Source organism: Caretta caretta, chromosome 3 (assembly GCF_965140235.1).
Source record: "Caretta caretta isolate rCarCar2 chromosome 3, rCarCar1.hap1, whole genome shotgun sequence".
NCBI classification, from domain to species: Eukaryota; Metazoa; Chordata; order Testudines; family Cheloniidae; genus Caretta; species Caretta caretta.
Window position 1 is genome coordinate 67,019 of NC_134208.1, and position 243,793 is coordinate 310,811.

Here is a 243,793-nt window from a genome sequence, read left to right on the forward strand (position 1 = left end):
TTCCAATTTAAAATAAAGATTTCATAGAAGTAGCAAACTGTGAGAAGGCATACATCTGTCACAAAGCAGATACCCCCTAGAGGGTAATAGTGCCCTGACACTACAGAGGAGATGCTGGGATATTCCCCCATCAGACATGAGGATCTCCACATTAGGGTCATTGGTTGCCAGACAAGCTGGGTCCTGGGCTGGGGCTCCAGCCAGGCAGGGGCTAGTCTTTGTGCTGAGCAGGCTACGCCGGGAGCAGGAGAGGAAGGGGGAGATTTCCCTGGCTAGGGTTTTGGTGCCTGAGGAGGGTGAGATCTGGGGCAGGCTTTGGAGCAGGTTGTTCAGCAGCTGGGAGCCCAGGTGCTTATCTGTCCCTGAGCGGCTGAGGAGCACAGTGTACAGCTGGTCCATGCACTTGAGGTAGCCACTGCTATAGTGCTGCTTCATGGCCAGGCTCTGCTTGGTGCTAGCTGCAAGAGGTGGGGCAATATCAGAAACAGCATAGCAGACAGGGCCCAGGAGCTACTGGGGCAATCAGCTACCAGTCAAGCCCAGGAACCTGCCAGCCTGCAACATCACCATAAGTAAGGTTACGTTTTAGTCACGTTTCAGAGGAACAGCCGTGTTAGTCTGTATTCGCAAAAAGAAAAGGAGTACTTGTGGCACCTTAGAGACTAACCAATTTATTTGAGCATGAGCTTTCGTCAGCTACAGCGGGTATTTTTAATAAAAGTAACGGACAGGTCAGGGCAGTAAAGAAAAATTCCTGGCCTGTGACCTGTCCATGACTTTTACTAAAAATACCTGTGAATAAGACTGGGGGGGGGGCTGCCCAGGGGCCCCATGGTGGGTGCTGTGGGGGGGGGGAGTGGCATGTAGCCCAGGACCCTTGATAGTGCTGGGGGTGGGGGGTTGGCAGGGCCGGCAGACTCCCTACCTGGCTCCGCGCCTCCCCTCACAGCAGCAGCAGTAGTGTTTGGTTGTGGGAGGGGGCAGGGGGTTGGGACAAGGGATGGTGTGAGGAGGGATCTGGGCGATGTTTACCTGGGAAGCTCCCCGGCACTGGTGACATCCCCCTCGCTCAGCTCCTAGGCAGAGGCATGGCCAGACAGCTCTGCACACTGCCACCGCCTGCAGGAAACTGCGGCCAATGGGAGTTGTGCTGCACCATGATCTGCAGCATGTCAGCTTTCTGCAGCTTGGACTCCAGCAAGGAGTAGGGAGAGGCACCATTAATGAGTGATGGGGGGGTACAAGGATTTGGGGACTCAGGGTGTTAGGAATACAAGGGGTTTGGGGGAAGGATGCAGACACCTATTCCCAAGCTGTAAGGGGGGGATGCTTCTAGGGACATTATGGGTAAGAACTTAAGAACAGCCACACTGGGTCAGAGATTGGAGATTTAGACACCCAGAGCATAAGGCTGTATCCCTGACCGTCTTGGCTGATAGCCATTGGTGGACCTATCCTCCAGGAATTTAGCTAATTCTTTTTCTAACCCAGTTATGCTTTTGGCCATCACAACATCTCCTGGCAATGTGTTCCACAGGTGAAGTGAAGGTGAAGTCATGTGAAGAAGTTCTTCCTTATGTTTGTTTGCTGCCTATTAATTTGAGTTGGTGATCCCTAGTTCTTGTGTTATGAGAAGGAGTAAATAATACTTCCTTATTCACTTTCTCCACACCAGTCATGATTTTGTAGATCTCCATCATATTCTCCTGCAATTGTCATATTTCTAAGCTGAACAGTCCAGGTCTTTTTAGTCTCTCCTCTGCTGCTGGGCATAGCTAGAGTGGAAATTTGGGTGGGCCCTGACTTTCAGGTGGATGGTCAATCACAGATTGTGCTAGGCTGCCATGCCAGCTGACTGCGCAGCCTGGCCAGGGCAGACAGCGTTGATCCCCTCAGCTGCACTTTGACTCGGCAGCAGGGAAAGAGGGAGCCATTGCCTCATTGCAGGGTATGAGCTGCTGTCCTTCAGCTAGGGACTCACATCTCTTGCGGGCAGTAGGACCCCTGTGTGGGGTCAGCTCCAGCTGCACTGCAGGGGCATGAACAGGGGCTTGCCTGTGCAAGCAACTTGGCCCAGACTGTGTACTGAGTTGCCCAGCAAAGCTGGGAATGCTGCAGAGAGACTGGCCTCACCATTGTCTCCGGCCATGCGGGGGACGAGCCATGCAGAGAATGCCACTGGCCAGTGGGCAGCCCCTGAGCACCTGCTAGCTCAGCTTCTCCCCCAACGCCACACCCTCTTCCTAGCCCAGGTGCCCCCAGACACAGGACTTCACCTGCCGAGCTGGGCATGCATGGGGAAGCTCAGAAAATGGCAAGGCAGAATTGCGGGAGTGTAGCTTTCTGAACGGCGGGCGCAGTGTTCGGTCCTGGATTTCAGTCTACACCCCTGCTCAGATTTGGGTGGGCCTGGATGCTAAGTGGGTGGGCCGATACCCACCCAGGCCAGCTCGTGGCTACACCCCTGCTCCACTGGAAGCTGTTTGAGATCCCCTAATCTTTTTTGTTGCCCTTCTCTGTACTTTTTTTAATTCTAATGCATCGTTTTTGAGATAGGACAACCAGAACTGCATGCAGTTTTTAAGGGCTACATCAATATAGCGGCATTATCATATTTTTATTATCTGCCCCTTTCCTAATGGTTCCTAACATTTTGTTAGATTTTTTTGGACTGCTGCTGCACATTGAGTAGATGTTTTCAGAGACCTATCCACAATGGCTCCAAGATCTCTTTCTCAAGTGGCTAAAACTAATTTAGACCCCATCATTGTACATATAGCTGGTTTTTGTTTTCCAATGTGCATTCCTTTGCACTTATCAACATTGAATTTCATCTACCATTTTGTTGCCCAGTCACCCAATTTTGGGAGATCCCTTTGTAACTCATCGCAGTCAGCACTGGACTTAACTGTCTTGAATTGTGTCTCTTCCCAGAAGGTTGCATCGTGCAGCTGCACCATTGTAGCACTTCTAGTGTAGACTAGACCTAAGTTACGTCCAGCAGCTGTAATTTAACCAATGCAAGCACCAACCAGTGTTGCCAACTCCACATAGCAGGAAGTCTCCAGACAACCCTGAAAAGTCGCTACATGTAGCTGTTTAAGCACTCAAAAGGAGTCAAAAATGTCACTAAACAAAATATTCAGAAAATTCAACAGAATTCTATGGATATGCATGCCCACTCAAGTATAATCACAAAGTCATTCTCAAGCAGCTCAATAGTGAATTAGTATACAGACTAATGGGTTCAGCTAGTGGATTTTTGTTTTGAAATCTACTTTCTTGACTCCCTGCAGCACCAAGCTCAGGTCAGGTGAATGCCTTCTTCCCCCTGGTTCTGGGCACTCCCTGTTGGTTCAAATCCAGCCTGGCAAGAAAGGGAGGCTCACCTGAAATTAACCTACCCCAGCCTACTGAGGACATGCTCAATTGAGATGTAATGACATTGACTTGGTGTGTGAAAGAAGAACATGGAATGGATTTTAACAACACTATTGAGCTGCTTGCGAATGATTTTGTGACTATACATACTGGTGACTTCCCTGGCAGCATGGTTGACTGCCACTCTGTCCTGAGACTGGCTGGGCTCCGGGGTTAAAATCAGATCCTGGGTGTCGGGGAGAATAGATCCACCACTCGCCTGTCTCCCATTCTCCTCATCTTGCTCTTCCTCATCCACAATGTCCTCCTCATTGTTGTCTGAGGTGGCTCAGGACTCAGACTCCTGGGAGGTATCCATGCTGCATCTTGGGCTACTTTGTGGGTCACCACCGAGAATCGTATGCAACTCATGGTAAAAGCGGCATGTGTGTTGGGCACAGCCAGAAAGACTGTTCACCTCCCTTGTCTTCTGATACACTTGCCGAAGTTTTTATTTCCACATGTCCCTGCTGCGTGTCCCTGCTGTAGCCCTTCTCCTCCATGCCCCACGTGATCTTTGCATAGATGACAGAATTTCTTCTGCTGGATCGGAGCTGTGTCTGCACAGAGTCTTCTCCCCACACAGCAATAAGATCAACCACATCCTGTGTACTCCAGACTGGAGCGCGTTCGGGGCATTGAGTCTCCATGATCAGCTGTGCTGGTGAGCTCTCCATGCTGATCAAACAGGAAATGAACATTCAAAAAGTTCCCAGGGCTTTACCAGGGGAGGGGCTGCTTCTTTGAACCAGGATACCGTGCAGTAGAGTTGAAAACACTCCCCAGAGCGGTCACAGCAGAGCATTGTGGGACACCTTTGGGAGGCCAATTACTCAACGCAATGTCTGCACTACCTCTATGTTGACCTGTGAATATCAAATTAATTGCTATACCTCTCACGGAGGTGGAGTACAGAAGTAAACATTACAGGCGACTTAGGTCGGCGGAAGTAGTGTACACACATACATTATTAAGTTGTCTTATGGTGGCTTCTATCAACCTAACACTGTAGTGTAGACCAGGCCTTAGTCTCAATATTAATGGAGCATTTGAGGAGACAATGGTGCAGCCAAGTGCCAGGACATTTGCATCTAGCAATCAATGACCCAGTGGGCTTTGAACTTCCCTTCCTTTCCTTAGGGATGCTGAACAACAACCCTCAGGTCGCGATCAAAGGACTGGAACGGTATGAGGTGGGGAATAAGAGTTGGTTGCTGGAAGTTGTCAGGGCTCTCACCAGGAGTCTAAGGAAGGAGGTCAGACAAAGAGCTGGACAGAGCTTGGTTGGGCTCCAGGCTAACCAGGACGGACTATGCTTTAACTGTTATTTCTCTGTGCTACTCAAAGGACTTCCTATGCTGTGTTCCAGGTAAATAATAAAGCCCACTATTTTGAGAATGCTGTTTGAATGTCACTGCAAATGCTGGGTGAGCTGAATTAATTCCTGAATAGTGTACAAATCTCCATCAGGAGCCTGTCTCAGTTGGACTAGCTGAACAGAGCATATGGTGTGAAGCAGGAGTGCTGAAGGCCCAAAGGGCCAGTCTAAGAAGGTGGTGAAGCTGTGTGGCTTATCCTGGAGGAAGAGTGAGGTGCCTAGGGAGGCTAGCACACTGAAGGGGTTTCCAAGGTGGAGCCATAATATCAATCCAGTGGATGATACCATGTTCTGAGGTTCCACCACTTAGCCCAGTTCTTAGTGGTTTCACTGGAATGTAGGGACCCTCACTGCCAGTTCAGCTTCTGTGCAGTTTTTTACTGCAACACTGCCCCCACACCCAGGTTTAACACTTAACCTCTGGTAATTGCAGGACAGAAAAAAGGATGTTTAATAAACTCTGTCATTAAACACCAGGGAGGGGAGAAGAAAGTCAAACACTGTCTAGAACTCTTCAAGCAGACTCTACACCACCAGAGTCCAACACTCCATCCTCTTTTCCCCTGGCATTTGGCATTCCTACCTGTGCTTAGCATGTGAGTTTCAGTTTAGGGTGACCCCCTCAAACAGGGCATGCTAAGTACAGTTCTGCTGCCCTTTACTCATACAATAAGAATAAGATTTCATTATCCCTGTATTCAATACTACAGTGAACGTAACCCAAATCCAGCCAAAATTATCTCTTTAGCAAAGCAGCTCCATCTGCTGAGTACCTAGGCAGCACAGTTGTGTCTATGCAAATACTGTATGCTCCGGAAGTCTTTTCCCCCTAGTTCATCACTAGATGTAGGGGGAGAGCTCATTCAGACCCTGCTTACACTCACATGCTCAGGGTCTAATACGTAGTTATCAATTTTAAAGCTGAAGGGTCCACCAAATCATCTAGTCCAGTGGTTCTCAAACTTTTGTACTGGTGAACCCTTTCACACAGAAAGCCTCTGAGTGTGACCCCTTCCTATAAATTAGAAACACTTCTTATATATTTAACACCATTATAAATGCTGGAGGCAAAGTGGGGTTTGGAGTGGAGGTTGACAGCTCGCAATACCCCATGTAAGAACCTTGTGACCCCCTGAGGGGTCCCGACCCTCAGTTTGGGAACCCCTGATCTAATCTGACCTCCTGGATATCACAGGCTACCAACACCACCCACATACTAAACCCAGCAATTAAAATTAAACCAAGTATTGCAGACCATAGGAGACTAGAATATTATGTGCCAAAGGGAGAGATGAGATTGGCAGTGACCTTTGTTTTTTTTTTTTAGGGGGGGGGGTTTGCCTTCCTCTGCAGCATGTGGGTGGGGGTCATGTGCCAGGATTATCTGGGTATATCTCACATAATCATTTCCCTGCCATTGCAGGCCCCTCAAGCATGGCACACCCTGGTCCCTCCTAGTCTATGCCTGTGGCACATTCGTCTCCTGTGAACTGTAATGCTTTGATCTCATTTTGGTTGTTGGGTTTAGTGTGAGGGTGCTCGGTGGTGAGGTCAGATTAGATGATCTGGTGGTGCCTTCTGGATTTAGACTCTATGACTCTCTAAACTCTCATGAAGCTGAATTAGATTGGTTTTATGTTTTGGAACCTGGTGCCTAGGGCTGTTTCTGCTGCTCTCAGTGGATATTCTCACTAACTTGTACAACAAGGGGTTGCCTCAGGCAGTTTGTTATTTCAATATCTGCTGTGAAAACACAAATGCAATAGGAGCAAGTGACTCTCTTCTAAAGTAATTTGTTTATAAGCTTGCACCGCACACCTTGCACAGTCAGCTTCAGGATCCACCATTCTTAGTGATTTTCTTTAGATTTATTTGGACTGAAATTTCTCTATACTTCTGAAAATTTTGTTTCAATTTCCTGCAAAGACACACAACTGTACTCAGGACCAGAGTGAGGCTTAAATCTCTGGTGGTGGAGCTTCTGGCCCAGGGAATGGTCCCACAGCATTTGGGGCAGCTTGGAGAGGCTGGGATGAATTTTCCCACTCCCTTGGTCTCTTGGATTCTTCACCTGGCTTCTCAGATGTATCCCCATCACACAGCGTCACTTTGTGCAGGAACTCCAGCTCCTTGTGGAGCAGGGCTTTGCCCAACTTTGTCCGAGGAAAAAACAATCTCATGACACTGGAGAGAAAATATTAGTGGAAGAAGTGGGAGGCATATCAGCTCCATTTTGTGTAACACCAGCTATGAGGACAGTGGTTCTATAGCATCTCTCCTCGCACACATGGGGTTCAGTTAAGGCCTGGCTCATTATGGTAGCACCAAGTCCCTACTGCAGGAGGGAGCCTCAGAAATACTTTATAGTCTATAAAGGCCCCACTCAGAATTGCAAGGGGGGGAGCGGGGCGGGGTGCAATGCACTGAGCACTACAGACACACTGAGCAATGTTCCCTAGCTCAGTCTCAAATTCTCAATGCCAGCAGCTCTTTCAGGCAGCTATGTCCCTTAAGAAGGGTTCATCCATTCCACACTGCAGGGGGTGCCCCATGCTGCATCTCTGTGTTCCAGATTCAGCTTCACCCAATAGTCGGGCCACCCACTAAAGCAGTAATGAGACCCTGGGCACAACAAGGGAAAGGAACCGGGGAATGTTCTATCTGCTACCTATTTTTATTTAAAGAATCTAAAAACAGACCTACATGTACACTGAAACAAAGAGAATGGATGGTGTGACTCCAAAGGTGAATACACACAGCAGCAGCACCAGACGCGAGATGGCAGGGACTGAAATAGATACAGCAGCATTACCAGAAGTGGAGATCAATGCCTGATGGGTTTCTGCAACCCTCAATGCACGGAAGACTAGCTGGGGAGACTTGTAAAAGGTGAAGGTGAACAGACTAAATGGCTTGGGTTTCTGTAGGCTCTACCTAGCCTAGCTGCTGGGACTAGCATGGAAAGGGTAAACTCACAGACAGGAACTTGGAGCTGGAGCTCCCAGCCTTGTCTGACGATGTATGACAACTGGGATCCAGACACCAAACATGAGCAGAGCTCAGAAGCTGCACTCTCTACGTCTCCATATCTTGCAACGCATAGGTTGCTGTATAACTCTTAACAGGTGAGCCACAGAGACAGCAGAAACTGTGCTAAGATGCTATCAGCTGGGAATGATTCCTCCTGTCTGAGCTGCACAGACCTACTTCCTGTTGGGAAGCATGTTTTACTGTCACTACAGAAGTGTTACTTGCTGGACTAGGAAAGCCCTCACTACTCACCGCAGTCTTCACTGGATGTAGCCCCTTTGTGATAGGTCACCAAGCTCCTCGTGCAGGTCTCACACTCTGTTTTCCCATAATGCTCATTATAAGAACCCAGGGGGCAAGTGGCACATGTGACTGTATTCAGTGAGCTGTACAGCCCTGGGGAACAAGCAACTGTAAAACCATTAAAAGGAAAGAAGCAGTGACATTTAGGGTCAGAGACTCAGACTGAGGATTCCTATCAGAGTTAAAGATTAGAGTGATGGAGCCGGTGCAGGAAAGAGCATCTTATTAATGGATATCCCATGGCTCATCAAGAAAAGAAATGTTTGTGTGTACAACATTTTCCTACAGCCTCTATATACTTGTAATGAATTTTTACATGGTGTGTTTAAGAATAACTGCATCTTCATCTCCATTTCTAGACATTACTATAACAAAAGTGGCTCCAGTGTGAAGTCTGTGATGGGAACAATCCCCAGTGAAGATTATGCCCCACTGATGGGTGGAAAGATTTTTGACAATTGACTTACTGCAACAGTTGGAACACCAGTCTGTAGTGTTACTTTTACCAAACCCTGGCTTACAATGATCCACCTTATAGGCCAGAAGTGACCCAACTTTGTAGTGCAAAGGAGGCAGATTCCCCTCACGGATCTGAAACTCATTCAGCACCTCGATGGAGCGATGAATTCTCTCATAGGCCTGTGAGGAGTCAAGAAAACAATTAGCAGTATTCGCCAGATCAATAACATCTATATTTCCCACTTCCCCCCGGCTCCCAGCCCACCAACCACAGAGATAAAAAAACAGTATGCTACCCTGGCAATGAGGGATGAAGAATCTCCCCCAAAGATGGAGGAGGAGATGCCATGTAGTCCCAAGACTGAGAGGATCATGGACCCCACACCCAAGAGAAAACCAAGGATGGTGGTGATTGGTGACTCCCTTCTAATGGGAAAGGAGGCATCCATCTGCCAGCCCACCAGATGTGCTGTCTGCCAGGGGCCCGTATCTGAAAGATTACAGAAGCATTGCTGAGGCTCATGCAGCTCTCTTGCCACTACTCCATGCTCCTTATCCATGTGGGCACTAATGATACTGCAAGGTATGACCCTGAGCAGATCAGAAATGACTACAGGGCTCTGGGAGTGAAGGTGAAGGAGCTGGGGGCACAGGTGGTGTTCTCATCTATCCTTCCAGTCAATGGTAGGGGCCCAGGCAATGACAGACACATCCTGGAGGTGACTGCATGGCTGTGCAGATGGTGTCAACAGGACAGCTTTGGCTTCCTCCACCATGTGATGTTGTTCTGAGAAGAAGGATGCTGAGTAGAGATGGGGTTCTCCTATCAAGAAAGGGGAAGAGTATCTTTGGATACAGACTGGCTAATCTAGTGAGGAAGGCTTTAAACTAGGTTAGATGGGGCAGGAGACAAAAGCCCATAGATAGGTCCAAAACATAGAGACCTGGGTGAAGGGTCAGAATCTGGGAGGAACATGGGCAATCATAGCAGGGAAAAGGAGACAGGAGGGAATATAGAGGGGAAATTGAATGAACATCTTAGATGTCTGTATACTAATGCAAGAAGTAGGAGGAATAAGCAGGAAGAACTAAAAATACTAGTGAATAATCACAATTATTACATAATTGGCATCACAGAGTCTTGGTGGGATAATTCACATGACTGGAATATTGGTATAGAAGAAGCTTGTTCAGAAAAGGCAGGCAGGGAAAAATGGGAGGTGTTTGGTTTTACCTTGTATATCAAAAATGTATACGCTTGCACTGAGGTTGAGATAGAAGCAGGAAGCAGAACAGTTGAAAGTCTTTGGATAAAGGATAAAAGGGGTTTAAAAAGGATGATGTCATGGCAGGGGGTCTACTATATACCACCTAACTATGGAGAAGAGATGGATGAGAGTTTTTTTAAAAACCAACAACAAATCATCCAAAGCACATAATTTGGTGGTGATGGGGAACTTCAACTACTCAGAAATCTGCTGGGAAAATAATACAGCAGAGTAATGATTATTCAACCAGTTCTTGGAATGCATTGGAGATAAGGTTTTATTGCAGAAGGTGGAGAAAGTGACTAGGGAAGAAGGTGTTCTAGATTTGATTCTAACAGACCATGATGAACTGGCTGTGAATTTGAAGGCAGAAGGCAGCTTGAGTGAAAATGACCATGAAATGATGAGTTCTAGATGCTAAGGAATGGTAGGAGAGAAGACAGCAGAGTAAAGACAATGGACTTCAAGAAAGCACACGTTAGACTCAGGGAATTGGTAGGTAAGATACCATGGGAAGCAAGTCTAGGGGAAAAGGAGTCAGAGGAGTTGGCAGTTTTTTAAAGAGATGTTATTAAGGGCACAAGAGCAAACTATCCCAATGCATCAAAAACACAGGAAGTGTGGTAAGAAACCACCTGGCTTAACCAGGACATCTTCAATCATAGAATCATAGAATATTAGGGTTGGAAGAGACCTCAGGAGGTCATCTAGTCCAATCCCCTACTCAAAGCAGAACCAACACCAACTAAATCATCCCAGCCAGGGCTTTGTCAAGCCAGGTCTTAAAAACCTCTAAGAATGGAGATTCCACCACCTCCCTGGGGAACCCATTCCAGTGCTTCACCACCCTCCTAGTGTTTCCTAATATCCAACCTAGACCTCCCCCACGGCAACTTGAGACCAGTGCTCCTTGTTCTATCATCTGCCACCACTGAGAACAGCCTAGCTCCATCCTCTTTGGAACCCCACTTCAGGTAGTTGAAGGCTGCTATCAAATCCCCCCTCACTCTTCTTTTCTGCAGACTAAACCCCAGTTCCCTTAGCCTCTCCTCATAAATCATGTGCCCCAGCCCTCTAATCATTTTCGTTGCCCTCTGCTGGACTCTCTCCAATTTGTCCACATCCATTCTGTAGTGGAGGGACCAAAACTGGACACAATACTCCAGGTGTGGCCTCACAAGTGTCAAATAGAGGGGAATAATCACTTCCCTCGATCTGCTGGCAATGCTCCTGCTAATACAGCCCAATATGCCTTTGGCCTTCTTGGCAATGAGAGCACACTGCTGACTCATATCCAGCTTCTCGTCCACTGTAATCCCCAGGTCCTTTTCTGCAGAACAGCTGCTTAGCCAGTCGGTCCCCAGCTAATGACCTGAAACTCAAAAAAGAGTCATACAAAAAGTGGAAACTAGGTCAAATTATGAAGGATTCATAAAAAAAAAAAAAAGACAACTCAAGTATATAGAGGAAAAATTGGAATGACCAAGGCACAAAATGAGACTAAACTAGGTAGGGACATAAAGGGTAACATGAAAACATTTTACAAATGCATTAGAAGTGAGAGGAAGACCAAGGACAGGATAGGCCCATTACTCAATGAGAAGAAAATAACAGAAATCGCAGCAAAGGCCAAAGTGTAAAATGCGTTTTTTGGTTTCGGAGAGACAAGGTGAGTGAAGTAATATCTTTTATTGGACCAACTTCTATTAGTGAGAGAGACAAGCTTTTGAGCCACACAGGGCTCTTCTTCAGGTCTGGGAAAGGTATTCCCAGCATCTCAGCTAAATGCAAGGTGGAACAGATTGTTTAGTATAAGTAAAAAGAAAAGGAGTACTTGTGGCACCTTAGAGACTAACCAATTTATTTGAGCATGAGCTTTCGTGAGCTACAGCTCACTTCATCGGATGCATACCGTGCAGTTTCCACGGTATGCATCCGATGAAGTGAGCTGTAGCTCACGAAAGCTCATGCTCAAATAAATTGGTTAGTCTCTAAGGTGCCACAAGTACTCCTTTTCTTTTTGCGAATACAGACTAACATGGCTGTTACTCTGAAACCTTTAGTATAAGTAGTTAGCACATATTGTATAAGGGACCATTCAAAGTAGAGTGGCCAATTAACACCTCTGCAGTCATAAGACAAAAAGAGGCGGCTCGTGGGTTACAGATTGTTGTAATAAACCATAAATCCAGTGTCTCTGTTCAGTCCATGATTTTTAGTGACTAGCAGATTAATGAATTTAAGCTCCCAGGCTCATCTTTTGAAAGTCTTGTGCAGATTTCCTTTGAGGACTGATAGGTCAGATACAGATTGATTGTTTTGTGAAAAGTGTTCACCTCCAGATAAGGTGATAGGAACAAAGAAGTAGAGCATACTTACAAGATGGGGAACTCAGTGACTGAGAAAGATTTGGGGGTCATGGTGGACCATCAGCTGAACATGAGCTCCCAGTGTGACGCTGGGGCCAAAAGAGCTAATGCAATCATAGGATGTATAAACAGGGAGATTTTGAGTAGCGGAGAAAGGTTATTTTACCTCTGTATCCTGTGTCTAGTTCTGGTGCCCACAATTCGAGAAGGAGGTTGATAAATTGGAGAGGGTTCAGAAAAGAGCCATGAGAATGAATAAAGGATTATATAACATGCCTCATAATGATAGGCTTAAAGAGGTCAATCTATTTAGCTTAACAAAGAAAAAGTTAAGGGGTGACTTGATTAGTCTAAAAGCATTTACACATTTCACAATGCACTTTTCAGACTAGCAGAGAAATATCTAACACGATCCAATGGCTGGAAGATGACACTAGACAAATTCACATTGGAAATAAGGCATACACTTTTTACAATTGAAGATAATTAACCATTGAAACAATTTACCAACGATCATGAAGGAGTCTCCGTTATTGACAATTTTTAGATCAAGATTGGAACATTTTCTGCAAGATATGCTCTCGGAATTATTTTGGGGGATTTCTCTGGCCTTTCTTTACAGAAAGTCAGACTAGATGATCACAATGGCTCCTTCTTGCCTTGGAATCTGTGAACGATCAGCAACCTGGGACACTGCCCCAGCTTTCCAGCCATAATGATCTGTAATTCCTCTATGGTGTGTTTAGTCAGTTTAGTAGACAATTTTGCTTTCTGAGCTAGGACTCTGATACTGATTTGGAATCTGGTACCAATTACAGCAGATACATCACCTCTTTAGAGCGATCCTTGATGTCTTGTTCACAGTTTTTGCTCATGCTTTCTGGCGGACAATGAATTTCCCACATGACTCCATAAGGAAACACTGTGGTGAAATAACAAAGCAAACACGGTCACTGACAGCTCCTGCACTGTCTCATAGTATTTATCCATCCATCCTTGTATGTTAGCATTTCGCAACTGTAAATGGCTACTGATGTCCAGATCATTCCAGACACTGTACACAATCCACAAAGCATAGCTACAAAGAAGTTGCTGTCATTTCTGAGAAGCATCTGTATGCCTCAGTATGTCTCTGAATTCAGGCTTGGCTCTGTGTTCTCGCCTTGATTCCATCCTGGACACTGGGAATTGACTTTTCTCTCAGAAACAAGACAAATAAACCTGTTACTTGCATCCATATTCAACAGTACTGGGTTTAAGGGGGAAGAAAGTAGCATGCTCCCGTCTGAAAACAATATGCAATGTCTGAATGTACAATTCCCAGACATTTCCGAGCCTCCTGCAGACAGCTGCAATCCTGAAGTCAGCCTTCGCCAGATGCTGTAACCCAGGCTTCTCCAATAAATGCTAGTTTAGTAAGTTGACGACATAAACTGTTTGGGCCAAACTCTCTTCTTGCTTACCCAGTCATAACTCTCTTGATGTCAGCAGAGTTACACCTGACTTATGCCACTGCAAGAGGAAAGGGGCCCTTGTGTTATTTTGACAGGTTTCAGAGGAACAGCCGTGTTAGTCTGTATTTGCAAAAAGAAAAGGAGTACTTGTGGCACCTTAGAGACTAACCAATTTATTTGAGCATGAGCTTTCGTGAGCTACAGCTCACTTCATCAGATGTTATTTTGTTACCTGATCAGTATTGCAGCAGCTTGAAGCCTGGTTTGTAGTCTGATCTTGGGCTTCCACCACCTTATTCATGTCACCTTTGGTGAGGGGCTTTGGCTGTCTGAAGGAAGCTTGGAAATGCAAACTGTGATTAAATACATGTCCAGAGGCAATGGTGATGAGAAGGGCCAGCAAGGTCATGGGTGTAATTTCCTATCTGTAAACACATTAAGGATTAAGTAACAAGCTCTGCTCTTACTCAGCACAGTCATCCGCACTTCAGAGTGGTTCCTTTCCTGCGAGGGCCAGATGCACTCAGTGTATTTTTCAAAGACCTCACAGCTGAGATTCCTCACTAGCCTATTCAGATGCTCCAGAAAGCTGTGGATGTAGATGCTGTTGGTTGCTGAGCTGCAGAGAGGAGAGTAAAAGGCAGACCGGATCTCCACACTCCTGTCTGGCCTGTGATAAGCTAAAGGGAAAGGACAGGGTTAACTCTATTAAACACTCAATTTGCATACAGTTTGCTAATCCCCATAGTGCTGCACAAGCAGCATCCTCCCCATCTATCCTGTGGGGAAGCTAATCCCTTTAGGGTATGTCTACACTGTGATAAAAGACCTACAGCATGGCCACAGCTGGCCCAGGTCAGATGACTCAGGTTTATGGGGCTTGGTCGTGCGGGCTATAAAACTGCAGTGTAGATGTTCGGGCTCAGGCAGGAGTCTGAGATCTGACACCCAGCAAAGGGGTAGAGTCTCAGAGCATGGGCTACAGCCCAAGCCCAGACATCTACATTTTAGCCCTCCAGCCCAAGCCCTAGAAACCCAGTGACCCAGGCTCTGAGACTTGGTGCCACTCCCTGTAGCTAGGACATTGACTCGGGGAGGCAGACTGAGGTTTGCCTTCATAAGTTCATGTACTTAGTGAAAAACGCAGTTTCAATCAGAAGCTTTTTAAAACTATTTTTATGAAATAAGAAGAAATAAAATGCATGTTTATGTGATCGTTCAGCATAGCAAATATTCAAGCATGCACAAAAATTCAAAGATTCAGAAATATAAAAGTATAGATCTGAACATGAAAGTGCTGTGTGACGTAAAGCCTGTTCATGACACTAAAGTTTAAGTCTTCTTGGATAATAGTGCCTTCATTCCTCCACAAAGACATGCAAGGTTCAGTTTTCAAGTCAGATCACTTTCATATGACAGGAGAATTGTTTCTCTTTCTTTCATGGGTCATGCTCATCCTCAGGTGTGATAAAATTATTTTCAAATAAGAAAAGGATTTCTCACATGTTGCAGTTGATGCTCGAAACAACAAGACCACTACCGACATTTCAAAAATATATGGGAAAGCCTCATTTAAGTCCTTGGCAGCACCTAGAACTTCTTCAAATTCTTTGCAATTTTTTTTTAACTATCAGTGGTTTAAATTCACCCATTTGGGAGGGGGGAAGAGGGGGAGGAAGATGGCTGCCTAGTCCCAGACTTCTCACTCCCCATATATCAAGTCATCTCTAATAATTACTTTCCTAGCCCACTGACAATAATTTTTTGTCATAAAAGTTTAAATTAAACCCCTGGATAAACTTCAAACTGTTGACTATGGATTCCAATGACAAAATGAGGGGCAACAAAAGACCTAAGCCTGAATCATCTGAGCAGCTGAAGTGGGAGAATGCAAGGCCACAGCAGAACCTAACCCAGGATATTGCAGCACTGAAAGAATTCCTCACAGACTGACTAGATTAAATATTGAAAGATATTCATGGCCTCTCTAAAGATATATGTAATGTAAAATCCTGAATGGTTCATTTGGAAAATGAGCTACAAAAGACTAACATTGAAACAGTGAAATTAAAGAAGAAACTGACTCCTTAAAGCTCAGATTAGACAAACTGGAAGAAAATCAGGGTAATTTAAAAAACAGATCTTGAAAAAACAACTTTTGCCACTTGGGCACTGCTGAGGGCTTTGAGAGGATGGATATTATCATCTTTCTTCAGAAGCTTCCCCTGACCTACTTAAATTGGACCCCAGCTGCTCCCATTAGCTATTGAAAGGGCTCATTGAATGCCTGGTACTAGAAAGCAGGTACGGGGTAGGGGCCCAATTGAAAGATCCGGCGGGCCTGGGGTAGAGGGTGGGCGGGGTGAGCCCTCACACAGGGCTCGGTTGAGATAAGCCCAAGCAGCGGGCGTCAAGGCGGCCTTCACCTCCTGAAGTAAGCGCCGGGGGGTACGAGGTCTGGAGAGCCCCATGCGCCCAGTGAGCGTCAGGGGATCCAGGCAGTCTCCCCAGTCGTAGTCCAGGAGGTCTCCGATTCTCGTGACTTCCGCCAGGACCAAACTCTGGCGCACCGAACAGGACTCTGCTGCCTGCACACGGAGCTGGGGGTTGTGTAGCAGGGGCTCCGCGAGGAGATCTGCTCCCATGGTGGCCACCACGGACCTGGTCGATGAAAACAGTTTCCAGGTCCGGAGGAGGTCCTGGTAGAAGACCGGCAGCCCAGAGAGGTCTCGCGGAAAACCTCTCGGACAGAGATAAAAGAGCTGCCGGTCGTATCGGAGCCCTTGGAAGCAGCGCAGGAAGGCGTGCGCCAATATGCTCCACGTCGAACTACCTGCACTATAAAGGAGCCTCTGCAGGGTCTGGAGGCGGAAGACACAGACCTGAGTGTGCAGACACTTCAGGCCCTGCCCTCCTTCCTTCAGGGGTAGATGAAGAACCCCAACAGGGGCCCAGTGCATTCCTGACTAAAAGAACTCTAGAATCGATATCCGGAGGTCAGTCAGGAAACCCGGGGCCAGGACCAGGGTGTTGAGCCGGTACCAGAGCGTGGACAGGACTAGTTGGTTAAGCACCAGTGCTCTCCCTCGGAGGGAGAGACATCGGAGTAGCCTCGTCCATTTCCGGAGCCGCTCTATCACACCGCCTTCTAAATTTTGCCAGTTCTCCAGCGGAGAAGGGTGCGTGGCAGAAAGGTAAACGCCTAGGTAGAGCAGTGGATCCGCGCTCCACCGGATGGTCTGAAGCGCGGGTGGGAGGGAGCTCACCTGCCGCCAGTCCCCCACCGCCAAGCCAGAGCTCTTGATCCAGTTGGCTTGGGCGGAGGAGGCTGCCAAATAGATGGCCTGGCAAGCCTCCACCCGCGCCAAGTCGCCCGGGTCCTGGACCACGAGGAGCAGGTCATCAGTGTACGCCGACAGGACCAGCCGCAGCTCCGGCTCCCGCAGCACCAACCCCGTCAACCTCCTGCAGAGGAGACAGAGGAAGGGCTCGATCGCCAGAGCGTACAGCTGGCCCGAGAGGGGGCACCCCTGCCGTACTCCTTGCCCGAAGCTGACCGGTTCAGTCAGGGTCCAGTTGAGCCTAACCAGACACTCCGCGGAAGCGTACAGCACCTGGAGAAAACTCACAAACTGAGGTCCAAATCCAAACGCCTGCAGAGTGCCCAGGAGGTACCCATCGTTCACTCTATTGAACGCCTTCTCCTGATCAAGAGACAGGAGGGTGAACGACAGACTGTCTCTATGCCTGAGTTCCAAAAGATCTCAGACTAGAAATAGGTTGTCAAAAATGCTGCGACCCGGGACAGTACAGGTCTGGTCTGGGTGGATCACGTCGGTCATCATGGACCCTAGCCGCAGCGAGATTGCTTTCGCTACGATTTTGTAATCCGTGCTAAGGAGCAAGACGGGACACCAATTTCGTAATTCGTGGAGGTCCCCCTTCTTCGGCAACAAGGCGAGCACCGCTTGCCTGCATGAAAGAGGGAGGACCCTGCCCTGCAAAGACTCAGCCCAGACAGTGGCTAGGTCTGGGCCAAGAATGTCCCAGAATGCGCGGTAGAACTCCATGGTCAGCCCGTCCATGCCCGGAGATTTATTGGTGGGCATGCGACGGAGGGCTTCCGAGAACTTGGCCAGGGTGAGAGGCAGCTCTAGTCGGTCTCGGTAGCCCACACTAACCATGGGGAGTTCCTCCCAGAGCACCCTGCAAGCGCCAGGATCAGTCGGATCCAGGGAGAAAAGGCTTGTGTAGAAGTCACGGGCCCTCCCACACATCTCCACCGGATCCGTGAGGGGGGTGCCGTCTTCTGCTAGAAGGCAGGTGACGTGTTTCTTGGCCCCCCTCATTTTCTCCAGGGCGTAGAAGAAACGGGAGCCGTGATCCATCTCCCGAAGGAGGCGGATGCGGGATCGAACAAAGGCACCTCGGGCCCGATGGTCCTCAAGGGCCTGGAGCTCCTCCCGCTTGTCCCGGCACGCTCCGCAGAGGAACAGGTCCTCGGGGCTGGCGGCCAGACGCCTCTCCATCTCTAAGACCTCCCGTTCCAACTGCTCTATCGCTGCATTTCTCTGTAGGCTGGTGCCCCAGGTGTAGTCACGGCAGAAGAGCTTGGCGCGCACCTTCCCTCCATCCCACCATCACCACGCCGAGGGAAAGGCATGCCGCTGCTCTCGCCAGGCCAGCCAAAACTCCTGGAAGGACGTCACGAAGCCCCCATCCTCCAACAGGCTGTTGTTAAAGTGCCAATAGGCCGGTCCCGGCCTCTCTGCACGGAGGGAGGCTGTTATGGTGGCTAGATGATGGTCAGAGAATGGGGCCGGCCGAATGTTGGAGGAGTGGGCCTGTGAAAGATGGAAACGGGATAAATAAATACGGTCCAACCTAGAGTGGTGTGACCGATGGGCCTCCACCCGGACATAGGTGAACGTGGAAGTGTCATCTGGGTGGTGGTCACACCAGACGTCCACTAGGGAGTGATGTTTGACTATTTCTCGGAGAATGTTCGCAGCGGCCGGGCTCAGCTCGGCCCCTGAGCGGGCCTGTTCCTCGAGGGTGGTGTTAAAGTCCCCTCCCAGGACTAAGCACTCATGAGAATCTAAGGTGCCGAGGAAGTTGGACACCCGCTGATAGAATTGCGGCCGCTTCGGGCTCGTTGTCGGGGCATAGATGTTAACGAGGTTGACCACGAGCCCCTCCATACAGACTCAGAGATGCAGCAGGTGGCCTGGCACGGCCTCAGTGACCCCTAGCACCTCGGGCCATAGATTGGGGGAGAACAGGGTCGCCACTCCAGCTTGTCGAATCGTGAAGTGGCTGAAGTAGACCCCGTCCCCCCACTCCAGCCTCCAGCTGTCCTCGGCGATCGGATCCATATGGGTCTCCTGCAGAAAAACCACAGAGTACCCCCCTTCCCGAAGGTAAGAGAGCACCTGGGACCTGCGGAGAGCCATCCTACAGCCCCTGGTGTTCAAAGTTGCAATAATGAGGGGCGTCATGCGGAGGGCTGGGGGGGGGGGGGTTCCTTGTTGGCGGGGGTGTTCACAGCCCCCAGCGGGTCATGCAACAATCCGTGACCCATCCCGTAAATGAGTAAATCGTCACGGAAGCTGCGGGCCCGCCCGTAGGCCGTGGCACTGTGCCTTCCTTTCCCTTTACCCTCCTTTATAAGGGCCCTTGTGGCCTGGAGGATGTGATCAAAGTCCCCACATAGCTGGAGAGCTAGCTGCACCCTGTTGCGGGAGCCAAGGATGTCTTCTAAAAAACTGTCGCAACGCTTTTCGCAGCTAATGGGGCAGTGGGGTTGCGATTTCCAGGTTATTCCCTGGTGGGGCTCTTGGTGCAACCTCGTGGTCCGCTGAGGCGGGCAGGCAGGGTGCAGACCACCGACGGGGCATCTGACAGGCTAAAGTTATTAGGTCCGTCTCAAGCCTTGGGTTAGAAGAGGATGGCGGAGGGAAAACTGCAGCTCCTAATGGGTCACGGCAGGAAAATGCAAAGGCTGCTCCTTGGGGGGGATCCACAAAAATCGGGAAAGAAACAACCCCAGGGGCGGCAATAGCATTTCAGGAGGAGGTGGATTGGGCAGGGACAGGGTGGGGGTGGGGGCAGGGGCAGAGGCTCTGGGCTTCGGGAGGCAAGCAGCTGAGAGGTGGTGCCTCCCGAACAGATTTGAGGGTTAAGGGGGTGGGGAGGGGGCTCCCAGTGATGCTAGGCACAGCCTCTGTGGTGGATTTGGCAGCCATGGCTTCAGGTGGTGGACCACCTTCTGCAGGGTGCTCGCCCGGGAAGGCAATTAGGGGGAGGGAGCATGGGGAAAGGGGGACTGGGGTAAAGTTGCCCAGATCAAGGCCAGCCGGCAGTAGGTCATTCTCTCCCTGGGTGACCGGGGTCAAACCTAGGGCCTCGATCTCCTCATATATGGAGGAAAGGTCGTCTTCTGCCACCCCGGGGGACTCCCCTCTGGTGCCCGCTACGATGGTCGCTTAGGGGTTCACGAGGGGTTCGGGTGATATTCGGGCAGAAGGGGCTTCATCAGGGGTCTCGGAGGGGAGGGTCTCCCGTGAAGGGGAGATTCTACCTTCCAGTGCTATTTTGTCTTCCCCTCCTGCCACCGGCGGATGGATCTCTCTCGTGGGCATAGCGGAAGGCTCAGTGTCAGTGCCTCCCTTCCTGGTCTTCCGGGGGGCCTCCGCATCGGATGGGTGCAGCAGAGCTCAAGCCTTCCGCTTGCCTCGCTTTCCCTGGACTAGGGTCCAGCCCTCCATAGCATCGTCTGGGGGCTGGTTAGCAGGGGTCATGTCGGGGGGCAGAGGCGATGGTTCAGAGGCTCGGGGGGGTAATGGTGAGGCAACATGAAGGGGGGGCGGTTCTCCTTGGGGCAGGCCCTCTCCTATGCCTGGTAATATCTTTGGTGCACCCTCCTCCATAGGCTCTGCTGGATTGTTAACAGCAAGGGCGGGGCTCCCTCGCTCGTCTGGGCATTGTAGGGGAGCTGTCTCTTGGGCCCGGGCAGGAGCAGCAGTGGATCAAGCAGGAGGAGAGGTGTCGGGCAGATGTCAGGCGTCCAGGGGCGCCGGCAATGACGGAGCCGATGTTCTGCCGGGTCTCAGGGGTCTCGGGTGCCCCTCCCCGCCGGGCCAAGGGGCAGTCTCTTCGGACATGCCCCGCTGATCGGCAGAGATAGCACCGGGCCTCACCTGTGGAATAGCAGACCCGATAGCAGGCTCCCTGGTAGGGGACTAGGAAGGACCCCTCGAGCGCCTCTCCGTCACATGCCGCCGGCGGCGGTAGAAGCTGCACTTGCCGGTGGAATGAAAGGACGTGACGGAGGGTGGGGTCCTTGCAGCCCAACGGGAGAGGGCTGATGACAGAAACGGGTTTCCCCAGGGTGGAGAGAGTGGGTAACAGGGCGGCATTGGGTAGAAAAGGAGGGACAGAGGTCAGGACTAGGCGGATGTCCAGGTCTGCTAGCGGCTCCAGGGGGACAAACACCCCACCGCCAGGCCCTTCTCCACCGCCTCCTGGGCAGCAGCCTCCGATGCTAAGAAAAAGACGACCTTCCCGTACATTTTGGAGGCCGCCACAATAGCCGTGGGTCCTACCACCCTCGCCAACGCCTGCACGTATGTCTCCATGTGGGGCGAGGCGGGCCCCAGGAGGCAACGGACGCCATGCTTCCTGGTCATGGTGGGAAAGGGGCCTCGGCCTCTATTGATGGTAGCGGAGGCGGTGGGTGGGCGAGATGACGAGGCAGCAGGTGGGGGGGGCGGCTGCCACTGCCCGGGCATACGCCCTGGGGGCCGGGGAGGGACGCTCACAGAGCTGGTGGAGGGAACAACGGGGAGGGACGCCATGGTCGATGATGAGGCCACAGCAGTGGGGGCAGCCTCTGCCATGGAGGGCTTGGTGGTTGTGGCGGGGCCCTTCCTCTTCTTCGCACCCTGGCATTTCCGGCTAACGGGGGGGCTTTCCTAGAATCTGGGGGGGCGGTGGGTGTAGCAGTGGTAATAGTCGCCCCGGTGCCTCCGGCTGCCGATGCCCCAGTGGGGGCGGTGGCAGGTGTTTTGGCAGCAGTGGTGGGGAGGGGGGCTTGGGGGTTGGGCAGGGGGGTAGGTGGGGGAGGGGCAACTGAGGTTGTTAGAGGGGCCTCACCCCTCTCATTCCCCACCATCGTGAGCAGGGAGAGACGGGGAGACACCAGAAGGAGGAGGGGGAGGGGGAAGCAGATTAACCACTTCTCCCTGTTGGGCTGCAGGCGGGGGCGGGGGGGAAATGGGTCGGACTGGACAGGGAAGGAAACAGGAGTTGGGGTCAGGTAGTAGGGGCAAACTGTGGGGTGGGCAGTCCGGGGGGAACACGGACCCACGCGCATTTTCCAAAGAGTCTCGTTTGGTCAGCTGTTGTGTCTGGTCCGGATGATGGAATTCAAAGCAAGCAGTTGAGGCTAGAGGCAGATGGCAGGTTGCCAGCAGGGACGGATGGCGGGGGGCCGTGACGGTTGCAGTAGTGTGGGGGGGCACCGATGGATCGGGGGGCAGCTTCGTGCCACACCTCCTGTGCCCCTACAAACGCAGTTAAGACACAGTCAAACTCCCCCCACATGAGAGTACAGTTCAAAAGTTACTCAGTCTTACGGCCCCCTCCACGATGATTTGTAGCTTCCCTGGGCGATGTCTCTGTCAGCTGTCTTCTCTCCCGGTCTTTGTGGAGCATTCCAAAAATGCCAAGCAAAGATAAGAAAACGATTAATTGCGGGTCCACAAACAAATAGCAAAACAGTTGGGTCTGGGGGCGTCCACTCCCCTCCTCCGGGGAGCGGGTCGTCAGTCCTCCCCCCTCCTCCAGAGGTTGCAGCTGAAGCAATAGCAGCGTCTGAGGGCAGGCGTGGGGGGGCTGGCAGGCAAGCTGGCAGCTGACCAGCACTCGAACGGCAGCAAAAAAAAAAACAGCAAAAAACAAAAACAAAACGAAGAAAAAAGCATCTGGCCCAGTCGGGGCGGGAACTAAAGCAGGGGCAAAAAGCAAGGAAAGCCCAGGCCAGAGGGTAGCAGGAGAGTGTTAGAAGAGAGCCTTATTCCCTGTATAGAGAAGAAAGTTTGCTATAAATTAATTAAAGAACCTGAAGCCAGTCACAGGATAAAAACTCCCTGCTTCAATCAGACAAGAAGAGGAGTTGAAGCAGAGTGGATTAGCGTTAGAGCAGAGGGCAGTTTGGAGGAGTTGAAGCAGAGTGGATTGGCATTGGAGCAGAGAGCAGTTTGGAGGAGTTGAAGCAGAGTGGATTGGCGTTGGAGCAGAGAGCAGTTTGGAGGAGTTGAAGCAGAGTGGATTGGCGTTGGAGCAGAGAGCAGTTTGGAGGGAAGGAGAGGAGAGTTTGGAAAAGTGCTGCGGTGGGCTAAGAAGACCAAGACCCTAGGTAAAGGGACACCTGGTTTGTGCAGAGGGAGGGCAGGAAGCCCCATAAGCTGAAGGGCAGGAGAGGGAAGTAGCCCAGGGGAAGGAACCGCTAGTTCAAGCAATTTATCACTATCCCTAGGGCCCCTGGGCTGGGACCCGGAGTAGAGGGCGGACCTAGGTCCCTCCCTCTCCACTCCCCTCCTCTAGGACACTAGTGGGGCAGATAATACCCCAGTTCAGGGGCAAGAAACAGTGCCCTGACACACACACCCCCAAGAAGAGAAAGCACGAGACCCATCATAGTAGCGCTGGCAATTTGCCACAAACCAAACAGTAAAGACAATTCTGTAGCACTGCAATGCACAGAGTAATAGTTGACACTAAGCTGAGGTATACGCGCCATCTACAGACTGAAGTATTATCTACATTAATCATCACAACTTGTATTGCCAGGCAGATTCTCTTCACCAGATTTGGTGGATGGATTATGTTACAATAACCACTAATTCCTTGGAACAGTCAACACTCCTGACATGTAAAACAGACTATAACCTAAATCTTAAATTGCACTAGCAATTCACTTGTGCAGGGCATTTGATATACTATGAGTGATTTGTTTTATATATTATTGTATTGTTCATATTTACATTTTGTATTTATATTTATCATTAGCCTATTGCCTTTCAAGTTCTCTTCCTTGCTCTCTTCTCAAATAAATAGGCTTACCATGCAATTTATATGGTGTTTCCCCTCCAGTAGCTCTTTATACACATCAGCTTTGTTTGACACTGAAAAAAAGCCTAGCTATGCAATTTGGTTCTCTCTCATCTTTTATATACACCTTAAGAGGCTTCCCACACTCAAAGAAAAATCCAATCTTGCATCTACGTGGGGCATCTTGCAATGCATTAAGATGATTACAGCATCTGATCTCACTAATTCTCTTCTCCTACCTCTCTGGGATAACCCGCACGTCAGGATCAAGGCCAACTCCATGCTAAAGACAATTTGGATAGAAAAAGGATAAACAAAAATTAAAAATATAACACACAAAAATAGACTGGCCTCTTTTGATTACTTGTGCATAAGAACGGCCATACTGGGTCAGACCAAAGGTCCATCAAGCCCAATATCCTATCCTCTGACAGTGGCCAATGGCAGGTGCCCCAAAGGGAATGAACAGACAGGTTATCATCAACTGATCCATGCCCTGTCACCCAATCTTAGCTTCTGGCAGACAGAGGCTAGGGACACCATTCCTGCCCATCCTAGCTAATAGCCATTGATGGACCTATCTAGCTCCCTTTTGAACCCCGTTATAGTATTGGCCTTCACAACACCCTCTGGCAAGGAGTTCCAGAGGTTGACAGTCCATTGCATGAAAAAATACTTTTTTGTGTTTGTTTTAAACCTGCTACCTATTTTCATTTTTGGTGGCCCCTTGTTCTTATATTATGAGAAGGAGTAAATAACACTTCCTTATTTACTTTCTCTATACCACTCATGATTTTATAGACCTCTATCATACCCCCTTAGTCGCCTCTTTTCCAAGCTGAAAAGTCCCAGTCTTATTAATCTCTCCTCATACTAAAGCCGTTCTATACCCCTAATCATTTTTGTTGCCCTTTTCTGAACCTTTTCCAATTCCAGTATATCTTTTTTGAGGTGGGGCGACCACATCTGCACACTGTATTCAAGGTGTGGGCGTACCATGGATTTATATAGAGGCAATATGATATTTTCTCTCTTATTATCCATCCTTTTATTGATGATAAAGTTGCAGTGGGGGAGGTTTAGGTTGGATATTAGGAAAAACTTTTTCACTAGGAAGATGGTGAAACACTGGAATGCGTTGCCTAGGGAGGTGGTGGAATCTCCTTCCTTAGAAGTTTTTAAGGTCAGGCTTGACAAAGCCCTGGCTGGGATGATTTAATTGGGGATTGGTCCTGCTTTTGAGCAGGGGGTTGGACTAGATGACCTCCTGAGGTCCCTTCCAACCCTGATATTCTATGATTCTATGATTCTATGATGTGTAACAAATATCAGCTACCACTGGCTCAAGTTCCTTCTTTCAGTGGCTATGCTCATGGATTCATGCAAGTAGGGCCCTAGACAAATTAGAGGATTGGGCCAAAAGAAATCTGATGAGGTTCAACAAGGACAAGTGCAGAGTCTGGCACTTAGGACAGAAGAATCCCATGCACCGCTACAGATTAGGGACCGAATGGCTAGGCAGCAGTTCTGCAGAAAAGGACCTAGGGGTTACAGTGAACGGGAAGCTGGATATGAGTCAACAATGTGCCGTTGTTGCCAAGAAGGCCAATGGCATTTGGGGATGTATAAGTTGGGGATGCATTGCCAGCAGATCGAGGGACGTGATCGTTCCCCTTTATTCGACATTGGTGAGGCCTCATCTGGAATACTGTGTCCAGTTTTGGGCCCCACACTACAAGAACGATGTGGAAAAATTGGAAAGCATCCAGCAGAGGGCAACAAAAATGATTAGGGGACTGGAACACATGACTTATGAGGAGAGGCTGAGGGAACTGGGATTGTTTAGTCTGCGGAAGAGAAGAATGAGGGGGGATTTGATAGCTGCTTTCAACTACCTGAAAGGGGTTCCAAAGAGGATGGCTCTAGACTGTTCTCAGTGGTAGCAGATGACAGAACGAGGAGTAATGGTCTCAAGTTGCAGTGGGGGAGGTTTAGATTGGATATTAGGAAAAACTTTTTTACTAGGAGGGTGGTGAAACACTGGAATGCGTTACCTAGGGAGGTGGTGGAATCTCCTTCCTTAGAAGTTTTTAAGGTCAGGCTTGACAGAGCCCTGGCTGGGATGATTTAGTTGGGGATTGGTCCTGCTTTGAGCAGGGGGTTGGACTAGATGACCTCCTGAGGTCCCTTCCAACCCTGATATTCTATGATTCTATGATTCTAAGTATAGGGGACAATTGGTCAGTTTCAACTTTCTCACCTCTAGAAGAACATGTTAAGAAATATGGAAACAAAAGTTAAGTTGTAGGAATTATTTTAGATAAGGCTGTGTGTCTGTCATGGAGGTCATTGATTCCGTGACTTTCTGTGACCTCTGTGATTTCTGCAGTGGCTGGTGCGGCTGGTTCTGGGGTTGCCGAAGCAGATCAGGCAGCCCTGGGCCAGCTGCACTGGCTGCTGCTGGGGCAGTGGGTTGGGGTGTGGGGTGGCACTTACCTCAGAGGGCTCCCCCGAAGTGGCTGCCATGTCCCTACAGCTCCTAGGGGAAGGGGCCAGGAGGCTCAACATGCTGCCCCCACCCACAGGCGCTGCCCCCGTAACTCCCATTGACTGCAGTTCCAGGACACGGGCAGTGCACAGAGCCCCCCTTGGCCTTCCCTCCCCCACCCCTAGGAGCTGCAGAGACACGTGGAGCCGGGTATGGAACCTGCCAGCCCTGCCAACCCTCCCACTCCCAGCACCAGCAGAGGTCCCAGGCCACACGACGACGCCCGCCCGCTCCTCCCCAGCACTGGTAGGGGTCCCGGCAGCCCCCCGGCCCAAGTTTTAGTTAGGGGTATATAGTACAAGTCATGGACGGGTCACAGGTAGTGAATTTTTGTTTACTGCCCGTGACCTATCCATGACTTTTACTAAAAATCCCCATGACTAAAATGAACAGGAGTACTTAGAATATAGAATCATAGAATATCAGGGTTGGAAGGGACCTCAGGAGGTCATCTAGTCCAACCCCCTGCTCAAAGCAGGACCAATCCCCAATTAAATCATCCCAGCCAGGGCTTTGTCAAGCCTGACCTGACTTGTGGCACCTTAGAAACTAACAAATTTATTAGAGCATAAGCTTTTGTGGGCTACAGCCCACTTCATCGGATGGATAGAATGGAACATAGTAAGAAGATTTTATATATATATACACATACATACAGAGAAGTTGGAAGTTTCCATACAAACTGTAAGAGGCTAATTAGTTAAGATGAGCTATTATCAGCAGGAGAAAAAAACTTTTGTAGTGATAATCAAGATGGCTCATTTAGACAGTTGACAAGAAGGTGTGAGGATATTTAACTTAGGGAAATAGATTCAATATGTGTAATGACCCAGCCACTCCCAGTCTCTATTCAAACCCAAGTTAATGGTATCTAGTTTGCATATTAATTCAAGCTCAGCAGTTTCTCCTTGGAGTCTGTTTTTGAAGCTTTTCTGTTGCAAAATTGCCACCCTTAAATCTTTTACTGAGTGGCCAGAGAGGTTGAAGTGTTCTCCTACCGGTTTTTGAGTGTTATGATTCCTGATGTCAGATTTGTGTCCATTTATTCTTTTGCATAGAGACTGTCTGGTTTGGCCAATGTACATGGCAGAGGGGCATTGCTGGCACATTGCAGGTGATCTCTATCAAGCATTCTTAAAACTACAATACCCACCCGCTGAAGTGAAAAAAACAGATTGACAGAGCCAGAAGAGTACCCAGAAGTCACCTACTACAGGACAGGCCCAACAAAGAAAATAACAGAACGCCACTAGCCATCACCTTCAGCCCCCAACTAAAACCTCTCCAGCACATCATCAAAGATTTACAACCTATCCTGAAAAGTGATCCTTCACTCTCACAGATCTTGGGAGACAGACCAGTCCTTGCTTACAGACAGCCCCCCAACCTGAAGCAAATACTCACCAGCAACCACAAACCACACAACAAAAACACTAACCCAGGAACCTATCCTTGCAACAAAGCCCGATGCCAACTCTGTCCACATATTTATTCAAGTGACACCATCATAGGACCTAATCACATTAGCCATGCCATCAGGAGCTCGTTCACCTGCACATCTACCAATGTGATATATGCCATCATGTGCCAGCAATGCCCCTCTGCCATGTACATTAACTTGCTGGCAAGAATACTGTGGGAGACCACATCAAAAGCTTTGCTAAAGTCAAGATATATCACATCCACCGCTTTCCCCATACCCACAGAGCCAATCAGGTTGGTCAGGCATGACTTGCCCTTGGTGAATCCATGCTGACCATTTCTGATCACTTTCCTCTCCTCTAAGTGCTTCAGAATTGATTCCATGAGGACCTGCTCCATGATTTTGCCAGGGACTGAAGTGAGGCTGACCGGTCTGTAGTTCCCCGGGTTCTCTTTCTTCCCTTTTTTAAATATAGGCACTATATTTGCCTTTTTACAATCATAGAATCATAGAATATCAGGGTTGGAAGGGACCTCAGGAGGTCATCTAGTCCAAGCCCCTGCTCAAAAGCAGGACCAATCCCCAATTAAATCATCCCAGCCAGGGCTTTGTCAAGCCTGACCTTAAAAACTTCTAAGGAAGGAGATTCCACCACCTCCCTAGGCAACACATTCCAGTGTTTCACCACCCTCCTAGTGAAAAAGTTTTTCCTAATATCCAACCTAAACCTCCCCCACTGCAACTTGATCATCCAGGACTTCCCCAGATCACCACGAATTTTCAAAGATAATGGCCAATGGCTCTGCAATCACATCAGCCAACTCCTTCAGCACCCTTGGATGCATTAGATCTGTACCCATGGACTTGTGCACGTCCAGTTTTTCTAAATAGTCCTTACCCTGTTCTTTCACCACTAAGGACTGCTCACCTCCTCCCCATGCTGCGTTGACCAGTGCAGCACTCTGGGTGCTGACCTTGTCTGTGAAGACCGAGGCAAAAAAAACATTGAGGACTTCAGCTTTTTCCACATCATCTCTCACTAGGTTGCCTCCCCCATTCATTAAGGATCCCAGACTTTCCCTGAACTTCTTCTGGTTGCTAACATACTTGTAGAAACCCTTCTTGTTACATTTCACATCCCCTGCTAGCTGTAACTCCAATTGTGCCTTGGCCTTCCTGATTACACCCATGCATGCTTGAGCAATATTTTTATACTCCTCCCTATTCATCTGTCCAAATTTCCACTTCCACGCCTTTTTGAGTTTAAGCTCACCGAAGATTTCACTGTTAAGCCACGCTGGTCACCTGCCATATTTGCTGTTCTTTCTGCACTTCGGTATGGTTTGTTCCTGTGTCCTCAATAAGGCTTCTTTGAAATACAGCCAGCTCTTCTGGACTCCTTGCCCCCTCATATTAGTTTCCCAGGGGATCCTGCCCATCAGTTCCCTAAGGGATTCAAAGTCTGCTTTTCTGAAGTCCAGGGTCTGTATTTTGCTACTCTCCTTTCTTCCTTTTGTCAGGATCCTGAACTCGACCATCTCATGGTCACTGCTGCCTAGGTTGCCACCCACTTCTACTTCCCCTACCAATTCTTCCCTGTTTGTAAGCAGCAGGTCAAGAGGAGCACAGCCCCTAGTTGGTTCCTCCAACACTTGTACCAGGAAGTTGTCCCCAACACTCTCCAAAAGTGTCCTGGATTGTCTGTGCATTGCTGTATTGGTCTCCCAGCAAACATCAGGGTGATTGAAGTCCCCCATTAGAACCAGGGCCTGTGATCTGAAAACTTCTGTTAGTTGTCTGAAGAAAGCCTCGTCTACCTCATCCTTCTGATCCAGTGATCTATAGCACATACCCACAACATCACCCTTGTTGCTCTCACCTCTAAACTTAACCCAAAGACTCAACAGGCTTTTCTCCAGTTTCAAACTGGAGCTCTGAGCAATCATACCGCTCTCTTACATACAATGCAACTCCTCCACCTTTCCTCGCATACCTGTCCTTCCTGAACAGTTTATACCCACCCATGACAGTGCTCCAGTCATGTGAACTGCCCCACCAAGTTTCTGTTATTCCAATCATGTCATAGTTCCTGGATTGTGCCAGGACATCCAATTCTTCCTGCTTTTTTCCCAGGTTTCTTGCATTTGTGTACATACACCTAAGATAACTAGCTGATTGCCCTACTTTCTCATTATGAATCAGGAGGTTTCCCATCTTGTACCCTCCTCCTTGTATTTCCTCCCAGTATCCCACTCCCCCACTTACCTCTAGGCTTAGGTCACCGTCCCCTGGAGAACCTAGTTTAAAGCCCTCCTCACTAGGTTAGCAAGCCTGCCTAACAAGATGCTTTCCCTCTCTTCATTAGGTGGATCCCATCTCTTCCTAGCAATCCTTCTTCTCAGAACAACATCCCATCATTGAAGAATCCAAAGCCCTCTCTCTGACATCACCTGGCCCCTGCGTAACCACGCATTTACCTCCACAATTCGACAGTCCCTACCTGGGCCTTTTCCTTCAACAGGGAGGATGGACGAGAACAAAACTTGCGCCTCAAACTCCTTTATCCTTCTTTCCAGAGCCACGTAGTCGGCAGTGACCCGCTCAAGGTCATTCTTGGCAGCATCATTGGTGCCCACGTGGAGAAATAGGAAGGGGTAGCGGTCTGAGGTCTTGATCAGTCTCGGCAGACACTCAGTCACATCCTGAATTCTAGCTCTAGGCAAGCAGCACACTTCTCAAGTCTCCTCGTCTGGTTGGCAGATGGATGACTCCGTCCCCCTTAGGAGGGGGTCCCCAACCACCACCACCGGTCTCCTCCTCTTGGGAGTGGTGGTCATGGAACCCCCATGCCTAGGACAATGCATCCCATGCCTTCCGGACGATGGGGTCTCCTTCTGATCCCTTCCCTCAGAGGGCTCTTCCAAATCCTTCTCCCCAGCAGTACCTGTGCAGAGAGCCTGACAATGATTTTGCAGCTCTATCTGCATTGGGGGTACATAGGACCCTGGATGCTTGGTCCCAGGCTTGTGTTGAGTTTTCTGCGCGCCACTGTCTCTTTCCCTCAGGGCATGCTGAAAACTGCAGCTGCCAGGAACCCTCTAGCTCATATTTGCTTTGTCTTCTATGTGTGAGCTGGGCTCTGCCGGGTCCAGCAGCCCCTAGTGGTGGCTAGCAGCACTGCAGCCCATTTCTGTGGGAGGAAGAAAATTCTGCATGTACAACGGTAATTTCTGCAAACTTCTGTATTGCGCAGTGGCGCAGAATTCCCCCAGGAGTAGAGAGAGTGTGGGCTGACTAGAGCTGGAACGCACCTCTAGAGTCCATAAGAAACCTTAGATAGTCTGCCCAGGGGGCCTGGGACAGTACTGCAGAGTCAAGGAAGGGGAACTCCTAGACTGACTGACCACAGGGTTAAAGCTTGTAATGTTCTGAACCTGATGGCTATTATGAGTTATGTACATAGACTTTGGCTTTATGTATTTGTATACATAAAACTGTGTTCATAATTTTTGCTGCAACATTCAGCTCCACCTCACTACAGAGAAGTAAAACAATCAGACAGGGAGGGGCCACCTCCCCAAACAGATGAGACAAGCTCCAAGTACCTAGCATTGTACAACCCAGCAAAGACAATGATGGACCATTAAAATTATTGGGAAAACACTGAAGCAACTTGAAAACAGAAAACAAGACCTTAGTAATGGAAAATTAAAAAAGGAGGGAACTTTTCCCACTTATCAGGGTTCAAAAGTGTAAAATGAGCAATTAGTAGTCCCAGACTTATCATGAACTGATCAAGGAAACCAATGGCGAATTGCAAAGGAAATTTGTTGAGAACACCACCAAGTTATACAAAAGCTTTTCAGCAATCTATTCTACCAGCTTGCCAGACTTCTTGAAATAGGAATCACTGTGTGCTTTGATTGACTTGCTTGGATTAGATACAGAGAAGATGAAACTTCAAATGGGTGTATTTTTTGTATATAAACTATAAACATATAATACTTTCACAAGATAGAAATACAATACGAACAACAAAATTCAATGTTAAATATTTGTAAAACCTAAAAAAAATACAGAAAAAAACAAAAAATAAAACTGAACCCATAGAATTCATACAAGGGCATCAATTATTCAAATGACTAAAGAGATAAATAAGTGACACTATAACTAAGGCTAAGATTTTGTCATGGATATTTTTAGTAAAGGTCAGGGACAGGCTAATAAAGAAAAATTCATGGAAGCCCGTAGCCTGTCCCTGACCTTTACTAAAAATATCCATGACAAAATGGGGAGCCGCTGCAGGGGGGTCGGCTGGGAGCTCCGGGGGCTCTCACCATCTGTGCAGGCTTAGAGTTCCAGGGTTCCCCTCCCCCCACAGCTCAAAGCTGCAGAGGTGGCCAGCAGCTGCGGGATCCCCCACAACGGCTCGGTGCCCCCAGGTGCCCATGGTGGTGAGGAGCAGCAGGGTACCCCTGGCGTGCAGTGGCAGGCAGGAGTTGTGGGGCAGCGGCCGGGAGCTCTGGGGTCCCCCCACCACCCACGAGCTCCAAGGTACCCCTGCCACCCATAGGAGCTCGGAGGGCCCCACCACCTCAGGTGGCAGGGGTATCCTGCATCTCCTGGCCACCATGGGTGGCAGCAGGACCCTGCAGCTTTCAGCCGGCAGTTGGCTGAAGTCACAGAGGTTTTTGGAAGTCACAGATTTCACTATTTTTTGCCACTAAAATAGATACCACAATCCATTTCTTAATGTTAATTGGTAAAGCCAACTCATCCAGCACCCCTAAAATAACACAAGCTTGGAGAAAGAGAGAAAAGTTTTTGAGAGAGCACTGACTATGATGTTCCAAAACACATGCATTTTTGGAGAAATATAGAGCATCAGTTCTCAAACTTTAGCAAGCTGAGGACCCCCATTTTGATTTAAAAATTTTTGTGGATCCCCAAGCCGGCTTCTAATTTTTCCCCGGGGGCGCTCAACAGCTGTTCCGCGGCGTGCAGGAAACACTGCGAGGGAGAGGAGTTGATCAGCAGAGCTGCCGGCCCTGGACATGACTCGTGGACTGCCTAGAGCCAGACATGACTCGCGGATGCTGGGGTGTACTCTCGCAGAGCCCCAGGGGGGCCGTGAACCCCAGTTTAAGAACCACTGGTATAGAGGATGTATGAAAGGTTGTCATGTGGCTGTTTGCATGTCCAGCATTCACTGTGTGTGGCCAATTTAGCCTTAAACAAACGCTGAGTCCAGTATATCTTGTTCTGGAAGAATAGTAAGTCTAAAGACAACCAGTTTGACTCTAATAAATTTGATCTTTTCATTGAAGGTCTACCTTTTTAATACCATAACTTCAGAATAAGTGTGTTTATGGAAAAAGCTATCACAAGAGATCAAACAGGTTATAAAATATAGCCTCTCTCTGTCTGAAAGGAATTCTTGCCTCCCCTCCAAACAGGCAGGCATAGTCTGGTCACAGAAACTCAAGCACAGAACCATGTGCCCCCACTTTGCAGAGACTTTCTTGCCCATCTTTTTTTATGGCAGCAATGTAATGCAGTCACCACATTTCATTTAGCTGAAACACGGTCACTAACATGCCCCACCCCCAAGGGCTACTGCAACTGTGACTACTACTTTGTGGCTTTAGGACTACAATCACCCATCTGAGGAAACTCAGAAAAGAAACTGGGGAAGAAAAACTGAAACATCTTATTTATGAGAACAAACAAATGTACAGGGGGGCAGTGCCTGCTCATGCTCCCCCTTAGCTATGGGGCTGTGCGATGGGTTTTCTTAATCTCCGTGTAGGCATACCCATAGTGACCCAGTTATTCCCACTGGCACTCTCCTCAACACCCTAACCTGCATCAATACCCAGACCCCCGGGGTCTCTCCAGTATAGGAGATCATGCTCCCCACTTTAGTCATGGCAATCATTTATCTCTGGCATCTTGACCTGTTCTTCACAAAGCAGCTAATCCCTCTCCCGCACCTCTCTGCACCTTGGGCAGCTTTACTACATACCATACCCCTGACAAAGAAATGGAAGTGCTTTGTGTAGCGCTTGCCCTCCTTGGAATAGGAGACACTGCATTTGTAGATTCCAGACTGCTCTGGGCCGAAGTCCTTGAAAGCTAGGGATCCATTCTCCAGTATGGAGCAATATTTGGAATCTAGAAGAGATAGAGAGATTATAGATTGTGGTCTTCTGTTCCAGTCATAGAGCTCCAAATCCAGCAGGTTATGACAAAATACTAAGCATGTTAATTAACCAGACATCCTGGGACACATTGATTACACTCTCAGTTTGTTCTTATTCGGTTTCTTGAACGTTTATAACTAAATTTGTCCAAATTTATTGTCAAAAGACAAAGCAGTATAATATGAAAGAGAGACATACATACTCTCCTTCTAGGAAGCACTCTTGCAGCATGTTCACCTTACACAAGTGTGCTTCAAAGATACTCATTTCAGATAGTATGATTTTACAAATTATGCATCACTAGAAGTTTAAGTTTAACCCACTAGTTTGTGCCAGCTTGCCATTAGTTCTTCCCTACACTTTCCCATATCTTGTTTTGAATACAACATTCCAACCATTGATGAGCCACAAAAGTACTTCCTAACCATATTTGATACAAAGTATTCATGAATCTTTGCTTTGACAAGTTTCCTGTTTTCTAATATCAAAGCTGACTTCAGCTTTGGACAGTGTTGTGAGATGTCTGACATGGGTGAACAGAATTATGGGAAGAGCATAATACATTCAGTTAACATAACTTCCCAGCAGTTTATTTATATAATACATATTATATAAATAATGTGTGCGTAATACCCATTGATGTGGTGTATACTACACCTAACATGTATTGGCTAACAAGCAATTTAAAAAACTTCTCACACATATATGATCTATTCATCCACCACTGAAAAATGCAGCCATCTCTGGGGTGTTACATAGCAGATGTTTAACAGTCAAGCATCCCTCATGCACAACAATTCAAGACAAGAAGTAAAGATGAACCCTACATCCAACTGAAACTATAGGGAGGAGGCAATAATTTAGGGAAACAAAAATTAAATTTCCAGAGGTCTTCAGTTTTAAATATGAACCCAAAATGGCGCTTCCAGCAGCACAGCCCCACTCCCAGCACAATTCTGAGGTATTAGGGTCAGTCCTGCCTCAAGGGGGAGAGCACCCCCTACTATGTCACCAACACTGCTTCCTGCAGTACAGCCCCATCTGGGGTCATGTCGGGGTACTGATATCAAAATGACTGAGCACATGGTAGATGAAAAAGGCTTTATACATCATCGACTCCCAACTTCTTCTTCTGTACATTATCGAGAGTTTATCGCTCTACAATTAAGTAGCACATTTTGAAGGGGCCTCACTTTCATCTGTAGAAGTTCCTTGATCATGCAAACAAATGACATGATCACAAGCAAACTGTCTAAACATCAGTTGTGCACACATACTGCAGGGCTCTACATGTACTAAAAATTGAAGACACAGTTTCATGCCCTAAATGCTCATGTACAGGCCTGGTGCCCTGACTCCTTTCAGCTTGGGAGACCCAGGTGCCCTGGATGAAGGATAAACCCATTAAAACTCGGGCTGTCAAGCAATTAAAAAAATTAATTACAATTAATCACGCAATTAATCGTGCTGTTAAACTATAATAGAATACCATTTAAATATTTTGGGATGTCTTCTACATTTTCAAATATATTGATTTCAATTATAATATAATACAAAGCATACAGTGCTCACTTTATATTTATTTTTGATTACAAGTATTTGCACTATAAAAAATGAAAGAAATAGTATTTTTCAATTCACCTAATACAAGTACTGTAGTGCAATCTCTTTATCATGAAAGTTGAACCTGTACAAAAAAACCTGCATTCAGAAATAAAACAATGTGAAATTTTAGAGGCCACAAGTCCACTCAGTCCTACTTCTTGTTCAGCCAGACAAACAAGTGTGTTTACATTTTCAGGAGATCATGCTGCCTGCTTTTGTTTACAATGTCACCTGAAATGAGAACAGGCATTCTCATGGCACTGCTGTAGCCAGCGTTGCAAGATATTTACGTGCCAGATGCGCTAAAGATGTATATGTCACTTCATGCTTCAATCATCATTCCAGGGGACATTCTGATGATGGGTTCTGCTCAATAACAATCCAAAGCAGTGCGGACCGATGCATGTTCATTTTCATCATCTAAGTCAGATGCCACCAGCAGAAGGTTGATTTTCTTTTTTGGTGGTTCAGGTTCTGTAGTTTCCACATTAGAGTGTTGCTCTTTTAAGACTTCTGAAAGCATGCTCCATACCTTGTCCCTCTCAGATTTTGGAAGGTACTTCAGATTCTTAAACCTTGGGTCGAGTGCTGTAGCTATCTTAGAAATCTCACATTGATACCTTCTCTGAGTTTTGTGAAATCTGCAGTGAAAGTGTTCTTAAAATGAACAACGTGTGTTGGGTCATCATCTGAGACTGCTATAACATTAAATATATGGCAGAATGCCAGTAAAACAGAATAGGAGACATACAATTCTCCCCTCAAGGAGTTCAGTCACAAATGTAATTAACACATTTTTTTAATGAGCGTCATCAGCATGGAAGCATATCCTCTGGAATGGTGGCCGAAGCATGAAGGGGCATATGAATGTTTAGCATATCTGGTATGTAAATACCTTGCAATGCCAGCTACAAAAGTGCCATGCAAACGTCTGTTCTCACTTTCTGGTGACATTGTAATAAGAAGAGGGCAGCATTATCTCCTGTAAATGTAAATAAACTTGTTTGTCTTAGCGATTGGCTGAACAAGAAGTAGGACTGAGGAGACCTGTAAGCTCTGAATTTTTACATTTTGTTTATGAATGCAGTTTTGTAACAAAAAAAAAATCTACATTTGTAAGTTGCACTACAGTACTTGTATGAGGTGAATAGAAAAATAAAATTTCTTATTTTTACAGTGCAAATATTTATAATAAAAAAATATACACTGATTTCAATTACAATACAACTACAATATATATGAAAATGTAGAAAAATAACCAAAATATTTAGTAAATTTCAATTGGTATTCTATCATTTAACAGTGTGATTAATTTTTTTAATCACAATTAACATTTTTAATTAATTGTGTGAGTTAATTGACAGCCCTAATTAAAAAAACAAATTTGGGAGCTGGCTGCAGCTCCATTGGAAATAGGTGCCAAGTTCTTATAAGTATCATGGGGCCATTCACTCGTTCAAAAATTAGTTATTGGGCTTGATACAGTATACACTAAGTGAAATGCTCTGACCTGTGCTATGCAGGAGGTTGGACTAGATAATTGCAATGGTTGCTTCTGTCCTTAGAACCCATGATCCTGTCCCAAATGGAGGTGCCAGATAACAATACATCTGAGCAACATTTGAGGACTATGGGTGAATTAGCACACATGAAAAGATCAGGACAAGTCTTGGAAGATTCAGGTGCTCCTAGGCCTTCTCTCCTGGGGTAAATTTCACCCTAAAGGTGAAGAAGTGAGCTGGAGATGCTGGTCCCAGCACAATAACACAAGAAGCTGGACTAGTTCCTCATGCTGGTGACTGACAACAGGCTAAACTGACACAAAGTGTGCTCAAAGCATTTGTAACAGCAAGTAAGGCTGATGGACCCAACTCTTACAAGTAAGAGGAGGCAAAGCAGCCAATAAATTAATCACAGAGAAAATCTGGATGAGCACCTTTTTTTGTCCAGTAGCAAAGCAGTGACTCCAGGCTCAAGCCAGCAGTGGTCAGGAACACAGTGAATACACCAGAAGAGGTCTCACAAATACTGGATCCAATGCAAACCATTTGCGGGACAGAGAAGAGACAAATGGGGTGATATCTGGTAGGTTCTCTACCTTAATGAAGGGAGGCCTGGATTCATGCCACGTGCCTAGCCAACACGGGAATTAACAGAGAGCTTCAGTACTAGGAGGGACGTTGGAGGGCTTACAGCACCTTGAATTTCCTGCCCAGTGTCCTTGGTCCATTTGTAAACTTGATCCATCCATGTCTTTGTCCCCAGCTGTTCAGAGGAGCAGGGCAGGACGGTCCCTGCACTGTTAATGCGGATGAAGACATAAACTAAGGTACAACAAAGATTGTTATTAGTCATCTTTACACAAAATGTAGATGCTGGGGCCAGACAAGGGGGTGGAGACTATGGGGCTCCACCGAATGAGTTACTGCCCCCAAGTAGAGCATTGGGTGGGGATGGAGGATGCCCTTCAGGCACTTACCCATCTCATTTTCCTTCCCATAGATGAGCTGGTTCATGTTCTTTCCTTGTGGGTGCCTTGAAAATACTGGCTGAGCTTTAGCCCTTTGTAATGGAAGGATTTTTCGGGTTGGAATTGGAACATGAACAAACCCTGCAGAGGAAGGAGGAAGGGGAAACTTCACTCATTCTGGCACCCCACAAAACAAGCCACCACAGACAATAACTAGACAGAAAAGATTTCCTTGTGCTTCTCAGGCACATACAGGATCACTGCACCCACCATAGGAAGGTGAACACCAGCCATTCTACACATGCACAGTAGTATCACACTTTGGGGCCCTTCTCTAGAAGCCTTAAGTCTATGACCAGCCCACGCTTTTCTACTGAAAGTCTCTAGTTCCAATTCTAGGCCAAATAAGGGCCTGGAACCCACAGAAAGAGGCCAGAGGATTCCCAAGCCTCATCAGGAAAGCTTTGGGTTGATGTTTGTTAGAACCCCTTTTGACTGTTGGAGACTAACTTTCTCAGAAATGACATGCTATCACTGCTCAATTGAGGAAATGCGGTCAATATGACCCATAATAATCACTGGTGTTAATGACCAATGTAAGAGCTATCTTCATATCCCCATCACCATTAATGACCTGAGCTTTCACCAAATACAGCCCCAATAATCAGAAGGAGGCAGAAGATCTGGGACTTCCAGCCCTCCATGGGGAAGATCCATCTAGACTGCCTGCACAACTAGTGCCCTTCTCTCCCTTACGCCCCCACTCTCCCAGTTACTATACTATAATTAGAGCTTGCTACAAGAATTCTCAGCTGTGACCTCAGCACCTGAAAAATCTAAAGGATACTTTCCACCCTTTGAGCTTCAAGTGCCTGAGCATTCCTCTGTGTGCTAAGTAGCAGGGTTTCAGATGTCTTTTCAACTTGATCATGGAATTGCTGAAAGTCATTGTGGTTAGGGAGAGGAGCTACAGATGACTAGTCCACATTATCAGATAAAGTGATGTCAGAGTCCCTGAGTCACTATATCAATAGGAACAACTGGTGGAACATACTCTGTTTCCAAGAGAGTGTCAGTAATTATCTAACACTGGAGAGTAAGCTGGAAATGGTTCCTGTACAACCTGAGTACATAACATAAAAACGGCCATACGCGGTCAGAGCAATGGTCAGGGCCATCCCTAGCCATTTTGGTGCCCTACGCAGCCCACCGCAGGGTGTGTGTGTGTGGCCCCAAGTCTCCACGGGGAGTGGGGCGGAGAGGAGCAGGCTTGGGGGCCAGGGCGGGAACCTCCCCCAAGCACTCACCAGCTGCACGGAGCGAGTTGGGGCCAAGTGAGCAGGGTGGGCTTGACCCCTCACTCACAGGGCAGCGGGAAGTGGAGTGACCCGGCCCCAGCCCGCTCCGCTCTCCTCCCCTGGCTCCCAGCCTTGCGGGGCAGGGGAGAACCGAGCCCCAGCACTGACCGGTGGCGTGGCTGGGAGCCAGAGGCGCGGAGTGGCCTGGGGCCGGGTCACTCCACTTACCGCTGCCCAGTGAGTGCAGGGCAGGCCCAACCCCTGCTGCAGTCCTCAGGGGAAGGGGTGGAGTGGGGTGGGGCTGGGGCAGAGCAGGAGCAGGGCCATGGAGAAGAGGCAGAGCAGGGGTGGAGCAGCATGCAGCTACGTAGGGCACCAGGAAATTTGGTGCCCTGTGCAGCTACATACTTTATTATGGGTAAGGACAGCCCTGCCAATGGTGCATCTAACCCAGTATCTTGTCTTCCGACAGTGGCCAGTGCCTCAGAGAGAAAGAACAGAACAGGGCAATCATCAAGTGATCCATCCCATTGTCCAGTCCCAGCTTCTGGCAGTCAGAGGTTTAGGGACACCCAGAGCATGGGGTTGTGCCCCTGACCATCTTGGCGAATAGCCTTTGATAGACCCATCCTCCATGAACTTCTCATTCTTTTTTGAACCCAGTTATGCTTTTGGCCTTCTCAACATCCCCTGGCAACAACTGCCACAGGCTGATTGTGCATTGTGTGAAGATTTATTTTCTTATGTTTGTTTTAAACCTGCTGCCCATTAATTTAATTGGGTGACTGCTGGTTTGTGTGTTATACAAAAGGGTAAATAACCCTTTCCTATTCACTTTCTCCACACCATTCATGATTTTATAGACCTCTATCATATCCCCCTCCTTAGTCATCTCTTTTCTGTCTTTATTCTCTCCTCCTGTGGAAACTGTTCCATACCCCTAATAATTTTTATTGCCCTTCTCAGTACTTTTGCCAACTCTAATATCTTTTTTTGAGATGGGGAAGACCCGAATCGCACACAGTATTCAAGGTGTGGGCATACCATGGATTTCTATAGTTATTACAATATTTTCTGTCTTAGTATCTATCCCTTTCCTAATGGTTCCTAACATTGTTAGCTTTTTTTGACTGCTGCTTCACACTGAGCAGATGTTTTCAGAGAACAATCTACAATGACTCCAAGGTCTCTTTCTGGAGTGGTAACAGCTAATTTAGACCCCCTCATTTTGTATGTATAGTTGGGATTATGTTTTCCAATGTGAATTACTTTGTGTTTATGAACATTGGATTTCATCTGCCATTTTGTTGCCCGGTCACCTGATTTTGTGAGATCCCTTTGTAACTCTTCAGAGTCACCTTTGGATTTAACTATCTTGAGTAGTTTTGTATCATCTGCAAATGTTGCCACCTCACTGTTCACCCCTTCTTCCAGATCATTTATGAATATGTTGAACAACAGTAGTCGTAGTACAGATCCTTAGGAGACCCTGCTATTTACCTCTCCACTGTGAAAACTGTTTATTCCTACCCATTGTTTCCTATCTGTTAACCAGTTACTGATCCATGAAAGTCCAAGAACACTATATCCACTGGATCATCCTTGCCACATGCTTGTTGACCCTCTAAAAGAATTCTAATAGATTAGTGAGACATGATTTCAATTTATAAAAGCCCTGTTGACTCTTCCAATATTCATGTCTGTGTCTTATAATTCTGTTCTTTACTATAGTTCCAACCAATTTGCCTGGTACTGAAATTAGGCTTACTGGCCTGTAATTGCCAGGATCGCCGCTGGAACCTCAACATTAAAAAATAATAATAAAAAAAAAATCAGCAGTACCTTAGCTATCCACCAGTCATCTGGTACAGAGGCCCATTTAAGTCATATTACTGTTTAATTTATCAATTTCTTCCACAACCTCCTCTCTTGCCACCTCAGTGTGGGACAGTTGCTCAGATTTGTCACCTAAAAAGAATGGCTCAGGTGTGGGAATCTCCCTCACATCCTCTGCAGTGAAGATGGATGCAAAAAAATTCATGTAGCTTCTCTGCAATGGCTTGTCTTCCTTGAGTGCCCCTTTAGCATCTTGATTATTTGGCAGGCTTTCTGCTTCTGATGTACTTAAAAATACTTTGCTGTTAGTTCTTGTGTCTAAAAGATGTTCCTCAAATACCACCTTGGACACTGCTGGTACTTTTCCTCTGTAGGGAGATGGGGATCAAACAAAGGTTTCCTGCCTTACGTAAATCCTTTTAAGGCTAGGGAAGGGGTTAATCTGGACTCTCCTCCATTGCCTACCCAAGAAGAAGGACTGTTGAAAGATCCAGAAGAGATGAAAGAACTAACCTGAAGGGAAAGGCAAGGGTGAGTCCTGACTGAGACTGGGGTCCAGTCTGTAAGAAAAAATAACTAGAACTCTAAGCTACACAAATGCTGCAACTTACCTAAAATAACATTTAGGTTGAGGAATTGCTTCTTGAAACCAGTATCTGTAAGATCTTAAAGTTTAGTATGCGTGTTTTGTTTTATTTGCTTTGTTATGTTTTCTATCCCTTATAATCACTTAAAATCTACCTTTTATAGTTAATAAACATGTTTTTGCTTATTATTAAACCCAGTTTGTGCAATCCATATCGGGGAGCAAGAAGCTGTGCATATCTCGCTTCACATTGAGGGAGAGAGGGAATTTTTATGAGCTTGCACTGTGCAGATCTTTCTATACAGCTCAAGACAGTATTATTTTGTGTTTACTCTCCAAAAGGGGTGTGAATGTGAGTACTGGGTGAATCCTGTCACACAGAGCTGACTTCAGTCTGTGTCTGCAGCTCGGTGTGGCCCTACCCACATATGTGTGCTGCAAGAGGCCAGAGAGCCTAATTCAGCAAAACAGGGAGAGGGAATCCAGCCTGGAGGAGCAGGAGGGGCTCAGTGAAACTCCAGTACATCAGGTGGCATCCCAGAAGGGCAGTCCAACCTGTCACAGCAGATTCTGGTTACAGGAACCAAATATATCAAACCCAGCTCTTCTGCAGAATCTTCAGATGTGGAATATATCTCATAGGTAGGAGCTCAAGGAAACTGCACTGATGAAGTAGAGGTGTTGCCTGTAGGGCATACCAATGGAGTCATCAGCAAGGGGGGTCAGATCCAGACCCCATAGATGCAAAATCATAGTTCTCTCAAAAGCAATGCTGCTGCTTCTCTTTTTCTTATATTTTTCCCTCAGCACCAGATAGAAGAAAGAGAGAGCCTGACAAAATCTGTTTCTAGAGTTGATGGGGAGGAAGCAGCTGGCACCAGGGATGAACTTAGACCATGTCTATACTACCAAGTTATGTCGACACCCAAAAGTCTACATAATAAAAATCGGAATTGGGGGACAGTGATATCAGATACCAAGCTGGAAGGAGGAAGCTTCTGAACTGGGAAGAGAGAGCAGCCAGAGCCTACCTGGATGCAGGAGAGACCTATATGTATTGTGCTGAGGGTTGCTAGGCCTGTGGGCTCAGCGTTTCCTGTGCTGGGTTCAGATGCTAAATAAAACCTTCTGTTTTACGCTGGCTGAGAGTCACTCCGGTCTAGAGATCAGGGTGGCATTATTCCTTCTGGGAGTGGAGGCCCCAGGGGTCCAGTGTGAGTGGACTTCATAGGGGTGCGGGGAGAGACAGGCATGCTGAAGGCTCAGAGACGGCTGGTTCCAGAAGGCGGATGGGCCTATGGCTTAACCCCTGAGAGAGTGGACCCATGAGAAGGGCTGTTGCACTGAAGGGGGTTCCTCCCAGGGACCGTACAGAGCCGAGAGAGAGCACAAATCCTGTGAGTCCGTGACAACTTGGTAGCAGAAGATGGTTGGTGGATGCACCCTGTAGACAGTTGGCTGCGAGCACAGGGGCTCTGCAGTGAGTGGGTGCCAGCAATAAGACAAGGGAATTAAAGGAACCAGTGAGGAAATGGCCTATAACTAGCTCCCTAAAAGGGATATTGCACATCTGTGCAGGGACGGATGGCTAGGCATTGGAACGCTCACCAAGGAGCAGCTGATTGCCTGGCTGGTAGAGAGTGACCAGTCTGAGGAGCAAGTTACAGATCCCAGCAGGGCTTCTGGGATGCCCGGAGAGCCTGGGAGTAGCCAAGGGTGCAGTCAGCATAGCAGCCAGGAGTCTATCAGACCTGATTCCCTGGTCAGCAGGGGGGTTGCCCAATCGGGTTTCTCCCCAGAGGAGCTGTGGAGACTGGAGCTGTAGAGGAGAGCGAAGGAGATGGAACTGGAGGAGTGGAGGCTGGTGGACAGAGAGAACGAGAGTACCATGCAGAACAGCAAAAGCAGGAACTGGAATTGGAGGAGAGGTGGGCCAAGAGGGCCTGCTGGGGAGCGGAGGAGGGTAAAGTGGAGAAGGACCCTGAGATGCCAGTTCTACAGGGAATCTGGACACCAAGTTGTTGCCCCAGTTTAAGGGGATGGGGGAGATATTGATGCCTACCTCACAGCCTTTGAGAAAGCTTGTGATTTGAACCAGATTGACCTCGTGGACAGGCTCCGCTGTCTAATCCCCATGCTGGGTCCCAAGGCCACAGAGGCGTTCAGCCAAATGTATGGTTTTGAGACTGGGGCCTATGAACTCTTCAAACAGGCTTTGCTGCTAAAGTTTCAGTTGACCCTTGAGGCATACAGGAAACGATTCCAAGGTTACGCAAGACTGCAGGTGTCACTTACACGGAGGTCACCAACCTGCTGGGGGAATCTCTCTGCAAGTGGGAAAAGGGTGCAGGGGCCACTACCGCAGAGAGCATGTATAACCTGGTGGGCACTGGAGCAGCTGTATGACAACTGCCCTCCAAAATGTAAGATGTGGTTAGTGGAGAGGAAGCCTAAAGATCTGTGCAGTGCAGGTAAACTGGCAGATGAGTTTGTGGACAGCAGATCAGGGACAGGAGGGAGAACCCCATCGGGGACTCAGAAGGAGAGTCACCCACAGACCCCTCAAAGGAGGGATTCCAGTGTTGCCGCACCCAGTGCCAGAGGCGAACAGCAGCAAGGTTCGTTGCCCGGTGTGCATCACCCAATAATCACAACAGGGTGGAGAAGCAGAAAAGTTTATTTGCAGCTGCAAACAAGGTACAGGGAGAATAGAATCTCAAATCCTGCACACCGAACAGGAAGTTACACAGGCTTTTATACATCCTTTCTTCAGCATACCTATCCAATAGCAAGCTGCCCTAAGTATCCATATAGCCAGCCAATCCAGTTACCAGCTAGCTCCCTTGTTCTCTGTACCGTCTGTTAAACCATACATAAAGCTGCTTTATTCAGCATTGTTCTTCCATATCTGCCCTGTTTGGCCTTGTTTAGTTTCAGGCAGTCTGACTCTGCAACATATTGTTGCAGATCCTCAGCATATCTGCTGTGAGTGCCTCCAAGCCGGGGGGGGGGGGGGAGGGAAGGGGGCAAGGACACTTGGGCCTAGTGCGAGGGGGCTTCATCGACACTCGTGGTCTTCCATCCCCTCGAGTTACCTAGCGGCCATGCCCCAGTGTCCCCAACAACTACTCCCTCCTTTGAGAACACTCAGCCTTGGCTCTGAGTTTTCTCACTTGGGCTACTTATTTCTTTACAATAGGACTTTGCATAAGCACTTTGTGATAGCCCTGAAGAGAGTGACTTATTAACTTTTACAAAAGGGTTCTGACACATGATGCTGCACAGCATAATACCAGTAATACAAGCAATACAGGAAAAAGAAGTTTCAATAACAGGCTAAATAAACCACCAAGCCAAGATGACAAACCCCAGCCTGAAAACAAGGTTTGTAACCAATCACTCTTGGTGGCAGTACAGGCAACCTGTGCTCCGGCTCGAGCATGGGCCTCAGCCTGTACCACCTTTTCATAGATCTCATAACTGCTATCATTTACATATACACAACATTGGGGCCCGACGAGGGCACAAACCCCTCCTTGGGATGCCAAGAGATAGTCCAAAGCCAGCCTGTTTTGGAGGGAAAAGGTCCTGAGCTGCTGTACCTCTTTATTTAATGTTTTTACTGCCGACCCTAAATCACTAACCGAGTCCTCTAACTCTAAGGCCACTTTCTCAAGTACCATTTGCAGCCTTACAGTATAGCGGCCTTTGCATGCCATGGCTGGCCCGGTAAACAGTGGCGTTATTCCCAGTACAGAGCACCCTACAAGCTTCTCGGTTGTGAGGGGATTCTTTATATTGCCCTCCAATGCCGCAGTCAGTCGCCGCAGGGTCTTTTCTCGTGACTCAATAGAGGTGTCTCGGGCATTTCTAATCTTTCCTTTGGGCAGTGTGGCAGTTATTGACAGATGAGGAACTCCATGAGCTATATAACAGCTACCTGTCCAGTTGGCTGGCAGCACCTTGTAAGCCTTTCGGCCACATACGAAATAGTGACCCTGTAGGGCCCAATAAGGACTGTTTCTAAAGGGGATTCCTGGGGTATTTAAGGCTGCTTTGGCTGCTTTTCCAAACAGTTCATATGCCCCTAAAGGGGCATCCCAGCCTCCTGATTGGGTACAAGTGGGGGCCTTTCTAATTGTACCGTTCAAATTACACTCGCCATAGGTACCACTACAAACCCACCATTGGCTTGCTACATTGGAGATATTAACTGGACGGCAAGTTATATTTCCAAACCCTTCTTTTTTGGTAAGATTATTCGTAAGAGTTTCCCTAAAAGGGGAGGAACCATTACACCCACACTGCTGGCCTCCCCTTTTGGCCTTTATCCAATACCCATCAGCCCATTGTGTAATAACACAGGAGCTTTTTCCCACAGGACGCCCATAGTGATCAGATTGGCTTTGGGTAAAACATAACACTCCTTCGGTGAGTACTGCAACTGAATACTCCTGGTCCTGATAGGTGGCCTGCTGTAAAGAGGTCTTGTTCCAGAATGGCGAGTCTGTTCGTTCCTGCTCTTTGATGGCAGCTAATTCTGCTAGGGTCAGGGGCAGCATGTCAAGGGGCATTCCCGTTTTGGGGGACAGTGGAGTTGGAGCCCATACCCAGCAATCAGTCTGGTTTGTTAAATTAGCAACATGGTGCGCAAGCGAAACAAAGGAGTTATGCTCCCAATATGCACAGTTTGGAAATAACAATACAGAGAATAACAATGTTACCCAATTAATTATCACCAGAGTCTTCCCAACCCAGGGTCTCCAGTACCTGGGTGGGCCCATTTTGGCGTGCCTGCTATTTGTGTCTTTTAAACAGTAGCTTTAGCCCGAGATCGTTACTAGATGAAGAGTCAGCAGGTTGGACGGTCCACTGTTCTGCTGACGAGGGGGCAGGTACTGCCTTCAGACGAGAGTGATGGATCCAGTTCTTGTGTCCCTAGACCTTTGCTGCTGTTTGGGAGATCAGCAGGACGGTATAGGGTCCTTTCCACTTTTCCTGGAGAGGCTCGTCCTTCCAGGTATGAACAAGCACGGAGTCACCGGCTGTAAGGAGTGGACGGGAGAGTCCAAGGGGAGAGGCTGGGAATCCTTGGTATACCTGTGAAGAGACAAGAGAACAGCAGACAGGGAACACATATACTGAGACAAAAAACCATTACCCAACTCCCATTCCCCTGACAGAACCGGGGTGCCATTCATAGGCCATGCCCTTCCAAACATAATTTCAAAGGGACTAAGCCCTAATCTACCCTTTGGGAGAACGCGGATACGGAGTAGGATGAGGGGCAAAGCATCAGGCCATCGCAGTGAGGCTTCTTGGCACACTTTTGAGAGATGCCGTTTAAGGGTCTGATTGGTACGCTCCACTACCCCACTGGCTTGCAGTCTCCAGGGCGTATGGAGTTTTCAGGGGATCTGTAAGGCATTTGAGATGCTTTGAATGATTTTTGACGTGAAGTGTGTCCTGTTGTCAGATTCCATCCACTGGGGGAGTCCAAAGCGAGGAATGATCTCCTTAACAAACGTGAGGGCCACTGTTCTGGCAGTGCAATTATGGCATGGGAAGGCTTCTGGCCATCCGCTGAATCGATCCACTATGACAAGGAGATATTTGAACCCTTGGGTCCGGGGAAACCAGTAAAGTCTATTTGCCACCACTCGTCCAGGGCCCGGAGTGGGTTCTAGGGCAGTTGGTGGCACAGGATGTCCCCGTCGGGGGTTATTCTTTTGGCAGACTAAGCAGTCCGCTTATACTTGGGCAGCCAGGGGTCGGAGTCCGGAAGTGATAAAGTATGGAAAGTCATGGATGGTTATAAACTGTTCAGGAAGGACAGGCAGGGCAGAAAAGGTGGGGGAGTAGCACTGTATGTAAGGGAGCAGTATGACTGCTCAGAGCTCCAGTATGAAACTGCAGAAAAACCTGAGAGTCTCTGGATTAAGTTTAGAAGTGCGAGCAACAAGAGTGATGTCGTGGTGGGAGTCTGCTATAGACCACCGGACCAGGGGGATGAGGTAGATGAGGCTTTCTTCCGGCAGCTCACGGAAGCTACTAGATCGCATGCCCTGATTCTCATGGGTGACTTTAATTTTCCTGATATCTGCTGGGAGAGCAATACAGCGGTGCATAGACAATCCAAGAAGTTTTTGGAAAGCGTAGGGGACAATTTCCTGGCGCAAGTGCTAGAGGAGCCAACTAGAGGGGGCGCTTTTCTTGACCTGCTGCTCACAAACCGGGTAGAATTAGTGGGGGAAGCAAAAGTGGATGGGAATCTGGGAGGCAGTGACCATGAGTTGGTTGAGTTCAGGATCCTGACACAGGGAAGAAAGGTAAGCAGCACGATACGGACCCTGGACTTCAGGAAAGCAGACTTCGACTCCCTCAGGGAACAGATGGCCAGGATCCCCTGGGGGACTAACTTGAAGGGGAAAGGAGTCCAGGAGAGCTGGCTGTATTTCAAGGAATCCCTATAGAGGTTACAGGGACAAACCATCCCGATGAGTCGAAAGAATAGTAAATATGGCAGGCGACCAGCTTGGCTTAATGGTGAAATCCTAGCGGATCTTAAACATAAAAAAGAAGCTTACAAGAAGTGGAAGGTTGGACATATGACCAGGGAAGAGTATAAAAATATTGATCGGACATGTAGGAATGATATCAGGAGGGCCAAATCGCACCTGGAGCTGCAGCTAGCGAGAGATGTCAAGAGTAACAAGAAGGGTTTCTTCAGGTATGTTGGCAACAAGAAGAAAGCTAAGGAAAGTGTGGGCCCCTTACTGAATGAGGGAGGCAACCTAGTGACAGAGGATGTGGAAAAAGCTAATGTACTCAATGCTTTTTTTGCCTCTGTTTTCACTAACAAGGTCAGCTCCCAGACTGCTGCGCTGGGCATCACAAAATGGGGAAGAGATGGCCAGCCCTCTGTGGAGATAGAGGTGGTTAGGGACTATTTAGAAAAGCTGGACGTGCACAAGTCCATGGGGCCGGACGAGTTGCATCCGAGAGTGCTGAAGGAATTGGCGGCTGTGATTGCAGAGCCATTGGCCATTATCTTTGAAAACTCGTGGCGAACCGGGGAAGTCCCGGATGACTGGAAAAAGGCTAATGTAGTGCCAATCTTTAAAAAAGGGAAGAAGGAGGATCCTGGGAACTACAGGCCAGTCAGCCTCACCTCAGTCCCTGGAAAAATCATGGAGCAGGTCCTCAAAGAATCAATCCTGAAGCACTTGAATGAGAGGAAAGTGATCAGGAACAGCCAGCATGGATTCACCAAGGGAAGGTCATGCCTGACTAATCTAATCGCCTTTTATAATGAGATTACTGGTTCTGTGGATGAAGGGAAAGCAGTGGATGTATTGTTTCTTGACTTTAGTAAAGCTTTTGACATGGTCTCCCACAGTGTTCTTGTCAGCAAGTTAAGGAAGTATGGGCTGGATGAATGCACTATAAGGTGGGTAGAAAGCTGGCTAGATTGTCGGGCTCAACGGGTAGTGATCAATGGCTCCATGTCTAGTTGGCAGCCGGTATCAAGTGGAGTGCCCCAAGGGTCAGTCCTGGGGCCGGTTTTGTTCAATATCTTCATAAATGATCTGGAGGATGGTATGGATTGCACTCTCAGCAAATTTGCGGATGATACTAAACTAGGAGGAGTGGTAGATACGCTGGAGGGGAGGGATAGGATACAGAAGGACCTAGACAAATTGGAGGATTGGGCCAAAAGAAATCTGATGAGGTTCAATAAGGATAAGTGCAGGGTCCTGCACTTAGGACGGAAGAACCCAATGCACAGCTACAGACTAGGGACTGAATGGCTAGGCAGCAGTTCTGCGGAAAAGGACCTAGGGGTGACAGTGGACGAGAAGCTGGATATGAGTCAGCAGTGTGCCCTTGTTGCCAAGAAGGCCAATGGCATTTTGGGATGTATAAGTAGGGGCATAGCGAGCAGATCGAGGGACGTGATCGTTCCCCTCTATTCGACATTGGTGAGGCCTCATCTGGAGTACTGTGTCCAGTTTTGGGCCCCACACTACAAGAAGGATGTGGATAAATTGGAGAGAGTCCAGCGAAGGGCAACAAAAATGATTAGGGGTCTAGAACACATGACTTATGAGGAGAGGCTGAGGGAGCTGGGATTGTTTAGCCTGCAGAAGAGAAGAATGAGGGGGGATTTGATAGCTGCTTTCAACTACCTGAAAGGGGGTTCCAAAGAGGATGGCTCTAGACTGTTCTCAATGGTATCAGATGACAGAACGAGGAGTAATGGTCTCAAGTTGCAGTGGGGGAGGTTTAGATTGGATATTAGGAAAAACTTTTTCACTAAGAGGGTGGTGAAACACTGGAATGCGTTACCTAGGGAGGTGGTAGAATCTCCTTCCTTAGAGGTTTTTAAGGTCAGGCTTGACAAAGCCCTGGCTGGGATGATTTAACTGGGAATTGGTCCTGCTTCGAGCGGGGGGTTGGACTAAATGACCTTCTGGGGTCCCTTCCAACCCTGATATTCTATGATTCTATTTTCCCATTAGTTGGATAAGTCTTCAATGCCAGCATGAGTGTTTTGATGTAGTTTCTGCAGCACCGGCCGGATCAGGCCCTTTGGTAGGAGGTCCTTCCCTTCCGGGGAATGGAGCCATCCCTCCTTTTCCCGGAGACCGAGTTTGTCAGTTAGCTGTCTCTCCTCCCCAGAGTACTGAGGGGTTGGAAGCTCCCCTCCTGATGGGATAAGGGCATGCATATGGGCGTTCTCAGTCTGAGGGGATGTCAGGGTGGCAGCATGCTTAGCCTCTCTATCTGCCCAGGCGTTACCTCTGGCCACATCTTGATCCTTCTTTTGATGGGCTTTACAGTGTACCACCGCCACTTCCGAGGGAAGTTGTACGGCTTCTAGGAGCCGGAGGATTTGGGGCCCGTACTTGACTGGGGAGCCTTGGGCTGTCAGCATTCCCCTTTGCTTCCATAGGCCAGCATGAGCATGCAGCACACCAAAAGCATATTTTGAATCAGTAAAAATATTGACCCACTTTCCTTTTGATAGTTCAAGTGCACGGGTCAGGGCTATTAGTTCGGCAAGCTGGGCAGAGGTCCCAGCAGGCAAACCTTCAGCTTCCACAGTGTCATGGAGGGTCACAACAGCATAACCCGCCCTCCTTTGCCCATCTATTACGGTACTGCTACCATCAGTGTACCACTCATAATCTGTATTTGGGAGGGGTACATCCTTTAAATCCGGACGGCTGGAGTACTGGGCATCTATGATCTCTAAACAGTCATGTTCCTGTTCCTCTGTTTCTGGCAAGAGGGTGGCTGGATTAAGGGAGGGGCAAGGCTGTAAGGTGACTTCAGAGTTCTCTAACAGCTTAGCCTGATACCGAGCAATCCAAGCCTGGGTGAGCCAGAGCCCTTCCTTTGCATCCAATAAGGCTCGGACCATATGGGGAGTATAGATTTGCATAACCCCTCCCAATGTTAGCTTCTCGGCTTCCTCAAGAACTAGGGCAGTAGCTGCGACCGCCCGTAAACATGCAGGCCAACCCTTTGCAACCTCATCCAGTTGCTTAGAAAAATAAGCCACAGGACGTCTCCATGCTCCTAACAGCTGTGTGAGAATCACAGAATCATAGAATATCAGGGTTGGAAGGGACCTCAGGAGGTCATCTAGTCCAACCACCTGCTCAAAGCAGGACCAATCCCCAATTAAATCATCCCAGCCAGGGCTTTGTCAAGCCTGACCTTAAAAACTTCTAAGGAAGGAGATTCTACCACATAGAATCATAGAATCATAGAATATAAGGGTTGGAAGGGACCCCAGAAGGTCATCTAGTCCAACCCCCTGCTCAAAGCAGGACCAATTCCCAGTTAAATCATCCCAGCCAGGGCTTTGTCAAGCCTGACCTTAAAAACCTCTAAGGAAGGAGATTCTACCACCTCCCTAGGTAACGCATTCCAGTGTTTCACCACCCTCCTAGTGAAAAAGTTTTTCCTAATATCCAATCTAAACCTCCCCCACTGCAACTTGAGACCATTACTCCTTGTCCTGTCATCTGCATCTTTCAGATTGAGGACTGAAAAATGGGTATACTGTCCCCCTATAGAAGCCAATAAGGTATACGGGTTAGGGACAAGAGGGTGCAGAGTCTTAACCCGTTCATTGACTGCCCTTAGGTCCTGTACCAGCCGATACGTGCCATCAGGCTTCCGTACGGGTAGAATGGGAGTGTTCCAGGCTGACTGACATTCCCGGAGAATACCATACATTAGGAATCGATCTATAGTTTCCTGTAAACCTTCTCTGGCTTCCCTCTTGATTGGATACTGTTTTACTTGCACTGGGCCTTTCCCTGGTATGAGCTGAATAGTAATGGGGGTCTGGTGGGTGGACTTTCCTGGGATCCCTGATGCCCACACTAGGGGGTACACCTGGTCTTCTCACGGGCTCCATTCTGGGGTTTGCATGGCTGAGGGCTCAACTGCAAGGGTCATGATCCATGCATTCTCAGGGGGTAAGGTAAGGGTTATTTCGTCCTCAGTAAAATGCAGGGTGGCACTGAAGCGACAAAGCAGATCCCATCCCAGCAGAGGTGTTGGACACTCAGGGAGGTATACCAGCTTGTGGGATATAGTCCTGTTTCCCAAAGCGCATTCCGCTGGGGCATACACTGGGCACTTGGTGTCCCTGCCTGTGGCTCCCACCACGGTAAGGGAATCTGCTACTGGCAACTGAAGGGGTCGATTTACGGCAGTTTGTGCAGCTCCAGAGTCCACTAAAAAATCTATTTCTGAGCTTCCCATCCGCATCTTTACTTGGGGTTCCGGGGGTAGGGTGGTCCGCCTCCCCTGACACCCCTATTCCTGCTCCACCATCGCCATCATAGAGGCACCCCCCTTTTCTTTCCTCTTTGGGCACTCATTTTTCCAGTGTCCCTCTTGTTGACACAAGGCACACTGGTTGCGACCCAATCGTCTCTCCTGCGAGCCCGGACGTTTGCGTCCACGGCTCCTTCCTCCCTGGCCACTTCCCTTAGTGCTGGCCTGTACCGCTGTTACCATCAGTCTCACTTGCTTTCTCTCCTTCTCTGTCTCTCTCAGACGGTAAGCTCGGTTTGCAGTCTCTAAGATTTGTGCCATGGTCATGCCCATTAAATCCTCCTTTTTTTGTAACTTTCTCTTAATATCAGGGGCTGCTCTGCTCGTAAAAATTCCCTTAATGATTGACTCAGTTGCCTGATCATCGGGGTCTGCATTAGTGTTCTCTCGAATCATGTCCTGAATACGCTGTAGAAAGGCCCCTGGGCTTTCTTTTAAATCCTGCATTACTTCATATGGCTTTGCCCAATTATTATGTCGGACAGCCAAGTGACGGAGTCCATACAAAAGCAACTCCTTATAGGAGGTAAGGCGGGTCATATCCCCAGGATTATTTGGATCCCACCTGGGGTCTGCTCGGGGGACTTGTGCATCCGGGTCAGGGACATTAATACGATCCCGGTCGTACCGTCTCTGCGCCTCCTCCCTTGTCTTGGACACAACCTGTTGTCTTTCAACCTCAGACAACAAGGTTCGCTGGAGGATGTTACAATCATCCCAGTCCGGCTTGTGGCTGCTAAGACATCCCTCAAAAACTGAAATAAACCTGCTTGGTTTGGTGGAAAACTCTCCTGCCTGTGCTTTGAAAGCAGCCAAATCCACAGGGTTAAAGGGCACATGAGTATAAACCTGCATAGTCGTGGCCGGACGCCTGTCCGATCCAGACCGGGCGACTTTAGTTTCGGTGATTAAGGGGTATAAGCCAACCATTGGGGACTTACAAGGTGTGGGTGTAGGGGCCGAAGGGGACACCGGCTCTGCCATTACAGTGGGGGTGGGGGTCTGGGGACTAACATTAGCTGCTACTGAACCAGTCAGAGTCAGATTACAACGCTGTAAAATATCTGGTCGAGTACATAAAGCCAAAAACGAATGCGCATACATATGTTCATTCCATTTCCTTGTTCTCTGAGAGAACAGGAGTAACTGGAGGATCGTGTTGTAATTAATTGACCCTCCTGGTGGCCACCTGGTCACTCCTGGTCCTCTAGTTGATATTGAGGCCAGTCAACTGTACAGAAACGTTTTAATTGACTCTTAGTCATCAGATCCGCACCAAATACCTTCCAGTTTGCTAGAATGCATTCTAGGGGCGTACACTGTGCCCTAACCCCCGAGCTCTGTCCCTGTCCCATACCTACAGGGTAACTCTGGGCGTCCCCAGGTTCCAACAGAGCATACAATCCAGATTTCAAAAGGTTCCTACCTTATCCAAGGGACCGGTTCCTCACCATCGCCCACAGCTGCTTCTCCACTATATGAGTGCATTGCACTGTTGTGCCCTCCGGGGTCAATCAAATCGCGTCTCCTCCGAGGCCCCCAATGAACTCACCAGTGCGTGCTGGGTGTCGGTTCTCGCCGCAATCCTTGACCTCCAGGAGGGGTCCGGGCAAGGCTAAATAGCAGCCTCGTTGCCCTCACCCAGAGACGCCAAAAGCTGTTGCCGGCACCCAATGCCAGAAGCGAACAACAGCAAGGTTCATTGCCTGGTATGTATCACCCAATAATCACAACGGGGTGGAGAAGCAGAAAAGTTTATTTGCAGCTGCAAACAAGGTACAGGGAGAATAGAATCTCAAATCCTGCACACCGAGCAGGAAGTTACACAGGCTTTTATACATCCTTTCTTCAGCATACTTATCCAATAGCAAGCTGCCCTAAGTATCCATATAGCCAGCCAATCCAGTTACCAGCTAGCTCCCTTGTTCTCTGTACCATCTGTTAAACCATACATAAAGCTGCTTTATTCAGCATTGTTCTTCCATATCTGCCCTGTTTGGCCTTGTTTAGTTTCAGGCAGTCTGACTCTGCAACATATTGTTGCAGATCCTCAGCATAACTGCTGCGAGTGCTTCCAGGTGGGGGGGGCCAAGGGCACTTGAGCCTAGTGCAAGGGGGCTTCATCGACACTCATGGTCTTCCATCCCCTCGAGTTACCTAGTGGCCATGCCCCAGTGTCCCCAACACCAGGAAGTACATCTCAGGGGTGCTCATGAATGCTGGGGTGGGCCAACCCCCTCATGGGACTTGAGGGACCTGAAATGTAATTACTGTGGCCAAAAAGGATACAAAGTGGCGCAATGCCTGAAGATGAAGGAAATGGTGGCCAAGCAGAACCCTCGGAGTGTCAACAAGGTGGAAGCCCACCCACAGGGAGCAGCACCAGTCCAGGGGCCATGGTCGATGTGGTAGGACCAGGGGGAAGGGAGGGTCAGGCCAGGTCAGCTGGGGAAGGCAGGGGCTCCAGCCCCAGAGCGCCTGCACTCAATTCACTGGGTGAGCATGGGACAGACCCCTGGGGACAATGCCACATCATCCCTATTGAGGTGAGGGGAAGGAGTGTCCAGGGGTTCTGGGACACAGGTGCGGAGGTGACACTGGCCTGGCTGGAGATGGTGAACCCAGAGCAGCTAGTGCCCAATGCATACCTGACCGAGGGGGGGTGTTCGGGCCCCCCATCAATGTGCCTGTAGAGAGGATACATCTGAAATGGGGGCTAAGGAGGTGCTCTAAAGAGGTCAGGGTGCATGTTCAGCTACCCATGGAGGTGCTAATGGGTAATGACTTGGAGGACTGGTTGGATGGCCCTCAGCTCCCTGGTCCTTACCCAGAGCCAGAGCCAGCAAGGAACACCCAGTCCCAGTCTGACAGCATGGAACCTCCCAATGGAAGGGGGCTAGGGGAGCGAAGCACCGAAGGTAGAGCCTGAACCTCTGTCCCAAAGTGGGGAAACTGCACATCCTTGTCCAACCAGAGCTGTGCCCTAAACCCAGCAGCTGAATTCCAGACAGAGCTACAGGAGGACCCCTCCTTAGAGAAGCTGAGGGCCCTTGCTGGCCACAGTGGTGCAGGACCCCTGGGGAGGACCACCACTAGAGATTCTGGTGGGAGAAGGGATTCCTGTACCAGAAATGGGCTGGTATGGGGCACACTGAACTTTGGAAAGTCAGGAAGCAGCTGGTGGTTCCCCAGACTGTTCCCCACACACTGTTGTACTTGGCCCATGATATTCCCTTTTTTGGGGCATCAGGGAATCTGGCGCACAAGGCAGAGGCTGCTGCAGAACTTTTACTGGCCTGGGGTCTTTGGCGCAGTCCAACAGTATTGCAGTGAACTTGGGAGACAATGATATCGGATACCCAGCTGGACGGAGGGGGCTTCTGGACTTGGGGGAGAGAGCAGCCAGAGCCCACTTGGATGCAGGAGAGACCTAGATGTACTGTGCTGTGGGATGCTAGGCCCGAGGGCCCAGAGAGTTTCTTGTGCTGGGTTCAGATGCTCAATAAAACCTGTTTTATGCTGGCTGAAAGTCACTCCGGTCTAGAGATCAGGGTTGCATTATTCCCTCTGGAAGCGGAGGCTCCAGGGGTCCAGAGCGAGTGGACTCCCTGGAGGGGCCCCTCGGCGAGAGATAGGTGTGCTGAGAGGTGCGATTCCAGAAGGCGGAGGGGCCTATGGCTTAACCCCCAAGAGAGAGTGGACCTCTGAGAAGGGCTGCCACACTGAAAGGGGTTCCTTCCAGGGATCGTACAGAGCCAAGAGAGAGCACGAGTCCTGTGAGTCTATGACACAATGGTGACATTTGGTGCCTTATATTCCAGTAAGAAAATGATTAAAATGCCTGTGCATGTATTGGCAGTGCCTGCAATCGCAATGTGTAGGAAAAAAAATAAAAATGATTTACCATTATAAAACTTTGTGTTTCTTGCACAAGAAACAGTGCACAGAAACACAAAGATGCTTGGTAGTAAAGGAGTAACTAGTGAAGGGCAGACTTTCATAACTGTGTGTAGGTCTAGCTATCATTGTGAAAGTTGTAGGACGGGGTGGAACGAAGGAGAAACTGAGAAGTCCCGGAAAGTGGAAAGGACGGTGTGGGCAGAGTTTGGGGGAGGAGGGGCAATGGAACAGTTTGGAATGTACTGCAGTGGAGGTAGAGCACGGATCTGCTCGGTCTGCAGCATTAAGAACATCAGGATCTACCTTTGCTCCTCCATTACTTTAATCATCCACTCAGTTGCATCATTAACAAACACGTGATTCTCTTTTCTATCCTGCCATTCAGCTTCCCAGCACTCCTTGCGTTCCCTTTTTTTTTTTCATTGGTGCACTGCAGTACCTCCCAGAACATTTCTTTGCTGCATCTTGGATGCTTTCTTATCTGGTGGAGACGCTCGACCAGGGTGCCTGAAAGTTTCCTGAAGGTGTTCGCATCTGGTGAAGCACAGGAGACAATGCACAGAAGCGGGATTGTTAAATTCATGCACAGTATAGAAACATTTCAGTTAAATACACCTTTTGCAACATTGCAATCACTTTCTCACGGACCCTAGCCAGGCACACATCTCTGTGAACACCCAAAACATGGTAAGTGTTGGCCTGTGCGTGGGAGGGCACGCACAGGGCACTCCACATGGGGAAAAGAGCACACACTCTTTGCAAGGGTCATGGTGAAGCATTCTAGCATCCCACATGTTAGGATATAGATATTCAGACCTGTCGGTAAAGGCCTGTACTCGAAGAATTTAGGTGTATTCTTATCACTTGGCTAGTTAGAAGTATAAAAGAAAGAATCAAAATCACTGTCTGCCAGCGTAAGGTCCTTCTCTTACTGTGACAGTCTGAGGCCCTGTTCTTAGATTAAGGCCTTTGGCTAAGCAACAGGCAGCCATAAACGGGGAAGTGACCGGTCGCATCCTCACATTCCAAACTAGGCACATTGAAAGAAGGTGCTATTGGGCTGTTAGGAATACAATCCTGTCCTGAAAAAAGAAAAGGAGTACTTGTGGCACCTTAGAGACTAACCAGTTTATTTGAGCATAAGCTTTTGTGAGCTACAGCTCACTTCATCGGATGCATCGGAAACTGGAATCATGCTTGCTGGAAGTTCACCCCAATAAACATCGAATTGTTTGCACCTTTGGACTTCGGGTATTGTTGCTCTCTGTTCATGCGAGAAGGAGCAGGGAAGTAAGTGGGTGAAGGAATAAGCCCCCAACACCACACTTTTCCACAGACGGGGCATTCTAGCAGATATCTCACTGCTAAGGGTAAGCAGGAAAATGAGAGTACATCTACTCCATGCTTGTGGCTTCTGCCCTGCTCCGTATGCTGCTCCCTGATGTGCCGCTTTGGTCCCTGCACAAATGATTGCCTAATGGCACAGGAAAGTTTCCTACAATGGGGGAAGGAACAAAGATGCTCTGTCATGGAACCTTTGGCAAAGGATTGCAGAGTACCTCCAGGAAACTTTCCTGGAGATCTCTCTGGAGTATTCCCGTGAGATGTCAGCATGCATCAACACCCTATTCTGCTGTACCGATTAGGTACGCAGGGAAATGTCCAGCTCACAGAAACACAGCCAGCCTTGTACATGTCTATACCCTGAACCCAGCTCTGCACTACACAAGCCACGGCCATTTACCAGGCATCTCATCTCCTCAGAGAGCAACTGCTGAGACTGGCTAGGCACCTCTGGAGTGGAGAACAGTTCCTGGCTACCTGCCCCACCGGGAGCTGCACATCCTTGTCTAACTCCACCTCTTCACCAATAACTTCGTCCTCTGGGTTAGATCCTCTTTCCGCCGCCTCCGTGCCCTCCGAAGTATCTACGGGGCTCTTGGCGGTGGAGGTGGGGTCATCACCGAGGATACTGTCCAGCTCCTTATAGAACCAGCAGGTGTTAGGTGAAGCACCCGAACAATGGTTTGTGTCCCTCGCCTTATGGTTCACCTCGCCTCAGCTCCTTTATGTTCGCTCTGCACTGCAGCGTGTCCCGATCATAGCCCTTTTCGCACAAGCCACAAGAAATCTGCCCGTAGGTATCTCAATCCCTATGGCTCAAGACCAGCTGGGACTGCACAGCCTCCTCTCCCCATATACTGATCAGATCCAACAGCTCCACAGTGGTCCAACGGGAGAGCGTTTAATGTGATAACCCACCATGGTCATCTGGGAAGATGCGATGAGACCTCTCCACACCAAGCCATTAGGAAATTGAATGTAAAAAATTCCTGGGGCTTCTAAGGGGGAAGGGCAGATATTTGGTTACCTGGCTGCAGGGCAGTGGAGTTCAAACAGCTGACCAGAGAGGTTAGGATGGACATTGTGGGACACCTCCTGGAGGCCAATTAAAGCAATGAAATCAGGCGTGGTCTCTACACTGGCACTTTGTCGAGAAAAACATAGAGGAAAAAGATGCAAGTCTCTTGTCGGGGTGGATGTATTTAGTCGCCAAAACCAGACATTTTTCCTGACAAAAGTCGTATCGCAGTGTGTACGCACTCACTGTTTGGTCAAAAAAGGCAGTTTTTGGCGACAAAACTTGGTAGCGTAGACAAGGCCTCAGAGATAGCACCAGAGATGTAGGTGACTGGAACTCTGGAGCTGCCCATGGTGCTGAGGTTGTAGCCAGCACCAAGATGTCAGCACTCAAGTGTATCACTAACTTTTGGGGTTCAACTATCAAATGGAAGCTCTTAGAAGACATAGGCACTGCAGTCTTGTCACCAGGTAGTAGCCAAGGAGTTCTTTGGCACCAGCTGGAAATAGGATGGAGCTGGGGCCAAAGTCTTTGGCAGCTCAGACCTTGCATGCCAGAGCACACACTTAGTTCATGAGCCCCTCCAGGCTTCTGCTTTCCTACCATAACCAAATCCTTCCTTTGCACTGCTAATGGTGCCAAGGTAATTTTATGGAGCCCAGGAGGATTTTGGAGCTGACAAAAACTGCCTTGAGCCATGCATAGTGCTCCAGCTTGTAGCTGCCAAGGGTTCTTCCTACTTCTTTCTTAGCCCTGGTCTACACTACGAGTTTAGGTCGAATTTAGCAGCATTTGATTTAACCCTGCATCCGTCCACACGACCAAGCCTGTTTTGTCGACTTAAAGGGCTCTTAAAATTGATTTCTGTACTCCTCCCTGGTGAGGGGAGTAGCGCTAAAATTGACCTTGCTGGGTCAAATTTGGGGTAGTGTGGACGCAATTCGATGGTATTTGCCTCCAAGAGCTATCCCAGAGTGCTCCATTTTGACGCTCTGGACAGCACTCTCAACTTCAATGCACTGGCCAGGTACACAGGAAAAGCCCCAGGAACTTTTGAATTTCATTTCCTGTTTGACCAGCATGGTGAGCTGATCAGCACAGGTGACCATGGAGTCCCAGAATAGCAAACGAGCTCCAGCATGGACCTAATGGGAGACACTGGATCTGATTGCTGTACGGGGAGAAGAATCCGTGCAGGCAGAACTCCAAAAAGACAAAATGCCAATATATTTGCCAAAATCTCCAAGGGCATGATGGACAGAGGCTACAACAGGGACACAGCAGTGCCGCGTGAAAGTTAAGGAGCTGAGGCAAGCCTACCAAAAAACAAAGGATGCAAACAGTTGCTCCGGGTCAGAGCCCCATACATGCCGCTTCTATGATGAGCTGCATGCAATTCTAGGGAGCGCCCCTACCCCACCACTGTCCATGGACACTTGCAAGGGGGTAGTCTCTCACAACAGGGATGAGGATTTTGTGGAGGAGAAGGAGGTTGAGGATAGCACACAGCAGGCAAGCGGAGAATCTCTTCTCCCTGGCAGCCAGGAACTGTTCATCACCCTGGAGCCAATACCCTCCCAAGGTGGGCTCCCGGACCATGAAACCGGAGAAGGCACCTCTGGTGAGTGTACCTTTGTAAATATAATACAGGGTTAAAAAGCAAGCACGTTTAATGATTAATTTGCCCTGAAGACTTGAGATGCATTCACGGCCAGTATAGCTACTGGAAAAGTCTGTTAACGTGTCTGGGGATGGAGCGGGAATCCTCCAGGGACATCTCCATGAAGCTCTCCTGGAGGTTCTCTAAAAGCCTTTGCAGAAGATTTCTGGGGAGATCAGCCTTATTCCATCCTCCATGGTAGGACACTTACCACGCCAAGCCAGTAGCAAGTAGTCTGGAATCATTGCAGAACAAAGCATTGCAGTGAATGGGCCTGGGCTTTGGTGGCATTCAAGCAACATCTGTTCTTTTTCTCTTTGTGTTAGCCTCAGGAGAGTGATATCATTCATCGTCACCTGGTTCAAATATGGGAAATTTGTTTAAGGGGACATTCAGAGGTGCCCGTTCCTGCAGGGCTGTTTGCCTTTGGCTGAAAAGAAATCATCCCTGCTGTTAGCCATGTAGTGGGGGAGGCCCGTTCATGCTGAGCTGTTTGCGTTTGGCTGACAGAGATCTTCCCTAATACTAGCCATGTGGTGCAGGTGTGTGGGGGGTATGTGTGAAGCGATCATCCCAGAGAATTAGGTGTGTGTGGGGGGGTTGGATTGTGCTGCACATTCATCCTAAAATCGCAGCCCCTCCTTTTAAATGGCCAACCCAATGGGCTTTGCTTGGTATGGGAAAGAAGGGCACTGCTGTTTCCATTCCCACATGTTATGAAGGTTGAAGAAGTTGAAACCCTTTTCCTTACCATGGCCGCCTGGAAGCCGAATTCTGTTGCCCAGCCGAGCATGTGTGATGTCTCACACCAAACCAGCAGGCACTCAATATAAAAGGCAAAATGTGACCTTGTACCAATAGCTCGTGCTATGTAATGTGAATCACTTGATCAGTGTGAAATAGTCTTCCCTTTGTTCTCTAAAATGTATCTTTTAAAATACTACTCTCCCTTTTTTTCTTCTGCAACTGCAAATGTTTCTATACTCCCCCATCATCTCCATCCCAGAGGCTAGTGCAGATTAGAAGGTGAAAAAAATGCACTTGCGATGAAATGTTCTCAGAGCTCACGCAGTCCTCCCGCACTGAAAGAGCTCAGCAGAATGCATGGAGGCAAACAATGGCAGAGACCAGGAAAGCATTAAATGAACATGATGAGAGGAGGCAGGATGCAATGCTGAATAATGGGGGAGCAAACTGACATGTTCAGGCATCTGATGGAGCTGCAGGAAAGGCAGCAGGAGCACAGACCACCTCTGCAGCCCCTGTATAACTGCCTGCTCTCCTCCCCAAGTTCCATATCCTCCTCACCCAGACACCCAAGAACGCAGGGGGGTGGGGAAGGGGGCGGCTACCGGCACCCAGCCACTCCACCCCAGAGGATTGCCCAAGCAACAGAAGGCTGGCATTCAATAATTTTTGAACCGTAGTGTGGCCTTGTCCTTCCCTCCTCCCCTCACTCACCCCTCCCGGGCTACCTTGAGAGTTTTCCCCCATCTGTGTGATGAATTAAGAAAGAATGCATGATTTTGAAACAATGACTTTATTGACTCAGAAAGCGGTGATCAAAGTGGGGAGGGCGGTTGGCTTACAGGGAAGTAGAGTCAACCAAGGGGGCGGGTTTTCATCAAGGAGAAACAAAAAGAACTGTCATACTGTAGCCTGGCCAGTCATGAAACTGGTTTTCAAAGCTTCTCTGATGCACAGGGTGCCCAGCTGTGCTCTTCTAATCGCCCTGGTGTCTGGCTGAATGTAATTGGCTGCCAGGCGATTTGCCTCAACCTCCCACCCCACCATAAACATCTCCCCCTTACTCTCACAGATATTGTGGAGCACACAGCAAGCAGCAATAACAATGGGAATATTGGTTTCACTGAGGTCTAGTCAGTAAACTGTGCCAGCGTGCTTTTAAATGTCCAAATGCATATTCTACCACCATTCAGCACTTGATCAGCCTAGAGTTGAACTGCTCCTGACTACTGTCCAGGATGCCTGTGTATGGCTTCATGAGCTGTGGCATCAAGGGGTAGGCTGGGTCCCCAAGGATAACGATAGGCATTTCAACATCCCCAACAGTAATTTTCTGGTCTGGGAAGTAAGTTCCTTCCTGCAGCTGTTCAAACAGACCAGAGTTCCTGAAGATGCAAGCATCGTGCAGCTTTCCCGGCCATCCCACATTGATGTCGGTGAAACGTCCCTTGTGATCCACCAGTGCTTGCAGCACCATTGAAAAGTACCTCTTGCGGTTTACATACTGGCTGCCAAGGTGGTCCGGTCCCAAGACAGGGATATGCGTTCCATCTATCGCCCCACCACAGTTTGGGAAATGTGCAGGTCATAGTGGATGGCTTTGCTGCAATGGGGTCCCTGAGTCACTATCCTTGATAGGTTTCAGAGTAGCAGCCGTGTTAGTCTGTATTCGCAAGAAGAAAAGGAGTACTTGTGACACCTTAGAGACTAACAAATTTATTAGAGCATAAGCTTTCGTGAGCTACAGCTCACTTCATCGGATGCGTTCAGTGGAAAATACAGTGGGGAGATTTATGTACATAGAGAACATGAAACAATGGGTGTTACCATACACACTGTAATGAGAGTGATCACTTAACTTAAGGTGAGCTATTACCAGCAGGAGAGCGGGGGGGGGGGGGGGGAGGGCGGGACATTTTGTAATGATAATCAAGGTGGGCCATTTCTAGCAGTTGACAAGAACATCTGATAGCAGCAGCTCAGTGACTGTGTTGGCTACTTGGATCACAGCAGCCCCCACAGTAGATTTACCCACTCCAAATTGATTCCCGACTGACCGGAAGCTGTCTGGCGTTGCAAGCTTCCAGAGGGCTATCACCACTCACTTCTCAACTGTGTGGGCTGCTCTCATCTTGGTATTCTTGCGCTTCAGGGCAGGGGAAAGCAAGTCACAAAGCTCCATGAAAGTGCCCTTATGCATGTGAAAATTTCGCAGCCACTGGGAATCATCCCAGACCTGCAACACTATGCGGTCCCACCAGTCTGTGCTTGTTTCCAGGGCCCAGAATTGGCATTCCACGGCATGAACCTGCCCCATTACCACCATGATGTCCAAATTGCCAGGGCCTGTGCTCTGAGAGAAGTCTGTGTCCATGTCCTCATCACTATCGTGATCACGCTGTCATTGCCTCCTCTTGCAGGTTCTGCACATAGTGCAGGATAATGCATGAGGTGTTTGCAATGCTCACAACAGCAGCGGTGAGCTGAGCGGGCTCCATGCTTGCCATGGTATGGCATCTGCAGGACAGCAGAGTTGCAGCAGAAATGGTAGATGATGATGGCTGCCATGAGAATAGATATTTATATAGAACAATGATAGGACCTGGGCCAAAAGAAATCTCATGAGGTTCAACAAGGACAAGTGCAGAGTCCTGCACTTAGGACGGTAGAATCCCATGCACCGCTACAGACTAGGGACCGAATGGCTGGGCAGCAGTTCTGCAGAAAAGGACCTAGGGGTTACAGTGGAAGAGAAGCTGGATATGAGTCAACAGTGTGCCCTTGTTGCCAAGAAGGCCAATGGCATTTTGGGATGTATAAGTAGGGGCACTGCCAGCAGATCGAGGGACGTGATCGTTCCCCTCTATTTGACATTGGTGAGGCCTCATCTGGAGTACTGTGTCCAGTTTTGGGCCTCACACTACAAGAAGGATGTGGAAAAACCGGAAAACATCCAGTAGAGGGCAACAAAAATTATTAGGGGGCAGGAACATGACTTATGAGGAGAGGCTGAGGGAATTGGGATTGTTTAGTCTGCGGAAGAGAAGAATGAGGGGGGATTTGATAGCTGCTTTCAATTGCCTGAAAGGGGGTTCCAAAGAGGATGGATCTAGACTGTCTCAGTGGTAGCAGATGACAGAACGAGGAGTCAAGTTGCAGTGGGGGAGGTTTAGGTTGGATATTAGGAAAAACATTTTTACTAGGAGGGTGGTGAAGCACTGTAATGTATTTACTAGGGAGGTGGTGGAATCTCCTTCCTTAGAAGTTTTTAAGGTCAGGCTTGACAAAGCCCTGGCTGGGATGATGTAGTTGGGGATTGGTCCTGCTTTGAGCAGGGGGTTGGACTAGATGGCCTCCTGAGGTCCCTTCCAACCCCGATATTCTATGATTCTATGACCTGCGAGGTGGATTCATGGCACCAGGAGAGCAGAGTTGCAGCGGAAACGGTGGAGGACGACAGTTAGCACTGCACACATTTCCCGAGGAAGAACACAAGTACCTGGGAGCACATGACAGACAACATGGAGAAATTTGCTATTGAGACAAGAGCAGCAGAGCAGAGATGCAGCGGAAGCTGTGGATGATGACAATGGTTAGCAGTCCTACTGCACCATCTGCTGACAGCAGTATGGCGTCTGCACGGAAAAAAGACATGAAATGATTGTCTGCTGTCGCTTTTATGGAAGGAAAGGCAACTGATGACATGTACCCAAAACCACCCGTGACAATGTTTTTGCCCCATCAAGCATTGGGAGCTCAAGCCAGAATTCCAATGGGCAGCGGAGACTGCAGGAACTGTGGGATAGCTACCCACAGTGCAACGCTCCGAAAGTTGACGCTTGCCACAGTACTGTGGATGCACTCCACCAACTTAATGCGCTTAGTGTAGACATACCCAATTGACTGTATAAAATCGATTTCTAAAAATCCACTTCTATAAGATCGACCTAATTTCGTAGTGTAGACATACCCCTAGTTACCGCTTCAATACAAAGGCCTGAATTGTTGCCAGGTCCAAGAGAAACTATCAGAATTTGCATGGTTCAGGAGGTGGTGAAAAATCTGTTTCCCTGAGAGGCAGTAGTTGCATGAATGAAGGGTTTATAATCTCTTTTTCAGGTCTGCCATGACTGGCACCAACTTGACTAAACTGCAGTAAACACTGAGGTAAAACATAATTCTTTATTCAGTTCTATTGTTTTGAGGTAAATGTGAGACACCTAACCTAACATTCTTATCTCCATTCAAAAAAGAAACACAAAGGTGTTCAGGTTAAAGCTGCCTGAAAAAGTCAGATCATTACAACAGCAAGGTTACTCACACATCTATAGCCAATGGCAGCCAAAGGAGCTGACATCAGTGGAGCTCCGCCTTTTTTATTTAACTCCTGCTCCAAAACACAATGCCCAAAGGGCATGACTTTCCAAAAGGTTCCAGATCACCATGACACAGCACAGGCACCTTGAATCCTACCAGTGGGAATACATAAGAGGCATCTGATGATGAAGGGGCAGTATGTGACATCATCTTTCTCGTAGAGACATTTTTGAGTTACTGTATGGATAAAAAGAAAAGGAGAACTTGTGGCACCTTAGAGACTAACCAATTTATTTGAGCATAAGCTTTCATGAGCTACAGCTCACTTCATCAGATGCATTCACGAAAGCTTATGCTCAAATAAATTGGTTAGTCTCTAAGGTGCCACAAGTCCTCCTGTTCTTTTTGCAAATACAGATTAACACGGCTGCTACTCTGAAACCTGTATGGATAAAAGCTGTCTGCTGCAGAGGAGGGCTGTCTACCTCCAGGTAGCAGCTTTGTGGTAGGAGCAGACAAATGCAATTACTAGTCTAAATCTCAGTAAAAATACAGTAGAACCTCAGTTACAAAGACCTCGAATGGAGGTTGTTCATTACTCTGGAATGTTCGTAACTCTGAACAAGGCGTTATCGTGGTTCTTTCAAAAGTTTACAACTGAACATTGACTTAATACCGCTTTGAAACTTTACTATGCAGAAGAAAAATGCTGCTTTTAAACATCTTAATTTAAATAAAACAAGCACAGAAACAGTTTACTTATCCTGTCAAATGTTTGTTTAAACTTTCCTTTTTTAAAGTAGTTTATGTTTAGCACAGTGCTGTAATGTATTTGCAGTTTTTTGGTCTCTGCTGCTGCCGCCTGATTGTGTATTTCTGGTTCCAAATGAGGTGTGTGATTGACTGGTCAGTTCGCAACTCAGAGGTTCTACTGTACATTTAGTGGATACAAGTGGGGAAAAGAAGCTTTGAGTTGCGAGTTGGACATGTCACTTGTGGAGGTGACTAAATTTTCAGAAGGGCAAAGAAGAAATGGTTACCTACCTTTCGTAACTGTTATTCTTTGAGATGTGTTGCTCATGTCCATTCCATTCTAGGTGTATGTGCGCCCATGTGCATAGTCGTCTGAGACTTTTACCTTAGCAGTATCCACAGGGTCAGCTGTGATGCCCCCTTGAGTGCTGCAGTCATGCATCGGTATATCGGGTGCCACCAACCCAACGACCTTCTCGCCTGCAACTCCAACATAGGGGTAGGAGGGCAGGTAATTGAATGGATGTGAGCAAAACATCTCAAAGAACAAGAGTTATGAAAAGCAGGTAACCGTTTTTTCTTCGAGTGCTTGCTCATGTTGATTCCATTCTAGGTGACTCATAAGCAGTATCCTCGGAGGTGGGCTCAGAGTTCACAGCCTAGCTGCTTGCACTACTGCTTTACCGAAGCCAGCATTGTCCCAGGCCTGTTGGGTAAGCATGTAATGGGACGTGAACGTGCTGTCAGATGACCAGATGCCGCCATACAGATGTCCTGGACAGACACTTGGGCTACGAAAGCTGCTGAAGAGGCTTGCTCTCTGGTTGAGTGGGCAGTGACAATCGCTGGAGGTGGCACCTTCGTATGGTCATAGCAGTAGCAAATGCAGGCGGTGATCCAAGAAGAAAGTCTTTGAGCGGACACCAGATGACCTTTTATCCTGTCAGCCACCGCGATGAACAGCTGTGTCGGTTTGCGGAATGGCTTGGTCCCTTCAATGTAGAAGGCTAGCGCCCTTCTGACATCTAGGGAATGCAGCTACGATCCTCCTCCAGCTTATGTGGCTTTGGAAAAAAGACGGGCAGATAAATGTCCTGGCCCATGTGAAACTGGGAGACCACCTTAGGCAGGAAAGCCAGGTGTGGATGCAATTGGACCTTGTCCTTGTAAAAGACTGTATAGGGTGATTCCAACGTAAGTGCTCTAATCGCAGAGATCCTGTGGACTGAATTTATTGTGACCAAGAACGCAACCTTCCAAGAAAGGAAGGGGAGAGAACAGAAACCCAGAGGCTTGAAGGGGGGTTGCCACAAATTGCAGCATGAAGCCCAAAGAAATTGTGTTGAGCACCCAACAGTCCGAGGTCAGCTGCAACCGGGCTGACAGAAGGGGTGTAGACAGTTGAGGAAAAACCAGGAGGTGGATCCTGGGCAGTGGCTGGGCTGCCATCCTTGGGTGCATCCTCAAAATGCCTGTTTCTGGCTGCCCTGGTCTCTAGAGGGGGTAGGCTGGACAGAAGAGCGGGAAGACGAAGTGTGCCGTTGCCTAAACCCCTTGTCTTTCTCCTTCTTTCTGTAGAAGCTGGATTTGGGGACACCCCACAACAGTGACTGAGGCAGAGAAGGCGGAAGCCGGAATGGCGTTCTAGCTTGTTGAAGGGTGTGCAGCTCTGCAGTCACAGGACAAAAAAGGGGGGTTAGTGGGTACAGACTGTTGTAACAAGCCATAAATCCAGTGTCGCTAATAAGACCATGATTTTTAGCATCCAGCTAAATTAAGGTGGCGTGCAAGTACCCCATCTGGATGAGGGCTGAGAAGTCCGATACGGAGTGGCTGCTTTGTGAAAAAGTGTTCGCTCCTATGATATGGCTTTTTACAACCATCTGTAGCCCACTAACCCCCTTCTTTGTCCTATGACTGCAGAGGTGTTAGCGGGCCACTTCACCTTGAATAGTTTCCCAAACCTGAAGGAGAGCTCTCTGTAGCTCGAAAGCTTGTCTCTTTCACCAACAGGAGTTGGTCCAATCAACGATATTACCTCAACCACCATGTCTCTCTAATATCCTGGGGCCAGCACGGCTACAATACTGCAAACAAAATAGAAATAAGGAGCACACTTTTAATAGTGATTATAATTAACCATTGGAACAACATACTTAGAAACACAGTGGATTTTCTCACTTGAAGTTTAAAATCAAGACTGGATATCTTTCTAAAACATATGATTTTGCTCAACCAGAAATTATGGGACTGATGTAGTGGTTACAGAGTGTGATTTTATGGCCTGTGCATGTACATGGTTGGACTACATGGTATTAGTGATCCCTTCTGGCTTTAAAATTTACGAAAAAAACTCCTGATGATGGATAATGTATATAGCAAATAAGTAACTGTAGGTAATGGGAAGATTTCCGTCTTCCTGACTTGGATAGCACCCTTCACTTTGCTTGTCTTGGGGGCCAAAAAGTTTTAGAACTATTTGGAATAAGAATGAAACTGACGCGTAATTGTAGGTGGCCAGCACAGTGCCCACAACACTATGCAGGGTATTGGTTCATTTCTGACTGAGCGGGAAGGAGCACCAGCTACTGAATCACTAACAACACTTCCTGCAGCACCTGCGTTTTCAGTGTCTCTGGTCACAGGATGAAATGCCGTTTAGCTTTACAGCTCAAGATACTATGGCTTCAGGCACACAGCTCACTCCCAGTGTTGTGCCTCTGGGCGTGCTGCAAGCTTATTCAATGAACCTCCCATAAAGTTCAACTCTGTCATTCCCAATCACCACTAAGCCATTTGTCAATAGCAAAAAATACTTTATAATAAATTACAGAACAAAATAAAATGTCAAACATGGGATTGCAGTGACATTTCAGTTACCCTGTTTCAGTCACTCAGAGAAAACTCCATTTACAAACAATTTCCTGAAAAGACCTTTCTAGCCTCTGACCAAATTTTAGCTACAGAATTTAATAGGGAATACATTTAAAATTGAGGCTCTGGCTATCGTCACACAAGACTATTGCCCCAACCCTCTGAATTTGAGCCACCACCATAACTAAAGGGAGACAATTCCCAGAAGAGCCTTCCAGCAGAGGTCTCACCCGTCCCCTGCACCCAACAGAAACCATAAGCTTTGAATGTGGGGATGGTGTTGAACTCCTAGGGGTGGACCAAAGCTTCAGACAATAATGATGACACACCAGGAATTCAAGTTCCCAACAATGTGGAGCAAAACTATTTGGAGAAAAGCGAAAAGTGCAATCCTTATTTTGTTTTAAAAGTCACAATGGCAAAAGATTAAACACCTGAAGTCAGAACTCCAGCTCACAGTAACCAACTGATTTTGCAAGTACAGATATTTAAGTATCAGAGAAAGTGCTTCACAGAAGTTAAATTGCATACAAGGCTGCACTGGTGTCTTCACAGCACAGAAGGTGATGGACACTTTGCTCTTGCTGTTCCCTCCAGTCGAAGGGTTTGCAGCGCTTTGCTTCTGAAAGTCTCTTAGTGGCTGCTTCTATTCTGGTACTTCATCCTGGTCTCCTGCATGAAGTTTCTGAAGGCTGGTTCTTCTTGGCTTTCCCCAGTGACTTTGAGGGGGGAAGGGGGGGGAGAGAGAACAAACATACATAATTCAGTACTAAGCCAGCTCCTACCCTACTTAAGGTTCTGAGTTAAGGTGGGAGTAAGGCTACTGGGAACACAGAGTAGGATGTAAAATGTCTATCTAGGTCTTCATCTACTTGCAGTTCCCTTCTCCTTGGCCCACTCAAGTCCCAGAAATTCCCAGGAGAGGAATATGAGAAGCTAGAGAGAATTGGACAGGGAAGAGGAACACACACAGTCTCTGCCTCTCCCCCCCATGCTCCCTGTCACTCACCCCTACACACACCAGTTGAAAAGTGGCTGGCAATCTAGTAAGATCCCCATGGAACATTGGGATTAAAAAACCTGCATCATATGACACTGTACCTGCCTCATGAAGCATTGCAAACCCTTCCCAAAGCACTCTGTGGCCAGTTGCACAGTGGGATAGCTACCCACAGTGCACTGCTCTCAGTGTCAATGTAAGAGCTGCTAGCGTGGATGCACTCTGCCAACACAAGAAGCATAATGTGGACATGCAACAGTGGTTTAATTAAAGTGCTTTAATGAAAACAGCATAACTCTTGGCGACAAAACTCTGCAGTGTAGACATAGCCTAAGACATAGCCTTTCCTATCCATCCACACAGCTAAAACTCTCATCCAAGTCTCACATTTCAATTACTGAAACATTCTTCTCGCTAGCCTTAACAAATGCAATCTTGCTTCACTTATATCCATTCAGAATGCTGGCTGCAAAGAATTTTCCTAGCCTCTCTCTTTGACCAGGTCACCCATCTCTTGCATCCCTCTTCTGGTTCTCCCTTCTCTATCACATCAAACATAAACCTGCTTGCATTCGTTTTCAAGGCCCTTCACGGTCAATCCTCACTTTACCAATTATCTCATTTGCTAATGAGCTGTTGATGCTTGCCTCTGATCCACCCATGGTGGCAGCCTCCACTGCACATTTGTTACACTTTCAAACAAGCATTTTCTCCACTGCTGCTCCTCACACTTGGGAGGCGCTCCTCCAAACTTCCACAAAGCTATCTTATTCTCCACTTTCAAATCCCTCCTCAAAACTCTTTGCCATGATGCCTACAAAAAGGTTGACAATGGTTAGGCTACTGGTGAGCTAAGACCACTGTTTATCATTCTGACTCCATGTACTCCTCCATCCATTTGTTATCTCTTTGTCCTATATTTAGACTGTAAGCTCCTTTAGGTGAGTACTGTCTTTCTGTTCTGTTTGTACAGCACCTAGCACAATGGGGCACTGGTCCACAAAAAATGGTTACTAACCTTCCGTAACGGTTGTTCTTCGAGATGTGTTGCTCATGTCCATTCCATACTAGTTGTGCACACACCACATGCACAGCTGCTGGAGATTTTTCCCTTAGTGGTATCTGTAGGGACAGCCCTAGCGCCCCCTGGAGCCCTGCATTTATGTGCCCATATAAGGGGAGCCGCCAGCCCTGCACCCTCTCAGTTCCTTCTTGCTAGCAACTCCGACAGAGGGATAGGAGGGCAGGCCATGGAATGGATATGAGCAACACATCTCAAAAAACAATTACAGAAGGTTAGTAACCGTTTTTTCTTCAAGTGCTTGATCATGTCAATTCCATTCTAGGTGACTCACAAGGAATATCCCTGGCAGTGGGCTCAGGGTTCACGGACGTGTCGATTGCAACACTGCTCTCCTAAAACTGGCATTGTCACGGGTCTGCTGGATGATGGCGTAGTGGGATGCGAAGGTATGGATCAATGACCACATTGTGGCCCTGCAGATGTCCTGGACTGGAATCTGTGCAAGGAATGCTGCTGATAAAGCCAGGGCCCTTGTACAGTGGACTGTCACAATGGCCGGCAGCAGGATTTTGGCCTGCTCGTAGCACGCCCAGATGCAGGCAGTTATCCAGGAGATCTTCAAATGATACTGGCAGACTTTTCATCCTGTCCACCACCGCTATAAAGAGCTGCGTTGATTTGAAGGCCAGGGCCCACCTATCGTCTAAAGTATGTAGTTGACGATCCTCATCTGATAGGTGAAGCTTCGGAAAGAAGACAGGCAGAAAAATGTCCTGGTTGTTATGGAACCGTGAAACCACCTTAGGCAGGAAGGTTGGGTGGGGGTGCAGCCAGACCTCATCTTTGAAGAACACCTTATAAGGGGTTCTGAAATCAGGGTTCTGATTTCAGAGACCCTTCTGGCCAACCTAATTGCCACCAAGAATGCAGCCTTCCATGACAGAGGTAGCAGGAAACAAGATGCCAATGGCTCAAAGAGGGGCCCCCATGAGCTTTGACAGTACCAGATTCAAGTCCTATGGAGGAATCAGGTCACAAACCTGTGGGTAAAGTCTTTCCAAGCCTTTATGGAACCTGACTGTCATCTTGTGTGAGAAGACTAATTTACCCTGGACCGGAGGATGGAAGGCCGAGATCATAGAATATCAGGGTTGGAAGGGACCTCAGGAGGTCATCTAGTCCAACCCCCTGCTCAAAGCAGGCCCAATCCCCAACTAAATCATCCCAGCCAGGGCTTTGCCAAGCCTGACCTTCAAAGCCTCAAAGGAAGGAGATTCCAACACCTCCCTAGTAAATGCATTCCAGTGCTTCACCACCCTCCTAGTGAAAATGTTTTTCCTAATATCCAACCTAAACCTCCCTCACTGCAACTTGAGACCACTACTCCTCGTTCCGTCATCTGCTACCACTGAGAACAGTCTAGATCCATCCTCTTTGGAATCCCCTTTCAGGTAGTTGAAACCAGCTACTAAATCCCCCCTCATTCTTCTCTTCTGCAGACTAAACAATCCCAGTTCCCTCAGCCTCTCCTCATAAAAGTCATGTGTTCCAGTCCCCTAATCATTTTAGGTGCCCTCTGCTGGACGTTTTCCAGTTTTTTCACATCCTTCTTGTAGCATGGGGCCCAAAACTGGACACAGTACTCCAGATGAGGCCTCACCAATGCCAAATAGAGGGGAATGATCACGTCCCTCATTCTGCTGGCAATGCCCTACGTATACATCCCAAAATGCCATTGGCCCTCTTGGCAACAACAGCACACTGACTCATATCCAGCTTCTCGTCCACTGTAACCCCTAGGTCCTTTTCTGCAGAACTGCTGCCTAGCCATTCGGTTCCTAGTCTGTAGCGGTGCATGGGATTCTTCCGTCCTAAGTGCAGGACTCTGCACTTGTCCTTGTTGAACCTCATCAGATTTCTTTTGGCCCAATCCTCTAATTTGTCTAGGGCCCTCTGTATCCTATCCCTACCCTCCAGCACATCTACCACTCCCCTCAGTTTAGTATCATTTGCAAACTTGCCGAAGGTGCAGTCCAGGCCATCCTGCGTGGCCACCAGGTGGACCTTGACCGATGACAGAGCCAGACCTTGGTGCTTCAGGTAGAGTAGATAGTCATCTATGCAGTCCATCTTGGACTGAGACGGGAAAAGACCCCAATTGGAGGCCCAACAAGTGAAGCGCTTTCACTTTGCCAAGTAGGTCACCTTAGTAGAGGGTTTCCTGCTACCCAGTAAAACTTGCTGAACCTGCTCCGAGCAGGCCCGTTCCTCAGGGTTCAACCACGCAGCAGCCAAGCTGTCAGATGTAGGGATGCGAAGTTCAGGTGAAGCAACCAACTTTGGTTCTGTGAGATCAAGTCGGGAGCTATGCTACCGAAAGTGTGCCATATCAATGCGGGTGTGGCCACGCTGGGGCTATCAGGATAATCCTAGCTTTGTCCCTTTTTATGTGGGCCAAGGATCTCAGTGGGAAGGCGTACAGTAGTTCCCCTGCCCATGAAAGCAGGAAGGCATCAGACAGGGAGCCCTTGCTGAGCCTACGCATCCAGCAAAACTGCTGCCATTTCCTGTTCTGTCTGGAGGCAAACAGGTCCACCCAGGGGGTCCGTGACCTCTCGAAGATAGCGCTGATGACCTCTGGATGAATGGACCACTCATAGTGAGAGGAAAATGACCTGCTGAGCATAACAGCCAGTGCATTCTGAGCCCCCTGGGAGGTGTGATGCCTTGAGGTGAAGGGCATGTTCCACACAGAAGTCCCACAATTGAAGAGCCTCCTGCCACAGGTCCTAGGAGCGAACTCTGACTTGCTTGATGATGTAAAACATCATGGCCGTGTTGTCCATCAAGATCTGCATTACCCTGCCTGACAGGTAGGGACGGAACATCTGGCAGGCCAAGCGTATCACCTTGAGTTCCCTGACATTTATGCGCAGGGAGAGTATGAGCCCCCCACCCCAGGTCTGAAGCACCTGAGACCAATGCCACTGATGGGTATGGGGCAGCAAAGGGGACTCTGTTCATTGTGCATGGTTCTGTCCACCAAGTCAGTGATGCTAAAACAGTCAGCAGGTTTGTAAGAATTAGGTCCAAGTGGTGCCTGCCGGGAGAGTAGACTGACACTAGCCACATCTGCAGAGGTCTGAGACGCAGCTGCACATACTGCACCAGGTAAGTAAACACTGCCATGTATTCCAGCAGCTTGAGGCATATCTGAGCTGTCATGAGTTGGTGGGCCCTGACATGGGTGATTAGGTCCGACATCGCCTGGAACTGGGCCTCCAGCAGGTATGCCCTGGCTTCAGTGGAGTCAAGCACTGTTCCTACAAACTCCATTCTTTGAACCAGGATCAAAGTTGATTTCTGCTCATTTATAACCAGACCCAGCTCCCAACACATGGCCCATATAACGCTGAGTTGGACCTGAGCTTGTGAGTGGCCCTTGATTAACCAGTCATTGAGGTATGGGTAAATCTGCACGCCTTGATGTCTCAGTTAAGCTGCAACCACCAACATACACTTTGTGAAAACCCTTGGGGCTAATGAGACACCAAAGGGGAGTGCAGTTAATTGATAATGGTGCTGCCCCACCATGAGCCAGAGGAATCTCTTGTGCCCATGGAAGATGGAGATACTGAAATATGCATCCTTTAAATTGAGGGCGGCATACCAGTCTCCCAGATCCAGGGAGAGAATGATGGAGGCCAGAGAGACCATGTAGAACTTCAGCTTCCTGATGTTTGTTGAAGCAATGCAGGTCCAGGATGGGCCTGAGGCCCCCTTTGGCCTTCGGGATTAGGAAATATTGGGAATAAAACCTTTGCCCCTCAAATCTTGAGGAACTTCCTCTATGGCCCTCATGCATAGGAGAGCTTTCACCTCCTGGACGAGGAGTTGCTTGTAAGAAGGGTCCCTGAGGAGGGGCAGGGTTGAGGAGTAGGAGGGGGAGATGGACAAAAACTGCAGGGTATACCCAACTGCCATGGTGTTGAGTACCCAACGGTTCAAAGTTATTAGGGACCACGCAGCATCAAAAGGAAACAAATGGTCCAAAACCAAAAGAGGGGATGGATCCTGGGTCAAGTCCGGAACACCGTCCTTGGGTGCAACCTCCAAAGGTCTGCCTCAAGCCACTGGGGTACCTTCCCGAGTTTGACAGAGGCAGAGGTGGATGGTGCAGGCAGTTGGCGCTTATAACCTTTCCCTTTTTTCTTACAGGGATCATCCCTGGGAAACCCTGAGAACCTGGGAGGCAGCTGCAGCCAGAAATGTCTTCTGGAGGCTGGGGATGTGTACAGGCCCAAGGAGCACAGCGTGGCCCTAGAGTCCTTCAGTCCTTGGTGTTCGTCTGTTCCGAGACGAACGCACCTGGGAGGTCTTGGACTGATTGCTGCACCTCGTGAGAAAGACCCGATAATTGCGGCAATGAGCTGTTTTGCCTGGACACTGCTGATGCCATTGATCTGGCTGCTGAGTCGGTCGCATCCAAGGCAGCCTGAAGCGAGGCCCTGGCCACCAACTTGCCTTCCTCCAGGATGGCCAAGAATTCCTGACTTGACTCTTGTGGCAGGGAGTCTCTGAACCTGGCCATCGAGTTCTAGATATTAAAATTGTACCTCCCAGCAATGCCTACTGTTTGGAGATATGAAGCTGTAGGCTGGTTGTTGAATATACCTTCCTACCAAATAAACAGAGTCTCTTTGCACCCTTATTTTTAAGGGTGACACTTGCCTTCCCCTATCTGTCCTGCTCGTTTGCTCATACATATATTCACACCCCTTAGCTGGGACATAATATTTCTTCTCTGCCCTTTTCGAGATTGGGGTGGGAAAGATGGGGTCTATCACAGCACCCTAATCAGCTTCAACACCCTTTTGCGAACTGGTAGGGCCACTTTGGAGGGGGTCACTGCAGCTAAAATGTCAAACAGGTTGTCCATGGGCTCGAGGTCCTCCACCTCCAGCCCCAAGTTTGTGGCAACCCAATTGAGGAGCTCTTGGTGAGCCCCGAAGTTGTCTGGTGGAAGGGGATTGGCCGGACCCACAACCACCTGGTCTGGGGATAATAAGGAAGAGGCCATCAGTATAGGAGGAGCTGGCTCCTCCTCCACCACTGGGGTTGCCTCCACTTGGACCACGGCCGGGGTCTCAGTATTGGGGTCAGAGTCAAGGTTCGGCACTGGCTGGGGCTGTGTTGTGGTTCGCCTCTCAGATACCACCAAGGATGACATCTGGGACTAAGGTCCCAGCATTGACGGGAAACACCCTCCCCCTCCCCACCCCCCAGGTTCCGATATTGCCAGTGCACTGGCCACTGCCCTGGTGGCCAAGCGCCTGCAGAAGGTTCGGCACCGAAGTCCGGTGCATACAAGCTGATGCCAGTGTCTTCTTGCGGGAGGGATGGATACACACCTGTATTCTGATGAGGACTCTTCCCTCAGAGACAATGGTGGAGCCGTTGCCACTTCCGTCTATCGGCTGTGATGGGGAGCCAGGGAGTGGTGCCAGGAAGCTGGAGATCGGAGCAATGGAGCAGGCAATCATTGTCATGGGACTGGAGATAGGTGTCACCAAGCTGGGGATCGGTGTCGTGAAGCTGGCAACTGGGAAGCCAGCGACCGGTGCTGCAAAGCCTGAGACCACTGAAGTGGGCCCATAGAGGGTTTCTCTCTGGTGCGGGCTGCCATCGACGATTCCGCTGGTTGAGGTTCTTGGGGTGTGGGTGGCACTGGGAGCGACATTAGGTCTCTTGACACCTGGAATGCCTCCAGCATCAATGGGCTTGCAAGTGTAGGGTGCCCCGACTGCTCCCAGGAGTCAGTGGTGGATCCTGGACCGGGCTTGGTGCCCTGGGTGGAGTTGCCACCGCCAATCTGCAGAGGACAAGTGGGCCAGCACCTTGTCAACCATTCCCCGCCTAACCTTTTTCGGCACTGGGGAGTGCCCTCTTGGGTGCGCTGTTTCTTGTGCCTTTCCCTCAGCACTGGAGATGGCAAATGGTGCTGGGGAGGGCGTGGTGCTGGTGGAGTACTCCGTACCGAGGCTGATGTGCTCAGCACTGAATCGGAGCAGCACATCTCTGAAGTTGGTCTAAGTGCTGCTTCCATTAACAGGGCCTTAAACGAGTCTCCCTGTCCTTGTGTGTGCGTGGCCGGAAGCCCCTGCAGATCCTGCACCTGTCCTTAATATGGGCTTCCCTGAGGCACTTTAAGCAGCTCGAATGGGGGGTTGCTCACTGGCACAGGCTTAACGTAAGTGGCACATGGTTTGAAACCTAAGGACTGGGGCATGCCCCGCCCCTAGGACTATGTCCCAATATGGGACCGCTATCTACTTAACTAACTATAGCTAACAACTAAACTTTTAACTATATACAGATCAGCAAAGTCCAAAAACCATTAGAAAGCTTGCAAGTGCAAGAGATTTTCCAGCGACCATCATGGGCAGTAAGAAGCAACTGAGAGGGCGTGAGGCCGGCGGTGACCCATGTACAAACACACAACCCCGCGGCTCCAGGGGATACTAAGGCCTGCCCTAGGGATAGCACTACGGGAAGCAACTACACAGGTGGCACGCGCATGCCTAGCATGGAATCGACATGAGCAAGCACTCAAAGAAGGACTTGGGCTTTTAGGTGCTATGGTAATACAAGTAATTACAATGGGAAATCATAATGGAATAGGCTGGTTCTAGTGGGGTTCGACCCAATGCTATTTAATCTTTTTGTCAATGATCTGGAAGTAAATAGAAAACCACTGCGGATAAAATTTGCAGATTATACAAAAAATCGGTGGAGTGGTGAAGAATGATAAAGAAAGTTCAGTTCTCAGAGTGACCGAGATCACTTGTAAGATAGGCCCACTTGAACTGTGTGCATTTTTTATGTAGTAAAATGCAAGGTCACACATCTGGGATCAAAGAATGCAAACTACAGCTCCAGAACGGGAGACTGTATCCTGGAAAGCAGTGACTCTGTCTGAAAAGGACTTAGGAATTATAGTATACAAATAATTGAACATGAGCTCCCCATGCAATGCTGCGCCAAAAAGGGCCAATGTGATTCTCAGGTGTATAAACAGGGAAGCAGTGTGCAAGAGTAGAGAGATTATTTTACTTTTGTATACAGCTTTAGTGAGAACAATACCGGACTAATGCATCCAATTCTGGTGTCCACATTTTAGGAAGGCTGCTGAAAAACTGGAGAGGGTGCAGAAGGGATAAGTTATTGGAAGCTTGGAAAAAAATGCCTTAGAATGAGAGATTATGGGTATGTCGATTACAGACATTTTGGGGCCTCTCAGCTCTGGTTGACAGAAATAGAAATAGCTACATAGATAGTGCTTAAAAGGTTTAGCTTGGACTGGAGCTCAGGCTCAGAAGCATTTGGAAGATATGATTTGGTCAAATACAAGTTATTGGGCTAGATACAGGAGTAACTGGATGAAATTTTATGGCTTGTGTTATACAGGAGGTCAGACTAGATCCGATGATGCCTTGTGGCCTTAAAAAAAATCTATGAAACCTGAAACTAGAAACATTTAAAACAAGAAATAGAGTTTAATTAATCTTTGAAACAACTTACCTAGGGAAGTGGTGAATTTTCCCTCATTTGAATCGTTTAAATCAAGACTTGATATCTTTCTAATAGATATGTTATTGCTCAAACAGAAGTTAAGGGCTGAATGCTGGACTTACTGGGTGAGGTTCTCTAGCCTGTGTTATGCTGACTTCAGATCAGATGATCACAATAGTCCTTTCTGGCATTAAAATAAAATCTATGAATTGTAATGTTGTAAAAACCATTTCTGCAGCACTGCCCACATAAACCAGTCAGGCAAGAATCCACGATAGGGACATAAAATATTTTTTTAAAATTGTACCAAAAAGTGACAATCTGGAATTGTCAAACAACAATATTTGTTGTCATACTCTCCTGCTCCCCCCCTTTCACCCATTATGCTTGTAGCTACCTTCATTATAAGTCACATCTTTGGGTACAGTTCAAAACAATAAGAAAAAACAATTTCAGAAGTCAGAAAAGATTCTTAATTGACAATAGTTGGGGTTGGTCCTGCTTTGAGCAGGGGGTTGGACTAGATGACCTCCTGAGGTCTCTTCCAACCCTGATATTCTATGATTCTATGAAATTATTTACTTATCAGGCAACTTTCAAATAGGAATAGCAAGGAAATGAGTAACTAACTCTCTTACATTCTAATAAATACATTCATATCGAGTACAAACGTGTATTTCTTCACAACAACCTTAAATTCTACAGCCGGGCAAAATTTTTCACATGAAACTGACAAAAAATGCCATCAAAATGTTTTGCAAATTTTTGTAGATTTCCCCAAACTGAAAGAGAAAAAAACCCTTAAAAATGCAAAAAACAAAAAAACCTCAACTTTTCATTTAAACATTTTCAAAAGAAATGTTTTGATATTTTGGTTTGAAATGACTTTTCATTTAAAAATTTCCTTTAATTTTATTAAATACACACATTTTAAAATGGCTGAAATCAAAACAAAACATTTCATTTGACTGGAAATGAAATTTTTGGGACTGTTTCAATCACCAATTTAAAAAAAAATCCATTATTTGCCACCTCTATTTAATTGTAACTCATGGATGATATAGGCTTTAATATAATTTTATCTTCATTTTGCTATATAAATGTTTTAAAAGGGGCACCCCTCCAGCACCCACGATTCTCTGCTTAACTTATCTATAACTTAATTCACTGGCCAGAAGGGACTTTACAAGATCATCTGGTCTAACCTCCTATATAACACAGGCCACAGAATTTTACCTAGTTCCTCCATATGCAGTCACATAAATCGTGTTTGGTTAAAGGATATCTTCCAGAAAGGCCTCCAGTCTTAATCTGATGATACCACCCCACTAGACTCTCCTCTATTCTCAAACCCGTCCCTGTCTCCCAGTTTCCTAAGAAAAGCCCATTCCCTCTCCAACAGGAGTATGCAGTCTTTTCATGTTCTTCTCTCTCCAACCCATGTTGCTCTCAGAAACTCAGATTCCCTTCAGACACAGCTCCTGCTGCCTTCTCCTTCTCACATCCTCTACCCTCAAGCTTCTCTGTAACTCCCGTCGAAGGAGGGGGATGCTAATTTAATGTAATTCCTCCAGTTACCAGCCCCTTTGATGCCATCCCCTAGAAAGGTTCTCATATATTAGTTCATAGAATCATAGAATATCAGGGTTGGAAGGGACCTCAGGGGGGAGATGATCTAGTCCAATCCCCTGATCAAAGCAGGACCTAATCCCCAACTAAATCATCCCAGCCAGGGTTTTGTCAAGCCTAACCTTAAAAACCTCTAAGAAAGGAGATTCCACCACCTCCCTAGGGAACCCATTCCAGTACTTCACCACCCTTCTAGTGAAAAAGTTTTTCCTAATATCCAACCTAAACCTCCCCCGCTGCAACTTGAGACCATTACTCCTTGTTCTATCATCTGGTACCACTGAGAACAGCCTAGATACATCTTCTTTGAAACCCCCTTTCAGGTAGTTGAAAGCAGCTATCAAATCCCCCCTCATTCTTCTCTTCTGCAGACTAAATAATCCCAGTTCCCTCAGCCTCTCCTCATAAGTCATGTGTTCCAGACCCCTAATCATTTTTGTTGCCCATCGCTGGACTCTTTCCAATTTTTCCACATCCTTCTTGTACTGTGGGGCCCAAAACTGGACACACTACTCCAGATGAGGACTCACCAATGTTGAATAGAGGGGAATGATCACGTCCCTCGATCTGCTGTCAATGCTCCTACTTATACAGTCCAAAATGCCGTTAGCCTTCTTGGCAACAAGGGCACACTGTTGACTCATACCCAACTTCTCGTCCACCATAACCCCTAGGTCCTTTTCTGCAGAACTGCTGCCTAGCCACTCGGTCCCCTAGTCTGTAGCAGTGCATGGGATTCTTCCTTCCTAAGTGCAGGACTCTGCATTTGTCCTTGTTGAACCTCATCAGATTTCTTTTGGCCCAATCCTCTAAGTTGTCTAGGTCCCTCTGTATCCTATCCCTACCCTCCAGCGTATCTACCACTCCTCCCAGTTTAGTGTCATCTGCAAACTTGCTGAGGGTGCAATCCACGCCACCCTCCAGATCATTAATGAAGATATTGAACAAAACTGGCCCCAGGACTGACCCTTGGGGCACTCTACTTGACGACGGCTGCCAACTAGACATGGAGCCATTGATCACTACCCGTTGAGCCCGACAATCTAGCCAACTTTCTATCCACCTTACAGTCCATTCATCCAGCCCATACTTCTTTAACTTGCTGGCAAGAATACTGTGGGAGACCCTATCGAAAGCTTTGCTAAAGTCAAGGATTCTCCATGGACCAACAGACCAAGAAAGGATTTTTGAATAAATATCCTGGTTTTAAATAAACTCTGGGCCTTCTTCCTGATCCAGCAAACAGAAAGGACCTCAAGTCCACAGAAGGCCCTAATCCTTAGGGAAGGATTGGAAGGACTAGGCCTACTGAGGCGCCATAAGACCATGTTCTTGGTCTAAGCTGGAGCTGTGATTAACATGAATCCACAAGGAAATCCCTTAGATGGGGTGTTGAAGGACTGCTCCTGCCAGAGGCATGTTAGGGTTGGGGTGATCTCTGGTAAGCTTATTAGCAACTGTTTAGGTTCTTTATTGTTTTTAATATGTTTTCCTTTGTAGTGTTTTTACCTTAAGAATAAAATGGGCTTGCATAAAAAGAGCTGTGCTGTAACTAACTGTAAGTGTGGACAGTCACACTTCTCTCCATGTCTGAAGAGAAAGCACGCAGCTGTGCTTGGGTAGCGTGCCTCTGCTAGGAATAATACAGTGAAGGCAGGGAACTGTGCAGCATGGGAATACCTGAGTCGGAAGGGAGTGCTCAAGAAAGGCAATTGCTGGAGAACTGGAAGCATGAGAGTTACGTGTCCTTGAGGGACCACTGAGGGGAAACAGAGGTGCAGTTGCTCTGAACTGTCCCACATGGTGGGCACAGGTTTCTCTTCCACTCTTGTCACTTCCAACCTCTCCTCCTTCACCCCATTCTTTTGACTCCATCTGACTCCCCCCTTCCTGTTCCACATCACAGTTACCTGCCTCTCTCTGACTGTGACCCATTCCTCTCCAATTTTGGATTCATAGCTGTCGCTCTTGCTCTCTTCACAATTTCCCACCTTTGGTGTCTCCAATGGCTACACTGATGACCTGTCTGGTCCCTGGCCTCCCACCTCATTTGACCTTAAACTCTGAATCAGCTCTCTCACTCACCATAACAGCCATGCACTTGACCTCTGATCTCCCCTCCCAGGGGGCACGTTGTGTAATTCCAAGCCACAGGCAGCCTTGATTTCCCTTACCTTGATGGTCAATATCATCAGTATCACTCACTCTCTCTTCATCTTCCTCATCCAAAGTTCCTCGTGTCATGATCAAGTCAGAGGGGCCCAATGCAGAAGTGTCAGAAGAATCTAGTGAGAAATAGAAGCTTCTAAAGACAAATTCTCATACTGACAACAACCTAATTCCCTAATATGTCATAATGTAAGCATCTGTGCACAGCAACCACAGCTACTGGTACCTACCCTACAAGTATGGACCATACCCCATGGCCCCCATAGACACAAATACATGTGCTAAAATGTGAGATGCTGCACAGTAGCATGTTCCCTGTAGAACCCCACAGATTACAGCTCCACCCATATTGTTGAATTCTTGCTGGACGCCAATTTAATTGTTATGTCACCCTGCCTGGAATGTTGTATCAACGCAAACTATTTATTTCTAGCATGCCCACTCCCCTATTGGCTAGGCACCAGGGTTCTTCTTTCCCTGACCTTCTGCTGGGGCTAATGCATAGAACAGAGGTTCTCAAACTGTGGTCCGCAAGCTCCATTCAGGTGGTCCACGGACTGTTCCCTCTAAGGTGCAGGCCTGGGCAGCCGCACATGAGAGAATGAAGGGCCACTCACCTAACTATGGAGCCACGCAAGTGTGGCTCCACTAATTAGGTGCCTGGACCCTGGAGAAGATGCACATGTAAGGTTAGCGGGTAGCTTTGGGGGAATAGGGTGTAACTGGGAGGGGCAGAGAGGTGAGAAGAGGGGATGGGGGAATTTGGGATGTGCAGGGCTGCGGCGGTCAGAGAAAGAGGCGACTTTCCCCAGCTCCAGGGCTGTGGCTGCCAGGGAGAGACAGCCCTCCTTCCTAGCCTCAGCTCTGTGGCTAGGGAAGAGACCCCACTCTTCCCCAGCTCCAGCTCCGGGGCTGGTGCAGCAGGGGAGAGAGGACACATCCATCGCATTGGAAAGGTAAGACTATTGATATTAAAATATTAGTTGTGTGCTTTTATTTGTAGAACAAAAAATATTAATTAAGGGTTTTTTTATATAGCGATTTTATCCAAAGTGCTTTACAATAGTTATCTAATGGTGCAAACAACATTTGGAAAGATCATTAAGTGGTCCGCTGAGACCCTCAGCAATTTTCAAGTGGTCCGCGGAAAATGAAGTTTGAGAATCACTGGCATAGAAGATGAGACCCTCCCACAGGAAAATGGTCTGTGCCCTTCACTGGGACTAAGTTGCTTTTATAAAAAGAAAAGAAAAGCTCCAAAGAATTTTCAAGGCAAACTCTACAGAGACTCGTCTGAAGTTAAATTACTTCACCACATAAAACCCTTTCATTACCTGCAAGTGAGTTGCTCTCCATAGCCACAGAGCCCATGTCTTTCCACAAACGTTCCAGCTGCTCTTTCTGCTGCTTGCTCTGGGCTTTTGCCTACACAAGGAAACATTTTAGTGTGATTAATATAACACCCACCACAGAGTCTCTGGACACAGTTAAAGTAACACAAGTAAAACAATATTTCCACTCCAGAAGAGAGGTCTACCCAAACATTGGGTAAAGGTATGAGTCAATAAATGGACTTTACAGCAGAATTTGTTGGACCAGAGGAGGGAAGTGAAGTCTAGAGCTGAGGAACCTCCACCAGGAGCACTTTAAGCCATCCAGTGTCAACTGTCACACTAGTGCATTGAGAGAGGTGATTCCTGGATATCCAGAACGCAAAGCATGTAGGGGTACAATCTGTTTTGTTTCAGTGGAATACACTAACTTTAATTAGTTACTCTTGAATCACTGAAAACAGAATTTGGACCACAGGACTTTAAACACTATCAACACCTAAAGTTGCAACTTGAAAGGAACAGAAAGCCAGCAGCGTCTTTAGAGAACTGGCACAGTAAGTTCCACAGTCAAAAATGCTCAACTGATCAACATTCTATGTTAGCTGGAGTGTGACAGCACTAGTCTACATGGGGCGTATTGCAGAAATACGATTTGGTGGTTACAAATTATTCTCTCTGAAAAATATTTCTGCACCCTAGACAGGAACTTTGGGGTAGGAGCAGGGATCATAAAGATGAGTCTAGCTATTGTTCAAAGTTGTGCATAGTGAAAGGTAAAACTCAAATTGTCTGGAGGTTCAGATCACTTTATATTTTATCTCAGTCAGTTCACTCATCCCTAGAGGTCATGGAGTGGCAGACTCTGTGACCCTAGGACACAGACTTGGAAGGGCTAATAGCATAACTGAGGGCAAATGAGAGTAGACTATGGAAAGCATATGAAGAAATAATAAAGAAGCATAACAAGATGCAATTATCCAACAAGTTCTTGGAATGTATTGGAGACAATTTTTTATTCAGAAGGTGGAGAAAGCTACTAGGGAAGAAGTTGTTCTAGATTTGATTTTGATAAATAGGGAGGAACTGGTTGAGAATCTGAAAGTGGAAGGCAGATTGGGTGAAAGTGATCATGAAATGGTAGAGTTCATCATTCCAAGGAATGGTAGGAGGGATAACAGCAAAATAAAGACAATGGATTTCAAGAAGGCAGACTTTAGCAAACTCAGGGAGTTGGTAGGTAAGATCCCATGGGAAGCAAGTCTAAGCGGAAAAGCAACTGAACACAGTTGACAGTTCTTCAAAGAGACGTTATAAAGGGCACAAGAGCAAACTATCCCACTGCGTAGGAAAGACAGGAAGTCTGGCAAGAGACCATTCTGGCTTAAGTAGGAGATCTTCAATGATCTAAAAATCAAGTCCTAAAAAAAGTGGAAACTAGGTCAAATTACAAAGGAAGAATATAAACAAATAACACAAGTATGTAGGGAAAAAATTAGAAAGGCCAAAGCACAAAATGAGTTCAAACTAGCTAGAGACAAAGGGTAACAAGAAAACATTCTACAAATACATTAGAAGCAAGAGGAAGACCAAGGACAGGGTAGGTCCGTTACTCAATGGGTGGGAAAAACAATAGCAGAAAACATGGAAATGACATCACCAGGACTGGAGGTCCTGGTGATGTCAAGGAACTATGACGTGATTGGAATAACAGAGACTTGGTGGGATAACTCACATGACTGGAGTACTGTCATGGATGGTTATAAACTGTTCAGGAAGGACAGGCAGGGCAGAAAAGGTGGGGGAGTAGCACTGTATGTAAGGGAGCAGTATGACTGCTCAGAGCTCCGGTACGAAACTGCAGAAAAACCTGAGTGTCTCTGGATTAAGTTTAGAAGTGTGTGCAACAAGAGTGATGTAGTGGTGGGAGTCTGCTATAGACCACCGGACAAGGGGGATGAGGTAGATGAGGCTTTCTTCCGGCAGCTCACGGAAGCTACTGGATCGCATGCCCTGATTCTCATGGGTGACTTTAATTTTCCTGATATCTGCTGGGAGAGCAATACAGCGGTGCATAGACAATCCAGGAAGTTTTTGGAAAGCGTAGGGGACAATTTCCTGGCGCAAGTGCTCGAGGAGCCAACTAGGGGGGGCGCTTTTCTTGACCTGCTGCTCACAAACCGGGTAGAATTAGTGGGGGAAGCAAAAGTGGATGGGAATCTGGGAGGCAGTGACCATGAGTTGGTTGAGTTCAGGATCCTGACACAGGGAAGAAAGGTAAGCAGCACGATACGGACCCTGGACTTCAGGAAAGCAGACTTCGACTACCTCAGGGAACGGATGGCCAGGATCCCCTGGGGGACTAACTTGAAGGGGAAAGGAGTCCAGGAGAGCTGGCTGTATTTCAAGGAATCCCTGTTGAGGTTACAGGGACAAACCATCCCGATGAGTCGAAAGAATAGTAAATATGGCAGGCGACCAGCTTGGCTTAATGGTGAAATCTTAGCGGATCTTAAACATAAAAAAGAAGCTTACAAGAAGTGGAAGGTTGGACATATGACCAGGGAAGAGTATAAAAATATTGCTAGGGCATGTAGGAATGTTATCAGGAGGGCCAAATCGCACCTGGAGCTGCAGCTAGCCAGAGATGTCAAGAGTAACAAGAAGGGTTTCTTCAGGTATGTTGGCAACAAGAAGAAAGCCAAGGAATGTGTGGGCCCCTTACTGAATGAGGGAGGCAAACTAGTGACAGAGGATGTGGAAAAAGCTAATGTACTCAATGCTTTTTTTGCCTCTGTTTTCACTAACAAGGTCAGCTCCCAGACTGCTACGCTGGGCATCACAAAATGGGGAAGAGATGGCCAGCCCTCTGTGGAGATAGAGGTGGTTAGGGACTTTTTAGAAAAGCTGGACGTGCACAAGTCCATGGGGCCGGACGAGTTGCATCCGAGAGTGCTGAAGGAACTGGCGGCTGTGATTGCAGAGCCATTGGCCATTATCTTTGAAAACTCGTGGCGAACCGGGGAAGTCCCGGATGACTGGAAAAAGGCTAATGTAGTGCCAATCTTTAAAAAAGGGAAGAAGGAGGATCCTGGGAACTACAGGCCAGTCAGCCTCACTTCAGTCCCTGGAAAAATCATGGAGCAGGTCCTCAAAGAATCAATCCTGAAGCACTTGCATGAGAGGAAAGTGATCAGGAACAGCCAGCATGGATTCACCAAGGGAAGGTCATGCCTGACTAATCTAATCGCCTTCTATGATGAGATTACTGGTTCTGTGGATGAAGGGAAAGCAGTGGATGTATTGTTTCTTGACTTTAGCAAAGCTTTTGACACGGTCTCCCACAGTATTCTTGTCAGCAAGTTAAGGAAGTATGGGCTGGATGAATGCACTACAAGGTGGGTAGAAAGCTGGCTAGATTGTCGGGCTCAACGGGTAGTGATCAATGGTTCCATGTCTAGTTGGCAGCCGGTATCAAGTGGAGTGCCCCAAGGGTCGGTCCTGGGGCCGGTTTTGTTCAATATCTTCATAAATGATCTGGAGGATGGTGTGGATTGCACTCTCAGCAAATTTGCGGATGATACTAAACTGGGAGGAGTGGTAGATACGCTGGAGGGGAGGGATAGGATACAGAAGGACCTAGACAAATTGGAGGATTGGGCCAAAAGAAATCTGATGAGGTTCAATAAGGATAAGTGCAGGGTCCTGCACTTAGGACGGAAGAACCCAATGCACAGCTACAGACTAGGGACCGAATGGCTAGGCAGCAGTTCTGCGGAAAAGGACCTAGGGGTGACAGTGGACGAGAAGCTGGATATGAGTCAGCAGTGTGCCCTTGTTGCCAAGAAGGCCAATGGCATTTTGGGATGTATAAGTAGGGGCATAGCGAGCAGATCGAGGGACGTGATCGTTCCCCTCTATTCGACATTGGTGAGGCCTCATCTGGAGTACTGTGTCCAGTTTTGGGCCCCACACTTCAAGAAGGATGTGGATAAATTGGAGAGAGTCCAGCGAAGGGCAACAAAAATGATTAGGGGTCTGGAACACATGAGTTATGAGGAGAGGCTGAGGGAGCTGGGATTGTTTAGCCTGCAGAAGAGAAGAATGAGGGGGGATTTGATAGCTGTTTTCAACTACCTGAAAGGGGGTTCCAAAGAGGATGGCTCTAGACTGTTCTCAATGGTATCAGATGACAGTACGAGGAGTAATGGTCTCAAGCTGCAGTGGGGGAGGTTTAGATTGGATATTAGGAAAAACTTTTTCACTATGAGGGTGGTGAAACACTGGAATGCGTTACCTAGGGAGGTGGTAGAATCTCCTTCCTTAGAGGTTTTTAAGGTCAGGCTTGACAAAGCCCTGGCTGGGATGATTTAACTGGGAATTGGTCCTGCTTTGAGCAGGGGGTTGGACTGGATGACCTTCTGGGGTCCCTTCCAACCCTTATATTCTATGATTCTATGATGATTCTATGAAATGGCAGAGGTGCTTAATGACTTCTTTGTTTCGGTTTTCACCAAGGCAGTTGGTGGTAATTGGACATCTAACATTGTGAAAATGAGGTAGGATCAGAGGCTAAAATAGGGAAAGAACAAGTTACAAATTATTTAGACAAGTTGGATATCTTCAAGTTACCAGGCCTGATGAAATGCATCCTAGAATATTCAAGGAGCTTACTGAGGAGATCTCAGCCATTAGCAATTAACTTTGAAAAGTCATGGAAGACGGGAGAGATTCCAGAAGACTGGAAAAGGGCAAATATAGTGCCAATCTATAAAAAGGGAAATAAGGCCAACCCGGGGAATTACAGACCAGTCAGCTTAACTTCTGTATCTGGAAAGATAATGGAGCAAATAATTAAGCAATCAATTTGCAAACATCTAGAAGACAATAAGGTGATAAGTAACTGTCAGCATGGATTTGTCAAGAACAAATCTGCGTCAAACCAACCTGATAGCTTTCTTTGACAGGATAATAAGCCTTGTGGATAAGGAGGAAGTGGCAGACATGGTATATCTGACTTTAGTAAAGCTTTTGATACTGTCTCACATGCCTTCTCATAAATAAATTAGGGAAATGCAACCTAGATGGAAATACTATAAGGTGGGTATACAACTGGTTAGAAAACCATTGCCAGAGAGTAGTTATCAGTGGTTCAGTCATGGTGGAAGGGCATAACGAGTGGGGTCACACAGGGACCAGTTCTGGGTCTGGTTCTGTTCAATATCTTCATCAATGATTTAGATAATGGCATGGAGATTACACTTATAAAAAGTTTGCAGGCGATACCAAGCTGGGAGGGGTTTTGCAAGTGCTTTGGAAGATAGGATTATAATTCAAAATGATCTGGATAAACTGAAGAAATGGTGTTGTAAGCAAGACATGAGAAATAATTCTTCCACTCTACTCCACTTTGATTAGGCCTCAACTGGAGTATTGTGTCCAGTTCTGGGTGCCACATTTCAGGAAAGATGTGGACAAATTGGAGCCAGTCCAGAGAAGAGCAACAAAAATGATTAAAGGTCTAGAAAACATGATCTATAAGGGAAGATTGAAAAAACTGTGTTTGTTTAGTCTGGAAAAGAGAAGACTGAGAGGCAACATGATAACAGTTTTCAAGTACATAGAAGACTGTTACAAAGAGGAGGGAGAAAAATTGTTCTTAATCTCTGAGGATGGGACAAGAAGCAGTGGGCTTAAATTGCAGCCAGGGAGATTTAAGTTGGACATTAGGAAAAACTTCTTAACTGTCAGGGTGGTTAAGCACTGGAATAAATTGCATAGGGAGGTTGTGGAATCTCTATCTCTGGAAATTTTTAAAAGCAGGTTAGACAAACACCTCTCACGGATGGTCTAGATAATACTTTGTCCTGCCATTAGTGCAGGGGACTGGACTAAATGACTTCTCGAGATCCCTTCCAGTCATATGATTCTATTCTATGGTATCAGAAAAGTTCAGGATGGCAAGGGACAGCCCAGAGGAAGAGAAAAAAAGGGTACAGTAACCTACCAGACTGGAGCTAGAATCCAAACTTTGCATAAAACAGGGCAGCCAGAAGACATTTTTCATCTCTAACATGAACGTTACATCTCTGTCTTCTACTTTATTAACACTTGATATCTTCATGTAAGCCAAAATGGGAATTTGAGGTGGTATACAAAGACCTAAAACGTCACTTTGGAAGGTCATAACAAATGGTGCCCTCCACCCCTCAAGGTACATGGATCCTTCTAGATTAGTAACCCCTTGAAGATAAGTGACTATAACCATGTCCAGGATTCCAAGAATAATTTCTCTACGGCTTGTATAGTAGAATTATTCACTCCTTGCTTTATAATCTATTCCCCACCGTACACACACTACACCTTATTTGCCTTCCTCATGGCTCTCAGACACACTGTCCAAGTCTTACCACATTCAGTTACAAGCATTAAAGCATTTGGAGGGTGCGTGGTTTGTAGAAAAGACTGCTGTACAAAATAAAACCACACCATACCAAATCTAGCAAAGGAGAGACCGAGAATGGGTCTCAGGAAAGGGCTTTTCACTGTAAGTGTGATTAGTAAATTAAATAATGGGCCTCTGCAGTGCAGTGGAAATTTAAATCCAGATTGGATAAGTCTTTTAAGGAAAATAACCAGAATATACTCTGAGAAGCTGGGGTTCTGAAGGAAAGCTGGAGCAGACTAGTTGGCACTCTGACCCCAGAATACACTGCCTGTGTGTGAAATATTTGTAAACCTTTACCAATGATTTTCTCAGACGCTCATATTCTGGACGATACTCCCTGAAAAGAGAAACATTTTGAACATTTACTTATAAACAACATCTGTCCATTACCTAAGCCTCTGAGCATACTTCCATTAATCTCCTCCCACACTGTGAACCCCTTGGCCCCAGCCCAGAGCCCGCACCCCCTCCCAAGCCCAAACTCCCTACCCCAGCCCAGTGAAAGCGAGTGAGGGTGAGCGAGAGCAAGTGACCAAGACAGGGGTGGATAGAGTGAGCAGGGCAGGGTTTTAGGGAAGTGGGGGGGCCTCAGGGAAGGGGCAGGGTAGATCCTGGGTTGCCTTTAAATTCAAAAAGTAATTTTGGGCGTAAAAAGGTTGGAGACCACTGGCATAGAACATCTTCACCAGACATGCTACAGCAGTGCAGCTGCACTGATGTAGTGCTTCTAGTGTAGACTAGCCCTACCATTCAAGGTGAAGTGGCCCGTTAACACCGCTGTGGTCATAGGACAAAAAGGGGGGTTGGTGGGTTACAGATCCTGTCTTTATTAAGACCATGATTTTTAGTGTCTAGCAAACTCATGAATTTAAGCTCCCAGGCTCATCTTTTGAAACAGATAGGTCAAACATGGAGTGATTGCTTTGTGAAAAGTGTTCACCCACAGGTGATAGGGTGTTTTTGTGTTAGGATTTCCTGTCAGAGTTCATTTAAGACAGTGGTTCTTAACCTGGGGTGCAATCACCCCCTGGGGGTGCAAGATGCCCTTTCTGGGGGGTGCAAGACTGGCCAGACTTTTTTAGAAGGTAAATCATCGAAAACACAAATTAAGCACAGGCATGTAAGTACAACTACTTTGTTTCATCAAACCGATGTTTATACGTATATAATTCTCTCTCTTTCATTCTATAGTTATATCTAGGTTTAAAGAACTGACCTCGCACCCCTTATCAAAAATCGTTGAAGTAGAACATATTTTGAGAACCAAAGGGGTGCAGGCTGCAGTAAAGGTTAAGAACCACTGATTTAAGAACACAGTGATTGTCTGGTTTCACCCACATAGTTGTTGTTGGGACATTTAAAATGTACTGAATGAGATATACCACATGTTGTGATAGAGATGTGTAGGACCCCTAGATCTTGAAAGGTGTGTTGGGGGGGTGGGATGTCCTATTGAGTATGGGTTGTAGTTGTTTCATAATACTCCATAGGGGTTCCAGTGTGGGGTGGTAGGTGACAACTAGGGTTAGGAGTAGAGACAAGTGTCTCACGGGTTTGCACTTCGTGGGCCTGATTAGAAGGCAGCACTCCCTAGCCTACAGTACTTTTTGCATCTGTACCCAGTAAAAAGAAAGAGATTTATTTCTCACAGATGCAGGACTTGTTACAGTTTTCCAAGACTCTCTCACCTCACGATTACACTACTCTGGCACACTTTACATGGCGCTACACAGTGGGACTATTTGGAAGCTAAAGCTATTGCAGAATGTTACTTATTCATTAGGGTTTCACATAGGCAGCACATTTCACCAGTGCTCCATGACCTACAGTCTACTCACAGGTGTCAAGTTTGAGTTCAAGGTGTTGAGTTTGACTGTATAAGGCAACCAAACAATCTGGCAGTGTTCCATGTGGGGAGAGGCACAACTGCAATGAGCAGAGATGCCTGACCTGGAGCTTCAACAGTTTAAACAGCAGAGGGCTTGCTGGCAGGATGTTTTCTGTGAAGGTTCCTTGCATTTGCTCACCACTGAGTCTGTCAGAGCCCTGTTGTGTTTGCTTTCTGGATACAATGCAAACCTAGACTATCCTGAGGCAAATCTAAGGAGGAGGTGGGTTGAAAGGGTTCTCTGTACTGGTGTTTTGTGGATTTTCTATTGATCAGTTACCATTTTGAAATTCATGTTTGGACAGTTTGTGTGTTTGAATGTCTTATTTGTGTACTCTAGCATACACAGGACAGGTGTTCTATAACAAATACTCTAGGCCAGTGGTCCCCAAACTTTTTTGGTTGTCACCCCTCCCCCCCACACACCCCGGAGCCATGGTTGGGAGCCAGGACTGGGGCCAGAGTCATAGTCCAAAGCAGAGCAGCAGCTGGGCTGAGCTGGATAGCACTCCCTCACCATCCCCTGTGGGGGCTGGTCTGGGCCCCACTGCACCCTCCTAAACATTCCTCCACATCCCTCCACGCCCCACAGTTCGGGGCCACTGCTCTAGGCCAACTGAGCTGCAAAAGACCAGCATGCCTTCAAGCAAAGGAACAAGCACATGAATTGGTAGCTGAGCAGCATTCTTTAGATCAAGGACACTTTCCCTCACACTGAAAACCACCACCTCACCTCTCATATTCATCTACAGCTTCAGAGACTTTCACAAAAAATTCATCCAGTCCTGTACCCAGCACAGCAGAAACACCAACCACCTACAAAAGAAATGTATGTTCCAGAAACTAAATGAGACACAGTTCATATAAAGGATTATAAATAATGTGACAAAAGTTCCTCCTCTGCCTTGGTGGGTCCTGCGCTTATTGGCGGATTTTCTCGCCTCAGAGGTTCACAGCAGCCCTCAGTTTGGCCACTTTTGTGGCTCAAATCTGCCGTTCACTCAGTTAGCCTCATCACTGGCAAGCATGGGGAAAGGAAGAAGAACAATCCCTGCAGTCTCTGCTGATCCACCTAGTGGACCGGGAACAGACCAGAGACATTCCCCTCTGGTGGAACCCACAGTCCAGTTCAACTCTTCCGGTATCAAGTAGGAAATTTGAGGGGAACCCGGGCCCACCCTCTACTCCAGGTTCCAGCCCAGGGCCCTGTGGATTGCAGCTGTCTACAGTGGCTCCTGTAACCGCTGCATGACCACTACAACTCCCTGGGTTACTGCCCCATGGCCTCCTCCCAACACCTTCATTATTCTCACCACAGGACCTCCCTCCTGATGTCTGATAATGCTTGTACTTCTCATTCTTCCAGTAGTATGTCTTCTCACTCTCAGCTTCTCGCGCCTCTTGCTCCCAGCTCCTTGCACGCACCACAAACTGAAGTGAGCTCCTTTTTAAACCCAGGTGCCCTGATTAGCCTGCCTTAATTGATTCTAGCAGCTTCTTGATTGGCTGCAGGTGTTCTAATCAGCCTGTCTGCCTTAATTGTTTCCAGAAAGTTCCTGATTGTTCTGGAACCTTCCCTGTTATCTTACCCAGGGAAAAGGGACTTACTTAACCTGGGGCTAATATATCTGCCTTCTATCACTCTTCTGTAGCCATCTGGCCCGACCTTGTCACACTAACCTTTGTGGGAGATGAATTCTGGAGTTACCAGTCAAAACAATGTCTGGGGAAATGACCCATGGGGACTGCTATCAATTTTAAATGTATTATAACTATAATCCTTCAAATGACCCAGAACCATCAAGCTGAGTATACAGCCTACGTTCCTGTCATTGCTACATTCATCATCTCTTCCCCACTCACTCAGTTTGTTACACCCACTTATTTTGTTTTGTCTTTAGACTAAGTTCTTTGGGGCAAAGACTAGGTCCTTCCTATACATGTGTATAGTGTCTAGCACAACAGGGCTCCAGGGACCCAGTCCTCATTGGGGCTTTTAAGCACTGCCACAGCATAAATAATAAAGACAATGTGACACTGACAATATAGTATCTTTACATTCATAATGTTCAGCTGAATCATAGTAAAAAATATGGGCAACACAATCCAATGCATGAAAATAATGAATTCCTTGTATATAGTAGAGAGGATGGGCAAGTGCAGGGGAAAAAAAATCAAGTCTGTTTTCTAATTAAAGAAAAGATGGATTATCATGGGGTATAAAGCAAATCTCTCATTCTGGGACAGAAACTAAAAACTCATCTTTTAAACATATATGTTATGGGCTCCTAGAGTGATACTGAGGCAAATACATAGATTCCTAAGGCCAGAAGGGAACCTTGTATTTATACAAGTAAGATTAGAACTACTAGTTTCTCTTCTTCTTTCTTTTTTCCCAGCTAGCTGTGGTTGGGCCACTGGATCAGTCTGACATGATTGCCAGTCCAATGCTCAATCCATACCCACTTTGTGAGCCCGTACACAGTCTATCCACAATTTTCTCAGGTGTCCTCTTATTCTCTGCTTATGAACTCTAGTTTCAAACATCTCCCTAACAGGATTCCCTTCATTCATCCTTCGTACATGGCCAAACATCTCAGCCTCCACTCTTGCTGCTTCTCTCCAACAACACAGATCTTGGTCTCACTCCTGAAAACATCATTCCACATGAGGTCCAGCAATGTCACTCCCTCAATGCCTTTAAATATCTCACTTCAATAGTTTCAAGTCTTCTCAAGTGCCTCTCTTCTGTCACCCACATCTCTGATCTGTATAGAACAGCTGGTTTTACCATGGTTTTGTGTAGTTGTCCCTTAAGTTGCAAGGACATCCATTTATCATAGAACACTACAGTTCCGCTGCACTCAACAGCCTTGCTTGTGGTTCTCTGTTGACTTTGCCATTTGCCATTAATGAGCCCAAAAGATACTTACTGCAGAAGCCTGATTTAGGTGCTGGCTCTCAATGTTGGTATTTGTCTATCTTGGTTCCAGCCAAGCCACCCCACACGATTTTAGTCTTTGCTTTACTCATTCTGAGGTTACAATTTGTTAATTGCCTTGACCAAATCCTCCTCAGCATTGGGCATTAGAGAAATATTGTCTACAAAGATCAATTTAGAACAATATTCCATTTTTTATTTTCTTATTGATGAAATTCATCACAATTATGATTAGTGAGGGACTAAGCATTGATCCCTGGTGGAGCCCACCTTGCACCTCAATACCCTCTGTTACACCAAAGGGCATCCACACTGTAGTCATGGAACTGTCTATTGGTCTCTCCTGGCCTCAAAATCTATGCAGAAAGCTACCATTCAGAGTTTAGGTCTTGTATTATAAAGCAGCTCAGTACAATTAACTATTTAGGACGATAAGTGTGCATAGCATTATTTTAATGACTTATATGATGCCATGATTTGCCAGATGCTTAACACAATTAATATTGACAAGGGGGAAGGAACACAAGCCAGAATAGGGAATAAAGACTATTTAGACAAATCAGAATAAAATTCACCCTAAGATGCTTAAACTAGCTAAAGCAATCTTGGAACCTTTGCCGATTACATTCAGGAACTCATGGAGGACAGGTGATTCCCCGCAGGGCTGGAGAAGGGCAAACATAGTATCGATCTTTAAAAAGGAGAAGAGAACCCAGGGAATTATTGACCAGTCAGCCTAACCTCAACATCTGGAAAATACTGGAACAAATGATTAAACAATCAATTTTTAAGCACCTAGAGGATAATAAGAATAGGTGTAATAAGAAATACCCAGCATGGGTAGTCAAGAGCAAATCATGCCAAGCCAACTTAATTTCCTTCTTTGACAAGGTTACTGGCCTAACAGAAAGAGGGGAAGCATTAGATGTGATATATCTTGCTTTTAGTAGGCTTCTGACATAGTCCCATATGACATTATGATATGCAAACTAGGGAAATGTAGTCTAGATGAAATCACTATAAAGTGGCTTTACTGTCAAAGAGTGGGCATATCTAGTGGGGTCCCGCAGGGGTCAGTCCTGGGTCTAACTACTATTCATATTTTCATTAATAATTTTCATAATGGAGCGGAGAGTATACTTATAAAATGTGTGGATTACACCAAGGTGGGAGAGGTTGCAAGCACTTTCAAGGACAGGATTAAACATAAGAACAGCCATACTGGGTCAGACCAAAGATGCATCTAGCCCAGTATCCTGTCTTCTGACAGTAGCCAATGCCAGTTACCCCAGAAGGAATGAACAGAACAGGTAATCATCAAGTGATCCATCCCCTGTCACCCATTCCCAGCTTCTGGCAAAAAGAGGCTAGGGACACTATCCCTGCCCATCCCGGCTAATAGCCATTGAAGGACCTAACCTCCATGAATTTATTTTATTCTTTTTTTAAGCCTGTTATAGTCTTGGACTACACAACATCCTCTGGCAAAGAGTTCCACCGGATGACTGTGTGTTTTGTGATAAAATACTTTCTTTTGTTTATTTTAAACCTGCTGCCTATTAATTTCATTTGGTGACCCCTAGTTCTTGTGAGTAAATAACACTTCCTTATTTACTTTCTCCACACCAATCATGATTGTACAGACCTCAATCATATCCCCCCCATAGTCGTCTCTTTTCCAAGCTGAAAAGTCACAGTCTTATTAATCTCTCCTCATACAGAAGCTGTTCCATACCCCTAATCATTTTGGTTCCCTTCTCTGTACTTTTCCAAGTCCAATATATTTTTTATGAGATGGGGCAACCACATCTGCAGATCATTTATGAATATGTTGAATAGGACTGGTCCCAATACAGACCCCTGGGGACACCACTATTTAACTCTTTCCATTATGAAAACTGACCATTTATTCCTACCCTTTGTTTCCTAAAACATAAGGATGGCCATATGGGTCAGATCAAATGGTCCACTGAGCCCAGTATCTTGTCTTCTGGCAGCAGCCAATGCCAGATGCTTCAAAGGGAAAGAACAGAACAGGGTTATCAAGTGATCCATCCAGTGGCTGGCATTCAGAGGCTTAGGGACACCCAAAGCATGGGATTGCATCCTGACCATCCTGACCATCTTGGCTAATAGCCATTGATGGACCTATCCTCCATGAATTTATCTAATTCTTGTTTTAATCCAGTTATAATTTTGGCCTTCACAACGTCCCCTGGCAATGAGTTCCACAGGTTGACTGTGCATTGAGTGAAGTAGTAATTCCTTTTGTTTTAAACCTGCTGTCTATTAATTTCATTGAGTAAGCCCTGGTTGTTGAGTTAAGTGATGGGTAAACCACACTTCCCTGTTCACTTTGTCCACACCATTCATGATTTTATACACCTCTATCATAGAATCATAGAATATAAGGGTTGGAAGGGACCCCAGAAGGTCATCTAGTCCAACCCCCTGCTCAAAGCAGGACCAATTCCCAGTTAAATCATCCCAGCCAGGGCTTTGTCAAGCCTGACCTTAAAAACCTCTAAGGAAGGAGATTCTACCACCTCCCTAGGTAACGCATTCCAGTGTTTCACCACCCTCATAGTGAAAAAGTTTTTCCTAATATCCAATCTAAACCTCCCCCACTGTAACTTGAGACCATTACTCCTCGTTCTGTCATCTGATACCATTGAGAACAGTCTAGAGCCATCCTCTTTGGAACCCCCTTTCAGGTAGTTGAAAGCAGCTATCAAATCCCCCCTCATTCTTCTCTTCTGCAGGCTAAACAATCCCAGCTCCCTCAGCCTCTCCTCATAACTCATATGTTCCAGACCCCTAATCATTTTTGTTGCCCTTCGCTGGACTCTCTCCAATTTATCCACATCCTTCTTGAAGTGTGGGGCCCAAAACTGGACACAGTACTCCAGATGAGGCCTCACCAATGACGAATAGAGGGGAACGATCACGTCCCTCGATCTGCTCGCTATGCCCCTACTTATACATCCCAAAATGCCATTGGCCTTCTTGGCAACAAGGGCACACTGCTGACTCATATCCAGCTTCTCGTCCACTGTCACCCCTAGGTCCTTTTCCGCAGAACTGCTGCCTAGCCATTCGGTCCCTAGTCTGTAGCTGTGCATTGGGTTCTTCCGTCCTAAGTGCAGGACCCTGCACTTATCCTTATTGAACCTCATCAGATTTCTTTTGGCCCAATCCTCCAATTTGTCTAGGTCCTTCTGTATCCTATCCCTCCCCTCCAGCGTATCTACCACTCCTCCCAGTTTAGTATCATCCGCAAATTTGCTGAGAGTGCAATCCACACCATCCTCCAGATCATTTATGAAGATATTGAACAAAACCGGCCCCAGGACCGACCCTTGGGGCACTCCACTTGATACCGGCTGCCAACTAGACATGGAGCCATTGATCACTACCCGTTGAGCCCGACAATCTAGCCAGCTTTCTACCCACCTTGTAGTGCATTCATCCAGCCCATACTTCCTTAACTTGCTGACAAGAATACTGTGGGAGACCGTGTCAAAAGCTTTGCTAAAGTCAAGAAACAATACATCCACTGCTTTCCCTTCATCCACAGAACCAGTAATCTCATCATAGAAGGCGATTAGATTAGTCAGGCATGACCTTCCCTTGGTGAATCCATGCTGGCTGTTCCTGATCACTTTCCTCTCATGCAAGTGCTTCAGGATTGATTCTTTGAGGACCTGCTCCATGATTTTTCCAGGGACTGAAGTGAGGCTGACTGGCCTGTAGTTCCCAGGATCCTCCTTCTTCCCTTTTTTAAAGATTGGCACTACATTAGCCTTTTTCCAGTCATCCGGGACTTCCCCGGTTCGCCACGAGTTTTCAAAGATAATGGCCAATGGCTCTGCAATCACAGCCGCCAGTTCCTTCAGCACTCTCGGATGCAACTCGTCCGGCCCCATGGACTTGTGCACGTCCAGCTTTTCTAAAAAGTCCCTAACCACCTCTATCTCCACAGAGGGCTGGCCATCTCTTCCCCATTTTGTGATGCCCAGCGTAGCAGTCTGGGAGCTGACCTTGTTAGTGAAAACAGAGGCAAAAAAAGCATTGAGTACATTAGCTTTTTCCACATCCTCTGTCACTAGTTTGCCTCCCTCATTCAGTAAGGGGCCCACACATTCCTTGGCTTTCTTCTTGTTGCCAACATACCTGAAGAAACCCTTCTTGTTACTCTTGACATCTCTGGCTAGCTGCAGCTCCAGGTGCGATTTGGCCCGCCTGATAACATTCCTACATGCCCGATCAATATTTTTATACTCTTCCCTGGTCATATGTCCAACCTTCCACTTCTTGTAAGCTTCTTTTTTATGTTTAAGATCCGCTAAGATTTCACCATTAAGCCAAGCTGGTCGCCTGCCATATTTACTATTCTTTCGACTCATCGGGATGGTTTGTCCCTGTAACCTCAACAGGGATTCCTTGAAATACAGCCAGCTCTCCTGGACTCCTTTCCCCTTCAAGTTAGTCCCCCAGGGGATCCTGGCCATCCGTTCCCTGAGGGAGTTGAAGTCTGCTTTCCTGAAGTCCAGGGTCCGTATCGTGCTGCTTACCTTTCTTCCCTGTGTCAGGATCCTGAACTCAACCAACTCATGGTCACTGCCCCCCAGATTCCCATCCACTTTTGCTTCCCCCACTAATTCTACCCGGTTTGTGAGCAGCAGGTCAAGAAAAGCGCCCCCCCTAGTTGGCTCCTCGAGCACTTGCGCCAGGAAATTGTCCCCTACGCTTTCCAAAAACTTCCTGGATTGTCTATGCACCGCTGTATTGCTCTCCCAGCAGATATCAGGAAAATTAAAGTCACCCATGAGAATCAGGGCATGCGATCCAGTAGCTTCCGTGAGCTGCCAGAAGAAAGCCTCATCTACCTCATCCCCCTGGTCCGGTGGTCTATAGCAGACTCCCACCACTACATCACTCTTGTTGCACACACTTCTAAACTTAATCCAGAGACACTCAGGTTTTTCTGCAGTTTCGTACCGGAGCTCTGAGCAGTCATACTGCTCCCTTACATACAGTGCTACTCCCCCACCTTTTCTGCCCTGCCTGTCCTTCCTGAACAGTTTATAACCATCCATGACAGTACTCCAGTCATGTGAGTTATCCCACCAAGTCTCTGTTATTCCAATCACGTCATAGTTCCTTGACATCACCAGGACCTCCAGTTCTCCCTGCTTGTTTCCAAGGCTTTGTGCATTTGTATATAAGCACTTGAGATAACCTGTTGATCGCCCCTCATTCCCAGTATGAGGCAGGAGCCCTCCCCTCACAGACATTCCTGCCTGTGCTTCCTCCCGGTATCCCGCTTTCCCACTTACCTCAGGGCTTTGGTCTCCTTCCCCCGGTGAACCTAGTTTAAAGCCCTCCTCACTAGGTTAGCCAGCCTGCTCGCGAAGATGCTCTTCCCTCTCTTCGTTAAGTGGAGCCCGTCTCTGCCTAGCACTCCTTCTTGGAACACCATCCCATGGTCGAAGAATCCAAAGCCTTCTCTCCGACACCACCTGCGTAGCCATTCGTTGACTTCCACGATTCGACGCTCCCTACCTAGGCCTTTTCCTTCCACGGGGAGGATGGACGAGAACACCACTTGCACCTCCAACTCCTTTATCCTTCTTCCTAGAGCCACATAGTCCGCAGTGATCCGCTCAAGGTCATTCTTGGCAGTATCATTGGTGCCCACGTGGAGAAGCAGGAAGGGGTAGCGATCCGAGGGCTTGATGAGTCTCGGCAGTCTCTCCGTCACATCGCGAATCATATTCTCCCCCTCTCCCCCCCGCAGTAGTCTCTTTTCCCAGCTAAATAGTACCAATCTTTTAAATTTCTCCTCATATGGAAGATGTTCCATACCCTTATCATTTGTTGATCTGTTTTTTCCAAAATATCTTTTTTGAGATGGGGCGACCAGAACTTCACACAGTATTCAAGGTGTGGGAGTACCATGGATTGATATAGTGACATTATGATGGAGAGTTTGTCTTATTTCCTCTTTCCTAATGGTTCTTAACATTCTGTTAGCTTTTTTGACTGCCACAGCACATTGAGCCAGATGTTTTCAGAGAACTACTTGCTATGGCTCTCAGATCTTTTTCCCGAGTGCTAAAAGCTAATTTAGACCCCATCATTTTGTATATACAGTTGGGATTATGGCTATTATATAAAAAAAATAAATTACTTTGCATTTATCAACACCGAATTTCATTTGCCATTTTGTTGCCCAGTCAACCAGTTTTGTGAAATCCCTTTGTAACTCTTCACAGTCTCCGTTGGACTTAACTATCTCGAGTAATTTTGTATCACCTGCAAACTTTGCCACTTCACTGTTTACCCCTTTTTCCAGATCATTTGTGAACATGTTGATCAGCACAGGTCCCAGTACAGATCGCTTGGGGACACTTACTTACCTCTCTCCATTCTGAAAACTGTCCCAGATTGAGGTGTCAATATAGGAGGTTTTGGAAGAAATTGATAAATTAAACAGTAATAAATCACCAGAACCAGATGGCATTCACTCAGTGGTTCTGAAGGAACTCTAATATGAAACTGAAGAACTGCTAACTGTGGTATGTAACCTCTCACTTAAATCAGCTTCTGTACTAAATGACTGGCAGATAGCTAACGTGATGCCAATTAGAATTCAAAGTGATCTTGACAAATTAGGGAATTGGTCTGAATCCAACAAGATTAAATTCAGTAAAGATGAGTGCAAAGTACTACACTTAAAAAGGAAAAATCAAATGCATAACTACAAAATAGAGAATAACTGCAAGCTGGTAGTACTGCTGAAAAGGATCTGGGAGTTATAGTGGATGGCAAACTGAATATGAACCAACAAAGTGATGTGGTTGCAAAAAAGACTAATATTCTGGGATGTATTAACAGGAATGTCATATGTGAGATATGGAAGGCAACTGTTCCGCTCTATGCGGCACTGGTAAGCCCTCGCAGGAGTACTGTGTCCAGTTCTGGAAAAATGTGGACAAATTAGAGGGAGTGCAGAGGACAAGAAAAATTATGAAGGGTTCAGAAAGCCTGACCTATAAGGAAGGGTTAAAAAACTGGGCCTGTTTAGTCAGTAGAAAAGACGACTGAGGAGGGACCTGATGATAGTCTTTAAATGCATTAAGGGCTGTTACAAAGAAGATGATTATCAACTGATCTCCATGTCCACTGAAGGTAGGACAAGAATTGTCTTAATCTGGAACAAGGGAGATTTAGGTTAGATATTAAGAAAAACTTTCTAACGATAAGGTTAGTTACCTTGTGGAATAGGTTACTAAGGGAGGTTGTGGAATTCTAATTACTGTAGATTTTTTATGAACAGGTTGGATAAATCTAGGCTTAATTGATCCTGACTCAGCACAGGGAAGTAGGGTGGACTAGATAACCTCTCGAGGTCCCTTTCAGTCCTACATTTCTATGATTCAAGAGGCTTTAAAAACAAAGAAGACATAGTCCCTGCTCTGACCTAAACAGACTTTTTTAATCTAAGACTTATTATAATTCGGGGTGCTGCATGGAGTGGAGAAGTGAATCGGAATGGGGGATGGTGTGAATGAAAGGGCAAGCAGAAGGAATGATAAGACAACTGAGCAGGAGCACAAGGTTATAGATAGGACAGGCAACAAGGTCCCTGTCCTCAGGAGCTTACAGATAACTCAATGGAAAACAAAGCATCCCACAGCTTTCTAGAAAGGGAGGATAGGCCAGGGGCTAGCCTGGAACTTGGGAAACTGGATTCAATTCTGTGGTCTGCTACAGACTTACTGTGTGACCGTAGGCAAGTCACTTAGTCTCTGTGCCCCAGTTCCCTGGATGGAACTACAAGACATGGCCTGTCATGACCCTGATCACTTTGTTTATATGTTGTGCCATCTCATCTAATTTTGGTCTTGAGATTAGAAGGTTTTTGGAGCAGGGACAGGGTCTTCCTCTGTCTGTGCAGCACAATGCAGCCCAGACCTTGGGCCTTTTGATACTACCATAATACAAATAATAAACATCCAGGGTAGGCAGTAATTGTTATAAAGTACAAGAACATTTGCAATATTATCAAGGCCTAAAGTATGTGGTAAAACCCACCTGATTTCTGTGGTTCTCTAGTGATACAACCAGAAAATCTGAGATACTCATTTATTTACATACAAAACAGCAGAATTTTACTGAATTAGGTATGAAAACAAATCATGCAATCAGTAGAGAATATTTGTAAGTCATGCTCTGGCCAGAGGATCCATGCATGAAAAGGATGGTCCAGTGGTTAGGACACTAGTTTAAGACATGAGAAAACTGGGTTCAATTCCCTTCCCCACCAGAGACTTCCTGTATGACCTTGGGAAAGTTACTTAGCCTCTCTCTGCTTCAGTTCTCCATCTGTAAAACGGGGATAGTACCCCTCCTGAAATGACAGGTGTTGTGAGGACAACTACATTAAAGATTAGGAAGCACTTTGGTATATACTGAAGAAGAGTGCTATAAGAAATAGCATTATTGATTCAGCAGCTGGAGTTAATTTATTTTGTTATTGAATTCAGCATTATGTTGTCCCCACATTTTCAGATGTCAACATGTGTAGATTTGTGTACTGACAACGCCTAACTGCATCACAGAACTGTCAGGGAGGAAAGCAGAAGGGTTTTCACAGCTACATAGCGGGAGCAGGCTGTTGGTACTTTTAGCAGCTGGGGAGACAGAGGAGGCCATTTGGAACTGTGGAATAAACTCATTAGCTGGATGTTTCTACTAAAATTATCAGTGAAATACTTGAGTTGACATTTTAAATTATCACCATGTCTCAAAGTCAACATCGTGCTACGATGAATGGGGCAGTTCACACAGAGTTAATGTTTCAGGAAGAGGATACAGCAACAGCTTACACTCTGTTCACTTAATCATTATCATCTGTAGTACTACCATCATGCCTAGAAGCCAGGACCTGACCGTGCTAGATGCTATCCAGATACAGAACAAAAGACACAGTACCTGACCCACAGAGATTACAATCAAGTATGAGGCAAGGACCACAGATGGATATGGGCAGATGGAGGGGTACAAGTGAACAAGGAGACAGTATGGCTCTGCATTATAGACAATAGCCTTTGCACACCAACAGCCTAACTATTGTCAAGTTTTTTGTAGGCATTGTGGCAAAGAACTGTTTTGAAGAGGGAGTTAAAGGTGGATAATGAGGTACCTTTGTGAATGCTTACAGGAAACACTTGCCAAGCGTGTGGGGCAGCATGGGTGAAAGCACCAAGGTAAAAAAAAATTAAATTTTAACACTATGTTTTTTAAAATTGAAAGCTAATGTGCAGCACAATTCTGCAGCAAGAGGACAGTACGGGAAGGACACCATGCAAACCCCAATGAAATAGCTATGGGATCACTGACACTCCCTGATATATAGGCTTTTCAATGGCACTCATTACTGGATTATTTAAGTACTTTATAGTTATGGATTTAGCCTCCCAATCCCACTGGGGTAGGAAAAGATACCTTCCCATTTACCATATGGGCTAGAAATTTGTTTCTAAGGTTGTGACCAAAGCAACCTCCTTCAGTAAGTGGTACAGAACTGAATCGGACTCCTTTAAAAAGAATGAAGGGCTTAGCTGACCCTGCTAGAGTACAAGGCATTTCAAATGAGAGACTCTGAAATGACACCCTCCACTCCAACAAATACACTTAGGAACGCAACTACTTCATTCTTTGCTTTCTCTGGTGATTTATTTGCAATTTAATTTTAAATTACTCCCTCTGCCAGCTTGCACATCCCTCTCCCCTGAGGCAGGATAAAGTAATCCAAAGTATTTGCCCCTGAAGAATGACGCAGAGAAATCAGTCCCCTCTATACCCCATGGTGCAGGACTCAGCAAGGGACTCAAGGCTGAGAGCAGCGAATAGAGACCTCTGTGTAGGGGGTAGTGAACAGGAGAGGAGGCTTACCTTAAGTGAGCTGTAAAACTCATCCAACACCAGGCTCATGGAACGAGTCAGGTTACTAACATACGTTGTCTCTTGATTCAAGGCATCTTGGAAGATCTCAAAATCCTGCATCCATTCTACTGCAAAACTGTGATCAATGATATCTGTCTGGAACGTATAAGGAAATGAGAAGTCAGTTTTCAGAGATGATGGTGGTTGGTTGGTTCTGTATTAGCATGGGCACTCAACAGTACCTGAGAGTTAAGGCTAGTAAACAGTTTTCATTCTAACTCCATTATCAAATGCTCGTAACTTTCCAAAACATTCACTCCCTGGCCTGAAATATCCCATGCTTTGTTTTGCCAGTTCAGCTGTTTCAATTTGAAAAGGGTACAACCCCCATCATTATTTCAATTTTAAAAAGGCATGTTTAGAGTTTAAGGCAGTGCTACTGCAATTTGATCAACGTGGGAGGACTCGTACGTCTGCATGCAGTCCCACTGAAACCAATGGGGCCCTGCCAGTGTGTACGAGATTGCAGTACTGGAATCTAGGCAAATTAAGTCCTCACTTATGACCTCACTCACACACCGTTGGTTGGCTTGAAAAACTTTGGTGTTTTAATGAGTGACTAAACACTACTCACTGAGCACCACAGCAGTAAGAGCTGGGCAAACATATAGTACAGCACTCCCTGCCCCAATAGACCTTACAATATAATTTTTAACGCAAGACAAATGGATTTGGGGGAGAACAGGGAAGACAAAAGAACAGGAGCAGTAAAGGGGAGTTTTGCAATGGACTTTTACAAGTGAAGGAGGAAAGAATTAGTTTGTTCTGTGCTTGCTTGCCTGCCTGCTGTGTGATTCCCTAATTGAAGATTATAGTGTGGTCTGTTTTGGGGGTTGCGTGCTAAGCCAAGTGCCAGGCTAGGCTGAGAGTTTACTAATGAGGCTCTAGCCTGCTATCCTTTGATACCTAAATCCTTTTGGGTCCCTTGACAAGAGGCAGGGATAACTCAGGAAAAATGGGGGCTTAAAAAGCCAGCTTCTAAGCAACCAGAGAAAGCAGCGAATGCAGCAGCAAACAGGAGTTTTGTGAGGGAGTGAGAGAAGCAGACACACCTAACAAAAATACTCTAAACTTAGGCCATTAATCACCTACCCACCCCAGCCAAAAAGAAAACCTGAAAGAGTAAAAATAATGCAGACAGAAGTCCAGCAGCAAAGTAGGGACTATATAGTTTATTACACTGAATCACAGAATCATAGAATATCAGGGTTGGAAGGGACCTCAGGAGGTCATCTAGTCCAACCTCCTGCTCAAAGCAGGACCGATCCCCAATTAAATCATCCCAGCCAGGGCTTTGTCAAGCCTGACCTTAAAAACTTCTAAGGAAGGAGATTCTACCACCTCCCTAGGTAACGCATTCCAGTGTTTCACCACCCTCCTAGTGAAAAAGTTTTTCTTAATATCCAACTTAAACCTCCCCCACTGCAACTTGAAACCATTACTCCTTGTTCTGTCATCTGCTACCACTGAGAAGAGTCTAGAGCCATCCTTTTTGGAACCCCCTTTCAGGTAGTTGAAAGCAGCTATCAAATCCCCCATCATTCTTCTCTTCCATAGACTAAACATCCCCAGTTCCCTCTTCACTCATAAGTCATGGGTACCAGTCCCCTAATCATTTTTGTTGCCCTCCGCTTGACTCTTTCCAGTTTTTCCACATCCTTCTTGTAGTGTGGGGCCCAAAACTGGACACACTACTCCAGATGAGGACTCACCAATGTCAAAGAGAGGGGAACGATCACGTCCCTCGATCTGCTGGCAATGCCCCTACTTATACATCCCAAAATGCCACTGGCCTTCTTGGCAACAAGGGCACACTGTTGACTCATATCCAGCTTCTCGTCCACTGTCACCCCTAGGTCCTTTTCTGCAGAACTGCTGCCCAGCATTCAGTCCCTAGTCTGTAGCGGTGCATGGGATTCTTCCTTCCTAAGTGCAGGACTCTGCACTTGTCCTTGTTGAATCTCATCAGATTTCTTTTGGCCCAATCCTCCAATTTGTCTAGGGCCCTCTGTATCCTATCCCTACCCTCCAGCTTATCTACCTTTCCTCCCAGTTTAGTGTCATCTGCAAACTTGCCGAGGGTGCAATCCACACCATCCTCCAGATCATTTATGAAGATATTGAACAAAACCTGCCCCAGGACCGACACTTGGGGCACTCCACATGATATCGGCTGCCAACTAGACATGGAGCCATTGATCACTACCCGTTGAGCCCGACAATCTAGCCAGCTTTCTATCAACCTTATAGTCCATTCATCCAGCCCATACTACTTTAACTTGCTGGCAAGAATACTGTGGGAGACCGTGTCAAAAGCTTTGCTAAAGTCAAGGAACACCACGTCCACTGCTTTCCCTTCATCCACAGAACCAGTTATCTCGTCATAGAAGGCAATTAGATTAGTCAGGCATGACTTGCCCTTGGTGAATCCATGCTGACCGTTTCTGATCACTTTCCTCTCCTCTAAGTGCTTCAGAATTGATTCCTTGAGGACCTGCTCCATGATTTTTCCAGGGACTGAGGTGAGGCTGACTGGCCTGTAGTTCCCAGGATCCTCCTTCTTCCCTTTTTTAAAGATGGCCACTACATTAGCCTTTTTCCAGTCATCCTGGACTTCCCCGGATCACCATGAGTTTTCAAAGATAATGGGCAATGGCTCTGCAATCACATCCGCCAACTCCTTTAGCACTCTCAGATGCAACGCACCCAGCCCCATGGACTTGTGCACCTCCAGCTTTTCTAAATAGTCCCGAACCACTTCTTTCTCCACAGAGGGCTGGTCACCTCCTCCCCATGCTGTGCTACCCAGTGCAGTAGTCTGGGAGCTGACCTTGTTCGTGAAGACAGAGGGAAAAAAAGCATTGAGTATATTAGCTTTTTCCACATCCTCTGTCACTAGGTTGCCTCCCTCATTCAGTAAGGGGCCCACACTATCCTTGACTTTCTTCTTGTTGCTAACATACCTGAAGAAGCCCTTCTTGTTACTCTTAACGTCTCTTGCTAGCTACAACTCCAGGTGTGATTTGGGCTTCCCGATTTCACTCCTGCATGCCCGAGCAATATTTTTATACTCATCCCTGGTCATTTGTCCAATCTTCCACTTCTTGTAAGCTTCTTTTTTGTATTTAAGATCAGCAAGGATTTCACTGTTAAGCCAGGCTGGTCGCCTGCCATATTTACTATTCTTTCTACACATCGGGATGGTTTGTCCCTGTAACCTCAATAAGGATTCTTTCAAATACAGCCCGCTCTCCTGGACTGCTTTCCCCCTCATGTTATTCTCCCAGTGGATCTTGCCCATCAGTTCCCTGAGGGAGTCAAAGTCTGCTTTTCTGAAGTCCAGGGTATTCTGCTGCTTTCCTTTCTTCCTTGTGTCAGGATCCTGAACTTGACCATCTCATGGTCACTGCCTCCCAGGTTCCCATCCACTTTTTCTTCCCCTACTCATTCTTCCCGGTTTGTGAGCAGCAGGTCAAGAAGAGCTCTGCCCCTAGTTGGTTACTCCAGCACTTGCACCAGGAAATTATCCCCTACACTTTCCAAAAACTTCCTGGATTGTCTGTGCACCATTATATTGCTCTCCCAGCAGATATCAGGGTGATTGAAGTCTCCCATGAGAACCAGGGCCTGCGATCTAGTAACTTCTGCGAGTTGCCGGAAGAAAGCCTCGTCCACCTCATCCCCCTGGTCCGGTGGTCTATAGTAGACTCCCACCATGACATCACCCTTGTTGCTCACACTTCTAAACTTAATCCAGAGACTCTCAGGTTTATCTGCAGTTTCATACTTGAGCTCTGAGAAGTCATACTGCTCTCTTACATACAGTGCAACTCCCTCACAGTTTCTGCCCTGCCTGTCCTTCCTGAACAGCTTATATCCATCCATGACAGTACTCCAGTCATGTGAGTTATCCCAAGTCTCTGTTATTCCAATCACATCATAATTTCTTGACTTTGCCAGGACTTCCAGTTCTCCCTGCTTGTTTCCCAGGCTTCGTGCATTTGTGTATAGGCACTTGAGATAACCCGCTGATCATCCCTCTTTCTCAGTATGAGGCAGGAGCCCTCCTCTCTCACTGGGAGCACTCAAGGAAGACACGGCCATTTGGGAGAAGCTAAATGAATTCTTTGCATTGGTCTTCACTGCAGAAGATGTGGAGGAGATCCCAGCCCCAGAGTCATTCTTTTTAGTTGCCAAATCTGAGGAACTGTACCAGATTGAGGTGTCAAAAGAGGAGGTTTTGGTACAGATTGATACAAACAGTAATAAGTCACTAGGACCACATGGTATTCACCCAAATGTTTTGAAGGAATTCATACAAAATTGAAGAACTAGTACTGTGGTATGCAGCCTATCACTTAAATCAGCCTCTGTATCAGATGACTGGAGGGTAGCTAACGTAATGCTGATCTAAAAAAAAAAAAAAGGTTCCAGAGGCAGTCCTGGCACTTCCAAGACAGTAAGCCTAACTTCAGTACCAGGCAAATTGATTGGAACTATAGAAAAGAACAGAATTAGCAGACACATAGATGGACATGATTGTTGGGGAAGAATCAACAGGGCTTTTGTAAAGGGAAATCAGGCCTCACCAGTCTATTAGAATTCTTTGAGGATGTCAAGAAGCAAGTGGACAAGGGTAATTGAGTGGCTGTAGTATTCTTGGACTTTCAGAAAGCCTTTGACAAGGTTCCTCAACCACAGGCTTTTAAGCAAACAAACCAGTCATGGGATTAGAGGGAAGGTACTTTCGAATCAGTAACTGGTTAAAAGACAGGAAACAAAGGGTAGGAATAAGTGGCCAGTCTTCACAATGGAGAGAGGTAAATAGCAGGGTCCCCCAAAGATCTATTCTGGACGTGTGCTGTTCAACATATTCTCCCACAGCCTCCTCTCCCCACAGACCAAGGAGATCAATCCCCTCCCCTGTAGTGCAAGCAGGAGTGCATTTGATGCGGGAGCCAGCTACTGCCCAGCTGAGTGTGCCATGTGAGCTTTCCACACTGAGAAATTTCAAAACTTCTTGGGGCTTTGAAAGGAGGGGGTGAATGCCTGTGTAGCTGGATGCAGGGCAGTGGAGTTCGAAACAGTGAGCATTGTGGGATACCCCCTGGAGGCCAGTTACAGCGATGTAATAAATGCTGTGTCTACACTGATGCTTTGTTGATCTAACTTTGCCGCAACAAGCTCTATGCCTCTCGGCATGGTGGTTTTATTTTGTCAACAAAGCAGGAGAATATTGTTGGTGGGAGGTGCACTGTCGTGTGTACACCTCCACTGTTTTGTTGCGAAAAGCTGCCTTTTGATGACAAAACTGTGTAGTGTAAACAAGGCCTAACTCAGGTTATGTCTACACTGTACTTTTGTTGGTAAAGCTTTTGGAAAAAAATCACACCCCTGACAGACAAAAGTTTTACTGACGAAAAGCGCCAGTCGGACAGATACTCTCCTACTGACAAAGCTACCGCCTCTCATGGGGATGGTTTTATTTTGTCAGCAGGAGAGCACTCTCCTGCTGACAAAGAGCGGCTACGCTGCATACCTTACAGCAGCATTGCCATAGCAGCACAGCTGTGCTGCTGTAAGGTACACAGTATAGACATAGCCTCTGAGTGTCACTGTTAAATACAAGGTGGAACAGATTGTTCAGCATAAGTAGTTATCACATTTCCAGAGACCCTTCAAGGTAAAGTGACCCTTTAACACTCCTTCAGTCATAGGGAGAAAAGAAGGGGGAGAAGCAGCTGGGGGTGGGCAGCAATCACTCTATAGCTGACCCTCATCCTCAAAGGAAATCTGTACAATCTTATGCCTATACTAGAGAGCTCTCTCATGTAGCCGCTCTAAGCCGATGGGAGAGAGCTCTCTCCTGTTGGCTTAATTACTCCAGCCCCTGAGAGTGGCAGTAGCTAAGCTGGCAGGAGAAGCTCTCTGGCCAACATAAGCGCCAGTGGGGACAGCACTAAGTTGGCATAAGTTATGTCACTCAGGGGGTGGCTAATTCACACCCCTGAGCAACATAACTTATGTCAACTTAAGCTGTAGTGTAGCCATAGTGCAATACTTTCAACAGACGAGCCTGGGAGCTTAAATTCATTACTTTGCTAGACATTAAAAATCATGGACTGAATAGACACACTGGATTTATGGCTTACTACAACAATCTGTAACCCATTAACAACCCCCATCCCCAGCTGCTGTCTGTCCCTCGACACCTTTCCTCCTTATGACTAGAGGGGTGTTAAAAGGGTCACTTCACACCACCGCATACACCTTAACTGAAATAGTCATTTTTCTGACTTTGTACACTAGACAGCACTCTGTGTGTAGACAGCTACACTGCTCCACTGTAATTACCAGGTCAGGTTCTTATCCTGCAAAAGCAGACAGATACATTGTAAAATTAGGAAGATGTAAAATCAAACTGTCAGAGGAACATAGGCAGGCTTGGAGGGGGCATGCAAAGTGGTGGCCTCTAGAGCAGGGGTGAGTGTAGTGTGAGAACTCAGGACAGTGGGTCTTTGATCAGATGTCTATGAGAGAAGTGAGGCTGGCATTCAGGCAGGGGGTCGCCAAGGCAAGTGAGAGCGAGAGAAGGAAAAGTTCAGGAATGGGGTGATTCTGGGAAATCTATAGCATCTGAAATAACTATTACATTGGCAAAAGCGGCCTAGGCTTCAAAATGACAGCATCCTTTTAAGAGTATACATCAGTAAATAAAAAGGAATGGACACACATCCTTAGGCTGACTTGTGTCTGCCAAGCGTGCAGTTTAGTAGTGTCAATAATGGGCACCAACACGCTTTGCCAAAGGATGCCCATTACAGCACAGAGGACTCTTGCCTTAAGAAAAAGGAACTTAGGCAATAAAAAGGAATTTGTTTACAGGACTCCATTTGTGCTTTTTCTGTTGGGCAAGGAAACTCAGCCCATTATTGAAAAGTGGTAGGTTTGGAAAATTCTCCCTACCTTACTAGGGAAGGGCAAAACTATGGTACTGAACCACACCTCTGGTTGAAGGGTTAAGGTATCCAGTATAAGTGAAAGGTGGCAGAAATATGGTCTTCATCAGTGAAGATGGCATGTAAAATCAGTGTAAAAAGAAGACTTGAGCCAAAGGAAAGGTGCAGCAGCTGGAAACAGGGAGCCCCAACTAGAGTAGCCCTGCAACTTTCCACACATGAGGAGAGAATAACTGAGGCCCTCATCCAGGCATTTGAGGCTAGTTCTCCGCCAGGTCCAGAGCAGCGAGGAGGAGCAGCAGGGGCAAAGATCTTCAGTCCCTCAGAAGCCCCAATGATGCTATTTTTTTATTTTTTAAAAGGCAAAGCTGACTGCTGGGAGATGGCAGCCCTTAAACCCTGGAAAGGGCACTGTGAGGGCAGAATTGGGGGTGGTCATTTGTGTGTGGGCACACACGAGTATGTTCATACACAAGAATAGCAACAGAAAGTTTTAAAACCGGTTTTGTTCAATATCTTCATAAATGATCTGGAGGATGGTGTGGATTGCACTCTCAGCAAATTTGCGGATGATACTAAACTGGGAGGAGTGGTAGATACGCTGGAGGGGAGGGATAGGATACAGAAGGACCTAGACAAATTGGAGGATTGGGCCAAAAGAAATCTGATGAGGTTCAATAAGGATAAGTGCAGAGTCCTGCACTTAGGACGGAAGAACCCAATGCACAGCTACAGACTAGGGACCGAATGGCTAGGCAGCAGTTCTGCGGAAAAGGACCTAGGGGTGACAGTGGACGAGAAGCTGGATATGAGTCAGCAGTGTGCCCTTGTTGCCAAGAAGGCCAATGGCATTTTGGGATGTATAAGTAGGGGCATAGCGAGCAGATCGAGGGACGTGATCGTTCCCCTCTATTCGACATTGGTGAGGCCTCATCTGGAGTACTGTGTCCAGTTTTGGGCCCCACACTTCAAGAAGGATGTGGATAAATTGGAGAGAGTCCAGCGAAGGGCAACAAAAATGATTAGGGGTCTGGAACACATGAGTTATGAGGAGAGGCTGAGGGAGCTGGGATTGTTTAGCCTGCAGAAGAGAAGAATGAGGGGGGATTTGATAGCTGCTTTCAACTACCTGAAAGGGGGTTCCAAAGAGGATGGCTCTAGACTGTTCTCAATGGTAGCAGATGACAGAACGAGGAGTAATGGTCTCAAGTTGCAGTGGGGGAGGTTTAGATTGGATATTAGGAAAAACTTTTTCACTAAGAGGGTGGTGAAACACTGGAATGCGTTACCTAGGGAGGTGGTAGAATCTCCTTCCTTAGAGGTTTTTAAGGTCAGGCTTGACAAAAACCTGGCTGGGATGATTTAACTGGGAATTGGTCCTGCTTCGAGCAGGGGGTTGGACTAGATGACCTTCTGGGGTCCCTTCCAACCCTGATATTCTATGATTCTATGAAAAGGTATTTTTTAAAATGGCAGAACTTTTCAACTGAATCAAAAGAACCACGTTGTGCGCTAGCTACCTCTGTAGCTAAAGAGTCTTAGCTGTGTTACCCTGGCCCTGCCTTCCCTTTTCTCCCTCCTATTGCTTGTCAGACTTACCTGTTGTGTCTCATCTTATATTGAGATTCTAACCTCTGTGAGGCAAGGGTCATTTTTTAAATTTTAAGTGATTTAGGAACATAGGTCACTTTCAATTGGATTTGCGGTTCTAAGTCACATACATGCTTTTGAAAAACCTAGCATCCAGGCAGAACCCCACAAAATTAGGATCTCTCTAGACTGAGGTTTCACAGCAAAGTTTGACAGCTTGATATAAGAGAGGGAAACATAAGACGAAAAGGAAGGAGTCTGGCAGTTTCTCCAATTTAGAGACAATTTCCTGTAGAACAAAGCTCTTCTCTATTCCACTCAGTCCTACTCTTCCATTTTGATACCAAACATGATGACACAACTAGCATTCTTCAAAAACATTTAATGGATTATCTAATTGAAATGCTACCTTCACTTTCCTAGATTTGATCACTCCTGTCAGTTACCTTACGGCTGAGCTTAACTGCCTTTACCTTTTCCACATCAAAAATAAGCCTCCTATTCATAGATTTTAAGAACAGAATCAACCATTAGATTATCTAGTTTGACTTTCTGTATAACACAGGTCACAGAGTTTCACCCAATTACCCTGTATTGAGGCCAAATTGCTTGTGTTGGCTAAAATAGATCTTCCAGAAATGCATCTAGTTTTGATTTACACACTCCAAGTGATAGAGATTCACCACATCCCTGCTTTCCAATGGTTAATTGCCCTCACTGTTAAAAATCTGTGCCTTATTTCTAATTAGAATTTATCTGGCTTTGACTTCTGGCCATTGGTTCTTATTATGCCGTTCTCCACTAAATTAGAGCCCTTTAGTAGCCAGTATTCCTCCATCCATCTCAGATGCAATGATGTCCTTGCTAAGGAGAGGTGATGACACTATTATAAGAGAAGTCTAACAAGCATCTTGTTCGCTTGGACACTGACAATAGATTCTACTTACCTTGTTCATGGCCAAAATAAAAGGTAGTTTTGTTTTGTACAGAATACTGAAAGGAGAGAAGAGGAGCAGTCAGAAAAGTCACCTAGACTTCAATAAGACATAGATTAACATATTTCCACATTAAGCAGGAGGCAGATAGGCCTGCATATAAAAACCAAACCCCAAAACTGTGATTTTAGTAGGAAAGGACACTTTACTCTGACCAAATTAAAGTGTAATCTTTCACTCAGATCACCGAGGACCAAAATAGAAAAAGGAGGTTATAAGCATCTCTCTGTAGAACAGCAATTGTCCTGTGTGCATGGCTGAGCTTGACTGATGTTTTCCTATTATTTCAGCTCTATTTGTTATTAACCTTCCTTTTTTTTTTTTTATTTTATTTTGACTCAGGACTTTTATCATGGTTGAGATATTTGTGGACTGACCTATGACCTCAAAATACATACAGACCTGCAGACCCAACTGGACATATTTTTGGATCCATGAACTTTGAGGCACAGTTACTAGAAAGGGGAAGTTCTTTGTTTAGGAATACAGAATTGATAAACTGCATCAGACCTCAGGTCTACCCAGTTTAATATACTGTCTCCAACAGTGGCCAGAACCAGACACTTCAGAGAATGACATAAGAACAGTGCAGCAGGTTTATGTGGAATAATCTATCCCCCATATAAAACTCATCCTCATCTCTAATAATTAGAGATTGGCTTACGACCTGAAACACAAGGTTTAATATCCCTTTCAAAATTCGTATAGTTATAACAAAAATTCTGAATATTCCTATTAGCCATATAAATAACCAATCCCTTTTTGAATTTTGTTAAATTCTTAGCCTCAGTGACTTCCTCTGGCAGTAAGCTACATAGCTTGATTACATGTTGCATGAAAAAGTAGCCCTGGAGTGGATATCAGCCAGTTAACCTAAAAGACAAACCAGGCGCCCTAATAAGTCTATGGTTCTCATTTAAGATTTGTTGAGCATTGTCCTTAATGAAATCTGCTTTATATTCCTGGTTCAGCAACTTCTATTTACTGTGGTTGTTCGATTTTTATTTCCATTTTAATGTCTTATTTTCAGTCATCATAAAAAAAACTTTTGCAAAAAGGGGAATCTTGCAGCATATTCAGAAAACGGTGGGTGTGACATTTTTTGTACAAAGTATGCCTTGTGAGTATCATTCTAAAAGTCTTAATCTCCTAGACATTAATATCTCGTTGAATTGTATGTGCTATCATTGTATGTGAAGTTATAAAGTTTGACTGTGTATGTGTTACTAAAACATGTTGTGGGGTTGAACACACCCACAAGTAGCCTTTCAGGTAAAACAGTAAAAAGGCCAAACAATGTTAATGGCTTATTAAGGAAATGCACACAAGCACAAGAATTAACCCGGAACTGTGTACAATAAAAACCTCTCAGAGATAGCACTACACAATGGGAACTGTTTGACCCGGGTCACAGCAAAAGAGCTTTCCAACAAGTGAATAAAAGATATAAAAGGGAAAAAACGACATCATAAAGGGACCTCGCTCTCCCTACAACAACACAGCTGAAAATATCTGCGAAATAAAGACTAAACGGGGGAAATGATGATCCCAGGCTAAGGGATTTCTAGCCTGTGTATAAAAACCTGGGAAACCCAAGCTGCAAAGCCAAGGCAGCTTGTGTCTTAAAAATCTGCTAGCCTGTTTATCACTCAGGATAAGAATTTGCTAATTCATATCCTACCTATCCAGTATGTTAAACTCAGTTTGCTGTTTTGTTTATTTACTAGGTAATCTGCTTTGATTGGTTTGCTATCACTTGAAATCTATACTTCTGTTGTTAATAAACTTATTTTATGTTTTAATTCAAACCAGTGTGCGTTAAACTAAGGTGTCTTGTGGTAATCAAGCTGAGATTTTCCCAAGTGTGCATGGTCCTCTTCACATTGAGGGAGAGGAGGACTGGGTGTTAAACCCATATACTGGCCAAATTTGATCAGGGCAGGATGGTCCTGATCTGGGGTCCTAGGCTGGAAGGCTGGTGGTTAAAAAGCCTGCATATGATTGCAGCAAAGTGTGTCCCTACCTGGGTGAATGCTGGTGAAAATGCAAGCTTGAAGGGCTTTACAACTTGTCACAGCAGCACAGTGTGAGGGGGAGCCCAGGCTGATGGGTCAGAGGGCTCAGTGGTACCCCAATTCCAGGTGGCACTCTGGGGGGAAACCCATCACAGTGGGATTCAAGCTCAATCTTTTCCCCACCATACAGGGCCCTCTGTAAAGAGCACACTACCGTCAGCTCTCAGGAGCTTTCCCCCGGTACTGTTAGCCCCATTTTCCCTGAGGGATGCAGCTTTCTTGATGGGTCATGAAGACAGAGAGTTCTGTCTCTGCTGATGCTTTGTGTGTACAAAAGATCTTCTGCACTTTCCACAGTATGCATCCGATGAAGTGAGCTGTCGCTCACGAAAGCTTATGCTCAAATAAATTGGTTAGTCTCTAAGGTACCACAAGTACTCCTTTTCTTTTTGCAAATACAGACTAACATGGCTGTTACTCTGAAACCTGCGCAAACTGAATGTTCCTGTATCTGGAACTAAAGAGGAAGACAACATGGCATTTCAAATAACTCTTCCAGGAGGCGACGAATGTGTGAACTGCTGTGGCTACATACTCCAAGGGGCAACGATGAAGCATCCTGACAAGATGTCAGTAGATGCAACAATTTCTTTGCCACTTTGTCCAAGATTACCAGTAGTACTCAAACATCATTGACCTTGACAAAAAGCAGACCAGATGCCTTTAATGAAAGAACTACTGAGTATCCTGGCTAGCAAACAAAATATTTCTGCCCTCCCACCATTAGCATAGGACTCTTGCCTGGGCTGAGTTTGCAAGAGATCAGTATCTTGATGAAGAGCAGACATTATGACCTCTCAGACTGTACTGATTTCATCAGACACTCTGAGGACATTCTCCAGACCAGAGGAAAAGCTCTGTGTAGCTTGAAAGCTTGTCCCTTCCATCAACAGAACCTGGTCCAACAAAAGATTACCTCACCTACCTTGTCTTGCTCATATCATGGGACCAACACAGATATAACAACACTGCAAACAACTGATTTCATATAGCACCTCTCAACCTCTTCAAGAGGTCTCAAATAGTGGGGAGAGATATGGGTGGTACTGAGCCTTGTGAAAGTCCACAAGGGATTTTTAGGGGTGAGGAGCAGCTGCTTGTCGGAGTTCTCACAGGTCCTGGTTGAGAAGAATGATTGAATCTGTCAGTGTTGCACTGTTTTCTTTGGGTAAAAACATTGTGAGTGAGATATGAATGGTCAAATCCAATAACTTTGTTCCAATTTAAAGATCTTTTCAAGAAATGTGGGCTCCCTCATTTCTTTGTGAGGATAAGACAGACAGCATTTTGAAAAGATATACATTTGATTTCTGAACCTATGATTTCTTACCTGCAAGCATATAACATGTTAGACATAAAGGTGATAGGGTTGGTGCTGCGAGATGTGTCCATCACATAAACGACAACTGAAGGAAAAGTGGAAGCCTGAAAGAACAGGATAAAACAAGGTTTAGTGAAGTAAAACGTGTCATTCTGCAACCACCTACCCCAGCCAGCCTCACTCTGATGTTGTGCAAAAAACACTTACCAGTGCCTCAGTGATGATAGTGCCTGAGGCTGACCAGGTGAACACCTCAATCTGTCCTGGTGTATCAATAAGAACATATCTGTGAAGAAGGCAACCACCACAAACAAAGGAAGAATTAGTCAAAAGTAGGGCTGTCAAGTGATTAAAAAAATTAATTGTGTGATTAATCACGCTGTTAAACAATAATAGAATACCATCTATTAAATACTTTTGGATGTTTTCTACATTTTCAAATATACTAATTTAAATTACAACAGAATACAAAGTGGACAGTGATCACTTTATACAAATATTTGCACTGTAAAAATAAAAAATAGTATATTTAAATTCACCTAATACAAGTACTGTAGTGCAATCTCTTTATAATGAAAGTTGAACTTACAAATGTAGAATTATGTACAAAAAATAACTGCATTCAAAAATAAAACAATGTAAAACTTTAGAACCTACAAGTCCACTCCGTCCTACTTCAGCCAAACAAGTTAGGTTACAATTTACAGGAGATAATGCTGCCCATGTCTTGTTTACAATGTCACCTGAAAGTGAGACCAGGTATTAGCATGGCACTGTTGTAGCTGGCATCGCAAGATATTTACATGCCAGATGCACTAAAGACTCATATGTCCCTTCATACTTCAATCACCATTCTAGGAGATATGCGTCCATGTCATCAGCATGATGACAGGTTCTGCTAGATAACAATCCAAAGCACAGCAGAGCGACGCATGTTCATTTTCATCATCTGAGTCAGATGCCACCAGCAGAAGGTTGATTTTCTATTTTGGTGGTTCAGGTTCTGTAGTTTCCACTTCAGAGTGTTGCTTTTTTAAGACATCTGAAAGCAATCTCCACACCTCATCCCTCTCAGATTTTGGAAAACACTTCAGATTCTTAAACCTTGGGTCGAGTGCTGTATCTAGCCTTAGAAATCTCACATTGGTATCTTCTTTGCATTTTGTACAATCTGCTGTGAAAATGTTCTTAAAATGAACATGTGCTAAATCATCATCCGAGACTGCTATAACATGAAATATATGGCAGAATGCCAGTAAAACAGAACAGGAGACATACAATTCTCCCCCAAGCAGTTCAGTCACAAATTTAATTAACATATTTTTTTAAACGAGCAGCATTAGCATGGAAGTATGTCCTCTGGAATGGTGGCCGAACACGAAGGGACATATGATTGTTTAGAATATTTGGCACATAAATACCTTGCAAACAAAAGTGCCATGCAAACATAAGAAGCAGTCAGCAGTATCTCCCGTAAATGGAACAAACTTGTTTGTCTTGGCAATTGACTGAACAAGAAATAGGACCTAGTGGACTTGTAGGTTCTACAGTTTTATATTGTTTTGTTTTTGAGTGCAATTATGTAAACAAAAAAAAAATCTACATTTATAAGTTACACTTTCACGATAAAGAGATTGCACTACAATACTTGTATGAGGTGAATTGAAAAATACTATTTATTTTATCATTTTCACAGTGCAAATATTTATAATAAAAAATAATACAAAGTGAGCACTGTACACTTTGTATTCTGTGTTGTAATAGAAATCAATATATTTGAAAACGTAGAAAAACATCCACAAATATTCAATAAATGTCAACTGGTATTCTATTGTTTAACAGTGCAATTAATTTTTTTAATCGCCGTTAATTTTTTTGAGTTAATCACGTGAGTTAACTGCAATTAATCGACAGCCCTCGTCAAAAGCACAAGCTCCTGGTGATTAGCCTAGCAAAAAGATGGGGACAGCCAGATCATGTGAATTTTTGTTACAGCTCAGGGAGATTTCTCCCAAAGCATTCCAAGACTTAGGGCTTGTCTACACTGGCACATTTCTGCACGGTAAAGCAGCTTTCTGCCTCAAACAACCACTCTGCTCATTGTTTTGAACGCTGCCCTAGAGACCTACTCCCCTCCCCTTTCAAAGCACCCTTTCTCACAGCTGTTGCATGCTGATCTGCTCTGGGACACAAAGCAAACCATTAATGTGGAATGCTCTGTTGAACACAGGGGGAGGGAGGGAGGCAGGAAGGTGAGCGCATTTGATTGCTGTGCAGAGAGTCCAGGGAGGGAAGCTGGAGCTGATGTCGGGGTTTCCCCTCCCCCAGGATTGGCTGCTTCCTGCTGCTGTCTGAACTTAAAAGACAGCATGCCGACACACACTCTGTCCCCCAAAACATCCTGTCTCTCTCCCCACCTACATACACACACTCCCTGTCTCACACTCTCCCCTCTCCTCCCCCATATCCCTTCAGCTGAAAAGAAGCCCGCAACGTAGTAGGATGCCCATGTGTCACGGAGTCACCAGGTGATGCTCTGGAACTACTCCATACGAAGCCAGTCAGGACTCTGGGGGAGCCTCCTCTCTCTGAGCATACTGTCTCCAGGGCAAGAAGCTTACACAGCTTCGACCTTCCTGGGTCTGACCTCAGAATATTCAGCATCCCCTTTTCACACCGTGTGCTTCCCACAGCAAGTCTGCACTGGTGGTGCTCCTGGGGAAGCCAGAGGGCCCAGCACCCCAACTCTGCAGTCAGACATGTCTCTCAGCCAGGGTAAAACAGAAGGTTTATTTGTAGACAGGACCACAGCATAGAACAGAGCTTGTTATTACAAACATCAGTGACTCTCAGCCAAGTCCATCTTGGGAATCCTGGGCCAGATGCCCTGGATTCCTCCGCTTCCAGGTCCCCCAAGCAGATTGCCAGCCTCCAGCCCCTCCTCCTTCTCTCGATTCCCGGGCCAAAGGTGTCACCTGGTTGCACCCCCATCCTGGGTCTCAGGTTACATAGCTGCAAATAGCTGGGCAGTCTCATCTGCCCTGCGGGCCTCAGCAAAATCACATACCCAATTCCCACCACCTAACTATTGGTGCAGTACCCAGGGAAACTAAGGTCCACACAGTATTAGTATAGGACAGTAAGACTCATATGCAACATAGCAAAATGAATAAAACCCCACTTCGTCACACTACTGAACAATGGGATTGGGAAACCTGCATCATGTGATGCTGTGCCTGCCCCATGAGGCATTGCAAACCGCTCCCAAAGCACCCTGCGGCCAGTTGCACAGTGAGTTAGCTACCACAATGCACTGCTGTCTTTGCCATTGAAAGAGCTGCTAGTGTGGATGCGCTCCAGCATCACAAGGTGCACAGCATGGACACGCAACCGCGGTTTAATTCCAGCGTTTTAATAAAAGTGGTGTAACTTGTGGCACAAGAAACTTGCCAGTGTAGACATACCCTTAGGAAAGGACCTGAAAAATCTCCTGCACTGAAGGTGCCAGCAAAAGGTCATTACTGTTCTCTGCAGATTACATTTAAATGATAGAGTCAAAAGCATCAACATAACAGGTACTTAGACTGTAAACTCTTGAGAACAAAAACCGATTCCCTATGTTTACACATCATGTAGAACAATGGAGCTTATATGAATTGTATTAAGGGAGCTTTGCAATGAACAGACCTCTTCTCTAACAACTTCAAACTGTTAGCATTTGGACTATATCACAGAGGACATTAATTTAATTATCCATCAAATTCCAAGTCTTTTGTTTAGATATCATCAATATTGAGGGTAAAGGAAAACCAACAAGCAGGTGGCACTGAACTCTCCCCCCCACCATCCCATGGACCTTACAGAAGGAAAAAGATAAAATTACCAGTCTTGTACCGGGAAAGCAGAAGAGACGTGTACGACCAGGAGAATGAGTCTCTGAATTATTCTCCTCTGGTTACTGGAAGCTTGTGGTTCTGCTTCAAGCTGTAGCTCTTTTCTCAAGCACGACACACCTAAGTAGCAGACTGTTCCTACACCTGGATATATACAAATCTTTCACAGCACAAGACTGATAATTTCAGACAGCTTTCCTCAAGTAAAGACCCTGTACTGGAACTCTTTCAAGTGGCTTTCCTAGAGGGATTTCAGAATAGTATATTCTTTTGGAATTTACTCACTGAGATGTGTTCTGCCGCTTTTCAATAAACTTCATCACCTGATTGGAAAGAAAAGGAATCAATAATAGGCTTTTAATTTAGATCCAGTACAAAACAAAGACTATGCTCTTTATTCAGAGATAAGCTTTAACTTCAAATTAAGTTGTTTTGACTATATATGTACACCAAGGAATGCTAAAGTTAAAAACCCAAGCATTTAAAAAATATAGAAATTAACTGTTAAGAGAAAGTGGATAAGTACTCAACCATTGCATAACTAAAATCAACCTTAACTCTGCCCATATCATAATTAGAGAAATTGTACAAGGAAGGCAATCATTTCCCACTCTTCATTAAGAGTCTCATCTTGTGTGATGTGGTTTGGTTCAATGCCTCATTGAAGGTCCTCAGCATTTCACTAGATCAGGTCCTGTGATTCCAGATGGAAGCCAGTTTTCAAGATTCATTAGACAGAGCTAGCAAGTCTCCATATACAAGCGTCAGATGCCCAGAAATCAGAGCACATACATGAAAAGGACAGAAAGCAGAATGGTGTCAAAGCAGAACACATAATATCAAAGACAAGTATGTATGAAAATTACACAATTGATGTTCTGTGGTGTGCATTTTCTATACTCTACACACAACGAGAAGCTGGCATCTCTCTGGGAGTAGAGCTAAGGCAGACTGGCTACTTTACCATGGAACCTCCAAATTTTCAAAAGTTTGGGTTTCTTGTATCTTTAGTCTTAACTCTGAATATCCTGGGTTTCTACATGTTAGAGTTAAAACGTACCCAACATTCTGGAAAGCTAATAAACTCAAACCACTGATATATGCCTGCAAACTTAACTTCATCTTAAAGAAGTTCATTGTGATATAGCAACATCTTAAATATCTTTAACTTAAAGGTAGTATTTTGTTGGAGGTTTTTTTTTAAAAAAATAAATAAATAAAATAAAAAATTCAAGGCTTAGGAGTGCCACCATATCCTGGCTATTGCTAGATATTACAGCCCTACGGAAGCTAATAAGAACATAAGAATGGCCATACTGGGTCAGACCAAAGATCCATCCAGCCCAGTATCCTGTCTACCGACAGTGACCAATGCCAGGTGCCCCAGAGGGAGTGAACCCAACAGATAATGATCAAGTGATCTCTCTCCTGACATCCATCTCCACCCTCTGACAAACAGAGGCTACAGACACCATTCCTTACCCATCCTGGCTAATAGCGATTAATGGACTTAACCTCCATGAATTTATCTAGTTCTCTTTTAAACCCTGTTATAGTCCTAGCCTTCACAACCTCCTCAGGCAAGGAGTTCCACAGGTTGACTGTGCACTGTGTGAAGAACTTCCTTTTGTTTTAAACCTGCTGCCCATTAATTTCATTTGGTGGCCTCTAGTTCTTATGTTATGGGAACAAGTAAATAACTTTTCCTTATTCCCTTTCTACACAACACTCATGATTTTATAGACCTCTATCATATCCCCCCTTAGTCTCCTCTTTTCCACGCTGAAAAGTCCTAGCCTCTTTAATCTCTCCTCATATGGGGCCATTCCAAACCCCTAATAATTTTAGTTGCTCTTCTCTGAACCTTTTCTAATGCCAGTCTATCTTTTTTGATATAAGGAGACCACATCTGTACACAGTATTCAAGATGTGGGTGTACCATGGATTTATATAAGGGCAATAAGATATTCTCGGTCTTATTCTCTATCCCTTTTTAAATTATTCCTAACATCCCATTTGCTTTTTTGACAGCTGCTGCACACTGGAGAACTATCCACAATGACTCCAAGATCTTTTTCCTGATTAGTTGTAGCTAAATTAGTCCTCATCATATTGTATGTATAGTTGAGGTTATTTTTTTCCCATGTGCATTACTTTACATGTATCCACATTAAATTTCATTTCCCATTTTGTTGCCCAATCACTTAGTTTTGTGAGATCTTTTTGAAGTTCTTCACAGTCTGTTTTGGTCTTAACTATCTTGAGCAGTTTAGTATCATCTGCAAACTTTGCCACCTCGCTGTTTACCCCTTTCTCCAGATCATTTATGAACAGGTTGAATAGGATTGGTCCTAGGACTGACCTTTGGGGAACACCAATTACTCCTCTCCATTCTGAAAATTTACCATTTATTCCTACCCTTTGTTCCCTGTCTTTTAACAAGTTCTCAATCCATGAAAGGATCTTCCCTCTTATCCCATGACAACTTACTTTACGTAAGAGCTTTTGGTGAGGGACTTTGTCAAAGGCTTTCTGGAAATCTAAGTACCCCCCTCGTCCACATGTTTGTTGACCCCTTCAAAGAACTCTAATAGATTAGTAAGACATGATTTCCCTTTACAGAAACCATGCTGACTTTTGCTAATGAGCTGCAGTTTCCCCAATTTTCCTTTGCTTCATACTGCTTTGTAGAGTTTATATACAAACTGCAGTGTTCTCATTTCTCCGCTGTTTTTCTTACTCTGCATAGGATTTATGATGTACTTGTCAAACCATGCAAACTTCATACGGTAACTATCTTGTTACTAAACTATGTTCCAGATATTAATCATGTTTAACTGTATTACTGTAAATATTCAAAACTTCACATTGTTTTAGCTATAGGATTCAAAGACGCTTCAAGGAAAATTTTGAAAATGGCTGAATTTTTAAGCAAACTTAAAAATGGTTAGGCGAATTGCCTTCAAACATCCAAAAAAATAATTTAAGAAGGAAACACGCACAAAAATACATTTCCCAAGCAAAGTTACAAGATAAGAGAATACAGGGCTTAGACTGTCTGCTACTCTATGTTTGTACAGTGCCTAGCATTATGAGCTCCCATTCTTGGTTGGTCCTTTGGCACTACCATAATAAACATGATTAATAACAACAACAACAATCAGGGGACATGGCTGCAAACACATCTATTATCTCTCCATAACGTTTTCCCCGCTCACTTTAAACCAGGTCATCAGAAGTTAGGGAGAAACACATCGCTGCAGTATTGCTGCTTTCTATTTGCCAAGTGGAGCGGGCAGAGGTGCCAGTTGTTTGCACCCTTCCAGTCTGTACCCCTGAGACATTTTAGTCTCACAGCAGCAAATCCCTGGATCAAACTCAATTTAATATTACTCAGTTTACTAGATATGTGGTTCAATGCAGCAGACACACTTACCCTGCCTCAAAGCAATTACTTTTTACTGCAGCTTCTAACGTCTCTTCTCAGTGAAACTATGCCCTCTGCAATTCCACATGTGGAAGAGTGCGAAACTGGCTTGTAAATTACATGCTGCCTCTTACTAACATACAGCACAGCCTCATATAATAAGAACAAAGAGCTTGGTACCTGATCAAATCTTGTAGCAAAGAGATTGAGAGAAGTCACTATTCCACCATTTGGGCCCAGACCATATCTGCACACACAGCTCAGAAAAGCAGAAGGTTATAGAAATATTAATAGGCTTTTTTCCCAAACCTGGTACTACTTGTTTGTTTACAGAGTCCAAGAATATGCTAGACACCTAACAGTAACAAGTAAGAGAAAAAGCCCCTGCCTTGGAGAGTTTACAATCTAATTTCCTAGGTGATGTAACCAAATAAACGATAGGAAAGGACAGTGTTTTCATCAGTACATTGTAAAGAACTTTACATCATTATTCCATTTTTCATATGCGAAACTGAGACACAGAGCAGTGAAGTGACTTGCCCAACATCACCCAGCAGGCCAGGAATTGTCCCAGTCCAGTGGTCTCTTCACTAGGCCACACACTTGCTTTGCGTTTCTGTAGCAGGGTGCTGGTGCAAAAGCACCTAATTAGCCCCTGCACAGTCAGCTCCAATCAGGGGAAACAGATTGGGGCTGATGGAAAAGGCCTGATGCCGGGCTGAGGATTGGCAACACCTGCTGGCCTGACAAGCCAAAGGCTATAAAGACTGGGAGGGAGCCAGAAGGCAGGGGGCAAACAGGGAGAAGTCAGTCAGGGAGGGAACTGGAGGCCTCCCAGCTGAAGGCTGGCTCTGCCTGTAAAGGAGATTAATCCTGTAAAACTTGTACATAGATGGACACTGGTGGTGGGACGAAGTTAATAAAGACATGGGTGTTGCACAGCCCTGGAGCCTCTCTGAGCCTTATTGGGAGGGCAAGCGGGCCCCAGGAAGAGGGGCGGGTCATGCACCCTGTTACAGTTTCCTAACCACTCTTCTGTCCATTTTGTTACAGTGGAATGGGGATAACGGCCATGCTTAGAAACGTCTGAAGTGTGTAGCTGCTAACAGGGTCAGTGAGAGAAATCTTGTACATGGTCTATGTCCCAAAATCTTAACAGTTGTTACATCGTTGTTACAGTAATTTTAAGCATTAAAAATCCAAAGTCTGTCTCTCTCTCCTTCTCCAAGCTCTTCCCAACCATTCCCTGAAACATTTTGCCTTCCCATTGGTTCCAGCTCACTCTGCCCTTCCCATGTCATTAAGCCATTAATTAATGCTGCAGAAGCCATTACCATGCAAGAAGTTCCTCCTTGGAGCCGACAGGAACCCGTCTCATTCTTCCCCAGGTTCTTTCCAAGTGGGCCACCTCCCCACCCTCTCCCGAGCCCCTCAACTCTTCCCATTCCACCTATCCCCATTTATGCCCTTCCCCCCAAACCTTTCCCCCATTCTTTCTCCCAGCAAGCATCCATAGGTCTTTTTTTTCATTCAAATATATTTTGACTACATTCCCCCCCAAATGAAAAAAAAAACCCTGAAAGAATTAAATTTTAGCAAAATGTCTTCAGATCTTTTTTCAGAGGAACAGCCGTGTTAGTCTGTATTCGCAAAAAGAAAAGGAGTTCTTGCTCTAAGGTGCCACAAGAACTCCTTTTCTTTTTTCAGATCTTTTTGAGTTTTCTGGCCTAGACTGAACTCAAATTGACACTGGCTGAGTGGGCTGGGATCAAAGACTACTGCTTATTCTTTTGAGGTGCAGTGAAATTTTCCTTGCTTCAAACTCCTTTTGCTCCTCGGTCCACGTATGTTCAGCATAATCCATTTAGTTCATGAGCATTAGGCACATGCCTACAATGAGATATAAATGCGCTGATTTTTTGGTCCCCCAAAAGGCTAGGGGTATCATGCACTTGGCAGAGGTAACTCCTGAGTGACTGAGACCCTGGTGTTATGATCTCAGCCCTAGTTTGATCCTTATCTGTATGCAAAAATACAATGGCAGAATTCATTGTTAGGATATAGATATTCAGGCCTGTCTGTAAAGGCCTATACTCTAAGAATTTAGGTGTATTCTTATCACTTGGCTAGTGATAGAGGTATAAAAGAAAGAATCAAAACCACTGTCTGCCAGTGTAAGGGCCTTCTCTTACTGTGACAGTTTGTGGCCCTGTGCTTAGGCTCAGGCCTTTGGCTAAGCAGCAGAGGCAGCCATAAGCTGGGAAGCGAACGGTCACATCCTCACATTCCAAACTAGTCACATTGAAATAAGGTGCTATTGGGCTGTTAGGCACTATCAGGACAGGATTGTATTCCTATCACCTCCAGAGAAAGGGAAGTGCCTAGAAAATGTAAAAGGAAACTTAGTTTGATCGCATCCTGTCTGGCAAGAACTCACTTATCAATAGCTGGGATGTGAAATCCTCACTTCTGTATTGTTTTGTCATTATAGTTCCCACTTTGCTGTTGTTTGTCTGTATAATCTCTGTCTCGTTCTGTGATTGTTCCTGTCTGCTGTATAATTAATTTTGCTGGGTGTAAACTAATTGAGGTGGTGGGATATAACTGGTTACATAATCATGTTACAATATGTTAGGATTGGTTAGTTAAATTTCAGGAAAATGATTGGTTAAGGTATAGCTAAGCAGAACTCAAGTTTTACTATATAATCTGTAGTCAACGAGGAAGTGACTGGGTGGGGGTGGGCATGTGGGTGTGTGAGATGGGAACAGGGAATGGGGGTAAGAAAATTGGAATCATGTTTTGCTAAAGGGGGAAATGGGAACAGGGAATGGGAGTAAGGAAGTTGGAATCATGTTTGGCTAAGGGTAGGAATGGGAACAGGGACACAGGTGTAAGGCTCTGTGGTGTCAGAGCTGGGAAGGAGGATACTAAGGAAGGAAACTGGAATCATGCTTGCTGGAAGTTCACCCCAATAAACATCGAATTGTTTGCACCTTTGGACTTCGGGTATTGTTGCTCTCTGTTCATGCGAGAAGGACCAGGGAAGTAAGTGGGTGAAGGAATAAGCCCCCTAACATTCATGAACCCTAAAATCTGTTTTTGGTCTTTTTGGGTGGGAGGGAAGCTGTAGGTGAGGAACCGCTTTGTGAAATGACCAAAAATCTGGATCACTAACCCTGTCCCACACCCCCATTGAGGCATAAAAATGTTCAAGGCTATTCAAGTAATTGTGCAGATTTTAGAGCACTTGAGAGTCAAACTTCAAACTGAAAGCTAGTATAAAAGTTAACTATAGCAGACCTGGCAGTCCGCTATACTGTACGCTACAAGCACTAACTCTAACTCATCGATACCTACACTATTTCATACCACCATTCTTCCCAGAGATCAAATATCCATAATAAAAGATCAGGCAAATAATAAAAAGCCCATCAAGTCAGGTGTTCAGTCTCCAGTAGTGATCAATGTTGGATGCTGTAGAGACAGCTATAACCCTCTCCTTGCACCTAAATCCCAATTTCCATCTGAAGAACATAACATAAAAACGGCCATACTGGGTCAGACCAAAGGTCCATCTAGCCCAGTATCCTGTCTTCCCACAGTGGCCAATGCCAGGTGCCCCAGAGGGAATGAACAGAACAGACAATCAAGTGATCCATCCCCTGTCGCTCATTCCCAGATTTTGGCAAACAGAGGCTAGGGACACCATGGTGAGGCCTCATCTGGAGTACTGTGTCCAGTTTTGGGCCCCACACTACAAGAAGGATGTGGATAAATTGGAGAGAGTCCAGCGAAGGGCAACAAAAATGATTAGGGGACTGGAACACATGAGTTATGAGGAGAGGCTGAGGGAGCTGGGATTGTTTAGCCTGCAGAAGAGAAGAATAAGGGGGGATTTGATAGCTGCTTTCAACTACCTGAAAGGGGGTTCCAAAGAGGATGGCTCTAGACTGTTCTCAATGGTAGCAGATGACAGAACGAGGAGTAATGGTCTCAAGTTGCAGTGGGGGAGGTTTAGATTGGATATTAGGAAAAACTTTTTCCCTATGAGGGTGGTGAAACACTGGAATGCGTTACCTAGGGAGGTGGTAGAATCTCCTTCCTTAGAGGTTTTTAAGGTCAGGCTTGACAAAGCCCTGGCTGGGATGATTTAACTGGGAATTGGTCCTGCTTCGAGCAGGGGGTTGGACTAGATGACCTTCTGGGGTCCCTTCCAACCCTGATATTCTATGATTCTATCCCTGCCTATCCTGGCTAATAGCCATTGATGGACCTATCCTCCATGAAGTTATCTAATTCTCTGTTATAGCCTTGGCCTACATCCTTTGGCAAGGAGTTCCACAGGTTGACTGTGTGTTGTGTGAAAAAATACTTCCTTTTGTTTTAAGCCTGTGGCCTATTAATTTCATTTGGTGACCCAAGTTCTTGTGTTATGAGAAGCAAATAACACTTCCTTATTTACTTTTTCCAAAATAGTCATGATTTTATAGACATCTATCATAACCCCCCTTACTCATCTCTTTTCCAAGATGAAAAGTCCCATTCTTATTAATCTCTCCTCATATGGAAGCCGTTCCATACCCCTAATAATTGTTTTTGCCCTTTTCTAAACCTTTTCCAATTCCAATATATCTTTTATGAGATGGGATGACCACATCTGCACACAGTATTCAAGATGTGGGTGTACCATGGATTTATATAGAGGCAATATGATATTTTCTGTCTTATTATCTATCGCTTTCATAATGATTCCCAACATTCTGTTCACTTTTTTGACTGTCGCTGTACATTGAGAGGATGTTTTCAGAACTATCCACAACCCCAAGATCTCTTTCTTGAGTGGTAACAGCTAATTTAGAACCCCTCATTTATATGTATAGTTGGGATTATGTTTTCCAAAGTGCATTACTTTGCATTTATCAACACTGAATTTCATCTGCCATTTTGTTGCCCGGTCACCCAGTTTTGTGAAAACCTTTTCTAGCTCTTTGCAGTCTGCTTGGGACTTAACTATCCTGAGTAGTTTTATATCATCTGCAAATTTGGCCACCTCACTGTTTACCCCTTTTTCCAGATAATTTTATGAATATTTTGAATAGGACTGATCCCAGTACAGACCCCTGGGGGACACCATTATTTACCTCTCTCCACTCGGAAAACTGATAATTCATTCCTACCCTTTGTTTCATATCTTTTAAATCAGTTACTAATCCATGAGAGGACCTCCCTCTTATCCCAAGACAGCTTACTTTGCTTAAGAGCCTTTGGTGAGGGACCTTGTCAAAGGCTTTCTGAAAATCTAAGTACACTATATCCACTGGATCCCCCTTGTCCACATGCTTGTTGACACCCTCAAAAATTCTAATAGATTGGCGTGGCATGATTTCCTTTTACAAAAACCATGTTGACTCAACAAAAATGTTCATCTATGTCTGACAATTTTGTTCTTCACTATAGTTTCTAGTTTGTCCACATGCTTGTTGACACCCTCAAAAATTCTAATAGATTGGCGTGGCATGATTTCCTTTTACAAAAACCATGTTGACCCAACAAAAATGTTCATCTATTTTGTTCTTCACTATAGTTTCAACCAGTTTGCCCAGGGGGGCGGGGGTGGGAGAGAGCCACAGATGTTTGGGGAGGGAGGGGAGGGACCAGGCCGGGTGGCATAGGACCCCCGTTGGTGCTGGGGGTGGTGGAGGGGGAATGGACTGGCAGGGGCTTCCTACCCGGCTCCACATCCCTGCAGCTCCTAGGCAGCAGAGGGAGCAGGGCAGGAGCTCCACTATTCCCACAAAAAGCACCAGCTGCGGCAGATCCCATTGGCTGGGAACCGCAGCCAATGGGTGCTGCAGGGGCGGAGCCTGCAGATGCGGACAGCATAGAGACCGCCCCCCCAACCCCTCCATCGCCTCAGAGCTGCAGTGGGGCCATGTCAGTGGGAGTTAGGGAGCCCCTGACCCCGAGGTAAGCGTCCTGTCCCCACGCAGCCTCCAACCCCCTGCTCCTAGCTCTGAGTCCCCCCCACACACACCCAGACTGCTGCTCCTGGCCTAGGGGCAGCCCCTGAGCCAGCACCAGCTGCTGCATCAGTCACAGAATCCGTGACAGACTCGCAGCCTTCGTCATTGCTAGTCATTTGGTACAGAAGATGATTTAAATGATAGGTTACAAACTACAATTAGTAGTTCTGCAATTTCACATTTGAGTTCCTTCAGAACTCTTGGTGAATACCATCTCATCCTGGTGATTTATTACTGTTTAGTTTACCAATTTGTTCCAAAACCTCCTCTAATGACACCTCAATCTGGGAGACTTCCTCAGATTTGTCATCTAAAGAGAATGGCTCAGCTTTGGGAATCTCCCACAAATCCTCAGCTGTGAAGACAGATGCAAAGAATTCATTTAGTTTCTCCACAATAGCCTTATCTTCCTTGAGTGCTCCTTTAGCCTCTCGATTGTCCAGTGGCCCCACTGGTTTTTTAGCAGGCTTCCAGCTAAAAGTAAAATTTTGCTATTAGTTTTTGAGTCTTTGGCTAGCTGTTTTTCAAATTCTTTTTTGGCCTTCCTAATTATAAATTTTACACTTCATTTGCCAGAATTTATGCTCCTTTCTATTTTCCTCACTAGGATTTAACTTCCACTTTTTAAAGAATGCCTTTTTGTCTCTCACTGCTTCTTTTACTTTGTTGTTTAGTCATGGTGGCACTTTTTTGCTTCTCTCTTTTTTAATTTGGAGTATACATTTAAATTGAGTCTCTAGTATGGTGTCTTTAAAACATTTCTATGCAGCTTGCAGGGATTTCACTTTTGGCACCGTACCTTTTAATTTCTGTTTCACTAACTTCTTCATTTTTGTGTAGTCCCCCTTTCTGAAATTAAGTCTTAATCACTAACCACATACCCCACCAAAACTACTAGTCACACCTAAACAATAGCTAGGAGTCTAACCTCAAGTACTCGTTATCCACACTTGCACTACGTACAAATGTTAAATAATCCACATCAAAAGCCTTACTTCATTTTCATTTATGAAAGCCAGACTTTAGTATTCTTACCAGGGTGCCAGCTCTGGACCCTGCACAGGGACTCCGTCTTTTACATCAACTATTGACCAGTGGGAGAGAAATCTGAAGCCCTCTCCACACTTTCCATTCTTGTTTCTGGAAAGAAGCAGCTGTTTTACCTCTTCCCAAACACCCCTTCAGATCAGGCCACTGTGGTACTGCAGGGGCACTCTCTCCCCTCCATACTCTAGTTTTAATTCCTCCTTCCAAGCAAATAGCTCCACTCATGTTAATTTCACTCTGCTGCTGCTTGAAAAAAATCACTGCACTGCAAGAGACTCTAGAACCGTGGCCTAAACATTCAAGAAGATAGCAGCGTTTCAGCCTATGTTCGGTAAACAATATGGAAAGTTACTCTTCTAAACTACAAGGGATAGAAACTTCTTTAAAAAACCCACTGCTTAAATCCTGCAAAAATTGATCCTTTAGTCTCCCTCACTATGGAGAAGTAGGAGGGTGTTTGGTGGGGGTTGTTTTTTTTCCCTTAGACACACAGAATTGGGTTTGCAGGCTGGCACGACCAAAGAAGCGAATACCTGCTCCTATCCCTGTTGCTTTTGAGAGGGCAGAGAACTGACTGGGCATAAAATCACTGGCACAAAGTGCAAATCTTCATTCCCCAAGCACTACAACAGTAGGTCTGGGGCAGATATTACTACAGGAAGGAAACAAATGATCTAAGTGGCATGACGGCCTTATTACACATTTTCATTCTAACTTCACATCCCAGGAGCAGCCAACAAGCAAACCAAAGCCCTCATTTTCCAACCTACCCAGCCCAACCAGTATCCTGTGTTAAATTCTCACTGTCTCTGGCTACATTTTACCCATGAGCAACCCCAAAACAATTCTCTCTGTTTTGCCCAGTGTACAGAGATGGTCGTCTGTGTCTGTAGGAGTTGAGTATGCAGAGGTGATCTTAAGCAAAGGAAAAGGATACTGTTTCATGACTTCTTTGTACTTCACTGTGTCTCTGATATCTAGAAAACAATAAAGTGATAAAGTAACAACTGAATAAATTTTAATAATGTGATGAGAGGGGAAAGACAGCTCTCCAGGTGTAAGTATTCCCCCTCCCCTCCCTGCCTCAATGAAGGAAGCCAGTACATGTGGGACTAGTTTCACAGAGGACTTTAATGCTTCATCGACACTAGCCACCCCCACCATACTTGTAAAACATCACATTGATACACGAGACCTCCAAATAGTTTACATGTTTGATAATCACCGTTCGTATTAGATTTGCTTTCAGCAGGGCTAGATCTAAATACGATGGTGAACAGAACATGTGCATTTATCTGAACAGTGAGGAATCCAACACTCTTGACGGCTGTAAAGCGGGATTCTCATACTTCATTGCACCGTGACCCCCTTCTGACAACAAAAACTACTGCACAAACACAGGAGGAGGAACTGAAGCTTGAGCCCAACCCAAGTTCCACACCCACCCCTGTGGGGATAAGGGGCAAAGCCTAGAGGATTCAGCCCCAGTCAGGGGGACTGTAACCTGAGCCCCAGTGCCTAGGGCTGAAGTCCTCGAGTTTTGGCTTCAGCCCCGGGCAGTGGGACTTGGGCTTCAGCTTTAGCCCTGGACCCCGGAAAGTCTAAGCCAGTCCTGGTGACCCCATTAAAACGGGGTCCCGACCCACAGTTTGAGAACCACTGCTGTAAAGCAATAATTTATAGTTCTCTACAGCACTGTTTGCTTGTAATCCTCTAAATCCACCCCTCATCTAGCACTGGAAACACTTCACTCCCTCCCATTGCCCACTGTGTTTCTCACTCTCATTTTCTAACCTTTCATTTTTCAGCCACCCACCATCCACCCCTCTGTACTCTCCAGTTCACATTCTTTTGTTACCACTATATCATCCCCTTCCCATGTCAAAGAAATATAGGAATTACCACGATGGATCTGACCAGTAGTTTATTTTAGTCCAGTCACCCACATCTGCCTGTAGTCAATACCGGATACTTTACAGAAAGGTGCTTGACACCCCATAGTTGACAGTTATGGAATAATATGCACAGGGGGAAGTTTCTTCCTAACCTCAGGCAGCTGGTGGTTGTTTTATACCCTGAAGTAGGAAAGTTTCCATCCCTTTTTAGTCCTAGTGTGATTTTGAATGTGTAAATTATTCATATAGATATAATTGTTTTTTGAATGAATCCTAATCTATTAGCCTCAATAATATTTTGTGTCAAAGAGTTTATGTGCTGTGCAGAAAGTAAAAATTAAACCCCAAGAGCCACCCAAAAATTTACTTTTTAAATAAGTAAATATGATACAACACAATCGGTCAAGACACATCTATCTAAGCAGCCACTTGCTTTCACTGGAACCATGGGCATCCTTCCCCCACCCACCTAAACTTTCGATTTTTTTTCTTTCATAACTTATGTGGGTTTTTTGGTTCACTTAAATCTATTTAGATTTTAAATTCTTCAGGCCAGCAACATCAATTATATCTCTGGAAAGTGCCTGCCCAGTTCTGAGTGCTACGGAAACAACATGTAGTCCATATGCCTAAGCTAGAACACGGCTGTTCCCAGTGATTAAAACAGACTGAAATAGAAGACAGAGCTGTTACATAGCATTCCCTTACCCAAACCAGGAAAAGGAAGTCTGAAAGCTTCACTCCCTTACACTGTAGAGGGCAACCTGCGGTTAAAGTATCCTCCAATGCTCTGTTTAATCCAATCTGAATATCACAAATGAAGGGCATACCAAACTGAAATAACCTCCACTCATCAAGTGCTTCTTGATAGGCAGTTTATATTTTTTACTTTTTCAGTTTCAAAGTTGAAAATCTTGTTCACTCATTTGTCCCCTTCTGCAATATCTTTGCATTTCCTTGCACACCAATCCTTAAAAATAGAACGCTCTTCTCCAAATATTCTGAAAGGCTATTAGTCTTGTCCTTCAGCTTCCTCCCTCAAGACTCCTTCTGTGATGCACAAAGGAAGTCACAAATTGAAAATGGCTAAACTAAGTGGCAACTGCCAATCTCTTTTATTTATAAATAAAAGAGAAAGCTTTCAAATGCTTCAGAACCACCTCATGTTACTACTACTCTTGTCCTTCATTCCTCATTTTCTCCATTGTTTGTTACAGCTTCTTCCAAATTAGACAGCAAACTTTCCAAATCAGGGGCTGTTTACCTGAGCATCTGTACTATGCCCAGAACAATGGGGCTCCAATCCTGACTCAAGCCTTTAGTTGCTTGTGCAATGCAAAAAAATAAATAAACCCTTTTCTCCCTAGTTATACCGCATTAGTCTACCCTAAATAAACTCCCACATTAGCATTCAGACTCTTCCAACAACCCACCTAGCCAACTACCTCACAGCATCCAACTTCCCATTTCTGAACAAAGATATACAAAAACTACAAACGTATTAAGAATACAAAACTTACTAGATGTGCAATTCAGTGTATCTATGATTTTAAAGGGAAACTAGCAAAACCCAGTATTCATCACAACCTGCCTACAACCCAGAGCCCTCTCAATCAGGACCAGGCACAGAGACAGCACTACTAGATAAATCTTTCATGGGTAAGGGAAAAAGAGAAAGAGCTCATTCTGCTCAATCCTCAACTGCATGTGACATTATGAACTGGGAGGTGTTACACTTGCCTTAGAAACGTGACTGGGATGAACAAATAGGCTTAGTAGTCGGAGGAATCTGTATATTAAACCACCAGTTATTTGCTCTGACTCAGCGCTTCCTATAACAGGGTTGCATGAAAGGGCATCAACAGAGACTGACAAAAGCGCATCTGCCCCAGGAGCCAGAGCGCGCAGCGCGAGCTACTCACCGATGTTGGCTGCAAAAGGCAGCTCGCGCACAGCAGGGTCCAGGTTGACGACGTAGGGCGGGGAATTCTGGCTGTGCAAATGGGCCGTGAGCCTCTGAGGAGGAGGAGAGGGAGAGATCAAAGAAAAGGAGGAGACCTCGCTTCCCCACCCCCCGCAGCCGCCTGCCCCCCGGCCCGGGAGCGGGGCCCCTCCCCCGGCTCTAAGCTCATCACCTGCACCAGGGTGGTTTTCCCAGAGCCCGCCATGCCCAGCACCAGCACGCACACCGGCGGGGCGCAAGACTCGGAGCCGGCTCCCGCCGCCGCCGCCTGCTCCGCCGCCATCTTGCTAACACCGCTTCTGCTTCCGGGACAGATCGAACAGCGCTTCCGGGCCGCCCGCTCCGCCGCCGCCATCTTGCTAACGCCGCTTCCGGAACAGATCGAACAGCGCTTCCGGGCGGGGCGGGCTTCCGGCGGGGGCGCCACTCGCTCCCGGGCTCTGCCTGTCGACAAGGGCTCCCCGCCGCCCCGGCAGTGCCCAGCGCCCCCACCTTTCTCCCATGAGCCTCCCGGCGCGGCCGCGCGAGCCCGCAGAACCGCTTGTCGCCTCCCAGCGCAACAGCCTGCGGCGGGATGGGGGGCCGCGGGCGCCCGGCGTGAGCGACGGTTAAGGTGGCCGTGTGGGAGCCCAGCACGAAGAGAGCTTCGTGTCTTCGGGGCAACGGCGAGAATAGAGCTGTGGGGTCACCCCTCCAGCGGATGCCCGAGCAGCGGGGGCCTTGACTGCAAGGGGGTCCGGTGGCTTTACTGGCCACCGGTGGTTGCTGCCTGCGGAAAGAGAGAAGACGGGAAGGTGAGATTGGGGAAGGGGAAGAAAGCAGACGTGAGAGGAAAGGGAAGGAGGAATTCCATGCAAGATCGGGGAGGAGAGGAGTCAGCGCAGAAAGGGGAGAGAAGGATACATTCATTCAAAGAGTCTAAGACCAAGAGGGATCCTTGTGATCATCTACATAAGAACGGCCATACGGGGTCAGACTGATGGTCCATCTAGACCAGTATCCTGTCTTCGGCGGATGCCCATGCCCACTGCCAGACGCTTCAGAGGGAGTGAACAGAACAGGGCAATGTATTGAGTGACCCTATTATCCAGTCCCTGCTTCTAGCAGTCAGAGGTTTAGGGCACACCCAGAGCATGGATTATATCCTTGACCATCTTGGCTAGTAGCCATGATTGGACCTATCCTCTATAACATATCTATTTTTTTTTTAAACTCAGTTATACTTTTGCCCTTAACAGCATCTCCTGGCAATGAGTTCCACAGGTTGACTGTGTGTTGTGTAAAGAAGTACTTCCATTTGTTTAAACCCAGCCTATTCATTTCATTGGGTGACACCTGGTTCTTGTGTTATGTGAATGGGTAAATAACATGTCCTTATTAATTTTTCCACACCATTCCTGCTTTTATAACGCTCTATACTATATCACCTCAGTCATCTCTTTTCCAAGCTGAACAGTCCAAGTCTTTTTAATCCCTCCTCGTATAGAAGCTGATCTGTGCTCCTAATCATTTTTGTTGCCCTTCTCTGTACTTTTTCCAATTCTAATATATCTTTTTTGAGATGGGGCGAACAGAACTGCATGCCTTATTCAAGGTGTGGGAGCACAGTGGATTTATATAGTGGCATTATGATATTTTCTGGCTTATCTCTTTCCTAATGGTTTCTAGGATTCTGTTAGATTTTTTGACTACCATTGCACATTGAGCGGATGTTTTAAGAGAACTATCATAAATAACTCCAAGATCTTTCCCCTGGGTGGTAACAACTCATTTAGACCCCATAATTTTGTATGTGTAATTGAGATTTTCCAATGTGCATTACTTTGCATTTATGAATATTGAATTTAATCTGCCATTTTCTTGCCCAGTCACCCAGTTTTGTGAGATCCCTTTCTAACTCTTCACAGTCTGCTTTGGACTTAACTTGTTAAAAATGTACACCTTATTTCCAGTCTGAACTTGTTTATCTTTAACGTCCGGCCATTGGATGATGATATGCCTTTCTCTGATAGACTGAAGAGCCCATTGTTAAATATTTGTTATCCATATATGATAGAGATCTATACTTAGACTGTAATCACCCCTTAGCTTTCTCTTTGTTACAATAAATAGATTGAGTTCCTTGAATCTATAACTATGAGGCATGTTTTCTACTCCTTTAATCATTGTCGTGGTTCTTCTCTGAACTCACTCCAATTTATTAACATCCTTCTTGAATTGTGGGCACCAGAAAGGGACACAGGATTCCAACAGTGGTCATACTAGTGCAAAATACAGACATAAAATAACCTCTCTACCCCTACTCGAAATTCCCCAATTTATGCATTCCAGAATCACATTAGCTCTTTTGGCCACAGCATCACACTGAGAGCTCATGTTTAGCTGATTATCCACTATAACCCCCAAATCTTTGTCAAAGTCACTGCTTCCCAGGATAGAGTCTCCCATCCTGTACACATGGCCTACATTCTTTGTTCCAAGATGCATATATTACATTTAGCTGTATTAAAACACATTGTTTTCCTGTGCTGTTTACCAAGTGATCTAGATTGCTCTGAATCAGTGACCTGCTCTCTTCATTATTTACCATTTCCCCAATTTTTATATTTTCTTTCAGGTTATTAATAAAAATGTTAAATAGTGTAGGTCCAAGAACCAGTCCCATAAGGGCCCCATGGAAACAGATCTGTTTGATGACAATTCCCCGTTTACAGTTACCTGTTGAGACCTATCAGTTAGCCAGTTTTTAATCCATTTAATGTGTGCCAATTTCATTTTATATAGTTCTAATTTTCTAGTCAAAATGTTGTGCAATAGCAAGTCAAGCCCTTACAGATGATGCCTATTACATTATGTAAGCACTATTATGTTTATCAACCAAATTTGTAATCTCATCAAAAAAAGATATCTAGTTAATTTGACAGGATCTATTTTCCATAAACCCATGTTGATTTGCATTAGTTACATTACCCTCCCTTAGTTCTTTATCAATTGAGTCCCATATCAGCCACTCCATTATCTTGCCTGGGATCAGTGTCAGGCTGACAGTCTCTTAATTACCTGGGTCATCCCATTTACCCTTTTAAAAAATTAGCTTTCTTCCAATCGTCTGGAACTTCTCCAGTGCTTACAGACTGATTGAAAATCAACAGTAATGGTCCAGCGAGCTCCTCAGCAAGCGCTTTTAAAACTCTTGGAAGCAAGTTATCTGGACTTGCTGATTTTAAAATGTCTAACCTCCGTTTAACGCCATCCAAAAATACTAGTGGAATGGAAAGAGTGTTATCACTGTATGATGAGACAGCATCATCTTTTTTTATCCCAAATACAAACGATAAATATGTATTGAGAATTAATCTGAAGGGGAAAAAATCCTAAAGAAGGGGAAAGGAGATTGGAGTTCTAGAGAGAAAAATCAGAGTGAAGGAAACAGACAAGGAGACCAAGGCAATGAGGAGAGGCTGAAAATTTTTCACTTGTCCATTTAATGCTGAAAGAAGAAAGTGGAAGTATAAACGGTTGACTTAATACAAATGAACTTATCGGCACAACTCCTAAAACAACCTCTAGACTCTCCTCAGTTTACCAATGTGTGAATGCTAGACTTTGTTTAACTAGGATTTAAAGATGTATGTTAGCTAATATGTTGGAACTTCTTCTTTGGTTTTAAGGCAACCAACTTACCACCTGTTAAAGTTTTCACTGCCTTGTTTACACTAGGCTTTTTTCTAAGGTTCTTGTATGGCTGGCTCCTATTATTACAGTATCTGAGAACTTCACCATCTTTATCCTCACAACACCACCATGAAATAGAAAAGTATTATTATCCCCATTTACAAATGGGGAACAGAGGCACAGATAGGCTAAGTGACTTGCTCAAGGTTACACAGGAAGTCTCTGGTAGAGCAGGAAATTGATCCCAAGTCTCTCAAACCTTAGGCTTGTGCTTCAGCCATTAAACTAGCCTTCTATAACGCATTAGCTAGCATGGGAGGTTTAGGCTGGACACTAGGAAAAACTTCCTGTCAGGGTGGTTAAACAATGTAATAAAGTGCCTAGGGAGGTTGTCTAATCTGCTCTTAAAAATCTCCAGTGATGGAGATTCATAGAATATCAGGGTTGGAAGGGACCTCAGGAGGTCATCTAGTCCAACCCCCTGTTCAAAGCAGGGCCAATCCCCAATTTTTGCCCCAGATCCCTAAATGGCCCCCTCAAGGATTGAGCTCACAACCCTGGGTTTAGCAGGCCAATGCTCAAACCACTGAGCTATCCCTCCGCCACAAACACCTGTCAGGGATGGTCTAAATCAGAGGTCTCAAACTCCCAGCCCACGGGCCATCTGCAGCTTGAGAACCTCTCCAATGTGGCCCACGTGGCTCCAGCAATTTTGGGGCCGGGTCTCTCCCTTGGCCCTGCCTGCCGCCACGGGGCACTCCGCCCCGGGTGATTTAAAATGACCCAGGGCCCCAGTCACCACCGGCAGCGCAGTAGAGCTGAGCGGCTTTTGTCTGTTCGCTCCATGTATCTACCAGCCACTCCCTGTGGCCCCAGGGCGGGGCAGGGCTGTGCCTCCGCGTGCTGCCCCCGCCCCGAGCGCCTCTGCGGCCAATGGGAAGCTGTGGGGGCGGTGCAGCAGCGTGTGGAGGCCCCCCCGACCCTGCCCACCCTGCTTTGAAGCCCCATGTAAGCGCCACACACCCCAACCCCCTCCTGGAGCCTGCACCCCCTCCCCTTTCCCACACAACCCTCACACCTCCAGGCTCCCTCCCAGAGCCTGCAACCCCACCCCATCCTCCTGCCTCCCCCATCCCCTGCCCCAGCCCAGAGCCTGCACCCAGCATCCAAACTCCATCCCAGAGCCTGCACTCCAGACCTCCTCTCCCACCCAGACTCCCTCCCAGAGTCCAACCTCTCTCCCCTTCTGCACCCAAACTCCCTTCTGGAGCCTTCACCCTGCACCCCAATCCCCTACCCCAGACCTCCTCCCTCACCCAAACTCCCTCCCAGAGTAGGACGACCAGCAACTGTGAAAAAACGGGACAAGGGGTGGGGGGTAATGGGCACCTACATAAGAGAGAGTCCCAAAAAACAGGACTGTCCCTATAAAAATGGGACATCTGGTTACCCTATCCCAGAGCCTTAGGCAGGTGGGGGGCGGAGTTTGGGGGGGCAGGTTCTGGGCAGCATGAGTGACATTATTGGCCCACTGGGAGGATTTGAGGACTGGCACTGGCCCTAAGGTAAATTGAGGTTGAGACCCCTGCTGTAGATAACTTAGTCCTACCAGGAGTGCCAGGGACTGGACTAGATGACCTCTCGAGGTCCCTTCCAGTCCTATATGATTCTATGTTCTAACAACACACTTGTAAATCAAACTAGATGATTACAATGGTCCTTTCTGGGTTTATAATCTAGGTGAGACACACCCTAAAGGACACAAATGGGAATGCAGGACCATTATGGTGAGAGTTTGATGGCTACTCAAAAGATAGGTTTCAGAGTAACAGTCGTGTTAGTCTGTATTCGCAAAAAGAAAAGGAGTACTTATGACACCTTAGAGACTAACCAATTTATTTGAGCATAAGCTTTCGTGAGCTACAGCTCACTTCATCGGATGCATACTGTGGAAAGTGTAGAAGATCTTTTTATATACACACAAAGCATGAAAAAATACCTCCTCCCACCCCACTCTCCTGCTGGTAATAGCTTATCTAAAGTGAGCACTCTCCTTACAATGTGTATGATAATCAAGGTGGGCCATTTCCAGCACAAATCCAGGTTTTCTCACACACACACACCAACCCACTCTCCTGCTGGTGGGTTTGTGGGTGTGGTGGGTGGGGGTGGGGGTGGGGGGGCGGTGTGAGAAAACCTGGATTCAGATGGCTCAGAAGAGGATTCAGTCGTAGTTCATGATGAGGAGGAGACTGCACAGGCAGCCTCTCGCTCCAGCTCCCATAACTCCACTCCTGCCCCCCAGTCCTCACCTGCCCCTCCAGCTGCCAGTAGTAGTGTAGGCTCAGTGAGCAATACTCACCGCTGGCCACCTGCCTGGGCCTGGCAGCTAGCTGGCTTCTGAAGGGCTCACAGCAGAGGTGCCTCCGAGGAGACTGGTTTTCCTGGGGCGGGGCTAGGCTAGGAAGGGCCCCAAGGCAAAGGCATGAAGCCCCTGTTTGAAGGCACCGCGGGGAGCCCACGGACTGCGGCAAGGGGGGATGTGGGGCCAGCCATGCGCTAGGGGGCTGGCATCAGAGGGCGGGGAAGCGCCCCCGGGCGCGCGCCGCCTCGGGCTGCGGTCACACCCGCACGGTGACTCCTGCTCCTGCCCGGGGGCGGGGGCGGGGGCTGGCCCGCCAGAGTGGGAGGGGGCGTGGCACTCTCGGAAACGGCCGCCCTTGCGGAGCGGTTGACGCCATGGTTGAGGCGCGCCGAGATGATGTCACCACGAGCCTGTTTGGGTCACGTGGGTGAAGATCGCTGATGTTTGTTTGTGAGGGGCGCACAGCGATGAGGCGCTAGTTGGGCGCGCGCCATGCGGAGCGGCGGCTGTTCGGTAAGTGCCTGCGGCCCGCCCCCTCTGCCCGGGCACCCGCGGCCCGCCCGGCTGCCCGCCCGCCCCGCGCCGTGCGCCCCCGCCGGCCCCTGGGCCCCGGGGGCAAGTGGCAGCCCCGGCTGAGCGCGTCCCGCAGCTCCCCCCCTGTGCCCCGCTGACTCGTTGCGCCTTGTTTCAGAGTGGGCCGTGAGCTCTCTGGGGCAGGGTGTCTCCGTGCCCGGGGGAGCCCCGCTCGAGTAACCGGCGGGCTCTCGGCCGGAGAGGGGCAGCTTGTCCCTGCGGGTGGAGAAGGCGCAAACCACAAAGCGAGTAACGGAGACCGTAGCCTGTCATCGCGTTGCCTTGTATTCCACGTCCGTGGGTCTGCGTCCACCTGGTGTCTCTTCCCTAAACTTAGGTTGTAAACTCTCAGGGGTAGGGGAGCATGTTTTGTTCCGTGTTTGTACAGGGCCGAGCACGGTGCGGTCCTGGACCAGGACTAGGGCTCCTAGGCACTGTGTTAATATAGATAATAACAATCTATGTTAGGTTTCAGAGTAGCAGCTGTGTTAGTCTGTATCCGCAAAAAGAACAGGAGGACTTGTGGCACCTTAGAGACTAACAATTTATTAGAGCATAAGCTTTCGTGAGCTACAGTCCACTTCATCCGCTGCATAGAATGGAACCAATAATAAGAAGGTATATAGATAGATACACATACAGAGAAGGTGGAAGTTGCCATACAAACTGTGAGAGGCTAATTAAGACGTTTCTATGGGTAGGCCCTTTCTGAGTTGATCTGTGCGTGCACCTGGCTCTCATGTCACGCTCAAGCTCTGTCTAGACTCACATAATTTTCAATGCCTTGCAATATTATAATATTTGAATGTCTGAACTTGAAAGAAGTTTAAATGTTAGCATCTAGGCAGATGCTCTTCTGGTTTCAGCAGCTCAAAGCACAGGACCAATCCCTAGTCAAGCAAACTTCTGCTAGATCAGTTTCCTAACATAGGTTAGAGACAGACAAATTTATTTGAGCATAAGCTTTCATGAGCTACAGCTCACTTCATCAGATGCATGCATCCGATGAAGTGAGCTGTAGCTCATGAAAGCTTATGCTCAAATAAATTTGTCTGTCTCTAAGGTGCCACAAGTCCTCCTGTTCTTTTTGTGGATACTTACACGGCTGCTCAGACTCACACGGCTGCTACTCTGAAACCTGTAATAGAGTTTTAGCAGCGGGAATACACTTTTCCACACACAGCACATGGACATTTGGTGCTGAGGCTGACCCTTCTTTATCCTTGTGCATCTGTAAGCATGATCTCTGTGTGTATATAAAGTCTGCTGCAGTTTCCACGGTATACATCTGATGAAGTGAGCTGTAGCTCACGAAAGCTCATGCTCAAATAAATTGGTTAGTCTCTAAGGTGCTACAAGTACTCCTTTTCTTTTTGCGAATACAGACTAACACGGCTGTTACTCTGAAACCTGTAAGCACCTTGATTAACATCTTATCAGACACATAACTGTACTGGAATTGTTGATGGTTGTTAATTACAAATACTTCTGCAAGATTCAAACAGTGTTCAGCAGGGTGGATTTGATTCAAATCAAACTTAAATCATGATTTAAATCACTACTCAGGAAGACTCTATTTAATGATGGATTTCTACATAAAAGTACATTCTTGTTGGTTGTTATAAGCTTAATACGTATTCTTCACAACTCAGAGATCTAGGTTTCGTTTTTAGAAGGTACACACTGTACATTTTTAAAGTTATTTCTTTTGAAAACTTTTCAGATTAGTTTTACAGCTATATGAGAAAATGAATGATTGGTTATTTCATTTACCAAATGTAATTGAAGCAGGTATTTATGAAGTCATTGGGAGGCGAACTCTCTCTAATTTAACAGGTTAATCATTAATATTTGGAGGATTTTCTTGCCATGCTATATTAGGAGGAGAACGTTACCAGACAGATATTTAAATTGTTTTGTTTGCCAGAAGCTGGGATTGGGTGACAGGGCATGGATCACTAGATGATAACCTGTTCTGTTCATTCCCTCTGGGGCACCTGCCATTGGCCATTGTCAGAGGACAGGATACTGGGCTTGATGGACCTTTAGTCTGACCCAGTATGGCCGTTCTTATGTTCTTATATTTAACGAAAACGACGTTATGTATTCTGGATTTTTTTCTTCAGCAGCAAACATATGTTTTTGTTAAAATAAACATGAATTTTTGAGTTTAGTTAAACATTAAGTTTTTTAAAATCAGGTTTGGTTTTGTTAATTGTTTTTAACTACAATAGTTAAATGAAATATTTTTTAAAAAAGCAAACAAAAATTTAATCGACTATGTCAGCCAGGTTAACGTGTTATGAATTACATCTGGTAGGACACGCACACCAATGCTGCGAATTACACCTGGTAGGACACGCACAGTTCGAATCTAGGCTGAGGCACAGAAACAAAGTCCACAACTGCAGAGTTCCCAAAAGACACTAAGTTTATTACGCTTGAGCGTGGTGCCCCCCTGCTAGCCAGGGTGGGACCCTGAATACAAATTATACAAAGGTTATATACTTTTTAGCAAAGCATGTTGCCCTCGTGCATCAGAAACCTTAGCCAATAAACAAACCCTTTTCTTATCTACCACCTATCCCTGCTTGGTGCATTCCTCGTGCTATACCAGTATGTTAATTACACAGCATGGTCCTAAAGCCATGCATCAGTAACTTTTATTATCAGAATGGGAGGCCTCACATCAAGGCCAAGAGACAGGGAGTTAGAGACTGACAAAAACCAGATACTGGGAGTCAAGGCAGGCTGGAGACAAGGAGGAGGATTTTTACAGGGATTCAGTATCTAAGGATCACTCTTCCTGGTGTATGATGTGCTGGCATTTAAACAATGGTGGGCCCCAAACCAAAATGGAGTCATGTGCTAACTTTTCCTTAACACATGAGAAACCTAAAATATTGGCTTCTGCAGCTAACTCAGTTGTCTTCACCTTCATTTTCCTGTTTATTCATAATTTGGAAAAGAAAAACAAGCTTTCCTACTTTTTCAGGTCCCAGACGATTTCTTAATTTGGAATGAATTAGTCCAAAGGAAGAAAATACACCGGCAGAAGTTACTGCTGTTAAAAGTGAGATTATCACTTCAACAGTCTCTAAATCCAAGTGCTTAAGTGACTTCCACCAGTTCACTGGTGTGACTTTCTTTAAAACATCATCAGCAAACATATATTTCTTGAATGGTTCACCCTTAGCCCTGAAGTTTATTATAGTTGGCGTTATGGAGGGATGATTGCTGGATGTCCATGTCATAGCCAACTCCTCTTCTTCAGCAATTAAGGTTTGACCCTGGTACAGAGTATTGAGAATATTTGCAAGAAAATGAGCTGGAGATAGTGCTTGTCCCATTCGTTTTTTTTAATGCTTGTAATTTAACTCTGTCATTGCATATTTCTCTTTTAAAGATCTCACTCAGTTCCTTCCAAATTTCAACAGTGTCAGCAGTAAAACAGCTATTTCTCTGCATTTTGTTCAAGGCTACAGAAATAGGCTTCAGGGTACTCAGCCTGTGTTCAACCTTTTTCTTAAGCCCGATGTTGAGAATTTTGGTTGTGACAGTGCCATCTATTTTTTCACGATTTTGTTCACAAACTGTCATCAGATTAGGCCAGTTCTTGATATAGTGCTCAAAACAGTCCACTACTGAATTCCATCACATGAGAGTTAGCTTGGTTTCTCCCACTTTTTTCAGAGCAGCTGCTGCAAAGTGATTGTTATGGAACTGTTTTGCAGTTTCAACAACATTAGTCTTTATTTCTGGAATGCTGAAGTCTTTGGCTAGGAGTTGCATCAGATGAGCACTGCAACCTTATGTTATTAGCTTGGGACTCTCTTCTAAATTTCTTCTCATCTTGGATACAATTGCAGCATTGTCTGTGACCAAGCTGTGTACTAGACATTTGCATTTTTTTTCAGTTTGTTATAGCTTTTACTGCTACTTCTTGTAAGTATTCTGCTGTGTGTGCATTTCCTAATGTATCAATTGTTTCTGTAAGGAAGACCTTCCCTACTTCTGTTGTCACACAAGCCCATACCACAGGATCATTGTGGACATTGCTCCACCCATCAAGACTTAGGTTAACAATTTTACCCTCTAAACCTTTTGCACACTGCTCAATTTCTCTTTCATACAAGTTATCCAGCAATTTGCCTGCGACATCTGCTCTGTTGGGTGGACTGTATCCTGGTCTTAATGACTGAACCACGTTAATGAAGTGTGGGTTCTCAATCATAGGGAAAGGAGAGTTTGTTGCATAAACAAACCAGGCAATTTTTTCATCAATTACCTCTTTTTGTAATCTGCTGGTTCTTATCACAAATTTATCTATGGTTGTTTCTGGATGATGGAGATTTTTTTTCCTTTTTGCTACAGGTGATGTACTGTGGCTATGTGACATACATAATGTGACTGAAAACTCTGAAACTATAGAAAATGATGGTGATCTTGAAGGTGGATAGTCTTCAGAATCCTGTATGTTGAGGATGGATTCTCCTAAACAAAATAAGCCAGTGCAGTTATTTAATTATTATTACCATACTGCTTATTTAATATTACTCATTGCTCATTCACTGACACTCAGTACTACTTTAAAGGTGAAATTGTAAAAGGAAGATCTGCCTATTTCAGCTATTTATTTTTTTTATCACAACTGCATCTGAAATGATAGTACCATAAAGTAACAACTATATTTTTTGCTCAAACATGAGAATTCAAGAATAGTCCAGAAGGAGGACAGGCAGTCCTTAAGAAAGAAGTATGAAATAAAAAAAAAATTACCACCTGAAGATCCTGCATGTTCAGACATGTTCCTTTCATCATCTTCAACGCAGCTTCCTCCTGAGAAGGAACACTTCTCATGATGTTTCATTCGGGCAACTAGGCCTTAACATTTCTTTGTTGCACCATTTGCATTTTGCACGCATGTGTGTCTTACCCACAGGTTGAGGAACTTCATTAAAATATTCCCAAACTGGGTATCTCTTACGGCCTGCTGCCATTATAGATTTTCCCTTCTAGTGGGAGAATGGCATGGTAGATTTCAAATCAATGAAGGCTACCCTCAAAAAGACCTCAGGACTTCTGGAATGTGCTGCTCAAACAGTTTCACTTTTGTTTCTACTGCCTGTCCCTCCTTTCTCACATTTATCTCCAGACTTCTTCTCCTTGTGCAGATCTATTCCACCCCCAACAATCTTCTATTCACTGAACTTTTTGAAACTTTGCACTTTTAGAGAGAGTTCGGTCCTGCTTCGAGCAGGGGGTTGGACTAGATGACCTTCTGGGGTCCCTTCCAACCCTGATATTCTATGATTCTATGATTGACTCTGTGTACACAAGTTTGCAGAGGGACAATAGGGTTGAGGTCTCTTATTACTCACCTTTTATATATTTATTTTAAAACATTTTTACTGTTAACAAGCATGTTATCTCTGGAGACACAAATCCACATTTTGAGAACTGCAAAACCGAGCATCTCTGATGGTATCTTCTGGACTGAGCACTGAGTCCCAATAGGTAGATAAAAAAAATAATTTAAATAATCTATACAGAAGCCCCTGGAACACCATAAAATTGGGTCCCTAATCCGTGAACTATTAGAATGTATTTACAAAACTTTTCTTAAACATTACATGAATATATTGTCTCATACTATAGAATTAGAATTTATAATCCCTATTCCATGATGAGATATCTTTGAGCTATAATGTGTTTTAATTAAAACTATCTTTAGATAGTTTTATTTTTTCCCCAAAAAGCGTTTTATCAAAAAAAAAATGTTTTTTTTTTTTTAAATCCTTGATTTTTATCCACCCTGGTATTCAGGGGACCCATAAATTACATGTAAAATGTCACTGTTCAATCAGTATCCCATTGTGTGCCTGAATTTGTGTATTGTCTCTTTAGAATCTATGTCCTTGTCTACTTACCTTTCTTTAAGTATTTGGAAATTGGTTGGATATCAGTAAAATGAGGTTGGCGCCTGATACCAGGGTTATGGCCCTGAAGTGGGGATACTGTCTTTTATGTGCCTGCTTCTTGTTGGCATAATGGAAGCTTTTGTGTTTTTGTAACATCATTTCTGATAGCATTGAGCCATAAGCCTTTAGTGAACATTGTGCCATAGAGTTTCTTCACAGCAAAGTTAATTTGAGTTACCCCCAATTCACGTTCCATCCGTACAATTTATTAACTTGAGTGTGGTGGTGCTTTAGATTCAAATTGGTTGGTTTGTCCGGGGTTATAAGCTAAAGCTTGAGTTAGTGCCACTTGTCAGCTGCTAATATGACCATTGTAGTGTGGACATAGGCTAGCTCCACTTGAGTGCCATTGGTCCTCCAAAGCTGTCCCAAAGTTCCCTCTGTAAGGACAGACAACTTTTTTCAATTTATTGGGGAAGAATTCATAGAGCAGCTCAGCTTACTGCAGTGCAGAATACCGTGGGATGCGTCCCCAGATGTCTTAGTGTTACAGCTGAGTGGACACAGCAGCTCAAATGTTGTTTCACGGTGTGGTCACTTGAGCTTGGCTAACTTGAGAAATGTAACTTGAGTGTATAACTCAAGTTAACTCTGCAGTGAAGACATACCCCCAGTGAAACTGCTATCTCTGTTAATAGAAACTCACCTTCAGCAGTATTTTTCTCTTTCACATTTGTGTGGTACTGCAGCCTGTAAGAGGCTTTTTACATATAGTTTAGCGTGTACCACTAAAACATTTGAAGAGCAGACTGATTTAAAATTAGAAGTTTTGTTTTTAATATCCAGACTGAAGAAACAGCAGGATAGGTTGAAAAAAATTTTTTTAAAGTGTACAGTAATGCAAATACTGTATAGCCTGCAATAGCTAAACAAAGTTGTCTTATTGTCCATATAACTGTCCAGTCCTTTTGGGAATCATGCTAAGCTCTTGGCCTCAATAATGTGTAGTGGCATTGAGATCCACAGGTTGGTTATGCATTGTGTAAAAAGATCTTTTCTTTTATCAGTTTTAAACGTAATGTCTTTCAATTTTGTTGGCCGTCTCCCTGCTCTTTTATTGAGAGGGTAAGTAGGAACATTGAATCCAACTTCTCTGGACCTGTCATTTTTTTATCCTGCTATCATATCCCTTCTCTTCTATCACCTCACTAAACTGAACAGTCCAATCTTTTCAATCTTTTGTCCTACAGAAGCAGATAGGGTGGCCACCAGAAATGAACATCATATGCCCAGTGAGGGTGAGGTTCTGACTTATATAATGCCATTATTGAATGCAGCGTAGTTGTAGCTATGTTGATGCCAGAATATTAGAGAGATAAAGTGGGCTCCAAAGCTTGTCTTTCTTACCAACAGAAGTTGGTCCAGTGAAAGATGTTACCTCACTCACCGTGTCTCTCTAATAGTGCCATTATAACTAGGGCTGTCAAGCAATTAAAACAATTAATCATGATTAATCGCACTGCTAAACAATAAATAGAAGGATTTTTTTACATTTTCAAATATATTAATTTCAATTACAACACAGAATACAAAATGTACAGTGCTCACTGTATATTTTTGATTACAAATATTTTCACTGTAAAAAACAAAAATAGTGTATTTCAATTCACCTAATACAAGTACTGTAGTGTAATCTCTTTATCGTGAAAGTTGAACTTACAAATGTTGAATTATGTACAAAAAAAACCTGCATTCAAAAATAACAATGTAAAACTTCAGCGCCTACAAGTCCACTCAGTCCTACTTCAGCCAATTGCTCAGACAAACAAGTTTGGTTACATTTGCAAGAGATAACGCTGCACGCTTCTTGTTTACAATGTCACCTGAAAGTGAGAACAGGCGTTCACATGGCACTGTTGTAACCGGCATTGCAAGATATTTACGTGCCAGATGCTCTAAAGATTCATATGTCCCTTCATGCTTCAACCACCATTCCAGAGGAGATGCATCATGCTGATGACTGGTTCTTCTCAATAACAGTCCAAAGCAGAGCGGACCGATCATGTTCATTTTCATCATTTGAGTCAGATGCCACCAGCAGAAGGTTGTTTTTCTTTTTTGGTGGTTCAGGTTCTGTAGTTTCCACATCTGAGTATCACTCTTTTAAGACTTCTGAAAGCATGCTCCATGCTTTGTCCCTCTCAGATTTTGTACTGCACTTCAGATTCTTAAACCTTGGGTCAAGTGCTGTAGCTATTTTTAGAAATCTCACATTGGTACTGGATGGGCTATTACCAGCAGGAGAGTGAGTTTGTTTGGGGGGGGGGGGAGCGGAGGGTGAGAAAACCTGGATTTGTGCTGGAAATGGCCCAACTTGATTATCATACACATTGTAAGGAGAGTGATCACTTTAGATAAGCTATTACCAGCAGGAGAGTGGGGTGGGAGGAGGTATTGTTTCATGGTCTCTGTGTATATAATGTCTTCTGCAGTTTCCACAGTATGCATCCGATGAAGTGAGCTGTCGCTCAGGAAAGCTTATGCTCAAATAAATTGGTTAGTCTCTAAGGTGCCACAAGTACTCCTTTTCTTTTTGCGAATACAGACTAACATGGCTGTTACTCTGAAACCTGTCATTGGTACTATGATGCTCTGTACCTCCGGGGGACACCCAGCAGCCCCTTGTAAAATGATTATGTGATATCCAGTGCAAAGTTTGTCATGTCGGGTGTCTTCGGAAGGCGCATGATGTACTGAGCATTGTTGTTATAGGTTATAATTTCATGTAGGTAGTCATGAAGTTGAAAATGTATCCCCATGGCTTAAAATAAGCCCAGGCAAAAACTCTGCAAGAGCAGAAAGGCAGTTCACACCTCATCAGGGCGTTGATGAGACAAACCCAGCCCAACCACACAGGAACAAAGGGTGATGGCCTAGGGAGCAAAAAAAGAATCTGTTAGTCTCTCGAGGGAGTCACCCCCCCCCTTCCTTTGGTTAGTTTGGAACTGCGATGTGGTAATGCTCATCTGACTCTGAAGGGGGTGGGGGGCAAAGCTAAGAGGGAAGAAAGGACATGGTAAAAGGGAGAGACATTTGCCATGCTCTTTGCCATGCTCTCTCCCTCTTCCACCTACATCTGCAGACATCACATCAAGCGACTGAAGTGCTGATCGAAGGGGAGAGCCTGGTTGAGCAGCAACCATCTAGCCTGTGGTGAGAAGCATCTAAGTTTGTAAGGGCATTGAAAGTGTTAAGATCAGCTTAGAATGCATTTTGCTTTTATTTCATTTGACCAAATCTGACTTGTGTTTTGATTTATAATCACTTAAAATCTATCTTTATAGTTAATAAATTTGTTTGTTCTACCTGAATCAGTGCGTTTGGTCTGAAGTGTGTCAGAGGCTCCCCTTGGGATAACAAGCCTGGTACATATCAATTTCTTTGTTAAATTGACCAAGTCATATAAGCTTGCAGCGTCCAGGGGGCATAACTGGACACTGCAAGACGGTTGTCTCTGGGACCGGAGATATTCGCTAGTGTCATTCAGTTGCAAATAGCTGGGAGCAGCTTACATGCCAGAGGCTGTGCATGAACAGCCCAGGAGTGGGGGATTCTCACAGCAGAGCAGGTTAAGGCTGGTTCCCAGAGTCAAGGATTGGAGTGACCTAGCAGATCACCGGTCCGGATAACACCAGAGGGGAACATCACAGGTACCTTCTTTGCATTTGTCAAATTTGCAGTGACAGTGTTCGTAAATCAAACGACATGTGCTAGGTCATCCTCCGAGACTTCTGTAACATGAAATATATGCGGAATGTGGGTAAAACAGAGCAGTGGACATACAATTCTCCCCCAAGGAGTTCAGTCACAAATTTAATTAACGCACTATTTTTTAACGAACATCATCAGCATGGAATGGTGGCTGAAGCATGAAGGGGCATATGAATATTTAACATATCTGGCATGTAAATACCTTGCAACGCTGCCTACAAAAGTGCCATGTGAACACCTGTTCTCACTTTCAGGTGACATTGTAAATAAGAAGCAGGCAGCAGTATATCCCGTAAATGTAAACAAATTTGTTTGTCTTAGCGATTGGCTGAACCAGAAGTAGGATGAAATGAACTTGTAGGTGCTAAAATTTTACATTGTTTTGTTTTTGAGTGCAGTTATGTAACAAAAAAAAATCTATGTTTGTAAGTTACACTTTCAGGATAGATTGCACTACAGTACTTGTATGAGGTGAATTGAAAAATACTATTTTTTTTGGTTTTTTTACTGTGCAAATATTTGCAAACAAAAATATAAAGTGAGCACTGTACACCTTGTATTCTGTGTTGTAATAGAAATCAATATATTTGAAAATGTAGAAAAACATCCAAAAATATTTAATAAATTTCAATTGGTATTCTATTGTTTAACTCTTTAATTGCGAAAAAAAATTTTAATCGCATTTTTTTTTCAGTTAATCACGGGAGTTAACTGCGATTAATTGACAGCCATGATTTTTTCACCATCCTATTCCTTTAGCATTCGAACATTTTTGTTTTGTTTTGTTTTTGTCTTTTTGACTGGTTCTGCCCACAGTGACCCACAGATCTTTCCTAGTTTGTACAGTACATTTAGAAGTCAGCACTATATGTGAATAGTGAATTATTCCTTCCATTGTGCATTTCTTTGCATTTGTCAACATCCGTTGACATTCATTTGCCATCGGGCTGCTCATTTTCCCGTTTTCTTAGGATCCCTCTGAAGTTTCTCCCCATTGCCTCTATCTGTGACCAGTCTACATAATTTGTCATCTGCAAATTTTGTCACCTCCCTACTAACCCCCTCCTCCAGATAATTATTACATTAAGCAAGCCCCATCTTTGAAGGGAAACTTTGTGGCACCTGCTGTTAACCTTTTGCCATGAAGAAAATTGACAATTTAGCCCGTCTTTGTTTTCTGTCTCTTAGCCAGTTTCTAATCCATGATAGAACTTGACCTCTCACCCTGGACCACAGCTGTTCTGTCATCTGAGTCAATCATATCTTTACTAGGCACTGGATTTGGGGAACCACTGTGTAGCTTTTCTCAACACTGTGCCATCCATATCTTCAGTGTTGTAATGCTGTGAAGATGTAGATGTTCAGCCCATTTAGAACAGGAAAGCTATACACTCTGGGTTCCCAAGCCTGAAGCATAGAGGGCTATTGAAAAAGGGTGGTTCTGACTGCTTGATATTGAAACTTAAGTTAGGCCTGAGATGTTACTGAGGAGGGCGGTGGAAAATGAGACTTTGGGTGGGACTAATGGTGGGCAGCTGAGATCCTTATTCCTTCTTGGGAATTCATATGGCACCTATCACCTTGATGTCTTAAGTGCTGTCCCAACCTGGCGAGGATTCGTTTGAAGACCCTCATTTCATAATGGAGAGAGATAAACTGGAATGGAAAAAATGGCAAAAGATTTGGTGAATAAGACACAGGAGAAAAGGTTAGGAGACATGAGCGTATACAACCCAGAAACAATGATGGAGGGTTATAGGAGAAAAAGTGTTTAAGCCAGGTTAGAGGCTAGTGATTCTTACTATAGAGCAAGTAAGAACAGGCTTAAACTGCGATAGGAAAAATATTAGGAAAAAGTAATACTTTAAAAGTTGGAACAAGTTGCTGGGGATCTGATGCAATTGCCATCAAGTGAGAAAGTCCAGGCTGAGTTTAGTCACCCATCTGTTGGGAATGAATGGCTTGGGGTAATGAAAACTTCATTGTGCCCCTGTGTAAGAAAAGGGATTAGATCTCCCACTGCATGGGTTGGTCCCTATTCTAATTCCTTTACAAGTTCACCCAGGTTTGAGGGGGGGACAATTTTTTTCACTGAAGAGGCCAGTGCTTCCCCTTCATAAGTGTTATGACAGAGAGAGATTAGTAAGGTGCAGTTTATTATGTGAACTGAAAAACTAAAACAAGAAGAAAAATCCTTATGGTATTATCCTGAATTGTTCCTCTTTCTGTTTTGCTAGGATACAGGACCTCGGCACAGACAACAGAAGATCAAGTGATCTCGGGGGGGAAGTATGCATACGTTTCTCGTGAAATCTGGCTAAGAACAAGGAACAAAGCTGAGAAATTCTCACCATATCCCATTAATTGTAAGATTTTGTTTCAGGGGATTCTTGAGTAGGAGTAGAGAGGTTATTTTACCTCTGTATTTGGTACTGGTGCAACTGCTGCTGGAATACTGTTTACAGTTCTGGTGTCCATAATTCAGGAAGGATGTTGATAAACTGCAGAGAAGAGCAACAAAGAATAACTTAAAGGATTAGAAAACAGACCTTGTAGTGATAGGCTCAAAGCGCTCATTTAGTTTAGCAAAGAGAAGATTTAAGGGGTGACTTGATCCCAGTCTATAAGTACCTACACAGGGAACAAATATTTTAAAATGGGCTCATCGGTCTAGCAGAGAAAGGCCTAACATGGCTGGAAGTTGAAGCTAGACAAATTCAGACTGGAGCTAAGGTGTTCATTTTTAATGGTGAGAGTAATTAACCGCTGGAACAATTTACCAAGTGTTGTGGTGAATTCTCCATCACTGACCATTTTAAAATCAGGATTAAACATTATTTTCTAAAAGATATGCTCTAGGAATTATTTTGGGGAACTTCTGTGGTCTGTGTTGTACAGAAGGTCAGACTAGATCAGCAGCTCTCAAACTTCATTGCACCGTGACCCTCTTTTGATGACAAATTACTACACAACCCCAGGAGAGGGGACCAAAGCCCGAACCCCACCACCCCAGGCGGAGAGGCCAAAGTCAAAGCCTAACCGCTTCAGCCCTAGGTGAGGGGCCTGTAGCCCTGGCGACCCCATTAAAATGGGGTCGTGACCCCCTTTGTGGTCCCAACCCACAGTTTGAGAACCACTGGACTAGATGATCATAATGGTCCCTTCTGGCTTATGAATTTATTAATCATATGTTGCTCCAGGTGTTACCTAGTGCAATGCCGAGTCTGCAGACAAAAGAAATAAAAGCTCCAAGAGTCAAGTGCTGTCTCCTATACCTGTGCAAGCATGGAAGGTCCTAAATGCATGACAATGGCCTCTTCTCCTGAAAGTAACCCCTTCCCCTCAGACACACACAATTCCCCACTCTGGCACAACTTATCTCCCACTACTTTCCAGTTTTTGTGCAGGGGTGATGAGGTTGTGAGCTTCATGGTGGGAGAGCATTAGTGGGATAGTCAGTGCATTCACCACTTGGCAGAATCCCCCACCTGAAGGAAGCAGAGATCCTCCAACTGTTATTACAGCTTATGGGCTGTGGTTGCAGCAGAGCATCTCAACAGCTACTCCACACAATGCTGCCAGATTGGTGGGGGATATTTGTTTTCCTTCAGTAGTTCTTCTGTTCTCCATTGACACGTGCTTTGCAGAAGATTGGGGCCACATTTGGTATTATGAAAGTTCTGAACATCTTAGACAACCAACATTTTAAATGTTGACGTTGAAAACTATTTAGCTGCTGATCATATTAGTGGAAACAGCCAAGTACTCCTGGGTTGTGGGCAGAATTTGAGACGAGAACATACCACTCCATCCATCTGACCCCAGGTGGTAGCAGATCATTTATAGGTGACATTATTTAGCACTAAACTCCAAATCAGAAAGTCTTAATATAGAGTAAATCACAGGATTTGTTATGATGCTGTCTTCTGAGCCACAGGCCATGCCAGCTAAAGGTAGGAGCAGTTGCCACAGGTGTAAACATTTGTGTATTTGCAGCTCATGCTGTAAAAGCTCTCAAATTGTTGTGTGTGCAACAAATGTCCAACTGTGCAGTCTGCACCTACAGCATGGTGACAAACTCTGGCTTGATTTTCTTATAAACAACTATCTGGAGGTGTATTCTCTAGTAGTACTGGTGGTTCAATAGCCTCTAGTGGCACCTGCTGCTTCACTCCATAACCTGGCATTTACATCTCTTGGAAGGCTATTATTAGGTCACCTCTGACCTGGAGTGTGGATTAGAATGGCCCCTTTTCATAGATGACAGAATGGATCATTATGATCATCTAGTCTGACCTCCTGTATAACACAGACCAGAGTAAGTCTCCAAAATAATTCCTAGACCATATCTTTCAGAAAGATATCTAATCTTGATTGAAAAATTGTCAGTGATGGAGAAGCCACCATGACCCTTGGTAAGTTGTTCAAGTGGAATTGCTCTCACTGTTCAGCTTTTACACCTTATTTTCAGTCTGAATTTGTCTAGCTTCAGCATCCTGCTATACCTTTCTCTAATTGTTCGACGTATAGGTACTTAGCGTATAGTCAAGTCACCCCTTAACTTTTTTTTTTTAAGCTAAGTAGATCGAGCTCCTTGAGTCTATCACTATAAGGCTTATTTTCTAAATCTTTAATCATTCTTGTGGCTCTTCTCTGAACCCTCTCCAGTTTATCAATATCCTTCTTGAATTGTGGACACCAGAATTTGACACAGTATTAGAGCAGTGGTTGCACCCGTGCCAAATACAGAGGTAAAATAACATCTTTGCTCCTACTGAAAATTATTTAATTTGTGCATTTCAGGATTGCATTAGATCTTTTGGCCACAGCACCACACTGGGGACCTCATGTTCACCTGACTATCTACCAGGACCCCCAAATCGTTTTCAGAGTCACTGTTCTGCAGGATAGAGTCCCCCATCCTGTAAGTATGGCCTCCATTCTTTGCTCCTAGATGTATACAGTACATTTAGCCATATTAAAATGCATATTGTATGCTGGCACCCAGTTTACGAAGCGATCCAGATTGCTCTGTGTCAGCAACCTATCCTCTTCCTTATTTATCAATCCCGCAATTTGTGTTATCTGCACTTTATCAGTGCTAATTTTATGCCTTCTTCTAGGTCATTAATAAAAATGTTAAATAGAGTAGGGCCAATAATAGGTCCCTGTGATACCACAGTAGACACCACACCCATTTGATGATGATTTCCTATTTACAGTTACATTTTGAGACCTCTCAGCTGGCTTTTAATCCATGAATATGTGCCATGTTAATTTTATTTTGCCAGTTTTTTATTCAAAATGTGTTGAGTACCAAGTCAAATACCTTACAGAAATCAATAGTGCATCAATACTATTGCCTTTATGAACCAAATTTGTAATCTCACCAAAAAAAATAGTTTGACAGGATCTGTTTCCCTAAATCTATGTTGATAGGCATATATTATCCTCTAATTCTTTATTCATTGAGTCCCATATCAGCCACTCCATTATCTTGCCTGGGATCCATGTCAGATTAGCTGGCCTATAATCACCCAGTCATCTATTCGACATTGGTGAGGCCTCATCTGGAGTACTGTGTCCAGTTTTGGGCCCTGGCTGGGATGATTTAACTGGGAATTGGTCCTGCTTTGAGCAGGGGGTTGGACTAGATGACCTTCTGGGGTCCCTTCCAACCCTGATATTCTATGATTCTATGATCTCTTTTAAAAATATTGTGAGAAAGCTAATCTTCTGGAACTTCACTGCTATTCCAAGATTTCTTGAAAATCAACATTAATGATCCAGTAAGCTCCTCAGTTAGCTCTTTTAAAACTTTTGGATGCAAATTATCCAGACCGACTGATTTTAAAATGTCTGACTTCAGTAGCTGCTGTTTAACACCTTCCAGAGATACTAACGGAATAGAAAGAGTGTTATCATATAATATGACGTGTTTTTTTTTACCCAAATAGAGAGCGGAAACATTTACCGAATACTTCTGCCTTTTCTGCATTATATTTGATGGTTCTATCGTTTCCATCTAGTAATGCCTTGTTAGGATTCTTTTTTTCTGCAATATACTTTAAAAAATCCTTCTTCTTTTTGGCTACAGATTTCTCCTTGTGTCCCGTTGCTTCCCTTATCAATTTTCTAAAATTCCTAGCTTCTGATTTATATTCATTGCTATCAACTTCCCCTTTCTTCCATTTGTTTATATATATAGCTGCCTTCACTTTCCTTCAAAACCAAATAGTTTTTAACCAGTCCAGCCTTCTTCCTCAGTTATGGCTTTTTGATCTAATAGTGTTCTTAAACAATTCCAAATGATCAGCCACCTTCTTTGATTAAATTCTTCCTCCTAGTTGATTTGGCTCATATTGTTTTCAGCTTTGTGAAATTGGTCCTCTTAAAGCCCCAAGTGTGTATATGTATTGTGACAAAGTTCCTCCTCTGTCTTGGTGGGTCCTGCGCTTATTGGTGGATTTTCTCGCCTCAGAGGTTCACTGCAGCCATCAGTTTGGCCACTTTCGTGGCTCATATCTGCCATTCACTCAGTTAGCCTCATCACTGGCCAGCATGGGGAAAAGGAAGAAGAACAATCCCTGCAGTCTCTGCTGATCCACCTAGTGGATCGGGGAACAGGCCAGAGACCTTCCCCTCGGGTGGAACCCACAGTCCAGGTCAACTCCTCCGGTATCCAGTAGGGAGTTGCAGGGGATGGGGGAACCCAGGCCTGCCCTCTACTCCGGGTTCCAGCCCAGGGCCCTCTGGATTGCAGCTGTCTACAGTGGCTCCTATAACCGCTGCATGACCACTACAACTCCCTGGGTTACTGCCCCATGGCCTCCTCCCAACACCTTCGTTATTCTCACCACAGGACCTTCCTCCTGATGTCTGATAATGCTTGTACTTCTCATTCTTCCAGTAGCATGCCTTCTCACTCTCAGCTTCTTGCATCTCTTGCTCCCAGCTCCTCGCACTGTTACGAATTATACCTGGTAGGGCATGCACACAACTGTGGCGAATTATACCTGGTAGGACACGGACACAACTGTGGCGAATTATACCTGGTAGGTCAAGCGCCGTTCGAATCTAGGCTGAGGCACATAAACAAAGTCCGCAACTGCAGAGTTCCCAAAAAACACCAAGTTTATTACGCTCGAGCGTGGTGCCCCCCTGCTTGCCAGGAGGGGACCCCGAATACAGATTATACAAAGGTTATATACTTTTTAGCAAAGCATGTTGCCCTCGTGCATCAGAAACCTTAGCCAATAAACAAACCATTTTCTTATCTACCACCTATCCCTGCGTGGTGCATTCCTCATGCTAAACCAGTATGTTAATTACACAGCATGGTCCTAAAGCCATGCATCAGTAACTTTTATTATCAGGATGGGAGGCCTCACATCAAAGGCCAAGAGACAGGGAGTTAGAGACTGACAAAAAATAGATACTGGGAGTCAAGGCAGGCTGGCTCACTCCTTCTGGTGCATGATGTGCTTGCTTTTAGACAATGGTGGGCCCCAAACCATAGAATCATAGAATATCAGGGTTGGAAGGGACCCCTGAAGGTCATCTAGTCCAACCCCCCGCTCGAAGCAGGACCAATTCCCAGTTAAATCATCCCAGCCAGGGCTTTGTCAAGCCTGACCTTAAAAACCTCTAAGGAAGGAGATTCTACCACCTCCCTAGGTAACGCATTCCAGTGTTTCACCACCCTCTTAGTGAAAAAGTTTTTCCTAATATCCAATCTAAACCTCCCCCACTGCAACTTGAGACCATTACTCCTCGTTCTGTCATCTGCTACCATTGAGAACAGTCTAGAGCCATCCTCTTTGGAACCTCCTTTCAGGTAGTTGAAAGCAGCTATCAAATCCCCCCTCATTCTTCTCTTCTGCAGGCTAAACAATCCCAGCTCCCTCAGCCTCTCCTCATAAGTCATGTGTTCTACACCCCTAATCATTTTTGTTGCCCTTCGCTGGACTCTCTCCAATTTATCCACATCCTTCTTGAAGTGTGGGGCCCAAAACTGGACACAGTACTCCAGATGAGGCCTCACCAGTGTCGAATAGAGGGGAACGATCACGTCCCTCGATCTGCTCGCTATGCCCCTACTTATACATCCCAAAATGCCATTGGCCTTCTTGGCAACAAGACTCATATCCAGCTTCTCCAGCTTCTGCTGACTCATATCCAGCTTCTCGTCCACTGTCACCCCTAGGTCCTTTTCCGCAGAACTGCTGCCTAGCCATTCGGTCCCTAGTCTGTAGCTGTGCATTGGGTTCTTCCGTCCTAAGTGCAGGACCCTGCACTTATCCTTGTTGAACCTCATCAGATTTCTTTTGGCCCAATCCTCCAATTTGTCTAGGTCCTTCTGTATCCTATCCCTCCCCTCCAGCGTATCTACCACTCCTCCCAGTTTAGTATCATCCGCAAATTTGCTGAGAGTGCAATCCACACCATCCTCCAGATCATTTATGAAGATATTGAACAAAACCGGCCCCAGGACCGACCCTTGGGGCACTCCACTTGATACCGGCTGCCAACTAGACATGGAGCCATTGATAACTACCCGTTGAGCCCGACAATCTAGCCAGCTTTCTACCCACCTTGTAGTGCATTCATCCAGCCCATACTTCCTTAACTTGCTGACAAGAATACTGTGGGAGACCGTGTCAAAAGCTTTGCTAAAGTCAAGAAACAATACATCCACTGCTTTCCCTTCATCCACAGAACCAGTAATCTCATCATAGAAGGCGATTAGATTAGTCAGGCATGACCTTCCCTTGGTGAATCCATGCTGGCTGTTCCTGATCACTTTCCTCTCATGCAAGTGCTTCAGGATTGATTCTTTGAGGACCTGCTCCATGATTTTTCCAGGGACTGAAGTGAGGCTGACTGGCCTGTAGTTCCCAGGATCCTCCTTCTTCCCTTTTTTAAAGATGGGCACTACATTAGCCTTTTTCCAGTCATCCGGGACTTCCCCGGTTCGCCACGAGTTTTCAAAGATAATGGCCAATGGCTCTGCAATCACAGCCGCCAGTTCCTTCAGCACTCTCGGATGCAACTCGTCCGGCCCCATGGACTTGTGCACGTCCAGCTTTTCTAAATAGTCCCTAACCACCTCTATCTCCACAGAGGGCTGGCCATCTCTTCCCCATTTTGTGATGCCCAGTGTAGCAGTCTGGGAGCTAACCTTGTTAGTGAAAACAGAGGCAAAAAAAGCATTGAGTACATTAGCTTTTTCCACATCCTCTGTCACTAGTTTGCCTCCCTCATTCAGTAAGGGGCCCACACATTCCTTGGCTTTCTTCTTGTTGCCAACATACCTGAAGAAACCCTTCTTGTTACTCTTGACATCTCTGGCTAGCTGCAGCTCCAGGTGCGATTTGGCCCTCCTGATAACATTCCTACATGCCCGAGCAATATTTTTATACTCTTCCCTGGTCATATGTCCAACTTTCCACTTCTTGTAAGCTTCTTTTTTATGTTTAAGATCCGCTAAGATTTCACCATTAAGCCAAGCTGGTCACCTGCCATATTTACTATTCTTTCGACTCATCGGGATGGTTTGTCCCTGTAACCTCAACAGGGATTCCAAAATGGAGTCACATGTGCTAACTTTTCCTTAACAGTCCTCCCTTTTTTTTTGTACATCAGTAGGCTATATCGGGGCTGAGTAACCGCGCTGCACGGTTAGCAACAGCCGACAGCACATACTGCAGCATTGTAGGCATACAAAAATAACGCAAAACCAATAACAGTCAAAAAAAGTAAATACGCTCTCCCCAAGTCCCCACATCCGGTAGCCATGAGGTGAGCCAGTCCCAGACCTCCTGGAATCCGGCGCTGGTAGTGTCGAGGCTGATGTGGTGGAATAGGGCTGCCTGTTGCTTGAGGATGTGGATGTCAGTTTCCACCGTATGGTGCTGATTTACAAATACACAACAGCTTGAGTTGACCAGAGCACAAGCCCCGCTCTGATTTGCAAGGAGATGATCCAGGGCTAGGCGGTTTTGCAATGTAGGTTGGGATAGCTGGGTGACTTCAATTTGAAGGGCAGATAGAGCATCTGCAGTAGCATTTGCCATTAGTTCCAAAGCAGCTGAAATGTTAACTATAGCTTTTTCCAGCTCGCTTACTCCCAACCATGGCAGAAACCAACGCACAAAGGAGTGAAAGCCTTTGGGCCGTTGAGAAAGGGGGTTTAAAGGAATACTTTGTCGGTCCCTCCATACTAGATTGCGGATCTCTCCCCGGGTCAGGTTCTGGTGTACTGTCACGGCGGGTACTATAGCCCCTAAGGTACATGTACCACACCATCCTGCTGGGAGAACCTTATAGGCTGTGTGATTGCATAACCAATACCAGCCAGGCCCCTCAGGGACTGGCCACGGGGTCCTGGAGTAGATAGAGGGGCCTCCTGCACCAGAGCTGATTTGGGTGGTGTCCTTGCTCCCCACAAAATTCCCTAAAACTGTATTTTCTATGCCCTTACATCGTGACACACACAAAGCATAATTACCATATCAATAGACCATATTTGGATTGTAACATTCCAGTTAAATGTAGTGTTTGCCCATAGCTTAGTTTGGAGTGTTCGATTAAGGGGGATAGGTACCCCTACCAACGGGACCCCCTGACCTAAATATGTGGGGGTATGAATACAAATCCAACACTGCGTTCAATTTACACCCTGTTTGATAGCGTGGGTTAAATTCAAGGAGCTATTGCCCTCCCATCCTTGTACTGGACTTAGGAATAGGGAGAGGAACCCCCCAGGCAAACCATACCAATGTCGGCATCCTCCTTTATACCATACAAAAAACACTACCCCCAATGTAAGTCCAATAAACAGGAACACAAAAAGTCCTGGTGGGCTGTGAAGGTCCCAGTAGCTGGAAAGCTTAGTCCATGGGTTGGTCATGGTATTCATTCGTGAAGTGGCTCATCCAATGGCTTGTCAGGGTCAGGTGGGGGTCCCAGCGCCAACTTAACGTAGCTATGATGGATCCAGGAACCTTTACCTGCAAAGGAGTGGTGGCAGATGGTGGGAGTAATGTTCGTGGCTGTAAGGCGTTTTTGTTATTTATACTTGCCTACAAGCACAGGTTCCAGCCTCTGGAATAAACCCACCCCACCACTTCACTTCACATTCCCAAGAATACATCCCGCAACTTCCTTCCTGCCAATGTACAATGCTCCGTCTTTGCCATCAAGGCCAATTCTCAGTGTCTTTTGCAGTCAGGAATCCTTGGATTTTGGTGGTTTTAGCAGAGCAGGCGTTTCTTCTTTTTTCTTGGAACAGTCATGGTTTTGCATTATACAGGGGAGAGGTTACTAGCACGTCACTCTGTAGTGCTTTGGTTTCTTTAGCAAATACTGAATGCAGGTTAGCTCTGTCATTGGACAAGGGAGAGGTTACTAGCACTTCACCTTGTTTTTTTTCCTGCTGTCCAAAAGGAGGAAAGAAAAAAAAAAAACCCAGAAGGAGGGACAGGCTGATCAGTAGTCAAAGTGAAGTCATCTCGAGGTGGAGGGGTCTTTTTGCAGTAAGAAGCATGGGTCCAGGCAGTCAGTCCTTGGCACTTCACAGCGGTGTTGGTAGTTAGCAGGACTTAATAAGGGCCTTTCCAGCATGGGGCCAGAGTAGTCTTTTGTTGATGGACCTTTATGTAGACCCAGTCACCTGGTTTTAACAAATGGCAGGTTTACTGAGGATTCTTGAAGCAGGACTTCTTTTACCTGTAAATACACAGACCTAACACATTTCATTAATGTCTGGCAGTGTATTGCAGATCTCACAGCTGCTTGGGCACATTCAAGCCCCCCTATTTCTTGGCTGTTAACCAAATCCTAGCTGTGAGTGGTGTCCTTGGGCAGGCCAGTGTCTTATCTTTGGACCAAGCCTGCGAGCTACAGCGTTGAATTATGACAGGTTTCAGAGTAACAGCCGTGTTAGTCTGTATTCGCAAAAAGAAAAGGAGTACTTGTGGCACCTTGGAGAATTGAATTGAATTAGCTCATCCTCCGTTTAATTTCTTTTCCCCTTCTTGGCTTTTATTAACCTGCAAAGTAAACTTTCACTTTTTACTCATACACCTTTGTTTAAAAAGGAACACATGTATATTGCCCATTATACAGCACTTTAGTCTTATTGTTTAATGTATGCCACATACACCCTTCTAGGAAAATGACTTTATTACAGAGGTTTGGAGCAACAAGCTAGGACAAGCACACCCACTTTTGAGGAGTCCACTTGGTAGAACCTCTGGTGTCCAATAGCTTTTCTCCCTCCCCAGCCCTCTGTCTAGAAATGTGAGGTAGCCAGAAGGATCTCATGTATAATATGGGGAGTGGGTTAACCTTTCATGTCCTTGCTTCCATAGACTGTTGGTGTGCAAATTTTAACAACAATTTTTTTCAATTAAAAGATCTGGCCAATGAAATTTTTTTTTTTACCTTAAGCAAATGTATTAAACCTTAGTATATCACATTTTTTTGATATTATCCAAACACTTTGTATTCCAAGTTGAATAAAACAAGTATCTGCATTTTGATTTAACCCTTCTATTTAGTTTTAAACTAAACTGTCCTATGAAAAATTAAACACAACAATTCTGGCCACAAGACAGGACATAGAACACAGAACAGAATTCCTATTGTGCTAGTAAATTCATGAGACGTTGAATTGCTTTTCAGCTGGCATCAGTTTTCTCTGATTTTCTGAAAGACAAAAAAAACACAGATCTACCCCTTTTGGGCAGTCAGTCATTGCTTAAAATATTTCCTTTTTATACAAATACCCTTGTTAATTGCAGGCAAAACAGAGGAATTACCCATATTTTCTTGTTATTTGTTTTATAGGCAGCCCAGGTTTCAGTGGCCTCTACCTTATCAGTTAGGTAATTTACATTAAAACAAATGCTTTCGAGCTTGCTTTTGGATCCACAGGTTAAAGATTCTTACTTTAAAAAGGGCACAATAAACTTTACCAGACTTTTGATTGCCTTTTACTTTTAACTCCTGCAGTCAAACACACAGCGACCTGAAAAGGAAGACACCGCCTATTGTAGCCCCTTGGAGCCTAATAAGATATTAATTAAGTAGCACTGTATAATTGCATTTCTTTGGAAAAGGGCCCATTTTTTCCAAAATGGCTGCAAAGAAACCAAGAATTCTTTTTCTTTCCAGTATTTCACAAAGTTCAACTGCTTAATTCTTTCCAGCAACTACAGAGTTAACTTCTTACTTTCTTTTCTTAAATCACTTGCTTATTTCCCAAAACGACACCCAATTAACTATTCCGGGATTTATGTTTTCCATTCCTGTAATTATTTACTCCTCTTTTTTCACTATGACCTCCAAGTTTCCAACCTGTTTTCCAATCTCTCTATCTGTTGCCTACCCGCTTGGGCCCGATCCTGTTTTTTTCTCTGAACTGTCCCTTCCATGAGCACCAGCTTTGTTTCACTACCAAATTAACAAGGAGGGTGGGCTTCTTAACTAGCCCCCAGCCCTCCTGGTCTCTTTTCTTAAATATTTTCACTTACAAGGGCTACCCGAGTCCTCCCTCCATGAGGCTTGTCACCTGGACAGAAAGCATGGCTAATTGGCAAGCAAGGAGGTGACGGGCATAAGTCAGAAAGCCGAGGGTAAGCCGGAGGAGGGGCAGAAGCAGGCATAGCACAGAGCGGGGCTGGAGACCCCTGAGATGAATAAGAAAAGGAGGAGGAAAGAGGATGTCCTTTCGCATGCGCATAGGCCCAGTTGTCCCATACATACCAATAATCCATCTGGGCTGGAGCTTTGTTTTCCAGCCTTTTCCTAAGCGCTGTTAATTTTCCCCAGCAAAAAAACCATCTGGTGGCCAGTCAAAAGGTGTCTGAGTTGTTAGTGCTGGCCGCCACTCAACCTTGCACAAGATTACAGCTTTTTTTTTTTTTTTACCTAACCCATGGGTACCAGAAATATTCCCCCAATTCTCAAGAATTTCAGCCAAAGGGGTCCCTTTACTTACACTCTGCCCAGAACCCATAATGGGCTACCAAAAGGACACCAAATGTGCCACCTTATCGCCTAAGTGACGGCTCACACCCCCCCTCCTCGGAGTTCTCAAAGGTGAACTCACCCTGTGCCAGCTGGAGCTGTCCGAGAGGAGGAGTGTAGTCTCGCTTGTTGGGGCGAGCCTAGAGTCCCTTTGTGGTCGCCAAAACTGTTACAAATTACACCTGGTAGGACACGCACACAACTGCTGCGAATTTTACCTGGTAGGACACGCACACAAATGCTGCGAATTATACCTGATAGGTCACGCACAGTTCGAATCTAAGCTGAGGCACATAAACAAAGTCCAAAACTGCAGAGTTCCCAAGAGACACTAAGTTTATTACGCTCAAGCGTGGTGCCCCCCTGCTAGCCAGGAGGGGACCCTGAATACAGATTATACAAAGGTTATATACTTTTTAGCAAAGCATGTTGCCCTCATGCATCGGAAACCTTAGCCAATAAACAAACCCTTTTCTTATCTACCATCTATCCCTGCTTGGTGCATTCCTTGTGCTAAACCAATATGTTAATTATACAGCATGGTCCTAAAGCCATGCATCAGTAACTTTTATTATCAGGATGGGAAGCCTCACATCAAAGGCCAAGAGACAGGGAGTTAGAGACTGATAAAAAATAGATACTGGGAGTCAAGGCAGGCTGGAGACAAGGAGGAGGATTTTCACAGGGATTCAGTATCTAAGGCTCACTCCTCCTGGTGCATGATGTGCTGGCATTTAAACAATGGTGGGCCCCAAACCAAAATGGAGTCACATGTGCTGACTTTTCCTTAACAGCACGCCCACCACAAACTGAAGTGAGGAGCTTTTTAAACCCAGGAGCCCTGATTAGCCTGCCTGTCTTAGTTGATTATAACAGCTTCTTGATTGGCTGCAGGTGTTCTAATCAGCCTGTCTGCCTTAATTGTTTCCAGAAAGTTCCTGATTGTTCTGGAACCTTCCCTGTTACCTTATCCAGGGAAAAGGGACCTACTTAACCTGGGGCTAATATATCTGCCTTCTATCACCCTCCTGTAGCCATCTGGCCTGACCCTGTCACAGTATATTATTGGTCTGGACTTTAGTGTGCAAACAGAATATAAATGTGATCAAGTCATAACTTGTACTGAAGTTATTGTTAATTTTTAATTCTGTGATCAGTTCCTCTTTATCTGTCAAGATGAGGTCTCGTATAGACTGCTCTCATGTTGGATGTAATGCTTTGAGTTAGGAAATTGTTACCTGTAATATTTAGAAATAGTTTTAATATTGGCATCATGAGACCTCTAGCATACATTACTCATATTTGAAGTGTCTCAGGATCACACAGCTATTTTTTTTCCTACATGTTATAGGAGCCACTCATCCTGTTCACTAGCGTGATTTGGTGGTTTGTAGCAGACACAGATTGATACCCCATCTTGTGCTCTATCTGTTAGGACATGGATTCGTAAATATTCAAGATAATTTTCTCCTGGTTATCAGTGTTAGGAAAGAGGTAGTGCCATTTTGGACATAGTGCCACTCCCCCTCCACTTTTCATAGAATCATAGAATATCAGGGTTGGAAGGGACCTCAGGAGGTCATCTAGTCCAACCCCCTGATCAAAGCAGGACCAATCCCCAACTAAATCATCCCAGCCAGGGCTTTTGCCCACTTGATCTTCCTAAATAGGTTGTAACCTTTGATTTTTAACATTCCAATCATGGGAATCATCCCACCATGTTTCACGAATACCAACCAAATAAAATTTATGTTCATGAATGAGTAATTCCTATTCCTCTTGTTTGTTACCCACGCTCCTAGCATTGGTGTATAGGCAATTCAGTAATTTCTACTAGGGCTGTCAATTAATCTCAGTTAACTCAACAATTAACTAAAAAAAATTAATCATGATTAAAAAAATTAATCGTGATTAATCGCACTTACAACAATAGAATACCAATTGAAATTTATTAAATATTTTGGGTGTTTTTCTACATTTTCAATATTGATTTCAATTACAACACAGAATACAAAGTGCACAGTGCTCACTGTATATTATTTTTTATTATATTTGCACTGTAAAAATGATAAAAGAAAAAGTATTTTTCAGTTTGCCTCATACAAGTACTGAAGTACAATCTCTTTATCATAAAAGTGTAACTTACTAAATGCAGATTTTTATTTTATTTTTTTTTGTTTCATAACTGCACTCAAAAACAAAACAGTGTAAAACTTTAGAGCCTACAAGTCCACTCTGTCCTACTTATTCTGCTAATCGCTAAGACAAACAAGTTTGTTTACATTGATGGGAGATACTGCTGCCTGCCTCTTATTTACAATGTCACCTGAAAGTGAGAACAGGCGTTCGCATGGCACTTTTGTAGCTGGCATTGCAAGGTATTTACATGCATGCAGCTTTTCTTTTTTTTTTCTTTTTTTTTACATAATTCTACATTTGTAAGTTCAACTTTTGTAATAGAGATTGCACTACAGTACTTGTATGAGATGAATTGAAAAATTTTTTTTGTTTACAGTGCAAATATTTGTAATAAAAATAAATATAAAGTGAGCACTGTGCACTTTGTATTCTGTGTTGTAATTGAAATTAATATATTTGAAAATGTAGTAAACATCCAAAAATATTGAAAATAAATGGTATTCAGTTGTTGTTTAACAGCGTGATCTATCGCGATTAATTTTTTTAATCACGCAACTGTCCTAATTTCTACTCTTCATGTCCTTTGGTTCCTTAATTTTGTTCTCAACATTTCAATTGTGTGCTGAGTGCTCATATCTTCCCTTTTTACCCACTCCACTCCTCTGCTCCTTTTGTTATTAGTTTAATGTCCTCCTGACTACTTCAGCCAGCCTGTCTTCCTTCCAAACTATTCAGCCTTTCACCACATAGAAGGTAGACCAACATTCCACAAAACCAAAACCTTCCTCCACGTACCTAGCCAGTGGTTCACTTCCAGAATCTTCTGCTTGTTGTCCTCTTTTGTTCGTAGGACAGGAAGGATCTCAGAAGATCTCTTGGTCATTCTTCAGCAAGCTCTGAGTTCCTTGATGTCCTTCCTTACCTGCAAGTTACCCCACAGCACAGTGTCATTACTGCAGATATGAAGCAACACCAATGGATCCTTTCCTGTTGACTTCAAAAGCCTATCCAATCTTAGAGTGACAGTCCTGTTGTCTGCCTGTTCCTTGCACAACGTTTGGATTCTTCTGAGTATTGAATCCCCAACAATAATCCGTCTTCCTTGGACGGTTGGAGGACTCTGTGTGATTTTTCTTATAGGTTGGGCTGAGCTGCTGTCCACAGGTGTGTCCCATATATCTCTCCATTCCCTTGGACCAACTGGATCACGAGAGGTGTCGTCCACAGTTTCCATGTTTTGGATGTGGTATCAATTGGAAACTTCTAGCTGTGGAATTCTTTCCAGTCCTCTTCTGTCTTGTGGCCATGGCGTACCCATCTTCATCTGTCTCCAGCCATGTAGAATGTCACTTTGACCTCTTGCCTCCAGTGGTTACGAGCTCCAAGGCCTCCTTTCTGACTTCCTCTCTCTCCAGCTCCTTGGTGGCAAGCTCCTTTCTTTCTTGAATGAGGGAGGCTGATACTTCCTGAGCCTAACTATCTGGGATGTCCTCAGCTTCTCTGATTCTCAGTAGCATTTCTACTTGCTCCTCCACTCCAAGAATCCTCTCCTCCAACACAGCCACCAGCTTGCACTTGATTCACAGGAAGTCCCTTCTGGGTTCAGGTAGAAAAGAAAACATGGCACATCCATTGCATTCACCACCACTGTTCATTGCTGTCTATCTTGAAATCACACGTAGAGCTGACCCTGGAAGGAAAGCTTCTCACACTCCCTTTCCAAATGCCCTCTGAAACTCCCTGTTAGCTGTCTCTCTGTTTATGGCTCTCAAGTTCACTTGACAAGTGACTCTTTATAGTCCAAATCTCCTTGCTTAGCTCATCTTAGCTCCGCCACTCACCACCACCCCACCCCTCCACCCCGCTTCAAATGCACTTGCGTAGCTCTCCTTAATGTCTGTGAAGTGTATGTAGAATGATAACTTCCTTTTAGATGTGTGAGAGACAGGGTGGGTGAGGTAATATCTTTTATTGGACCAACTTCTGTTGGTGAGAGAGACAAGCTTTCAGGCTACATTGAGTACCTTTCTTAGACCTGAGGAAGAGCTCCGAGTGTTGCAGCTAAATATAAGGTAGCACATATTCTAAGGGACCATTCAAGGTGAAGTGGTCTGTTAACATCCCTGTAGTCGTAGTCGATAAGCCATAAATTCAGTACTTTATTAAGACCATGATTTTTAGGCTAGGTCTACACTATAGACCTTACAGTGGCACAACTGTACCAATGCAGCTGTGCCGCTATAAGATCTCTCATGTAGCCCCTCTGTGCCGATGTGAGAGAGCTCTCCTATTGACATAATTAAACCACCCCCAATGAGCGGCGGTAGCTATGTCAGCAGCAGAGCATTTCCCACCGACATAGTGCTGTCCGTGTCTGTGCTTCTGTCTATGTAATTTTTGTTGGTCAGGGGTGTGGGTTTTTTCACACCTCTAAATGACATAAGTTTTACCGATAAAAGTGCTAGTGTACACACAGATGTTTTGGCTAGCAAAGTTATGAATTAACAGGCCACTTCACCTTTAATGGTCCCTTAGAATATGTTCTAACTACTTATATTAAACTCAGGTTTCAGAGAAACAGCCGTGTTAGTCTGTATTCGCAAAAAGAAAAGGAGTACTTGTGGCACCTTAGAGACTAACCAATTTATTTGAGCACGAGCTTTCGTGAGCTACAGCTCACTTCATCAGATGCATACCGTGGAAACTGCAGCAGACTTTATATACACACAGAGAATATGAAACAATACCTCCTCCCACCCCACTGTCCAACTGGTAATAGCTTATCTAAAGTGATCAACAGGTGGGCCATTTCCAGCACAAATCCAGGTTTTCTCACCCTCCACCCCCCCACACAAATTCACTCTCCTGCTGGTGCTAGCCCATCCAAAGTGACAACTCTTTACATAATCAAGTCGGGCTATTTCCTGCATAGATCCAGGTTCTCTCACATCCCCCCCACCCCCATACACACACAAACTCACTCTCCTGCTGGTAATAGCTCATCTAAACTGGCCACTCTCCAAGTTTAAATCCAAGTTAAACCAGAACCTTTTGGGGGGGGGGGGGTAGGAAAAAACAAGAGGAAACAGGCTATCTTGCATAATGACTTAGCCACTCCCAGTCTCTATTTAAGCCTAAATTAATAGTATCCAATTTGCAAGTGAATTCCAATTCAGCAGTTTCTCGCTGGAGTCTGGATTTGAAGTTTTTTTGTTTTAAGATAGCGACCTTCATGTCTGTGATTGCGTGACCAGAGAGATTGAAGTGTTCTCTGACTGGTTTATGAATGTTATAATTCTTGACATCTGATTTGTGTCCATTTATTCTTTTACGTAGAGACTGTCCAGTTTGACCAATGTACATGGCAGAGGGGCATTGCTGGCACACGATGGCATATATCACATTGGTGGATGTGCAGGTGAACGAGCCTCTGATAGTGTGGCTGATGTTATTAGGCCCTGTGATGGTGTCCCCTGAATAGATATGTGGGCACAATTGGCAACGGGCTTTGTTGCAAGGATAAGTTCCTGGGTTAGTGGTTCTGTTGTGTGGTATGTGGTTGTTGGTGAGTATTTGCTTCAGGTTGCGGGGCTGTCTGTAGGCAAGGACTGGCCTGTCTCCCAAGACTTGTGAGAGTGTTGGGTCATCCTTTAGGATAGGTTGTAGATCCTTAATAATGCGTTGGAGGGGTTTTAGTTGGGGGCTGAAGGTGACCGCTAGTGGCGTTCTGTTATTTTCTTTGTTAGGCCTGTCCTGTAGTAGGTAACTTCTGGGAACTCTTCTGGCTCTATCAATCTGTTTCTTTACTTCTGCAGGTGGGTATTGTAGTTGTAAGAAAGCTTGACAGAGATCTTGTAGGTGTTTGTCTCTGTCTGAGGGGTTGGAGCAAATGCGGTTGTATCGCAGAGCTTGGCTGTAGACGATGGATCGTGTGGTGTGGTCAGGGTGAAAGCTGGAGGCATGCAGGTAGGAATAGCGGTCAGTAGGTTTCCGGTATAGGGTGGTGTTTATGTGGCCATTGTTTATTAGCACTGTAGTGTCCAGGAAGTGGATCTCTTGTGTGGACTGGACCAGGCTGAGGTTGGTGGTGGGATGGAAATTGTTGAAATTATGGTGGAATTCCTCAAGGGCTTCTTTTCCATGGGTCCAGATGATGAAGATGTCATCAATATAGCGCAAGTAGAGTAGGGGCTTTAGGGGACGAGAGCTGAGGAAGCGTTGTTCTAAATCAGCCATAAAAATGTTGGCATACTGTGGGGCCATGCGGGTACCCATAGCAGTGCCGCTGATCTGAAGATATACATTGTCCCCAAATGTGAAATAGTTATGGGTAAGGACAAAGTCACAAAGTTCAGCCACCAGGTTAGCCGTGACATTATCGGGGATAGTGTTCTTGACGGCTTGTAGTCCATCTTTGTGTGGAATGTTGGTGTAGAGGGCTTCTACATCCATAGTAGCCAGGATGGTGTTATCAGGAAGATCACCGATGGATTGAAGTTTCCTCAGGAAGTCAGTGGTGTCTCGAAGGTAGCTGGGAGTGCTGGTAGCGTAGGGCCTGAGGAGGGAGTCTACATAGCCAGACAATCCTGCTGTCAGGGTGCCAATGCCTGAGATGATGGGGCGCCCAGGATTTCCAGGTTTATGGATCTTGGGTAGTAGATAGAATATCCCAGGTCGGGGTTCCAGGGGTGTGTCTGTGCGGATTTGATCTTGTGCTTTTTCAGGAAGTTTCTTGAGCAAATGCTGTAGTTGCTTTTGGTAACTCTCAGTGGGATCATAGGGTAATGGCTTGTAGAAACTCGTGTTGGAGAGCTGCCGAGCAGCCTCTTGTTCATATTCCGACCTATTCAGAAACAACTCTGACATCATAATCAAAAAGGCTGACAAAGGAGGTGCTGTTGTCATCATGAATAGGTCGGAATATTGGATACTATTAATTTAGGCTTAAATAGAGACTGGGAGTGGCTAAGTCATTATGCAAGGTAGCCTGTTTCCTCTTGTTTTTTCCTACACCCCCCCCCCAAAAGGTTCTGGTTTAACTTGGATTTAAACTTGGAGAGTGGCCAGTTTAGATGAGCTATTACCAGCAGGAGAGTGAGTTTGTGTGTGTATGGGGGTGGGGGGGATGTGAGAGAACCTGGATCTATGCAGGAAATAGCCCGACTTGATTATGTAAAGAGTTGTCACTTTGGATGGGCTAGCACCAGCAGGAGAGTGAATTTGTGTGGGGGGGTGGAGGGTGAGAAAACCTGGATTTGTGCTGGAAATGGCCCACCTGTTGATCACTTTAGATAAGCTATTACCAGCAGGACAGTGGGGTGGGAGGAGGTATTGTTTCATATTCTCTGTGTGTATATAAAGTCTGCTGCAGTTTCCACGGTATGCATCTGATGAAGTGAGCTGTAGCTCACGAAAGCTCGTGCTCAAATAAATTGGTTAGTCTCTAAGGTGCCACAAGTACTCCTTTTCTTTTTGCGAATACAGACTAACACGGCTGCTCCTCTGAAACCTGTCATTAAGGTGCCACAAGTACTCCTTTTCTTTTTATATTAAACTATCTGTTCAATCTTATATTTAGCTGTGACACTCTTATACTCCTGGGAGCATTCTGCACCAAAAAGTTCTGCGCACTATATTTTAAAACTCTGGATATTTTATTTGTCAGAATAACGCTATGTAATCATGCCAGTTTCAATTATTTTAGTAATCTATTTCAAAATATCTGTCAGCAAGTATGTCTGTAACAGTCCAGACACACACACAAATTCCTCCAGGAGTAGAGTCAAAGAAACCCTTACAACAACCCAGTTTCTGTTTCTCTGCCCCCTCCCCCCAAGAGCCCAGTTGCGGGGCACCCTCCAGTCCAGACTCCTGCATCCCCTCTCCCGCAGAGCCCAGTTGCAGTCTCTCTTCCCTCCCGCCCCGGCCCCACTCAGGGATCCAGAGGAAGAAACGGCCAGATGCTGGTCCTGGGCTTTTATGGAGTTTCCTGCAGGATGCTTCCTTCCTTCAGGGCATGTTGAGAACTGTAGCTGCTGAGAACCCTCTAGTGCCGCCCCGCCCCCGCAGTGACCTCTATTTGCGAGCTGGGTTCTGCTGGGTCCAGTGGGCCCTAGTGGCAGCCAGCAGCTCTGCAGCCCATTTCTGTGGGGAGAAAAAGGAAATTCTGCATGCACAACAATAATTTCTGAGAAAATTCTGCATTGCACAGTGGTGCAGAATTCCCCCAGGAGTAACTTAGTACCTTAGTAACTTAGTACGGAAGAAGAGCTCTGTGTGGCTCGAAAGTTTGTCTGTCTCACCCACAGAAATGGGTCTACTAAAAGGTATTACTCACCCACCTTGTCTGTCACATATCCTGGGACTGACCACAGCACCAACAACACTGGGGTGGGAGGAGGTATTGTTTCATATTCTCTGAGGTATTGTTTCATATTCTCTGTGTATATATAAAGTCTGCTGCAGTTTCCACGGTATGCATCTGATGAAGTGAGCTGTAGCTCACGAAAGCTCATGCTCAAATAAATTGGTTAGTCTCTAAGGTGCCACAAGTACTCCATTTCTTTTTACGGTATACAACATTCAGGATGTCTGTCCTGCAGACTGTATTCTGTCTTGTCATTGTTTCCTTGTATTCCCCTGTCTGTATCTACCTGTTATCTCCTGTCTTATACTTAGATTGTCAACTCTTTGGGGCAGAGACTGCCTTCTTTTTCTGTGTTTGTACAGTGGGTAGTACACTGGGGTCCAGCTCCATGACTGGGCTCCTAAACACAACATTACTATCAATAAAAGAGAAATTAGAAGGTTTACTGAACTGTGGGGTGGGCTTGAAGACTGGTTGTGAAGATGAAAGCAGCATGTTCTGCCGTGAGACTCATTGCATTGGCATGTGTGCATGTACCCATCTTGGTGTTTGTTTTATATCTAGGATTTTTTTTTTCTAGGTCCGAGGAGTTTGAAACTAGTCTCCTAGGGTCGGACAATAACAATGAGTGCTTCAGTGATTCTTCTGCCTCTTCCAAGAGTCAAGTGAGCGGGAGCTCAGAATCTGGGGGCAAGCGGGCTATTCGCAGACCACTGACTGGCTGGAAATGAGAGGAATAAAAACCAATATTAATAAATCCTCAGAGAAGAAAGGTACTTTAGAGCCCGTAGTACTGGGCAAAGCTGTCTTCTCACTTATTCTTTTAATCAAGATTGAATGTCTTTCTGAAAAATATGCTACAGTTCAAAACCACAAGTTATGGTCTCAATAGTGTCTTTTCTAGGTTAAGGAAGACTAACTGTCTCCACTGCAGAACTTATTGGTAAAATTCTGTGGTCAGTTTTGTGCAGAAGGTGAGGCTAAGTGATCTGGCCTTTAAGATCAATGAAACTATGACTACAGGTCTGCTTTTATCTGCGGGTGAGAGCTCTGCCAGTGTTTCAACAGAATGCTTTGCACAGGAATTTTAAAACTAGGCTAGACAATAGAAACAACACTAGAACATATACAAAAGAGAGGAAGCCAGCAGTGGTCCTGGGGGTTAGAAACGGGCATGAAGTTGTCCTCTCCATTTCTAACATCTGTTATTTTCTGATTTAGAATGGGCTAGGGCCTTTTGTGCTGATGTACTTAATGCATCTTGCATGTCATATCCCATGAGGTGAAACCTATTAGTTAATGATGAGGAAGATCTCTGATATTCAGGTGTCTATACTGGATGAAAACTGGGGCAGTGTGAAAGGAGGCATGAACTAGGATGAGAAGGTTCTGCATGTGTAGGGATTGGTCATATCATGTCAGTTGAAAACCTGTCTTTGAGACACCAGGGGGAAAATCTCACTAGCCCCAGGCATTCAAATATCATGAAATTGGCTTAAAAATCATGTTTTAAAAAAAGCCTTTTGTTTCTTTGCAATTTCTTTTTGGTTTTTGAGCTCTTACAGTCCACTGTGGTGCAACCATGAAAGTAGAACCTTGTTTTTTTTTTAACATGAAAGTAGAGATTTTCATGTGATTGGATCACTCCAGGAGCTGGGACTTCAAGACAAATACAAAATATCACAAGAGTCATGCTAAAACAATGAGAGTTGGCAACCCTGATTTTTGAGAGGAAAGATCCTGTGTGTGTGCTGCATCAGCATTTGTGTGTCTTGTGTGTGGGTTTCTTCCCCCAGTGCACTAAGTGAATCATAGAATATCAGGGTTGGAAGGGACCTCAGGAGGTCATCTAGTCCAACCCCCCTGCTCAAAGCAGGACCAATCCCCAATTAAATCATCCCAGCCAGAGCTTTGTCAAGCCTGACCTTAAAAACTTCTAAGGAAGGAGATTCCACCACCTCCCTAGTGGGGGAGGCCTGTCTGTGTTCTTGGTGTCTCAGTACCTTACAGCAAGCAGAATGCAAACTAGGCAGTAGTGGGTGGTCAGATGAGTCTTCCTGAAATCTCTTCTGTGATGGATGAGGAGCTTCCCCCTGAGAGTGGCTGTGGTGGGCAGGTGATTTACATGAGCTAATGCAAACTCTGTAGCAGTCTCTGCAGCATGACTAGTGGGGACCTGACTGGAAATTTGGGGAGCAGCAGCTGAGGGTCAGTTTTAGGTGCTGGTTGCCAGTTCCTTGTTCTGGATATGGGCCTAAGGATCCCAAATAAGGGGCTCCTTCCTGCATCTTTTCTCCTGGTTTGGCCCCAATTTCCATGGATATTGCAGAGAAACACCTTCTGGAAGAGTTTGCTCTATACTCCTTTTCTCAAACTTTCCAGTCCATTCTCCATCCTCTTGGTTCTGGCAGTGGGGTGTGTGTTGCTTCTCTCTTTCTGCGTAGAACCGGGGAGCAATGCAGTACTTCCAGTCCTTTCAAGGTCCTGCAAAAAATTCTGCCTTCCTGACAGAACAACCACTGGTTCAGTGTTCCCCACGTGTTGAGTCTTCCTTTGGCCTCCCTTTGACTAGGCTTGTATGCGGTTCAACCACTAGGAAACCCAGGGACAAAGCGTGTTTAGTATCCATTACAGAAGGAGTTCATCCAAAACCTAACAACTTCCTCTTTCTGGTCTGTACTAACCACCAAATCAGTTTCAGCTCCAGCTGAGGGTTGGACAGGGTGACCCACTTGTTATTTCTTAGTGTAGACAGGGCCCAGGTCTTCAGCCTTGTTCCTCATAAGGTGCATGTGGCTGTTCTGTGTTACTGCTTACCTGGTTGTGAGCGGTTTGTGATGTTACTCTTCAGATCTCTGATTATTCTTGCTGACTCTCATGTCAGCTGTACTCCTTGCCTCCCACTTGCGCACAATGGTTGCTTCCTGTCTTAGGGTAAGCTGGCCCTTTAAGAGGGTTGAGGCTCAGTTGCACCTATGCCATACTTTTAGTTTGCCTCCCCAGGTGGAGGAAATGAGCGAAGTCATATGACTAAACTAGGCATGCTGGGGAAATAAGGGGAGCTTGTGATTCAGTCATAGAGGGACTGCAGAGAGAACAGCCCTGGGAGTCAGTGCTGTATAAAAGAGTGTGTTGGGGGGGCATCTGGGTGGGATGAAAGATTAGGAAGAGGGCAGTGGGTTGGAGGGACAGGCCATTTGACACTCCAGGGGACAGAAAGCCTAGTTCTTTGTGTTCCCAGGAGTGGGAATGCATTGAAAAGGTGAATATGAGTTTCCCCCATGCTGCTGCCTAGCAAGGAGATGTAATGACCCCTGAGAACGAGGGGAGGATAGAGAGACTGAACAGAGCCCAGGTGGGGCTAGAGCTGAGCCCAGGAGAAGGGCAGGGTTGGAAGGGAAGATAGACCCTTGGGAAGGAAAGGCTGTGCCCAGCTTAATAGCAGGGCAGAAGACTATTTTGGCTTTGTGTTGGTTTGGACTTTGATATCCCAGAAGGGGTGTGGACTTTTTGGGACTTGGCTACGGGGCTAAGTCACCTCAGCAGCCAAACAATGTTGAACACAGAGAGAGCACCATTGGAGATAAGGGGAAACTGAAGCAACGGATGGAGATCGGCTAGGTGTGATGTTACACTCGCCGAGCCTCAGCAGGACTGACCTGTCTTCATTCTCTGACACCTCACAGGAGAATCACCTTCCAGGGGGAAGAGGAAATCTGAGCGAGAGGATGATGAAGATTATGAAGAGTTTTCCAGAAAGAAGCAGAAAGTTCCTGGTAATATGAATAACTTGTAGTTCCTAGTATCAGAGGGGTAGCTGTGTTAGTCTGGATCTGTAAAAGCAGCAAAGAGTCCTGTGGCAAGAATTGTTTGCTGGAAAATCTACAAATGCAAGAATTTCACAAATAGCCAAAAGGTGTCAAATACAGTATTTGTTACTCAGGACTAGAGGTAGGCTATAATTTGTAACCTTGTCTCTCATGTGCTCACTGATAAGTTATTCCAATAAGTAGTTTTTTTATGGTGTTGGCTTGGCTGTGCTATAGCAAAGGCAGAGCTTTTGTTATGCTCTCAGCTAGAGCTGTGGAAACGCTGAAATGCAGTGCTCTTTTCAGTCTTAATGTACAGCACCATATTCAGGAAAGTAATCTCCCTAAAACAGGGGCTGAATTTGAAGTATAAGAAATGTCTTAGTCACATCCCTGAATCGAGCAAATAGAATTAAAATATTACTACATTAGTTGCTTTCTTTTCAAAGATTAGTTCACTGTGCTGTACTTGGGGCTCTCCTTGGAAAGAGTCTAGAAGCTTCTGCTGGCACAGGATGTAGCATCTGTCCTTGAGTGAGGTGAACTTCTCCTGTCAGAGGAGTTTGACAGCAGTTGCCTGCTGCTTGCCCTTGGGTACAGTTCAAAATGTTGGTTATGATTTGTGAAGCATTGAATGGCCTTAGTATTAGTTCCCTGAAAGGAATGGAGGAAGGGATTGATCAGAAAAGAAAGGTATGTCGTGGCGATCAAAACATATAGGGTTAAAGTGAGAATTGCCAAAAGTCAGGCTGAGTTAGACCTTGAAAGGAAATTAAAACAAGCAGTACAAAATTCTTTAGACCTATAAATAAAAGAGAACAAAAAGACAAGAAATGGAGCCACTATGGAAGGAGGAAAGATTAAGAATAATCTAGGTATGGCCCAAAAAACTAAACCTTTGCCTCAGTGTTCAGTAAGGATGAAAATGTAGCACATGGGAATAAAGGCAGGATGGCTAGTGGAAGGGAGTTTATAGAAATGGAAATGACCACATCCAAGGTGGAAACAAAGAGTTAAATCAGGGGATCAGATAATCTCCATCCCTAAATACTGAGTGACTTGGGACATGAAATTGCAAGTCCAGTAGCAAGGATTTTTAATCTAGCACAGTGGTTCTCAAACTTTTGTACTGGTGACCGCTTTCACATAGCAGGCCTCTGAGACAGAGACAGAGACACACCCTCTAGACCTGTTAGTCTGACGTCTGTGGTCTGCAAAGCTTTAGAACAAATTTTGAAGGAAAGAATAATTAAGGACATGGAGGTAAATGGAAAAGGGGATGAAATGCAACATGGGTTTACAAAGGTAGATCATCCTAGACTAACGTGATATCTTTCTTTGATATGATGACTGAGTTCTTTGGCTCGACTGCATTTACTTTGTCTGTCTATCTGGACTTCAGTAAGGAATTTTACGTGGTACGACCTAGGGAATTATTACGTAAGAAGGAGAATATGGGAATTGATATAGGAATTGTAAGGTGAGGAAGGAAATGTCTAAAAGGGATAGGTCAGTGGGTTGTGCTGAAAAGAGAACTGTTCGGCTGGAGGAGGTAACTAATGGAGTTCTTCGAGGATCTGTCTTCAGAGCAGTCTCTTTTGCTTATTTTCATTAATTACCTTAGGTCAAAAAGTAGGTGTATGTTAATGACATTTGCCGATGACACAAAGTTGGGAAGCATTGTCAGTACACAGGAGGGTTGGAATATTACACAAGAAGAATTGGGTGACCTTGAGGACTAGAAAAATAGAAATGGATGAAATTTAATAGTAAAAAGTGATAAAAATTTCTGTGAAAAGCGGGAACTCTTAATTTGGAAACAAAGGAGCAGAAAGACCTGGGTGTATATATAGATCACAAAATGACCACAAGCCACCAGTGTTCACGCAGCCATGAAGCAAGATATTTCCAGAAGAGATAGGAAAGTATTCATACTTTTGTACAATGCACTGGTAATACCTCCTCTGGAATAATGTGTACAATTCTGGTCACCCATTTTCAAGAAAGATCAGTTGAAACTGGAACAGGTGCAGAGAAAGGCTACTAGGATGATCAGGTGCATGGAGAACCTATCTGACTAGAGCAGATGAGAAAAGATTAGCTTGTTTAGCCTAGCAAAAAGAAGGCTGAGAGGGGATATTATTGCACTCTGTAAATACATGAAAAGGGTAAATACCAGGGAGGATAAATGTTGGCACAAGAACAAATGGATATAAACTAACCATTTTTAAATTTGGGGAGGATATTTAGAAGATTTCTGACCATCAGAGGAGTGAGGTTCTGAAGCAGCCTCCTAATAGGATGTTTTCCCCACTACTCCTAACTAGTTTTACAATGGAGTTTGGTAAGTTTCTGAACAGGATTATATCATGGGTTTCCTGCTATAGCAGGGAACTGGACTTGATGATCCAGGAGGTCCCTTCCAGTTTTATGTTCCTTTCATGCTTCTCTCCCCACATCCTATTATAGTGATAGTAGTCTCCTGGGCTGCTCTTCCTGTGTGTTCCTGTTGCTTATTCTCTGGGATATGTGGTGTAGGATTCAGAGAAGAATCCCCACCTTTGGAACCTGCGTCCTATGGGGCACGCTAGAGCCCCAGTTGCATGAACTTCAGGGTGTCCTGTAGATCACATACTCTCTTGACTACGCCTTTTACGTCTCCATTATTTGTGCAGTAGGGTTTTATAGTATTTATTTCTTGAGCCATATTTAACTAGCTTTGGATGCTGAGCTAATGGATTCCATTTTAAAATCAGTAAGTAAACTTCAGTCCTCTGCAGAGAGAACTTGACCCTTGCAGTCCTTGCCTGCCAAGCCAGCAGCTTGAATAGGGCCCCTGCCCCATGAGCTCCACTCTATGTCTAATGAGGGTGTCAAGGTTCCTTCCCCACTCTGAATTCTAGGGTACAGATGTGGGGACCTGCATGAAAACCTCCTAAGCTTATTTTTACCAGCTTAGGTTAAAACTTCCCCAAGGTACAAACTATTTTCCTTTTGCCCTTGGACTTTATTACTGCCACCACCAAGCGTCTAACAGATATATAACCGGGAAAGAGCCTGCTTAGAAACTTCTTTCCACCCCCCCAAATCCTCCCCAAGCCCTACACCCCCTTTCCTGGGGAAGGCTTGATAAAAATCCTCACCAATTTGCATAGGTGAACACAGGCCCAAACCCTTGGATCTTAAGAACAATGAAAAAGCAATCAGGTTCTTAAAAGAAGAATTTTAATAAAAGAAAAAGTAAAAGAATCACCTCTGTAAAATCAGGATGGTAAATACTTTACAGGATAATTAGATTCAAAACATAGAGAATTCCTCTAGGCAAAACCTTAAGTTACAAAAAGACACAAAAACAGGAATATCTATTCCATTCAGCACAGCTATTTTATCAGCCATTTAAACAAAACAGAATCTAATGCATATCTAGCTAGATTACTTACTAAGTTCTAAGATTCCATTCCTGTTCTGTTCCTGGCAAAAGCATCACACAGACAGAGAGAGCCTTTGTTTCCCCCCCTCCTCCAGCTTTGAAAGTACCTTGTCTCCTCATTGGTCATTTTGGTCAGGTGCCAGCGAGGTTATCCTAGCTTCTTAACCCTTTACAAGTGAAAGGGTTTTTCCTCTGGCCAGGAGGGATTTTAAAGTGTTTACCCTTCCCTTTATGTTTATGACTGAGGGTTTGCAGAGTTAGGTTTCACAGATTTTCTCATTATTTACATTAGCAAGGAAAAAGCAACGAGCTGGGGTGCAACAAAATCCCAAATCCAAAGGGCGTTATATGCGAAAAGAGCCACCAACATATGCAGCAGGTAAGAGAGACGAGCAGTGTTTAGGTAAGAGGTGAATGTAGTTCTGTGTGGTAATGTTTTTCTATGACCTCAGTCACTTTGCTTTTGGCAAAGGAGTGTGAATACCATCGTCGTTTGGACCCGATGACATTGTAGGAATACCTAATGGTGGTGGTTGCAGCATGTTGCTCTTTACCACTTTCTGTCATTTAAACCTATTCTATGATAACATTCCCTTTCTAAGGCATGGAAATTTAGACTTTGTACTGGCAGTGCATGTACAATGGTGCCTGGGGAGGGAATCACTTCTTGAATTGTGCAGAAATACATCAAGCTGGTTTCAGCCTAGACAACAGCAAAATATTCATATTTCTTTCACTCAGCAGAATGAAGGCATTACTACAAGTCACCCCATGCCATAGCCTGATAGCCAGAGGCTCAAGCAACCCCTTCTGTAACCATACAGTAACACCCTTGTTCTAGAATGTTGGACCATATAACGTTCAGCCTTTGTTATAATCAGCTGAGTGACCAGTGGAGCGTCAACTACACCCACTCAACTCCCAGCTCCTATTCAGAAGGACCTATGATTAAGAACATAAGAATGGCCATACTGGGTCAGACCAGTGGTCCATCTAATGGTCTGATTCTCATCAGCCTCCCCCCTGTCTCAAGGGGACACCTTTTAGAGTTACAGATAAGGAGGAACTGTATTGGAGCACATTGCTGTAAGGATTCCAGTTCTGGCTTTCATTCTCTGAAACCATTTTCAGGCCAGAGAATCCTTGGAGCTGAAACTTCTCCTGCTAATTCTCAGAAAGGGGCCAAGAGGCCACACCTGTCCGTACGCTTTTTTTTGCCTGTTGTGTGGCATGGTCTTCTAGAGCAATTTCATGTTTGCGTGAAGTAGCAAAGCCATTTATTAATGTACAGTGAAATCACATAGAAATCCTCATTCCTTCAGCCCCCTTCCTAGTTTCCAGTGTAAATGATCTGGGGAGGGTGAGGAGATCACACAACATTCAGATTTAGTTAGTAGAATGGGGAATTTGTCCCCCAGCAATGCAATCAAACCATTAACTTAAAGAAAAGCCCTTCTGCCAAAGCTAGAGAAAACCTAAGTTGTGTTTCATTTTGTTCTTGATTTTCCTCCTCTTCTTCCTCCATTCCTGTGATCTGACAGGCAGTGTGGAGGAACAGTGGTACCTGGAGATCCTAAATAAGGGCAGAGTTACCTGTCCAACATGCAGAGCTGTTGTCAGGAAGACTGTAGAGGGGCTGAAGAAACATATGGCCAATTGCAGACAGGTGAGAGAGACAGACTAGCACCATCTCCCATTCCTTTATTCCCCAGCTTAATGACCACAGTACCTGCCAGCAGGTACACAACCTTCAGACCATTAAGAACCACATAATTTCCTTCTATCGTGTTAATGTGAGAGGTATCCATTTGCCTGTCTATAAATCAGTGTAGTCAGCTGCTCCTTCCTCTGTGTTACTTGTGGTTTTAGGAAAGTGGGCAGAGACCTATCCATTCTCTTTTTCTTACCCTGTTTGTTTCTCTAGTCTTTATACCCCTCTAAAGTCTGTTCATTGACTTCCAAATGCATGGTGGGTTTTTTTCTCAGTGTGCAGTTATCTGACCCGCACAAGGTTTTCTTCCCTGCCTGCTGCCCCATTTCTCCTAAACAGTCACCTAATATCTGAGGTTTGTGTTAATGCAGTCTGCATTCTTGTTTTACTTGTAGGAAATGTTCACATGTCATCACTGTGGAAAACAGCTCAGGTCTTTGGCAGGAATGAAATACCACATCATGGCAGATCACAACAACCTGGTAACGTTGATATTGTACGTCTAGCAGAAGCCCTGACCTTCCAGGCCAGAGAGCCCTTTGTTGCTCCTTTGATGCACAAAGAGACTGAAAGGTGGTGGTTTTGTCAAACATTTTCTACCTTTAAAAATTCAGGTCTTATCTAACCAGTTTTTCCTGAAAGACTGAATACCTGGAAAACTAGTAGCATTATGATGTCAGAAATGCTAGGCAAGTGACAGCTGATAAAGATGAGAGGGCCTTTCTATTTCGGGTGTGTATTTGTTATTAAAATTTATCAAATACTCTGTTTAAAAAAAAAAAAAGTCAGAAGAAATGATCTGATTATTAATTAAGACACTCTAATTCTCACCCCTTCGCTAAAGGGCTGGGAGGTTTTGTAAAATACAGATCAGAGTCATCCAGCAATAACGGAGCAGACTAGTTGAGATCCTGACATTTTCAAAGTAAAAAGCAAGCAGTAAACACCTTTCAGTCCTCCTTTATCCTGCATAAAGATACACAAAGGGCATAATCCATTTTCCTCCTTTAGTCACCTTTAAGAAGCCTGTGTCTCTAGTTCTGGCAGTGAAGAGTGAGACCCTTTGGGAGATGTCACTCAGAAGAGTGGGAGAGAGCGTTCCTAGGCTTGGTGAATTTATCACTCATTGCTGTTTATATCGTGTTTATCACCACAGTATCTAATAGAATAAATAACTGATGTAGGGCTGTCCTTCTGTGCTGCAGAGTTTGCCAACAAAATTGTCATTTGTGTTACTGCTGTTCCGAACCCTGAGGACAGCAGTGAAACAAATGGGAATTGTATCACTTTCATGCTGCTACTGCTTGAGAAGCTCTGAGCAGCAGCTGAGACAGCAGGAGTTATTCACAAGGAAGGAGGGGATACAATGGAAGAAAAGGGAGGGGGGATTGCAGGCATGCAGAGTAGCAGAGGCCTGCCCTGCCCCTTAACTCACAGGATGGGAACAGCAGAAAGAGAATGCTCCTCCTCTCTGGAGGGCAGAGGGAGCTGGGCAACTTGAAATGTATCCAATACCTGGGAGTCAGAGGCTGATATGAATATTGGCACCCCAACCAGAGTCCAGGGATAGCACCCTTATAAGGTCCTCCTATATCCTCCTCTTCCCAGCATCTGTAGGTTGGCTGGGCTTTTCATCAGGGTGGGGGCCTTTAGTTGGATGTTAAAATGATCACCTGTGAAATAGTTATCACCCCACTGGGATGAATGGAACAGTTCATTTCTCTCAAAGCTATTCAGTTGTCCGCAGACTTAAGCAGAGATCGCATCATCAGATACATTCAGGTTACTTTTGGAAGGTTTCCTATACAGCCATAGATTTAGAAAGTGCTTAGATTACGGAGCTGGATTATGGAGCAGATTCCCAGAATGTAAAATTACAGAGTGCTGAGAGCCCTGTGCTCACCTTTTTTCTCTCTGCTTTGCTTTTAGCCAGTTGTGAAGGAGGGAGGTGAATTAGATGAGCAGTGTGAACGAGACCGCCTCCGGAAGGTGCTGAAGCGAATGGGAAAGCTAAAGTGTATGAGGGAGGTGAGCTGCAGTATCTTATGTCCCAAAAGAAGCAGCAGCCTTTGCCAGAGTTTAGAGCACTGCATGATGTCTGCTGGACACACTTACAAGAGCCAGTCAGTGGGACCTGTGCCAAAGCTCTGGTTATGGTTTTAAGACAATGGGCCTCTTCAGAAGAACCTCATGCTGTTAGGTAACCAGGTAGACAGCACAATGGCAGAAGGGATTAAAATTGACAAATGTAAGGTGACGTACGTTTAGAAGGAATGATTTAAATGATCTGCACTCGCTGAACTATTGTAACCTCCTACCTAGGGATATGATGGGTTCTGGTGGGCTGTAGCTCAACCCAAATTATAGGGCTTGATGTAGGTATTTCTGCATGAACATCTCTGGCATATTTTGTGCAGGTCAGACTACATGATCATTATGATTCCTCTGGCCTTAAATTCTATTAATCTATTGAAAACTGAAGATGTAGAGGTAATTGTGAAAAGAACAGACATCTGCTTAATGTGCAGCAGTGATCAAAAGAGCGAGTAAAATACTTAGGAAGTACTATGGCTTGGATAAACTTTGGCTACAGCTCCATTCTCAGTGAGCAGGTGTGTACTTCACCACAAATTGCCTAGCCCACCTCTACAATCTGAAAGAGGTCAATAACTGAATGAGCAATGTAGACCTACAGCCCCTCTTGCCTCTGTAGGTGATCTGGCTGGGTAGGGGCTGAGAGAAATTGGCAAGAGACAACGTACACAAGCTTTTGCCATCACTTCCCAAGCTGTAGCTGCTCTACAGAAAGAGGGTTTCAGTTTACAAGGCCTCAGTTTGGAACTTCTCATGCACTGAGTTCATAGCAAGATGGGAGGGGACAAACATCTAATATTTATATTGTCATCAGTGTGTCCACACCTAAGATTCTGCATTTGGTGTTCATCATTTTATCTCAGAAAAGACAGAACAGAAATGTAAAACAAAACAGTAAAATCCTGAGAAGGGCAACAAAAAAGATTTGGCAGATATTTATAGTGGGGCTGAAAGGAGGGTACCATAAGAACGGCCATATTGGGTCAGACCAAAGGTCCATCTAGCCCAGTATCCTGTCTTCCCACAGCGGACAATGCCAGGTGCCCCAGAGGGAATGAACAGAACAGGTAATCATCAAGTGATCCATCCTGTTGCCGATTCCCAGCCTTTGGCAAACAGAGGCTAGGGAAACCATCCCTGCCCATCCTGGCTAATAGCCATTGATTGACCTATCCTCCATGAATTTATTTTGTTCTTTTTTGAACCCTATTATAGTCTTGGCCTTCACAGCATCCTCTGGCAAGGAGTTCCACAGGTTGACTGCGTTAGGTGAAAAAATACTTGGTTTGTTTGTTTGAAACCTGCTGCCTGTTAATTTCATTTGGTGACCCCTAGTTCTTGTGTTATGAGAAGGAGTAAATAACACTTCCGTATTTACTTTCTCCACACCAATCATGATTTTATAGACCTCTGTCATATCTCCCCTTAGTTTTCTCTTTTCCAAGCTGAAAAGTCCCAGTCTTATTAATCTCTCCTCATACAACAGCCGTTCCATACCCCTAATAATTTTTGTTGCCCTTTTCTGAATCTTTTACAAGTCCAATATCTTTTTTGAGATGGGGCGACCACATCTGCACACAGTTTTCAAGATGTGGTGTACCATGGATTTATATAGAGATAATATGATATTTTCTGTCTTATTATATATCCCTTTCTTAATGATTCCCAACATTCTATTTGCTTTTTTGACTGCCACTGCACATTTGAGTGGATGTTTTCAGAGAACTATCCACAATGACTCCAAGAGCTCTTTCTTGAGTGGTAAAAGCTAATTTAGTCCCCATCATTTTACATGTGTAGTTGGGATTATGTTTTCCAATGTGCATTACTTTGCATTTATCGACATTGAATTTCATCTGCCATCCAAAGGAATTCACCATCCAAAGAGGAATTAAGGACTCAGGCCAGATTCTGTGCTGTCCCTCTTGTGTGAGAGCGTGGCATAGGGCTGTTCTGAGAGCTGAATGCCAGTGGGGGGAACTCCTTTACACAAGTGGTAATCCACAAAGGGATGTAATGGTGTAAATAGGCTATAGCAACAGGCAGAATCTGATCATGAGGCTGCTTCATTTGGAAGAGTACAAGGAGGTATGAGAGGTATTTAGAGCAATGGATTGTGTTGATGGGGCTGACCATGTTTTATCCTGCCCTATCAAACAGAATGTAACGCTGACAGACCCTGGTCGTCGACAGGCGGGATCGAACCTGGGACCTCTGGAGCTTAGTGCATGAGCCTCTACTGCATGAGCTAAAAGCCATATAGCTGTTAGATAAGGCTGTAGAGCAGACTCATTAATCTCTCTAAGTGGCCTAAGCGCCACTAGATGGGACAGAGCACCACACCCAGGAGGTGTGGGGGTTACACTGTAAAATGAAAATTTCAAATGGACAAAAGTAAATGTGTGTTTATGTAGCATGCAACTACTCCGTGGAGCTCACTGGTAGGGGATATTGAAGCAAGCCACTGACTGGTCTAATGTGGGTGTTCTGTATTTATTGTGTAGAATGCCTCTAGTCCCCAAGCACTTCATTTTGGCAGCTGTACTTCATTGCTGTGATCACTTCCCAGTTCTCCACAGTGCCATAAATATTGGTATCTCTTCATGTGGTCACTGCCATTGGAGGTTTTCTTGCCCCTTTGAACATCTGTAATGTTCTGCAGCTGCCAAGTAGTTACCTAGCTCCGTAGCTTTAAAAGGGTGGCATCTGCAGTGAGGCAAAGAGGGAAAACAATGACCAATGGGCTCCTTCATATAGCCATGAATGTTTTCCCCAGGAGAGTATTACACAGTGATGTGAATTGTGGGGGTTTTATGATATCCTGTGCAACATCTGAGACTGGCAGCTGCTAGGGAGCGATCAGCCCAACCTGGATGGGCCATTAGCTTCTTCAGATTCTGTAGGGTTATTTCTGTTCTTTGCCAGCCAGGGATGGGGTCTGCCATGTGTGCCAGAGCTCTGGCTCCATACTCTTCTCTTCTGCACTGACAGGGGTGTACAGGCAGCTTCACCAGCATAATGGGATACCTGTACCATATGAAAAAGTGTGGGAAGGAGGCCTCTGAGTTGGAGAAAATGGCCATGAAATGTCGTCACTGTGGGAAAGCATACAAGTCAAAGGCAGGGCTTGTTTATCACCTTAGGTCTGAGCATGGGCCGGTAAGTATGAGTTGCCATTGCTGTCGGGAAAAGGAGCTATGTGTGGTGACCTCTCTCTTTCTCCAAACCACTCTTCCATTTGCCCACTTTGGACAATTGATTCTGATCTCCCTGGGCCCACTGTACACTGGAGAGCCTAGTCCCATCTGTTTCATGCTTCACGGTGTTGTAGGGGCAGGCAGCCTCCTCCTGCCTCTCAAGTAGAATCCTCCTTCCTGATCCCTTTTCATCTGGGAGGGGAACCTGCAATGCTCCCCTTGTGATTGAGACTTCTGCTGCTCTGCAGCTAGGACAGAGCTTGATACATAAGTAGTCTGGATGGCAGCAAACCCTTCCCCAGCTCCCCTCACCCTCCTCCACGGGGGTATGGTGCTGGCATGTTTGATGTCCTGTGAGAGCTGCTTGTTGCTCTTTTTTTTTTTCTCCAGATTTGAGATCCATCTCTGGGACAGGACAGGAACCAGAATGCATGTTGTTCCTGCAGTGTTCAATAGAAATGGGGGTGAGGTGTATCAGCCCATCCAAGGCACATATCTCTGGTTTCTTTCTGAGCCCAGGTGCTCTCAAGCTTTGTGTCATGTCTGGGCAGAGAGCTCTCTTCCCACAGCTGCCCTGATACACGGATCTCACAGTCTTTTCCTGGCTCCAGGGTACTCTTGTGCCTGAGTTTTTTGAGGGGAAGTAACTGGGATAGGGCATTTTGGCCTGATCTGAAGGACCTTGATGGATCATTCAAGTGTGGCCTAAGTGGGATCTGATGAATAGAGCTCACCCTATTGGCCTTTCCTTGCAGGTCACTTTCCTCCATGAAGAAGGGAGGCCTGAGAGTCTGAAGGAAATGACCCTGGAGCCCAGTAATGCAGGCAGAGTCCAGAGAAAATCTGCTAAGGTGGCAGTCTATTACCTTCACGAGCTAGCTAATGAAGAGCTGGCCAAGGAGTGGCCTAAGAAGAAGGTTCTACAGGACCTCGTCCCAGATGATCGGAAGGTATAAGGCTTTAGGTGGGGACTGTACTCGCAAAAAGTCTTGCACAGTAGAAGAATCCTGCACTGGCGCCTAGGAGATGGCACTTTATAGTGCTTTCTGGTTCCAGGCAATGGGCCAATAGTAACTGATTGGGTGCGGAAAGAGCTGATTTATGATACTATATAAAATAGGGTATACCTGGCTAGGCAGTAGTACTGCTGAAAAGGATTTGGGGATTATAGTGGCTCACAGATTGAACATGAGTCATCAGTGTGATGCACTTGCAAAAAATGCAGATATTCTTAGAAGACTCCTATTACTACATCCATGTAAAACATGGGAGGTAACTATTCTTTGAGTAGTTGCAGACATGTATTCCAAAAAAGTGTGTGTATGCCTAGTGCACTGAAATCAGAGAATATTGCCTAGCAGTATACTTGGAGTGATACTCACACGCTTCCCTCATAGCCCCTGCCATGGCTATATAAGGGAGGCACTTCTCTGATCCCTATAATTTCCTTCTCACTGCCCAGAGCTAGTCGGAGCGCTCAGTGTGGCGTTTCTTCACATTGATTTTCATGCCTCAGTCTTCTGAGATTTAGTTGTAAATAATTATAGTAGTTTGTTAGCTAGTAGTACCTTAGTTAGAATAGTGAGTTAGATTAAATAGCTTGTTTTTTTTGGTGGAATGCCTTCATCAGGATTCAAGCACTATCTGTTGTGTGGGGTGGCTATTCCTAATAGCGATTCCTCGCACATAGTGTTTATTGTGGTTGGGAGACGTGCTTCGTCTGCAAGTCTTCAAGAAAAGAACGCAGGTGTCAAGGGACTTGACACTCGAGCAGCACCTGATGGGGCAGGCCAAGAGGCCTGCATCAGCACCAGAAATAGTATCAGCTCCTCAGACGTCATCGGAGCCACAACGAGCTGATGTTCCTTGTCCGGACTCTGAGGAAGAGGGATTGTTGACTGTTACTCAGGCCCACTGAGAAAAAGGACCAATAAAACAGACTGTAGTCACTCTAGATTTTGGGGAGCATCATCTTCCTTTGCCAGAATCCGTGCACACTGGCACCATGACTCTTCAGGTATGTGTGGTGGAACTGGGCCTTCTGCCTGTCCTCTGGTACCAGGCAACATCAACTTGAGGCTGTATCGTTGACTCTGGCATTATCCGTTGAGTCCAGTAGTGACGGCATTGACGTTAACAGTGTCCATGCCTCTGGCATACCAGGCAGTATCAGATCTGCTATGCCTTTTGGTTCTTGATTCTCCAGTTATCTAGGAACATTCAGCTGCTGCGACTTTCTCAGTAATGACCCCACCATCGGGGTTAATTACACAGGTGTCCCAGACACCAGCACTACATATGGCTTTGAGTACAGTTGAGGCTGGCGCCTTCACCGGTGCCAAGGGGTTCATTGGCAGAGCAGGTTTCAGAGTAACAGCCGTGTCAGTCTGTATTCGCAAAAAGAAAAGGAGAAAAGGAGTACTTGTGGCACCTTAGAGACTAACCAATTTATTTGAGCATGAGCTTTCGTGAGCTACAGCTCACTTCATTGGCAGAGCAGTCAGCTTCGGCACCAACGGCTATCCTCATGCAAACCATGTCATGAGGATCGGTACTGACCCCAGCATCAATGCCTTGTTTGGCGTCGGTACCAAGAGAGGGTGTATTGCCTCTACCAGTCTTCAGAGCACCAACTTATGTACCGGTATCAGGACTGATGTTACCGCCATGTTGGATCTCCGAGGAGGCTGGATGGTGGCTTGCCCCTTGGGGGTTGCTCCCCCCCTTAACTCTGGATAATTCTGGGTATTCATCTAGGTCAAGCTCAAGGTCGTCGTCCTCCCTACTTCTTTTGTCTTTCAAATGCCAGTGTAGAGACAGCCCAGACCTCCTGCTGATACTGACCAGGACTTTTTCCCTGCTGCAGAGAAAGGGACTCTCGGCCCCCCGTTTACTGGCCACTGATTCCTTGCCCATCGCCATCGTGGAGTCCAGGGGACGTTCTTGTTCCTTAAGGTCCCGATCTTCAACGCACTCCAGGGCAAGATCACCCAACAAATCCATGGCATCACCTCCCCAGCCACCTACATAAGAACAGCCAGACTGGGTCACATTAAAGGTCCATCTAGCTCAGTATCCTGTCTTCCGACAGTGGTCAGTGCCAGCTGCCCAGGTGCAAATTTAGGTGGAGGATGACCCCTCGGAACCTGCGCAGCCTCAGACACATGCACAGGGTCTGGTACTGCACTGAAAGGCCAGTGAACCTCCTTTCTTCGTCGTCATCATCACCGGATGACACCTGAGTACCATATGCTTCCTTTCCAGTACCTGAGGACTTCTGGGCACATCAGGAGCTCTTGAGACGATTGGCTTCAGCCTTGGGTATATCAGGCTGAATTGGTGCAGGAAAACACTCACAAGTTAGTGGACATTCTTCTGTCCTCAATCCCAGGGGGAGTAGCTCACCCTATTAGCAAAGCACTGTTGCAACCTGCCATGACCTTGTGGAACACCCGTTGACGTCTATGGCAAAGCATATGGGCAAGTGTTATGTCCCTATGCAGGGATTCAAGTATTTTATTCACATCCTGCTCCTAACTTGCTTGTTGTGACAGCAGCCAATGAGAGGTTGCATCAAGAAAGGTACAAGTCCATGCACCAGGACAGAGGTAAAGAGGTTTGGTCTCATGGGCGGAAAGATTTATTCAACTTCCTCCTTAAAAATGTAAATTGCAAACCAGCAGGCACTGCTATCCAAATATAATTTTATGAACTGGAACTCTGTAGCCAAGTTCACAGACAAATTGCCAAATCCTTTCGAGAGGAGTTCAAGGCATTTGTTGCGGAGGGCCATCTGGTTGTTAAGACATGTTTTCTATTGGTCCTGGACATAGCTGTTATGGCTACTAAAGTTATTTGCTTCAGTGGTCACAATAAGAAGAGCACCGTGGTTGCAGAATTCAGGAATAGCACCAGAGGCTTCCACGCTTTGTTGGATATATCTTCTGATGGTCAATGTATAGTCTAAGACAAAATGGTTGAGACTTTGTGTTCATTTAATAATTCGCAAGCAACTCTGTACTCTCAGGCCTAGTTCTTAGCACCCTGCAAAATCACTTGGCTGCAATCTCAGCTTTCTATCCTCCCATCCAAGGAAAGTCAATATTCTCAGACCCTATGACGATGTTTTTTAAAGGTATTGTTCGCCTTTTTCCACCAGTGAAGGAAACTGTGCCATTGTGGGAACTTAATATGGTGGTGGCAGCACTCCATCATTTGAGCTGATAACATGCTCATTGGCTCTCCTCTTCCGGAAGAGACCTTCTTTATGACTATAACATCCTCAAGAAAAGTTAGCAATACACAAGCTTTAATGGCAGATCCTCCAGACACTCAATTCTCAAGGACAAGGTGTCTTTAAGATCACACTCAAAATTTTTGTCCAAAGTGGTATCTGTTTCACCTTAATTGGGTTATTTTCTTACCTATATTTTTTCCCAAACCATGTTCAAGAGTGAAGGAGCAACATGTACCTACCTTAGAGATCAGATGGTGCTTATCATTCTATTTAGAAAGGGCTAAGCCACTTTGTACATTATTTCGACTCTGTGCTGAGCAGATGACAGGATAACTGGTCTCCGCTCAGACTTTTTCCAAGTAGATAACTGCCTGTATTACCTTGGCTTATGGAGTTCCTCAGATGATGCCAGCGTAGTCATTACAGTCTTATCCAATAGGCGCTCAAGTGACATCAATTGCATTTCTTAGCAAGGTCTCCATATTGGATATTTGCAGGGCTGCAACAAGGTCTTCTAGTCATACTTTTGTTAGACATTATGCTATCACCCTGGCATCAAGAGCTGATGCAAACTTCGATAAGACCGTTCTGCAGTCACTGTTTAAATAGAATCCAAGCCCCACCTCCTGCTGAAACTGCTTGTGAATCACCTGAGAGGAGTTTGCCTGCATCCTTGAAGAAGACTGTTACTTATCTGTGTGGTAACTGTTCTTTGAGATGTGGATGCAGACTTGTATTTTACAACCCACCGTCTGAATCTGAGTCTGCAGCTGTGGTTTCAGGGCAAAGGAACTGAGGGGAGAGGGAGGGGTCAGCGTGCTGCCACTCTTATATAACCATAGGGGGGTTATGACAGGGCATGAGTTCCACCACATGGCAAAATTCTCCAACGTTGGTGCGCTGGGCACCTGCATACTTGATTGGAATACATATCTCCACCCATATCTTGAAGAACAGCAGTTGTGGGACAGATAAGTAACAATCTTTTCTGATCTGCTTGTGAGGCCTCAGCTGGAATATGTCCAGTCTTGGGCACCACATTTTAAGAAAAATTTGGACATATTGGAGAGATCCCAGAGATGAACAAACAAAAACAAAAAAAGAGGGTTAGAAAACTTGATTTGTGAAGAAAGGTTGAAAAAATTGGACATGTTTAGTTTTGAGAACCCTACCCTTAGTTTGGTGCCCCTGTTTAATAGGATCTTCAGTCTAGTAGAGAAAGGTATGACATGATCCAAAGGCTGGGAGTTCATTTTTAACTACGAGAGTGAGTAACCACCGGAACAGTTTACCAAGGGTCGTGGTCGATTCTCCATCACTGACCATTTTTTCAGTCAAGATTGGATGTTTTTCTGAAAGATCTGCTCTAGGAATCATTTTGGAGAAGTTCTATGGCCTGTGTTACACAGGAGGTCAAACTAGATGATCATAGTGGTCACTTCTGGTCTTAGAATCTATGAATATAGCTGGGGGGCGGGAGGACAACATGAAAACAATCTTTAAATATGTAAAAAGATTGTATAAAGAGAGTGATGATCAGTTGTTCCCCATGTCCACTGAAGGTAGGACAAGAAGAAATCAGCTTAGTTTGCAGCAAGGGAGTTTCAGGTTAGTTATGAGGAAAAACTTTCTAACTCGAAGAATAGTTAAGCACTGAAACAGGTTACCTAGGGAGGTTGTAGAATGCCCACCCTTGGGGGTTTTTAGGAACAGGTTAAACAAACACCTGTCCCGGATGGTCAAGGTACTTGGTCCTGTCTCAGCACAGGCGAATGGACTAGATGACTTCTTAAGATCCCTTTCAGGTCTACATTTGTGTGATTCTGTGAGGGAGAGGGGCCCAGGTCCTACTCTTTTATGTAACTGAGGAATCACTCCAGTGTGAGTTTGGGGGAGGTTTTGGATACCAGGAGTGAGGTGGGGTGGGGGCTTAGCTAAGCTTGTGGAGAGTCACTCAGTGGTGCTGGGGAAGGTTATTCACTGAGTTTCACTGTTGGATTGGGAGGGAAGTTTACTACAAGGGAAGTGTCTACTGTGGGAAAACAGCTGTAACACTTCAGAGGAGCATGCCTGATCCTGTGTGTAGCCATCCTGCCATCTAACTTCAGATTTTGTCTCTATTCTTCTGTCTCAGCTGAAATACACCCGGCCTGGACTGCCCACATTTAGTCAGGATGTGTTGTGCAAGTGGAAATCGGAGATAAAGATGTACCGAAGGGTCCACTGTCCAAACCAGGTAACCAACCCCAAGTCCTAAAGCACTAAAGAGACCAAGTCCGAGGATCTTAGAAAAATAATTACAGGTTTCACAGTAACAGCCGTGTTAGTCTGTATTCGTGAAAAGAAAAGGAGTACTTGTGGCACCTTAGAGACTAACCAATTTATTTGAGCATAAGTTTTGGATACAATTAACTTAGGCTTGAATAGAGACTGGGAGTGGCTAAGTCATTATGCAAGGTAATCTATTTCCCCTTGTTTTTTCCTAACCCCCCCCGCCCCCCCTCCCCCAGACGTTCTTGATAAACCCTGGATTTGTGCTGGAAATGGCCCAACTTGATTATCATGCACATTGTAAGGAGAGTGATCACTTTAGATAAGCTATTGCCAGCAGGAGAGTGGGGTGGGGGGAGGTATTTTTTTCATGCTTTGTGTGTATAAAAGATCTTTCCACAGTATGCATCCGATGAAGTGAGCTGTAGCTCACAAAAGCTTATGCTCAAATAAATTGGTTAGTCTCTAAGGTGCCACAAGTACTCCTTTTCTTTTTAGAAAAATAATTGAGTCTGGCCAGGCTGTGCAGCAATGAGCTGAGAGACTTCCACAAGGCCAAAATCAAGGTTCATCTCTGTGTCTGGAGGAATCAAACACTACTTGCTCTCAGGGTGAATACCTGTCAGTTTCTCACTGAGGTTCTGGATGTGCCTGGGCAACATTTAGGTTGCTTCTTAAGAGATGATCCTGTGGTGTTATGGCTAGAAAAATCCAGTGGGGAACTATTGGGTCCATTGATGGACACTGTTAATGTCTCTCCAAAGGTGAGTAAGAGCTGAGTGGGCATTAGTCCATTGCCTAGGAACCATCACTTAATGTTGAGAATCTTGCAAACTCCACCTGGACTTTCCAGAGCGAGGCTATTGAGGGGTTAGAGAAGCCTCTCTGCCTGCAGGCAGAGCCCTGGTATTGTCTAGATCTTTGTTGGCTGGGCTTTAGGTCTGGGTTTAGTGTGGACACTGCACTGGTCTCTCTGGTTAGTGATGGGTGAAGGCCAGATGTCCATGCTGATTCTGTTCAGTATGACAGCATCCTACAATATTATCATACCCATGGCTGCCTGGACTGTGGGACTCCCCATAGAAGAGACATGTCTCTACTTCCCTGTCAGAGATCTTTGGGGAAGTATTGGGAAATGCTCATCCATGCCCAAGGACTCCAGTGAGGAATCCTGGAGAGTTGTATTCCCAGCCTTCCTGTATCTGAGGCCACTTGGAGGGTTAGAGATGCAGTTTGGATATGGTGTCATCATTATGTTGACAGCATACAACTTTGTCTTTTCATTGGATCAAGACCATACATCCCTGCTTTCCCAGTGTCTGTCTGAGGTAGGGGCTTAAATGACAGTGAGCTGGCTGAGTTTCATGACAAATAAGAAACAGGTGATACTGCATGGGGAAATTACTAAAGCATATGTGGTTGTGTGGGGGAGCTGTCCTATAGTATGAGGCTTTTCCCACATTTGTCATGAGGTTCGCAGCCTACAGGGACTGCTGAAGTGCCAGCAGTTTTAGAACAAATTGATCACCAGGACCAGATGGTATTCACTCAAGATTTCTGAAGGAACTTAAATATGAAATTGCAGAACTACTAACTGTGGTATGTAACCATCACTTAAATCAGCAATTACAGTCCGGTAAGCCTAACTTCAGTACCAGGCAAATTGGTTGAAACGATTAGGGAACAGAATTATCAGACACACAGATGAACATGATATGTTGGGGAAGAGCCAACACCGCTTTTGTAAATGGAAATCATAAGAACATAACAATGGCTTTATTGGGTCAGACCAAAGGTCCGTTCAGCCCAGTATCCTGTCTACCGACCGTGGCCAATGCCAGGTGCCCCAGAGGGGGTGAACCTAACAGGTAATGATCAAGTGATCTCTCTCCTGCCATCCATCTCCACCCTCTGACTGACAGAGGCTAGGGACACCATTCCTTACCCATCCTGGCTAATAGCCATTAATGGACTTAACCTCCATGAATTATCTAGTTCTCTTTTAAACCCTGTTATAGTCCTAGTCTTCACAACCTCGTCAGGCAAGGAGTTCCACAGGTTGACTGTGCGCTGAGTGAAGAACTTCCTTTTATTTGTTTTAAACCTGCTGCCCATTAATTTCATTTGGTGGCCCCTAGTTCTTATATTATGGGAACAAGTAAATAACTTTTCCTTATTCACTTTCTCCACACCACTTATGATGTTATATACCTCTATCATATCCCCCCTTACCCCATGACTGCTTAGTGAGGCATGATAAGAGAGAAGGTCCTCTCATGGATCAGTAACTGGTTAAAAGGTAGGAAACAAGGGATAGGAATAAAGGGTCAGTTTTCACAGTGAAGAGAGGTAAATAGCAAGGTACCCCAAGGATCTGTACTGGGACCAGTGCTGTTTAACATATTCATAAATGATCTGGAAAAATGCATAAACAGTGAGGTGGTAAAGTTTGCAGACACGATAGAATTACTCAAGATAGCGAAGTCCAGTGCTGATTGTGAAGAGTTTACAAAAAGATCTCACAAAACTGAGTGACTGGGTAAGAAAATGTCAGATGAAATTCAGTGTTGATAAATGCAAAGTAATGCACATTATATAATATAATCCCAACTATACATACAAAAGAATGGGGTCTAAATTAGCTGTTACCACTCAAGAAAGATCTTGGAGTTGTCATGGATAGTTCTTTGAAAACATCCACCCAATGCACAGCAGCAGTCAAAAAAGCTAATAGAATGTTAGGACCCATTAGGGAAGGGATTTATAATTAAACAGACATGGTACACCTTCACCTTGAACACTGCATGCAGTTCTGGTCACCCATCTCAAAAAAGATATATTAAAATTGGAAAAAGTACAGAGAAAGGCAACAAACATGATGAGGGGTATGGAACAGCTTCCATATGATGTGAAATTAATAAGACTGGGACTATGCAGCTTGGAAAAGAGATGACTAAGCAGGTAGAAGATAGAGGTCTACAAAATCCTGAATGGTGTGGAGAAAGTGATGAGGTAAGTGTGTTACGAATTATACCTGGTAGGTCATGCACACAAATGCTGCGAATTATACCTGGTAGGTCACGCACAGTTCGAATCTAGGCTGAGGCACATGAACAAAGTCCACAACTGCAGTGTTCCCAAAAAACACCAAGTTTATTATGCTCGAGCGTGGTGCCCCCCTGCTAGTCAGGAGGGGACCCCGAATACAGATTATACAAAGGTTATATACCTCTTAGCAAAGCATGTTGCCCTCGTGCATCGGAAACCTTAGCCAATAAACAAACCCTTTTCTTATTGTGGAAGTATAACATTGTATAACTATAACATTGTATAAGGGGACATGCTGGATACATTGTATATGAGAGGGCATGCCAAAACATGTTACAAAGTATCTGAGGGAGCACACGTAGGGACAGTTAGCTTTTGAATGGAGAAGCAATTAAGATAGAGCCAGCACGTCTAAGAAGCAGGCATCAGAATGGAAGGTGTGAAGGGCAATTAGTTAAGTTAACTGGAAGCTGTTAAAGGAGATTAAGGGTGGCAGGTAATTGAAGATACGTGACCGGTCTCAGGGATCTCGAAGGGTGGTGACTAAAATCTTTTTCTTCTTTTGTCTGTAACTCCTCTGTAACTTGTTCTCCAAAAACTGTATAAATTAAGAGACACAAGCCCCACTCGGGGGGCTCACTTCTAAATGTATTAGCAGAGCAGCTTTGCTAATAAAACAGAGTGGTCTGATAAATTGTGAGTCTGAGTCAAACTTTGACAATTTGGAGGTCCCACTGAGATTTCAAATGGACTCAATTTGTGTCTCTGGGATGGGGATGACCGAATTTCCGTAAGGGCCAGTGGTAAAGCAGCTGGCCAGTTTAACCCTGTGGAACTACAGATTTTTGCCAGCTTATTTTTAAGCACACCATTTCGCCTTTCAACTGCCCCTGCACTCTGTGGATGTTAAGGGCAGTGCAACAGGTGGGTGACATGTAATACCTGGTTTAGATGTTGAACAATTTTTCCAGTAAAATGTGTTCCCCGGTCACTAGACAAAGTGGCAGGAATTCCCTTGGTAGGGATAATGTGGTTTAACAGACATTTTGCAACGGACAGTGAATCAGCTTTGCGACAGGGAAAGGCTTCAATCCAACCCGAAAACAGACATATTATAACTAAAATGAATTCATATTTCTGACACTTTGGCATTTGTACAAAATCAAGTTGCCAGTGTAGGAAAGGTGCTTGAGGCAAACCCCGGAACCCTTGTGTTACTTTTACAGATTTGCCTACATTGTGGCTTTGACAAGTAACACAAGCGGCACAGTGGCAGGTTGCAAAGGAGCCGAAATGGGGAGCCCACCACCCCACCTTACTCATAGCAGAGACCATCCCCTCCTTGCCGACATGCGAAACACCATGTAACAGGGCAGCTAGAGATGGGTAGAGTGAGAGGGGGGCTACAAAGGTACCGGTGGGCGATCGCCAAAGGGAATCAGAATGCAAAGAGCAACCCAAAGCACTCCAGGAGTCTTTCTCTGTTTCTGGGGCAGAATCCTGGAGCTGAGCGAGATGAGACAGGGATGGTGGCGTTACAGAGACAGAGAGGGGACCAAGAAACGCTTCCGGTGAAGGTTTTATAGTGGTGGCATGTTTTGCAGCAGTATCAGCAAGTGCATTACCTTTTGCCACCTCGATTTCTGCCGCTGAGGGGCCAGTACACTTAACAATTGCCAAGGCAGACGGTAGTAAAACTGCCTACAGGAGGGCGGCAATGTAGGGGCCATTCTTGATAGGGGTACCAGCAGAGATAAGAAAACCTCGAGCCTGCCAGAGGGTGCCAAAGTCATGCACAACCCCAAAGGCATACCGAGAATCAGTAAAAATAGTGGCAGAGAGCTCCTCGGCTAGAAAGCAGGCACGGGTTAGAGCAATCAGTTCAGCCACCTGGGCAGAGGTCACAGAGGGTAAGGGCGCAGCTTCTATGGTCTCAGAGAGAGAGACCACAGCGTACCCTGCAAGAAGGTGGCCTTGGTCATTTCTATAACAGGACCCATCAGTGAATAATACCAGCTCAGAGTTAGGGAGAGGTACATCTGAAAGGGCGGGGCGCGGGACAGTGATAGCGGAGACAGTTGCAAGGCAGTCATGGGGTTCACCATCACTAGGTAAAGGAAGGAGGGTAGCAGGGTTTAACCGGGAGCAGCACTTAATAGTGATATGTGAGGCTGAAAGCAGCAAAAGTTCATACCTAGTGAGGCGAGCAGAGGAGAGGTGAGCCGTGTTGCGTTGCAGAAGGAGAGTTTCCACAGAAGGGGGAACCATGAGAGTGAGAGGAGAGCGGAGGACAAGGGACTCGGACATCTCGACCAGGCGCGCTGCAGCAGCTACAGCGCGTAGGCAAGGGGGTAAACCCTGGGCTACAGGGTCCAAGGTTGCAGAAAAATAAGCCACCGGGCGATTTCTGTCACCGTGCTCCTGAGTAAGAACCCCGAGGGCACAAGCAGATTGTTCGTGACAGAAAAGGGTAAAAGGCTTGTCATAGTTAGGTAACCCTAAGGCAGGGGCAGAGGCTAAATTCTGCTTAAGGGAGATGAAAGTAGCATTTGCTTCAAGTGGCCATGGCATGGGGTTAGGTACAGAGGATCGAGTGAGTTCTTGGAGTGGTTTAGCCAGAGAAGCATATTGTGGAATCCATTGCCTATAGAACCCTGTCATGCCTAAGAATTTCTGACCTGGCGTGGAGAGCAAGGCTGGGGAAAGCTAAGGATGGCTTGTACCCGGGCTGGAGAGAGTGTATGGGAGCCCTGGGAGAGAAGGAAGCCTAGGTATGTGACAGAGGTTTGGCAGAGCTGCAATTTTGTGCGAGAAGCCTTATGACCCTTGTTCACTAAAGCTGTGAGAAGTGTTAGTGAATCAGTTTCTGAGGCAGACAGAGAGGGGGAGCACAGGAGTAAGTCGTCCACATATTGGATCAGTGTGGATCCTGATGGGAAAACCAGATCAGCGAGATCCCTGGCTAGGGCTTGAGAAAAATAGGATGGACTCTCTGTATACCCCTGGGGAAGGGTAGTCCATGTATATTGCTGACCCTTGTAGGAGAAGGCAAAGAGATACTGGGATTCAGAGTGAACTGGGACAGAGAAGAAAGCGGAGCACAAATCTACAACAGTAAAGTGGGCTGCATTTGGAGGAATAGACGCTAGTATTGTAGCAGGGTTAGGAACCACTGGAAAAGAAGGTATGACAATACGGTTAATAGCTCGAAGGTCTTGAACAAATTGCCACGATTTGCCATCAGCCTTTTGAACTGGGAGGATAGGGGTGTTACAGGGGCTGGAACAAGGGACAATAATTCCTTGTTCTTTTAATGCAGATATAACTGGAGCAATCCCAGCCTCTGCCTCAGGATTCAAAGGATACTGAGACAGGCGAGGCAGAGGTTTGGAATTGTCTACAGTAATCCGAACTGGGTCAGTATTTAATCGGCCCACTTCAGATGGGTGAGATGGCCATAGGGAGGAAGGAACCTGAGAGATTAGGTGCTCTAGGGACGGAGTTAAGGGACAGCAAGGGACCGGAGTGGAGAGGGAAGTTTCAGACAGCAGGGAGGCTACAGAATCACATAAGGAAGACTGAGGGATTTGCAGATAGACACCATCTGGGGAGCAGTAAATAGAACAGCCAAGTTTGCATAGCAAGTCCCGTCCCAGAAGGTTTGCAGGGGTGGAATCAGAGAGGAGGAATGCATGCTCCTCAGAGAGGGGACCGACCTGAACAGACAAAGGTTTTGAGAGGGGAAAAGAGGTAGGGATCCCTGTAATGCCAACAGCAGACACAGATTTTCCAGATCGGGAAACCTCAGGCAAGTCAGTGGTGCAGATTGTAGAAAGAGAAGCTCCAGTATCAACAAGGAAAGGGAGAGAGAGATCATTTACAGTCAGGACACATTCTCCAGTAGGGGACAGAGGTAATAAGGGAGCTAAAACTTTGTGAGGTTCCCCAGTATCCCATCATTGTTGGGGTGAAAAATAGGGTTGGGGATCAGCTGGAGGAACCAGTGGGGGGTTCACTTGATTTCCCATACAATTATTAGGTCGTCTTGGACACTCTTTTTTCCAGTGTCCAGGCTGTTTACAGTAGTTACAAACCCCAGTTAATCCAGCCCCCCGCCCCCTTCCGCAACCCCATCCCTGTCCCCGGTGTGGTCTGCTTAGTCCTGAATAATGCTGTATCTGCAGAGCCATTAACTTTTGGGAGGACTGTTCCTCCTTTCCTTTTAAAGTGCGGTGGCAATGCTCTGCTACTGCCAGCAATTTGTCCATGGTTTCAGTCTCCCATCCCACACTTATTCGTTTTAACATGCTGTCTGTGGCAGGGAGAAGACCATCAACAAATGCATGTGCCAAGGCCCCCTACCAATTTACATTGGGCTCTTGTATTCCTGAATGTTGTAGGAAAATATCAGTTAGCCGGGACCTATAGTCGCCTGGGCTTTCTCCTTGCCCTTGCTTACAGCAACGTATTGCTGTCCAGTTTGTTTTAGGAGACCACACTTTGGGAATGGCTTGATGCAGGCGCTTCCAAAGAGCCATACACCGGTCTCTGTATGCCGAATCTGGGCCAGTACTTTTTATGGTTGAGTGGCGTGCCTCAGCTGGCCAGTCTGCGGCAGCCAACCATTTTTCATAATAACTGGCAGGAGCTAACAATTTACACAGTTGGAGGAGATCTGTCTCAGAGGGTTCATAGGTTTCACAGATTAACAGAAACTCCTCAGCAAATTTGACAGTTTTCCTGTGGTTTGGGAAAACTTTTAACTATAGATAAAAGTTCCGTACGAGTCCAGGGCTTATAATCCCATATGGACTCACTTTCTCCCATCTTAAGGACTCGTAAGGGTGCCACAACAGTTTGATCAGAATCTCTCATTAACCTCCCATCAGGTTCTCTTTTCCAAGAAGAGATGTCAAGAGAATCTTTGCAGTCTGCTTTGGATTTCTTCTTCATAATATTTTGCAGAGCTGCGAGGCCAATGAGGGTATCTTCTTCACTTTCATTATCTGTAGTCACTGAAGATTTTTCCTTTTCTGATTTCTTATTTGCGCAGGAGTATGGTGGGGGTCGGGTTTGATCCGGATCATTGCACAGGACTGGGCAAAGGGGAGCGCTCGGACTAGTGGTAGGAGAGACTGCATCCAATTGAACTGTTAGTTTTTTGATAGAATTTTTAAGAGAGGTGAGTTTTGACTCAGTCCATCTACGATTTGCCTCTTCCCACCACTGCACGAAGCAGTCTGCTTCTCCTCTCTCCAATTTGGTTTTTGGGAGGACAACTTTGCTTTTTAAAGCGTCCACTCGATCCTTGTCCCAAGAACCTAACAGTGGCCACTGTAATTTGGGGTTCTCTAGAGCTAATTTGGACCATTTTTCAAGAAACCTACAAGAGTCCGGACCCCTCCTAAAATACATAAAATAAGCTGGAGTTCCCTTAGGGAACTGTTCTACCTTAGACTTCTGATTACCCATCCAGGAGGACTTCACACAGCACTCACACAAGAAAGAAATTCGGGCTCAGCAGAGTGGTACCTGGTGCAACACACAGAAAGGAGCCCACAGGCTACTGCCTCAACTGCCCTTGCTTTCACACCAGGGGTTATACCCAAGGCGTGGTGCGGCTGCAGCTGTGCAGATTCCACTTATTCAGACCGTGGGGACGGGGATCCCTTGGTCAGCCAGTCTCTGGACAGAGATGGCTCCCAGATTCACACACACACCACGGGGAAGACGGATAGACACAAAGACAAGACAATCCTCAAACCGGTTAAAGCACAAAAATAATAATAACCTGAGACGTCTGATTCCAGAAGCTGGATCCAAGGACCCCTACCCGAACAGAGTGGGAACCAACAAGTTCAATGGCGAAGACTGCGCTGCTGTTGTGTACCTTTCTGTCTTGTGGAGGATCGCTTGGACTAAGTGTCCAGGCGCCGGCTGCCACGATCGTCCTGCAAGGCAGTCAGGGATCACACAGCCTCAGTGAAGCCGCTTGCCATCTCGGTGGAACAAGGTGTGAAGGGCAATTAGTTAAGTTAACTGGAAGCTGTTAAAGGAGATTGTTAAGGGTGGCAGGTAATTGAAGATACATGACTGGTCTCAGGGATCTTGAAGGGTGGTGACTAAAATCTTTTTCTTCTTTTGTCTGTAACTTCTCTGTAACTTGTTCTCCAAAAACTGTATAAATTAAGAGACACAAGCCCCACTCGGGGGGCTCACTTCTAAATGTATTAGCAGAGCAGCTTTGCTAATAAAACAGAGTGGTCTGATAAATTGTGAGTCTGAGTCAAACTTTGACATTATCTACCACCTATCCCTGCTTGGTGCATTCCTCGTGCTAAACTAGTATGTTAATTACACAGCATGGTCCTAAAGCAATACATCAGTAACTTTTATTATCAGGATGGGAGGCCTCACATCAAAGGCCAGGAGATAGGGAGTTAGGGACAGACAAAGAACAGACACCAGGAGTCAAGGCAGGCTGGAGACAAGAAGGAGGATTTTCACAGGAATGCAGTATCTAAGGAACACTCCTCCTGGTGCATGATGTGCTTGCTTTTAGACAATGGTGGGCCCCAAACCAAAATGGAGTCACATGTGCTAACTTTTCCTTAACGAGTGTTATTTATCCCATCACATAACACACGTGTCAAGCTGTCTTGCAATGGCTCAAGAGCATGGGTACCAACCTCAGGGCAGACTGTTAAGAAACAGGACACAAACCCCAAATTGGTTGAGAGTTCTATATTTAGATTTCACCAACCAATTATCAAGTATATACTCCTTAAGAGCGATAACAGCCTCACAATGGAGTCTCAGACAGTCCCATTGGGTACTTCCATCTGTCTTGCCACCCAGGTAAGCTTACCTTTGTGATAGATTGTCCCTTACATCAAAGATAACAGCAGTGTTCAGGTTTCAGAGTAGCAGCCGTGTTAGTCTGTATCCGCAAAAAAAAAAAAAGAGTACTTGTGGCACTTTAGAGACTAACAAATTTATTAGTAAAAAGAAAAGGAGTACTTGTGGCACCTTAGAGACTAACCAATTTATTTGAGCATGAGTTTTAGTGAGCTCATGCTCAAATAAATTGGTTAGTCTCTAAGGTGCCACAAGTACTCCTTTTCTTTTTGCGAATACAGACTAACACGGCTGTTCCTCTAAAACCTGTCAAATTTATTAGTGCATAAGCTTTCATGAGCTACAGCTCACTTCATCGGATGCATACAGTGGAAAATATAGTGGGGAGATTTTATATACACAGAGAACATGAAACAATGGATGTTACCATACAGACTGTAACAAGAATGGTCAGGAAAGGTGAGCTGTTACCAGCAGGAGAGCGTGGGCAGGACCTTTTGTAGTGATAATCAAGGTGGGCCATTTCCAGCAGTTGACAAGAACGGTATGGGGGGAAATAGTTTTACTTTGTGTAATGACCCATCCACTCCCAGTTTTTATTCAAGCCTAAGTTAATTGTATCCAGTTTGCAAATTAATTCCAATTCAGCAGTCTCTCGTTGGAGTCTGTTTTTTGTAGTTTTTTTTTGTTGAAGAATTGCCACTTTTAGGTCTGTAATTGAGTGACCAAAGAGATTGAAGTGTTCTCCGACTGGTTTTTGAATGTTATAATTCTTGATGTTTGATTTGTGTCCATTTATTCTTTTACGTAGAGACTGTCCAGTTTGGCCAATGTACATGGCAGAGTGGCATTGCGGGCACATGATGGCATATATCACATTGGTGGATGTGCAGGTGAACGAGCCTCTGATAGTGTGGCTGATGTGATTAGGCCCTATGATGGCGTCCCCTGAATAGATATGTGGACACAGTTGGCAATGGGCTTTGTTGCAAGGATAGGTTCCTGGGTTAGTGTTTTTGTTGTGGTGTGTGGTTGCTGGTGAGTATTTGCTTCAGGTTGGGGGGCTGTCTGTAAGCAAGAACTGGCCTGTCTCCCAAGATCTGTGAGAGTGATGGGTCATCCTTCAGGATAGGTTGTAGATCCTTGATGATGCATTGGAGAGGTTTTAGTTGGGGGCTGAAGGTGATGGCTAGTGGCGTTCTGTTTTTTTCTTTGTTGGGCCTGTCCTGTAGTAGGTGACTTCTGGGTACTCTTCTGGTTCTGTCAGTCTGTTTCTTCACTTCAGCAGGTGGGTATTGTAGTTGTAAGAACGCTTGATGGAGATCTTTTAGGTGTTTGCCTCTCTCTGATGCAAATGCTTGTATCGTAGAGCTTGGCTGTAGACAATGGATCGTGTGGTGTGGTCTGGATGAAAGCTGGAGGCATGTAGGTAGGCATAACGGTCAGTAGGTTTCTGGTATAGGGTGGTGTTTATGTGACCATCGCTTATTAGCACCGTAGTGTCCAGGAAGCAGATCTCTTGTGTGGACTGGTCCAGGCTGAGGTTGATGGTGGGATGGAAATTGTTGAAATCGTGGTGGAATTCCTCAAGGGCTTCTTTTCCATGGGTCTAGATGATGAAGATGTCACCAGTGTAGCACAAGTAGAGTAGGGGCATTAGGGGACGAGAGCTGAGGAAGCGTTGTTCTAAGTCAGCCATAAAAATGTTGGCATACTGTGGGGCCATGCAGGTACCCATAGCAGTGCTGCTGATCCGAAGGTATACATTGTCCCCAAATGTCAAATAGTTATGGGTGAGGACAAAGTCACAAAGTTAAGCCACCAGGTTTGCCGGGACATTATCGGGGATACTGTTCCTGACTGCTTGTAGTCCATCTTTGTGCGGAATGTTGGTGTAGAGGGCTTCTACATCCATAGTGGCCAGGATGGTGTTTTCAGGAAGATCACCAATGGATTGTAGTTTCCTCAGGAAGTCGGTGTCTCGAAGGTAGCTGGGAGTGCTGGTAGCGTAGGGCCTGAGGAGGGAGTCTACATAGCCAGACAATCCTGCTGTCAGGGTGCCAATGCCTGAGATGATGGGGTGTCCAGGATTTCCAAGTTTATGGATCTTGGGTAGCAGATAGAATACCCCTGGTCGGGGTTCCAGGGGTGTGTCCGTGAGGATTTGTTCTTGTGCTTTTTCAGGGAGTTTCTTGAGCAGATGCTGTAGTTTCTTTTGGTAACCCTCAGTGGGATCAGAAGGTAATGGCTTGTAGAAAGTGGTGTTGGAGAGCTGCCAAGCAGCCTCTTGTTCATATTACGACCTATTCATGGTGACAACAGCACCTCCTCTGTCAGCCTTTTTGATTATGATGTCAGAGTTGTTTCTGAGGTTGTGGGTGGCATTGTGTTCTGCACGGCTGAGGTTATGGGGCAATTGATGTTGCTTTTCCACAATTTCAGCCTGTGCATGTCGGCAGAAGCACTCTATGTAGAAGTCCAGTCTGTTGTTTCGACCTTCCGGAGGAGTGCACCCAGAATCCTTCTTTTTGTAGTGTTGGTAGGAAGGTCTCTGTGGGTTAGTATGTTGTTCAGAGGTGTGTTGGAAATATTCCTTGAGTTGGAGACGTCGAAAATAGGATTCTAGGTCACCACAGAACTGTATCATGTTCGTGGGGGTGGAGAGGCAAAAGGGGAGTCCCCGAGATAGGCCTGGACTGGAGCCCAGAATCTAGGATCCTTCCACTGTGCAGGGCCCTAGAGCCTGGGCTCCAGCCCAAACCCAAAAGTCTACACTGCAGTGAAACAGCCCCACAGCCCGAGTCAGCTGGCATGTGACAGCCGTGGGTGTCAGGCTATGTCTACGCAGCAATTAATGTCCTTTATGGCTAACCCAGGCTAAGAACTGGGAATCATTTTCATATGTTTTGTAATCCTTTCTACTTGTGGTATGTCTACACAGCAATGTAAGCCTTGGGTTAGTGGGATTTGAGTCAGCTGACCTGTGTTAGGAACTTTGGGTTTGAGCATCTACACTGCATTTTAACCCCAGGTTAAGGATTTTCTGACCCATGCTTGAGCCTAGGACTCCGGTGTCCACACTGCTGTGCACAGATCCGAGTCAAAGTAACCCTGTCTCCGTGTGAACACTCTAGCCCTACGAAAGTGGTATACTGTGGGAAAACTCTGCTGCCCACCCTGTTTCCTAACTGGGACAATACCATTGATGGGACTCAGGTGCCCCAAAGAGCACATGATACATAAACTGCATAGTTAGCTCCTTTGATTGCTGTCTCAGTAGAATGACGGAAGTTTGAGAAAAGGAGTACTTGTGGCACCTTAGAGACTAACCAATTTATTTGAGCACAAGCTTTCGTGAGCTACAGCTCACTTCATCGGATGCATACTGTGGAAAAGCAGCATCACTTGCCCCATAACCTCAGCCATGCGGAACACAATGCCATCCACAGCCTCAGAAACAACTCTGATATGATAATCAAAAAGGCTGACAAAGGAGGTGCTGTTGTCATGATGACTAGGTCGGAATATGAACAAGAGGCTGCTCGGCAGCTCTCCAACACCACTTTCTACAAGCCATTACCCTCTGATCCCACTGAGAAATGGCTTGTAGAAAGTGGTGTTGGAGAGCTGCCGAGCAGCCTCTTGTTCATATTCCGACCTAGTCATCATGACAACAGCACCTCCTTTGTCAGCCTTTTTGATTATGATGTCAGAGTTGTTTCTGAGGCTGTGGATGACATTGTGTTCCGCACGGCTGAGGTTATGGGGCAAGTGATGCTGCTTTTCCACAATTTCAGCCCGTGCACGTCGGCGGAAGCGCTCTATGTAGAAGTCCAGTCTGCTGTTTTGACCTTCAGGGAGGAGTCCACCTAGAATCCTTCTTTTCGTAGTGTTGGTAGGGAGGTCTCTGTGGATTAGTATGTTGTTCAGAGGTATGTTGGAAATATTCCTTGAGTCGGAGACTTCGAAAATAGGATTCTAGGTCACCACAGAACTGTATCATGTTCGTGGGGGTGGAGGGGCAGAAGGAGAGGCCCCGAAGTAGGACAGCTGCTTCTGCTGAGCTGAGAGTATAGTTGGATAGGTTAACAATATTGCTGGGTGGGTTGAGGGAACCATTGCTGTGGCCCCTTGTGGCATGTAGTAGTTTAGAAAGTTTAGTGTCCTTTTTCTTTTGTAGAGCAGCAAAGTGTGTGTTGTAAATGGCTTGTCTAGCTTTAGTAAAGTCCAACCATGAGGAAGTTTGTGTGGAAGGTTGGTTTTTTATGAGAGTATCCATTTTTGAGAGCTCATTCTTAATCTTTCCCTGTTTGCTGTAGAGGATGTTGATCAGGTGGTTCCGCAGTTTCTTTGAGAGCGTGTGGCACAAGCTGTCAGCATAGTCTGTGTGGTATGTAGATTGTAATGGATTTTTTACGTTCAGTCCTTTTGGTACGATGTCCATCTGTTTGCATTTGGAAAGGAAGATGATGTCTGTCTGTCTGTATCTGTACAAGTTTTTTCATGCAGTTGATAGATTTCCAGTCCATACGGCTAAATGCAGTGCCTTGCATAATGACAGGTTTCAGAGTAACAGCCATGTTAGTCTGTATTTGCAAAAAGAAAAGGAGTACTTCTGGCACCTTAGAGACTAACCAATTTATTTCAGCATAAGGTTTTGTGACCTAGAGCTCACTTCATCGGATGCATACTGTGGAAAAGCAGCATCCACTTGCCTCATAACCTCAGCCGTGCGGAACACAATGCTATCCACAGCCTCAGAAACAACTCTGACATCATAATCAAAAAGGCTGCCAAAGGAGGTGCTGTTGTCATCATGAATAGGTCGGAATATGAACAAAAGGCTGCTCGGCAGCTCTCCAACACCACTTTCTACAAGCCATTACCCTCTGATCCCACTGAGAGTTACCAAAAGAAACTACAGCATTTGCTCAAGAAACTCCCTGAAAAAGCACAAGATCAAATCCGCACAAACACACCCCTGGAACCCCTGGGATATTCTGTCTACTACCCAAGATCCATAAACCTGGAAATCCTGGACGCCCCATCATCTCAGGCATTGGCACCCTGACAGCAGGATCGTCTGGCTATGTAGACTCCCTCCTCAGGCCCTACGCTACCAACACTCCCAGCTACCTTCGAGACACCACTGACTTCCTGAGGAAACTACAATCCATTGGTGATCTTCCTGAAAACACCATCCTGGCCACTATGGATGTAGACGCCCTCTACACCAACATTCCACACAAAGATGGACTACAAGCCGTCAGGAACAGTATCCCCGATAATGTCACGGCTACCCTGGTGGCTGAACTTTGTGACTTTGTCCTTACCCATAACTATTTGACATTTGGGGACAATATATACCTTCAGATCAGCGGCACTGCTATGGGTACCCGCATGGCCCCACATTTTTATGGCGGACTTAGGGGACGAGAGCTGAGGAAGCGTTGTTCTAACACCACTACTCGTGCTATATTGATGACATCTTCATCATCTGGACCCATGGAAATTCCACCATGATTTCAACAATTTCCATCCCACCATCAACCTCAGCCTGGTCCAGTCCACACAAGAGATCCACTTCCTGGACACTACAGTGCTAATGAACGATGGTCACATAAACACCACCCTATATCGGAAACCTACTGACCGCTATTTCTACCTACATGCCTCCAGCTTTCACCCTGACCACACCACACGATCCATCGTCTACAGCCAAGCTCTGCGATACAATCGCAATTGCTCCAACCCCTCAGACAGAAACAAACACCTACAAGATCTCTATCAAGCGTTCTTACAACTACAGTACCCACCTGCGGAAGTGAAGAAACAGATTGATAGAGCCAGAAGAGTTCCCAGAAGTCACCTACTACAGGACAGGCCTAACAAAGAAAATAACAGAACGCCACTAGCAGTCACCTTCAGCCCCCAACTAAAACCCCTCCAACGCATTATTAAGGATCTACAACCTATCCTGAAGGATGATCCAACACTCTCACAAATCTTGGGAGACAGGCCAGTCCTTGCCTACAGACAGCCCCCCAACCTGAAGCAAATACTCACCAGCAACCACACACCACAACAAAAACACTAACCCAGGAACCTATCCTTGCAACAAAGCCCGTTGCCAACTGTGCCCACATATCTATTCAGGGGACACCATCATAGGGCCTAATCACATCAGCCACACTGTCAGAGGCTCGTTCACCTGTACGTCCACCAATCTGATATATGCCATCATGTGCCCGCAATGCCCCTCTGCCATGTATATTGGTCAAACTGAACAGTCTCTACGTAAAAGAATAAATGGACACAAATCAGATGTCAAGAATTATAACATTCATAAACCAGTCGGAGAACACTTCCATCTCTCTGGTCACTCAATTACAGACATGAAAGTTGCGATATTACAACAAAAAAACTTCAAATCCAGACTCCAACGAGAAACTGTTGAATTGGAATTCATTTGCAAATTGGATACAATTAACTTAGGCTTGAATAGAGACTGGGAGTGGCTAAGTCATTATGCAAGGTAACCTATTTCCCCTTGTTTTTTCCTACACCCCCCCCCTTCCTCAGACGTTCTTGTTAAACCCTGGATTTGTGCTGGAAGTGGCCCACCTTGATTATCATACACATTGTAAGGAGAGTGATCACTTTAGATAAGCTATTACCAGCGGGAGAGTGGGGTGTGGGAAGGTATTTTTTCATGCTTTGTGTGTATAAAAAGGTCTTCTATACTTTCCACAGTACGCATCCGATGAAGTGAGCTGTAGCTCACGAAAGCTTATGCTCGAATAAATTGGTTAGTCTCTAAGGTACCACAAGTACTCCTTTTCTTTTTGTGAATACAGACTAACACGGCTGTTACTGAAACCGGAAGTTTGAGAAGGGTTTATACTGAACTTACACAGCACCACTCCGGTTTGGCCCAGCCACTCCTCCATCATGATGGGGAGGCTGCCAGGTCAGATTTGAGCCTCTGCTCTTCCAAGGGGTTAGAGTAATCCAAAAGGAAAAGTGAAAATACCGCCCCGGTCCATGAGAGGGGCCATGTCCCCACAGCCTCATGCAGGGCAAAGACCAGTAGTCTTAGGAGGAAAGTCTGGGCTCCTTATCCCTTGTGTGTCCATACAAACCAAGTCTGAGTCCCAGAATGCTGGAAATAAAAGTAAGGAAAAACTGATCTCTCTGTTTCTTTAGTGGGCCCAGGATGCTCTCGAAGTTTCACCAGCAGATAGACCTTGTTTCCTGGGGCTGAGGAGTTCAGCGCTAGCTCTTTGCTCCTGAAAGCCACCCACAGGCTGTGCCTGAGCCAGTAGTCTCCCTTTTAAGGACCCACCGTTCTCCAGGACTGACAGGCCTAACAGGTGCAACAGGTTGGGATTGTTTGAACCCAGAGGAACTCTTTAACTCCTCCTCGAATGGGATGGGGCTGCCCCACCACAACCCTGTCTCTGCAATGGACCTTGCTGTGGTTTTTTTAGGGCTCTATCATCAACATGCCTTGGAGTATTATAATGTTCTGCATGTGTGGTTACCCTCAGAAATGGCAGAGGGCCCGGTGCAGCAGCCACTGCTCCAGCAGCATTTTCCACATGAAGCATGTTGCCCCCTGTGCTCCATATTCTGCACTGGCTTCCCTGTGAGCACAATTCAAGGTGTTGTGATTGGTGTTCAAAGCACTACGGGGTCTAGTCATAGAGGTGCCCCTTTCCCAATGACAGCTGGGACCATTGAGGTCAGCTGCAGTACTTTCCCCATCTGTGAGTGTGGAGGATGAGTCCTAGACTCTGGTAATTACCCTCACCCATTTCTCTGATAGAGCCCAGGTTTGTGGACCTTCAGGGCATGATGCAAACCCTATCAGTTCACTCGGGTTTAGTAGAATGGGCATCTCTATCAGCAGCTCATTGCTGGCTAGAGTCTCTTTATTTTGTCTGAGATTTGCACACTTGCCCAGAGGTGAGAATTTATTTCATTTACTGGAGTCTTAAACAAATCTATGTGCAGAGGGCTCTCTTCTCCCCATTCCTGTCATGTCTGGTCTTATAAAACTGTATATCCTTTCTTTGCTTTCTCCCTTCTAAGGAAGGATCATTCCAGAAGAAAAAGCATTTCTGTGCATGGGAACTGATTTCTCAACTGTCTTGCTGACAGCTGTTGCCCTTCTCTCATTTCAGGGCTGTGAGTCTGTATATGGCAGTGTCTCAGGACTCAAATCTCACCTTGGCACCTGCACCTTGGTTTGTACCATTTCTATACAATCTCTTTCATATGTGCACTCCCACAGGTATTGTTCCCCAGATACCTGCATATCCGAGTCATTGGCCTGCTGGATCCTTGTCTGTCAATGTTCTTTAGAATCATAGAATATCGGGGTTGGAAGGGACCTCAGGAGGTCATCTAGTCCAACCCTCTGCTCAAAGCAGGACCAATTCCCAACTAAATTATCCCAGCCAGGGCTTTGTCAAGCCTGACCTTAAAAACCTCTAAGGAACGAGACTCCACCACCTCCCTAGGTAACCCATTCCAGTGCTTCACCACCCTCCTAGTGAAAAAGTTTTTCCTAATATCCAACCTAAACCTCCCCCACTGCAACTTGAGACCATTACTCCTTGTTCTGTCATCTGCTACCACTGAGAACAGTCTAGATCCATCCTCTTTGGAACCCCCTTTCAGGTAGTTGAAAGCAGCTATCAAATCTCCCATCATTCTTCACTTCTGCAGACTAAACCCAGTTCCCTCAGCCTCTCCTCATAAGTCATGTGTTCCAGCCCCCTGATTAATTTTTGTTGCCCTCTGCTGGATGTTTTCCAATTTTTCCACATCCTTCTTGTAGTGTGGGGTCCAAAACTGGACACAGTACTCCAGATGAGGCCTCACCAATGTCGACTAGAGGGGAATGATCACGTCCCTCGATCTGCTGGCAATGCCCTGACATATACATCCCAAAATGCCATTAGCCTTCTTGGCAACAAGGGCACACTGTTGACTCATACCCAGCTTCTTGTCCACTGTAACCCCTAGGTCCTTAGCCCCTTAGGGTCCTTAATAGCCCCTTCTCCACAGTTTCTGACTGCCTCGCCACATCTTAATGGATCCGCATCACAGATGCGCTGTGAGGCAGTAAGACTGTGTGTCCCTTGCACCTGTACCTGAGTCACTGTCCTGCCTGCAATCCTATGGCTACAAGAACACCTTTACCAGGTACTCCCCCTGTGTGAGACCTGCAAGGCCTCCAGCAGTGATGGAGGTTACTTGAGGAGTAGCTGGAGCTGGTTCCACCCTCATTCTCTCAGGGCGCACTTGGGCATCAGTGTCTGTGCTGCTGTGGCTCGAGTGCTCGCCCTCTGGGATGAGTTAAGGGATTTTGTGCTCTGTCTCCTCACTGCTGGATCATGTCTGGCCATGCCTTGGGTGCAAGGTCTGGGCCTTTCAGCATCACTGGGCAGAGAGGAGGGTGGCATCTGGTGATGTGTTTTCTGTTTTGATGGCAGGGAGACTTTGTGGCTGGGAAATACAAGTGTCTCCTGTGTGAGAAAGAATTCATATCCGAGAGCGGGGTCAAGTATCACATCAACTCTGTGCATGCTGAGGTGAGAAGAGCCGCGGTGCCCTGTCCCCTTCAAAGGGATGGGGGGAAAGTGCCATGTCCTAGCCCTTGTCCCATGCTGCTGCCACTCTTTTTTCATTTTGCCAGCACCTTCCATATCCTGCAGTATTAGCCAACCGATTGCAGAATCCAGTGTGCCCCCAGAGAGCAGGATAAAATCTGCCCAGCAACTGGTAAAAATAACACTGTGCTGGCCAGTCTCATTCTCGGATCCCATTTCTCTGCTAATCCCTACCCTGTGGGTGGTTCCAGCAGTGGAATAGGACAGGCACTCCCATTATATCTCCTCCCCCCAGTACTAACCCTCTGCTTCTGAACCCTCCAGGACTGGTTTGATGTGAATACCACTAACAAAAAAAGCTTTGAGAAGCTGATGAAAATCCGCCAAAGAGAAGATGAGCAGAGGAAGCAGCGAAAGAAGCGTACTGCAGCCCGGAGCAGGAAGAAGAGGTCTGGGACTGTGTCTGCCAAGAAGTTCCTTGGTGCAGGGGCCGAGAAAAGCAGAAGAAGAAGTAAGAGGGGGCGTTCCCAGCTGGTGGACAGTGAGAGCAGGAGCAGCGAGGAGGAGGAGGAGCCCCAAGCTGCACAGAGAGCAGAAACTCCAAAGAACATCCGCAAACGGGGCAGGAAATAGATCATTGGAGGCAGAGGAACTAGGCAGTTCTAGGAAGCCAGGAGCCCAGGTCATGGCACAGCAGTCACTCCCTCCCGTGGACAGTGGCACTAGCCGTGTATCCAGTGTAGTTTGTGCCCTAGTTACAGGCTGAGTTCAGGTTATGTTAGTTGCTTATTTAGTGATTTTAAATATTTTAGTCTCCATTACAGCTCTCTGTTTTTGTTGTCCTCCTCTTAGGGATCCTCAGCTTTGGTGAGGGCAGGTTTCCTTGATGGAAGGATGTGTCCTTTTATGGGATCTCTAGGACTGGGTGTGCAGGTCTCAGTTGGGGGAGAGATTTTCTTTGGGGTAGTGTATGCAGATCCTGGGCAGTTTCTGGGTTGGGGCACAGATGCTCCGGCTTGATCACCTGCAGCCCAGTGCTATCTCAGGTGCTTAAAGGGCCCACCTCTGAGACTCAGACACTTGAGTGCTGTCTCCCTTTTAGGTTATTGCCATAAAGCACCATCCTTTACTACACTAATCTGCAAACTCGACACTGCCCAGCAGTTTAGGAACCCAGGCCTGCCTGATGAGGTAGGACATCATCCTGTCAAAAGCAGGAGTGTTTGCAGTGGGCTAATGTACCCTTCAGCACCTGCCTCCTTTAAGGCTGTGCACTGACTGGTCCCTAAAAGTGGGGAGGGAGCTCTTCCTCCAGTCTGTGGCTAGAGACCAACTGTCTGTACCCTTGCCTTCCAGAGGCATGTGGCAGCAAACTTGTCTGCCAGCACAGTGCAGTCTGGGTATGTGTAAGATCCGTGCAGATGGCTTGTGCTGTGTTATCGGTTCACAGTTCATAACAGCCACCCCCCACCTGCTGGACAGAGCTCATACACAGTAGCAAAGCACTGCGTATTGCTGCCATGGGGTGGCCTTGCCCTAGTTTGGTGTCCTTCTTCTCTCTCAAGCCATAGTAGGCGCTGCTTCTCCTTGTAAGTGAGCTCTGCAGATGCCCTTTCTCCTGAGCTAGCTGTGGCCTGCTCCTGCCACCTTTACCAGGACAAGCCTTATGTAATGGGCCTTCCTGTGTATTGGTGTCAGGGCTGGAGGGAGGGGGTCCTGTTTACCTGTTGAATTAAGTTTTAATTTAGCGCATGGCGAGTGTTTTGCCATGTTCCACTTGTACAGCAGAGCCAGTTGAGACCCGTAAATGCGTAACATCTCTGGAAGGCATAGGCACCCCCATTCTCTGCTGGGCAGAGAGGGGGCCTGCAGGATTTGTGATGTCAGACCACATTCCCTGACAGGAAAAACTGCAGGATTTGATGTCTCTTTACCCTCTCCTCTCTTGTCCTACTACAGTTCCCTGCCTCAGCTGGCTCTTTAGTTTGATACATAAGGATTCGGTTAGCAGGATCCGGCACTCAACAGTACCCTTTGTGTCTCGCTGCAGTGAAAGCTTCCACCTCAGCCAAAGTTGCTGGTGCTGAAATTCACAGAGGACTCCCTGAGGTGCACAGGGCACAGACAGGTTTATTTGTGTTTGTTTCTAGCAGTAATGTTCGTTCACCCGTATAATCAAATTGCTTTTGTGGCTGGGGGTGGGACCCAAGCTCTCTCCGGCCATGGCCATTTTACAGAAGCTATACCCTAATGTGCGTAGAGTGAAGCAAATTACCCCCACCTCTTGCCTCGTGCAAACTAACACCCATGGCGATTGTTGGACTCTGCATGCAATGCTCCATTCTGATCTAGGTGCAGCAGCTGCATTTCATGCTGGAACCTGCAGTTGTCATGGATTGCAGTGCTGTATTAAAGAGGCAGGTTTCTGGGCTCTTCTATAGAGGCTGTGAAATGTGTGGTCAGAGCAGCAGGATCAGAACAAAATGAAATAAAATGTCACCAGTGCAAGAATGTGATTTCTTGTTTCTTTGGTGTATAATGTCTTTAGAATCTTCCCCATTTTAGCAGTATGGGGCAGAAGAGTGCAGAACTACCTGCTCGTTGCAATACAACGTATGCCCTTAAGCACTGAGGCAAAGGGCACTCACTTTCAGTTTTCCAACCACTTCTCTATCCAGCACTCCAACCCTCCTCACAGCCTGTTGCATTAATGTAGATGAAATATGTGGGCAGAAAGAGTCAAAGGCATATATTAGGAACAAAAAGAATTCTAACAGTGCTGTTGGTCCATTACTAGATGGAAATGGTAAAATTGTCAATAATCAGAAAAGGCAGAAGTGCTCAATAAATATGTCTGCTGGGGGCGGGGAGAGGATGTAGTCATGTCATATATGATCAAAAAGAAAAGGAGTACTTGTGGCACCTTAGAGACTAACCAATTTATTTGAGCATGAGCTTTTGTGAGCTACAGCTCACTTCATCATGAGCTGTAGCTCACGAAAGCTTATGCTCAAATAAATTGGTTAGTCTCTAAGGTGCCACAAGTACTCCTTTTCTTTTTGCGAATACAGACTAACACGGCTGTTACTCTGAAACATACCATATGATAACACTCTTGCCACTTCACTAGTAGCTCTGGAGGATGTTAAAAAGCAGCTATTAAAGTTAGACATTTTTATATCAGCAGGTCCATATAACTTTAATCCAGTTTTAAAGAGTTTTAAAAAAGCTGGCTGAGGCGCTCACTGAACCATTAATGTTGATTTTCAGTAAATCTTGGAAGACTGGGGAAGTTTTAGAAGACAGCTAGTATTGGGTCAACAATTAAAAAGGGTAAATGGAATGACCTGGGTAATTATAGGCCAGTCATTCTGATTTTGATACCAGGCAAGATAATGGAGTAGCTGATACAGAGCTCAATAAAGAATCAAAAGGATGGTAATATGATTAATATCAATCAACATGGGTTTATGGAAAATAGGTCCTGTCAAACCTACTTGATATATTTTTTTTTAATAAGATTACAAGTTTGGTTGATAAAGGTAATAGTGTTGATGTATTAGACTTCTGTAAGGCATTTGACTTGGTACTGCACAACATTTTAATGAAAAAACCAGAACAATATAAACTTAACCGAGCACACATTAAATGGATTAAAAGCTGGCTAACTGGTAAGTCTCAAAATGTAATTGTAAATGGGGAATCATCATTGAGCAGATGTTTTTCTGTTGGTATCCTGCAGGGATTGGGTCTTGGCCCTGCACTAGTTAACATTTTTGTCAATTACCTGGAAGAAAACATACAGTCATCACCAAGAAGGTTTGCAGATCTCACAAATATTGGGAGAGAGGTAAATACTGACGAGGACAGGTCACTGATACAGAGTGATCAGGATGGCCTGGTAAGCTGGGCGCAAACAAACAATATGTGTTTTAATATCTTTAATATGTAAATGTATGCATCTAGGAACAAAAAATGTAAGCCATGGAGGACTCTATCCTGGGAAGCAGTGACTCTGGAAAAAAATAATTGCGGATCCTGGTGTATAATCAGGTGAAAATGAGGACCCCAGTGTGGCGCTGTGGTCAAAAGGTCTAATGCAATCTTTTGATGTATAAACAGGAGTCTTGACAGGTTTCAGAGTAGCAGCTGTGTTAGTCTGTATCTGCAAAAAGAAAAGGAGTACTTGTGGCACCTTAGAAACTAACAAATTTATTTGAGCATAAGCTTTCGTGAGCTACAGCTCACTTCATTGTATGCATTCAGTGGAAAATACAGCGGGGAGATTTATGTACACAGAGAACATGAAACAATGGGTGTTACCTACACACTGTAAGGAGAGTGATCAGGTAAGGTGAGCTATTATCAGCAGGAGAGCGGGGGGGGGGGGGGGGGGGAACCTTTTGTAGTGATAATCAAGGTGGACCATTTCCAGCAGTTGACAAGAACGCCGGGGGAGGAAGGGGGGAATAAACATGGGGAAATAGTTTTACTTTGTGTAATGACCCATCCACTCCCAGTTTTTATTCAAGCCTAAGTTAATTGTATTCAGTTTGCAAATTAATTCCAATTCAGCAGTCTCTCGTTGGAGTTTGTTTTTGAAGTTTTTTTGTTGAAGAATTGCCACTTTTAGGTCTGTAATTGAGTGACCAAAGAGATGGAAGTGTTCTCCGACTGGTTTTTGAATGTTATAATTCTTGACGTTTGATTTGTGTCCATTTATTCTTTTACGTAGAGACTGTCCAGTTTGACCAATGTACATGGCAGAGGGGCATTGCTGCCACATGATGGCATATATCACATTGGTAGATGTGCAGGTGAACGAGCCTCTGATGGTGTGGCTGATGTGATTAGGCCCTATGATGGTGTCCCCTGAATAGATCTGTGGACACAGTTGGCAACGGGCTTTGTTGCAAGGATAGGTTCCTGGGTTAGTGGTTCTGTTGTGTGGTGTGTGGTTGCTGGTGAGTATTTGCTTCAGGTTGGGGGGCTGTCTGTAAGCAAGGACTGGCCTGTCTCCCAAGATCTGAGAGAGTGATGGGTCACCCTTCAGGATAGGTTGTAGATCCTTGATGATGCGTTGGAGAGGTTTTAGTTGGGGGCTGAAGGTGATGGCTAGTGGTGTTCTGTTATTTCCTTGTTGGGCCTGTCCTGTAGTAGGTGACTTCTGGGTACTCTTCTGGCTCTGTCAGTCAGTTTCTTCACTTCAGCAGGTGGGTATTGTAGCTGTAAGAATGCTTGATAGAGATCTTGTAGGTGTTTGTCTCTGTCTGAGGGGTTGGAGCAAATGCGGCTGTATCGTAGAGCTTGGCTGTAGACAATGGATCATGTGATGTGGTCTGGGTGAAAGCTGGAGTCATGTAGGTAGGAATAGCGGTCAGTAGGTTTCCGGTATAGGGTGGTGTTTATGTGAGCATTGCTTATTAGCACCGTAGTGTCCAGGAAGTGGATCTCTTGTGTGGACTGGTCCAGGCTGAGGTTGATGGTGGGATGGAAATTGTTGAAATCGTGGTGGAATTCCTCTAGGGCTTCTTGAGTAGGAGAAGAGAGATTTTACCTCTGTAGGTGGCACTGTTAAATTGGAGAGGGGCCAGAGAAGACCCATGATAATGGTTAGAGGATTAGAAACCATGTCTTAGAGATTTGAGCTCCTTGAGTCTATGTATTTAGCTTAACAAAGAAGATGGTTAAGAGAGAACTTGATTACCATCTATAAGTACCAACGGGGGGATAAATGTTTAATAATGAGCACTTCACTCTAGCAGAGAAAGGTATAACACAATCTATAGACTAGATGTTGATACTAGGCAAGGGGTTCCCAAACTTGGTTTGCAGCTTGTTCAGGGTAAGCCCCTGGCGGGCCGCAAGACACTTTGTTTACATAAGCGTCCGCAGGTATGGCCGCTCACAGCTCCCAGTGGCCGCGGTTCACTGTAGCTTTTGATCTCTGATTCAATAGCTATAGTGACAGACAGGAACCATCTGTTTACATGGCTAACATTTATGAGTACAGTCATACACTTCGTATCACTTCTAACAATATAGGTTTGCATTGCAAAGTTCTAGCCTACCTACCATGGAATGGCCCTAATTACCATTTACATACCTTTCTAACATGTCTCTAATGTTGAATCTGGATCATTTGTCCTGCAGCATGCTTAACACTTTCCGGCCATGCATCACGTTTTGTATAAGATTTGTTGCAATTATATAACAGTGGTAGCAACAATGGTTTGCATAGTTGATATTTTAATCAGATAACGTCACCCCAACGCGAGATTGGTGTGGAAGGGAGCAATTAGAGCTCCTGAATACACCTTAAGGATCTTCCAATATTGATAGGAGCTGTGTTTATATTGAATTCTTTGTAAGGCCAAATCACTGATGCATGCCTTGGCCCAAGTTGACAACTTAGTCCATGCTTTGTGAAACACTTTAGTGATTTCAGGGTTCGGTCTATGTGTTAACATAGACATCAGTGTTCTTCAGAGAGCACTTTGACATTCAGCCATGAAGGCTGTGAGATGTTGTATCTCAGTTTCCCTTCTTGCACAGCAGTCCAAGCTTGTAATGGTTTTTCTGCTGTGGAAAGTTTTAGGATTGTGCATGGGCATTAGGTGTGAAACCTCAACATTATTAGGCTTTCTAATGCAAAGTGTGTTCTTACTGAACCAAACAGCATCATTATAAGGGTTTCTATTATATAGTGTGTTTTTATGTAGCACTTCCAGCATGTTTGAGGATTTTTCCCATAAGTTATGCACATTATATATTTTTACGGTTTTTGGCATCAGCAAAATTATATTAACAGCAAATTTAACACAAGTGTACAATAATTTTTAAGCCATGCCTTTTGTTTAGATGGACCATTTTTTAGGTTAGCTTGTTCAATATTCCTTTTGAACCTTTGTAGTTTTTCCTTTACCTCAGGGTTTTCCTTAACATAGGCTTTTAGTTTAAACCACATCCTTGGGGTTTTGGTATTTTAGAGCTGTGAGGCAAGTCTGCAAGGGCACCTTGCCTTTCAAGGGTTAACTTGCCTTCCTCCTTTCCCCTTTTCAGAGAGTTGAAATCTGAGATTTCTGGTATACACTAATCTGGCCTTCAGTGTAGAACTGCCAAGCTCCCAGGGACACTTGGTAATCCTGTTGTCGCTGACTTCCTACCAAAGATGGTGCACTTCATCCCACATTCTGCTGTTCCTCTTGCATGGGAGATGGCTTAGCACTTCCTGGAAAATGCCTTCTGCAACCATGGCTTAGCCATGAGCATTATATTGTACCAGGGTCCCCAGTTCATTTCCCAGTTCTGACAGGAATTTGAGACTTCTTGGCATCGAGTCCCTCGCCTGATCTGCCGATCACCCACAGGCTATAGGGCAAACAGAGAGGTTCAATAAAATCTTGGAGCAGTATCGCTTCTGTTTTTTTGAGCTATAAATCCAGGATGACTGGCTTCCCTTGCTCTGCTACCCTGAATTTGCATATAACAATGCAGTCCACACATTGACTCCGCAGCCCATTCTTTGCAATCTGTAACTTCACCCCTGCTTCCACCCAGATTTGCCCCTGACTTCTCCAGTACCAGCTGCCACAGATTTAGCACACATCTATTCTTAGTGAATCGGGAATGCAATGAATACTTGCAATCCACAAAAGAAACCTATAAGCACCATGAACACCAAGACCTTTAGGCTGCCCCCAATCTGGCTGTAGTGGACAAGGTGTGGCTCTCTGCCCAGAACTCAGATCAAGCTGCCTGTCCACCAGACTAGACTGCCTGTACCTGGGCCCCTTCAAGGTTATAGAGTGAATGAACTGGTGGCTTTCAGGTTACAGCTCTCCAAGTCCTTAAAGATCCACTCCCTCTTTTATATCTCACTTTTAAAGCCCTATGCCAAGAACCCATACCCAGACAACAACCAATAGCAGTCTGTGGACAAGAGGAGTACTTGGTCCACCCAATCCTTGACTCTCAGCAAGTTAAGAGAAGGTTCCAGTACCTGGTTGACTGGAAAGGCTACAATTTGGATGAACAGTCTTGGGAACCAGTAGAAACATCCATGTTCAGGACCTATTGTGAGAGTACCATCAGAAGTACCCCAAGAAACTGGGTCCTAGACCTAGGAGGTGCCCTTGGGTTGGGGGGCAGTACTGCTTGTCAGGAATCAGGGACTGCATCTAAGCCAGTCTCCAGGCAACCTAATGAGCACAGCTGGCCTAATTGGTTACACTACCCAATTGGTTAGAAGGGTCAGCAGACCAGCTCTTAAGCTAAGCAGCAGCAGTTCAAACCATTTGCCCAAAACATAATCCCAACTATACATATGACACAATGGGGTCTAAATTAGCTGTTCCCACTCAAGCAAGAGACCTTGGAGTCATTATGGCTAGCTGTCTGAAAACATCTGCTCAATGTGCAAAAAAGCAAACAGGCTGTTAAGTGCTGAGGAATGTTGCTGTGGCAATGTTGTCAAGGCTGCTAAGCTGTTACAGCCGCTCTGTGCGTCTGTTCATGGAGCTCTGGTGTTAGCTTCACAAGGAGAGAGTGCAGCCCAAAGGGTTTCTCATAAAGAGAGACCACAGGCTCAGCTTGGTGGCAGAGGCACTCAGCCAGGTTTATTGTGAACAAAGCCTGGTACTAGCACCCTGGCTCCATGGTTTCAGATACACTAACACATCTATGCCCGTGACAATGGTACCAGCTCAGTCAGTGCAACAGGATGCTTGCCCCCTAGGCTGGACAAAGGTGCCCCTCCTATGACTTCTTGTGTACGTTGATACGTATTACACTCCAGACATTGCTAGGTGTAGTTACCAACCCTACACCTTGTACCTGCTAGTTTGAACAAAACATCCATAGCCATTATTTTGTCAGCCCATCCTTATCTTATGAGGGGCTTGGTGTGTTGCTGTACCATCTTTTAAGAATGCATTTATGTAGTTACTTAAGAACTTTAGGTGGTTTTTGTACCATGCTCTCCGGTCAGGAATGTGCTAACTTAGTTGGCCAATATCTAGTGTGTGGTTATTTTGCCAAGGCCAGGACTGCTCTGGTTCACACCCTTTGGTTCACACTGTTAGTTTATATGTGGACTCCAGCAAGGCCACATTTAGTAACCATTAAGAAAGGGATAACTAATAGGACGGACAATAGCATAATGCTACTATATAAAACCATGGTACACCCACATCTTGAGTACTGCATGCAGTTCTAGACACCCGCACCTCAAAAACGATATATTAGACTTGGAAAAAGTACAGAGAAGGGCAACAAACATAAGTAGGGGTTTGGAGCAGCTTCCATAAACGGAGAGATTAAAAAGACTGGGACTGGTCACTTTAGAAAAGAGATGACTAATGGGAGATGTGATAGAAGTCTGTAAAATTATGAATGGTTTGGAGAAAGAGATAAGAAAATGTTATTTACTCCTTCACATAACAAAAGAACCAGGGCTCACCCAATGAAATTAATAGGGAGCAGGTTTAAAACAAGAAGGAAGTACGTCTTCACACAACTTTTGGAACTCATTGACGGGATGCTGTGAAGGCCTAAAGTATAACTGGGTTCAAAAAATAATTAGATAAGTTTATGGAGGATAGGTGCATCAGTGGCTTTTTTCAAGATGGTCAGGGACGGAACCCTTATGCTCAGGGTATCCCTAATTTCTGACAGCCAACAGCTGGGACTGGTGAGAGGGCATGGCTCACTCGATAATTGCCCTGTTCTGTTCATTTCCTCTGACACCACCAACTGCTGTAAGACAGGATGCTGGGCTAGACAGACCATTGGTCTGACCCAGTGTGGCCGTTCTTATGTTCTTACCACCAATCAGAGCCCTTCTGTGTGGGACAAGCTAATCTCCGGTAAGCTTATTAACGTGTGTAAGGGCTTTTCTTGTTTTTAATATATTTCCTCTGTAATGCTTTTACCTTTAGAATAAATGTGCTTGCTTAGAAAGAGCTGTGTGGTTGCTTAACTGTAGCAATTGCACTGTTTACCATCCCTGAGGAGAAAAGTAAAACAAGCCTGCTTAGGCATCGTGACTTTGCTAGGGAGCGAGTTCACAGGCTAGGCAGGAAGTTCTGCAGTGTGACAATACTGCTGTCAGGAGACACGTGTCTCCATCTGAGAGGTGACAGCTGAAGAGCCTGGAGTATAGCATGGGTGCGCTTGCTGGATTACAGAGAGGAAAAACAGGTGTAGGTGTCCTGAACTGTGACGCAAAATATTAACCGTCTTCCAGTCTTCTGGAATTTCCCCAGTATCTAAGATTTATTAAAAATCAACATCAGTGGGGCCAGAGATCTTTCAGCAAACTCTTTTATGACTCTTGGGCACAAGTTATCTGGACCAGTTGATTTAAAAATGTTTATCCCTACTAGATGATATTTAACATCCTCCTTAGTTACTAAAGGACTGGAAAGTACTTCATTATTCACATGTGATACAAATAGATCATAATGCGTCTTTTTCAGATAAAGAACAGACATTCATTGAACACTTCTGCCTTTTCTGCATCATTATTAACCATGTTATCATCTCCATCTAGTAATGGGCCTGTATCATTGCTAGGATTTCTTTTGTTCCTAATATACTTTTTAAAAAATCCTTCATATTGACTCTAGTATTTCCCACCAGGAATTTTTCCCTGATGTCTTTCGTTCCCTTTTCAATTTTCCATACTTCATAGCTTCTAATGTAGATTGATTTGCTATCTATTTGCCTTATTAATAGAATTTAGTTATTGTCACAGAGCAACAGGATCTGTGCTATGCCCCAGCTTTTAATCAGTCTCTTGGAGGAACCCCTTCAATGTGGCAGACCCCCAAGAGAGACCACTCCTTAAGCTGGGGGTAAACCATAGCACCTCATGGCCTCCTAGACTGAGCATCTGGGTTCTAGCACTCCTGCATCACACCATGAGCTCTTCTCAGCAAGTCCAACTGGGCTTGACTCCTGGTAATGGCTTGTACAGTCCAGGGATTAATGCACCTCAAGAGGTATTTGGAGTGACACCCAAACAGGATTTGCAAAACAGAGCAAGATTTATTAGTCAACTGGAACACAGCACTGGAAGTCCTTAGCTTACCATAGAGACATAGAATCATAGGGTTAGACGGGACTGCAAGGATCATCTAGCCTAACCCCCTGCCAAGATGCAGGATTTGTTGAGTCTATACCATCCAAGACAGAAGTCTTTTTGAAAACCTCCAGTGTAGGAGCTTCCATGACCTCCCTAGGTGTCTGTTCCATTATCTTACTGTTCTTACCGTAAGAGAGGTTTTTCCTGAGGTTTAATCTAAATCTGTTATGCTGTAGTTTAAACCCACTGCCTCTTGTCCTGCCCTCTGTGGCAAGAACAATTTTTCTCCATCTTTTTCAAGTATTTTTGAAGTATTATCATGTCCGTACCTCCCCTCCCCCCCACCCCCCACACTACCTCTTTTCCAAACTAAACATACCCAGTTTCTTCAGCTGCTGCTCATATGGCTTGCATTCCATCCTGCTGCTGATCTTTGATGCTCACTTCTGGATCCTTTCTAGTTTCTCTACATCCTTTCTATACCTTGGTGACCAAAACTGGACACGGTACTCCAGCTGAGGCCTAACTAGCGCCAAGTGGTACTATCCCCTCCCGCGGCCTGCCTGTTATTCCTCTGTTAATATTAACTACAATTGCATTTGCTTTTTTTTGAAGCAGCGTTGCATGGTTGACTCACGTTGCGGTTGTGTTCTACCACAACTCACAAGTCTTTCTCAGCAGTGCTGCTGCCAAGCCCGTTGTCCCTCATTCTGTATTTGTGCATTTATTTTTTCTTCCTTAAGTGTAGCACCTTACATTTGTCTTGGTTGAATTTCATTTTATGGTGTCTAGCCCAGTTCTCTAATTTATCCAGATCCCTCTGAATTTTAGCTGTATTCTCCAAAGTATTGGCAACACCTCCCCTCCCCCCCGCCCCAGCTTTGTGTCATCTGCAAATTTGATCAGTATGCTCTCTATTCCTACATCCAGGTCTTTAATAAAAATGTTAAACAACACCAACACCCAGAACAGATCCCTGTGGAACCCAATTTGAGACTTCCCTCCAATCCGACATCATTCCATTAATCATTACTGTTTGCGGTTGTTTAACCAATTATGTATCCACTTAATGGTAGTTCTGATGAGCCAGCATTTCTCCAGCTTACTTATCAGAATATCATGAGGGACTGTGTTAAAAGTCTTTCTGAAGTCCAGTTGTATCATATCCACTGCATTCCCCCATCCACCAAACCAGTTACTCTGTCAAAGAAGGAAATCAAGCTGGCGTGGTATGATTTGTTCTTAGTAAATCCATGGGAGCTGTGGGGGCAGTGATTGCAGAGATGGGCAGCACACAGAACCACATGCCTCCCACACATACACTCCAGGAGCCGCAGGGGCGTGTTGGTCCCTGCCAGGAGCGGCAGGGAGCCTGCCTTAGTGGCAGCTATGCTGTACTGCCAACCGGGAGCTGCTGGAGGTAAGTGCTGCCCAGCAGGAGGCTGCACCAAGTCCCAGCCCTGAGCTCCCTCCTGCACCCAAACTCCCTCCCAGAACTTGCATCTCCTCACCCCCTCCTGCACCCAACCCCCCTGACCCAGGCTCAGCCCAGAGCCCCCTCCCACACTGCAAACCCCTCGGCCCCAGCCCAGAGCCCACACCCCCTACCGCACCCCAACCCCCTGCCCCAGCCTGGTGAAAGTGAGTGAGGGTGGGGGGAGCAAGCCCAGAGAGAGGCGGGGGGCTGGAATGGACAGGGCTTTGGGGATGAGGCAGGGCCTCGGGGAAGGGGCGGGGTAGATCCTGGGTTGCCCTTAAATTAAAAAAGTGATCTTGGGCGTAAAAAGGTTGGAGACCATTGTTTTAGAGCAACTCGCACATAGATTAAAAATAGCAATAACAAGAGCTTCTTGTCCCCTCTAACCTATAGAAACAATAGCTTGATTAGTTTACAGGGCTTTGTGGTTTGCATGTGTAAGAGTCATAATACACTGCTAAGGGGAGGGTTAATTCAGCTGTCTGAATTGTGCATTTAATGCTGGCCATCATGAGCCCCCCCAACCCCCCCAGGTCTTTTCTCTCTTGTGGGAGCAAGTCGAACAGTCTGTCTGGCTCCTGGAATAGCTCTAGCTTCCGGGCTCGTGAGTCTTATCATATTGCTTAGAGGATGACTGTTCCAGTGTAATGTACTGTCATGCTAGGGCCTAGTCACAGAGGGAGGGGTGCTCTCTGGTCCTTGTTGAGTCAGCAGTGTGCCCTTGTTGCCAAGAAGGCCAATGGCATTTTGGGATGTATAAGTAGGGGCATAGCCAGCAGATTGAGGGACGTGATTGTCCCCCTCTATTCGACATTGGTGAGGCCTCATCTGGAGTACTGTGTCCAGTTTTGGGCCCCACACTACAAGAAGGATGTGGATAAACTGGAGAGAGTCCAGCGAAGGGCAACAAAAATGATTAGGGGTCTGGAACACATGACTTATGAGGAGAGGCTGAGGGAACTGGGATTGTTTAGTCTGCGGAAGAGAAGAATGAGGGGGGATTTGATAGCTGCTTTCAACTACCTGAGAGGTGGTTCCAGAGAGGATGGTTCTAGACTATTCTCAGTGGTAGAAGAGGACAGGACAAGGAGTAATGGTCTCAAGTTGCAGTGGGGGAGGTTTAGGTTGGATATTAGGAAAAACTTTTTCACTAGGAGGGTGGTGAAACACTGGAATGTGTTGCCTAGGGAGGTGGTGGAATCTCCTTCCTTAGAACTTTTTAAGGTCAGGCTTGACAAAGCCCTGGCTGGGATGATTTAATTGGGGATGGGTCCTGCTTTTGAGCAGGGGGTTGGACTAGATGACCTCCTGAGGTCCCTTCCAACCCTGATATTCTATGATTCTATGGTCAGCATCTGCTCCAGTTTGGTTAGCATACAAGAAAATAGACTCAGGCTACCACCAGAGAAGTTCCAGCCCAGCACAGATGTGATGCATTGATGACCTCACAGAGGTGGTGATTAGCATCAGAGCACTCAGAACTTCTTGGGGGTAAAGCTCTCATAGTCTCAGACTGGAGGACAGTGCTGCTGGGCACTAGGGCACTCTGGGAAAGTGCCGGGTCCTAGCTGAGGAAGCGCATCCCGAGCTTCAGGGTAAGGGAGATATGAAATGCTGCAGTGCGGTGTTGGGTGGCAACAATCTAAGCACTGATGGGTGAAGACATCCTAAACCCACTGCTCCCTTTGCTTCCCTTCCCCTATGAAGTCTATTGAACCACAAGAGTCTCCTCTCTTTTGGTCTTCCCTCCTTCAACCCCCAGCCTCTGCAGAGCTTCGGGATGGGGAAGGTGTTTGTTCCCTGTTTACCAGCAGTCTGGATGAGGATTTATGAGTCTCCACTCTTCACATTCCATTTCAACAGAGAAATACAACAGCTTCCCTCTGTATTTGAAATAGCACTGTGATTGTTCTCAGGATCGCAGATCACCTCATTGCCCCTGCTTCTAGTGAGGGGGAGTTATAGAATCATAGAATATCAGGGTTGGAAGGGACCTCAGGAGTCCAACCCCCTGCTCAAAGCAGGACAATCCCCAGTTTTTGCCCCAGATCCCTAAATGGCCCCCTCAAGGATTGAACTCACAACCCTGGGTTTAGCAGGCCAATGCTCAAACCACTGAGCTATCCCTCCCCCCTGTGTCTGTGCAGGCCCTCTAGGCACCGGCTGGGGTGGTTTCTCTGCTGTCATGGGCAGCACCCACCACGTCACCTCCCAGGGACTGCAGCCAGCCCAGGAGGAGGCTGTTTGCACAGAGCAGTGCCAGCCACCTGCCCCCGCCCCCGGGAGAGGAACACGCTAGCCCCGGCCGGGAGTGGCATGGGCCGCTGCCAACCATAGGCTATGAATACCGGAGGGCGGGGCACCGCCGCTCCCCAAGCCCCAGCAGACGCGTGAGCAGACGCCCCGAGAGCGGTCCCAGGCCCGCGGAGATGTCATGCCCACTGACTGACCAGGAGAAGAGGGAGCAGATCAGCATCCTCAGCATCGTGGGGATGGAGAATGTGGCCAAGCTGAAGGGCTTCAACCGGCACCTGCACTTCACCTGGTCAAGGACCACAACGTGGCTACCCCCCACGACTACTACTTCGCCCTGGCGCACACCGTGTGCAACCACCTGGTGGGCAGGTGGATCCGCACCCAGCAGTATTACTACGAGAAGGGTCCCAAGAGAGTTTACTATCTCTCTAGAATTTTACATGGGCCGTACCTTACAGAACACCATGATAAACCTTGGATTGAAGAATGCTTGTGATGAGTCAATTTATCATCTCGGGCTGGATATAGAAGAGCTGGAGGACATTGAAGAGGACGCTGGCCTTGGCAACAGAAGTCTTGGAAGACTGGCTGCCTGCTTTCTTGATTCAATGGCAACACTTGGGCTTGCTGCATATGGGTATGGCATCAGATAGGAATATGGAATCTTCAACCAGAAGATCCGAGATGGATGGCAGGTGGAAAAAGCCAACAACTGGTTTAGATACGGCAACCCTTGGGAGAAAGCCCATCCCGAGTACATGCTGCCTGTCCACTTTTATGGAAGAGTGGAACACACCAAGAGTGGACAGAAGTGGGTCGATATGTAGGTGGTCCTCGCCTTGCCCTATGATACCCCTGTGCCTGGATACATGAATAACACCATCAACACCATGCGGCTGTGGTCTGCTCGGGCACCTAATGACTTCAACCTCTGAGACTTTAATGTTGGAGATTACGTTCAAGCCATCTTGGACAGAAATTTGGCTGAGAACATATCACGTGTCTTCTATCCAAACTATAACTTTTTCAAAGGCAAAGAGTTGCGACTGAAGTAGGAGTACTTCGTTGTGGCTGCCACCCTCCAGGATATCATCCGATGTTTTAAAGCATCCAAATTTGGAAGCACGGAAAACGTTTGAACTATATTTGATTCTTTTCCAGATCAGGTAGCAATTCAGCTGAATGACACTCATCCTACACTGGCCATTCCCGAATTGATGAGGGTTTTTGTGGACATTGAAAAACTGCCATGGACGAAGGCCTGGGATATCAGCAAGTGGACCTTTGCCTATACAAACCACACAGTGCTCCCTGAAGCTCTAGAGCGCTGGCCAGTCAATCTTGTGGAGTCTTCCCTGTGGAATCTGGATGTCAGCTCCCTGACACCCCCGCCCATGAGCCTCTAAAGCTCTCCTCTCTGGGCTATGCCAGCACTGCCTTCACCTTACAGGTTTACAAGAGGTGCACCCGAGTCCCCTTGAAGTATTCCTCTGTGATATCCAGGCTACTCTCAGAAACGCCAGAGCCTCTAATCCCAAAGCAGCAGTGTACCCCAATTTTACCTTAAAAACACCACTCCTGTAAACTGCCCCTGTAAGCACTTAAATAAATCGTCTTGTTTTATTGCAAGAAAGACTAGAGGTTCCACTAGAAACCAGAGAGAGAGATGGAAACAAACTACTAGAATACAAAAAAAAATCATAAAATAAACTAGGGCCTACGTTTATTAATAGTAACCTTTCCCCTCTAATCAAGTAAGTTTCCCCCTTCCCCACCAAAGTTCAGTCTGTTGCAGAGCTGGCTGGCTACCCAGGAACCAGAATCCAGTCTTTCATGAAACACTCCTGTTCACCAGATGTCTCCTCAGTGAGTGGATGCAATGTCTTTTTCTCCACTCTGTGATATATCTAATCAGTCTTCTGTCTTTATTCACACACAGGGCACTCGTCTGTCTGCTATAATGTTCCCTTTTACCTTCATGTGGTTTTGATTGCTAGCTGTTGTCTTTGATGGTTTTCCTTTGACTGTTCTGGGATGAGGCAAGGGTAGGGAATTGAACAATATATTACATAATCAACTAGCCATGGCGCAGTGACAACTCCCTCCCGCTTGAATGGGTCCTCACCAAGACGTATGATTCCCTGGTGACTACCTTTTACTCCAAGACCATAAGGACATGATTTTCAGTATAGTTACATTATTCCTTAAACATTACCCGTATACACATCTCACAACCATTAAGTATTGATAAGTTACAAGCTTTCAGCAGAGACCTCACCAACTGTCCTTCAAGGATAACTCCCATGAAAGCCATGTATAATGTGTAGTAAGTTTGTCAGGTCTGAGCCAGGAGTTGCTTGTAAAGAACAGTGAACGCTTTTGCCAGTTGGCATCAGTGGTGTCTGTGTCCCAATCATCTTTATAATTAACAGGCCAGGAATTGGAACCTGAGTCTTCAGCAGCTTTCATGCTGCAGCCTCAGAACCTTGGATCAAGAGAGAGAGAAACAAGACCTAAAGCTACCACCTCCCAAGACAAAGAATCACCAGCTGCAGGCTTGCACCAGGAGCAGTGGTGAGTCATGGAGTCCCCGTGTCCCTTTCCGCCTCCTCTGAGCAGAGGCAGTGGTGCTATTGTAGAGTCTCCTCTGCTTCATCCTTTGCTGCTCATCAAGGATGTGAGAGAGCAGCTAAACGCACACATCAGAAAAAAGAGACTCCAGCTCCTGTGGGGCTTGCCATATATAATCCTGAACTCCCTGGCAGCATCCATCCCATCCATCCCAGAGTTCCTGGAATGCACAGCGCTGCTGGAGTCTAAAGAGTACCAGCGGCCACTCTTCAAGGCAGAAAGGCGTAAGCACCTTGAGCAACACCTGAGAGAGAAAATAGTGCATCACAAATGGGGCCTTCCCAAGAGAATCCAGAAGTCTTTGAAATGGTTTATTCCTCCTGAGGCAGCCAAACAGGAGCCCATGCCTGATGAGAAGGTTCCTATATCTACCTTTACACATACAGGAGTATGTGAAGCTTCATGTGGGAGCTCAGAGGCCTGTACTAGCAGGATCTGTCTGACAGCACAGAGATCTGAAGGCAGTGGACAAACCACAGTGACACTAGACACTACATCTGAGACCACTATAGCTGGAAGCATGGGAAATCTTCAGAGACATCAGAACAGAACAGGTCCACAGAATAAAACAGGAGAGGAGTCTCTGCTGCTGGAATGGTCTATGCATTTCAACCCAGATGCAACTGAGCTGCCAGTGATTGGGGAGAAAAAGGAAAAGCACCTGGAGTTCCAGGGAGGGAAGGAGAACTGTGACCTTTCAGAAGACACTGAGGGCTCCTGGGAGACATTTTTGCTGGGTACATGTCCAAGTACACAACCGGCTCTCCTCAATGGGGCTCAGAGTGAAACTGGAACTAGCTTCATGGACACACAGTTCAGAAATAACAAAAGACAATATAACCAGGACCTGGAGCTCGGGACAAAGCTAGAGATGAAATGGGGTGTCTCCTACATGTTCCAGGAATCCTCTCCTGCCATGAGAACTCCCCCTGCCGAACTCACTTACTGGGAGAAAAAGCCCAGCTCAGGAGCAGAAAAAAGCCCTGTAAGCAGGATCAGTGGGTCTCAAAAATTACCCCATAGTTGCCAAAGGGGATTTTCCCAGGGACTCCTAAGGGCCATCAGTCCTCCAGAACAGTCACAATCACAGCTGCTTTCACATGCCAGTGGAGAGGAGGTTCCAAAATCTAACTTTGTCCGGGAAGGACAGAAATTTCTTGGAATGGCAGGCTCTTGTAGGTCAGTAACTATGCACAGAACTGATAGTGACACAGCTGAGACATCTAGGGCCCTGTTACTGGCAGGGCAGTTAGCCTCACTGGAGGGTGAGAATCAAGAGACTAGGCCAAAGATGACTCTTACACAGCTCCCTCTGGAATCCCAGTTGCAACCCAGCCCAGCTGGAGCTCCTCTTGCTGAGATTCCCTGGGCTCTCAATAGAGACATGCTGGGGAATAAAAATCTTCAGATTAAACTGGGTTTGCAGAGTCCCTCCCAAGTGCCCATGACCCCCAGCACTGACTCTGCAGCCTCCCTGCAAATTCCAGGAGCTGAGGGTGAAGAAAGTCTTGTTACAGAGGACACAAAAAAATACTTCGAATTCCACCTGAGAGAAAAATTGCTGCATCAGAAATGGGGACTCCCTAAGAGATTGCAAGAATCCATGACCCTGTTTCTACTGCTAGAAGCAACAATAAATTAATGCCTTTCTTCCCCAAGGAAGACTGGGATGTGCTGGTCTGGGTCTCCTTACTCTCCTTCAAGGACAGAATTCTACAGTAATTATCTCCTCTTCTAAATTTTTGTTATCATTAAATATAACTCTGGATATTCATCTATCTAAATGTCCAATCCCTTTTGGAATCTTACATGCCTGGCCTCAACTGTTACCCGCAAAAACAGAGTTACCTCTCTGTTACTCACACTCTCTAGGGGCACCCACACTTACCCTGTTCCTAGGGCTCAGACATAACCCTGTCAATTTTCTGCAGGTTTGCAGGACCTTTTACCAGTGAAAGAGCCTTACACAGTACTATCCTTATCCTCTATTTATTAACAATCACGAAAAATAGAATGCACACACTACACATACAATGCTCACCACTCCCAATAAGACAGATGAACTTTTCTTGAGGGTCAGTCAGGATCAGTCATCTGGGGGATTCCAGTTTCTACACGGTGTCATTGGCAGAGTGTTGAGGTCTGGCAGCTCTGATGGGGCTGTGTCCTGGAGTTGGTTCCCAAAGAACTTTCTTTTGGACCCCAGTTTATATAGTGAAACTTGAGTCCTGCTTAGCTATACCTTAACCAATCATTTTACTAAAATTTTACTAACCAATCCTAACATTGTAACAAAATTCTCTAGCCAATTATACCCCACCACCTTAATTAATTTACACCTAGCAAAATTAATTATGTAACAGACAGAAACAATCAAAGAACCAGAGATCATATATCAGACAAACAATAGGGAAGTGGGGACCATAATGACAATACAATAAAGAAGTGAGGATTTCACAACCACAACGATTGATAAGTGATTTCTTGCCAGACGGCATGCTATCAAACTAAGTTTTCTTTAACCATCTTAAGATCTGTTTCTTTATCCGGTGATAGTGGGTGCTATTCGACCAGGATCTCCTTCTTAACAGCCTGATAGTACATTGTTTTAATGTAATTTAGATGGGATGTGACTTCCTGCTTCTTAGCTAATGGCTGCTGCTCTTCTAATATGGCTGCAGACAAAAGCTTAAGCTTTAGGCCTTATAATATGGCTACAGGAAAAGGCCTTATCCTTACACAATGACTTCCTGTGGCAGTGAGTTCTGCAGTGTAATTACACATTGTGTGAAAAAGTATTTCCTTTTGTTAGTTCTGAATTTGCTACCTTTTTATTTCACTGAATGTCCCTTGTTCTTATGGTGGGTAGAAAGTTGGCTAGATTGTCGGGCTCAACGGGTAGTGATCAATGGCTCCATGTCTAGTTGGCAGCCGGTGTCAAGCGGAGTGCCCCAGGGGTCGGTCCTGGGGCCGGTTTTGTTCAATATCTTCATAAATGATCTGGAGGATGGTGTGGATTGCACTCTCAGCAAATTTGTGGATGATGCTAAACTGGGAGGAGTGGTAGATACACTGGAGGGCTGGGATAGGATACAGAGGGACCTAGACAAATTGGAGGATTGGGCCAAAAGAAATCTGATGAGGTTCAATAAGGATAAGTGCAGGGTCCTGCACTTAGGACGGAAGAACCCAATGCACTGCTACAGACTAGGGACCGAATGGCTAGGCAGCAGTTGTGCGGAAAAGGACCTAGGGGTGACAGTGGACGAGAAGCTGGATATGAGTCAGCAGTGTGCCCTTGTTGCCAAGAAGGCTAGTGGCATTTGGGGATGTATAAGTAGAGGCATAGCGAGCAGATCGAGGGACATGATCGTCCCCCTCTATTCGACATTGGTGAGGCCTCATCTGGAGTACTGTGTCCAGTTTTGGGCTCCACACTACAAGAAGGATGTGGATAAATTGGAGAGAGTCCAGCGAAGGGCAACAAAAATGATTAGGGGTCTGAAACACATGACTTATGAGGAGAGGCTGAGGGAACTGGGATTGTTTAGTCTGCGGAAGAGAAGAATGAGGGGGGATTTGATAGCTGCTTTCAACTACCTGAGAGGTGGTTCCAGAGAGGATGGCTCTAGACTGTTCTCAGTGGTAGAAGAGGACAGGACAAGGAGTAATGGTCTCAAGTTGCAGTGGGGGAGGTTTAGGTTGGATATTAGGAAAAACTTTTTCACTAGGAGGGTGGTGAAACACTGGAATGCGTTACCTAGGGAGGTGGTAGAATCTCCTTCCTTAGAAGTTTTTAAGTCAGGCTTGACAAAGCCCTGGCTGGGATGATTTAATTGGGGATTGGTCCTGCTTTGAGCAGGGGCTTGGACTAGATGACCTCCTGAGGTCCCTTCCAACCCTGATATTCTATGATTCTATGGTATTAGACAGGAAAAAACATAAGTTCTTTTAAAAAAAAAAGAAAAAAAACCCACACCTCAGATTTTCTCCTAATCACAGGATTCCAGAAATACCAAAGATCACAAGAGTGTAGTTGTAGCTGTATTGGTCGCAGGATATGAAAGACACAAGGTGGGTGAGATAATATCTTTTATTGGACAAATTTCTGTTGGTGAGAGAGACAAGATTTTGAGCTACACAGAGCTCTTCTTCTTGCAGATATACATTGGGGATATGTTCCAGGCTGGGGAGATGGAACTTCAGGGGCACGTTTCTGGGTGGGGAGATGGTCTGAAGAAGAGCTCTGTGTGGCTCAAAAGCTTGTCTTTCTCACCAAGAAAGAAGTTGCTCCAATAAAAGACTTGTCTCTCTCTAAAGATCACAAGACTCAGGAGGATAGCACAAGAGCTGGCCCAGGATCAATCACTGTGGAGAGGGATAGCACAGTGGTTAGAATGCTAGCATGGGACTCAGAAGACCTAGATTCATTCCCTGCTCTGCCATAGGCTGTAAAATGAGGATAACAGATTCACACATTCCGAGGCCAGAAGGGACCACTGTGATCATTTAGCCTGACCTCTATAACACAAGCCAGAAAACATCCCCTAGACTGAGCAGATCTTTTAGAAAAACATCCAACAATGGCATTACCCTACCTCGCAGTGCTGCTGTGTGGATAAATATGTTAAAGTTTGTGAGGCACTCAGATACTTCAGCAATGGGGGCCATATAAGACCCATGTGAAATAGCTGGATAAATTGTTCCCTGCCAATGTCTCACTAAAGCCTTTTGGCTCAAATCTCTTTTTGTTGGAAGTTATAGCTCCTCCCAGTTCAGTATCCTCTGGGAATTTCATTTCCCTCTCAGATTATTAACAAAGCTGTTAATGAAGAATGTGGTCCTAAATAATTCTAATACCAAAAGCAGGTGGTTATGGCAGTGAGCAGTGGAGAGCTCTCTGTTAGCTCATCCCTGGGGTCACAGTTGGGGCCTACTTCTTGCCCTGGTGGATGTGGTACAGGCGAGCCATATCTTGCATGTAGCAACGCTCTCGCAGCAGCTGCTGTGCCTGCTCCTCTAACCGGCGCTTGTGTAAATGCAGTGCGCGTGATCGCTGGATGAGCTGGTGCAGCTCCTGCCGAAGCTCCTGGTTCTCGCATTTCACCTGTTTGCTATGCTCCTGCATGCACCGTGCAACCACTTCCTGTGCCTGTTGCAGGAGGCAGAGCACCTGCTGCTGGGACTTCTGCTCAAAGGCTGCCTTCTCCTGCAGGAAATGGGTTTTGGTCTCCTGCAGGTGCTGAGTGTGCTGCTGCCTGGTGGCCACCAGCTCTCCCTGCAGCTCCCTGATGTGGGCAGCCTGCTCCTGCTGCAGTGCCTGAATCTGCTGCAGGCCTTCAACCTCCTTGCTAAGGCGGAGAAGTTCACCCTCTTTGTGCAACAGTTGTTCCTGCAGAGCTGCCTCCTTCCTCTGGTAGAGGGTGAGCAGTTCCTGCTGCTCCCTGCGGATCTCCTCTAGGGCCTGCTTGTTCTGATCATTCAGGGAGATGATGGCATCCTGGCGCCGCTGGGCCCGCTTGGCCACATAGCACATGAATTCCTGGCTCTCAGCACGGAGACGCTGGGCCTCTTGCTGCAGGAACTCGTTCTCCTCCCGAAGCTGAACACGTGCCCCCTTCATGTCCTCCAGCTCCTTGCAGAGACGGCTGTACTCCTCTTCTCTGCTGGCTACGGCCCCCTCAGAAACTCCCTCTGAGGGTGCAGCCACAGCTGGTTGCCCCTTCTGCTCTTGCTGCAGTTTCTGCCTTCTTTTGGGGGGCATAGTGAGGCCTCAGGAGAGAGACAATGGAAAAAGATACAGTAAAAGACAGCTCAACAGCCTCCACCTACCTCTCCCCAGTGAGCATCAAGAGCAGCTCCCAGAGCAGGGTAGCTGAGGGGGGGAGACTTCAGCCCCCTGTGTTTGTAAAATAGCTGAGTGATTGCCATCACCACCATTGTTCTCCAAAGAAACATGTGTGGGGGCCAGCATAGGTCCTGGTGTCTCAGGTTAAAGAGGTGCCTCCTGAAGCCTCCTGTTTCTGCTGAAAATCCCATTACCTGTGGGTATTAAGTGCCCCATGCCTTTTGCTACACCACTGAAGCAAAGGGGATCTAGGAAGGAAATTGCTGCTGACATTTTCTCCATGTGCAGTGTTGGGGTCATGGCTTCCTTGGGCCAGGCACAGCCCCTGTGCTGGAAAGCCAAACACTGTGACAAGGAAAGCCCCTCACCCTTGTGCCCCCTTGCCCCAGGACAGGGCCTTCCAGTCCAGGCTCCCTGTGTCCCTAACTCCTCTTCACTCTGTACTCGTCACCTCAGCTCCCCTCACCTCCTAGCAGTCTGCTACCACTTCCCTCACTACATCCCAGGGCCCTGTCTCCCCGCACCTCATACCACCCAGCATCCATGAGCCCAGGCCAGGACCCCCCCCTAGCTCCCCTTCACCCCCAACCCTGGGCCCGTCTCCCCCCACCTCGTACCACCCGGCATCCATGAGCCCAGGCCAGGCCCCCCCTGCCTCCCAGCTCCCCTTCACCCCAACCCCGGGCCCGTCTCCCCCCACCTCGTACCACGCGGCATCCATGAGCCCAGGCCAGGCCCCCCCAGCTCCCCTTCACCCCAACCCCGGGCCTGTCTCCCCCCACCTCGTACCACCCGGCATCCATGAGCCTAGGCCAACATCCCCCCCCCTCCCAGCTCCCCTTCACCTCCAACCCCGGGCCTGTCTCCCCCCACTTCGTACCACCCGGCATCCATGAGCCCAGGCCAGGCCCCCCCAGCTCCCCTTCACCCCAACCCCGGGCCTGTCTCCCCCCACCTCATACCACCCGGCATCCATGAGCCTAGGCCAACATCCCCCCCCCCCCCCCAGCTCCCCTTCACCTCCAACCCTGGGCCTGTCTCCCCCCACCTCGTACCACCCAGCATCCATGAGCCTAGGCCAACATCCCCCCCCCCCCAGCTCCCCTTCACCCCAACCCCGGGCCCGTCTCCCCCCACTTCGTACCACGCGGCATCCATGAGCCCAGGCCAGGCCCCCCCCCGCCTCCCAGCTCCCCTTCACCCCGGGCCCGTCTCCCCCCACCTCGTACCACCCAGCATCCATGAGCCCAGGCCAGGCCCCCCCAGCTCCCCATGCCAGGACCCTGGCTCCTTCCCAGCTCCCCCATTGGTACCAGCCCCCTCCCCTGGACTCCCCCCACCCAGCTCCCGCCACCTCAGGCCAGGCCCCCACAGCGCCCCCCTACCTCGTGCCCCCTGGCTCCCCCCCGCATGCCCGGGCCCCCGCCCCTCCCCCCCACTCGTGCCCCCGCAGCCCCCCCGCCCGCCCAGGCCCCCCCCCCCCCCCCCCGCGTGCCCGGCCCCCTCCCCGGCGGCTGCGTTTTCGGGCCCCTCACCCGGACTTGGTCCCGCGCCGCTTCCCCGTCGCCTGGAGACGGGGCGGCTCCGGCTCCCGCCCGGCCCCGCCCCACAGACCGAGGCCCCAGCGTGGGGGCGGGATTCCCCTCCGCTGTGGGGCGCACAGTGACCCCCCGGGCCGCGCCGAGCCGCCCCCCCCCGCCCCCCCGGGCGAGGAGTCGCCTCCCAACCGGGCCCTGGGGGACCCGCCCCCCCAAAGCCGCCGGCGGGCCCGGGTTTCTGATCCGCAACCCGGACACCCCCACCCCCGCCCGTCCACTGGGCCGAGGTGCGGGAGGGGTGCGGGCTCCAGGATGGGGCTAGAAATGAGGGGTTCCGGGTGCGGGAGGGGGGCTCCGGGCTGGGACGTGGCGTGGGGGGGGGGCTCAGGGCTGGGGGTTGGGGTGCAGGGGGGAGGTGGGCTCCGGCTGGGGGGGGGGGGGCTCTGGGGATGAGTTTGGCATGCAGGGGGGGCTCCCGGCTGGGACAGGGGGTTGGGGTGGGGGGGGGTGCAGTGTGTAGGTGCCGGGAGGGAGTTTGGGTGCAAGCGGGGGCTCAGGGCTAGGGCAGGGGGTTGGGACGGGGTTGGGGTGCAGGGGGGAGGTGGGCTCCGGCTGGGGGGGGGGGCTCTGGGGATGAGTTTGGCATGCAGGGGGGGCTCCCGGCTGGGACAGGGGGTTGGGGTGGGGGGGGTGCAGTGTGTAGGTGCCGGGAGGGAGTTTGGGTGCAAGCGGGGGCTCAGGGCTAGGGCAGGGGGTTGGGACGGGGTTGGGGTGCAGGCTCGAGGAAGAGGTTCCGACCTGGGGCAGAGGCTGGAGGTGTGGGCTCAGGTGGTTCCTGATCTGCAGCGTAGCAGGGCTAAGGCAGGCTCCTTGCCTGCCCTGGCTCTGCACAGCTTGTAGAAGCAGCAGGGGGGGGGAACGGGACGGGGACACACAACACGAAGGCAGCTCTGTGTGCTGCCCGCAGCCACTGTCCCTACAGCTGCCATTGTCTGCGGTTGCCAGCATAGGGCCTGGCCCCATGCCCGGGGGTCCTGGCCACCAGCAGCACCCCTCTGCGTCTGGCCCCCCATGCAGCAGCCGGCCCCATGCCACTTCTGGCCACGCATGCGGCTGCTGGCCCTGGGCCCAAGGGTCCTGGCTGCTGGCCCTGCTCTCGACCCCAGCTGTGGCCAGAGCCTTGGCTCCCTTACCGCTGTCTGGGTCCCCCACCCCCAGAGATATAGCCCTGCTCCCAGCCCCAGCTCTGGGGGCGGGCAGGGAGAGTGGATAGGGGGCTGGCTTTCAGCACCCCTATTATTAAAATGTTCCAGCACCACTGGTTCTCAGCCACTGGGAGCTGCTGAGCTTCCCTGATCACCCCTCTGCCTAGGGGCTGCAGGAACATGCCGGCCACTTCTGGGACTGCATGGAGCCAGGGCAGGCAGGGAGCCTGTCTTAGACCCGCTATGGCGCTGACCGGACTTTTAATTGCCCAATCAGCAGTGCTGACCAGAGCCACCAAGGTCCCTTTTCAACTGGGCGTTCCAGTCAAAAAACCAGACACCTGGCAACCCTACGGCTGGCCTGAGCAGGACTCTACCCCTGCCTGTTTCAGGGAAGAGGAGGAGCAAGGGTGGGGTCACAGCCTGGGTTAGGGGAGCCTCCCCTGGCCTACGATACTCCCAGCTCATGGAAATTGCTCATTCATTAACATAAATGTGATCTAGTTGGTAGGACTGACACCCGGTAGAATGATTCACACGATTGGATTCTACTTCTTTAGAAAAAGTCACATGGGCAAAAGGGGAGTGGGAGGGCTACTCTATGTCAAAAATGACATTACCTGTTTCCAAGTCACTGGTAACTCAATAAAACCATTTTGAATGTTCATGGATCACTGTTGTAACAGGTAAAGCACAAGATGGGCTATGAGTCGGTGTTCGCTACAAACTGCCAAATCAGGTTCCTTATATCTCTGTCTAAAGTGCATCATGGGGAAACTGCAATTAGAGGGACATGCTGGAGGTCTCATATGGCCAGTAGAACCCTAGAATCACAGAGTCTCAGGGCTGGAAGGGACCTCAGGAGATCATCTAGTCCCACCCCCTGCTCAAAGCAGGACCAGTCCCCAACTAAATCATCCCAGCCAGGGTCTTAAAAATATCTAAGGAAGGAGATTCCACCACCTCCCTAGGTAACGCATTCCAGTGTTTCACCACCCTCCTAGTGAAAAAGTTTTTCCTAATATCCAGCCTCAACCTCCCCCACTGCAACTTGAAACCATTACTCCTTGTTCTGTCATCTTCTACCACTGAGAACAGTCTAGAGCCATCCTCTTTGGAACCCCCTTTCAGGTAGTTGAAAGCAGCTATCAAATCCCCCCTCATTCTTCTCTTCCCAAACTAAACAATCCCAGTTCCCTCAGCTTCTCCTCATAAGTCATGTGTTCCAGACCCCTAATCATTTTTGTTGCCCTCCGCTGGACTCTCTCCAATTTTTCCACATCCTTCTTGTAGTGTGGGGCCCAAAACGACACAGTACTCCAGCTGAGACCTCATCAATGTCGAATAGAGGAGAACGATCACGTCCCTCGATCTGCTGGCAATGCCCCTAACTATACATCCCAAAATGCCATTGGCCTTCTTGGCAACAAGGTCACACTGTTGACTCATATCCAGCTTCTTGTCCACTGTAACCCCTAGGTCCTTTTCTGCAGAACTGCTGCCGAGCCATTCAGTCCCTAGTCTGTAGTGGTGCATGGGATTCTTCCATCCTAAGTCCAGGACTCTGCACTTGTCCTTGTTGAACCTCGTCAGATTTCTTTTGGCCCAATCCTCCAATTTGTCTAGGGCCCTCTGTATCCTATCCCTACCCTCCAATGTATCTACCACTCCTCCCAGTTTAGTGTTATCTGCAAACTTGCTGAGGGTGCAATCCACACCATCCTCCAGATCATTTATGAAGATATTGAACAAAACTGGCCCGAGGACTGACCCTTGGGGCATGCTACTTGATACCGGCTGCCAACTAGACATGGAGCCATTGATCACTACCCGTTGAGCCCGACAATCTAGCCAACTTTCTATCCACCTTATAGTCCATTCATCCAGCCCATACTTCTTTAACTTGCTGGCAAGAATACTGTGGGAGACCGTGTCAAAAGCTTTGCTAAAGTCAAGGAATAACACGTCCACTGCTTTCCCCTCATCCACAGAGCCAGTTATCTCGTCATAGAAGGCAATTAGATTAGTCAGGCATGACTTGCCCTGGGTGAATCCATGCTGACTGTTCCTGATCACTTTCCTCTCCTCTAAGTGCTTCAGAATTGATTCCTTGAGGACCTGCTCCATGATTTTTCCAGGGACTGAGGTGAGGCTTACTGGCTTGTAGTTCCTAGGATCCTCCTTCTTCC

The 243,793-nt window shown here is 46.1% G+C and overlaps 3 protein-coding genes, 1 long non-coding RNA gene and 1 pseudogene across 18 annotated transcripts; 2 read left to right on the plus strand and 3 right to left on the minus strand.

Annotated features, from left to right (window-relative positions):
- Positions 1 to 54,361: 54,361 nt before the first annotated feature.
- On the minus strand, positions 54,362 to 137,598 carry GPN1 (GPN-loop GTPase 1). Of its 5 annotated transcripts, none has more exons than XM_048846190.2 (14): positions 136,616 to 136,844; positions 136,403 to 136,496; positions 133,523 to 133,562; positions 125,693 to 125,759; positions 122,371 to 122,408; positions 118,400 to 118,478; positions 118,202 to 118,296; positions 114,749 to 114,794; positions 105,202 to 105,348; positions 93,031 to 93,113; positions 90,707 to 90,746; positions 83,965 to 84,055; positions 82,636 to 82,746; positions 54,362 to 57,057 (listed from the first exon to the last, which is right to left on the minus strand). In XM_048846190.2, the coding sequence occupies exons 1-14, from the start codon at positions 136,796 to 136,798 to the stop codon at positions 56,849 to 56,851; spliced, it is 1,323 nt and encodes a 440-aa protein (XP_048702147.2). In that variant the 5' UTR covers positions 136,799 to 136,844; the 3' UTR covers positions 54,362 to 56,848. The 5 variants fall into 5 exon arrangements, with proteins under 5 accessions (XP_048702147.2, XP_048702153.2, XP_074982337.1 ...); XM_048846192.2 differs by lacking the exon at positions 54,362 to 57,057 and adding an exon at positions 69,158 to 69,955 and having other exon boundaries at positions 136,616 to 136,828; XM_048846196.2 differs by lacking the exons at positions 125,693 to 125,759; positions 133,523 to 133,562 and having other exon boundaries at positions 136,616 to 137,598.
- ZNF512 (zinc finger protein 512) lies at positions 137,101 to 216,381 on the plus strand. 11 transcript variants are annotated; one of them, XM_048846175.2, is made up of 15 exons: positions 137,101 to 137,237; positions 154,986 to 155,114; positions 157,552 to 157,672; positions 175,869 to 176,061; positions 178,975 to 179,064; positions 182,820 to 182,906; positions 184,069 to 184,193; positions 184,634 to 184,720; positions 186,168 to 186,266; positions 189,324 to 189,491; positions 190,285 to 190,479; positions 195,901 to 196,002; positions 214,130 to 214,192; positions 215,447 to 215,545; positions 215,888 to 216,381. In XM_048846175.2, exons 4-15 carry the CDS (start codon positions 176,016 to 176,018, stop codon positions 216,194 to 216,196), a joined length of 1,470 nt encoding a protein of 489 aa, XP_048702132.2. In that variant the 5' UTR covers positions 137,101 to 137,237; positions 154,986 to 155,114; positions 157,552 to 157,672; positions 175,869 to 176,015; the 3' UTR covers positions 216,197 to 216,381. The 11 variants fall into 11 exon arrangements, with proteins under 11 accessions (XP_048702132.2, XP_074982338.1, XP_048702138.2 ...); XM_048846176.2 differs by lacking the exon at positions 137,101 to 137,237 and adding an exon at positions 142,880 to 142,996; XM_048846177.2 differs by lacking the exon at positions 137,101 to 137,237 and adding an exon at positions 152,168 to 152,190.
- LOC142071487 (uncharacterized) lies at positions 145,470 to 148,144 on the minus strand. Its single transcript, XR_012667507.1, has 2 exons — positions 147,839 to 148,144; positions 145,470 to 147,550 (listed from the first exon to the last, which is right to left on the minus strand). It is a non-coding gene; the product is annotated as an uncharacterized LOC142071487 (long non-coding RNA).
- Positions 216,382 to 229,255: 12,874 nt separating the features above from the next.
- Positions 229,256 to 234,791, plus strand: LOC142071486 (glycogen phosphorylase, liver form pseudogene; annotated as a pseudogene).
- Positions 234,792 to 234,986: 195 nt separating this feature from the next.
- On the minus strand, positions 234,987 to 240,530 carry CCDC121 (coiled-coil domain containing 121). Its single transcript, XM_048846199.2, has 2 exons — positions 240,397 to 240,530; positions 234,987 to 238,785 (listed from the first exon to the last, which is right to left on the minus strand). Exon 2 carries the CDS (start codon positions 238,775 to 238,777, stop codon positions 237,947 to 237,949), a length of 831 nt encoding a protein of 276 aa, XP_048702156.1. The 5' UTR covers positions 238,778 to 238,785; positions 240,397 to 240,530; the 3' UTR covers positions 234,987 to 237,946.
- Between the last annotated feature and the right edge of the window lie 3,263 nt (positions 240,531 to 243,793).

Coding starts and splice junctions, on each gene's coding strand:
- GPN1 (XM_048846196.2), bottom strand. CDS start 137,352: ATGAATGTATCCTTCTCTCCCCTTTCTGCGCTGACTCCTCTCCTCCCC. Junction 136,497..136,615: donor GGAAAACCACCCTGGTGCAG/GTGATGAGCTTA, acceptor CCTCCTCCTCAG/AGGCTCACGGCCCATTTGCA. Junction 84,056..90,706: donor AGCGTCTGAGAAAATCATTG/GTAAAGGTTTAC, acceptor TTCCTTGTGTAG/GCAAAAGCCCAGAGCAAGCA.
- ZNF512 (XM_048846175.2), top strand. CDS start 176,016: ATGAGAGGAATAAAAACCAATATTAATAAATCCTCAGAGAAGAAAG. Junction 176,062..178,974: donor TAAATCCTCAGAGAAGAAAG/GTACTTTAGAGC, acceptor GACACCTCACAG/GAGAATCACCTTCCAGGGGG. Junction 196,003..214,129: donor GGGTCCACTGTCCAAACCAG/GTAACCAACCCC, acceptor CTCTCATTTCAG/GGCTGTGAGTCTGTATATGG.
- CCDC121 (XM_048846199.2), bottom strand. CDS start 238,777: ATGCCCCCCAAAAGAAGGCAGAAACTGCAGCAAGAGCAGAAGGGGCAA.